The sequence below is a fragment of the Rhinolophus sinicus genome, chromosome 12, assembly GCF_057876585.1.
Source record: "Rhinolophus sinicus isolate RSI-liver-muscle chromosome 12, RSI-T2T, whole genome shotgun sequence".
In the NCBI taxonomy this organism is placed as follows: domain Eukaryota; kingdom Metazoa; phylum Chordata; class Mammalia; order Chiroptera; family Rhinolophidae; genus Rhinolophus; species Rhinolophus sinicus.
Genome location: NC_142512.1, coordinates 2,012,519 through 2,238,984, shown reverse-complemented (window position 1 = coordinate 2,238,984; position 226,466 = coordinate 2,012,519). Strand labels below are relative to the sequence as shown.

The window sequence follows — 226,466 nt, the reverse complement described above, 5'->3', positions numbered from 1 at the left end:
GAACCCAGGATGTCCTTCCTGCCCCCTGCCTGCAGTAAGTGGGGATTTGCAGAATTCCCCCCATTTGCTGCTGCTGTGCATATGCTCCTCTGCAAAGTGAGTGAGTTTTCCATTCCTGGTGTAGTAACTTAATTTGGTACAAGGTTTGTGGTAGGAGATTGGACTTTTTCTGGTTTCACGTTGGTAGACATGTTCCTCACTCTTTCTGCTTTTCTTTTTTCTTTTTTTGGAGGGTAGTCTGATTCCTTTTATTAATATTCATACAAAACAGGGTCTTAAGCAGGTCACCATTCAAAAATTATATAATTAAGAATTAAACCAAACCAAACTAGAGGCTCCTAAAACCAGACAATAACATTTCAGATACAGAGAACCAGACAGAAATGAAATCTTCAGAGTTTCATCCAACAGACAAATAAATTTTCCATAACCTCACCTGAACCCCCCGCCCCCCCAAACCGCTATCTTCTCAAGGAAGAGCAGGAGGAAATAAGCCTTGCTTGCCTTCCTCTAATCGACAGGGGCTGGACAGTTCACTTTTCTGAGGAAACCCCCAATTCTGGTGCTTGCTTTGGAATGGAGTTCCTTCTGTCTCCTCAGGCCAAGCCCCGGTTATCACTGCCCTGGGGCATTGGGGGTGAGGGGACAACAGCATAAGCTAAAACCAGTGACAGCTAAAGGTCACCCTGTGTCACCCCGTCCTAGACCCACTGGAACTACAAGTGCTCCCCCTTCCCCACTAGAGAGGGAGCACATCTCATCTCCCTTCTCACCCTGGGGGAGAAGCTTCACCACGCAGCTTTTTCTACTTTTTCAATTCACAAACTCATTTTCAAGAGATTTCAAAAGAGGTTACAAGAATCTGTACTTACATGGCCATTTTATCCTGTAGTATCTAGTTTTACAAATATTTCAGCCGCTTCTTTAAAAAACTGTCTGGCATATTGGATTAGTTAATGAATGGCACCCTGTCAGGTACTGAGGAAGAAGAATGGCACACATATTAAATGTGAGCTCTAGATTTTTGAAGTAAGACAAAAATTATATGAAAATAATACTGTCTAAGCCATCCAATTCTGGCAGTTTGGGGAAGCTCACCTAATTTTCTTTTTTCTTTCTTTTTTTTAAAATTTGTTTTATTGGGTAATATTGGGGAACAGTGTGCTTCTCCAGGGTCCATCAGCTCCAAGTGATTGTCCTTCAATCTGGTTGTGGAGGGTGCAGCTCAGCTCCAAGTCCAGTGGCTGTTTCATTGCAAGGGGCGCAGCCCACCATCCCATGCGGGAATTGAACCAGCAATCTTGTTGTTGAGAGCTCACTCTCTAACCAACTGAGCCATCCAGCTGCCCCTCCAGAAGCTCAGCGGCAGCTCATTGTCTTCAATCTAGTCGTGGAGAGTGCAACTCACTGGCCCATGTGGGAATCGACCGGCAACTGTGTTGTTCAGAGCTTGCGCTCTAACCAGCTGAGCCATCTGGCCGCCACCACATAATTTTTTTTTTTCTTTTTTCAAAAACGATCACATAAAATGATGCACAATCAGGGCACGGCATTCTACCTGGCATATGGTGAGTGGACAACAAATGTTGGCTTCTATGGTTATTATTCTTTTATTTTGCTCAGCCACATACAATCATTGCACACTATTTTACCCTCTGCTACTGTAATACGTTCTCACTCTCTCATTTTCTCTTCCTTCCCTGACTCTCCTTCATCTTTTTCTTTCTGTCCTTGCTGTGGCCAACTCCACAACCATCGTCCACGTCCTCTCCTACTTTTATTGCCATCCTTTCAATCAATAATTTCCTCAGGCAATTAGTGCCAATGTGTATGTTTATTTTTTATTCCTGTAGAGTAAGGCAGTATTTCCTAACAAATGTAGGTGTATATTATCAAGTTTAAATATAAATCATTAAATCATTATATCAATTTAGACTAAGAGGTCCAATCTGCTAGTATAAATGCCTGTCACCCAAATATCATCGCTTGTGTGGAGATTCCTCTAATCTTCAAGAACTGATCTGCCTGTGATGTAGCCGACTGAGTCTAGAACGTAGAGAAAGGACTGCTTCTGCTTTCTATGGCACCGTTTTGTAATCACAGCAAGGATGCATATGACTCAGCTCTGGCATTTTCCTTCAGTCTCTATAGAATGTGGGCCATTTGGGTGACATCTTGGCTCCTATTGATCTTATTTCTTTGATCAATCCAGAAATTTCCGGTAAGAGGCGTTTGACACCTCCTCCTACAGCACAGTTTTCTGGAAGTGAACCTGCACTTACGTGGACTCAAAAATCAAGTGACATACTGTTTCTGGGGCTCTGGACCATCTCTCAAAGACATTTGCTGTTAATGCCTAAAAAGATGTCTTACAGCTTTTTTCCCATGAAAGTATTCCCTTAGCACCGGAAATTAAGATCTGCCTCTGATTCGAAAATCAAATTATAACCACAGGAACATTTTTTTCAGGAAATTGGAATTTCCTGGCTGGAAGGAGTCTGATGTCAAGGAAGTATCTGCACATGAACAGTATCTAAGGGAGGAACAAGGAGGCTTTGTGTGGTTGTTGTAGAACATGAGGATTGCAGTTATTCAAACTGGGCCATATGTATATATGTGTGTGTATGTATATCAGCCATTGCTGATTTGGCAGTGATTCTTTCATATGCTATATATATATATGAGAGAGAGCGAGAGAGAGAAACTTTTTATTTTTACTTCTCCATAAGCACAAGATTGCCTCAATTTCCCATTTTAAAAAGTTTGTCACATTGCTGTTTTTGAGTTTTTGCATTTATTTTTTTCCTGATTCCAAGCTGTTGGACAAGGTTTGGCTATAAGCTTCCCTCAAATATGCAGTCACGCTACAAAACTAGGGCCACTGCATTAAATAAGAACCCATCAGTGGAGTAGATTTGTGATTTGCATTGCTCATACAAAGGCTCAATGTGGGGGAATGACTCATATGAATACAGTGGATACTGCACTACTGTTGCTCACAAATGTTTAATTACAGACCAAGTTTCAAACCCAGTGCAACATATTGGGAATTTGATTAGCCCTTTCTCATGCAGACTCATCGGATTCCTGTCTTTCTTTCTTTTCTTTTCTTTTTTTCTTTTTCTTTTTGGAAGTGGAAAGAGCAACATGACTCCATTATTCACAAACCAGGCAGTAAAAAACACTAAAAACTAAGAATTCATTGGCATGCTTCAGATCTGGCTGTACATGTTTGGCAACAGATGTTGAATGCGTTTCTGAGATCTGACGGCCAAGAATAAGAATGAGAGCATTTTGCATCCAATTGCTCTCCTGCTGGTTTTTCTAGTTATCCTACAAATGGAATTTAGATTTCTCCAATTGGCTACAAAATAGCATTTGGCTAAACATTCATGATCACATTTTCTGTGGTGTTGGTGTTAAAGCAATTCAAATTGTGAAATCCTTTTCTGTCAGTTTTATAGCTCTGAGACTGACCCCAGCCTAGTGAGTTTGGGACAATGCCTGAAAATGACGAGGTGGCATCAGATTAAGCATGTTGGTTATAATTTTTTCCTGCATTAGTTTGCAAGTGTTAAAACGTGTGCCTCAAAGGACTTAAGGCAAAGGTAGAATGCATGTCTCATTCAGCTGAATAATCCACAGGTGGCCTGGCTTCCAGGGCTGCTGGATTCTGGCCCCTCACCTGATGGACTCCTCCCACTACAGCAAGTCTCTACTTCAGTCCTTCCCAGCTTAGACAGGTCTTTTCCTCAACGGCCAATCCCTCCACTTGTGTTTTGGATCCCATCTTCCTGTTCTTTCTCTAGGTCTTTACAGTATTAACAACTTGGTCTCTATTTTGTAACTTCAGTCTCTACTTCTCACTGAATCCTCACTTTAGCTTTTAAGTATGTTCAAGATTCTCCCATTAAAAGTAAGTGTGCTTGGCGCTCTCATACTGCCCCGGCTACCCTACTATATCCCTCCCCTCCACCTCCAAACTCCTTCAAAACGTATTAGGACTCACAGCATCCACTGCCTCACCTCCCACTTACTGCCTAACCCATTTCCATCTAGCTTCCGCCTATTGTCAACACCTTTCACTGAAGTCACAAGTTACGTCCCTGCAGTAAAATCCAGTGCACACTGTCCAGGCCTCATTCTTCTTGAGGTCTTAGTATCATTCAGGGCAGCGGGTCACTGGCTTCCTTTTGAACCATTCTCTCTTCCCTTGCCTTCTATGACCCAGCCCTCACCTTGTTTCCTCACTTCCTCTCTGGCTGCGTCTCAGTCCCATCTGCAGATGTGTATCCCGCTTCCCAGCCCCTGTATTTACACCTTCCAGCCACTGAGTTTACCCTTTGCGCTGGTTTATCTCACCTATGCCCAAAGTTTAAATTATCACCTATGTGAAGTTGATTCCTAAATAGATGTCTCCGTTTTAGTCCTCTGAGTCCTTCCTGATCTATAGATCCAGTTGGTTTCTTGACATGTGCACTTGGCTGTCTCAGAGATTCCTTCAGCTCAGTAGTTCTTAAACTCGTTCCTCAACCGCCAAACCCAGGCCTATTTCTAGGGACACCACCATTCATCAGGCTCTGCTACCTTACCTCTCACTCAATCCATCACGGAATTCTGGCAATTTCTTACGTCCCGACTCTCTTCTGAATTCTTCGCTTCCCTCAGTTTCCACCCTAGTCTAAGATAGCAATGTCTCTCATGTGGTATATTGCATTAGCCTGAAAAGTGGCTTTGCTGCCTCCAGTGTGGTCTCTACTGGGCAGAATAACCCTTTCAAATGCAAATCTGATCGTGCCATCCCCTAGATAAGACACTTTGGAAATTGCCCTCTACACATAGGAGAAAGACTAAAATTCGAACTGTGAGTGACCCGGGCCTGCGTGATCTGGCTTCCACCTGAGATGCTGGCTTTCCCCAGCACCACCTCCCGCACCTTTCTTTCTATGCTCCCACCTCTTTGGCCTTTTTCAGGCTGAGCCACTCTCTCTTGTCACAGAACCTTCTCCCATGCTATTCTTTCTGTCTGGATCATGCTCCTACCCCTCTACTACTTACCCAGTTGGCTGCTGTCTTCCTACAATAAAAGCTTAAGCTTCACGTCCTCATGGCACCTGTTCTGACTTCTCTTGCTTCTCTCTTTCTTGGCACTGATCATGGTTATAATTTTTCATTTGCTTGTTATGATTGGTGAATGTCTGGCTTTCCTGGTAGACTCAAGTTCCACAAGGTCATGAGTTATGTGTGTTTTTATTAATCTTTATGCCTCTAGTCCCAAGCAGAAAAACACAATAGTAACTGAAGAGATATGTGTAAGAGGAAAGCTTGCTTACATGGCCCTATGATATTTTTCTATCTACAAGGAAACTGTGTGTAATTGCTATTAGATTTGGGATGTCTTGAGAGTCTGGTGAAGTGGCCAGCAGAAAGCTTCATGGCACACATGAGAGGGCATTTAACAGGCTATTGTGTGTGTTCTTTTAGAGGAGGTTGTGCATAAAGAAACTAATTTCCCAGAAGAAATAGATTGTTGCCTTCACTTTATTTCCTCTATAAACAAAGAGTAGCAATGTATGGAAAAAGTTAATTCAGGAGAATTTCAGGTAAGGTCCATAATATGCCGAGAACAGAGAGTATTATAGGATAGTCAAGATTATCTAAGATTGGCTTTGGAGAAATGCAGTGGGTCGTGTTCCCTACACATTGGGAAGCATAGAGAACCAAGTTTCAAGAAATGTTACCAGAAGAAAAAACCTTGTGTTCCTGAGAGTTGGTCCCACCCTTGCTCCTGATGCGGAGCATTTGTTGTGTTCTACTGTCTAGCCCTAACCCATGGGACTTGAGAGAGGTCACACTAGCCATGTCCCAGGAAGAAATTCCATGTGATCCATGCCAGTCCTTGTGATCCAGGTTTTCATGTCAGTTACTGAATCAGACGTGGGCATTTTCACCCAGATAAATGCCAGAGTCTTCTGAGTCCCTTGTTTGTTTTTTAAATTAAAATGTATTGGGATGCCAATGGTTAGTAAAATTACATAGGTTTCAAGTACAATTCTGTACTACAATAGACTCGTATCACATTGTGAGTTCACCACCCCGAGTTGGTTCTCCTTCCATTACCATATATTTGATCCTGTTTACCCTCATCTACCACCTCTCTCCCTCCTTACCCTCTGGTAACCATTGAACTATTTGCGTCTATGAGTTTTTTGTTTCTTTGTTTGTCTTGTTCATTTGTTGCTTTAGTTTTATATCCCACATATCAGTGAAATCAAATGCTTCTCGACTTTTTCTCTGTAATTTATTTTGCTTAGCATAATAATCTCAAGATCCCTCCATGTTGTCACAAATGGCACTATTTCATCTTTTCTCATGGCCCAATAGTATTCCATTGTGTATATATACCACCTCTTCTTTATCCAATCATCTATCGAAGGACATTTTGGTTGTTTCCATGTATTGGCCACCGTAAATAAAGCAGCAATGAACACCAGAGCACTTATACCACTCTTTGTAGAGGCACATGGGACAACAGTCCTTCTCCTCCCCCTCCATACTGTTGTATGTGACTGATCTGGAAAGTGCTACACCAGCTTGTGACAATGAGGAGAACTGGCCTGCAAAAGAGTGACACGCTGGGATGGCTGAGAGGGAAGACAGAGAGCACTGGGGTGGCAGGCTAGCCTTCCTCACTGAGGGGGCGGGTGGGCACGCACAATCTGCTGGACACACATATACAAGTTCATGTTTGTTGGTGTGCACAAGGGAACTTTGTAAAACATTATGTGCTTCAGTTTCCTTCTACTTTTTATTTATATATAAATAAATAATCTCCATCGTGGTATACAGTCTTCTTGCAGCACTGTATTTCAGGAATAAGAGTGACGGTCAATCACTTTCATCAATTTCATTTACAGGTGAAAGAAACGCAGTGGCATAGAAATCACTGAACAATCCCTCAGCCTGTCTAATGGTCTTCTGGGTCTAGAAAAAGGGAATTACTGTTTATCCCATGAGAGTCATTTCAGGATGACGACACCTGTCACACCTGGCTCATTTTGCTTGTCCAATATTCTGGTTCAGAAGGCATTGACTGTATTTTCCTTGGACATTTTCTAGTCTGCTACCCTCAAATGAGGCTTTACCTGTTTTCCTAAACAATTTTACCACCAAAGCACCTATATGATTTGTTTGGCAATCTTGAATCTTGGCCTATGATGTCCAAGCAAGGAAACCCGTCTCTTAATCATATATTAGATTTCCCCGAGTGATTAGCTGTTCTCCTCTGCCTCTGAACTTCAGAACTCCCAGAGATACCAGTAAATCCTTCCCCTGGAAGGCCAGGTTCTATCTAACTTGGTCACACCTGGAGACAAGGAATATGATGGAAGGAAATCACATTTATTGAGCACATACATGTAGCAGGTACTGAATTAGGCCCTTAATTTCTGTTACTTCATTTAATTCTCATAACTTTGTGAAGTATGAATTTTCCACAGTTTATAGAAGGGGAAAGTAATGTACGATTTAGTGATTTGCCCAAGGCCACACAGGTAGAAAATGGTGGACGCAGACTATGAGTACAAACCTCTATAACATCAAAGTTCATACACTTTTACCTAGAGCAGGGCAAGAAATTAATTCCTCTGAATGAGGACCGGATATATCGGCCGTGCTGATGAGGCAAGGGTGACTTAAGTGAGATCAGTGCAGGTGTGAAAGAAACTCCGCGGGGAGGAGCAAAACATTCCTTTCGGAAGCAAGAAACAATACTGGAAAGGTAGGACTGGAAACTTCCACAGCAGTGATGTCTGATAGAACTGTTCGTGAAGATGGAAACGTCCTATGTCGGCCCTGTCCAGTATGGCAGGCTCTCACCACATTAGCTATGGAGCACGTACAGTGTGCTGGGGGTGGGGTTTATGGTGAGATTTTTGTCTCAGCCCTTCCTAACCGCTTGGATGCGTTCTCCCTCTTGTTTACCCGATGAGCAGGGGTCGCTGTACCAGTTGTTAGTTTTTTGTTGTTGTTTTTCTCAGAGTAAATTGTTCCATATATAGCTGTAGATTCGGTGTGTATGTCGGGGAGATGAGTTCAGGATCTTCCTATGCGGCCATCTTAAACCAGAACCCAGTTCAGCAATTTCGAAACGTCATTGCCCTGCTTTCTGGCCTCCATAGTGTCTGATGAGCAATATGCTGTGCATCTCATTGCAGATACTTTGTACCGACTTAATTTTTGTTTATTTGTTTCTTGCTTTCCAGATTGTTTGTCCTTGGCTTTGAAGAGTTTGGTGATGTATCTTGGTATGAACCTCTTTGATTTATAATTTTTGGAGTTCATTAAGCTTATGGAATATGTAGATCTGCATCTTTTATCAAAATCGGAAAGTTTTCAGCTATTGTTTCTTTAAAGATTCTTTATGCTTTTTTTTTTTCCTGTTTTTTACTTTTATTAGCATTTATTTGAGGCTGAATTTATTCCCGGGCCATAAGTTTTAGTTTCTTCACTTTCTTCTCAGAGATCTTTTCCTTCTGTGCAACCTCCTCTTCTGGTTTAGGAACAATAAAAATCTGCTCTTTCTCAGTTAGGATTATCTCTCTGTTGCAGGGAGAGCTCCTGTAAGGGTTAATACACCCATGAGCTCTGTAAGTTCTGGGCTGCATCTTGGGAGCCCTGTTCACCTGGATGTGTTCAATGACCAGAGAGTCTACATCTAAACCCTTAAGTTCAGCATTACTCTCTGCATTTTTAAGCATGTGCAATAAAAATTCTGCTCTTGTTTTTGGGTTGGACTATGTGTCCAACCCTATTGTTTGGCCTGGGCACACCTACTAATTCCACCACTATAACAATGGAACAGCACGCATTGCTTTTGTAATGTGACATCCTTTAGATACTTGGTGGCTTTTCAGATATGCATACTCTTGATGACCTGGACAGTTTCACGAGTGTTCTTAAAATGAACAGGTAGATTCGAACCTCTTGATTTACATGATTTTGTGGGGTTCTCTGAGTCAAGCGAATAGCGAACCATTTTCAGAGGTCACTTCAGGCTGTTTACGGGAAGAACTCTTTATGTTTTTGTTTTTGTTTTTCTGCCTTCTCTTCTTCTGGGATTCCCACTGTATGTTGGTTTGGTTGAACTCTTGGGCTCTGTTCATTTTCTTCATCCTTTTGCCTTTTTGCTCTTCCAACTGAACAATTTCAGTAGGTCTATTTTCCAGGTTGCAGATTCTTTATTCTGTTTATACAATTCTGCTGTTGAAATCCTGTAGTGAGCTTTTCATTTTAATTATTATACTTCTCATCACTAGGATTTGTATTTGGCTCTTTTTAATAATTTGTGTCTCTTTATTGATATTTTCTATTTGTTCACACATTATTCTTATGACTTCCTTTAACTATTTCAACATATTTGAGATATATGATTGAAAGTCTTTGTCTAGTAATTCCAATCAGTGTGCTTCCTCAGAGACAATGACAGTTAGCTTTAATTTTTGTGTGAATGGGCCAAATTTTTTTCCACGCTTTGTAATTTTTCATTGAAAACTAGACATCCTGAATATTATCATGTAGTCTTTTCAATCAAGGTTTCCTCCCTCCTTAGGGTTTCTGTTGCTTGTAGGTTGTAGCTGCTTGTTCAATGAACTTTATCAACTATATTACATGTCTGTGTTCTTTATCATTTGTGATCTCTTAAGTCTCTGTACCTCTAGCTATTGTTCAGCTAGTGTTTTGACCTAAATTTTCTTGAACATTAGAAACAAAAAAGAAAAAGAAAAAGAAGAGAAAGAGAGAGAGAGAGAGAGAGAGAGAGAGAGAGAGAGAGAGATTTAAAAATATTTTAAAAATCCTAACCTTTTCCTGGCTTTGCAAATTCAACCTAGGCTGGGGCACTCCTCAGTGCTTAGCCAGGCCATTTACAAGCCCTCCTTAGCCTTTACGTCCTGCTACACTGAGCCCAGAGTCAGCCAACGGTGAAAACTTAGTTTTCTTGTGTCTTTCCTGAGCAGGCATCCTGCCTTGAGGATGTGTGTGTCTAAATTTCCAGCATCCAGGAGTGCCTTTGAATACCTCAATTTTACAAAGATACTCCCTCTCTAGCTCTTCACCCATGGCTTTCACTGGTCTATTGTGTGCCTCAATCTATAATGTTTTGTCCTTACTGGCTGTGGGTTGTCAGTTTGCCTTACATTGCTTTTGCAGACTGCCTGCCTCTTCACCATGAGTGAGTTCTGAAGTAGTCAAAAGGGGGCAGTGCTTTGTGTCAGTCTTCTAGCTTTCAGACAGGTTAGAACATACAAATAACTCTTTGTGAACAAGGTCTGTTCTGCACCCTCTGAAACACAGCCCAGGGTCCCACATCAGGAATACCGGCCCCCTTCTGGAAGACCACCACCAGCACTGTCCTTCCCAGGCAGTGGGTTGGAACAAAGGCAAATGAAAATGTCACAAAACATTCTATCATTTTTAAGTTGCTTTTTTTCTCTCCCAGATTTAGTGTTCACTTTGTTGATACAAAGCTTGGCTTGTTTTCTAGAGTTCTGTCAGGGTTGATTTTGACACTTTTATGTAATTTTTTAAAGTTGCTGTGGTGAAGCAGGCTCTACGATTAGCGTCTTCTCTATTCTGCCCTGATGGCAACCCAGATACATTTTGCAGTGTGCTGTGAGTTACATCCAGGGCCCCAAACCAACAAATTCCACAACCAAAGTAAATTGCTTTGTTACGATAAATCTGGATTATAATGAAGACTTTCTTAAACTCCAGCATCAGTTTATAAAAGTTTATGATTAAAAAGTACCTAAGATAAATTTTGAAATCTGAAAGATTAATGAAGACAACAGTTATACATGACATGTTTATTCTCATTCCATCTTTCAAATTTCTGTACTTTGTGATGTAAATTTTTCAGAGAATGGAGAGACTAAAGTATATTATTGGCTATTGTGACATAACTTGACTAGTTGAGGTGTTGACTTTCTCTAAATGACCTATATTTTAATGTTCAATAGACAATGGGAGAAAAGATTTGAAGGTGGAACACCATAGGAATTCAGTGAATAGACTTGCAGATATTCCAGTTACCAAGAAGGCAATCGTTTAAGCAGTTTATCAGAATGACTGAGGAGAGTCTAAAAACCTTAGATTTCCTGGAACCCAGCGGTCTAGATTCTGATTTAATAGGTTTGTAGTGAAGCTGCAGAATCTTGTGTCTAAAAATTTACTGATATAATTCCAGTGCTCAAGCTGATTTGGACATCACTGGCAGCAAAATGGCCAATTTCCTGAATTTTCAATTCACATAGTATGGAAGGCCTCAATTGGAATCATTACACTTAGAAAACCATCTATATGCTTGGTGTGGAATTCCCATCTCCCTTGAAAAGGGTCATTAGCAAGGAGTAGTTTACTGTATATTTGAGAGGCACAGATTTTTCCAGATTTTATCATCAATTGACCTATTTAGTATAAGCTTTGTCATTTCCAAAATGTCAGACAATTTTAAAATAGTTTAGAAGCTCAATCTACCATTACATGCCATAGAATGAAGTTCAATTTGGAGCATAACCTTTTAAAAAAGACCACTGTTGCTCAAATGCATCTCTGCAATACAAGAAATATGGAACCCTAGGATGTATTTGCATTAGGCTCTGTCTGAGGTGAATGCATGTAGGCAAAGAATAACCATCACATATGAGTGTGTGTGAGACAGACAGGATGGGGACATCTTAGGGGTGGTCGAGGAGATACTGTCCAGAAAAGAGTTTAAATTCTCGGGATAACAGAGAAGTAGCAGTGAGAAATGTCCATGACAGCACTCACATGAGGATGAGTTTTATATTCAAGCCCAGAGGAGGCATGTATTAGACCTTCATGGCCGCATGTGTGACTTAAGAATTTTCCTGTTTCCACCTGGTACTTGTGGATGCTAGATTGGACTCTGATGAACAGAATTGTCAATTTATTAATGAAACATTGCTTGTGTTGAACAAGACAAGCTGGGTCAAGCATTTGAAGATGCTTTTGAGGTACTGAGGCAACATTCAGCTGGAGATCTTCAGTACTCCCCAGATTACAAAAACTACCCGACTTTCATCAACCACTGTTCTCATGTCAGGAAATCCCAACTGCTATGGTGTGTTGCCTGCAGAGGAACCTGTGTGTAACTGGAGAACAGTAATTAACAATGCTGCAGACCTGTATTTTGAAGGGAATATTCACCAATCTCTGCAGAACATCCCTGAAAACCAACTGGTACCACCTGCTGTTCTCCAGCAAAAGGGAGGAAAAGGCAGGAAGAAGCGCCGACTGTTCGAATACCTTCAGGAATCCCTGTGTAATCCCGAGATGGCAGCTTGTATTCAGTGGGTAGATAAAACCAAAGGCATCTTTCAGTTTGTATCAAAAAACAAAGAAAAACTTGCCCAACTTTGGGGAAAAAGAAAAGGCAACCGGAAGACTATGACTTACCAGAAAATGGCCAGAGCACTGAGAAATTATGGAAGAACGGGGGAATCACCAAAACCCGGAGAAAACTAACTTACCAATTCAGTGAGGCCATTCTCCAAAGACTCTCTCCATCTTATTTATTGGAAAAAGAGATCTTCTACTCACAGTATGTTCAGCCTGATCAAGGATATCTAAGTTTAAGTAACTGGAATGCAAATTGCAATTATACATATGCCAAATACCATGAGCTAAGTCAACCTGACTGTAAATATACCCTTACATTTCATGGTTTCCTGGCATCAGAAATCCCGACACATTTTGGGATTTTTCTCTTCAAGTAAATGTTGAACAGAAAAACAATTAACTTCATTGTTGCCATCTTTTATTAAATAGCATATAATCTATGCTAACGTTGTAAGAAGTTCTGCCAATGAACAATGTTAAAATGATCAAGTCCCATTTGAAAGTACAGACTGAATGTCCTTGTTCTTACTACTGTCTATGCAATACTTCTTCTAGGTTAACAATGCCAGTAGAGATGATTTAATTTATATATTCACTTAAACATTATTTTCCCGTCATACCACACACAAAAAAAATCACTAACATATATCTGATGGTTATGCAAACAGAAACTGATTGCATACAATAGTGTTCATTTCATGCTAAAATACATTTAATGGCTTTAAAAATCTTGGCTATCCTGAACCTATATTCTCTCTGCATTTCAGACCTCGTGGTCTGTCACCTTGTGGTGCTAAAGAAACAATTATCTAAGGAAAGCGCCACTTACTTTAATGATAAAACTCCAAACAAAACTTACACCTCCCACCAATTATTTCCTTGCATTTCTCTCTTCCCTAGAGTAGATTCAAAAGCCAGCCTGTTCTTGCTCTTCTGCCACTCAGCCACAGGGAGGTGCTCTTGCCCTGTTATCTTTCTGGCCCAACCTTGGAACATGATTTCCCGCCCTTGAACTAGGTCCAGCTGAGACCAAACTGGAATAGATGAAGAAAGAAAAAGAAAAAAAGAAAAAAAAAAAAGAAAAGGTTTTTGATAAATGATAAACTAGGAAATAATAAATCCAGAGAGAAACTAGGAGTTAGGCAGTCTGGCTTGAAAGCTATGGTTTACTCTCCATGTTCCATAAGGAGCTCAGGGAAGACATTTGTTTTTCTTCCTGCTTGGCAGGTTCGTGCATGTGCCATCTGGATTACCATGAAGCAGGAGAGCTTAGCTTCCTAGACTACGTGGGCCATTCTCATCCAGGCCCACAGCTCCCTGGCGCCTGCCCTATCTAATTTTTAGCATTCCCACTCTCCTTTGTTCCACTGCCCTCCTGGTGCCCTTCCTTCCCCAGAGACTCTTAAGAAAGAACATGTGTGGGATATAAACAAAAAGCAACAGGAACAAGCAAAACAAATTCACTGATACAGAAAACAGAATGGCAGTTACAGAGGGGAATGGGGAGAGGACAAAAGGGTAAACGGGGTCAAATATGTGGTAACAGAAGGAAAATAGGCTTCAGGAGGTGAGCACACAATTGAGGAACAGATGAATTATGATGTACACTTAAAATTTACAGAATGTTATTAATCAATGTTATCCCAATAAATTTAATAAATATTTTTTAAAAAACAAAACAAACAAACAAAAACGAATTTTCCTGTTCCCTATCCTTTTCTTTTTTTTTTTTTTACTAAGTTTATTGGGGTGACAATTGTTAGTAAAATTACGTAGATTTCAGGTGTACAATTCTGTATTACATCATCTATAAATCCCACTGTGTGTTCATCACCCAGAGTCAGTTCTCCTTCCATCACCATATATTCGATCCCCCTTACCCTCATCTCCCACCCCCCACCCCCCACCCCCCTTACCCTCTGGCAACCACCAAACCATTGTCTGTGTCTATGAGTTTCTGTTTCTCATTTGTTTGTCTTGTTCTTTTGTTGCTTTTGGTTTATATACCACATATCAGTGAAATCACATGGTTCTCCTATCCTTTTCTCATTGGGCATATTCCCACCCAGGAAACAGCTTGACCGGATGGAAAGGAGAAGAATCTATGGTTGGAAAGTCCTGGCAAAAAAAAAAAAAAGTTTATCCTACTAATTACACAACAGAGTGTTTTCATTCCGCCCACCCCCATACTTTTTTGTTTTGTTTTCTAAGAGATGTTGTTTCCTCTCCAGAATAAGGAATTTATGAGGCAATTTATTAGTGGTACCCACAGTGGCCACATCCCTATACCTATTGGGGCTACGTTTCTCCTCCTTAACACTAGGCCAGAAACCAGTATTCACAAGGAACGGGGTTGGCTCCCTGCTTGGCTTGGGCTGAGCTTGTGCTCTGACAACCAGAATATCTCTGGGCCCTGCCCCAATGCTGGTCTCATCTTAATTTAGGGCTCTGGATCTCAGGCTTATAAAACCTGTGACTTAGGGCCAGTTGTGTGGCTTGGATCTGGCCCCTGCTCCCATACTAATCTTTCTTCTAGCTCTGCTCCCTTCTTTCCTTTGAGGACCCCAGTGTCTCTGACCCCTGTTCTGACTGACGACTGCTAAGAAACCCTCTGGGGTCGCCAAAGAGCTCCTTGCCCGGACTCCATTTCTGTTACAGACTTGCTTCTGGTTCTAGCCTTGCTTCTGGTTTTAGGCTCCCTTCAAGCTAGGACCAGACTGGGCTTGGGATCTGCCTCTTACACCACCTTAGAGGGACCAAGGCTCATGTCCTGGAAAGAGAGGCAATGTTCTCAAACAACAAAGTGTCAACTGATTGTCATTGGTGCTAATTCAACGCCAAGAGGATTTACAATTTGTGGTGTGGGGAAAGAGGGAAGTTTATTCAATGTAAACAGCTCCATTGTGATACAGCAGAGCTATGGTGAAGCTCAATAGTGTTACAGCTCAATTAAGAGACAGCACGGCTGTGTGTCTACATGGCTTTGAGATGGTCCTGGGGCAAGGCCCCTCTCTGGCTTGATAGTTCTGCTCTGCTATAGTCTGGTCTGGCCCACTCCACCTGCTCTCCTCCACTCAGCTCTGGTCTGCCCTGCTTTGGTGAGATGTCTTCGGCATTTCAGCTCCAACCAGGTCAACTCAGCCTTCGATAACAAGGGAGAGTGTGCTCTCTGATGGGGTTGGAGGGTGTGACTTGTACAGAGAGAAGTCCCCACCCCTGGTCCCTGATTGGTCTTCATGCCCATGAGAATGTCAAATCTCAATTTGATTGGTCCAAAAATCACAGTCTTAATTGGTCAGAATGGAGCCACTCTGTTTGGTCGGTATAAATGCTAATGGGGTTATAGCTGTGCAGTTCCAGCTCTTATTGAAAGAAGGAACAGCTCAATCCTTTTGGTTGAAATGCAATTCCAGGATCTCCTTCGTATAGGTTAGCTCAGATGGTAGGAACGCAGTGCAGGCAGAATGTTCAGTTCAGTGTGGGAGGCACGCAGCTTAGAGCAGGCTTCTCCCTGAAGGGCAGTTTGCCTGAGAGGCCCCTGTTTAGCAATGGCTGCTAGGCTCTGTTGTCATAATTGAGCTCAGGTAGCCATCAGGAGCCCTTCTTGGTGGGTATCTTCTCAAGATCACCAAAAGTAGCTGCTGGATGTATTGCCCATCTCCACCCTACCCAACAGTTTCCAGGAGAATTTCCAAGGAAGTCAGTTTGAGCTCTGACTACTTGCATGCAGATGCCGGAGCTTTGTTGGGCAGCACATTATTTGCCCTGTAGCCTGACCACCCCCATCTGCGTCTGTGTCCTGTCCTCTCAGGAGTCCAGTTAATACAAGGAACATTTTCAAGGCAAATAATATGTGTGCCTGTCTTACACGATCCACATTATTGGAAGACTTTAGCTTGTTCCAGGCAAACACATACAAATCACACAGATATACATGTGCTGTGATTGACATCTTTTTCCTTCGTGGGACTCATCCGGTGGCATGTTTCTCAGGGAAGGCTTTAATGAACCTGCTTTCACGTCATTTATTTTTTCTAACTACAATTATTTTTCCTAACTACTCATGTAATATATACATGTATGTTAGAAATAATTATATACAATGAAAATTGAAAATAAAAAATGCAAAACAGATCCCTAAACCATTTTCTATCCCATTCCTCTATTTGAAGAACAAGGTAAAAAGTGGGTGTTTGTCCTCACAACTCCTTCTATGCATTTATAGGAATATCAAAATATATGTAAATATATATTTTCATAAATATTATTGAACCATTTGTATATGCAAATTACATTTTGCCCTAAGATGTACAAAGAGCTCACCATAACATGCAAGTGCATATAAATTTATCTGCTTCTTTTAAACTGCTCTATAATTTTTCCAGTGTATGTGTGAAACATAGATTAATGAGACATAACCTTATTGATAGACCTGCGAGTGGTTTAGAGTCTTTTACTGATACAAGCAGTGTCGAATAATGAATGTCTCTTATTTAGAGAATAAGAACTGTGTGTATGAGATAATTTTTAGAAGTAGGTTTACTAGGGCAAAGGGTATCCCCCTTTTAAATTTCTACAACTATTGATTAATTAAGATCTGTAGAGGTTGTATCAATTGACACCTTCATAAGTGGTGTATGAGGTTTTGTTTTGCTATAGCCTATCTCAGAATGTCAGTCAGTCAAGTGTTTGATTTGTACCATTGGCATATTATTTTGGTTTTATTTTTAATTTATGCTTAGAATCATCATATTTCCTCTTTGGGTGAACTATCTTCTATTATCTTTTGCCAGTTTTCCTTTTGGATTGTGGGGATTTTCTTCTGGATGTACAGGAACCATTGATACATTGAAATGATTATGTTTTGCCGTCTTTTGCGTCATGAGCCTCCACCCTGCCTCACCCACATTGCTGCTTGCCAACACTGTGTTTTCAGTTGAATTAACTAATTCCTTTCTTCTATGAGCTCTGGATTTTGTGTCATACATGACAGATTTTCCTTTTTTTCTGTTATTATAATTACCTACTTGTTTGCATTTAAGTATTGATCCATCTGGGGAATTCATTTTACTGAAATACGTGAGGGTAAGAATCAATGACATTGAGTGCTTGCTGTCAACCAAAAATTGTGTTACCTTTCCATAATATAAAACTGAAATTGAAACATGACAGCCACATCAAGGACGGATTTTTCTAGTCCTTTTAACATGAATGTGTGACGAGTAAACAATTGTAAAATATGTGAAGAAGTGGTATGTGTCACCTACAGGCCAAGACTTTTAAGAAGTTCTCGGTCTGGTTCACCATCTAGACAGAGGCAACAGGGGAGCCTATTTGAAATATGGCAACGTAAGTTACCAGGAGCTTGGGTCTCTGAATCACCAGGGGCAAGATAACTGCTCAGTGACCAGTCACATCTTCAGTGACTGTTACATGAAGGAGAAATACACTTCCATTGTGATAAACCACTAAAATCTTGGGGCTTATTTATTAAAGTGGTTGGCATGGCTTCACCAATAAAAAGTCCAATGAAGAGATAGGTGTCTCTAACCACTCGTGTCTGAGCACACTTCATTTTATTTAGTGAGTGTTCTGCCCACTGCCAATGAAAGGGAATTGTTAGTAACCTAGCGTCTGTAAAGGACCTGGAATGGAGGTGGTTTATCAGCGGGTGATCTTCAGAGTTAACCACATATTCAAGTGAGAATTCTGTTCAGTGCACCTGTGTCATTCACATCCACAGACCAGAACTTGGCAGAATCTGAAAGTAAAAAGCAGATTTATATCAAACCAGCCAAAGCTTCTTATTATTCACCTATTAATCATAATAATGCACTTCAAAGAAGACATCTAGGACAAATTTAAATTAGAGTTGTATACCAGGACAACAGTAGAAAACCAGTTCTGGCTGAAGGTAACAGAGTTACCGATTGCATAGGAAATTTATTAATGACCTGTACCATCCAAAATAGGCATCATTTGTCAATACGAATGGAGAACCAAAGATGTTATCTGCAGAATACATGAAGAAGGAGTTTGATGAGCAAATAAAATACCTAAAGGAAGTGCACAACAAACATTTGGTGCTTAAGCTGAGGTTGATTTAGAAGCATGACTGTATGAACTTTTCCTCTTGGCTGTCGGGCATGAGCCAGATTTTACAAGTAGTTCTTTGAAGAACTACTTTGAAAACCAATCTAGTGCCTTACAGTAGTATTGAAGTAGCTTGTGAGTGAGTCTTCTATTCATTTTTGCTGCAATCTCTTCAAAACCATTTGTGAATCTTCAATCAAAGCGTTCGATGAAGGGAACACCTTGGAAACTGAAAGTTTTGAAGCCTTTAGCAAATTGGAATTATTAAAAACAGAGTGGATAAATAGGAAGCCATGGAATTTGTTACTACCAAAGCGAGGAAAGATGTGAATTAAACACAGAGAGCTCGGTGTATCTGGTTTAAGTTTGAAATGTTATAACTGTGTTTTGTAATTTCCTCCCTTTTGAGAAGAATTTTTTGATGAGCTTCCTGGGGATGAATTTGCATTTGTATTGAATGGAATGAAATAGAAAACACCTGTTATTTTGCAATATCTCCATTTGGTTTGGCAAAACATTCAAGATAATCAGAAATAGAAACAACTTGTTTGCTGAGTTTTATGGCATAAAATATTTGTCTAAGAATGACAATGTCAATGAAATAATGACAATGATGACAAAAATATTTGGACTGAAATATTTAAACATTTTCACACATGAAATCATAAATAATAAGCTCCACATAGTAGAATTTCCCTGAGCTTACCAGGAATCTCACATAGGTAGAAACAGCATTTTTTTTCAATAAAATATGGGCTACAGAGAAGTGTCAATTAAAGGTGTCAATAAATTCAAATTCATTAATGATAAAATACAAACTTGAAGAATATTGCCATTTTATAAACCAACTAAAAATAACAAGTTGGAGCACCGGAAAGTGAGGAGAGACACAACGTGGCAAGAACATATTTGAAGAAATAAAGGTTAAAATATTTTCAAATATGATGGAAAATCACAAACAGGTTCAACAGCTCAAAGGGAACCTTAGAGGGCTGAACAGAAAACACATCATACACAACCACCTCATAGTCAAATTCCTGAAAACCAATCATAAAGAAAAGAAATCTCAAAAAGGAGAGAGAGAAATAAAAAGGGCAGATTTTTTAGAGAAGAACTATGTAACAGGGAAGGCTGAATTCTAATCCAAGCATTACATCAAGAAGACGATGGAATGACATTTTCAAAGTGCTGAAAGAAAATAACCATGTCAACATAGAATTCTATGCCCAGTTAAAGTAGTCTTTAAAAAGAAAGAGGAAATAAAGCCATTGTTTGATCCCTAGTCAAAAAAGAAATCACAAGGCAAATAGGAACTTATTTTGAAATGAATGGTAATGAACATACATTGTATGAAAATTTCTGGGTATCATTAAAACTGCATTTAAAACAAAATGTATAACATTAAAGGCTTTCAGAGAAAAGAATAAATATTTAAATCCATGGCTTGAACTACCACATTAAAAAGCTTGAAAATGGAAAGAAAATTAAAGTCCAAGTAGAAAACAAGAAGCAATAAAGAGAAGAAATCAATGAATTAGTGAATGGAGAAAGCATAAAGAAAATTCAGAAAGCAAAAACTTGGTTCTTGGAAGAATATGATGTCATCAGTAATCCCTTGAGCAAGACATAAAAGGATGTGATACACATGATCAATATCAAGAATTGCACAGGAGACATCACTGGGAGCTTTAAAATGATGCTAAGGAAATAATTAATGGCCACTTATGAATATGGGTAAATTCCTTGTAAGATAAGACATACCTAGACTGATGCAGTAAGAAACACGACATCTGAATGGTCTTACATTTGTTAAAGAAAATGAATTTGAAATACAAAGCCTTCCCAGAAAAACTGAAGGCCCCAATGACTTCACTGGTGAATTCTGAAAATATTGAAGGGGAAAATGAAGAAATGATATTAGTTATACGTCATAAATTTCAGAAAATAGAAGAGGAGGATTATTGACCAGCTCATTTCCTGAAGGCAACAGAACCCTGATATGAAAACTTGAGAAAGATGTTACAAGTAAATGGAAGTGCAGACCCATATCTCCCATGATCACTGGAACAAATATTGACAAAATAGTCACAGAACAGAGCAATATTGAAAATAATCATAAGACATGATCAAATGTGAGTCAGCCTAGGAATGCAACGTTGGTGTCATGTTAAGAAGTCATTCAACATAAAGAGACTTATATTAAAGTAAGAAATGGCATGATAATCTTAAAAGATGGATGAACATTGTATGACACAATTCAGTATCTATTCACGATAGAGCATCTCGGCTTACTCAGAGTAGAGAGGATCTTTCACAACCTGATAGAAACCGCTATGAAATGCCTCCAGGTAATTATTATACTTGATGTTTCCCACAGAGTTGGGAACAAGGCAGGGATCCTGCACTTAGTATGTTTTCCCACGTTTTTCTGGATGTTTTCAACCAATATAATATGACAAGTAAGAAATAAAGATTATATCAGGAGAATAAAGATTATATAAAATGATTATATCATTTTATGTCAGAAGAAATAAAATGGCTTTTACGTGCCCTTCCCACAGTTGTATAGATATACTACTAAAATCTGCAAGAAGTAATAAATGAACGTAATCAAGTTACCCTATATAAGTTAAGTTTACCAAAATCAATTGCATTTTTATGAATTAGAATAACATGGGAAAGAAATTTAAAATTAGTATTATTCAAAATGCCATAAAAATAAACAATACTTGGAAGTAAATATGCCTAAATCTATAAGATATTCTTGAGACCAATTAAGGACATAAATCAATACACACATAGACTCTGTTCACAGATGGAAGAATCCATATTGCTAAAATACCTATTTTCCAAATTGATCTGTAGATTCACCATAAACTAGTCATGATCCCAGAAGTCCTTCTCTCTTTCTCTCTGTCACTCTCTCTTTTTGGATAAATTGACAGGTGATTCTAAAATGAATATTTAAATCTAAAGAAACTAGAATAGCAAAAACAATTTGAAAAACAAGAAAAATGTTGGACAACTTACACCACCTAATTTCAAGAATTACTGTACAGCTTTAATAATCAAGGCAGTGTGGTATTGGCTTTAGTACAGATAATAAGATCAATGATCAGAAAAAAGCCACACATAAATTGTCAACTGATTCTTTGACAGAGGTGCCAAGTTAATCCAAATTAATTAGGGAAAGGATAGTCTTTTTACTAATGATGCTGGAAAAACCAGACAACTATTATGGAAAGAAAATGAATCTCTTGGCATACTTCCTGACAAACACAAGTTTATGGATCAAATGGAAAAACAAAACTACCGTGTTTCACCCAAAATTAGACCTAGCCGGACAACCAGCTCTATTGCATGTATTGGAGCAAAAATTGATATAAGACTGGGTATTATAGTATATTACATTATGTTATATAAGACCCTGTCTTACATTACAGTAACATAAGACTGGGTCTTATATTAATTTTTGCTCCTAATGACGCATTACAACTGATTGTCCAGCTAGGTCTTATTTTCAGGGAAACACGGTATCTATTTAGAGAACAGCACAGGGATGAATTTTTTTGTAATCTTGGAAAAGGCAAAATTTTCTGAGAGAAGACACAGAGAGCTCTAACCAAAAATGGAGAACGAAGGGGAAGAGGAGGAGAAGATGGAGAAGGAGGAGAAAGAGGAGAAAAACGGGATTTCAAAACTTTACAAACTTTAGTTCATCAAAATACACCTCTAAAAGAATGCATAGCAAAGCCCCAGATTGAAAGAAAATGTAAGTTGGGCTTTTGCATAATAATGCACATTGGAAGTACAAGGAAAATAATACTCCATTCAAGCATAACGTATAAAATCTGAAAAATACTCTTCATCTAGAGTGAAATATTTTGTCATGTAGAATCGTAACTTGCTAAGTTTCAAAGATGGAAAAATGTCTGCACTTGGAAACAGCTATGTACACTACTTAGGAGGCACATGATGTATAGAAGCACTACCGAAAACTTGCACTCAGTGCTTGTGACAAAGGGCCAAAATATTCTCCCGAGCATCAGAAACAGTCTTTCTCTGCTGGAATCTATTTCTGAAAACTCAGAAAAATGCAACAGCTAAAATTGGACTCTTTCCTTCTGAAATGGTAGATTAGAAAAATAGTAGATACTTTTTCCACTAGATGTCAAACTTACGTAGTGATTAAGGAGAAGTGATTACTAGTTCATAGCATTTTAGGTTCAAATGTATATGCAACTTAAAAGCACAAAAACTTAATAGTAGCCTTAACGTGTTATAATGTAAGGCTTTCATCCTAAGAAAGTTGTCAAAGCTATTACTGGTTTATCCTCAATTTTCAGCTATAATCTTCCATGACTTATTTCTAATGATTTACATATTTTCTTTAATTTGTTTCACTTGACGTAAGGATGTTTCTTAGAATGTCTAATCATGTCTAAGTTTAATAATTGTATTATGTCTGTATGATCTATGCTTCTGGGTATTGGTAAATTCATTTTTATATTTCCCACTCAGTTTTATAAGGACAAAAAGATGATTAAATACTCAAATATTGGCAAAATCATTGTACACATTAACCTAATGCAAACTCGCCTTTGGAAAGACAATAGAAGGATTTAAGTGACAAATTTAAGGTGGGTTTTTAAAAAAGTGTTTGAAAATCAAAGATCGGCTATAATACTGGTCCAGTTGTCATAAATTGACAAATGACTATAGTACCCACTAAAGGATTGGAAAGGTGGATCTTTTCTGGCCATTCAAGACTGAAGAAATTGGTGAAATCCTGAAGCAAAAGGAGCAAATATCCTTTCTCTCTTAACATATATACTGAAAAGAGAGATTTCTAGTTTCACAGGCCTTATTCAAAAAGCGGATAAGTACGAAGTATACTCCAATTTTTTAAGTAGCTTATTTGATCTAAGGTGATAGATACTGAGGTTGAAAATAAAACATTTCAAAATGCAAAAGAGCTATCTCTGGGAATCAAGCTTTTAAATACTTTTCTATTTTATACATCGAAATTAATAGATTTCAGATTTAGGGTAAAGTTTTTTTTGTTTTTTGTTTTTTGCTTCCCCCAAGTTCTCTGCCTGTTACATGTCTGCTTTCTTAATTCAGGAAATGAATTTTCCTATTACGTTTTGCTCATACGACCCAGCAAAAGACTGGGCCAACGCCCACCAAGGACTGAATGGAACTCAGCGCTGCCCACGAGCAATCTCTGAAACTTGCGACGCCTGGGCCTTGCACGTGAGCTCTGGGTGCCCCTGACCTTGGCCACCAGGCTTCTGTGCGCATGCACAATGACGTCAGCCTCTGACCCGTGCACCGTTGCTTGGTTACAGCCATTCTGGGCTGAGAGATTCCAAACTGCCTACCTCGCTGCTGGGATATTGTGGCGACAGGGAGTTGGTTGCTCTAGAGTCTGCTGTTGGTTGGGCTCGGGAGAAAAAAAGCGTGAGAAGTGCCGAGGAGGTTCTGAAGCCCTTAGGCTTGGCCATGAAGAAGCTTTTTGGCTTCGGGCCTCCGAAGGTCAGGTCCCGCTCGGTTTTCAGAAAGAGACCACAGAGCGGTGATGTTGGCCGGCAGCCTGAGACTGGAGATGGCATCTCCTTGGAGTCCAGGTGCCGCATCCGAGGCAGAGACCTCCAAGAAATCCACAAAGCTGCCTACAGGGGCGACGTATCAGAAGTGCAGAGGCTTCTCTCGCTCCATCCAGAGACATTGAATGACAGAGACAGGAAGAAGAGGTGAGAAGGACTGCGAGGCCAGTGGCCACGGGCGGGCCTGGAGGAGGCTGGGGGGACCTGGGAGAGGGGCTCACCCGCCCGGCTCATCCAGGTGGAGCTCAGCCCTCCTGTCACCCAGGGCTGTGCTGGGTTCCCTCGCGGGTGGGACCTTACCTGGGGGCCAGTGCCCAGGCCGACTTTGTGAGCACCAGGAACAAAATCTCAAGGACCCGTCACTCATAATTCCCCTTATAAAGCACTTTACTGACAATTTTAAAGAAATGTAACTAAATATCAATAATAGAGATGAAAAGAAGTATATACAGCATTTTAGTTTTGATGTGCACAGTTTGAGACCATATTGTTAAATACTATAGAAAAGTGCATAATGAGAAAACGAATTCCCATAATAGAGCAACTTGTGGGCTAAAAGTTCAGCTAAAACCCAGTGTCCGTTTTACATCAGTGCACACCCAGGTATGTGTGGTGTCTATTGAGGGGCCTTAGAAGGGAAGCTTCCAGTGGCAGATGCTGTGGTCAGTCTAGGAACACTTGTTTTCTCACCGTCTGTGCTCTGCCTCTAGTTATGTTTTACATAAGCCGACTAAACTCGCAGGGTTTTAAAAGTTTTGGGCTGCACATGTAGTCTCTTTGATTGGAGTGATAAAATTAAGGATCATTTTGTATTTGGTACAGTAGACAAAGAATTGCCCTTCTAGGTGTCAACAGGCGCTCTATTGCCACAATTTCCTTACTAAGAGCTGAAAAGAGAGATAAATGATTGGAATATAGCAGAAAATGCCCAAACACCCTAATATATGTCAGATGCTAGAGCTGGATAGTGGTGACATTTCACGTTAGTAGAAAAGATGAATTCCTCGTGAATGATGGAGAAATACCTGTTAATTATTTGGGGGAAATTCGTTAGATTTTCATACCACAAAAATAAGTTCCAGATGTACTATAGATTAAAAATTATAAATATATGAAATGGGGAAAGTACCAGAAGAAAACAGAAATGCCTATTTATAGACTTTTTATGTTGGCAAAGACTTCAAAAGCAAGAGTTCAGAAGGTTGGTTGAGCAATATAAGAAATGAAAAGTCTCTGTATATCAGAAAATAATAAATTAAAAGAAAATGTACTTCCAAATTATGTACGGCATACGTATATCAGAGAAAAAGTGTATCTTTGTTTTATAGCGAAGTCTCTGAAAACAACAAAAAAAAAGCACTCGAATTTTGAATTGGACCAAGTTCTTTCTGTGTATCTTTCAGTGACCAATATTTAGTGTCCCAGGTAAAATAAAGGAATTAAAGTTGAAAGAAAAATGAAAAACCTTTTCCATCCTCAAAGGGTGAGAAAACGAAGAGCCATGGTATTTGTACTGCTGCTTCAAATTTAAGTTGCTTCTGACTTTTCAAACAGGCAGTTTGGTGATAAGTACCACATTTAAAAATGTATATTCCCTTTACCCATCAATTCCAAGTACTAAAATATCTTTATGAAATAATTAGATAAATCACATACAATTTGTTTTTCTCAGCACTGCTTACAATATCAATGTATTGTGAAGAACTCACATCAACGGATTTCGTAAATAAATTGCAGTGCATCCGTAGGATGGAATTACCTGAGACAGTTGAAGGTGGTATGGAAAATACGTACATGTGTACGTGCAAAGATGTACTTTGGTAGATCGGAAAAGGAGAAAAGCATTCCTTTGATTATACACACACACAGACTGTGATGTTATTTTAGCCAAAAATATGTGCAAACTTGATATCTGAGTATTTGTACTGTGACATTTTCCTTTTTAAAAAATCTGATGTCTACACTGAACATATACAGAAATTCTAGTAACAGTTTATTATTAATAAAGTAATCCCAGGTAATATTTCATTATTCCCAGAAATAAGAATCTTGTAAACAACTAAAATAGATTAAAACAATGTCTGTTTTCTACATTTTATTTTTGTTTTTTTAACGATTGGTATTTTCTGGCAACTTTTAGCCTCTTCAGAAGTAAAGGCAGTCTTTTTATCTGTGCCTGTAGAAGTTCATATATGTATAGTTGTAAATACACTTACTTTTTTTTTTTTTTTTATTACATAGAGCTTCATTACCTATAATATTAAATAATTTTTGATTAATCATTTTGGTTCTGTCTTTATGGAAATCAACAATAGCACATATAAGTGATCATTACTATTGCAGAAGTACCGCTTTACTATAAAAATTGTGTTTAAAAATATTGAACTCTCCAGCTCTAGTTATCCATTCTTCCAATCCATTCATTCATCAAATATACCCTGAATAACTGTTACGCAGCAGACACAGTCTACTCAGGACTCTCAGAATCTGTCTCTCAGGCCCTTTTCATCCTTAAAAACTTTATCTTGCCTAGAAGGAGCAAAATAAAAAATTGTAAATGGAAGTATTAGTACCTAATCTCAATTGAAGCTTTTCCTCCCTCATTTCAAACAAAAGGATTTCTACAGTTAGGACATTGTGAACAGTGACTAAACTTGCTGTTTAGCTAGTGTACAATAGTATTAAATATGAATATTGATCATTGGAAATCATCCGATTTTCATATAATCTATGAATCTAAACAGTCAATGAAATGAGCCATCCCTAGTCACTTGAATCCTGAGTCTCCTTTGGCTTCAAGTTTCTTGAAAATCAAAACAAGAATTACTTTGTGATTTTAGTCCTCTTTCCCCATGAGGTTCTTAAGAATGAACATTTACTTAGATGCCAACTTATGACGAGAACTGCGGAAGGTCTGGTGTGTTTCCATTATTTCACTTCACGTCGGGCACCACGGGAGGTAGGATGCCCGTTCTCGTAAGTACCAGTAAGAAATTATTTAAATGCTGCCAACTATACTTTCAAGGCGTTCTGAACTATACATTACCTTCCAGGGTGAGAGGTGTTAAAATATGAAAAAAGAAGCATCTTAGAACCAGTGCAGTGCAGTGTTCTTTCTTACTCCTTAAAATATGGCTGCAAAGTGGGTAGAATGATATCATTTTACTTAATTGAAATGTTGTCTTGTAAAGTAGTAGTGATGGTAATAGTTCTGATAATATTACCAAACAGTTATTGAGCTGTGTGTTTTGTGCTAGGAAGCTAAGTAAACACTTTGCATAGATTCCCATTTAAGCCAACAACAGTGTCCTGTGATGTTAACTACTGTTTTTATGCCCCTTTTGTTGATGAGGAAAGGGAGGCACACAAAGGCTAAGGGACAGCTAATAAGTGGTAGTTCAATTAGGAGCAAACCCGAGTTGAGCTGATTCCCCACGTCATGCTCTCTGTAGTCACACAGGCTGCTCTTTCATTAGTGTGGCGAGTAACAAGAGCTCGTGAATATTGTCCTTTGTGCAGAAGAAAACTCCATGTTGGGTTTGAAGGCATTGGAGTAGTGCGTCATGTTTACAATTGCGTGCAGAACTGCATGTTTGAGACAGTGCCCTGTAATGTCCTAAATGTCCTCTCACCCTTACAGGACTGCTCTCCATTTGGCCTGCGCCTTTGGCCATCCGGAAGTGGTGACTCTTCTAGCAGAGAAAAAATGCCAGATGAATTTCGGTGACAACAAAAACAGGACGGCTCTAATGAAGGTATGTGGTAGCCTGCTCTGTCAACAGGAGATGGATTTGATTTCAGTATTTAGAATAAGAATGAATGTATCTTAATTAACTATAACAAATGGTGGAAACTTGTGGAATGCTTACTTTGAATTCCCCAAATTTACCGTTTATTTAATGACGTAATCCTGACAGGCCGTGGAGTGCCAGGAAGAGCAGTGTGCAACAATCCTACTAAAACATGGAGCGGACCCAAATATGAAGGACTTCCGTAGCAACACGGCTCTCCACTACGCGGCCATGGGGCACAACACTGCGATAGCTGAACAGCTGCTGCAATACCAGGCAGATATGGAAGCAACCAATGAGGTATAGATCCACAGACTGTATTTACACAATACTTGTAATACATGTGTTTCAGCCACAAGCATTTTATTTCTAGTCGATATATACTGCATGCTGTACATCGGGCCCTGTCGCCATAGAATCAAGTCCAAAGCCAAGTCAGGCAGGGGAAATGGGGTGTCCACAGAAAGGGCCCAGCTCTGTCCTGTAACAGTCCTGTTACTGCATAGGAGTGGGTGCCAGGCTCAGAGCCCACCAAGGACTGAAGGCCTGGGGGAAGGGAAGTATGTGGGGGTGGCTGCTGCAGGGCAGGGCCTAGGAGATGGGTGCTCCTGGGGGTGGGTGGGTGGAGGAGTGGAACCTGGGTCCCGCTGGGGAGCTGGGGGTGTGCAGGTGGGGAGGGGAAGCAGCAGGACACAGGCCCTGAGCAGCCCAGGCCTCGGGGGTTCTGAAGATTGGGGCAAGAGGGCCAGTCACGTCTGGACATCCAGCAAGGGCATGCGTCTGTGCTCGTAGCCACTCTGCCAGCCACGGCCCCCTTGGGGTCTCCACCTCGGAGTGGGGCTCCTGCTCAGCCTCGTGGAGACGCTGGGCGGGTTGTAGGTGTACAGAGGGAGCAGGTGATGGGGACGCGTTCACCCCTTTTTGTTCCTGGACATACATCACGTCTGGCCACTGCCACCCGGCAGGAACGCCCTTGGTTGACACAGGAAGAGTCAATTTTACATCTTTGGAAGCTCAAGCGTTCCCTGAATGCAAACAGTTGGAACTTAATTTTCTGAAATTTCACTTTACATGATGATACCTCTAAAGTAGCAGTAGAGGGTGCAGCTCTCCTTTATGCACTTACGACAAATTAGTTGTGAAAACACAACTGGTTACAGGCAACACTTCCTTTTTTAAGTGTTTTTTTCACGTTCGAGTTGTTTTCCAATTAAGGCAAAACAATGCAGGAAAGCAAAATTTGTCTTTGAACTCGGCATTACCTTAAAACTCCAACAAGCAAAGGCATTTTACAATGTCATAGAAATCTTCCTGCTGTTGACAAGTTGCTATTTATAAACAAGTGATTTATATAAAGCGATTTAGCTCTCATTGGCCAAAGCCTAAGAGGGAAAAAGGAAATGGAAAGGAAATAACAATCCGAAATATGCAGGGCAATTTGGAAATTTGACTTTTGAGCGGAAATAACAAGAAGAGGTTTTTCAAAAACTCATGGACATAGACAACTGTACAATATTTACCGGAGGGTAAAGGGGGGAGGGGTCGGAAGAAGAGAGAAAAGGGGGTCAAATATATGGTGATGGAAGGAGAACTGACTCTGATAGTGAACACACAGTACAATACACAGATGATGTATTATAGAAATGACACTTGCAACCAACATAATTTTACTAACCAATGTCACCCCAATTAATTTAATTATTAAAATGAGGTTGTTGTTTTTTATTTTAGTTTTCCTTCAGTTTATATGCTCAGTCAAGGTCCTCTTAAGTGTTGGGGGATAACAATCCTTACTTTGGGGGAGAGAGTCAGTGAGTTGTAAACTTCCCTGAGACCACAACGAGGAAGGCTCCGAATCCACCAGATTGCAGTGAACAGGTGGCAATTAAGTGGGAAACGAGGGAAGGACAGATAATTAAGTGACGTATCATCCTGTTCTGGCAGGAAGAGCCTCCTCGGTAAGAGTCTAAACTCTGCTGTGAAGTCTAGACGTCCCATGAGAAGTAAGGAGTTTAGCAATAAGGAAATCAAGTTGCATTTTGAGTTTATTAATCCCGTTGCCACTCCTACCCAGGAAATTAAGTGTGGTTTTCATAAGTGACATGCCTCTTCCACTTTTATTTGGCCTAATCCTCAATGTCAGAGGAAATTGGCGACATAGGCGAGAGAAGAGACCGAAGTGATCGTCTACTGGACGAGTTCTCGGCTAGACTTGTGCTGGCGAACCACACCCACCCTAGGAACTTTCAAAACATTTACAGCCACTTACAAGCTAGGCTCTTCCCTGAAGGTTTTGACTGAGTAAAGCTAATAAGGCCTGGACATGTGTCATTTAGAAAGACTTCCCTGAGATTCTGATACAACTCTTGGTTAAGAACTACTAGTGCAGCATATCAAATCGCAGATCTCAAATACTTAAGAAATCTCTGGAAGAGGTGGCGTATGAGAGGTGATTTTCCTTCGGCTCTCTCCTTCCCAACACTCTTCGCCTGACTTTTGAACTGTCTGTACCTCTGGGCTCGAGAAGTGGAAGGAAATATCAATGGCAGTATCTACTGGCTTAAAGAAGAACACGTTTTCCCTTTCAGCCATCAGTCATTCACTGGTGCTCAGGGATTCTTGAGAAATTTGCTGATGGGTGGTCCCCTGATGCGTTGAATCGGGCCCTTTAAGAATTTTGCATGTTTGTTTGTGCTCAGGTTGTGAGATCAACAAATGCTTACTGCAAGCAGGGTTTTCCTGCAGTAATAGGAAATTGTGAACCTACTTTTTTCCCTGTTGTTCTGTAAATCTCCAGTTTTCTTTGTTTTTTAATTAAATTTGTTGGGATGACAATGGTTATTGTATTTAAATAGGTTTCAAGTGTACATTTTTATAATGCGTCATCTATATGTCATATTATGTGTTCACCACCCAGAGTCAGTTCTCCTGCCTTCACCATATATTTGACTCTACTACTATCCCCGAACCCTCCTCTACTATCCACTGTCCCACCTCACCCTCTGGTAACCACGAAACTGTTGTCTGTGTCTATGAGTTTTGGTTCTTTGTCTTGTTCATCTGTTGCTTTCAGTTTCATATCTCACATATGAGTGAAATCATATGGTCCCGACTTTTTTTTGTCTCATTTATGTCACATAGCATAATAATCTCATGATCTATCTGATCTGTGTTGCCCCAAATGGCAGCATTTCATTTTTCCATGGTAGAGTAATATTCCATTGTGTATACATACTACATCTTCTTTATCCAGTCATCTGTTGAAGGACATTTCGGTTGTTTCCATTCCTTGGCCACCGTAAATGATGCTGCAATGATCCAAAGTGTGTGATAAACTCTCTCAGTATGTCTGTGACATTCATACAACCGTGGCATAATCACGATGGTAGGTTTAAAGATCAAATCCCATGAAGTTAGTACTAATACAGATGGGAAGTGTTACTAATGTAGTGTCAGGAGTCCTATAGTGTAATTATCCATTGGATTAACAATCTATAAAAAGTAAATAAAAATAGATAGTGCTTTGAATAAGAGTTGGAAAAATTCTTGAAGTGGGTATGAGTCTCAGTGACACTTGTATTGCATGTTGGGGCCCCATTTTTTAATGAAGCATATGATACTAAAAACCGGAAAGATTTTACATGCAAATATTCGCATTAGACACAAGCATTTGGAAACAGCAAATATGAAATGCCAAATGGCTATAGACTAATTGTGGCTCCTAGATATTTACTTTCCCTACGTATGTTGAGTCAACATGGAAAGTTTTGGAGACTCATGAAGAAATAAGGATGTCAAGCTTCTCTTAAAGAATCCAGCCTGGTCCCCTTGACTCCCGACTACAGTTGGGTGTCCTGTGGCGAGGCTGTGCCTCTTTATGAGACATGTGTTCTCTAGTGTGCTGCTGTCCCCACCGGGGTTCTTCACTTATTTGGGTCACCTTCTTTGCCTCCGGAAGCACTGGAGTGTGCGATTCCTCTTTTACAGAATATTTTGATAAACATTTCAAGATTTTCAAGACATTCTATATTGGTTTATTATATGTATTTTATATTAATCTCCTTAGAATGATAGTGAGTTTTTCAAGCTGGAATTCCTAAGTTGTTTTTCTTTAAAAAAATAAAAATAAATTAAAAAGACCGTCTTTTTCATTATACGTCCTATAAATAATCATACCCATTGAAATGTCTTTAAGTCTTATGGGTATAATTGTAGATGTTACGCATATTCCAGACAGTATTCCACCTTCCTCCTCAACATAGTTCCTTAAACATGCAAGTGGTTTAGTCGCTTTCGTTATGCTAAAAATAATCCATGTAGATCAGTATTAAAACGTTAACTGAGAAGCCATGATATTTTATTTCTGATTTATATTTTGCGTGAGTTATACAATAATTTTAAATAGAAATTAAACTAGAACCAAAATAAAAACAGATTTTTTCAAAAAGTAGGTAGGCATTGGGGTCCCAAGATTATCATTGTAACTGAAATGCAATTTCATATTGAGTTTATCAACAGCTAAGATAAAAACTTATTGTCTCACAATTGGAGAAAACCCATGGACCATTTAGTGATAAGCAATCAAAGATCATTTGAAGCCTAACTCTTTTTAATTTAGAATCCATTTCCTTAGTGACCCTTTTGGAGCAGGAGAGCCTGAAGTTGACATTTGGGATACTGAGAACACTGATAGAAGAGAAGCAAGCAAGTTTGTATAAGCTGCAGAAAACCTTCACCTCTGTTGGAAAACTCTCCAAATTGTATCCCTAATATTCTATGATGTTTCAGACGTTAACGTTTGCCACAGAAAAGTATTGTCAGATCGGGATTAAGCAGCCTGAAACACTTCTTTAGTAATGGGCATATAGAGCACAGTTTTATAATACTTCTCAAACACAGGTGATCTTTCTGGAATCTTCCTACTGGGGCACAGTAAATGATTTCTGGTAAAGTACATATTCTTTGGAATACAATGTAACAAACACTACCCCAGAAATAGTTATTTAGGTTATCAATTCAATAAAACGACTTAAAGCATTTGTGTCTATGTTTTCGAGCTTGGAGATACAGGGGTGAAGAATAGCCCCTGCCCTCAGAAAGCTCCGGATTCAGATGGGGAACGATAAAATAACTGCAGTCTAGTGTGATAGAGACTGTGATAGGAGCACAGATTCTTGGAACCAGGACTGTCAGTGTTTGAAGGGAGCTCTGGAGAGTGAGGTGAAGTTCATCTGTTGGAGAGGAAGGAGGAGGGTATTTTAAAGGGAAGAGCCGCAGATGACAGCACAGAGGGCTACTTTGTATTTACTTTCTCTAGTGTATGTTCAAGTTTAGAGGATCTTTTATGAGTTTTCAAATTCAATTTAGAACTATGTAGTTTTTTAAACTATAAATTGTTTTCTCTGTTTTACAGTTTGATTTTACACCACTTTTAGTTGCTGTGCATAAGAACAGCCAGAAAATGGTGGAATTTTTACTCGAGAGACATGCAAACATCCATGCAGTTGATAAGTGGAAAAGGTACAGTTGTTTGTTCTTTTTTAAAAAAAACTTAGTATTGTTTTAGAGTGGTAACAGTCACTCAAGTCACAAAGATTAAATTAATAAGAAGACAATTATTCTATAATTACAAAGTTATCAATATCAGCACGTCATCATTTAGGAAGAAAAGCAATTATTCTGACTGGTGAACAGAAGAAGCATATCCTGCAGGATTCATATTCATTTATGATATCGACTGATGTCATTTGTCATTGTAGTTTTTGGTCACGTGGTATTATATTAGCTAAAGGGTTTTCACAGTAATGTTACTAGTTTTGTATAGTATGGACTCTAACTTAGTTTCTGATGCAATATTAGATTTAGTCTCTCTGACATTTTTTTTAACCTCTACTGTGTATTCAGTTTTCATTAAAAGATACACATTAAATGTAAATAGGAGTTGATTTGTTGTTCGGATGTCTCTGCTTTACATTGTTTTCTTCAAGGAATGGTGATGTTGTAGGGTTTTCCCTAAGCGACTGTGAATTACTACTACCAGACAGTCCTCAGTTTTTATCCTTCTTCATTTCTAGTCTATTTTGATGTTGTTTGTTTTCTATTTTTAATTGGTATTTAACCGAATAAACCTTTTCTTTAATGAAGACAAGCCATGGATGGGTGATAAGAAAAGAGATGGGCTTTCAGTTCATTCAGGACTGGGTTCAATGCTCAGCTTTCCTACGTGTCACGTGTGTGACCATAGGAACGTTACTGTCATCACCACACATGTTTCCCGATGTGGAAACGAGGGAAATAATATCTCCTTCAAGGATGGTCGTGGGTCATGACCTGGCATGTGATTCAGTGCCCGGCACATGCTATGAGCACCATTAACTGAACGATGACAAAATTACTAGAATTATTACTAATATTATTGTTTTGAGCCTGCCAAGTAGCTTTAACTTACCTGACTTCTGGCTGACTTTGGATGCACCATATATAAGACTAGGAAGAAACAGGAATTCTTGATTGAAATCTTCACCTACTTCAGATAAGTGACCTCAGCAGAGTTACTTGTCTATTAAAGAACTTTAAATTAGCAACTTCTAGGTGGTACCTAAGTGGGGCAAGAGGCTTTTTTGTTTGTGTGTTCTTTTGTTCCTTGATTGTAGCCTTGGACATAATTTAAAAGATGAACTCTTAAGCGTGTAAATGGTCGATTCTATACAGACAAGCAATATATTGAACTCAGTAAAGACTATCACTGGTGCTGTTTACATAACTTAAAGTTCCTAAGGGTGAAGTGATCTCTCTGTTATTTCAGAACGGCCCTCATACTTGCTGTAAAGTATGCATCCTCAAATACAGTCGTGCTTCTGCTTCAGGCAGGTGTTGATGTCTTTGCTCGAGATTGCATTGGATGGACTGCAGAAGACCATGGGATTATTAGAGGTTTTGAGGCGTAAGTGTTTACATTGAAATGCTAGTTATCACCAAACTGAGCTTCAAAACACTTTAACTGTTACTTCTTAGGTAACAGGTGAGACTTCATAACTGGGCTCAGGCAGTGGGGGAATGGCAGTGAGTTAGTAGACATCCTCAGCCAGAAACCAAACAACCGGTCAGACGTGTAAGACGTAGCAAAGGGACAGATTCCTTATCACACAACTTTGAAGACCTTTATCTTTAGGGATCCCAACGTTCTCCATTTCATCCCAAGCATAACCCCTGTGTGTCAGGTACCAATAATGTTTCTTCTCTGACTTTTCCAACTAGTTATTTGGGGGTGTAAAATGTACAGTTTAGCAGGAAATTCTCTACTTTATGGAGGCTATCGGCTGTGCTCCCCCCTTGAATTTTTCAAGAAGCCAAAGTGTTCCCTAAGGCCAAGGGGGACCATCCTCTTTCACAAGTCAGATGGAGAGGGAAGGAAGGTCATTCTGGTCATTCATTGGCTTCCATTGATTGTGTTGCTGCACGGTTGCTATAGAAACGGGTCCTGTGGTCATGACTACCTGTGCTCCCAGGTGCCCTTGCTGATCCCGAGTCCTCGGTGTTCATGGTTTCCCACACTTGGAATTCCAAGTGATGATATTTTTTACTCGACACACATGGGCTTGCTTACATTCTCAGCCCCTATTCCAGAGCACCAGCACCCTGTCGCGGGAGCTTGGACTTCTAGCTTTAGCCACACACACCCTTCCCCAACACTGAAAACCTATGCGGGGCCCACATCTCAGCCCAGACCTCGTGATGACTTACCCTTTTGAGTGTCTTGTTGTGTCCTCTGCTAGCACATGTTAGTTGCAACGTTCTGAGCTGTCAGAGAGGTGCCAGTAATGCTGCAGGAAAAGATCAGACTTTCCTTTCTCCTTTGTTACCAGATCTGTACCCCAAGGCCACTTGCTGTCCCATGGAGTATCTTTCCTTAGGTCCTGGAAGGTCCCATAACGCCTTTCCCAGAGTAGTAGGCACTAACTTGCCTGCGATTCCTTAGTTGAGATGAGGCTCAGTGATCTGTTTTCCAAAATAATGAAAATCTCTCAAGTGACTTGACTCTGCCTCAGGTTTCAGAATATTTAAAGTTGTGCCTGACATGGAAGCCAGTACACAGAAAGCTCTGGATCTAAAGGAGGTTACTTGGTGTTAGAATAGCTGCACCCCTTCCATGCCTCATGAGTGTGCATGTGTTATATCTTCCAAGTCAACTGCGGATGCCTAGGAAGGTTGGAAAGTTCTGATAGTTCAGAGTTTCAGGAGGTAAACATGAGACAGAAGTAGTCCAAGCCAGATCTAGGCTTCTATAAGTTTTCTGCCACTGGTGTGATTAGCTATGATAATAGGGGGCAATTATGTTATCTGACTTATTGAGGGAAAATATTTCTAAATGCATTTAATTACAAATTATATAATAGCTGAGATGTACTGAATTACAAACCACAAAGAAAGAGTAGCTAATAACCAAAATTGAAAACATTTTCTGTAAACTGCAACATTTGAATGTTAGCTAGAACGTATGAAAAGCACACATTAGGTTTATTTGGAATTGCAAAATAATGTCAAATCTAAAGCTCAAAAAAACTTATTCCATTGGCTTACCATTTTGCTGTATTATCTGTTTGATCCTCTGACAACCTGTACAATAAGGCAGTGAGATGCTTGGTTTGTAGAGAGAACTCTGAGCCAAACAGCAGTGACGTCTCCGAAAATGGATCTTGTGGACTATGGAACTAGGATTTCTGAGTTCACGACACTTGCCCCTGCTAACTCTAACTAACTGACTGAGCTATACTGCCCTCAACATGACTGGTTCACCTTGCTTTTTTGTCTTCTTTAATCACATGCTTAAGAAAAATTTTGTACAACTTACCATGTTTTTTTTTTTTTTTTTTTTTTAACTTAAATTTGTAGGGGTCACAATGATTAGCAAAATTACATAGGTTTCAAATGTACAATTCTTTAATGTATTTTCTATACATCACATTGTGTTTTGACCACCCAGAGTCAGTTCTCCTTCTGTCACCATGTATTTGACCCCCTTTACCCTTTTCTACTATCCTCTCTTCCCCTTACTCTCACAACCACTGAACTGTTGTCTATGTCTATGAGTTTTTGTTTATTTGTTTGCCTTTAGAACTTACAAAAGTGAAGCGTATGGGATAATTCAAGTTTTTATATTAACTCAGACATTACCTGAAATACTCTGAGAAATCCATGTTTTGATAAATGTTTTCGTGTCAGTGTTAAGACAGTAATATTATCACCTCTTTTATACATAGCAACGCCAAACTAATTTCTGATTTTAAAAGAGAAACATGCAAAAAGTCTTTTGACAAGAACAGTCGAGGTAAGACTCCTAATGGTGAAGTATTCTTTGTGGTCCTACCAGACATACAGTAAGACTAAGAAAGTTTTGCTATTGAAAGAGCTGTTAAAAAATGTGTATATTGCATGTATATTGTTTCTTTCTTAGTTAATGTTTTTCTTAATAGTCTAGCATTCAGAATTATTATAAAAGTTAATTGTAGGTAATTTAAAATCTGAGAGAGTATTGTGTGAAAAGAAACTCATTGATCTAGTCATGACCTCTACAATTCCATATGATATTTGTGTCAATAAGAAAAACGATTTTTAAGTTACTATGTTGTATGTTTCTTGTATCATCACCTTGCAACAAGTTGGACTTGTTGTAAACATGAAAATTTGTTTAAATTTTCCAGCAAATGGATTACATGTAGTGAATTAGTTCTTGTCACTACACAGTGGTTTGTCTCACCGTAATGTAACTCACACTGGGAGCTCCACAATACCTTCCTAGTCCCATAAACAAATGGCAAACAATAAGAACTGCAAAACTTAGCCAGTGTGAAGGAATGGCAGTGAGACTGTTTTTGAAAGGTATCTCCTATTACAAGTCAGTAAAGCTGTGCCTTGTTGAGAAGCATGGTTATTTTCCATGTGGATATGCCACCAAGGTCTCACTATTATCACCTTTTTCCTCATAAGTCAAACAGAGTGAGACGTGTTGACCTCATTAGAAGAAGATGTTTTCTTCCGTTAGTTGGATAGTTGCCATGACAGTGTAATTTCTCTAGAACAAGATGCTCCGTAGCCATTAGTCAAAAGATAATCATAATAAATGTTCCCATAGCCTAACTTAGGACTCTAACAATTATAATAAAAGTACAGAAAAGTTTCACAATGACAAAAACGCTATTTACTCACTGGATGTGGCACCTTGTGCATTGTGCAATCTGAAATGTCCGAGGACCCCTTTAACTTAGTGGACCTCTATCAAAGCGCTTGTGTCGGTGGTTTTGCAAGTTATAGGAAACACACAGATGAAACGGAATTTGTCCTTATTGTGCCCCTAATACTTTAGAGCTGTCCCTGGTTTATTTCTTAGTTTCTTCAAACAGAATTTTCAAGGGCAATGTTTTCATTCACTTATTTATTTGCCTCTGCAGCCGTTTGCTATGTAACCTTCAGGTGTCTTTTAGGTACTAAGTGTCATTTTGATGTTGCAGAAGACAAGCGTTTTAAAACCACGTCCCTACCCTCCAAGAGCTTGTTTTTATCATTGTCATTTCTATTATTTACTGTACTTTACACAGTGCTTACTAGGTGCCAGGGCCCACTGAGAGCTCATCATTATCATTACTGTTTTTCATTGGGTGTGTAGTATGAGATCTGACATTTAAATTTGAGAACTTGCCACCGTGCACTTACATTGGCAGCACTGTACAAACAGCTCAGTAAGGTTTCATAACCTTGGTATACCGGTGTCTCATAGTTGCGTTCGTGTAGATGTGTGGCAGTGTCTCGCTGAGTGGCACTCATTATTGTTGTTGCATGTTTTTGTGTGCATTGCGAGGCTGTCTGAGCTTGAATTAGAGCTATGACCAAACATTAAATTTCGTGCTACACTTGGCAAGAGTGGAAGTGAAATCAGGGATAGTATGTTAGTCCAGGTTCATGGGGATAATGTCATGAAGAAAACGGCCGTGTACAAATGGATTAAACATTTTTCTGAGGGGAAAGATTGTGTCACTGATGAAGAGACGTCATGGTGGCCAGTAACGACCAGAACTGAGGAAAGCATTGCAAAAATTCATCGAATTGTGAGTCAACATCATTGGCTGCCTGTGAGAAGCAGAGCAAACCCAGTAAATGTTAGAAGAAAACAACCTCAACATTTGGCCCTCTATTCATGGCTGTTGCATGATGGCAACGCATCAGCTCACATGGCACCATCTGTGAGAGAGGTTTTAGCCAGTAAACAAATAACTGTATTGACACAACCACCCTACTCACCTGATCTGGCCCCCAATGACTTCCTTCTTTACCCGAAGATAAAGGAAATACTAATAGGAACACATTTTGATGACATTCAGGACATCAAGGGTACTAAGACAACAGCTCTGATGGCCATTCTAGGTAAAGAGTTCCAAAATTGCTTCACAGAGTAGACTAGGTGCTGGCGTTGGTGCAGAGCTTCCCAAGGGGTGTACTTCAAAGGTGACCATAGTGATCTTCAGCAGTGAGGTATGCAGCACTTTTTCTAGGATGAGTTCGTGAACCTAATTGTTCAGACCTCGTGGGCCAGACACTTGATGTCCATGATGACGATTTCGGTTATAAAAATCTGGGTAGGATTTAAGGGAAGTATGCAGCGTGAGTGGGAGTTGTCCAGATAAAGAGGCAGAAGGACCATGTTGGGCAGGGGAACCAATAACCAAGAGTACAGGTTTGGCAGAAGGAACTGCAGACATAGGCTAAGATACACAGTGAACTCTGCAGGATTTACGAGCAGTTCAGTTTTGATGCTATAAAAAGCGTGCTGTGGGAATGGTTGAGAAGGTGGTGAATACCTAGGTAAGGGAAGCTTAGGAAAGTCTTTAGTTCTAGAGAAAGGAGTAGCTCTTATCCTGTAGGCCTTGGGAAATATATCAGTTAGAATGTTTTAGCTGCAGGTAATAGGTGACCTAATTAGCAGTGGTTGCAACAGGAGGAACCAGGATGGTTTTGTTGGGACTGTGATGCCATCAGGATCCCTGATGTTGTCCCTGTTTCAGTTGTGAGGTCGTCAGTGTTTTGTTTAAGTCTCATTTGCCTGCTGGTTAATTAGCAATGGCTCCAAGCATCATATTCTCACATTACCATATCCAAAGTCTGAAGGACTGCGTTTCTGTAGGTGTTTCTATTGTCTTTTTATGTTTTATTAATATATAGTTGGCATACAACATTATACCAGTTCAGGTGTACAACATAGTGATTTGACATTGATATGCCTTGCGAGGTGATCACCACAATATGTCTGTAAGCATCTATCACCCTTCAAAGTGACTGCAATATTATTGATATTTTCCCTGTGCTGTTAACTACATCCCTGTGGCTTAGATGTTTCATCACTGGCAGTTTGTACTTCTCTTTCACTTTCTTTTTCATTCATCGCTTCAACTCCCTCTCACCTGGGAACAATCAAGTTGCTTCATAGTAGCTATGGGTCTGTTTCTGGTTTGTTTGTTCTGCTTTTTTAGGTACCACATATAAATGAGATGAGAAGGTATTTGTCTTTCTCTGTCTTCTTTCACTTCACATAATACCTCTAAGAACTTCCATGTTGTTGCAAAGGGCAAGATTTCATCTTTTGTGGATGAGTTATTATTATATCAGTTATATTATGGATGAGTTAATTATTCTAATATCAGTTATAGTATTACTGTCCACACACCCCCCACAGACACACATATCAAATCCTTTTCATCCATTCATCTCTCGAAGGTCACCTACGTTGCTTCCGTATCCTGGCTATTATATAGACTGCTGCAGCGAACATAGAGGTGCAGATATCTTTTCAAATTAGTGCTTTGGTTTTCTTTGGACAAATACCCAGAAGTAGAATTACAGGGTCTCATGGCAGTTCTAGTTTTAATTTTTTGAGGAATCTCCATACTGTTTCCCACAGTGAATATAACAATTTACAAATCCCAAAACAGTGCCGGCTCTGTTTTCCCTTTCCTCCACTTCCTTGCCAACATTTGTCATATGGGGCCATGTTGATGATAGCCACCTGACAGTTATGAGGTGGTGCTGCACTGTGGTTTTGATTTGCGTTTCCCTGATAATCAGTGATGTTCAGCTATGTGATTCTTTTAAATAGGAAGAAAACTGAGAGGCTGCCCATGGATCCCTTAACATTTACAGGCTGGGGTACGGCACAGGCTGGTTCCCACACCAGTTAGTGGTAAAGCAGTCACTGATTAGCTCAGTATAATCATTTTTCTTTGTGGAGCTGGAGAGAGGCCATGTTCTTTGTGTATTGGCACAGGAAATATCCACACAGAGTTTTGGTTCTCCAGGGAGAATGAAGACGAAGAAATGGCAAGTGGGCAGGGACTCAGCAGTGGTTACTGCAGGGATCATGGGAGAGTTTTGAGCAGACGAGGAACAAGATGAGATGGCATTCGGACACTCTGGTTGTGATATAAAGCGGGGACCAGCAAGCTTATTCTGTAAAGGGCCTGATTTGAGGCCATGTGGTCTCCGTCATTCCTACTCAAATCTGCCATTATGGTGTGAAAGCAGTCGTGGGCCACGTGAATTGGCAAGACTGTGCTACAGTAAAGCTTTATTTACAGAAGCTGATGGCAGGTTGGAGTTTGCTGGCCCCTCGCATAGAGGATAGATTGAAGAAAAGCACCTAAAAATAACTGGAAGACAAAGGAAGCTTTTACTTCCTTGGACTAGTATCAGTCCACTGTGATGTTTTCACCCATCCATTATGAATGAAAAAAAAAAAGTCAGGAAGGTTAATTTATTCAATTTAATAAGTTGGTCTTTGCTGGCTTATGTCTTTCTCATTTGTTTTGCTGAAAAGAAATCCTGTTCATTTAGGAAGTAACAATAACAGGCGGTGGTGTTTCACTTTTTTCCCCCAGCGAAAGCCATCTGCTCAGAGCCCCTGTTTGACTAGGGCAGTGGCTGTGGCAAAAGAAAGTAGAGCCTGGAGAGTGTTATGGTTAATACGGATTAGTGATGATTGCATGTAAAAAGTTAGTGGGGAGTGAGAAACTCAGATGATTCATAGGTTTCCAGATTGTGCACTAGCATTTCAATGGGACATGAGAAGAGTGACTAGGACATTATCAGATGGAGAGAGAAGAGCAGCAGGTCAACAGGGAAGACACTTTTTTTCTCTGAACGTTGAGTTTCCTGGTATATCCATGGGTAACTCATCCTCCATGTTGGATATCACTTTTTGTTTCATTTTTCACTTATTCTGTTAACCACTGCCTTTTCATACGAGAGCTGTGTTTTTAGTTTTATAAGAAATAAAGAAGCTTAGAAACCAAAGGAACTCTATTATCAGTGCACATTATTATACTACAAGTGATAGTTATATGTTTTTCTGTAATTATCCCAGTGACTTGACCGATTCATAACTATTATAAAAACAGTTTTCTGCCTAGTTGCAGAAAATTGACAATGAGATCTCTCCATTTTCTCTCTAGGAACTGATTCAAGATGTTGCCATTAGGATGTTCTATTTTCTATTCTGATTAAAATAGGACGGTTGCTTGTTTTACAGTATTTTCTGACATCATTTCGTTTATCCCCTTTACGCCTTTATTCAAATATGTCCAGCTCTACAGGAATCTGCAAAAGAAGAATCAAGGAAAACAAATTTATCGACAGGTAATCTGCAAAATCTCCTTCTGACCTTAATCATGTAGAAAACATCCACCCAAAGAATGAAAAATTCATATAATGCAATTTATTAGAGGTTCTTAACACCACAGTTAGGTTTGGTTATTCACTAGAGCACTTTACAGGCCTCATCCTGTAGTAGTGCTCACACCTGTGATTTATTACAGTGAAAGCAAAATCAGCAGAGAGAAAAGGTGTATGTGACAGAGTCTGGAGGGAACCAGGTGCAAGTTTCCAAGACTCATGTCCTGTGCAGTTAGCAGGATGTGCTTAATTCCTCCACTGTGAAATTCTGGCACCACCCGTGAAATGCTGTCTAGTGGTACCACAATCTCATGAGACTCAGTGCCTAATGCTTTCATGGCACGCCAGTCACATAGGCAGCGTCCCCCTAGCAAGTACCAACATTCCTGATTCCCAGAAGGAAAGCGAGTGTTCAGCACGCACCACCTTGTTTGTACAAGCAGTTCAGGCACCGTGAGCCACACTTAGTTAGGGAATGGCGGGAACCCTCCCCATAGGCAGGTTTCCAGACACCAGCCAAGGGCCAGCCGTTCAAGTAGGACTTTCAAAGGATAGCAGTCAGGCCTGCTGTGTGAAATCTTTTCTGCACAACAGTTATAGGCCTGACTTAATTTTGGGTGTTGCTTAAAATATTAAAAGCAAGTAATATGGTGACACGCCTTGGTAATGGTTTCAGTTGTATCATCCATTAAAAATTGCAATGCTGGTTACTTTTTTGCCTTTTGGTGAGTATTTCACAGGTCTTTGTACATACATTACTCTGGCAATAACCATGGCAATTATAATCTTTTTGTGTGATTAATGTTTCAGTATAGATTTTCAATAAAATCAGCATAATGCTTTCTGATCTAAAATTAGAATAAAAGTTGTCCTTTAAGTGTAGGGATGATTCCATTTTGATTCACTTGGCACTACATCTATACACCATGATACAGCGAGATGTTCATTCACATTGATCAGTTACTTTCTTGTGTAAGTATTCCAAAAATGATTTGCTTTGTTTATGGAGTTTCATATGCTTCATTCAGTTGGGTGAATAATCATATTCTGATACTGGATCTTTATGTTCATTTTCAAGGTGACTATGTTTTGAAAATAGCATTAATGTGTTCATATCTGCTAATAGCAGGTTCAGTAGAAAACTTTTTCTTTTTCTTTAATTAGTAAGCCTTCGTTATTAGAGCAGGTTTAGGTTCAGGGCAAAATTGAGTGGAGAGTACAGAAAGTCCCCTCAAAGCCCGTGTCCCTGTACACACAGAGCCTCCCTCACTGTTGACACCCTGCACCCGAGTGGTACTTTTACGATGATCGATGAACTGCACTGACTCAACATTACCACTCACAGCCCACACTTTACATTAGAGTTCACTCTTGCTGTTGTACAATCTGTGGGGTTTGACAAACGTATAAGGACGTCTCCATCCTTCCAGTATCACACAGAATAGATTCACTCCTAGATACCCTCTGTGGCGTTTCCTCAGCCCTCTCCTCTCCCCAACCTCTGGAAACCTCTTGTCTTTTTACTGCCTCTCTAGTTTTGCTTTTTTCTGAATATCGTATAGTTGGAATCATACAGTGGCCAACTTTTCGAATGTTTAAAAAATTAAAACTCCAGGGTCATTGAATGTAGTTATTCAAGATAACTTCTCTGTCTTTCGGGGGGTTTCTGTTTGGTTGCTCTTATTCACTGGCTGAGAATCTGGTGACATATGACTTACAAGCTAAAAAAACACGCTATCTATACACATTTGCCACTATGGGGAGGGCTGAGAAAAATGGCATCACAAGCTGCTTGCTGCACAGCAATAACTCTTTGGACCTTCCTGCTCTATAAGGTAGGACAAGATAGACTCTCTAGCAATGGAGGGAACAATCTCAGAGGTTACACTTGATAAAACTGGAATCACAACGTCTTTCATACTTACCCTGCAATTGGAGAGATGACGAGAAAGCGTCTGTTTCCTGTGCTTGCCGCTGCAAAGTAGACTGCCTCTTGACTAAGCTGCTAATGACGGGGTGTTTCATCCTAAACTGACCACCCTTGACTGAAGAGCGGCACAAGCGGTACTGTGTACGAGCAAAACAAGTCTTCTAACTGCTCTTCATGACAGAAGTCCAGAAAAATCATGCTATTTAAATTTGCCCTTGTTAGTTTATGACAATAATTTTACTACTGATACCGTTTTCGTTCACTCTGATGGGCTTGGTTAGGATTACAATCATTGCAAGTAGCACTTGGCTTGTAGCTATCCCATTTTTGCACATCCCGTTCATTTTTCTTTCATTTGATATAAATATATACTTTCATGCACACACATATGTACCTGTATATGTGTGTATATGTGTACGTGTATATAAATACACACACACACACACACATATAGGAGAAGAAGTAGAAGTTCTTCATGTATTAATTTCCTACCAATCGTATCATTAATATTCACTTTACTATAGTCTTCAGGGGTTGTCCCAAAGAAATGTTTTCCATAACTTCAGTCCGATAGTTTTAAAGTTCTGTGTTTTTCTATTGTGAATTTACAATGTATTTGAATTTTTTCTTTAATAGTGGATGAGTGTTCTGAAGGAGACCCTTCAAGCAGGTAGGTTTTTATGGATTTTTCAAACTCACATGTTAACTGAGAGTGCAGAGAGAAGCGAGTAACCTTTACTGAATGTTCTGCCCTGGGCGAGACCCTATACTATGTGCCTAACGTTGGTTGTCTCAGGTCCTCGGCACAGTAGCTGTGCACAGTAGCTGTGCACAGTAGCTGTGCTGTTCGGCCTAGTTTTTATTCATTAGACGAGTGTGGTTCCGGGACGTGTATTAATTGACTCCTGGTTCCATAGTTACCAAGTGGCTGACCTGTGATGTGACCTTCAGTCTGCTTGGCTTCCAAGTCCGTTCTCTTGTCCCTCAGCCTGTACTGAGAAGTGCCTGGGCTGGCGTGGATTCAAGGTTCAGGTGCAAGTCAGGTGGACTCAGAGAGTCCCGTTTAGTGATGTGTTAACGCTGATTTAGAATTTTCCTACCAAGCCCAGTTAGCCCAAGCTCTTGTCTTAATGTACTTGACAATTTCAGCAGTCACGAGAGCCTTCTTTTTACCATCAGTGTTTAGGCCAGGTCTCAGTTAGCTGTGGCCACAGAACCACAGGCTGTACATAAGCAAGACCTAATCAGGCAAGTGTTTTCAGGTATAATGCGATGTACCTTCTTGGGACGAATCTTTGTTCTGTAAGTGAAGAACATCTACGTATAGACCATGTTGTGTTAATTCAGCACAAATTGAGAGGGTATTTCTAATTGATTTCTCTACTTACAGAATCCCCAGCCTTTGTTTCCCTTCTGGCTGATACCTTTCCCTTGTTCTAGGAAGTTTTTTTTTCTTTTTTTCCTAAAGTCTTTCTTCCTTCTTCCATGAGTCTTCTTCATTTTATACTTTTTCTCTGCTGTTCTCAGGGGTTTTTGTTGTTGTTGATCTGTTGTTTTATTCCACTTCTGCTAGCTAAGTATTCTCCATTTTTCTAGACGGAATCAAAAGTACATAGAATTCCAGGGTTTTAACGAATGTTAGCAATTAATTATTCAAAACACCCAGCAGTTCTTCATTCTGCCATGAATGTTTTGGTCAAGTGGTTATTCACATGGAAAGTTTGAAACTCCAAGCGATTCTGTGACTTATTTGAGTACAGTGAGTGATGAAATGAGATTCAGTGTAGGTTTCTAAGCCCAGTACACGTCCTTTAGGTGAGTGTTTTAATAATGGAAAGGTCTAGTGAATGCAGTGGAAGAGGATAAGACTGGAATTAGCAAGGGAATCCAAGTTTTAAAAGGACCAATACTGGTTGGGATAGGAATAAGGCTTTTAGAATAGAGATCAGATAAGGGAAAAGAGATGAGAATAGTAGGCTATGACAATTTAAAGAGATATTACAAGAAGGAAGGACAAAGGATGCTGGTAGTTTTCTGAAAAAGCAGATTAATATAAGGTTTTCAAGGGCATTCTGTACAGGTTGCTGCTTTTCTGTTTCTTGAATTGGAGGAACCAGCCTAATTTAAGAATTTATGAAAACATATTAAAGTATCTGAGCCCCTGGAAACATTCTCTTTATAGCAAATAAGAATGTGGTATCATCCACCTGAACCCCAACTTAGGGAGGTGGGCTTATGTCCCCTCGAGTCCTAAGGCACTGGAGATTGCCGAACTACATAGATCTATGGCCCAAGGCAGGTGTCTCGTCACCTCCACCTCTTTTCCCAACGCGCTGATGTCCTTCCCATATATATGGAGTGTTGGGCAGAGGGAGGACTGATTGTGAAAACAGTAATGGACTTGGGTAGGTGGTAACATGCCTGTGTTGGGCGTGGATGACTGAGGCTCCATTTAGCTTATTTTCCAGGAACAGGGAAATAGAGAACTCCTACTGTGGGTCATTTGAGCCCATTCTTGTTTCAGGAGTCTATGCCTTCGTAGGCTAAAATTTTCAAGGTTGGAGATTGCCAGGACGCTGTGAGGACAAGTGATCTGGGAGTGGGAAGGCTAAAAACATACATATTTGTTCTTGAACTTTTGTACGTGTAACTTGCAAACATTATAAACACTTCAGGGAACTCACCGTAGTGTTTTTGAGTGAAAAGAAGGAATGGGGTAAGTTTAGTAACTGCTTTCTATGTTAAAGAACCAAGATTGCTATTTTAGACTGACACAGATTAGTCCTTGAACCAGGGACAGACAATGGAGAAGGGACAGTGTATCTTTCTACCTTGATTTAGGTCATCGGTTTTGTCCCAGTTCAGGTTCCAGTAATATCAGCTATTAATTGGGTTTTCAATTCAGCCTCAGGACTTGTGGTGAAAGCAAAGTAATCTCAGGCATTGACAATAAATTGGCTGTCATTCTTTGTTATGGAAACTTAGAGTGTATCTTCATTAAATATTGCATGAGTTGGGAGTGGTGGAGGCAGAAATAGATAACTAATAGCTTGTCTAAAACAGAGTCCATATTTTAATTAAATCAAGCAAGAAACTTCATTTAATACGGAAATAGCTGACCTTTTACTTTTTTTGTTGGTTTTGTAAAGAAATGAACTCACTTATTTTTTTGTGTATCTTCACCCTAAAGTCTTACCTGCAAACCTGGCACTAATGATTCAACGTCTATATCAACTGATGGACTCTTCAGTGTTGATACCGAGGTAAAATGCTCCTTTGTGGAATTAACTTTTTTGCTCTGAATTTAGTTTTGTGTAGCACTTACTTGTAAAATTTAGTAGTGGTCCACCTATCATTGTTTTATGTTTGTAATGGAAAATTGGTCAGCGTGAACCATTTTATAACATGTGAGCATTTGAGGCTTTTTTTTTTTTAACTTTAGGAAGTATTGAACGTGGGAGCTGTAAAAAAGAAGGGCCTGGGAAATATATAGTGATAGGACAATTATATTGGGAGGTATCCCACAATGATGGAGATATGCAATTTGGTTAAGGATTAGGATTCTTAATATATCTTTTACATTATTCCAACATGACTTTCATAATACTTGTGCCTAAATGAAATCTTTGATGGATTCAATTACATATTGTCATAGTCATGTAATCTTCCTGGTACCTTTCAGTTTTAAAACTATATAGCATATAACATACACTTCTTTTTTTGTTACACTTTGTATTTTGGTATCATATAGTTGTTAGGAGCCAGTGTTTTCTCTATTTTGTTTTCTTGTGCTTTTTAGTTATATTCAGTTGAAATTGAATAATATTTTGTATAAGTTTCAGGTATACTGGGTTCATAATTTAGGCTAAAATAATAGTAGAAATTGTGACAATTTAGAATTCAAGTTCTCTTTCTTAAACCCCATATTGTAAAGGGATTCCACTATGTTCTAAATCATTGCATTATGACTATATTTAAATGTCTTCATCTAATTGAGGAGTACATGTTTTGCATAAAATAATAACCAATTTTAGAAGCAGACATTCTTAAGAACCATATAGTAATATACCAAATTTCAGAAATTTTTTTGTTTTTTAAATGTAAAGTTTTTCATTTATGTTAGAGTTGACATTGAATATTATGTCAGCTTCAGGTGTACAGCATAGTGGTTAGGCATTCATATAATGTATAAACTGGTACCCCGATTAGTCTGGTATCCCTGACAGCATACTTAGTTGTTACAATCTTTTTTACTATATTCCTTGTACTGTAACTGACATGTTCATAACTATTTTATAACTGTCAATTTGTACTCCTTAATCCTTTTACCTTTTCAAGCGTTCCCCCAACAATCCTCGAACTGGGCAACGATCAGTTAGTTCTCTGCACTTATGAGTTTGTTTCTCTTTTCTATGTCAACTTTTTTTTTTAGATATCACAAATAAGTGAAATAATGTGATATTTGTCTTTCTCTGTCTGACTTATTTCACTTTGAATGATACCGTCTAGGTCCACGCACGTTGTCACAGCTTGTAAGATTTTATTCTTTGTTACAGCCAAGTAGTGTGTTGTTGTATCTATGTACCACTTCTTCTTTATCCAAGACGATGGATACTTCGGTTGCTTCTTTATCTGGACTATTGAAAATAATGTGCCAAGGACCATACAGATGCACAGATGTTTTCAAATCAGTGTTTTGGATTTCTGTGGAGAAAAACCCAGAAGTGGGGCTGCTGTGCCACGTGGTAGTTCTATTTTCAAATTTTTGAGGAACTTCCATATTGTTTTCCATTGCGGCTGGCCGGGTTTGCAGTCTCACCAACAGTGCGCGGGGCTTCCCTTCACATCCTCACCAACAGTTGTTGTTTGTTGATTTATTGATGATGGCGATTCTGACAGTTGTGAGGTGATAACTCTTTGTGTTTTTAATTTGCATTGCTCTAATGATTAGTGGCACTGAGCATGTTTTCGTATGTCTCTTGGCTGTCTGTGTGACCTCTTTGGAGAAAAGTCTATTCAGGTACTTTTCTGATTTTTTAATTGCATTGTTTGTCTATTAAAGGTGTTGCATTTTATGAGTTCCTTACATGGTTTTGATGTCGACCCTTTATCAAATATATTGTTGGCAAATCTCTTCTCCATTCATCTGGTTGTGTTTTCATTTTGTGATGGTTTCCCTTGCTGTGCAAAAAAATTTAAGTTTGATGTCATATTTATGGGTCTTGTAGTTCTATCCATTCAGCCACCTTATGTCTTGACTGGAACATTTAACCTATTTACATTTAAATAATTATTTATAGGTATGTGATTATTGCCATATTATTATTCATATTTCTTCTCCTCCTCTTCGTCCTCCTCCTCCTCCTCCTCCTCCTCCTCCTCCTCCTCCTCCTCCTTTTCCTCCTCCTCCTTCTTCGTGTCACATTTCTTGTAATACTGGTTTGTTAGTGTTGAACTCCATCATCTTTTTCTCTGGAAAGTCTTTACCTCTCCATTGATTCTAAATGAGAGCCTAGCTGGATACAGTACTCTTAGTCGAAGATCATTGCTTTTCATCACTTTCAATATTTGCCAATCCCTCTGGCCTGCAAATTTTCTGTTGAGAGATCAGCTGACAGTCTTATGGGAGCTCCATTGTACATGACTAACTACTTTTCTCTTGAAGGTTTTAATATCTTCTCTGTGTCCTTACCCTTTGGCATTTTAATTATAATATGTTTTCGTGTGGGCCTGTTTGGGTTCATTTTGTTTGGAACTCTTTGTGTTTCCTGCGCTTGTGTGTCTATTTCCTTCTCCAGGGCAGGAAAGTTTTCCATCATTGTGTAATCCAAAAGGTTTTCAATTCCTCTCTCTCTCTCTCTCTCTCTGTCTCTCTCTGTCTCTCTCTCTCTCTCTCTCTCTCTCTCTCTCTCTCTCTCTCTCTCTCTCTCTCTCTTTTCTCCTTTTGATAGCCTTACGAATGTTGTTATACTTGATATTGTCCCAGAGGTCCCTTAAAGTATTCTCTGTCTTTATTTATATTTTACTTATATTCATTTTTTTTTCTGTTCTGATTGGGTGTTTTCTGCTACCGTGTCTACCAAATCACTATTTGAACCTCTGCTTCACCAAATGTGGTGCTGATTCCATCTATAAATTATTCATTTCAGATACTGTATTCCTCATTGCAGACAGTTTTTAATGATTTCTATGTCCTTTTTATGTTTCCTGTCTCTTCGTTGAAATTGTACTGAGTTTATCTATTCTTCTAATTTCATCGAGCATCCTTATAACTAGTATTTTGAACTCTGTTTCTGGTAGATTGCTTGTCTCCATTTGGTTTACTTCTTTTTCTAGTTTTATCCCATTCTTTCATTAGAGAAATGTTTCTTTCTCTCTTCTTTTTTCACTGCCTCTCTGTGTTTGTTTCTATGTATTATGTAGATCTGCTAATTCGCCTCCTCTTGGCAGCATTGGCTCATATAACAGGTGTTGTGTGGGGACCAGTGGTACAGTCTGGTCACCTTAGCCAGGTGCTCCAGAAGCTTGTGTGGGTGGTGTGTGCCCCCCTGTTGTACTTGAGCCTTGATTGCTCTTGGCACATCAGTGTGTGGAATCGACCCTCAGGACGACTGGCTGTGACTACAGTACATGAGCTGATGTATGTGGGCTGACCTCGCAGAGTGAGATCGGCTATAGCAGTGCTCTGGTGTCTGCTCAGTCCATTGCTTGGGCGTGTCATTTATGGAGCTAATTGGGTGTTGTTCTGGTGTTGCTGAAGCTGATCACCAGGTGTGTTGGATTTGGGGCCTCTTGGGAGGGGCTGTGGGGCAGGCCCAGGTCAGCTGCTGTTAGTGCCCAACCCAGAGCCACCTAATAGAAGCCACAAAGTGACCTAGTCTTGGTAGCTGCCTTTGTGGGTTTGGAGGCACCGAGAAGCGCCTACGCTGTGACGCAAGACAGGATGATGGATAGGATACCAGAAAGAAACGGAGGTCCTCAATATCATAAAGTGCAGCCTGAGTGACTGTCTTAAAACAGAATTGTGACGATGCAACACCTCTGCTTACTGAGTGACTCCCCACTACGTGAGGGTAAAATTCATAGGCTAGCATGACACGTGCCTTCTTTGATTTGGTTCTGAAACTGCAGTGGTATCTCCATCCCACTCTCAGTGTTCCAGGCTTACCCCATTCCTTTGCGGCCTCACCTGCAATATGTTCTTACATTCTCAGGCTTTTGCTCCCGCTGCCCTTCTGGAATCCCCGTCACGCCTTCCCTCAGCACCTTGCATAACTGTCAAGATGCAGCCCTATCTTTGCCGCATCCGCTGAGCTTCCCTGGTGCAACTGACTGTTGTCTCTTGTGCCCTTACGATACTTGACTCATTTGGGCTGTTGAAGTGGAGAGCGGTACTTTTCTGCTCTTATTTTTTCATGTGTTATGTTATCTCTACTCGTACTAGCGTGTAGGACAGAATGTCTCATTTATATTTCCAGCTTCCCCTGGGGCTGTGCCTATGATTTGATGGCTACAGTAGAGTTTTTTGTCTCATCGACGGATGGACTGACTGAGTGAGTGAACGAGTAAACGAATATGGTGTTTTCTGAAGTTGGGTTGTTTTTTCTTTTTCCTTCTTTTTTTTCTAATAGAAAGAAGCAACCAAACCGGCAACTGGAAAAGGAGAAAATGGTGTGGATCTTATTGAAAGTGCTCCACAAGAGCAAACAAGCAATGATAATTTGACTTGTGCTGATGGAGCACAGCAGAGTAATATGAGTGGTAATTTAGTGACTGTCTATGAATTCTTTCTAGCGTAAGTGCTGCTATAAACAAATCTAACCTGTGTAGGTCCAAATGTGATATTTATTTCTTTTAAGCATTTTTTTTCTATCTTTTTTTTCAAAAGTGTCCCCACTACTAACAACTGCTTCTTCTTGCAAATGCTTCAACCCCCTGAAATTCTTTTCTGCTATTAATTTTATGGAAATATTCATGACTGAATGTGTATTTAAAATACACAGTAATATATGTTCACATTAATGTACCTGTGACTACATTTTATAGTTAGAAAGTCATCATTAGGATTAGGACAAGAGGAAGATGAAGAATCACCTTGGCATTCTGAGGTACTGTCTTTCACTATTCTTATTATTATCGTTATTATTTGAAATATCACCATTCTGTGCTGTGAAAACGAAAAAGGTATGCTTTGACTTTACTTTCTCACCGCTACATTTCCCCATACACACCAATTTGTATGGTTTCGCCTGTAATTATTAAACTGGCTATGTGTAATATGAGACAGCGTAGTACAATTCTGCTAACTTGCAAGTTTCTCTTCAGGCAGTCAGTGTAGTATAGTATAAAACACAAAGGTTTCCAAGTCATAAGGAATCAGTTTGGGTTCTGAAGTTAAGTTTACCTAAAAGCTAAAGAATTATTCCAGCTCGAACTATGCCCAAATGCATGATCTTGTGGGTTTTGTGGATGTGTAAATGTCCTAATGAATTTCAGAAAGAAAGAATTTGGATCGCAGGGTTTGTTTATAACTTGGAACTTGAAAAGATAATGCCTGGGACATCAAAGTATTATTAATTAGTATTGTCAAAGAGATCTGCAAGGAACTTTTGCTGGGAAGGAAGAGCATGGTGAATACTAATAATACGTTGGATTATACTAACAACAATTCGGCTGAGCGCTGCTTTAATACTAACAACTGTCTTGTTCACTTAAAATATCATGCATTGAGTAACTTGATGGCAACCGTCCTTGTAGTAATAGAAGTACAATGTAATGATGAGCTAATGTGAGGTGACAGCTGTGGAAAGATATAAGAAAAGTGTGATCTTCTGATATAGGCAACTGCTGCCTACTGGTTCAGACACTGTGTTTGACGATCAGAACAGACTAGAATTCTGGATGGGTCACTTACTAGCTATGGGATCTTGGGGAAACTTCTTTTGAACCTGTCGGATGTCAGTGACCTCATTCGTCATAATGGTACTAATGACTACCTTTCAGGTATGTGGAATGCGCAAATGTGGTAACGAATGTGAAAACACTTTTAAAACTGTAAAGGGAGCTATAGAATGTAAAACACAATGATCACAGTGGGATGTACTGACTTACTAGATATCGGGGACACTTTTTGTAAACATGTAGGACAATCAAATGGCGGTAGTGTCAAGAGCAGAGTGGAAAAGTTAGAAGGGGCATGTGGATTTCTAATCTGGGGGATGTTAAGTTTCAGGAGACTGTGATTGGCGGTACCCTGTAGATGTGTAGTGTTTCGGTTCTTGAGGCTTTGTTGGTGCGAGCTCAACGTTTTCACCTTGAGTTAATTTCTAGTTGGACACCAGCTGTGTGCTGGGCAGTTAGACACTGAATGGAGAAGTTCAGGGGTTCAGCTGTAGTTGTAGGTGCAGAAAAACAAGTGAACAACAGTCCATCATAAGGCACTATAAGTGCTTCATTTAAAGAGGATGGAGAATGCTGGGTTAGAGAATATTGTCGTGGGGGGGCATGGTTGTAGTTGGAATGGGAGTGGGAGTGGAATTTCGGGGGTCAGGAAAGATCTTTCTGAGTGTGACAAAAACTGCCAAGTGAAGCATGAGAAGGAGCCAGTCGTGTGAAGATCTAGAAGCAAAACCTGCTGGACAGAGATAACAATGGATCACATCTGTTCATATTTTATTCTAATGTCTTGGAATGGCCAGGAAGCAGGAAGTGGGGTAACCATCATCAAACCATTTTTGTATTTGTTGTTTTTTGTGGGAAAGAAATAAAATGTGCATAGTAAGTGTCTGGTACATTTTAGATGGTTATAATAAATAAATGTTCTTATTTTTCCCCGATTAGAAATTATTATACTTTTTTGAAAAGTTGCATAACTATATATAACATTTTCCCTATTATTTATTGAAACATAATCTAATGAAAAGTTTTTCTTATCACTTTGCCACTTTGTTCAATCATTTTTTCTATCAAAATTTCTGTCAAATAAGAGTTCGGTTTTTCCAAGCTCTTGTTGACTTAGGTGAAGTAGGTTCTAAAATGTTCTGTTTAGACTCAACAGGCTACACACCAAGGTTTCTTACCATGTCAAGCAAGTATCTTGTTTTACCACTAAAAATCAAATCTGTTGTTAGAAATATTTAGCAGTTATGTCAAGTACACTTATCAAAGTATTAGGTCGCTACAAACGTAATTGCAGTTTAAAAGCTTAAAAAAATTGCAAAACTGCAATTACATTTGCACGAACCTAATGTTTGCTTAAATACATATTTTTCAAAAAGTCCTTTTCTTGGTGGTGATAACACTAATATTTTTATCCTGAATTATTAACTAGAAATTGTATGAAGTGTCCATTAGTTACTAATCGTCCTGTTTCCTAACCCTTTCAGACGAGAATTGAAGTGGAAAATCCTGGTCCTCACGAAGGTGTAGGAATGGACGATGTGCAACCCTTCAGACCAGGTGCACTTTGCAATACCAGTTTAATTTTGGGAAGGAGTACGCAAGGACATTTGGCATGCTCACAGTCTTCTATTCAGAATTCCTTTCTTTTGTTACAATTTAATGGAAGGATTTCACATAAGCAATATGATGTCACTGTTGGTATTGATGTTTGAAAAAAAAGACATCGACAGGAATAAGAAAACAAGATTTTAAAAATGTGACTTTAATTCAGATGTTTCTCCTCTTGGTTCGATATCCTAAATGTCCCAGTTTGGAACCCCTGTACTTAATAGGGGTTCTCAGAGGTTAATTATCACACTGGAAGATATTTCCAGGGTTTGAAAATGGTTCTTTGAATTTTGACCTTTACCCAGAGTAAGCCTCAGTTGCTACCATGTCAATTGTGTTTTAAATTTACTTCCTCTTAGTGTTGTAACACTGATGGTCTTAAGACAACCAGATGTTCTGCTGAGCAGACACCGGGTGTGTGTGTACGCGCGCTTATGGTGTCTTTGATTATTAAAAATGGGAGAAGTAATTAATCGTAATGAATATTTGGTAGACACAATCTTTGAAAACAGGAATTCTGAAGCTTTTGTGCCTTGGGATGCTTTTATGCTATTAAATATTATTGAGAATTCCAAAGAATATTTTTAAGTCGGTAGTCTCCGTAGATAGTTACAGTATTAGAAATAAAAACTGAACAATGTAAAATACGAGCTCACACAGGCATGCATTCCATGAACCATTAGAGCTAAGACCCAGTCACCATCAGACCTATGATGTTACCATCAGAGCTGTGATATCACGGCCGTGGAGAACTCTACTGCACACTTAGAAGAGAATGAGAGTGACAATGGCAAATGACATTTAGTCTTTCTGTGAAAATAGTTGTGACCTTTTCGGGCCCCACGACTTACAGATCTTGGGACTTCAGGGATTCTTACATGACATTGGAAACCACCGTTTGAAATGATGTACGGGCTTCCTGGACGTGAAATGATAAAACAGGCTTTAAAGCTTCACTTCTACAATTGTGTTTTTCTTTCACTTGTCTTAAAAAGTTTTAAGCTGAGAATATTGTTTAAAAAACAAAAGGAAAATAGTTTTGTCATATATTCGTTTTCTGTCTCATGGTGCCCTGTACTCCTTGGAGCTCATGTGGACCTAGTTTGATCCTATTTTTCCTTGGAAACAATAAGGTCACCCAAGACTGTAATTTGTCACATGAATATCTGTTTATCTAAGGCTTAAAAAAATGAATTCTGAAGATATTGGAGCATTTAGAAAATACCATTTTCTTATAATAAGTAGTTTCTTATTTGAAGTCGTACCATTCATTAAAAGTTTTTGTAAACCCACGTTTGTCATGCATATTTAAACTAAAGATAAGTGGTTACACGTAACTTTTGATCATAACAAAAAAAATCATACCCTGCACCATCTATTAAGTAGGTAATTTTTAATTGGAAACACATTATATAATAGAAATTGCTGCCTGATAATAGTTAATTAAACTTACCTGTGTCAATGGCAAGTATAGGACACCTAAAATAAAATGTACTCTGAAGGAATAGTGTATTGGGGGAAAAGGAGGACGTGTGACTGTTTCTCTGAAAAAAGAAGTTTTACAACATAGTCAACTTTGTGTTATTTTTACATCCTAATAAATGAAAAGTTAATCCCAGAATTCAGACGGGGATTCTGCTTCTTTGACCTCTAATCATGGAACTTGTCAAAGATCCGGGGATTAGAAAGTTGGTGATAAAAGGCCATTTGCCACACACTCAATGAGCAAACCTATGTCAGCATCCACAGAGTTTGGACAGATGACCGTAATAGACAAACTAGACTCAGATTGTAGGTGTGTTTCTGTTAGGTAATAATAGGCTCCAGGACTTGTGTGAATCACCGCTACCAGAAAACAGAGAAAGCAAAGAAGGAAATAAAGGAACAGAAAGTGTTCAACCCCAGCCCACCTCTATGTAGCTTCATCATAGTTCTGACTTTCCAACAGTCACTTTGTGGCAAAACCTACTTTATGTTTACTCTGTTTATGCAACTTACAACAAAGCAAAATGACTTTTAGCAAGACATTGGCGTTCTTCCTGAACCACAGTAACATATGGGAATAAGAAAAAGAATGAGGTGAAAGCGTGGTTTCCTTTAGACTAGTATTTAACGTACACTGGGGAGTGGGCAGCAGGACTATATGTACCACATTGGGACCAGATGGGAAAACTTCATAAAGATCTAAAGATTGCCTAGTGAAACAAAACATAGTTTCTTAGCTTTAGTTTTATATTCTGAATTCACAGGTATCAGTTAAAACTGTATTTATTGTAAATGAAAAAGCACCTTCCGAAACCAACAATCAAATATTTCTTGGATTTTCTATGGCTTTATATATTTTAGAATTGACTTTCCCAGCAGTGATGGGAATCATCGACATTAAATCTATAGCACTTCCTTCTCAGCTGTGTCCGCAGTCTGTCTCCTCTTCTCTCTCTTCTTCCTTAAACCCCAGTGCTGAATCCTCAAAGGTGAAAATAAATTTTCAGAATAGGAGAGGAAAACATTTCAGCTATAAGGAAGGGTGTACGCTGATAAATGCATCAGAAGTAACAGTCATTTTGGAAACAATGAATGACGTTGCAGTTGAATCTTAGGGTGTTGTTCAAAAGATACCATTACCAGGTAGAGAGCAGATTATAGAGTGCAACTCGATATGTTTGTCCTGCATTTCTAAACTGTCTTTTGTTTCTGATTGTTCTTCCATCGATGTTCAATGAATGAATTTGTGGATGAATTTTTGACATGTTTGTATGCCTTTCAGTTTGTGACATCTCATATTTCCCAAATGGTTTGTTGAAGTGTTAGCTAATTAGAAGTATTTCTTAAGTAAATATTCAGGAAAAGATTACGCTTAATTTGAACTCTCAATTGATAAGATGTTATTTTCTGTATTTATAAAGATTATAGCTTTTATCAAACTGTTCTAAGTAGTTCGTTTTAACTAATACGTAGATTCGTCAGCAGGACAACACCTAGGAATGACATCGGAGGAAGGGCAAGCGAGGCTTGATGGAAATGAAAAGACCTACATGCATGTATGTGAAATTTACTTTGAAATTTCTAGTATAATATGGTTTTCTGTGCTTTAATAATATAATACAGTCCAGTTGAAATTACCTTTCATGCTAGCCTTTTAGAGTCAAAAGGTCATAACTGAATGATATTTATAACATTTGAACTAGTTACAAAACTTAAAATATTGTTAGAATCTATAGATATTCATAGCTCAACTTTATCTTTGGATTGAGGCAAAAAAAATAATAAAGTCCTGAATATTGTCTGCGCCTTTAATTTTTATAACTCCCTTACGTAATAAAGAAAGTAACATCAAATATTGAATCACATGATGAGACAGTTGAAATTATGAACCATGTAAAAATGATGGCCACTGATTCGGGCTCACGCGAAAGGAGTCAGGATTCTCAGGGGTTCAAAATGTGCAGTTCCATATGGCTGGTCACTAAGGCCAAGGTTGGAGATGGATTCTTCCTTGTGACCTCTGTGTAACGGACTCTGAGTCTACATTCAGGGAGAGAATGGGGTCATGCACTCAACTCAACTGCTTTTTAAGAGAATCACACCTTCCAGGATGGGACCTTTGGTTGTTAGGGCACAAACAATAACTTTCTAATTTCTTTCAGTTCAGTGTAGGAAATCAGTAAATATGATTTAATGTTTTATCTGCTCTTATTAGTGGGTAGTGAGTCAGTTATAATTGGATGCAACAGATAACTATGTCAATGTGTAACACTGTCATAGTGTATAATTGGAATTAATATTTAGGAATTTGCTTCTCTTACTGATTGATGTTAATCATATGGGCTCCTAATTAAAGTTTGCCTATTCTCCAGTTATTAATCTTGAAAAAATAATCTTAAATTCACTATGGGGTCTCACTATTTAAGATATGGTGGGGTGAACTATTTTAAGTGAGGAAGCCTCTGTGACATTAAAAATCATCTACTATCTCATTTTTTGGGTGGATTTAACATATAAGCGATTGTTCAGTGCAAACGGTGACAAAATTAGTTTTGCGGGTTCATGTTTTTCTTCTAATTTAGACTAAGGCAACTTATTTTTCACTTTCTAGTTACAGTCCAATAATTTGGGAGTAAGTAAATGTAGATTAAGATTCTTAACAGTTAAATTTAGTTATATTCTAATTTTTCTCCGTTCATATTCTATTCTCCAGGTTATACAAGAGGAAAACGACACTCAGAGGCCACTTTCCCGAGAACAGGACAAGAGAATATTACATGATGCAGTTCTGACCAATTGCCTTCAACAACAAAAGGAGACAGAAATAAACCTTCAGAAAATGAATTCTGAGGTATTTTCTTTAGTCCTTTTCAAACATGTGTGTGTGTATTCGTGTATGTACATATTTTAAAAACCAATGTTGTACGTATGGGAATTGTAGAGGATTTTAAAAAGAGAGAGAGAGAGAGAGAGAGAGAGAGAGAGAGAGAGAGAGAGAGAGAGAGAGAGAGTATTTTAGGGGGAGTGACATTTTTGGTCCATTGCAATAAATGATATTCTTGACTGAAGTCCTTTTATGTCCAACAGTCAAGTAGTGACGTTCCCAATGTCTCATCTAAAGGGGAGGCTTTCAATACTTTTACAGGGATCAATGAACTTTCTACAATCTCAAAACTATTGCTACTGATAACGGAAGTTTCAGTTTGAGGCAGTGATTTCATCCCCTTGCTGTATTAGTAGAGAGGTTAGTTTTCACTTCCACTGATTGTAAGGAGTAGAGGCATAGCCAGGTCAGAGACCGTCTTTTAGATCCCGTTCTCCTACTTTTGAGAAAGTAACAACTTGCTCCCAGTAGAGTCCTACTTCAGACTAGGAACTTTTGAAGAAATTGGATGCCGTGATACATACTTAGTGATAATTTATTGGTGAGTATTTTATTCAAAGAAGTCAGTGTATTTGCCCCTTTTTCCCATTTATTTCTCCTTTAAACATTATGAAAAGGAAATAACACTTATGCAGCAGCAAATGATCTCACTACTTTCTAAGAAGAGTTCTATAATTTTGAGCTTATTTTCCCTGAGTTTTTTGAAATCTAAGGCTTCGTTGGAATTTACATATTTCCACTAGAAGAGCAGCAAGCACACTATTGCGGAGCCCAAAGTCCTGCGGAAAATCCTGACCTTGCTCATCTTTTTAATCACTCTGTTCAAGATTGTGATAACGAAACGAGTTCATTGATGTATAAAGAAGTGCTTAGCGCAATGCCTAGATGTATCAGTGATTAGTAGATTTAATCTTATAAGTGACTCTGAAAGTATTAGAAATGTAGAATATCTTTTCAGTATTCTTGGGAATAAAGTTGTAGGAAATGTAATCAGTCCAAATGTATGCAGAGTGAATACTCTTACTGTGGGAGAGGTGTATATTCAGACGATAACCTCTATTTTAAAGTGTAGTCAGACTTCTTAATCTTTTATTTCATGCCTTCTGGGTTTCCTGCCTTTCCAGTTCTGAGACGCTTAAAGTTCTCTTATGATTTTAAAATTCTCTTTTTCCATTTCATGGATTCAGCATCTTATATTAATTTTGTTTTTAACTTTTTGGAATTTATTCTTGTATAAAGTTGGAGGTTTGGATTCAACGTTGTATTTTTCCAATGGGATATCCACTTACTGCAACCTTTTCATTATATAAACATTTAGGTTCTTCTTTAATTTCAGAGGATATCATGATATGTCATTTCATTGAATGCTAGCTACAAGTCTCCTTTGTTTTACTTAGGTTTCTGAGAGTTACGAAAAAGAAAAAGACCTGTTGCCTAAAAATCAGATGTTGCGGGATGAAACTGCCATAGGAAGACTGCAAAGGGACACACTGAAAACTCAGAATCAGGAAATGGAAAAAAAGTACTTTGAGGACACTGCAAACGTAAAAGAAAAGAATGACTGTCTTCAAAAGACGAGAAAACTGAATGACGAAACACTAACAAAAACAGTATTTGAATGTAACAGACAGCTTAATGTCCCAACAGCTGAGAATACAATGCTGAACTCTCAGCTGGAGAATGAAAGACAAAGCAAAGAAAGACTGAAAACAGAAGCGGAATCCACCCATCATTATAAGCTTAGTAAGCAATTAATAAGACACCTACAAAATGCTTTCCAGGGATTAAGAGATGAATGCTTGCATTTATTGGACAAAAGCGGGTTTGCTATGTGTGACCGAAAAGAAAAGAAGGCGATTCTTTCTCAACAACTTGCTAAAGCTGGAAGTAAATTCAATAGCTTAGACACTGAGCTCCCTCACACAAGATATGCTGTCAGAGACAGGACATTGATTTTTGAACCTGTACTGAAAGACCTAAACCAAACTCAGTGTCAAGAGGAGGAAATTGAACCCGTGTATCAAAGGGAACACGGAAACGTGAACACATATATTGGAAAGCCGGAATCCTTAAAGGAGAAAGGTTCTGACCTACAAAGTGGAAATATGCTTCTTCGACGGCAACTGGATGATGCGTTCAACAAAAGTGACAATAATGAAAACTCAGGAATGAGTATTGAAGAGCAGCTTCAGGAGGGCAGAAAAGTGCTTCAAGCTGAATGTGAAAAACACAATCGTATTGCGAAAGAGAGACATAAGGAGTTAGTCGACACATTGATTCACTTGGAAGGAAGAATATGCCAGTATGAAAACGATGAATCAGAAAGAGAAGTTAAGTATCCAGAAAAATAGTTTTCAAATTTCCCGAAAGAAAATTCAATGTTCAAATATTTGATGATGGCTAAATGTTGAATCTAGCTGAATATTAAAAATATATAGATTACAAATGCATTTGCTCTAACAGCTTAAAAGCATACATTGTATCCAGCCTATAAAACTTAGACCTGTGAGGTGCTTTACTTTGAGTCAAGACATTGTGTTGACTATGAAATTTTAAGGTATAAATTGTTATTAGATACATATTAAATAAGCACTCCCTACTCAAGGGACAGGCAGCCTGGGTCCCTAGCTAAAGCCTGACCAAAGAGGTGTGCGCTGTCTCCAGTCCTTTGTGAGAGGGCAATGCAAGTGAGCTATTGATGATTCCCACCCCCGTCCCATTCAGAGGCAAAGAGAAATTGAGAGGAAGGATCCAGGGGTATACAGAAGAAGGCGTCTTTTAAATCTAGGTGTGAGAACCATTCTTTCTCTGGGGGTGTCTCTCCAAGAATCATCAATGGGTTTGGAACCACAGGTTGGAGGGACACCAAAGCCTCATTAGTGACCCTTAGATCTTGGATTATTCTATATTCCCTGAACCTTTCTTTACGGGGAGCCTGGGGTGTTGCAGGGAGATGAGCATGGTTTTCGCAGACCATACTTGAGGAAGTTGTTAATAAGGGGCCCCAGGCCCTCTTGGCTTCAGGTTTCAGTGGCTATTGTCACTGGTGGAGGTGATGGGAGGGATCTTTAAGTTGAATCTTAACTTGAGTAGCGTGTTTAGCTCATCCTGGGATTTCTGTGGCCAAACTTCTGGGTTCACTGAGCTGAACTATTCAGATTTCATCGAGACAGAGGGCTCTTTGTCAGTGAGGACTACAAGTATATGAGGAGAGGATTTTCGACAGCCAGATATGCTCCCACTTTCTGGATTACATCCCTGACAAGATCAGGTCTGGGGCATTGTGGCATAACTAAGAATGAGTGACAAAATAGAGCTTCCCCCCACGAACAACATAGAGGAGGAGTAAATCTCTCGGTTATGGACATTCCCTCGACCCCAATTACTTAGCAGGATTTGAGAGAGAGTGCACCGGACAAAGGGTTCACAGTGGAAAAGGCGGCTTTCGTATCAAATAGCAAATTGATGGTCCTACCCGCCATGTCGAAGGTCACCCTAGGGTCTGTCCCCTCAATGGTGAGTCCGGAGCTGGAGGGAGCTTTGGGCCCTTTCAGTTCAAGACCACGATGAGATGGGAGTCTGACGGGGTGGTCCTTCAGCCCTCCAGGCAGTCTTTTCCTTGGTGGCTGAACTTCTTGCAGTTGGGACATGGTGTCCGTGGCTTTTTCTCCTCAGGGCATCCGCATTGCCCGAGTCTGGTCTTTCTTCAGTTGTAACACTTTCTTGGAGAGATCTTCCCTGGGTGACGTGGAGTTGGCTTTTGGACTTGTAAAGCAGACAATAATTGAGCCTAGCTCTTATTCCTTTGCTTTTCTTTCTCCTGTTCTCTCTCCCTGACCTTTTCCTCCTTCTCTTGGTCCTGACTGCAAAGGACCAAGGAGGCTATGTTAAGCAGCTCCCTCAGAAGAGTGCTGGCACCTACTGCTAGACTCTATAACTTCCTCCTGATGTCTGGGTCAGAATGAGTAATGAACCCGTCTTTGAGTATTAACTCTCCTTCAGGAGAGTCAGGATCTACATTTGAAAATTGTGAGAGCCTCTCTCTGAGTAAGTCAGAAAAACGGGGGGCGGGGGGCATTCTCATAGGGGCTTTTGCTAACGTTAGCTAGCTTCTGGTAATTAGTTTCTTAATCATTCTTTGTCCTACGCCCTCAGTTAAACAAAGACCTAGAGGATTTCACTGCCAAGCTCCTTCTGGGAAATTATAGTCCCTGTTGGGGTCAGTGCTGGGTTTAGCCAGTTGCCCTGTTGGATAATTATTAGGCTTAGTCATACTAGATTTAGAGTTAGTCAGACACTGACTGTGTAACAAATGGCAGTCTCTATAATTGCGTCATTTTCTGCCTTGGAGAGACTTTGTCACGTGATGACATGTACATCTCTCTAGGTGACGTCCAAAGTAAGAGTGGGCCTCTGAAACCCATTGATTTATGTTTCAGGGTCATTGGATTAGCCCCCTAGGTCTGTCTTTATCTGGAGGAAGTCCTGTGTGGAGAAGGGGACCCACACTCTCCTAGAGCTGCCTGTTAGGCCTCCACTTACCTCCTGGGGAAGACAAAATGTGGGGGCACCAGGGTACCCCGGGCATGGAGGTGAAGGCCCTTTGGGTCTGAGGAGGGGCAGTTAGGAGGGGCCGTGTCTCCTAGTCCTTTAAGAGGAGGGGGCAGGGGGATGTCTGCTGGGCCGTCCCTGATATCAGGACCTCTCTGTGGACGAGTTAATGGGGCTCGACCTACTGAAGGGTCTGTCTTACAGGAGCTACAGAGGTCTGAGTGATCACTGAGGTCCATAAAGACCTGGACATATGGTACTTTTGTCCACTTTTCTAGTTTGTGTCAGAAGAGGTCCGATTGTAAGATGGCGTTATGCTGTAGACTTTCATTTTCAGGTCCGCTTTCTCCATCCGCTAATTTATACTGAGGCCAAGTCGTATTGTAGAGAAAGATGAGCCTCCTCTTCTTTAATGTCTCAGGGTCAAATTTGTTCCAATATAGCAGAATACCACTGTTGGGGATTCCTGAGGGACAGCGTCCTTGTCACCCATCTATAAGAAAAGACACACTCAGAGGCAGGAGTTAGGGCATCCCCTCTCTATACCCCATCTCCGAAACACTTCCTAAGCAAAGTATACCCCTCTCAGACCGTGGGACGGGCCTGTTGCCATCCCTGAAGCTATGAAATTATGCATATCCTGACCACGTGTTTGCCCTCGTGTGCCCCTAGGCTATGGACTTAACGCAAACCACACCTCACGCTTGCGAGAAAGCCTCCCCTCCATCTTCCCCCCGCCCTTGTATTGAGGAGAGGTGAAACGGTGGGTATCATCTTTGTCCCTTTCCCCTTTCATGTTCCTCTGAGCGGGTTGACGCAACGGCCCTCAAAGCAACTGTTGCTCTGAACTCTTAGATGGACCCTAGATCTTTTGGCTACTTTGTAGCCATCCCACCTTTGGTTATCCGTCCAGATCTCAGAGTTTATCCTATCTATAATGACCCTAAGAGCCTATCCCTGAATGGGCTATTAAAATTGGTCAACCTGATCATTCAGGAGGTAAAAGAGAGATCTGTCCTTGCCATCAATGTCAGTATTTGTCCAGTTCTGGACCACACTGGTCCACAATCTGAGGAATCTGACTGAGCCCAGGGAAAAGAAGACAGACAGTGGCACAGGAAGCTGAATCCCAGATGAGTGGGCTGGACTCTGGGCAGAGGTGTTTCTGCCAGTGCCAGTCAAAGGGCGGTGGGCTCCCAACATTAGGGATAGCACAGACACAACAGGAGAAGTGGTCCAGAAAGAGTGGGCTACTTGGAGACATAAGTCTAAAGTCCCCAGTCCCCAGAGGTGCCGGAGGAGTTCACGGAAGTAGAGAACACTGTTTTGTGAGCCCAAAAGAAGAAAGGTACATCCTGGGGTCCTTGGTACGAGCTTAAGGGAAGCTAAGTAAGCACAGAGCTCCTCAAAGCCATCACTCTCACTCATTTTGAGCCATTCCACGTGGACTGTAAGGGGAAGAGGAGAGAGAGAGAGAGAGAGAGAGAGAGAGAGAGAGAGAGAGAGAGAGAGAGAGAGAGAGCTTTCATTTCTGTGGCAGAAGGAAGGCTGGAAGTAAATAGGGTGTCTGATGTGGGGTGGAGACAAGGTGGAAGATACCCACTCCTGGGAGGCTGTACTATTCCCATCATGGGAATTGCCGTGGGGAGGGAGAACTGTGTGCTTGTGGACGGTGTGCCTCACTGCAGGGGTATTTTCTTTAGACTGGCAGGGTGCCTGTTACCTGTCTTCCCCAATCCGTGACTCATTCATCCTATCTTGGGAGTCTTTAAGCAGCAGGGGCTCTGGCAGTGTTTAGGAGCCTGACCCATGCACTCGATGTGGCAAAGGCCTTCCCGGAGTGGTTTCGTCACGGCAATGGAAGAAGGTGGAGAGAGTGGGTGAAGGGAGCAGTGTCTGAGAGAAAGCAGACAGTGAATGCAATTTGAGACTTCCCTAAAGGAGGAGGGAAGGCCAAGAGCCAAGTGAGAAAGTCAAAGACAGAGGGCTGAGCCACCTTGTGGCCACACTTCAGGTATTGCTGCCGGGAGGGGGTGGTGTGTTTGTGAACCGAGTTCGTGGTCAGCTCGCGGATTTTGTCTTGTGCCCAGTGGGACTTAAGCCTCATGTCCCAGACCTCAACTGAGTCATTTTCCCACTGGAGACTTCTTTAAGGTAGAAGATGCCTTAGAGCCTTTTAAAGGTCCATCCCGGGCCCACCAAATTGTGTGGCAGATGGTGTCTCGGCCACAGAAAGGAGTTAGAGAAACAAGAAAGAAAGAAAAGTACCTTGAATCCAGTGGATCTGAGTCACAACACCAGAAATCTGTTACGGGCAATGACGTTGCTCCTCACTTCTTTGGTCTTCTAGAAGGAAAGAATTCAGTCAAGAGAGAGAGTTTGTGCAGCATAGAACAACAAGAAGTTTATTAGTGAAAGCAAGCATGGTCCGGCATGGAGCAGGCCGACCCAAGAGAGGGAAACAGACCCTCCTTACTTTGTGTGAGAGCTTCTATTTCTGTGTGTTGAACTGTCTCCCCCCTGCCCTCTCCTGTACCTCTCATTTTCTTGGCTGGAGTGCCTCATACTCCCTTCTTGCTCCCAAGGTTGTCTGAGCTCATTACAATACACGGAGAAGCATGGTGTACATTCTGATAAGCAGGATGGTCTCTCTCTCTCTCTCTCTCTCTCTCTCTCTCTCTCTCTCTCTCTCTCTCTCTCTCGCTTCTAACAACACATCCTTTGCTTCAGTTGCATGTGAGAGCCTGGAATCCTGCTGAGCCAGTAAGACACTGGAGACCTAAGTGAGTGCAGCTGCAAGGGGCCTTGACCTAAGTAGGAAATACAGCCAGGGGCTTTCTAACCTGGTCTAGCTCGCTCCTTCCCCTGCTCATTGCTATCTCTGTACCTAACCTATCACAACTGGTCCCAAGGACACTCCCTCTCCCATTCGCTCAACCTGAGTGTTGGTACCTACGTGTAAAGTCTTCGTCATCACTGTCGGGGTCTGAGAAGCTTTCCACCAGCCAGTCTTTACAAACAGAAACATAAGCAATAAAGTTATTAGAAAGACTTCCTTCACCTCCCCCTCCTCCACTGGAGGCTGTTGAGAGTCATAGAGCATTACCACGATATTTCCTCCAGGTTCTCAGACCTTCCGTGGGCTCTGTGGGGTCAGAGCCCTTCAACAAGACGTTGGTCACAGATGCCATTTCTACAACCAGGCAGATGCTGCAGGAATTACCTTTCAACTACTCACTGCCACTGGCCCAAAGTTGCTCCCTCTCCAAACTCATCAACCGGAAACTGCAGCTCTTATGTATAAACTTGAGTGTGGGATGCATGACTGAGCAGTTGGGCGTTTTAATTTATTTGAACTCACATCATTAATTAATGATCAAGTGGAAACAAATTAAAAAGAGTCACACTGGGCCACTGGCTGTTGCGATGGATAGCCCATCTCTAGAACTGAAAGGTGTGGAAGGTGTGCCCTCCCCTCCCCAGCTTGTTCCATCAGAGAGGTTTTTGGGTCTGATCTGATCATTTCCTTTCAGGAAGTTCAAGGACTTGTGTGCATGTGTCAAGTGCTACTTCAGGCTCTGGGGATACTCAAAGTGTAAGGTCAAAACCAGATCCTAAAGGATCCCCAGGAGGGGGCCCCCCTGCAGACAAAGCTGAGAGCATGGCTGGCACACCTGTGTGAGACACAGTCAGCGTGTTGGGTGAGGGCACTTCCCTGTCTTCTGAAGCCCACACTTCTCACCCCTAACTCTGAAGTGGAGCTGAGGGAGGCAGTGGCAAAGACCTCTAAGTGGGTGAACGACTTGTTCAATGATAACTGGAAAACATTGCTGAAAGAATTTCAGAAAGACACAAATACTTGAAATGACACACTGTGTTCATGGGTTGGAAGACTTAATAATGTTACTTTTTCAGTATGACCCAAAGTGATCTACAGATTCAGTGCAAGACCTATCAAAAGCCCTATGTGATTTGTACAGAATAGAAAGAGAAAAACATACTACAATACATGTGGAGCCACAAAGCACGTGGTTAGTCAAAACGGTGTCCAGAGTGAAGAACAAAGAGACAGAGTCCAAACTTCCTGGCTTCAAAACACATGACAAAGGAACAGTGATCCACACAGAATGGTACTGATGTAAAAACAGTCACATCGACCTGTGAAAGTAAAGAGAGGGCCGAGACATACAGCCACGTCCACATGGTCATGTAATGTACGAGCAGGGAAGCAACAATGAGGCAAAGACAGTGTATTTAATAAATAGTGTTTGGAAAATTGGACAGATAAGTGCCAAACCATGAACCTGCACCACCTTATTACTCCCTATACAAGAATAAACTAAAAGTGAATTAAAGATGTAAATGTAAGACACTGAAACCATCAAGTCCTAGAACAAAATATAGGCAGTAAAGACTCTGACATTGCTCTTAGTGACATATATCTCCTGGGGTAAGGAACACACACACACACACACACACACACACACACACACACACGGGACACCATCAAACTAAAAAGCTTTTGCATGCCAAAGGAAACCACCCACAAAATGAAAAGACAAACAACTGAATTGCAAAGATAGTCACCATAATATCTGATAAGAGGTTATCATTCAAATAAATAAAGAGCTCCTAGAACTCAATACCCAAACGACCAAGAATCCAATTAAGAAATGGGCAGAAAAACTTAAGATGTTTCTCAAAAGAAGACATACACGTGGACAATGGGCATATGAAAGATGCTCAAAGTCACTAATCATGAGAAAACCTGCAAATCAAAATCACAATGAGAAATCAACTCACACCTGTCAGAATGGCTACAGCACAGAATGATTCAACAAACAGGAAATGTTGGCCAGGATGTGAAGAAACGGGAATCCTCCCGTGCTGTAGCTGAGATTGAAAACTGGTGCAGGCGCTATGGAAAACAATTCTGAGGTTCCTGAAAACATTAAAAATAGAACTGGCTTATTACCCAGCAATTCCCCTTCTGGGTATTTATCTGACGAAATCCAAAACACGAATTTCAAAAGAGATATGCACCCATGTGTCTACCTCAGCTCTATGTACAACAGCCCCAATAGGGTAGCAGCCTAGTTGCCATTCAGTAGACAACTGGATCAAAACCAGAAAAACATCGTCAACAACAACAAAAACAACCACAAACAACCACAGGTGACACATATATAAAATGGAACACAACTTGGCCAGAAAAAAATGTTACCATTTGTGACAACATGGACAGACTTAGACGGTATTATTCTAAGGAATATGGGTCAAACAGAGAAAGGCAAATACCGCATGATCTCACTTGTATGTGGAATCTCAAGAAAAAATAATAAAACGGACACAGACTGATAGGGACAGAGAACAAAGTGATGGTTGCCAGAAGGGAGGGGGCTGGGAGCTGGGTGAAACAGGTAAAGGCTTTAAGACGTACAAAATGCTGATTACAAAACAGTCACGAGGATGTGAAGTACAGCGTAGGGAATCTAGTCAATAATGCTCTAATAATTACGTATGGTGCCAGGCAGGTACTAGCGAAACCAGGGTGATCACTTCATAAATTATATAAAGGTCTCACGCTATGTAGTTCACCTGAAACTAATGTAAAATAATGCTGAATGTCAGCTGTAAATGAAACATGAAAAAACAAACAAACACACACACAAAAAAAACAGACATGCTCTGAGATTTGGCTGGTTCTGTGGGAAAAATAATTTTTAAATAGCAAAGCACAAAATGTTGATGTCAGCCGCAGCACACTCAGAGCCCATGGACACAATTCCTTTTTCTAAGACCTCATTCATATAGCAAAGGAACAAATCAGACTTCCACACATTTCCTTTTCGTCTCTGATTCCATATGTGCCTTCGTCAGTCTTCAAAGCATCAGGTGACACCCAACCGGTCGCAGGTAGCCTCTCCCATTAGATCTGACCTGAGTCTTTGTAGTAAAGCGTAGAATCTTCTTCCTCACTGCCAGCGTCAGAGAAATTCTCCACCGGCCAATCTTTGCAAACAGAAAGATGAGCAATACATTTATTAGAAAGAGTGTCTGTCTCCCCCATTCGGCCTCCTCCAATTGAGACTATGGGAAGACACAGAGCATCACCCTGATCTTTTCTGTAGGTTCTCAGGTCATCCATGGACTCTGTGAGGTCAGAGCCCTTCAACGAGGCATTGGTCACAGATGCCAACCTTCCAGTCAGTGATAGCTGAAGGAATCACCTTCTTGTTCCCACTGGCCCACAATTGGTCTCCCCTCCAAACTTTCAACCTGAAATTGGAACTGTTATATACAAACTTGAGTGTGGCTCCTGTGACTGCGCAACTGGATATGTATTTTCTTTTAATTCATCGAGTTAATAAATGATCAAGTGAAACAAACTAAAAAGAGTCACAGCTGGCCACTGGCTCCCCCAACGGATCGGCCAAAGCTAGAACTGAAAGATGTGGAAGGCGTATCCTCCCCTCCCCAGATTGTTCCTGCAGAGTCACTCGCAGGCCTGAACTGATCATTCACTCGTAGGAACTTCAAGGACTCCTGTACATGTGCCAGGTGCTTCTTCAGACTCTGGGGACAGTCAAACAGTAAGGTCAACACCAGCTATTAAAGGATTCCCAACTACAAGCGGAGGAGACCAGCAGGGCTGGCACACCTCTGCTAGACGGAATCAGAGTGGTGGTCGGGGCCACTTTGCTGTCCTCAGGAATCCCCTCTTCATCCACCTGAACACTGGATTAGAGCAGGAGGAAGGCAGTGGCAAAGACCCCTAAGAGGGTGAACGACTTGTACGATGAAAACTACACAGCACTGCTGCAACAATTAAAAAGGACACAGACTCTGAATGATGTGCGGTGATCCTGGCTTGGAAGGCTTAATATCGTTACCATTCAAATACAACTCAATGGGGTCTGCCGATTCAGCACAACTCCTATGAAAAGCTCAATGTCATTTCTACAGAGATAGAAAAAAACAAATCATAAAATGCTTATGGAACCACAAAGGACCCCTGTAGCCAAAAGCATCTTGAGAAGGAAGAACAAAGACAGAAGCTCCATACTTTTTGGCTTCAACACACATGACAATGCTACAGGAATCTACAGAAAACAGTATGCCGCTGGTGTAAAGACAGACACATTGTTCGGTGGAACAGAAGACAAAATTCCCAGACACACATATATGACCAAATGATTTTCAAGAACGGTGCCAAGAACACACCATGGAAGAAGGGGAGTCTCTTCAACAATCAACCCAATGGCAAAGCACCCACAGAACAGGAGAAAACACTTGGAAGCCTACTATCCAATATATATATATGACATACCAAAACTTCAGTATAAAAAGAAAGAAAAAGGAAAGGACCCGATTAAAGAAGGGAAAACGACTGAAAAAAAAGAAATTTATACAAAGAAGACATACAAATGACCAACAGACCTTTGAAAAGATGCTCAACAGCACAAATCACCAAGGAAATAACAATCAAAAGGACAGTGGAATACTGCCCAACACCCGTTAGACTGTATTATTCAAAAGTAGAAAAGATAATGTGTTGGCGAGGATGTGAAAACATTGGATCCTTTCTACACTGTTAGTGGGCATGCAAAATGGTGCAGTCATCGTGGAAAACAGCATTGAGGTTCCTCCCAGTATTACAAATAGAACAACCCTACGACACACCCATCGCACTTTTGGGTCTACACCCCAAGGGAATGAAATCAGGATCTGCAGGAGATCAGTGCACGGCCCTGATCATTGCTGCATTGCTCATAATAACACAGACCTGGAGAAACAGCCCCTGTGTCCAGGGACAGGTGAGTGCATAAAGAAAAGGTGGTACGTGCATTCAGTGGACTTGCATTCCCCTTGAAAAACGAAGGGAATCCTGCCATTGGCAGCAACGTGAATAAACCCAGAGGACATTATTCCACGAGATATAAGCCAGTCTTAACAACAAAGGAAAACACACACAAATAGTTTCTGATTCCATTTAAATGAGTTTCTAAAATAGTCAAATTCATAGACGAGAGAGTACAAGGGTGGTTGGCAAGAATTGAGGGGACAAAGAAATATAAAGTTACGCTGAAAGGGTGTACAGTTTCAGCCATGTGACATGAAAAACTTTTAGAGATTGGCTGTACCACAATGTACATACCATGCACGCTACTGTAGTAGATATTTAAATATGTACAGAGGTCAGATTTCATGTTATGTGTTTTGACCACAAGAAGAAATAAGTGAAATGAAATAGAAACTAAGGAGAACTGACCCTGGGTGGTCAAACACATGATGTGAGATATAAATGATGTATCACATAGTCGTACACCTGAAATCTATGCTACTTTACTAACAATTGTCACCCCAATAAATTTAAAAAAAAAAAAAAAAGAAAAGAAAGAAAGAAAGACATGGAGAGGGAACGAGGGAGTGAGAGGGCGAGATGAAGGAGGAATATCGGAAGCAATGACAACAAAAAGCAGAGAAGGTAGAAAGGGAGTAGAGAAGAAAGGGTCTGGTTGTCACACAGGCCGATAAAGGAGCCCACAGGGCAGGAGGAAAGCTTCTGTCTCCGGGTTGTCAAGAAGACGTGTACAGCGTTTGCTCCAGAAACATGGCTGTTTCCTATCCCCATTCAAGAAACAGCCACATGGCATCTGAGGTCTGGGCAAGACTGGGCTCACAGCTTGATGTCACACAGCTTCTCCCGACCTTGAAACCACCACCTGTCCTGGGAACCCTCCCTGTGTCTTCGTATGCTGCTCTAAATTGTTTTCATCATCAAGTGCGGCCCAAGGTTCTCAGAGCTGTTCTCACAAATCGAGTCTACTGGGCCACTGTCTCTGAATTCTTGGAACACAGCTGTTGGTTGCATTTCGTACCACACATCAGGGTTCCCTTCAGCACCACAGGGAAATCATCTAGAAATTAAGGACTCCTAAGACAACCTTGTCTCAAGAAGACAGTTTCTGGGGTAAACAAGTGATATTTTGCACTCTAGAAGTCTTAAAGATCTGCTTAGTGGGGCAAGTTTGAAGACTACAGGACAAAGAAGTTCTACTAAAATGCATGTAATTCACAGGAGTCCTGGTCCAATGGAAACTCCCACTATAATTGGGCCCATTTTATATTTATCTTGACTTAAAATACTCCCTTCACTTGATTTCTTACAGAGCGCTGCAGAAGACACCGTGACCCTATTTCCAGCCGAAGGTTCAGAACGACTGTGAGTGGTGATGCTCCTGCCTCACGGCTGAACTTTCCTTCCCTGTGTTGCAACGCACAACCTCCCCTATGTCCCATACGAACAAAGCCCAGTGCCTCCCTGATGCTGAGGAGCTGTCAATGACCTCTCAGCTCCTTTCAACACAGTGATTCTGGCTCGCACACAAAGCCAGAGCTACGATGAGTGATGGGAGGCCTATTTTCCACATGAGACACACACTGTGTATTCTTAGTAAGAGTGTGTGAGGGGATATGTGAGACCTCCATGGAGAAAGTCACAGTGAATAGCACCCAACTGTTCCTGGAGGCTCCTCTGGGCTCCGATTCCTCTAGAAAAAGGGGTGGCATGGGGCTACAGCAGGGGCCGCCTGCAAGACGAGCCCTGCACAGCACTCAGCTATATTGGGCGGGAGGAGCCATTCTGAGGCCTTTAATAGAAAAACGACGTGAATGAGGGGCGTGGCAGACGTGACACATCATGACCACTCAAAATGCCACGAGACGTCCTAAGAGGTGATGGCCGTCAGTAAGTGAAGTTGCCACAGATGCAGAACAGAGGTTCTAAAACACACGTTGTCCATTTAGAACCCAGCGAACATTGCGTTGGGACGTGATGGATTTGCTTCCAGGTTAACTGCCATACACTTGGCACACAAGTGGTGCACACATTTAGAGTACAATGTGATTAGTATGTACACACCACATACCTAGCCACAAAGATGCCATGAGATGGGAATGTTTATTGTGAAACATGACAGCTGCAACTTCAGGGACATAAATCTAGGGAAACACTCCTCACACAAAAATTTATACACACACACACACACACAAACTATAACACTCAGGGATGCACACAGAGACAGTCACTCCCACACATGCACATTGAATGACCAAATTGGAACTGGAGAACATGTAAACAATTCTGTACTTAGAAAGCCAGGTTCTATCATCACATCCCCAGTTCTCATTGCCAACAGGAAGCTGACATCACGGTGACTCTGCATTTTAAAGCCAGCAAGAAAGCCCCTATTTTGTCATGTTCTCCACTTTTTGTCACCAAGTGAGGAATTCTAGAATACGTACCATCGACGGTGTCCACTGGAGCGTCCTGAAATGATAGAAAATATGACAAGGATCAGATCATGCGGTTTGTGTTTGCACAGGTCTTTGGTTTCCATAATGACAATAGAAAACCAATGGGAACACTGGTGGGTCAAGAAACCCAAAACAAGAAATCAAGCAAAACTACGCATGTCAAAAGCCATACCTTTTGCTGCAGGAAGTATCTCACACAGGCATTTTGGGTTGTCAGTTACACAGTTGTATTCCAAAAGGAAAAAACAAACAAACAAAAAAAAACACTGCATAGGAAAAAGATCACTCCCATATATTCTGTTGCTAATGCTGCCATCGTTGAATGCACATTCAAAACAAGTATCAGTTGGTAACAAATTCACACTCAACAGTCTCCTCAGCCAGAAGATTGTCTGTCTCATCTGGAATGGACATGCTAACCTTTTCAATCTTAGTTTGACTGAGTGTACTAAAGGAGCATTTCTGTCTCAGAGGGTGGAAGGCGAGCTTACCGTGAAAGGTTTGATGTCCTCATTGCAATTATCAGGGACAAAGTCTTCCTCTGGGATGTCAGGGAGAGCTACAAGAACACAGAGTAAATGCGCCATTGGTGATACTCGTCAAACACACTCAGGGAGATTAGCTTGATGCGGACGTGAGAGAGACTGTGTGGCTATGGGATTTTCACATCTATGAGCTGAACATGTTCCAGGCCGCACTCCTTGGTGGAAGGCGCAAGGCCAAGGAGAGGAGAGGAAAGAAGTGAGACATGGGGTCTTTGGTGTCTAGCTAAATGGAATGTAATTAATTGGAAATACTCTGAAACCGGGTAAACAGTTAAATGCATGTTGTGTTTCAGTGAGAGATTTTCATGAATTTTTCTGCCCATTTTAAAACAACACACTTGCACTTTTTCCTGAAATGTTAAAAGACCATTGCGGTTTTCCATGAATTGATATGTGCTGTCCTCCCTTTATCATCTCTATTATTGGATTTTCTTAACTTTTTGACAGTGAGGAGGTAGAAATGCTATTTACGCTGCTTTTAATAATTAGTGACTATGCAGGTCAGGAACCTGGGTTCTATGCACAACGCTACGGATTCATCACTACTACCCAGATCCCGTCTTTTTCATCATCTCCACCTCAGTTCCCATTAACAAATCACTCTAATTTCACCCTCCTTCCAACCCTTGTTATCTCTACTTTGTCTCTCCACTGTGAATCTGCCTGTGGCAGGGACCTCATATAAGTGATTCACAAATTATTTTCTTTCTGTGGCTGCCTGGTGTTACTAAGCATGACAATTTCTCAATGTCCTTTCATGTTGCAGCATATTTCAAAATTCAATTCCCATTCGTGACTGAATGACATTCCACTTTGGGTACACATCAGACTATATTCATCCACTCATCACTTGATGGACTTTGGAAAATTTTCCAACTGTTGGCTGTTGTGAAGAATGTCGCTATGACATCCGTGCACTGATATCCTGGGATCCTCTAACTTTGACACATAATGTTATGATCTTCGCCAAACTTATAGAATGTCACAGCAGCAGGCGTAAACCTTAGCATGAACTGTGCACATTTTAATCAATAAAACATTGATATCATTGCAATGACTGTAACACATGTATCACAGGAACGTCAGGTGTTATTAACAGGGAGCATTGGAGTGGTGGGCTGCGGGAACGTTGTGTATCATCTTGTCAACTCCTTTGTTAATCCCAACCTGTTGTCAACAAGGTCTCTCAATGTGTACAAATTTGGAGACATTGTATTCCGGAGGGACCTATTCAGCAAAAGTTAAACACTCAGCTAACGTGAGCATTAGCTGAGGACATTGTCTGCTGTTCAACGTGAACCATATTTTGAGTTGTCATTGCATCTTGACTTCATAGTTACAGGAGTACTAATTTTGTGAAGATACTTAAATTTGCAGGCATAAAAGAAGAACGTGGCTTAGCATTTTTGTAGTTTTCTGTTAAAACTAGGACACACAAAATTCTTCCTGCATGAACTTAATGAGCATATATCCACAGTACCTTCTGCTGGGTCCCTGTCAGGGTAGCACTTGAGGCGTGGCCGCTCACGCACTCTTCTTTCCCATCTCTTGCTGGAAACTGATGAGTGGGATCTGTTTATGGGAAGACAACTTCCCTCATCCTGGCTGCTACTTCCTGGGAAATACACGACAATAGAGAGAATCTTTGACATCTTACTGGCAGGAGACCATAGGGACTTTAGGAATAGTTTATTCACACTTCCAACTATTGTTCCCTTAATTCACCAGCTAGCTGAGTAGATGACCCACGGGACATAAAGATGGACCTAGGAATATCTTGTAGTTTGCTGTGCAACTAAATCCCCCAACAGACAGGTTTTGTAGAAAAAAATCTTTAATTAGCTGAGGCATTATAGAAACGCAGCAAAACACAGTGACTACACCTGAGTTCCAATCCTCTACAGAAGCTGCACGTACCCGAAAGATATGGAGACCGCTCTTGGACTCAGTACTCCGTTTCAAAGTGAGACAATGTGAAGAGGACCTCCTTGTTAGTATTATGTGATGAGGCTAAACAAAATTAAATACCGTAAAGCCTCCAGGCAAATCAAAGACAGGTGTTGTGTAATTGCTCTGACTTTCCAATCATTGAGTGGCTGCAGAATGAGCTAGACACTTGTGGAGGTTAAATGCAGATAACACCTGGATGGTTCCACCTAAAGGGCACGAGGGAGGTGACTTTTCATCCTCTATATGGGTGTGATGCTTACAGCTCAGGGAGAGTATGTGTTATCATCTCTAGTGATGCCCACAGCAGTGCCACCTCAAGGAAGGCAAGCCAGGGTCGTGACCCACTTTTTACAATAGTGGGCGTAGAAACTTTGTGTGATTAAGCAACTGGCCCTGACTCACAACACTGCTATGTGATAGATCTGGGACCACTATTTGGTTGATGTCCTAGGCATAGAGATCAGAAGCCCTGAGACAACTGAGATCATGCCCGGGACCCCTGAACCCCATCAACCCTCCAATCTCCAGGCCCCAAGGTTTCTGCCAGGGAGAGATGATGACCTCGACCAGGTGGTGGAGCCATGAGGATCCAAACCCACAACACAGCCTACATCCCACGTATCCGTCCCTGACACAAATGCCACAGTTTCCTGCAAACCAAGATCCTCTGAAAGAGCAGGGGAGTCCACACTGGTGGCTAACGGCCCCCAAGGGCTTCACACTCTCAGCGTTTTCTCACCAACTGTCCCCTCAACAGAAAACCACCCTGAGTGACCAGCAGTCTGTGGGCCTCCCACGCCACCTCAGAACATTCTGGACCAACTCCCACATGACAGCTCTGCCAAAGTAGCTTCCGTTTAATTGACCTACTCTGATGAGCAATTCATGCACGTGACCCGGGAAAGCGGCCTTCTGCATGGTGCCCTGGTAATTCATAATTCAGTGAACTCAGGCTCAAACCTCCACTGTCTGCTGACGACCGATGTGAGCATCCTTCTGCACAGGCTGGTCTCGGGCCTGGCTGAAAGCGGGCAGTGACTCACGGGTTCTGAGTGTCCACATCGCTGCCTATGGCTTCCCTCACCTCAACCCAGGATCCAACTGCCCCTTCATCCCTCCCGACACTGCAGAGGCATGAAACAGATCCCCATGTCCTCTGAGAGGGACACTTCATTAGTCACAGCTTGTGAACTCACCCCGGGCCCTCCTAATCTGTCATCCATGTTCATGCCACCCGCTCATTGACTGGGCCACGGCTACCACTCTCCCGGCCAGGAAGCCCCCGGAGACCCAGGGACCCCATGGACCTCAACCCACGCAATCCCACCATGAAAACCCAGTGGGAATATAAAATGTGCACCCATTGTGGAAACAGTATTGAACTTCCTCACAATATTGCAAATAGATGCACTAATCCCACTTCAATTTATCCATTCCAAGCAGTTGAAATCAGCATCTCCAGAGGTAAACGCATGGCCCTCATCACTGCTGCTCTGCTCACAACAACCCACATCAGGGGAAAGCATAAAGAAAATACATTTAATACATATTATTCACTGTGAACAAGAAGGGAATCCTGCCATTTGAAGCATCGCGAATGAACCTGTTCTATGTGAGATAAGCCATTCTCAGAAAAAAGCAAAAACGCATACTTTATGATTCCATTGAAATGAGTGTGTAAAATAGGCCAATTCATAGAAACAGAAAGTACAAGTGTTGGTGCCAAGAGTGGGGTGGGTACATGGAGTCACTGTGAATGGGTGTACAGTTTCAGCAATGAGAGATGAAGAACACGCAGAGATGGCCTGTACAATGCTGTACATATAGTGAATTCTACTGTACTATACACTTAAAAACGTTCAGCGGTTGGATTTCATGTTGTGTATGTTCTCCACATTAAAAAAAGTAAGTGTAAAAGGATAAAAAGTAAACAAACTAAAGAAAGAAGAGTGAGAGTGAGTAGTGGGTAGAGAAAGTGAGGCAGAAGGAATGAGACAGAATGAAAGAAGCACTGAAAACAGAAAGTCTTGAAGGAAGGAGTGAGGAAAGCACAAAGGGTCTGGTTGTCCCACAGGCAGATGAAGAGCCACAGAAAGGAGGGAGCTCCACTCTCCAGGTTGGAAAGATGTCGCTACAGTGTTTGCTCCAGGAACTTGACGGTGTCCTATCGAATCCCCATCCGAGAAACAGCAAAATAGCATCTCAAGCGTGGGCTCGGCTGGACACAGGGATTGAGGTCATGCTGCTTCTGCTGACCTTGAAATCTCCACCTGATCACCACGTGACCTGGGTGCCCTTCCTGTGTCTTTCTCAGCTACTCTAAGTTGTTGTCATCGTTATGTCCTGGAAAAGCTCTCAGAGCTGTTCTGACACATCTATTCCACTAGGCGGCTCTTGGTTAATTCTCAAAGCCCAGCTGTTGGTGTTAATCATTTTAATACAGCATCTCACACTTCAGGGTTCCCTTCAGCACAAGGGGAAACTATCATGGAGATTGAAGGACTGCTGGGATAAACTTTTCTCTAGTAGGAAGTTTCAGGGTTAAACAAGTGACATTTTACATTCAAGCGGTCTCATTTTTCTTGGCTTTGTAGACAAAGGATTGAAACCTAAATGATAATCAAATTTCCTAAAATGCATATTATTCAGAGTAGTCCTGCTCCAAACAACACTCAAACTTAGCTTGTCTCAACTTATATTCATATTGCCTTAAAATAACTCCCTTCACTTGATTTCTTCCAAAGCCCTTCCGAAGAAACCGTGACCATATTTCTCTGCGAATGTTCTAGAAGGATATGTGTGGCCATGCCCCGTCACTCCAATGAATTTCTCTTTCCCTGCCTTACAATGCACAACCTCTCTCTCGTCCTCCAGAGAAGGGGATTCGCTGCCACCCAGTTGCTGAGTCCTGATGATGACCTCTCGGTTCCCTTTCAATGTACAGTGTTTCTTGCCTACACGCAATAATCATAGATGGCATGAGTCATGGAAGGTAGATTTTCGACATGAAAATGGCATTGTGTATTCTTAGCAAGAGGCTGGCAAGTCATATGTTAGATATCTATGGACAGTCACAGTGAATTGCCCCCAACTGTAACTGGAGGCATCTCCTGGCTCACATTCCTACAGAACAGGTTGTGGTATGAGCTACACTAGGGGCCACCTGCAATAGGACGGAGTCCTGCCCAGAACTCAGCTGTGTTGTGCGGAGGAGTCGATCTCAGGCCTTTGATAGAAATCTGTTGTGAATTAAGTAAGTGCTAGCAGTGACACGTCATGAGCATTCAAAATTCCATGAGAGGTACTCAAGGTGATAGTCAAAATTGAATGAAACTAGCATAGATGCACGGACAGGAGTTCTGAACCGAGTTTGTCACTTTAGAACCCAGCGGGCACTGTCTTGTGTGGTGATGGATTTTTCCAGGTTAATTGCCATCTACATGGCGTACAAAGGGTGCACACATTTATCTTATTGTGATTAGTACATATGCCACATAGCTATCCACTCACGATGCCATGAGATGGGAATGTTTTTGTGTGTGCTCTCTTTTTTAAAATTAAAGTTTATCAGGGTGACAATGGCTAGAGAGATGGGAATTTTTACTGAGAAAGTTGGCACCAGCGTTGGTGGACTTTACAGGAATATTAATCTAGGGAAATACTCGACACATAAGAAAAAAAAAACACAAGCACAAACACTCAGAATCACAGAAATGGATGCATAGAGATACAAACTCACTCCCACATAAGGCCATCGAAACTTGTGGGTGGTACTGCAGAACATGGCCTCAATTATATACCTAAAAGTCAGTTTCTATCACTAGGTCCACAGTTCTCATTGCCAGCAGGAAGCTGGCATCAGAGTAGCTCTGTACACTAAAGTGAGCATGAAAGCCTCAGCTGTATCATCTTCTAGATCTTTCTTCACTAAATGAGGAATTTTAGAATACGTACCAACTCCAGTGTCCACTGAAGCCACCTGAAATGAAAGAAATATGATGATGACAAGATCGTGCCAGAATGTGTGGGCACAGATGTTTGGGTCTCTTAATGACAGCAGAAAACCAATGGGACAACTCGTACGTCGAGGGTACCCATACAAGAATAGAGAAAAACTACTCCTGTCAAAAGCCATGACTTTTTGCTGGAGAAATTTCTCACGGAGGCATTTTGGGTTGGCCGTTACACAATTATATTCCCAGGGGGGGAAAATGCTGCCTAGGAAAAAACTCACTCCTATATATTCTGCTCTTGATGCTGCTATTTTCTAGTGTATTTTTGAAACATGCATCCATTGGTAACAGGTTGACACTCAACATTCTCCTCAACAAGAACATTGTATCATCTGTAATGGACATGCTAATATTTTCATATCTTAACTTTACTGGAATGAAATAAAGTACCACTTGTCAGTTGGAGGAAGGAGGGTGAGCTTACATTGGTGGTAGATGGGACCACATCTGCCCATCTACTGCGAAGTTCCTCAGTCAGGGCCTCAAGGAGATCTGTGAGGACACAGAGTAATGATCAGTCATTGCTGGTGCTGCTTAGGGACTATAGATGCCTTTGTGCAATAAGGACATGGGGTCAGAGTGTCCCAATGAGGGTGACAGGTATGAACTGAGGTGCGCTGGTGCACCCTCCTCACTGTATGAAGGAAGGCCAAGGAACAGAACGCTTGTTTTTCTAGATAAGGGGAACCTGGTCCATGTGAAAGAGTCAGTCCAACAGAGAGTAAACAGGGAAAAGCATGCTACGTTTCAATGACAGACTCCTATGATTCCCGCTGCCTGTTTGGAAATTCACATAAATTGCCATGTTATTCCTGACTTCTTCCAAGAGCTTTTGTTTTCCTAAAGAATCCATAGATGCTCCAAATGTATGTATCATTTCTTCTGTAAGATTATGGAATGGATGAAAAAGCAAACTTCATTAGGGAACTGCACTCAATTCTAAGGAAGTTATGCCACGATATCTATTCACTAATCATTTCCATAAAGAAAATTAAATTCAGAAGATTTGAAAAGGCTGAAACCACATTATTTAAAAGAACCACTATGAATCCTGCTTACCTTCCCTCCCAGTCTTCCTTTCTATACAATATGTGTGTCCATTGAGCCAGAGTCTATCCATACTTGCATTGACATTGACAGTGGGATAGATTGTTATGGAGGGGAGCACTGACTCCCTACGGCAGCTGCACAGGAGATTTGCTGCAAGGGTGATGGGCTCCAGGCTCCCCACCAGTTTTCCTTTGAGTTCTTATAGGCCACTCTCCCGTGGGTCTGTGCTTACAAAGTTTGAGCATTTGTAGGGCTGGTTGAGATTTTGTCTCCCTGTTTCTTAACTCCTTGGGGACCGAGGCTGAGGAGTGAACTCAGGAGTGACAGATGTGGATCCACATGGTCCAACACGGGATGCCACACCTCTAAGGATTCAGCTGGTCAGCCGCAGGTGGATCCTACGTGTGCCTTTCACACCAACGACAATGGCAAACTCAGCTGTTAAATGCAGCTGTAGATGCCCCGGGCTGTGTGACCCTGAAGACACCTCTCACGATTGGCAGTGTTTGGGAACTCAGTAGACACTAGCCTTCTGGGCATGGACGCGGAGGCTGGGACTCTCCTGCTGTGTGGCTAGTGACCCTGTGGCTGAGGGGTGAGTGCAGGTCGGTGGTCAAGGGCATCAGTTATGGGAACCATGCCTGGCTTTACATTTTGGCTCCTCCCCTAGAGGTCAAGAGCTTTGGCCATTCATGTCTACACCATCTCCATGTGAGGAAAAGGAATATTAAACCTCTAGGAGCAGCTGAGTTGAGGGAAAGTGAGGTACATGTGTAAAGTTTGCGGTAGTGTCAAGATTTCTTTCTTTCTTTCTTTTTTTCTTTCTTTCTTTCTATTCGTTCATTTGATTATTTTTGATAGTTGATGTCTATATGGTGTTGCACATGTGGGCCAATTTTCTGAGAAATTCAAGCACTCACACACTCTCACATTCTAATCACACCACACACATTTACAAAAGAACCCTCCCTTCCCCAAACCTCAAAATCAGAAATCTCACCACCTAAATGTTGTCATTGTCTGGGGACCTTGGAAGTGGTACAGTCCTTTTCTGGACAATAAGTTAATCTCCTTATCCCCTCATACACTTATTCCCAGCAGGAACCCAAAATCAACTGGGCCTCTCCAGACCACACCAACAAAATGCCCCACCTTCCTCGGGACCAAGATTTATTTCAGCAAGTGATGTCAGAATACGTACATGTATCATCATCTCCTGTGGCATCGTCCTGCCATGAGAGAAAAGAAAACTCTGTGAGAATCACATAAAGCTGGACATTCTTTGCACAGGTGTTCTGTTCCTGGTGACTTTAGGACACCAGGTGGAAAACAGTGGTTGAGTCAATGAGCCCAAGAGAAAACTTCCAGAACTCCTGTGCAAAGGGCTCCTTCTCTTCACGGACGGTCACCCAAGCCTATTTGCATGGAGAAACACAAAAGACTATATCACAAAGGAAAGCGTTCTCCTGAGGACAACCCTCGCTCACATACAGTCTGTAACTGACACTGTCATTTTTGAATCCCCGTTCGAATCAAGTATCAGGTGGCCTAGACTCTCTCTCGATGTTCTCCCTGCAGAGAAAGTGGTGTCCGTCAACTGCACTGTACATCCTCACATTTTCACACCTCAATTGTAATGAACAAGAAATGCAGCGACACTCCTCACTTAGGAGGAGGAGGACCAGCTTACCTTTATGGAAGATGGTTCCACCACATACGCCCACCTACTGGGAAGCTCCTCCAGCGGGGCCTCCGGGGGACCTGCGAGGGCACAGAGTATAAGTGTCGGTCATTGCTGGTGTTGCTTACGAATTTCTAAGGATCCTATGGCTAAGGGGTGCGTGAGGGTCAGTGGTCAAGAGCATCAACTTTGGGACCCACCCTGGGTTCACATTTTAGCTCCTCCACTAGAGGTCAAGAGCTTGTGCCATTCATGTCTGCACCATCTCCTTGTGAGGAAAGAAAATAGGAAAGAAACCTCCGCTGTAGTTGTGGCGAGGGAATAAAACCGTGTAATGTGTGCAGTGGAGTTGAGGTTTTCTTTAGAAGATGGGCACGTGTACTGGGTGTAAGTGGGTAAATCTCATGAGGAAGTCACACACTCACAGCACTGACATCTGCAGTCACACCACACACAGTGCCGCAAGAGTATCACCCAAATCGCAAACACACAGACCTCACCACCTAAACGTTAGAGATTTTGGAGACTGTAGAACTGGCCCCATCCTTTCTGGACAATCATTAAGCCTCATTGAACTGCCAAACTCATTCCTAGTAGGAATCCAAAATCAGGTGGGCTCTACAGACAACCAGCTAGGAAGTCCCACTTTCTCCAGCACCTAGATTTTTCCACAGCAAGTGGTTCCAGAATACGTACATGTTTCTGTGGCTGCATCCTCCTGGGGTTAAAGAGAAGGAAACAAGGTGAGCATCTCATTAGTATGTGCACTGTTTACACAGGCTTTCTGTTCTTTTAGTGACTGGGGGACACCGGATGAGAAAGAGTGCTTGGGCCTGTGACCCCGAGAGAAAACATCCAGAACACTGGTGCAAACGTCTGCAGCATTTCATGGGTGGTCTCTCAAGCTCCTTTGGATTGGCAAATACAAAGTACTTCTCGAGGAGGAAAGTGTTCTCTAGAGGACAATGCTCGCTAACATACAGTCTTCAATTAACACTGCCATTTTTGAATGCCATTCCGAAACAGGTATCACACTGCACTCTCTCCTGATATTTTCCCCAGCAAGTAAATTGTCTGCATCACCTGGACTTTACCCGCTAACATTTTCATGTCTTAGTTTTACAGAATGTAATAAAGCAGCATTTCTGCCTCAGAGCGAGGAAGGCAAGCTCACCTTGAAATGTTCGATGGATTCATTGGACTTTTCCCTGGGAAGGCCGTCCTCCGGGATGTCAGGGAGAGCTAGAATAAATGTGAGTCATTGGTGATACTACTGAAACACACTCAGGGACATTAGCTTGATGTGGACATCAGTGAGAGTATGTGGGTGTGGGTATTTCAAACTATGAGCTGAACATGTGCCAGGACAACCTCGTTGGTGGCAGAAGCAAGGCTGAGGGGAGGAGAGGAAAGAAATGAGACATGGGGACTTTGGTGTCTAGCTAAACAGATGTAATTGATTTGAATAATCTAAAATTGGGTAGACAGTGAAACGCATGTGTGTTTCAGGGAGAGATTTTCATGACCTTTTTGCCCACTTTAAAACACAACAAATTCGTACTTTTCCAGAAATGTTAAAAGACCATTCCAGTTTTCCATGAATTCATATATGCTCTCCTCGCTTCATCATTTGAAGTATTGGATTTTCTTAACTTTTTGACAGTGATGAAATATACATACACTACTTATTTAAATATACTCTTTATGGTGCTTTTAATAATTTGCGACTCTATAGGTGAGGAACATGGATTACCTTTACGATGCTATGGACTCCTTACTACTGTCTAGCTCCAATCTTTTTCATCATCTCCACCTCGGTCCCATTGACAAATCACTCTATCTACTCCCTCTTTGCAGCCCTCGTTATCTCTACTTTCTCTCTCTGGGAATCTGCCTGTTGCAGGAACCTCATATAAGTGGAATCACACATTATTTCTCTTTCTGTGCCTGCCTGATGTCACTAGGCACGATATATTTACAAGGTCCTTTCGTGTTGTAGCATATTTCAAACTTCAATTCCCATTCACGACTGAATGGCATTCCCCTATGTGTATACATCAGATTGTATTTATCCAGTCAGCACTTGATGGACTTTGGAAAAGTTTCCATCTGTTGGCTGTTGTGAAGAATGTCACTATGACGTTGGTGTACAGATATCCTGGGATCCTCTAACAGAGACACATAATCTTATGGTCTTGGCCAAACTCATGGAATGGCACAGCACCAGGAGTGAATCTTACTGTGACTGTGCACATTCGAATCAATAAAACATTGATATCACTTCACTAAGTGTAACAACTATATCACAGGAACGTGGGGTGTTATTAACACAGGACCCCGGAGGGGTGGGCATGAGAAAGCTGTGTATCATCTGGTCAATTCTTATGTTAATCGCAACCTATTCTGCACAATCTCTATCAACGCTCACAAAGGTCCAGGAGGGATCTATTCAGCTAATGATAGAAAATCAGCTAACGTCTGAGCATTAGCTTGTGATATGTTTTGCTATTCAACGTAAACCAAATTTTGAGTTGTCAATGCATCTATACTTTTATAGTTACAAATGTACCCATTAAATGACAACATTTCAATTTGCACACAGGAAAAAGAATACGAATTAACAGCTGTATAGTTTCCTCATAAAAATGGGACTGAGTAATTCTTCTTGAAGTAACTTAATGAGCATATTTCCACAGTACCTTCCTCTGGGTCCTCTAAGGGATGGACCCTTCGGGCTGGACGGATGTGTACTCTCCTGGACCACATCCTCCTGAGGACACCAGATATTCTCATCTTCAGGGGAACTGTGTCCTCATCCTGGCCGCAACAGCCTGGGAAATGCATGACAAGAGAGAGAACCGCTGACTTCTTTCTGGCGGCAGACCATAGGGACATTAGAAATAATTGATTCACACTTCCAACTATCGGTGTCTTTATTCACCAGCTGCCCGGATGACCCTCCTGAAGCAAAGTTGGACTTAGGAACATTGTGCAGTTTGGGGTTCACCTAATACCGCCAACAGGCAGATTTTGTTGGCAAACACCTTCATTTAGATGAGACATTCTAGAAACACAGCAAAGCCCAGTGAACAGCCTTGTAGCTCGGGCTTCAATCCCATTTAGAAGCTGCACTTACCAAGGAAAGTTACGGAGACCACTCTGGGCCTCAGTGCCTGTTCTGAGATGCGGGAATGTGAGGACGACCTCCTTATTGGTATTATGCAATGAGGCTAAACACGATACTGGCAAATCCTTCAGAAAAGCAAATAGCTGGTGCTATGTAAGTACTCAGAGTGTCTAATCATTGAACGCCTGCAAGAATGAGCTAGATAGACCCATGGTGTGGTTAAATGGGGAGAGGAGATATGGACGCCTCCACAGCAAGAGAGGGTGAGAGGTGACTTGTCTTCCTTTACAAGGGTGTGATGCTTCATAGCTCATAGACAGTATCCGTTATCATCTCCTGTGATGACCACAGCTGCCCTATGTCAGGAGAGGCAAAGCAGGGGCTTTGACCCATATTTTACGGCAAACGGCACAAACATTTAGACAGACTAAGTGGCTCACCCAGACTCGCAACACTGCTGTGTGAGGGATCTGGGAGTAGGAAAAAAGTGGTTGGTGTCCAGGGCACAGAGAACAGAACCCCTGAGTCACCTGAGATCATGCCCTGGACCCTGGAACCACACCAACCCTCAAATCCTTCTGCCTCAAAGTTTCTGTGGGAGCCGGTGATGCCCTGGGCGAGGTGACTGAGCTACGGACAGTCCAGATTCATAACACAGCCCTGCCTTCCCCATGCTAGTCCTTGACTCAGATACAGCAGTTTCCTTCAAACAAAGCCCCTCTGAAGGACCAGGGCAAGGCCACACGTTGGGCCATCCTTCCTCAGTGTCTTCACTCTATTAGTGTTCCACACCAAGCTTTCCCCAGGATCAGGTGACCACTCTGAGGGACCAGAGGTCTGCGTGCCTCCCATCCAGCTCAGAACATTCTGGGTCAACTGCCATGTGACCACTTGGCCAAAACTAGCTTCCCTTTAATTGACCTACTCTGGATGAGTGGTTCATGCACATGACCCAGGAAAGCTGCCATCTGTGCTGGTGCTTTGGTAGACAGCTCAATGAATTACGGCTCAGCCCTCCACTGTGTGCAGATTACTGACGTGAGCACTCATCTGCGCAGCCTGAACTCGGGCCTGACTTAGAGCGGGAAGTGGCAACACAAGCTCTGAGTGTCCCCTCCCTGCCCGAGACCCCCTCACTACATCACAGCCTCTACAACCTCCTCATCCCACCCGACCCAGAAGAAGCAGGTGGCAGAGTCCCGTTCCTCTGAGAGGGACCCTTACTTAGTCCTAGCCAGTGACCCTCCTGACAACTACCCAGGCCCTCGTAATCCTAGTCCTTTGCACCCACTCGAGGCAAGGCCATGTCGCACTGATCTCCCAGGAAACACCCACACAGCCAGGCCCCCTGTGCACTTCAACCCATGGATTCCCACTGTGTTGTGTCCTTCTATTCTTAAAACCTCTGGATTAAGACTGCTGATGTCAGGTGTTGGGTTTTACCAGTACAGTCAGAGGAGTTGCCCTGACCCCGACCCAGTGAACGCAGCGTGTCTGTGCCTGCGCTGAATCTATTCTCCTGAAGAACGAGTGCAAAACTGGCCTAGGAAATGCTACAATTTTCTACATTTAGGAAAATAAATGTCAGCCCTCGGGTTGGAAGAATCAGGAATGTAAATTAAGTGATATGAATAAACTACAGATGAATTGATCACTCCACAGACAAATTGGGGTGGTGGAAAGGACTTAAAAAATGAGGAAAATATTTTCAGTAACAGGTGACCAGCCTGCTGAAGGAGCAGCATGCAGGCAATCAGTGGGAACGTACCTCCACAGCAGTTGAGATTTCCCATCGCTAGGATCTGAGGGGTGAGAGCCTAAGAAGGTCTCGCCTCTTTCCTCTCAGTACACAGAGTGACAGTTGGAAGGGAAGGCAGTTGGGCATCATCACGTTACCATGGTGACATATCATCTTAGAACTTTCAGGGAGAACACTGTCTACACTACTACAGGGGCCCAACTGCTGCTTTCTAGACTGGTGTGTGTTTACATGACACATGTGGCGTTTAAGAGTGCATGTTTGGTTTCCCCGCATTATTATGCATGTCATGGAAACAGGTTACACGAGAAAAATGACCTGCCACCTACATATATTTGATAGAGGAAATTACAGGGTGAACACGAACAGGGCCAACATGTTGAGAATCACAATTGGTTCCATTCATGTTTGATAGATCACTCCCAACCATTTTCACTATTCCTGAGACTCCAGACTTTCTAGAAAGAACAGCTTGAGATCAGTTCCACATAAAAAGCAGAAGTAATAGTAACTCAGTTTTAAAGTCATATTTCTGTCTAAGCATATAATTGTCCAATTATATAAATCCTTGCCTCATTCTTTATGCATATTACTTATTTTTCTCTGCATGCAACTAAATCTATATACTTATTCATGTCTCCATCTCTGCCAGTTCTCTGAACAGTTTCCTGACATTCTGTGTTTTCAAGAGTGGCTCTTCACAGAGTAATTCAGAAAAACGAATCCCTATATTTTACCAGTGGGTTGGGTGAATATATATAATCAATGCGTTTCTAAATGAATTTTACCTAACTCAAAACTCTAGGAGTCAAGCCGTGTTTTGTCTCTTAATTCAATACCTAATCACAATCTTACAACGTGTCCATGCACACTTGCTACAGCAAGGTATGTATCAGACCCAAAAATTTGGAACAAGTGACAATTTTAGGATAAAGATGAAAGCGTTCCATATTTCAAACAAAGTGGACTTCCGGAAAAATGGTGGAGTGAAGTGAGCCTCTGTGAAGCTCCCCTGGAATTTACAAAGAATCGAACAACAAAAACTCCACAAAGGACTCCCTGCACAGAAGACACCCAAGACGAAGAGGCACACTACCGACTGAAATCACCTACAGGTGGGAGATTCGCGCGAGTGGAGGGAGGAGGAAAGTGAGAAGTGCGCGGAGACGGAGCCACGTGGGCGCAGGACTCAAACCCAGCTCAGTGCCCCGAGCTCGCTGCTTCCCGGAATTACTGCAGCTGCGGGAGAGGGAAGAACTCGGACTGCTAGGGCTCCGCCAGGGCTCCACAGGGCTGAGGGGACAGCATATACCACGGCTGAACCCAACGCTCACGGCAGAGACCTCGGAGAAAAGACTGAGGGAAGAAGGCTGAAAACGGTGGTTTAGGCCCGCATTGCCGAGCAGAGAACAGAGCCTTAGGCACTGAGAATAGCCGCCCCCTCCCTCCCCTCCCAGAGCTCGCCCCGCCCCCACCTGCCCGGTGCTAGAAGCGAAACAGTAGCAGTGTCAGATCAAAACAACAGAAAATTTGCTGTTTTGAGAACTGTGGACCGCAGAAACAAATTCACAGCCCAACTAGTTCCGGCAAAGGGGAGGGAGCTGTGGAAGCAGGACCGGCTGTGGTGGTGGTCGCCGCCATTGCTCTGGGCCACCTCTCACAGCTCACCCCGCCCCTGGCCCCACCTATCTGGGCGGATCCCTGCAGGAGTAAACAGAACTGCTGAAACATACGGGCTCTGAATCAGGAGCTGGATGAGCTTTGGAACATCAAAAGCTCTCCGCATACCCACCGGGACACTGCGCCCTGTGACCTAGATGAACTATTAACAGAGGAGAAGCCCATCTCCCAGGGAATCCCCCCATTGTGTGAGAAGTTGGAATAGTGCAGAGAAAACATAGCACTACCGTGTGGGAGAAGAAAAATAAGTTGCAGTTGGAGAAATAATAAAACATTCTACCAACAAGTACTGACAAACAAAAGAAAGACCACTTTCTATCAACCTGTTGCAGAAGTCACTCCTGTAGATGTCTAGGAAGAGAAATAGTAAACCAGTAATCGCCACCAAGGCAACAAGATAGCTCAGCAAGAAAGTGAAAAATCTCCAGAGAAGGCACTTAAAGATACAGAAATATGTGACTTAAATGACAGAGAATTCAAGATTGCAGTTCTGAAAAACTCAACGAGATACAAGAAAACACAGATAGGCAGTTAAATGAACTCAGAAACTCAATCAAAGAGCAGCATGAGCATTTTACAAAAGAGATCGAAATTTTTAAAAAGAACCAAATAGAATTTCTGGAGATTAAGAACTCAATAGAAGAAATTAAGAATGAAATAACCAGCTTAGGTAGCAGAGTTGACCAGATGGAGGAAAAAATCAGTGACATCGAAGATAGAAACCTGGAAATGACACAGATAGAAGAAAGAGACTTGAGACTTAAAAGAAATGAAAGAACTCTACAAGAACTTTCTGACTCCATCAGAAAGAGCAATATAAGAATAATGGTCATACCAGAAGGAGAAGAAAGAGAGAAGGGAACAAAGAATATATTCAAACAAATTGTCGATGAGGATTTCCCAAATTTGTGGACAGAACTGGACCCTCGAATCCAAGAAGAGTGCGTTGGTCATCTAGCGGGAAAAAAGCCAGTGACCTGTAAGGGAAATAAAATTAGAATCTCATCCACCTTCTGGTACTAATTGGTACAAGAAGACAATGGAACTTTATAGTTAGTGATGACCAGTGAGCCACAATCTTGACAGCCACGCCAGCATGAACGACCCCAGGTAATATTATTGTTCGCAGGAACTCCCTTCCAGGGGAATGAAAAACGTCAGAAAATTCCTAGACAGACACTGCCATAAGGACATGTGGTAAGTACTAAATTTGAGGTTACTTTTTTGAAGGATTACTAAGTATTCCTCCCAAAACTCATCTTTGAAGTTATATCCTCCAGGACCAGAATGTGGAATTTTTTGGAGAAAGGGTCTTTACAGAGGCCATCAAGTTAAAGTGAGGTCATTAGAGAGATCACCAATCCACATCGCTGTGGTCCTTATTTTTTCTTTACAGGGGGACTGTGGACACAGACACACATAAAGATGATGTGAAGACACAGATGGAAGACAGGCATACGAGTCAGGAGACAGGCCTGTGACACATCCTTCGCTCACAGCCTCAGAAGGAACCAATGGTACCAGTACCTTGATTTTGGGCGTGTAGCTTCTACAACTGTGAGACAATACATTTGTTTTTCAAGCCCACACTTAAAGTGTAAACACACTGTAGTTGTTACAGCCGGTTTAAGAAACTAAGACTCTGCTCTGTTTAAACTGGGAGCTACTCCATTGGCACTGCCAATCCCCTTAATGTTGTTATTTTTATTTTTTCCATAGTACTTGTCACCTTTACAAAAATCAGTATCTATGTCGTTTATTATGTGTTCCCCTGACTCAGTGAATTCATCACGAGGAATCTCAGTTACCGATTATTCTCTGTGCCTAATAATCGTGGCTGGCTCATATCTGGCATTCGATAACTATTTCTCAAGTATCGAAGAAATCGATGAAGAAATCAACATTCATCCAGTGAATACGTCACGGCGAGGTGTCATAAATTTACGGATAAGCAACAAGTAAACACAGTGATCTTTCAGCAAAAAGGAAGGTGAGACGGTAGTTACTGGACAACAAAGACACATTTCTTGGCACATGGGCGATGGTGGGTGTGATATTTTGTGCCATTGTGGTGGGTGGGACATATTTCCAGCCGGTGCGGCCAGTGGGACTTATTTCTCCCCTGGGTGCTGGGTGGGACTCATTTCGTGCCCGGGTGCTGCAGATTTTCCTCAATAAAATGACCAAGATTCTACCCAACGCTGCAAAGACTGTTTGGATCACTCTGTTTGTCCAGAACCACATGTGTGCAAGCTTACTGGCCCATGTTGGCCCATTTGGGCCTCGGTTCTGGGCTCAGAACTGTGTTAGTTAGAATCAGTCTTCATTTTAACTATCTGTGAAATGGAGTTAGTAATGGTCTCTGCCACCTCTGGAAAACGGGAGCAGTGGGTGAGATGAGGCCTGTGAAGGGCCTGGAAATATTTCTCAGTGAGCTTCGTCCCATGGGCCCGGATTCTCACAATGAGCAAGGAAACGCTCTTTTCTGCTGCCATGTTGTGTGAGTTTTAAGAATAATACCTGTTTGCCTGTCACCTGGAAAAGGTATTGTCTGCTGCCATCTTGTGTCCATCTAGGGAATAACACCGGAGTGGAGGTCAGGAAAGGCTCTTCATTTCAGTCTTCTGAGCCAAGGTGTCAGACCCGGGGCTGTGCCCCAGGTGCAGTCATCTGTGCCCTGGCAGCTGCCTGCAGGAATGTAGAGTCCTAGAGGTGAAACCTGGCACTGGGCTTTGCATACCTGAATTAACTGCCTTCCCTTACCTGGCTCTTACCTATGTTGCCTTATGCCACCCTCCTCTCTGGCTCCTGACCTTCCCCAGAGCCGTTTTTTAACTCCCAGTGTGCTTAGAGGCCTCTGTAAGTCACCACAAGTGGGGGTAGTGGGGTGCAAACCAAAGATTTATTTTCATGTAAGAGAGGCAGCCCAGGAGGACCACTCAGAAGGAACCCAGGTCTGAGACCCGAAAGCCTGGGTATGGAAAGGCCACAGGGAAGCCTGCAGGGACAAGACTGTAGCCCCCAGGGAGAGCTGGGGACGCAGGCTGTGGTGGGATCCCAGGCTCTGGCCTGGGCGCTGGGGCTGAAGGGGCTTTGGGGCCTCCACTCCAGGTGCAGCATTGGCAGCGGGAGCTGAACACCAGGCTCCTGGGGCAGCTTTGCTGGAAGAGCCTCCCCCCAGCACAGCTGTGGTAGCTGGACCTGTCCTTTTCCTCTCTTGTACGTGTGGACTGTCAGGAAAAAATGTTTGTGAAGCTAGCTTCTCGGGAGTAGCGACTCACAGGTTTTCTTTATTTAATCTTTCCTCCCAGAGGCGGTCATTTTTTTGGTGTCTATGTCTCTTGTATCATTTGTCCTGACAAGGAAATACCACAGAGACAGAAAGAAAGCCTTTGGCTTCCTTGGTTAAGCTGTAAAAAGGCTTTTTGGTTTGAGTAGCTATTAAAATCTTACCGTCAGTGGCCAGACTATGGATCCATAGAATTCGAAAAACTTCAAAACCTGAAAGTGTGTTGGAGAATGTTCATGAGAAACAGCTGTTTTATTGGACCCTAGAGAAAGACCACATGTTTAATGCAAAGGGATACAAGGAAATTCAACTATTCTTAAGCTTTTGATTTAGTTATTCAGCTTCCTGGGTCTTACAGAAGCTAATATCAATATTAGGTTTGAAAAAGGCAGAAGGGAAAATCAAGAGAAGTGCAATATTAAAAAATTTGGATATCTAAGATTATGAGAATTGGTATGTTGAAACCAGCTTTAAAGGATTTAATAACCTATCAGAAACTTGAGAAAAATGGAAGCTGATTTTTCAGTCTGATAGGAGTGAGAAAGTCTCACCATCACCCCCGGGCCCTCTGCCAGTAGATCTGAAATGTAAACACAGCCCACAACTGCCCCAGGCCCGCTGAGCTAAACAACATAAAACTTTCAAAAGGGGCATATCGTGCGGGAGACCCTGCTTGCTGCGCCATTTGTCGTGTGGGGCGGCCTGAGGGGTCTCTGGTCCCGCTCCCCACATAAGAACGCAGGATATGGTGAGGCCAAAAAGGAACACCCACGGAGCCCACCGGACGTGCAACCTGCCGTCAGCCTTTCCGCCAACCGACCGACGACTCTCCTCCACTCCTTCCTGGACTCTCCTCGGCTCTCCTCGGCAGTCCTCGGCTCTCCTCCGTAGCCGCAGCTGTTATACTAGCGGCCAATTGGCCAACAGGCCACAGCCGACGGCCAACCAGCCCCAGCCGAGGGCCATCCACTACCCGAGCCAGCACCCCTCCACGTGAGGCCGAGAGCCTGTAAACTACTTTCTGGGGCTCTGTCCCCACAGGGCACTTTTAACCATACAAGCCTCCCTCGTCCTGCCCGGCTCCCCTTTTCCTGCCTCCTTAAAGGCTGTGAAGCACAAATAAAACCCCGAGTACAATCCCCTTAGCTGTAGACAGGAAGACTCCATGCAGGAGCCTCACAAAACTTTACCTGCCATGTGTGTTTAGCTTTTCCTGAATTACCTGTATATCTCCCATTCTTCATCTAAAATCTAAGAGCCCCCTCCCACCCTTGTCTAAAATGGCATATTTACCTGATTGCTTCTCACTGTCTTTGGAAACGTCATGCTTATGTGAATTCTACGTGCACGTGTATTACAATTCCTGGTCTCTGTCTGCAGTTGGGTAGAAGTTAGAACAGGTGTGAGGCCTTGTCACCTTTCTGCATTTACATACAGAAAAATATTAGTGACGCTAACTTCTTGCACCTAGAGAATCTAGAGTCTTCTTTATTCTTTCCTCCCAGAGATGATCCTTTTTTCCTGTGTGTGTATTTTGTGTGTCCTTTGCCCTCAGAAGGAACTCCCACGGGGACAGAACACAGGCACAGGCTCCCGTAAGCCTGTCTTTGGAGCCAGCCCCACAGGCTGGGATTTAAGCGGTTCTCTCCAGACTGCCGTCTGAGGAGACAAACTTTGCTGTGGGTCCCTCTGTAAAAATCTCTTTAGGTTTTTCTTTCCTTCTCATCTGTGTCCCAGGAGTTTGTCTTTGTGACCGAGGAAGCTAATCCTCTCTGGTCCCCACCATTGGCCAGGTACACTTACTCCATTGGGCCTGGTGGCCATTGGGAGAAGCTGGGGTTCCCAGTGCGCCTCTGCCTGGCTGTGCCAGCTCCCAGGGGAGTGTGTCCTGAGGGGCCTCTGCCCATAAGGGGCGTCTGTCCCCCCAGCCTTCCTTACCCTTCAGTGCTGGACAGGTCCCGGTCCAGTAACATTTGCTGGGGCCACAGATCAGTGGGTTTGGGGCTGGAGGTGCCTCCCATTTTGTGGGAGACCTGAGACACCCTGTCCACCCCACCATCCCTACTGCCTGTGTGACGAAGGTCTGTGCTTTCTCTGACTGTCCTTGGGGGTGACCCTTCGGCTGTGGGAGGGCTGCTTCCTCTGCACTCGGTGTGGAGGGGCCTCTGGCTTCCTGGCCTGAGCTGTAAAGAGGCTGGTTGGTGTCTCACTATTTAGACCTCAGTGTCCATGGGCAGACGATGGGTCCTTGGAATGGGGAAAACTTATAAATTTACATTGTGTTATACAGCTCTTGTGACAACAAGCTGTTTTTTGGTAAAACGTCTTGTGTGTTCTCTATAGTTACTACTAATTCTGTCAATTTGTGATCTCTGGGTGAAACCAGTTTGTGTTGGTGTGTGGTAAGATGTTTTGTATCTGTGGAGGGTGTTACCAGTTTTTTTTTCTTTTCTTTTTTTTAATTTATTTTTTAAATTTATTGGGGTGACAATTGTTAGTAAAATTACAGAGATTTCAGGTGTACAATTCTGTATTACATCATCTATAAATCCCACTGTGTGTTCACCACCCAGAGTCAGTTCTCCTTCCATCACCATATATTCGATCCCCCTTACCCTCAGCTCCCACCCCCTACCCCCCTTACCCTCTGGTAACCACTAAACTATTGTCTGTGTCTACGAGTTTTTGTTTCTCATTTATTTGTCTTGTTCTTTTGTTGTTTTTGGTTTATATACCACATATCAGTGAGATCACATGGTTCTCTGCTTTTTCTGTCTGACTTATTTCGCTCAGCATGAAACTCTCAAGATCCATCCATGGCCCACCCAAAATCTCAAGATCCCACCCAGGCCCAGAATCAGAGGCCGCCTCAGGAACGAGTGGCTATCCGAGTTTATAGCTAAGAGTGGCTCTTGATTTGTCCCCCTCATAGGGCCTTTAACTATTAGCTTTCCTGGTCCTAGCCTTTGGTTTTTGCCTCTTCCATCTTTTCACCCTATTCCTGCAGAGCCGACTCCAGGTGTGCACAAACGGAGCTGTCCATAAAATGCTTCACCTACAACAACATTACCAGCCCCTTCCACAATGTCTCCCTCCTCTCGCCACCTTCATTCAGCCTGAAGAAACTACAGAATAGAGACACGACGGCCCCTCTACTTTTTAATAACAAACAAGGCTGGAAGGGTAGGTCTCTGAATGTCAGAGACCTTGATTTAATGTTAGGTCCCTGAATGTTAGGTCTCAGAGACCTCGACTTACAGACAGAGCCATGTCGACTGGCCTACACCTGCAGCAGAGCCAAGCTTGTGACAACAAAAAACACCACAAAAGAGCTACTGGCTTGCTGTCGTTCAACATTTCATGTTCAAACAATGCTATCCTGTCTGCACAGCCCCTATAAAAACCTCCTCACCCCCTCCTCAGGACTGGAAGTCTCCTTTAGACATGCAGTCCGGGTTGTAGCCATCTTTTGCAGAGCCCATATACTGTTGCTCTCTTGCAATAAAGCTTTCTTAACTTGCCTGACCATGTGCATTCCATTTCCGGCCAACCTATCAAACAATACAAGTGATTCTCAAGTGACTTCTATATAAATAATGTTGTAATAACATTGGTTTGGAAAGTTTGGTTGAAATAAGCACTAGACTTAAGAGCTGAGTTTTTTTTCAATGTAAAGGAATATGCCACCCAATTTTTGCCTTCAGTTTAGAAAATATGTCTTTGCCTATATAATAGCTTATGCAATTGGCTATTTCACTGTCTGACTCTATTGCCAAAAATCATTCTTGGATTTAGCATTACATTTGATAACCTATAATATGGAATGTATATGATTCTCTTTCATGTCTATATGTATGTATGTATGTATGTGTGTATGTATGTATGTATGTATCTATGTGTGTGTATCGGACATATAAATAGATATCCACACATACACGTGTATATACTCAGAAACACGCAAAAGAATGTAAATAAAACCATAACCACACTTATTTGTCTTGGCCATAGTTTTATGGTTCTAACAGATTACTTGCTATATATAAATATATATAAAATGCCTCCAAATATGTGGTAAAAGATCATAGGTTTACAATGAAGCACTAACTATATGTGTCTGTCTCAATCTTGCCCTTCCTGTACAAGTCCAACCCATGCCCTCCATCAGTTTTTCTTTTTTAGTTCCTTGGGTGGGTAATGTTTACTCTCCAAATATTGCTTCTGTATCTAAATGTTATTGTGCAATTGATGTTATATTTTAACTATTGCCTTCCTAATATGATAGATAGGATGATCTCCCTTACATCTGTGATCTACTCCTTTTGCTAATTTATTTAGTCACTACTCTGATTTGTCAACTATGCAAATTCAAACAAGATATGTACACTTGCACTTCTTATCCCACATACCAGAGCCATTGTCTCTTGACTTCACATTTCGTTAACATGAGGACACCTGTACGGCTCAGGAGGAGGCTGATGGTCAGTAAGTACATAAGTTCTCTCCCTACCCAAGAAGGGTGCTAAAATTCCATTCCCTACTCTGTAGGTCCATTGCTGTGACCCCTGTGCCCCAGAAAAAGGAAGTTTTCTCATGAAATTTAAATCAATTGTCTGTTTTTTATGACTTTAGCACATCTGGAATATTTTTCTAAGCTCTATAATTATATATTCTAAAGAATGTGATTTTTATCTCTGGACCACATTTTCCAAAAATCTGATATTCTACTGGTTTTCTTGGTACTTATACTAACTCATTTCAGGATTTCCTGGATTCCATAGTGTCCTTCTCAAATTCTTACATTTGACATACATTTATACGTGTAATTAGCTTCTAATATTTTAATATTTTAGATTTAGAGAAGAACTAGAAAAATAGTACCCAGTGCCCTTATTTCCATTAGCTAGAATCTCCTAATGTTGGCATGATCAAAATTAAGAAATAAACATTTTACCAGAGGTTAAGGGGCGAGGGGAGTGGTAGATTAGGGTAAAAGGGATCAAATATGTGGTGATGGAAGGTGAACACACAATGGGATTTATAGATGATGTAATACAGAATTGTACACCTGAAATCTATGTAACTTGACTAACAATTGTCACCCAAACAAACTTCAATTAAAAAGAACTAAACATTGGTACAATACTATGGTCTAAACTCAAGACTTTATTTGGATTTCACCAGTTTTCCCTACAGTGTTGTCTTTCTGTTCCAAGAGCCAGTCCAATCCAATCTTTGATTGCCATAGTTCTCCTCTAATCTGTAATAGTTCCTCAGATTTTCCTTGACTTTCATGACTTTGACACGTTAAGTGTAATTCTCAGCTATTTTATAGGAAGCTCCTCAATGTTGATTTTGTCTGATATATCCTCATAAGTACAATAAAGTCATGGGTTTCTGAGATGAATATCAGAGGTGACATGCCCTTCTCACTGCACAATTTCAGGGAGTACACGATGTAAATATGTATTATTACTGGTTATGTTAAACTTGGTCATTTTGTTAACGTAATGTCCACCATGTGTTTTCATTGAGAAGTTCCTTTATCTCCCTTGATAAATAATATTTAATGGAGATAATTTAAGACTGAAAGATATTATTTTTCCTTCAATTTTTGGCCTGCTGATTTTTTTGTTAAATCTTATCCAGGTATCATATCCGTCAAGGCAGGATGCTGATCCTCTTAGTAATTCAAGCACTTCCCTGCCCCTCAACTAAGGATAGATTGCCGTGTTCTCTTCTCCAGCTGCGATCTCTTCTCACTAGTGTTCTAAGAGCAAGTGTTTGGTTCCCCTGCCCCACAGATCAAGGCTCCTGTTCCAAAGAGGAGATAGAGGGAAAGTGTTCCAGTGGAGTTCAATGCTCCTTCCAAAGCGGCACTCTTTCTCATCAGTGTTTTGTTTTGTTTTGTCTTTTTCCAGGAGAGGCATTTCTTAGGATTCTCTAGCTCTTCTGTGAGTGCCTCCCAGGGTTCATGGAGAAAATACCATGTGAAAGGATGCAGATTTCATTTCCCTGTGGTTTGTTCCCTCGTTCTGATGTCTCTTCTCATTATTTTCAGACTCACTCATATTCTTTCACTTATATTTAAATATCTGATTGTACACATTTAAGAATAAAGAAATGAAAATATTTCTTGCAAGCTCGATCTGTGGAGAAGGGGCTTGTGGATGGCAGGCCCCGCTTCAGCATGAGCATTTAAGACATAAGAAAAAATTCCTTCAGACCCTTTTTTCCTTTAGCTTACCTTCCACAGTATCAGAAATTATGTTTTTACAGTAGAAGTTTTGCCCTATTCCACTCCTACTAAATAATCTTTTCATAGCTCTCTGTTGTCTGCAGGTTAAAACTCAGACTCCGTGCCAGGTCCAGTTTTCCCTGACTCTAGACCTTTCCCCATGCGTCATTCACCCGAAGGAGAACAGTCCCAGGTTACTTTTTAGCTTGATTATAAATTCCCTGAGTAAAGGTACATAGTGTCATTCCTTACTGTAATTTTCATGCCCAATACAGTGCCTGATGTATGGCTGGTCCTCAATAAATTCTGTTTGCTTCCCCAAAAATACTCCATCTTGATCCGTCCAAATATTGTCCCCATCTACCAAAAACAACAATTATGATCATCACCTTCCAATCCCAGTGTCACCTCTTTCCTGATCTCATCTCATTGTGACAGTATTAGGTGCTCCCTACATGATATTTGTGACACTTTTATCATGCTATAATAATGTGCTTACCTTTAAGTCTTCCCTACTGCACCTAGGATGGAGCTAGGGCACATTTTTCTTGATCGTAATAATTACTATATCAAACTGAAATCCTTAGACCGAAACGCTAAGACTTTGGATCCTAAAACCAAAGTCACATTGTGTCCCAAGTGTCCTTTTTCCAGCCCTTTCCACCTCACTGAGGAGCAACGCTCCACTTCATCTTTCTTCCCTCTTTGGTTCTGAGCTGAGCCAGGCTACACTATAGTGCTTCTCCCTATGGCATAGCTTCTTACTTTGGACTGGTGACCTTCTGTGCACCCCTATAAGACCATATCCCTGCCCTAAACATGAACATAGGAAACAAGTCCACTTACATTGTCACTCATACCATCCCTCCTTCCAGGTTACAGAACTCTATAGAGAACCAAAGTGGCCTCAGTCCACGGCCCTGACTCCCGAGAACTGACCTCTGCTTGGGTGTCATCTCACTCCCGGTGCTTCACCGACCTGGTTTAATGTTAGATGCTGTAGCTGCATTAAAGCTGAGCTGCTTAGTCCCTTACGATAGGCTGTCCTGTCTTGCTCCTTTCAGGAGTCAGCAACTGTAGTTAGATTAGCTTATGTTTAGCCTAGAGACGAGGAACAGAAGAGCTTCCTCATGTCCTTTATCCTCTTGACCCATCTGCTCTGAGCGGAGACAAGCACAGAACATCGTGACTCACGTGAATTTATTTCAAAACTTGACTAACAAGTCTTCAGCAAGGCATTTAGCAAACTCTTTTCTGATATCCACTCCCCACCCCGAAACACACACACACACACACACACACACACACACACACACACACACACACAAACAACAAGAACATAAGTTGCATGAAGGTTCAATCAAGAGGCCAAATATGTAGTTAATTGTTCACTCCAAAAGGGTAGAGAACAATGTGCTGTTCTGCATCTGTCTTGAGTTCTGTAGTCAATGCCACACGGCTCTGTCTTCAGCCTTTTCCCGTTCAACATTTTAATCCCTAATGTGAAAAAAGATATCACCTCATCCCAGTCAGAATGGCTATCATCAACAAGACAAATAGTAACAAGTGTTGGAGAGGCTGTGGAGAAAAAGGAGCCCTCATACATTGTTGGTGGGAATGCAGACTGGTGCAGCCATTATGGAAGGTGGTGTGGAGGTTCCTCAAAAACTTATGAATAGAGTTACCATATGACCCAGCAATCCCTCTCCTGGGTAGCTACCCAAAAAATCTAAAAACATTTATACATAAAGACACATGTGCTCCAATGTTCACTGCAGCTTTGTTTACGGTGGCGAAGACATGGAAACAACCGAAATGTCCTTCGATAGATGAATGGATAAAGAAGTTGTGGTATATGTACACAATGGAATACTATTTGGCGGTAAGAAAAGATGATATAGGAATATTTGTTACAAATGGATGGATCTTGACAGTGTAATGCTAAGCGAAATAAGTCAGACAGAAAAAACAGAGAACCATGTGATTTCACTGATATGTGGTATATAAAATAAAAACAACAAAAGAACGAGACAGACAAATGAGAAACAGAAACTCATAGACACAGACAATAGTTTAGTGGTTGCCAGAGGGTACGGGGGGTGAGGGGTGGGGGGTGGGAGATGAGGGTAAGGGGGATCGAATATATGGTGATGGAAGGAGAACTGACTCTGGGTGGTGAGCACACAATGGGATACATAGATGATGTATCCCTTCTCTCATCATGGATATTCAACTGGTGATATTTTCAACTATAACTAAAATACCTTTCACTGGTCACTATAAATCATTTCCTGATCCAAATGAGGTATTGATGTAAGTAATGCCAGGGGGTTCCTGCATACTACTTTTAGAAACATGCAGGGTATAAATCAGTCAGTAGGGTGTGGGAGACAAATATTAGTATCCACACTCACAGAGAAAAAATGTAAAACTCAGAGACTGAATGACTCAGTGAAGGTCACACAGCCAAAAAGGAACCGAAATGAGTCTAGAATTATCTGAATGTTGTGTGTTGTACTAGTCACTGCACCCTCTACCTTCCTGTACGTTTTCTATGATGTGTATCTGTAGTGTAATTTATAACAAACATGTTATTCACACACTAACATAGAATTAGAGTAGGAAATAGTTTAAACATATAATTCTATAGTTTGTTTTTACCCTCCTGTGTACATATTTTAAATACCTGAACAACAGGTCTAGGGCTTCTCCAGTGCTTCCAAGCAACAAGATTTTTCTTGAAATATTGAAAAACAGAAACAACCTTTAATTCAAACTGGCAGGTATTTTTCTTTTGAGTCTATAATGAAGACAGTAGCATTTTATTCTAAGACTCTTGAGATTGTAAACAAAATAAGAATTATGTGCTTGAATCAAAAATTATGAACTTTGGATGCAAGATGTATTAGCATAAACCTAAATACCATGTAAAAGATTGAAAATGATAAGTTTTCACTAGCTTTTCATTTCCTTCCCAGCAGAGAATTGATGAGTCCACTAGAGCCATGATCTATGTCTGCACAGCGAGTTAGGGCAGATTCCAGCCCAACAAACTGTGGCCGATGCCTGGGAGGCAAGACGTGGGTCCTTGAACTAGAGAAACAGAAGAACTTGATACGCGTAATTTATACACCACCCAGTGATCCTAGAAAATCGATGTTTCATAAGCTCAGAGTCATCTGAGGTGCAGTGTAAGTGCATCTACAATGATTTATTTTTTTTAATTGCTGTGGTATGTTTTGGGATATCACAAAGTTAATGTGACAGAGACCGACCATCCCCTCAAATTCACTGACATTTCTGTACCAGGTTCCCATGCAGCTTTAGGGAAAAAGAGGTCAAAATCTCTCTTTTCCTCCTACTAATTATCTCTCAAATTTGGGGGCACTATAGTCACTTATGTCAGGGTGACCATCATTGTCACAGGGGGCAGCCTGCGGGATCTCTGCTCCCGCTCCCCACATAATAATGCAGGATGTGGCCAGGCCTAAAAGGAACACCCACAGAGCCATAGGCAGGGGAGTCATACCACTATGGTCTCACTGGAGGCTGGATTCACACGACGTGCGACCTGCTGTCCGCTTTTTCTGCCAACCGACCGACGACTCTCCTCGACTCCACTCCCCAGCGCAGCCGGGGTAGTTATATTAGTGGCCAATGGTTCAAGGGTTACAGCTGACGGCCATCTACTACCCGAGCCAGCACCTTTCCACGTGAGGCCGAGAGCCTGGAAACTGCTCTTTTGGGCTCTGTCCCCACACTCTACCCCTACAGGGTCTCGCCTCAACATCTACGTGGCAAGCGTCTTCCGCAAGGGTCCCTGTGCCATCTTAGCCTATTGGCACTTTATTTAACTCCCTATAGTCCACAGTCATTCGCCAGGTCCCATCTGGCTTCTTATTTTTTTTTCTTAATTTTATTAAATTTATTGGGGTGACAATTGTTAGTAAAATTACATAGATTTCAGGTGTACAATTCTGTATTACATCATCTATAAATCCCATTGTGTGTTCATCACCCAGAGTCAGTTCTCCTTCCATCACCATATATTCGATCCCCCTTACCCTCATCTCCCACCCCCCACCCCCCGCCCCCCTTACCCTCTGGCTTCTTGACAGGCCATACTGGGGAGTTAAAGGGACTGTGCGTTGGCCTCACAATATGTGCCTTCCCCAATTCCAATATTGTACGACCAATCTCCTCCTGCCCTCCTGGCAGGCGGTACTGTCGTACTGTAACCACGCGCCAGGGCTGTGGCAACGCTTGAGGAGGGTGGTGAGCATGCCCGCGTGTCACTGCTTTCACCACCCGGATCCGGAGACGGAACTCTCCTACCGACGTCTGTAAGCTGAGGCCATGTAGCACGTCCACCCCTAGAATATACTCCGGGACGGGGGAGACATAAACCTTGTAGGTACGAGGGGGAAGCCTTCCTATAACTTGTGGTAAGGAAACGGCTTTCACAGTCACAGTGTTTCCCCCGTAGCCATCAATGCAGATTGCTGGTCCGGGGAACAGTTCTGGGTTCCTATAAATGAGACTGCAGTCGGCGCCAGTGTCAACTAGGGCCAAAACCTTCTGCACATTAGAAAGGGACCAATGTATGGACAGTTCCACGTGTGGCCTCCGGTCCCTGCTCATCTCCTCTGACCGGGTACCTTGGCCCCACCCCTAATCAAGCTGCAAGGAGTCGGCCTCAAGCGGCTGCATGAAGTCCTGGAGGGACACGGGTCGCACGTTCCCAGACTCCTCCTTTATGCTTCTCCAGAAATACTGTTCCGGATGCAACTGTTTCCAAAGTTCCAGCAGGAGTGCATTGGGTTGTCGGTCTATTTTCTTCCGATCAACCCCTGCTGCCACGAGATCACGCCACATCTGTGCGCGTGTTACTCTCTGAGGCCCGCGACCTCGCCCCTTTACTTTTGATTTGGGCTTCCAGGTCTCAACTGTGCAGACCTCCTAAACTTCCTTCTCCTCCGGCGTTCAACATCCCCTAGGATGGCCATGGCAGTTGTAACTTCATGGATGTGTCATCCCACATAGGGTGTAAGAATGGCATCCAAGGATCCAAAAGCACTCACAGGTGCAGTATACAAAACCACATCTCTCATGCTGGCTGTAAAAAGCTCGTCATCCGGCTCCCGCATATTAGGGTTGAAAATAGCATGTCTCATACCCATTTCACGGATGACTTGAGTAAATTCCGTATGTGACTGCCATTGACTCACAGTGTCTGGCAGCTTGGCCTGTCCCCATACTGTGCGTACCGCAGCAGTGAGCCACTCCATTAGAGAGTGGTTGCCCTTGTCTTGGGCCAACCTATGGCAGTTCTGTAACCTTTCTCGCAGGAACGGTTACACTGTCACGAAGGCTAGCTTTTCCAACTCGCCTGGGGAGCAGAGAATGTTGTCTGCTCCCTCATCCCATAAACGTAACAGCCAAGCCGACACTGATTCTCCAGGGCGCTGTCTGTACTGCCTCCCCAGCTCCTGCAACTCAGTGGGAGTGTAAGGAGTGTAGGTCATGAACTCAGTCACAGCTGGGTTGCCGGCAGCAACGCCCCTGGGGCCCACAGGTTGCTCACATTTTTCCGTTTGCTTCAAGATTGGCTGGACTTGGGGATTGGGAGCTACATTGTCTGCACTCGCTTCCTCCGCCTCTGCCTCAGAGTCTCCAGTGTGGGGCCCCTCTTCTAACAGGCGGCCCCAGGCTTCCAGCGCCTCCATCGGGACACGTGGTCCGGCACCTGGGCCATTTCATTCAGCGCATTTTCTGTGTTGAGACTCAAGGCCATGAGGAACATCCAGCCCACACAGCCGGCCGTAGCCTTCTCCTCCTCTGGCAACCGCTCAGCCTGAGCCTGCAGGGCCCTCTCCACGCTGGCCAGAGAGCCGTCCTTGTCCTCCCACCCCTCCTTGGGGGTCCAACTCTTGAGAACAGTGGCCACCCGACACCATACACTGTGTGGGGGCCACACGTCCTCCTGCCCAGAGTCAGACTCCATTCCTAGCTGGTCGGAATCCTGCTCGCCGTGCCAGGTGTCTGAGTGGGTGGTGGCCTCGGTGTATAATGTCCACAATCCTCAGAGCCCATAGCAGAAGCAGATCAACAAAAGGAGGACAACGCCTTCCATGGCCAAGAGGGAGGTGTGCCATCTGGAGGCTCGAGTTTCCCAGGCAGACCGTGCCTCCCACTCTCGGCGTTGCTCCTCATGGGCCTCCCGAAGCTGAACTTTTGTACGCATAAACTGCTCCACCATCTTTCGGTGAGTTTTGGCTGTCACCATAACCTGCTCACTGCGCCATTTGTCATGCGGGGTGTCATGCGGGGTTTCAGCTCCCACACCCCACACAAGAACACAGGATATGGTGAGGCCAAAAAGGACCACCCACAGAGCCATATGTAGAGGAGTCATACCACTATAGTCTCACTGGAGGTTGGATTCACACGACATGTGACCTGCTGCCTGCTTTTCTGCCAACCGACCGACGACTCTCTCCACCACAGCCGCGGCAGTTATATCAGTGGCCAATTGGTTAACCGGCTACAGCTTACGGCCAACTAGCCATAGCCGACAGCCATCTACTACCCGAGCCAGCAACTTTCCATGTGAGGCCAAGTGCCTGGAAACTGCTCTCTGGGGCTCTGTCTCCACAGGGTGGTTTTAAGGTGCTATGATGGTGGTGATCTGTTATACAGCAGTGTGAAACTAATGCATTAATAAAGCACCCAGCTGAACCATGCCCATACTCCTGACCCATCAAACTTTGAAACAATAAGTGCAGCTGGTTTTAAGGTGCTACATTGGTGGTGATCTGTTATACAGCAGTGGAAAAATAATGCATTAATAAAGGATAACTCTTTTGTAAAATGCCACTATTGACATAATTACTGAAAGATAGCCTGTTTCTCCTTTACTGTTTCAACAAGACCTATATACCCAGTATCCCCACTTCTAGTCAACAACATGCTTGCAATAAGAAAGAGAAATAAATGAAATCTCTAGGAATTGGAAATAAATTTCTCAGGATTTATAGATTATATGTCTGTACATGTAGAAATCCAAAAGGATCTGCAAATAAAACAATCAAGAAAACTATGACATCATGCCGGGTGTCATGCGGGGTCTCCGGTCCCGCCCCCCGCATAAGAATGTGAGGCCAAAAAGGAACACCCACGGAGCCACAGATAGGGGAGTCGTACCACTATATTCTCGCTGATGGCTGGGTTGGAGACACAGGAAGCAGGAGCCACACTATCCGCAACCTGCCGTCCACTTTTCTCTGCCAACCAACCTCACTTGCTAGCTACAATCCGCCATGCTAACTGCAAGCTGCTCTTGCTAGCTCAGCCACCATCTCTTGCTAGCCCCCATTTTCTGCTATCGTAGTCACGGCAGCTATATTAGTGGCCAATGACTCACTGGTTACAGCTGATGGCCAACTAGCCACAGCCGATGGCCATCCAATCACAGTTGATGGCCATTTACTACCTGAGCCAGCACCTTTCCATGTGAGGCCGAGAGCCTGGAAACTGCACTCCTGGCTCTGTCCCCATATATGAGAATTCAGCATCATAGCTGGACCGAAGGCCAATATGCAAAATGTCCATTTTATTTGTATAAGTTAGCAATAAACAGGGTATAAACTTGAGTTTTAAAATATTTATAATTAAATGTATCAATACACTGGGAATAAATGTAAAATACATATGCTAGATCACTACTGGAAATATTTTAAAACTTGAGAGTCAATCAGATTATTAAAACATTAATAGTTTGGAAAACTCCATAATATGAATGTCTTTCCTCCATAGTTTGTTCATAGAGTCAATCAATGCATTTTGAATCAAATCCTTGCTTTCTATTTGCAGAGCTTGAGAAGTGGATTATAAAAGGTACATGGAGCCCTTCCCCCTTTCTTCTTTCTGTTCCCCAACAGTTCACAAGTATGGGGACAAAAACAGGGAGTTGTGGGGCCCAGACTGAGGTGTGGGAACCTGGATGGAAGAGGAAGGCATAGGTGGGGGAGGGCCCCCTGCACAGGGCTGGAGCTCAAGGCCCAGTGTCCCTGAGGCGAGGGGCAGGATGGGAGCAGAGATGGGGCTGGGTCAGGAGGCCTCACACAGGAGTACAGGGACAGCCCAGACGGGATCTCAGGGTCTGACGGGGGCCACCTACAGAAGGGGGGCCCGGCCCAGGGGATCTGAGAGGATGTGGTGAAGAGGGCACATACAGGGAGGGACAGCAGCGGGGTCAACAGCAGAGACGACCCAATGTGGGGCGTTGGAATCCAAGGGACAGTGAGGAGGACGTGTATGTGGGGACAGGTACATCAGAGCCTGGATCCATAGAAGGAGACTGGACAGGTAACGAAGATACTGATGATGGGAGCCAGTGTCCTGACAGACAGGGAGGTCACAAATAGAAGGGAAACCTAGAATGATCCATGTGCAGTTTGATTGGAATCGGAAGAATTGCTGAGAATTCATGGTTTTCAATACACTTGGTAGAGAACCATTGACCAATAGTTCTATAGATCCACAGGCTGTAGTCCTAGAGTCTCTAGAACCACAGACTCATGACATGACCACACACATAATCCCGGCTCCTCCCCGAGAAGCCCGTGAGCAGTGACAACCCCATGGCAATATGCACACCGAGCATAACTAATGCCCAGACCTTGGTTTCCCAAAATCACTCTACCCTAAGAGGATTCAGGGCTACTATGAAAAATGGCTACTTCCAGGGCTGGGGCAGAAAACCACAAGGTGAGCTTGTCCAGAGAGTAAGGAAGTGCTCAAAGACTAATGGGGACAGGTCAAAAGACATGAAGGGAGCTTGGAATGGCTACCACGGGCCAAATCTGGGGCGATTTAAGCACCAAAATAATAAGCTTTCTCTTCTCCCTCACGGTTTGCTTGTTTCCTTAGGTTTGATGTATTGATCAATGCAGGAGGGATGATAGAATAAGAATATCACCATTTGGCAACCACTGTAATAATTGACCCAAGCAAGAGTCATCAATGGATGCTCCATCTAGTCGGTGAGGTTTTGAGCCTATTTACAGAGGCTCAGAGTATCTCCACACAAGATATTTGGGAATTTCAAAGGGTAAATAGAAATTTTCCTGTGGACAAACCCGGCAGACTCTTCTTAACCTCATAATCAAAGTCAACGTTGCCAGTAACGGAACCAAGCACGTGCCTCCAGATGTGCTGCACTGGGAAGAAGTCAGCATCATTTGGGTGACATTTCTGCCCAGATGGCATAACCTGAAGCTACTAATGAGGAAGCAGCATACAATTCTAAACTGAGAGAGTGTCTGCAACATGACTGACCTATACTCTCCAAAATGTAAATGTCATGAAGAGCAGAGGGAGACTCAAAAACTGTCCCAGAGGAAAGCAGACTGAAGAAACATGACAGTTGGACACCATGTTGCATCTGGGATTTTCTTTGCCTCTAAGGGGTATTGTTGAGACAATTGGAAAAATAGGAACAAAGTCCATGGGTTAAATATTAATCCTGAACCAATTTTCACTTCCTGATTTTGATAATTATGCTACAGTTATGTAAGATAATCCCTTTTCTTTAGGAAATACACACTGAAGTATTTAGGAGTAAAGAGACAACTTACAAATGGTTGTTATATTATATACTTACATTGATATTTATCTAAAAAGAGAGGAGAAGGGAGAGAGCATAAAGCAAATATAGTAAAATGTTAACATTTGGGGTAAAGTACCCTGGAATTCTTTGTACGATTCTTGCAACCTTTCTGTAAGGCTGAAATTACCAATACAAAATATTTTTAAAAGAAAAATGACTTTAAAAAATAAAGTTAGGACTTCAAGAAAAATGGCAGCGTGAGGTGAGCCTCTGTAAAGCTCCCCTGGAATTTACAAAGAATCGAACAACAAAAACTCCACAAAGGACTCCCTGCACAGCAGACAGGCAAGACGAAGAGGCCCACTACTGACTGAAATCACCTACAGGTGGGAGATTCGCGCGAGTGGAGGGAGGAGGAAAGTGAGAAGTGCGCGGAGACGGAGCCGCGCGGGCGCAGGACGCAGACCCAGCTCAGTGCTCCGAGCTCGCTGCTTCCCGAAACTACTGCAGCTGCGGGAGAGGGAAGAACTCGGACTGCTAGGGCTCCGCCAGGGCTACACAGGGCTGAGGGGACAGCATATACCACGGCTGAACCCAACGCTCACGGCAGAGACCTCGGAGAAAAGACTGAGGGAAGAAGGCTGAAAACGGTGGTTTAAGCCCTCACTGCCGAGCAGAGAACGGAGCCTTAGGCACTGAGACTAGCCACCCCCTCCCCCCCTCACAGAGCTCACACCGCCCCCACCTGCCCGGTGCTGGAAGCGAAACAGTAGCAGTGTCAGATCAAAACAACAGAATATTTGCTATTTTGAGAACTGTGGACCGCAGACACAAATTCACAGCCCAACTAGTTCCCGCAAAGGGGAGGGAGCTGTGGAAGCAGGACCGGCTGTGGTGGTGGTCGCCGCCATTGCTCTGGGCCACCTCTCACAGCTCACCCCGCCCCTGGCCCCACCTATCTGGGCGGATCCCTGCAGGAGTAAACAGAACTGCTGAAACATACGGGCTCTGAATCAGGAGCTGGAAGAGCTTTGGAACATCAAAAGCTCTCCGCATACCCACCGGGACACTGCGCCCTGTGACCTAGACGAACTATTAACAGAGGAGAAGCCCGTATCTCGGGGAATCCCCCCATTGTGTGAGAAGTTGGAATAGTGCAGAGAAAACATAGCACTACCGTGTGGGAGAAGAAAAGTAAGCTGCAGTTGGAGAAAAAAGAAAACATTCTACCAACAAGTACTGGAAAACAAAAGAAAGACCGCTTCCTATCAACCTGTTGCAGAAGTCACTCCTGTAGATGTCTAGGAAGAGAAATAGTAAACCAGTAATAGCCATGAATAACCAAGGCAACAAGATAGCTCAGCAAGAAAGTGAAAAATCTCCAGAAAAGGCACTTAAAGATACAGAAATATGTGACTTAAATGAGAGAGAATTCAAGATTGCAGTTCTGAAAAAACTCAACGAGATACAAGAAAACACAGATAGGCAGTTAAATGAACTCAGAAACTCAATCAATTAACAGCATGAGCATTTTATGAAAGAGATTGAAATTTTAAAAAAGAATCAAATAGAATTTCTGGAGATTAAGAACTCAATAGAAGAAATTAAGAATGAAATAACCAGCTTAGGTAGTAGAGTTGACCAGATGGAAGAAAGAATCAGTGACATTGAAGATAGAAACCTGGAAATGACACAGATGGAAGAAGAGAGACTTGAGAATTATAAGAAATGAAAGAACTCTGCAAGAACTTTCTGACTCCATCAGAAAGAGCAATATAAGAATAATGGGCATACCAGAAGGAGAAGAAAGAGAGAAGGGAACAGAGAATATATTCAAACAAATTGTCGATGAGAACTTCCCAAACTTGTGGACAGAACTGGACCCTCAAATCCAAGAAGCAAATAGAACACCTAATTACCTCACCCCCAACAGGCCTTCTCCAAGGCACATTGTACTGAAGCTGTCTAAAATCAACAACAAAGAAAGAATCCTTAAGCAGCCAGGGAAAAGAGGACGGTAACTTACAAAGGAAAGCCCATTAGATTATCATCAGATTTTTTTTTTTCAATTTTATTTTATTAAATTTATTGGGGTGACAATTGTTAGTAAAATTACATAGATTTCAGGTGTACAATTCTGTATTACATCATCTATAAATCCCATTGTGTGTTCATCACCCAGAGTCAGTTCTCCTTCCATCACCATATATTCGATCCCCCTTACCCTCATCTCCCACCCCCCACCCCCCGCCCCCCCTTACCCTCTGGCAACCACTAAACTATTGTCTGTGTCTATGAGTTTCTGTTTCTCATTTGTTTGTCTTGTTCTTTTGTTGTTTTTGGTTTATATACCACATATCAGTGAAATCACATGGTTCTCTGCTTTTTCTGTCTGACTTGTTTCGCTCAGCATTACTCTCTCAAGATCCATCCATGTTGTCACAAATGTTCCTATATCATCTTTTCTTACCAATGAACAGTATTCCATTGTGTATATATACCACAACTTCTTTATCCATTCATCTATCGAAGGACATTTTGGTTGTTTCCATGTCTTGGCCACCGTAAACAAAGCTGCAATGAACATTGGAGCACACGTGTCTTTATCTCTAAATGTTTTCAGATTTTTTTGGTAGATACCAAGGAAAGGGATTGCTGGGTCATATGGCAATTCTATTCGTAATTCTTTGAGGAACCTCCACACTGCCTTCCATAACGGCTGCACCAGTCTGCATTCCCACCAACAGTGTATGAGGGTTCCTTTTTCTCCACAGCCTCTCCAACACTTGTTATTATTTGTCTTGTTGATGATAGCCATTCTGACTGGGGTGAGGTGATATCTCATTGTGGTTTTGATTTGCATTTCTCTGATGATTAGTGATGTTGAGCATTTTTTCATATGTCTATTTGCCATTTGTATGTCCTCTTTGGAGAAATGTCTCTTCAAGTCCTCTGCCCATTTTTCAATTGGGTTGTTTTTTTGTTGTTGAGTTGCATGAGTTCCTTGTATATTCTGGATACTAGCCCCTTATCAGAGGCACTGTTTGCAAAAATCTTCTCCCATTCAGTTGGTGGCCTCTTTATTTTGTCAATGGTTTCTTTTGCTGTGCAGAGCTTTTAAGTTTCATATAGTCCCATTTGTTTCTTTTAGCTTTTACTTCCATTGCCTTTGGAGTCAAGTTCATAAAATGCTCTTTGAACCCAAGGTCCATAAGTTTAGTACCTATGTTTTCTTCTATGCAGTTTATTGTGTCAGGTCTTATGCTTAAGTCTTTGATCCATTTTGAATTAACTTTGGTACATAGTGACAAATAGCAGTCCAGTTTCATTCTTTTGCACGTGGCTATCCAATTCTCCCAGCACCATTTATTGAAGAGGCTGTCTTTGCTCCATTGTATGTTTTTAGCTTGTTTGTCAAAAATTACCTGTCCATATTTATGTGGTTTTATTTCTGGGTTCTCAATTCTATTCCATTGGTCTATGTGTCTGTTTTTCTGCCAATACCATGCTGTTTTGATTATTGTAGCCCTATAGTACAAGCCAAAGTCAGGAAGTGTGATACCTCCATTATTGTTCTTTTTTCTTAAGATTGCTTTGGCTATTCGGGGTCTTTTGTGGTTCCAAACAAATCTGATGATTTTTTGTTCTATTTCTTTAAAATATGCCATTGGGATTTTGATGGGGATTGCATGGAATCTGTATATTGCTTTGGGTAATATGGCCATTTTAACTATGTTGATTCTTCCAATCCATGAGCACGGAATGTCTTTCCATTTCTTTGTGCCTTCTTCAATTTCCTTCAAAAATGTCTTATAGTTTTCAGCATATAGGTCTTTCACATCCTTGGTTAAGTTTATTCCTAGGTATTTTATTCTTTTTGCTGCAATTGCAAAAGGAATTGTTTTTTGTATTTCTTTTTCTGAGATTTCATTGTTAGTATATAGGAAGGCAATGGACTTTTGTGCATTGATTTTGTAGCCGGCAATTTTACTGTATTTGTTGATTGTTTCTAATAGCTTTTTGGTGGAGTCTTTAGGGTTTTCTATATATAGCATCATGTCATCTGCAAAGAGTGATAATTTAACTTCTTCATTCCCAATTTGGATGCCTTTTATTTCTTTTTTTTTTTTTTAATTAAATTTATTGGGGTGACAATTGTTAGTAAAATTACATAGATTTCAGGTGTACAATTCTGTATTACATCATCTGTAAATCCCATTGTGTGTTCATCACCCAGAATCAGTTCTCCTTCCATCACCATATATTCGATCCCCCTTACCCTCATCTCCCACCCCCCACCCCCCACCCCCCTTACCCTCTGGCAACCACTAAACTATTGTCTGTGTCTATGAGTTTCTGTTTCTCATTTGTTTGTCTTGTTCTTTTGTTGTTTTTGGTTTATATACCACATATCAGTGAAATCACATGGTTCTCTGCTTTTTCTGTCTGACTTGTTTCGCTCAGCATTACTCTCTCAAGATCCATCCATGTTGTCACAAATGTTCCTATATCATCTTTTCTTACTGCCGAATAGTATTCCATTGTGTATATATACCACAACTTCTTTATCCGTTCATCTATCGAAGGACATTTTGGTTGTTTCCATGTCTTGGCCACCATAAACAAAGATGCAATGAAATAATAACAAATGTTGGAGAGGCTGTGGAGAAAAAGGAACCCTCATACACTGTTGGTGGGAATGCAGACTGGTGCAGCCGTTATGGAAGGCAGTGTGGAGGTTCCTCAAGGAATTACGAATAGAATTGCCATATGACCCAGCAATCCCTCTCCTGGGTATCTATCCAAAAAATCTGAAAACATTTAGAGATAAAGACACGTGTGCCTTTTATTTCTTTCTCTTGCCTGATTGCTCTGGCAAGGACTTCCAACACTCTGTTGAAAAGCAGAGGTGATAGGGGACATCCCTGTCGTGTTCCTGAACGTAGAGCAAAGGGCTTCAGTTTTTCTCCATTAATTATGAGATTAGCAGACGGCTTGTCATATATGGCCTTTATTATGTTAAGGTATTTTCCTTCTATACCCATTTTATTAAGTGTTTTAATCATAAATGGATGTTGTATCTTGTCAAATGCTTTTTCTGCATCAATTGATATAATCATATGATTTTTGTCCTTTATTTTGTTTATGTGATGTATCACATTGATGGATTTTCGTATGTTGAACCATCCTTGTGCCCCGGGGATGAACCCCACTTGGTCGTGATGAATAATCTTTTTAATGCATTGTTGTATTCGATTTGCTAGAATTTTATTTAGGATTTTTGCATCGGTATTCATTAGAGATATTGGTCTGTAGTTTTCTTTTTTTGTGCTGTCCTTACCAGGTTTTGGTATCAGGGTAAAGTTGGACACATAAAATGAGTTGGGGAGTACTGTCTCTTCTTCAATTTTTTGTTAGAGTTTGAGCAGGATTGGTCTTAGATCCTCTTTGAAGGTTTGGTAGAATTCACTAGTGAAGCCATCTGGTCCCAGACTTTTGCTTTTGGGAAGGTTTTGGATGACTGATTCAATTTCGTTACTGGTGATCGATCTGTTTAGATTTTCCAGTTCTTCATGGTTCAGCCTTGGAAGGCTATATGTTTCTAAGAACTTGTCCATTTCTTCTAGGTTGTTGAATTTGGTGGCATATAGTCCTTCATAGTATTCTTGGATGATCCTTTGTATTTCTGTGGTGTCTGTGATAACTTCCCCTTTTACGTTTCTGACTTTGGTAATCAGTGTCTTCTCTCTTTTTATCCTAGTAAGTCTAGCCAAAGGTTTGTCAATTTTGATAATCTTCTCAAAGAACCAGCTCTTTGTCACATTAATTTTTTCTATTGTCTTTTTGTTCTCTATTTCATTTAGTTCTGCTCTAATTTTTTTTTATTTCCTTTCTTCTGCTGACCTTGGGTTTTACTTGTTCTTCTTTTTCTAGTTCTTTAAGGTGTAACATGAGGTTATTTATTTGGGAGTTTTCTTGTTTCTTGAGATAGGCCTGTAATGAGATAAATTTCCCTCTTAAAACTGCTTTCGCTGCATCCCAAAAATTTTGGTAGGATGTATTTTCATTGTTATTTGTTTCTATGTATCTTTTGATCTCTCCTCTAATTTCTTCTTTGACCCAGTCCTTCTTTAAAGTATGTTGTTTAATCTCCATGTATTTGTGTTTTTTCCAGCTTTCTTTTTACAGTTGATATCCAATTTCTAAGCCTTGTGATCAGAGAATATGCATGGTATGATTTCAATCTTCTTAAATTTGTTGAGACTGATTTTATGTCCCAATATATGGTCTATCCTTGAGAATGTTCCGTGTACACTAGAAAAGAATGTATAGTCTGATGTTTTAGGATGAAGTGCTCTGTAAATGTCAATTATGTCCGTTTCATCTAATGTGTCATTTAGGGCTACTATTTCGTTATTTATTTTCTGTTTGGATGATCTATCCATAGATGTCAATGATGTATTTAAGTCCCCTAGTATAATTGTGTTTTGGTCAATTTCTCCCTTTAGTTCTGTTAGTAGTTGCTTGGTGTATTTCAGTGCTCCCTGATTGGGGGCATAAATATTGATGACTGTTATGTCTTCTTGTTGTACAGTCCCCTTCACCATTATGAAATGTCCATCTTTATCTCTTGTTATCTTTTTCACCTTGAAGTCTGTTTCATCTGATATCATTATGGCTACACCTGATTTTCTCTGGGTACCATTTGCTTGGAGTGTCAATTTCCACCCTTTCACTTTGAGTCTATGCTTGTCCTTGTAGCTGAGATGTGTCTCTTGGAGACAGCATATGGTTGGGTTTAGTTTTTTGATCCAATCTGCTACTCTGTGCCTTTTTATTGGTGAGTTCAGTCCATTTACATTTAGGGTGATTATTGATATGTGAGGATTTCCTGTCATTCTATCTTTAGTTTTCTGGTAAGGCTGTGTCTCCATTGTTTCTTTGCCTTTTTGTTGTTGTCTGTTATTTCTGTGTGGTGGTATTCTATGATGTTTCCCTCTGTTTCTTCTTTTATTTCAGTATATATTTCAATTCTGGATTTATTTTGAGTGGTTACCCTTAAGTTTATGCAAAAGAAAGTTTGATACTTAGAATATTCCATTTTCTTCAGCACGCTTACTTTCTCCATTCCCATATTCCGGTTCAGGCCTTTACTCTCCCCCTTTTTGAGTTTTGGTTGCCACAAATTGTCCCTGTTGATGGTGGTCAAATAACCTCCTTTAGTATTTCTTGTAGTGCAGGTCGTGTATTAGAAAATTCCCTCAGCTTCTGTATGTCTGGAAAGGTCTTTATTCCTCCTTCATATTTAAAGGATATCTTTGCTGGATATATTATTCTTGGCTCATGATTTCTCTCTTTCAATAGTTTGAATATTTGGTTCCACTCCCTCCTGGCTTGTAGAGTTTCTGCTGAAAAATCTGATGATAATCTAATGGGCTTTCCTTTGTAAGTTACCGTCTTCTTTTCCCTGGCTGCCTTGAGGATTCTTTCTTTGTCGTTGATTTTAGACAGTTTCAATACAATGTGCCTTGGAGAAGGCCTGTTGGGATTGAGGTAACTAGGTGTTCTATTTGCTTCTTGGATTCGAGGGTCCAGTTCTGTCCACAAATTTGGGAAGTTCTCATCGACAATTTGTTTGAATATATTCTCTGTTCCCTTCTCTCTTTCTTCTCCTTCTGATATGCCCATTATTCTTATATTGCTCTTTCTGATGGAGTCAGAAAGTTCTTGTAGAGTTCTTTCGTTTCTTTTAAGTCTCAAGTCTCTTTCTTCTTCTATCTGTGTCATTTCCAGGTTTTCTCTCTGAGGGCAGATCTATGAATCAGTGTTTAAAATTATATCCAAGTGTTATGGCACTATAACCATTGTAATAAATCCAAATATTGCTCATAACAATAGCAGCAGATATCAAAATGATGCCTGTCTAAAGCTTGAGGTTCATATATGGTGATAAAAAATGAAAAATAGAAAAATAAAGCTATCAGTTAACACCATCGAAGTATTAATGACAACTTTGTTGTTTGGGTGTTGTTAAACACTGGTATTTGGATAGTTTGAGTACATAAAATGCAATACATCTTGTTTTCATTTCATTGCAAAGTTAGTTAGATGCCAAGAAAATAGTTTAAAATACTATTAGGTTTGTGCAAACATAATTGTGATTTAAAGGGATAAAAACAACTGAAAACACCTCAATTAATTTTGCACCTATACACATATGATGCAAAATAAATTTTCCTATACACATGTGATACAAAAGTATTTTCCTTTAATAAGGACTTCGCATGTCATATGCTTTGGGATGCAATTAAAATGTTATTTAAACAGCCCAGTAAATACACTTGTATGACTTATATTTTAGATCATATACTTTTCGTTCAAAATTTGGACATATTATTGTTTTGCATTCTTAAGTTCATCATCAATAGATAATGGAGGAAATGTTCGATTGGATTCAGATTCAAATTCAGCAGCATCTGGAAAGAAAAAGAAAGAATTATGTTCTTTAAAATACAACTAAGTATAAGCGTTAAGAAGAATGAAAAACCTATATATGAGGCAACAGTGCACAATAGGAGATCATATTCAATATAATTTGCCCACGGCTGCACACTGACTTAACTGCTATTGTTAAGTACCAGAGCTTCTGGTTGTGTCGTTCTTCATCCCTTTATTGACAAGGTCGTACGACAAGCACTGAAGTTACAAGGTGAAGAAGACACGGTCCACCCCTGACCCATCATCTACTATAAACTGAAGGAACAGATGAACAGGCGATTTCCATGCAGAGTCCCCTATACCACACAAATGCACAACAGGACGCGAGTGGGGCACACGGAAGGGACACCCCAGTATTGATTGTCTGTTCTCTGGTGGAGGTCATACGGAAGTTGATGCCTGAAGGACAAGGACAGAGGAGGCCAGCTAGAGGGAAGAAGCAGATGCCAACTAGAGTGGGGGAGAACACTTACGGAATGAGAAGTGGTCTAGTTTAGGTAGATGCTAGAGCAAAGGCGCAAACAAACGAGGCTTGGTAGCAAGACACAAGGCTGAAATATTTGGTGAGAACTAAATTGATGTGGGTGTTTTCATTCCATGCAAAGGAATTCGGAGTTTCTCCTGAGGGTACATGGCAAACTAATGACACAGTCAACGACTGCAGATTTAAATGTCACCCATGAGGTGACAGCTACAGTGTTTCCCCCAAAATAAGACTAACCGGAAATTGAGCCCTAATGCGTCTTTTGGAGCTATAATTAATGTAAGACCTGGTCTTATTTTCGGGGAAATATGGTAGCTTGGCCCTCCCAGGAGGTACCGTATTTCCCCGAAAATAAGACCGGGACTCATTAATTTTTGCTCCAAAAGACACATTAGGGCTTATTTTCCGGTTAGGTCTTATTTTCGGGGAAATGCCATATGTGAACAGTAATTGCCTAAATATCACTAGATAAGTCTGGGTATTGGGCCTTATATCACTGGCAGAAACATGAGAAGTTGATGACGCCCAGTTTTCAATGTGCAGGCAGACAGTTCCATAGGGATGGCAGAAGAAAGGAAGGGGACAGACCAGAAATAAAAAGCGATACATAGACTCTTGAGATATTTAGAAAGATATACAATGTCGTAAATACTCATACGACCTTGTCTCACTATAAATGTTTATGCTTTCACCTTTTTTATTTGCTATGAAGAAAATATGTAATGTAGTATCTATTATCAGAACATGGAAAGGGATGCCATTTACTATTTACATTTTATTCCAGAAATCAATGATATCTAACTTGAATTAATACATTTTGGCAACATACCTTTCTGTCAACTTATACTTAGTTCTTTCTCCAACTCCTGCAACAACTGAAATAAATCAAATTTTATTATAGCATTTAAGGTAAACAATAGACTTTATTGTAGAAATGACATATATCTTATGAAATGTGCTCTTTAAATGATACCTTTAGAGACTAGACTTAACGTACAGATTGTATAAATACAAAAAAGTTAAAAAATGAGTAAAATAAATTACTGCCTATTTTGATTTTACACAATAGAGACCATCTATATGAGATGCTATTTAGATTAATCTGACCAACAGTGCAATTGATACTGGTCTACCGAAGATACATAATTTCCAAAGGGTGCCGTTTGATTTGATTGGTACAAAGAAGTTTAAACAGGTCAAGTCATATTTTACACTGAATGCAGTACTTTGCAATTCTTAGAAAAACTGTCCTTTATAAATGTTTCTTGTTTTCTGTTTTTACTTTAATGGACTTTTCCTCAAAATGAGCTTTCCATTCTTGCACTTCTAGAAAAGTAATCTTAAGGTGTATTCTAGGCTATTCATTTTTCAGCATAGAACCTTAAAGACATAAAATCATGAAAGTGGTACTGTGATGTCATGTGAAAATTCTACTGACAGAAACAATACCCAAAACGATTTTGCCATCTATGACTGAAACATTACTGTATTCGTATGGACAGAAAGATTTCCGAAAAGCTGCTTGAATAAAGTATGACCGAGAGCCAGTTTTCAAATTTACTTTCTTATTCATGACTTTGTAGAGTTAGAAACAAAAAACAATATATAATTCTTTAAATGTAACTTTATTCTTTAGAAATCAGGTCCAATTTTCAAAACACTCAAGTAGCTGTAGCTATAGTCTATTTAATAATAAAATGTGTGGGAATATTTCACATTACAAGTGTCCCACTCTAGAGTGTTCTTACTTAAACCTTTCTTCTGAAAGCTATCCTCTCACTAAGTGTCCAAAGGAGTGCTTAAAATAATATCCAGAATCTAATAGATATTGTGGTGACAGCAATGTGACACCCAATCCCTGTACAAATTAGGGGTGAAGACAAATTTGTTGGCCATCATGTTTTCCAATATTTGCATAACACTTTTTTCTGAATGGCTTGATAGACAGGACTTATAACATGAATAATGTGACAACAACATCACTAGACAGGCCGTGTAAAATCAATAACTAAATACCCTATGAAGGGAGAGGACTTTCATGAAACAGTTTTAAGTTACTGTTAATCAACAATATAAAATGTAAATCACATTTTTACACGACTTGAATTGAGGAACTACCAATGTAGCATTATTATTATTTTCCCCCAAAACAGCTCTTTTCCTAAATATTTACTTCAGCACCTTCTACCATGTTTCCCCAAAAGTAAGATGTAGCTGGACCATCAGTTGTAATGCGACTTTTGGAGCAAAAATTAATATAAGACCCAGTCTTATTTTAATATAATATGAGACGGGGTCTTATATAATATAAAATAATATCAGACCGGGTCTTATACTAATGTTTGCTCCAAAAGACACTTTAGAGCTGATGGTCCAGCTATGTCTTATTTTCGGGGAAACACGGCATGTTTATTTCTAGGTGAGGAGTGTGTTCAGATGGTGGAAGTAGCTTGAAGTCCAACATTAATAAGGAGAACACGTCTGCAGTCTCATTTATACTTTTCCATTCATCAAATATATAGAAAGGTGAGAAAACTATACACAAAAGAATGTACCAGCAAACTTTAATCCAAAGGATTGTAGCTAGAAGGATTTTCTCACAACTGGCAGTTCTCACTACACTACGTCTCGGAGAAAGCTCAGGTCCCATGGGGACACCCACGGATTAGCACAGCTTAGGAGCCTGCATCCCTCCTTAGCCAGGTAGTGCTACGGTCTCTGCTTTGTTTTGTTTTGTTTTAATTGGGGACTATCGAGGAACAGTTTGCTTTTCCAGGATGTCAAGCCGTTTTTTTTCAATCTAGTTGTGGATGGTGCATCTCACTGGCCAATGTGGGACTCGAACCGGTTACCTTGGTGTTATGAGCACCTCGCTCCAACCACTGAGCCAACCAGCTGCCCACCAGCAGCCCAATTCCAAGCTCAAGCCGTTGCTTCTCACGGGTCTATGTGGGAATCAAACTGGCAACCTTGGCGTTATGAGCACCGTGCTCCAACCATTGAGACAACCGGCTGCCCACCATGGTTCACCTACAAGCTCAAGCCGTTGTTTTCAATCTAGCGGTGGAGGGCGCAGTTCACTGGCTCATGTGGGAATCGAACCGGCAACCTTGTCGTTAAGAGCTTGCAGTCTACCCAACTGAGGCATCAGGCCGCCCGTGGTCTCTGTTTTTACATACCGTGTTTCCCTGAAAATAAGACGTAACTGGACAATCAGCCCTAATGCATTTTGGAGCAAAAACAAATTAAGACCTGGTCTTATTTTACTGTAATATAAGACAGCGCATGATACGAGATATGATATGTTATGACATGGCATGACGTGACCTGACATGACATGATACAATATAATATCGGATCTTATATTAATTTTTGTTCCAAAAGACATATTAGAGCTGATTGTCCGGCTAGGTCTTATTTTTGGGGAAACACAGTAATAGAATTTTAAACAAAACAATTTTCTCAAAGAACAGTACTATTCTTTGAGAAAAAGCATATTTTTCAAGTCTGAAAGTCACTGATTTAGTGAAAGTCCCTAATTTTACATGAGAGGCAACCAAGGCTCACAGAGATTATAGGTCACCTGAGGTCACCAAACCAATGAGCTGCGGGCCAGGAATGGGATAAGTCTTCCTTTTGAGGCTAGAGTGCTATGCCAGCTGCTACCTCGTATTAAGGAAAATTCCATCGATTTCTAAGTACAACTCAAAGAAAATGAATACGTAAACCTTTGTCATGGAGCTCAATAATGTTGATGCATGAGAAACAAAACAGTAGCTTTCTAACTCAAGTATAAGCTTTAAAGTCAGGAATAAAAACAAAGACACAGATTAATATCACAACTCCTATTAACAGAAGTCAACATACTCAGTTTATAAAGCATAAACACTTCTAAACACAGAACACGGAACTTGAAGGAGAAAATCATGAGTTAAAGAAAGCAAACTCAAGTTGAGGAAATTCTTCCTTAAAATGACTTTTCTTTTCCTCAGAATCAAACTTGACTGACCTATATAAACCAGCACAGGTATTATTCATGTTGGGGGTTAACTATAGCAAAATTGGAAACACAAAACAGATTTCTCTTCACCATCTAGTGCACTTCTGTCCAATCTCACATCGTCACAACCATATCATAAGTCTTTCCAGGGTTCTGTAGTGAGTTGGGACACTTATCTCTGGATCCTGACAGAGTTGGTGCTTTTTCATCTCTTATTCAGCCTTGCATCATTGGGCAACCCAGCGCCTCACAAGGGAACAGCGTTGGCCTTGGAATGAGGACATTGACTTTAACAAAAACGGTTTTTCAATTTATGAGGAAATACTGAAAACTAAACACCTCTTTCCTACCAAAAAATAATTAAAGGAAAAATGTCCACAAGCATATTCTCTTGCATTGCTTATGCCTTTACACTCTTTCATCTTCTGATTTCTGTGGTGAAACTACTGAGAACATTTTAATTGTGCATCACGCTTAACAATTTACAGAAGCATGGGACATTCACTTTCTTTTGGTACCCAGTCCTTCCTCCAGGTTCACCACTCTGAAGGACGTGGACTCCATTTAGCCGAAGGGCTGTCCGAAAGCCCTTGGCTTTGCTCTCCTATGATGTTTTAAGGGGAAGCTGAATGAAAACACAGGTTGGAGCCCCGTTTAGCACAGGCCTGTGCTATTTTTCTCTGCGTTAAGAAGGCCACAAAACACCATCAAACACACAAACCACCTTGCATTGATTGAAATGAATATTCTTTGGAATGATGTAAACATCATGTCAAGAGAGACAACCCCTTTCTATCTCCACCGATATCTACAACTCATCGGGCATCTACAGCCCAAGAAAGGTTCTTCTGCTCAACACACTACAATTCCTTAAAAGACCACACATCTGTATAAGGGAAGGAGGGTGCACTGGATGTGAAAGGGAGGCAGGATGGAGGAAAGGACAGGGACAGGCCCACAGCCGCAGTTCCAGGTGGACAAGGCTGAGCCTGAAGCCCCAGCAAAGGCAGTAGCGGTGGAGGGGACGGGTCAGCTCCCACATCACAGCCCAGGGGAGGCTAAGCAGGGCAGCAGCAGCATCCCCCCACCTCCCCAAGAATCCCCACCCCTCTCCAGATGCAGCAGTGCTGGCACCACCAGGGACCAGTAGCAGCAGCAGAAATACTTCTCCAGCCTCCACCCACAGCACAGTGCTACCAGGGCCACAGGGAGCCAGGTGGGCTCAGTGGGCTCAAGACAGACTCGCCTCAACCAGCCCCTTCCCCTGTTCCCTCCCACGGGGCTGGTGCCCAGAGACTCTGGTGGTCTGGATAAAGCGGCAACACCCATCACCCTGGTCACCCAGGCCAGCATAACCACACTCACAGCTAAGCCCCCACACGTGGACACCCCAGGCTCAAGTAGCACCAGTGAGAGAAAACAGAAACTGTGCTATTGCATCAGCTACTGAAAAACAAAACAAAGACGTCTAGTTATCTGCCTGTTGAATTGCTTGAATCAAATTTTACATAAATAAGAAAGTGTTCACTACTTCAAATGAGCCTGCAGAGGAACAAGCCATCCAGCAGCATGAACACCCAAGGTGACACGGTAACACTGAGACAATGACACTTCCCCAGAAACCAAGTCAAAGTCACGGAAAATTGTGATTTATGTGATAGAGATTTCAAAATAGCAGCCATGAAGAATCTCAATGAGATACAAGAAAACTCACAAGGCAGTTCAATGAGTTCAGGAGTAAAATTATTGAACAGAAGGAGTACTTTATCAATGATATGAAAACTATAAAAAAGGTCCAAACAGAAATCCTGGAGCTGAATGAAGAACTCAAGAAATGAGATAAAAAATGGACATTTTAATAACAGTATGACACAAAGAAAACAAGCTGGTATTAAAGACGCCATATCATTGCCACCTCAGTCATCAATAATTCAAGTGATGCCAAGATGTACAGATATAAGTAACTTCATTTTAAAAATTCGAATATATTTGCTCAATTTACCTCTTTAGAAAACGTACTATTGCTTAGCAAGATATTTTATTTTATTATTGCCTTTAAGCAAGACATTTTAAATCATCGAAATAAAAAATGCTATAAGTAAAATAGAAATTAAGGATGTACTGTCATGTAAAAAGATGACAACTTTTAACTTAAAGAGACAAATTAATCTGTTCAGTGTTACAAGTTTGCTGAATTCATAAAAAGGATCTACCTTGGTTTCACTGAAATAAGAAATATCCACGTATAGTTAGTGAATGTCAATCATTCACTTACACTTAGGGGTGGCAAAACTGGGCTGTAGGAAAACTAAATTTGTTATAAACCATCACCAAATTAAAGACAATGCAGAAGTAAGCCAAAGCATCTCAAAGCATACCGTTCGTTGTTAGGCAATAATATTTCATTTGTAAAATCTAATTGAAAAGCAGCTTTTCCAGAAATTTAAACTGTGTCAGTTAATTACATTTATTGAACACAGTTAATGAGAGGTCGCTCTTAAAACATGGGAGATGCAGGGACTTACAAAAGATTGTAAAATTTCTGTCTCCTTTCGACATTAGCACACATAATTATGCCTTTTCCGTTGTGTGCATTAGTCAATGAAACAACTAAGAATCTCACCAAGTTAAGAACAAGAATTATCTCGGAAATCTGAAACCCAAAGGAAAGAAGATAATATAACTCACCTTCCTCAAGTTGCTCAACGTGCCATCATTAGAAGTCTGTGGGGTTGACGTAAGAATCACCAACTGTCCTCTTGGAGCAGGGTTTCCTGGAGGTAAGAACCGATCATGTAGCCTTCCAATACAAGGTGGCAGCAGGTCTGGCCTCCTAGGAGTGGTGCTGAGTGAAGGGTTCTGTGGTGCCTTCGTGAGAAGGAGGGTTCTCATCTCTGCCAGTGTGTCATCAGTCCTGTGAAGATTGTAAGAGCAAAGACTTAGTACTTTATTTTTCCTTAATGATTTGCATTTTTTAATGTTGCCATAATAGTAAGTGGAATTGCCCATGAAACGAACACTGAACATATGTCAGGGCAGACCTACCATGTGCAGGGATAGGTTTCAAATCGTTCTAAGTAAGCACATATCTTTCTATGGGGAAGCCAGACTAAGAAGTAATTCAAAGTAGGGAGGGGGAGGAAAAGGGCTATCACTGATGTCCACGGCTTCACAGATAATACTTGCTGCCTTCTGGAATGGCTGAACCAATAAGATTCTTGAGGATTGCCATGAGACATACATAGTAAACGAGTTTAGAAATTTTTTTTTAAATCCCACCAAGATATTTTCAAGCATTTGCTTTCACTTCCCTAGGCTAATCCCCTCATCACCCTGAAGAAATTAACCGTTTGGCACTGAGGCGTCATTTAGAACAATGGCCTCTGGGGGAGAACAAGAGAGCCTGGTTGGTGATCATACTGAACTGAAACAGCTCCGGAGGCGTGTAGCTTATAACACTGTTACCAAGGCACTGGAGGTGCGATCTGCCCTTTCTGTCTTCCACACACCCCCTTAGGCTGACCACCTCATTTTTTTAGCCACTTCGTAGGTTACACTACCCTTCACCCCTATGTTAACCTTCTCCTATATGTCACATGTATGCCTTTGTGTACATCAGAAGAACTAGAAAAAGCAGCTTGTCTGAAAGCGACCTCTAGAGATAATAACACAGAGCACAATAAGAGAGGGTACATTTACCAAGTGCCAGAATATGCAGAGTACTTAAGCCTTTGGGTTTAAGTGGTTATCTTATAATAAATAGTTACCTCATTAAAAACTATTTAGGGAATTCTGACAAGAAATTATATAATAAACAGCGCTGTCTAAATCATAAAGCTTCAAAAACACTTTGCTTAAAGACTGGTAGATCAGATTAACTCTATGAAAACCGCGAGAAGGAAAAATACAGTCACGTAAAACCAAAAATGGGGAGAGATGCATCCTGAACTAACATTTTAAAAGTAATTTATTCACTAACATCATTTTCCAAAATTATACTATTTAGTAAGCTTTCACTTCCTGTTAATCTCGGGAATCTGCCTGGATAAAAATTATACTTTAGAGGCAAATTAATGAGCTCGATTGGTTTTCTCTGACTTTGTTTGGACTTACTTGTTTAGTTCTTTTTCCAATGATGTTCTAAGTTTTAATTCCTCAAGGTAGAGGTGCTTACATTCTTCCAATTCTATTTTAGAAGAAGTTTGCACTTTGCAGAGTTCAGATTCCAGACGTTTCACTCTGAGTTCCAGGTCACTTATGGAAGCACCATCATAGTCATTTAGCGGGTCTACGTTTTCTTGAGATGTTGCTTGTTCCTAAAGCCAACGGAAAGGATACATTTTAAAAATAATTATAAACTGAATAATTACAGTCTATTTGTATTCCTAATAGTCTCGTTTTCTATCAAGTGGTCTTAAAAATAAAATGATTTTCCCGAAAGAATGATTCTCAAAGATCAACTGAGTGATAACAATGATGGGAACTGAAATATTAAAAAGGAGAAGCAAATCCCACCTTAGTTCTAGAAATCTAAAAAATAATAATAATAACTGCTTTTAAGGGGAGTAGAGGAATCACATACAATATGTATATCTAAAACGTAATTTGCAGTGAAATGCATAAGGCATGTTAAAAATCAATGAATTAATCTGTAAAAATAGATTTAAAAATTTTTTTCTACTACATCCCATCTTGCTCAGTCTTCAATATCCCAGAATTTATAGTGTTCTGCTTCACTCTTTTCTACCACATTCGTCACTATATGAATTTTGAGGTTTAATAATTCTTGTCTCCACTTTTTATTCTCTAGTTTTTCACATGACTTTTGTACTCCTTTCATAGATAATACCTCCTGTTTAAGATTGATTTTCTTCCACAAGATGTACACATCTTTTTTAAAAAAACTTTTTAAAACAAAATTTATTTTTTAAATTGGGGACCAGTGTTTTTTCCAGGACCCATCAGCTCCATGTCAAGTAATTGTTTGCAATCTAATTGTGGGATGCACAGCTCGGCTCCAAGTCAAATCGTTCTCTTCAATCTACTAGTTATGGAGGGTACAGCTCACAGACCCATGCGGGAATCGAACCGCCAACCTTGGTGTTATGAGCACTGCACTCTAACCACTGAGCCAATGGGCTGGCCGCCCACTGGGGGCTCAGCTCCAAGAACTAGCCATTGTTTTCAATCCAGCTGTGGGGGGTGTAGCTAACTGGTCCATGTGGGAATCGAACCAGCCACCTTGGTGTTATGAGCACAATGCTCTAACCATTGAACAAAGTGGCCACCCCACAGATGTAGACATTCTGAAAATGCAGTTTCCAGTTTTGCTGTGAGATCCTCGTTTTGAATGAGTAAGATAGTATAATTTGGTTACAAAGGAAGTTGACTGAGAATAGTCTAACCACAAACCAGGATCAACTTTTGAAATAAATTCAATTGCAATAAAATGTCATCGATACTGCAGCAGAGTCTTAGAATGTGGAACCTTGAATTACTCGGAATGAGGAACAAAGATATAAGCACCAGGAGTCTCAAAAATGCATCCTTTATTGTCATCGACTTTGCCACACAACATCTGCACTTAATTTTCTACCATTTCTTGAATGATTGTTTCATGTCTTTCTTCTATAAAATGACTATAAGTCACCTCTGAGTTTATAGTCTCTCACCTGTTCCCCATTATTTCTTAAGAAGTGGTAGGGAGTTACAAGTAACCCATCTTGAGTTACTTCGGCCTCTGTCAGCTACAAATGTTTCATGGTAATTTGAATTGCTTTCCAAGAAGAAATGATTCCCAAGGTCAAGGAGAAATCACATCTCACACTATGAATGTTTAGCGAGATGATTGCTACATTTTTTTTCAACAACAAAAAAAGTCTGAATTTGATAATGCTGTCTTGTAATCCTCTCTTTTTGTTTTTTTATTTTTTTGTTGTTGATTTGCATGACTTCCTTGTATATTTTGGATATTAGCCCCTTATCGGAGGCACTGTTGGCAAAAATCTTCTCCCATTCAGTTGGTTGCCTCTTTATTTTGTCGATGGTTTCTTTTGCTGTGCAGAAGCTTTGAAGTTTCATATATTCCCATTCATTTATTTTAGCTTTTACTTCCATTGCCTTTGGAGTCAAATCCATAAAATGCTCTTTGAACCCAAAGTCCATAAGTTTAGTACCTATGTTTTCTTCTATGCAGTTTATTGTGTTAGGTCTTATGCTTAAGTCTTTGATCCATTTTGAATTAAGTTTGGTACATGGTGACAGATAGCAGTCCAGTTTCATTCTTTTGCCTGTGGCTTTCCAATTCTGCCAGCACCATTTATTGAAGAGGCCACATTTTATCCATTGTATGTTTTTTGCTTCTTTGTCAAAAATTATCTGTCCATATTTATGTGGTTTTATTTCTGGGTTATCAATTCTATTCCATTGGTCTATGTGTCTGTTTTTCTGCCAATACCATGCTGTTTTGATGATTATAGGCCTGTAGTACAAGCTAAAGTCAGGGAGTGTGATACCTCCAGTATTGTTCTTTGTTCTTAAGATTGCTTTGGCTATTCAGGGTCTTTTGTGGTTCCAAACAAATCTGATGGTTTTTTGTTCTATTTCGTTAAAATATGCCATTTGGATTTGATGGGGATTGCATTGAATCTGTGTATTGCTTTGGGTAATATGGCCATTTGAACTATGTTGATTCTTCCAATCCATGAGCACGGAATGTCTTTCTATTTCTTTGTGTCTTCTTCAATTTCTTTCAAAAATGTCTTATAGTTTCCAGCATATAGGTCTTTCACATCCTTGGTTAAGTTTATTCCTAGGTATTTTAATCTTTTTGCTGCAATTGCAAAAGGAATTGTTTTTTGTATTTCTTTTTCTGATATTTCATTGTTAGTATATAGGAAGGCAATGGACTTTTGTGCGTTGATTTTGTAGCCAGCAACTTTACTGTATTCGTTGATTATTTCTAATAGCTTTTTGGTGGAGTCTTTAGGGTTTTCTATATATAGCATCATGTCATCTGCAAAGAGTGATAATTTAACTTCTTCATTCGCAATTTGGATGCCCTTTATTTCTTTCTCTTGCCTGATTGCTCTGGCAAGGACTTCCAACACTATGTTGAAAAGCAGAGGTGATAGGGGAGAGCCCTGTCGTGTTTCTGAATGTACAGCAAATTTTTTACCATTAATTTATGAGATTAGCTGAGGGCTTGTCATATATGGCCTTTATTATGTTAAGGTATTTCCCTTCTATACCTATTTTTATTAAGTGTTTTAATCATAAATGGATGTTGTATCTTGTCAAATGCTTTTCTGCATCAATTGATATAATCATATGATTTTTGTCCTTTATTTTGTTTATGTGATGTATCACATTGATGGATTTGCAGATGTTGAACCATCGTTGTGCTCCTGGGATGAACTCCGCTTGGTTGTGATGAATAATCTTTTTAATGCATTGTTGTATTCGATTTGCTAGAATTTTGATTAGTATTTTTGCATCTGTATTCATCAGAGATATTGGTCTACAGTTTTTTTTTGTGTTGTCCTTACCAGGTTTTGGTATCAGGGTAAAGTTGGACACATAAAATGAGTTGGGGAGTACTGTCTCTTCTTCAATTTTTTGGAATAGTTTGAGCAGGATTGGTATTAGATCCTCTTTGAAGGTTTGGTAGAATTCACTAGTGAAGCCATCTGGTCCCAGACTTTTGCTTTTGGGAAGGTTTTGGATGACTGATTCAATTTCCTTACTGGTGATCGGTCTGTTTAGATTTTCCAGTTCTTCATGGTTCAGCCTAGGAAGGCTGTATGTTTCTAAGAACTTGTCCATTTCTTCTAGGTTATTGAATTTGGTGGCATATAGTCCTTCATAGTATTCTTGGATGATCCTTTGTATTTGCATCGTGATAAATTCCCCATTTTCATTCTGATTTTGTTAATCAGTGTCTTCTCTCTTTTTATCTTAGTGAGTCTAGCATGTGTGTGTGATGACGACGATGGGGATGAAAGACAGTTAAACAGTCATCCTTCATAGTGGGAGATCAATAAACTACGTTTACAATAGGGGGGGAAATTTTAAGTAGCTATGTAAGCCTGTTATGTGGAGGTAAATATGGAAAGGACCAGCTAAGTATGTTGAAAGTGGTTATCTGGGGAAGCAGGAAAAGCAGGTGGGGGTGTGGCCAAGGACCTGCTGTTTTTCTATACAAAGCTTGTGGAACAACCGATTCTTAAACCGTGTGAATGCAAAACTGATTTTTAAAAAAGAACTTAGTGGTGATAAAAAGTAAAACAAGCAATATTGCTATCTTGCAAATTGCCAAACCTAACTGTTGCACAGGCTCAGTTCCTGGCTCAGCAAGTAAGTGGGTTAGGAGCCATTTGGTGCAGGGTTGAAGGAGAGCCTTTATCATACCACTCACACATCCACAGTGTTTTGACCTACATTTGAATTACAGCTTGTTTTCATTTTCTAGGGCGAATTTTCCAATCTGGGTTGAATTTCCTTGCTACTTCTCAATTTTCCTGGGTCACACTTCTTACACACTTCCCCTCTCCTTACTGGCTGTCAGTTTAAGTTTGTTAAGAAAACACAAATTACGTGACATATTAAACTTGACAAACAACGAAAGAAAGACAAACCACCTAAAATGTTTCAGAATAAATTTCACACTCTCTAAACCCCTATTTCTTGTGATTAATGAAAATGAAGATTAACTTATTTATTTGAGAAAAGCACATGCTGAACTTGGGATGTGTTTTCATCATATTTTATACAGCGTGTACATCAAGCCAGGATGTTCAGGTGTCAGGGATTTTATTTCTAGGTTCCAGCCCTGCCTTAGTTAGGAGGAGCTCATCAACCTGATACCCACATAGAAAACATTAGTCTTGGCAACTAATCACCGACTTGCGGGTTGTTAAAGACTGAGAAGGTGGTTAGTCAGGACAGGCTGGAAAAAAGAAGGACGATCTCTTTTGTCATAAAAGGTAATCAATATTTTTCCATTTCAGCAATGATAACCCTTACAAGCATTATGTTATACTTAAGAAATAAGAGCCAATTTATCTTTGCTACACTGAAATTTTCCCACTACTTGGCTCCTCTGTGTTGAAAAGAAATAGTGGTATTTGTATCAACTGTCCGGGTGAGGTTTTGTAATTTGCTTAACACAAAACCAAAGCCAGAACACTTACGGCCATCCTAACTTCAACAAAGGAGTCTTCTGAGTGGCCGCTTGAGTTCAGCTTGAGCTGTAATTCAGACACCATGCCCATCAGATCTGCCATTTTAGCTTGAAGGCGCGCCGCCTGGGTCTTTAGCTGTTCCATTTCCTGTTCTGCTACTGCTTTGGGGTCCCCAGGTGGGTCCTGGAAATGACAAGGAACAAAGCAAATTAACTAATCAATCCAAGAATCTGGCCGTCAAACTCCAGTGCTCCACACCCACTGGGAAGGCAGTTTCTCAACATCTTTGTCCCCTGTGCTTTACAATAGAATATTCTAGCTTGTCCTTGGCAATTTTTTTTTGACATAACATTGAAAACGAACATTTTCATATCATTTTATTGTATTGAAATAATAGCAAATTAAAATAACCTCATGAAAGAAAGGCTTCCTCAGCATGCTGGAATAATCTGATATTATGAAAATAACCAACCAGACCTTGGCAATGGTAGACTTGCAAGTTTTAGTCCAGAATATCAGAAAATAAGGACAAATGCTGCCACAATTCAACCTCTTGCATTTTATTTTCCTCTACAAATGCATACCCACCCCCTCGCTCCCCATACCTGTCATGTCCACTTAGAAGCCCAAGCATCAAGGACATCACTTGGCACAGTGACAGCAAAACACAATGAAAGGTCCAAAATTCTCCCAGGTATATAGTCTGGATACTATAATACTCTGGGTTGGTGCTTTAAGATGCTAAGCTTAAGTCTGGTGAGAAATAAGCTGACTGAAAGTTCAGAGGCTGGTATGAAAGCTCAAAAAATTAAATTTCAGCCTCTGTAAACATGGATAGTTCAGCAATACATCAAGTACATGTTGTGTTCAGCCAGATGCAATTACTGCATATGACAAAGTCACAAGACAGACCCTGTTTAGATGCAGCCTTTTACTTGGGAGCAGGGAGAAGAGACTCGACTCCACACTCAGCTAATCAGTGTATGTGCTGCCTTGAGCAGATTCACTTAATGTCTTGGCCTCAGTTTACTTGAGTTAGAAAGAAAGACATGGCACACAGGGTCTCTGGTCCCTTCCAGCTCTGACCTTCTTGGCCTCTCTGATTTCCTCCTCAGGAAACCTTCACTACTCTTGAGGGCATGGCCACCACCACCAGAAATACGCTTGAGAAGCCCTGATGCTGAGGGCGGATTCCCCCCTGTGGAAACAGCGGCAAAGATGGGCCAGCATGAGTGAGACAAGTCCCAGGCCTTGAGAGCTTTACTAAGTGAGGAAGATGACCGCCTAAACCTAAAAACCACCTCAAGGGAGGGAAGGGTCAGCCTGGGAGGCACAGTCTGGGGGGGAGAAGGCTGATGACCAAGGGTATTAAAGAGCCCCAAGTATCTCATTGTTCCAACACCAAGTCCTTTGTCCCAAGGACTCGTTTCTGAGTCCTGCTTGTAGCTCACTTCGATAGATCACCTGCCCTGAAACAAGCGGTCCAGAGTTTCAACTTCTGATCTCAGCTTCTTCCAATGCTGGGATCGGTAAGAAAACCTACAGGCAGACAATCTCAAACTGCTTCTGGAAGCTTCCTTTTTGGCTTCAATGTGTTTGGCTGAAGCCAACTGTCAGCTCACATCCCAAAAGCCAAGGGAGGAAAACCATACAAGACGTCTTCTTCCAGAGAATACAAAATGACTCATATATCCCAGGTGTAATCATTTCTTCAGAGTATTATACCTCAAAAACATTCAGACAATGAGCGATTTCCCCCCAAAAGTGACGTAACCTCTTCCAACTGGAAGACACGTTGAAGCATCAGATGTGGTAAGCCTTATCCACAGTGAAACATTTCCAACACTAATATAAATGCACTAAAGCTCAATGTTTTCATTGTCTCATGAGCACCAGTTGATGAATAGATCACTGATACAAACTGACACTTTTCTAAACAACTTTTCATCCTTTGGATTATTCTACATCATCCCCTTTGCATTACTTTCTTTCCATGTTAGTCCTCTGTTCGCATTCTTTACCCATTCAAGAAATTAGCGATCATCAAAGTTCAAGGTAAAGTCTCAAGAAAGATCACTGATATCTGGAGTTACGTCCTCCCTGAATCAACCCAGTGCTCTGTCCTCCAAAGAGTTAAGATCCAGGTTTGGAAGAAAATGAACAGCAGATGCGTCCATGTAAACAAATAATACCCAGTGAGCGTTAGCAACCAGGCAGAGGCTGCACATGTGCTCTGCTTTGTTTTTCACTAACATCTTTGATACCCACTCTGCGTTGTGAGCATATTTCCCAGGTTCTTTGGGTCAATGAAAGCACGGCAACCCTATATAATCTTCTATCACAATATACATTTGTTAAACCATCTTTCAGAAGTAAATGTACAATGGAAAGTGATGAATCTATCTTAGACAGAGAGGAAGGACAAGGTCAGTAAGTAAAGCTTCTGAGTAACAGATTTCTTAAAATGTAATCTTATATCACAGACACACTGAAAACTAACACTTGGATGGTTCTAGGCAGAGGTCCTTCTGCACTGTCTATAATGAATACAAAACATTAGTTTATAACTGCAACATTCTTTTGACTATAATCAATATGGTCAAAGCTTTACAAATGTCTTTCCCCCAACAGTAATTTTTCATGACCCTTAAACCTGCAACCAACCTTCTCAGCAAGAACACTTTTTTCAAGGTAATGCAAAACATCTGTCTAACTTGAACCATGAAAGGTTTTGGTCTAGAAGTCAACACAAATAAGGTTCTACAAATAAGATACTACAAATATTAGTAAAAAAAAAAAAAAATCACAGCTTATCAGTCTGCTCACCTGGAATGACCTTTCTGATTTCCCTTTTAGTTTTCCAAGTTCCTCCTTCAAATTTTCAAATTCATGATTCAAAGCCATTAGGCGTTCTTTGGCTTCTTTGCTCTGGATCCCAAAAAAAGGGCGTTCTTCTTTCTGTTTCTCTGTCCAGGCTGAAAACTCCTCAAATCGTCCTTTCAGACCTCGTTCATTTAGCTTCATGGCTTCTGTATGGGGTTCACAGTGAGGGCGTCACACACCAGGGGACTGAAACTGATTTCATGAATCATACTGCCCCTCAGACCCCTTCACCGGGAGGCTCTGGATCTAAAGATGCCACGTTGGGCCTGGGCCCAAGGATCAGCCAGAAGAAGACTGTAGCAAGATGAGGGGCTTTTGTTTTCAGACAGGACCAGCGGGTCTAATGGCATTTCTAGTCCTCATAAGTCTCAAGAAAATAAAATTGGTTCAGGTACCTCCAGATAGCACAAGTACCTGTGTATAACTACAGAGACTAACCCGATTCAAACACAGGTCCTGCCAAAAGCCATGGCTTGAGATAGTAGAATGCTTCCTCTTAACGAGGTAATAATATGTAGGACTAACTGCAATAGTAGCAGCCTTCTTTCTTTTTCCTTTTAAATGGACTAAATGTCAATATGCTATTTCCCAGAGACACATAAAATACTTTTTATACTTACCTTCACCAAAAGTAAACAATGAAAGCAGCTTTAGCCTTACTGAAAGCTTAATTCTGTACTCTTTCTGTCCCCAGGGAACCAGACAGAGAGCAGGGAGTTCACAACAAGCCTTATTACAAAGGGTATTATGTTCAGGAAGGTCCAGGGTGAATGGAGAAACACGGGGGCCAGGTGCTGCTTGCCTTTCAGCAGGTGGTTCTCCATCAGGAGCCCCTTCATTTGCCGCAGCAGCTCCTCTGGGGTGAACGTGTCCAGGTTTGGGGGAGCCAGATTGGGGGGTCCATTTCCTGTGGTTTCGTCGGGGCTGTCCCCCTTTTCAGTTAGGCAGTTAAGCGGTTGCTGGGACATGGCAACAGATCCTATGGAAAAGTTACAAACAGAAAATATAGCTGTCCGTCCTCTGCAAGGGTTCCCCCTGAATCCCACCAAATCCATTAGCAATTGCTAATATGTATTCCAAAAGTTGCCTACTTTCCCTCCCATTATATTTTGAATATTTTTGACTCTTTTAAACAAAGGCATATCCTAGCTCAGTGTGTATGTGTGTGCATGTGTATGCCTGTGCATATGGGTGTGCAGAGGGGTACAGTGAGGAGCTGGGAAATGGAGGAGGAAATAAAGGGCACGGCATCATGATGATCGGGAATCTCAGCAAGACTCATTCAGGAGGATTTCCATATGTACATATTTGTAGATTTGGGCAAAGTATCATTGAGCTGATTTTCCCATGCAAATCATTCCATTCAAGTCTCCATACTGTGGGAGAATTGTGTGGTATGTTAAGTATATTTCAGTAAGCTGTTAATAATCTCCATATTTTATTTCTTGTATTCTTGGCTAAGAAGAAAGGGAGAACTAACATATTTTGGATGCTCACTATGTCCTGAATCACTGCATCAGACACATCAGCTCCTAATCCTCATTGAAACTCCATTATATTTAGTTTACAGCTGACAGAGCTGAGTTCACTGAGGTTTTACAGCTCATCCAAAGTCACTTAAGAAGAGGCACAAACAAGTATCAAGGATGACTCCAAACCCAGGTATATAGGACCATAAAGTGATGACTGAATATTTAGGCTTCAATATTGGATCATTTTGCAAAGCACACTAAAAAGACTAAGAAATCTCGCCTAGTTATTGCATGTTCTGAGACTGTTTTAAGCATACCACGTAACCTGTAGAGGGGGCAAAGCCGACGTCAATAAGACACAAGTGCATCCCAACTCCACTTCTGTAGGGCCTATCACCTGGGCAAACAGAACTCTCCTCTCATGACTGGCTGCATGCTACAGGCAAACATTTTCTTTTACACACTTCATGAAGAAGATGATAAGCCTTTTCATGAAACCCTGCAGTCAGTGAAGACGAGGAGAGAGAAGTACACTCTGATATCTCACTGTATCATCACAACTGAGTGGTCTCCCAGTGCCCATATAAGAAAGGCAACCAACACACTAGTGCAGGACAGTACTTCCTCCTGATCCAACAGGAGGCGGCACCCGGGCTCTCTGGGGGTCCCCTGGCATCAAGAGGCCGGCGACCTGCCTTTGATCTAAAGGTCCTTGTAGGAAATCAGAGATGGAGCTACTACTGATGGGACAGCAGGCCCCCAACAGTGTCACCTGTGTGACTTCTCCCCAGGCAGCTAGCACAAGGAAAGGCATTGTCATGAGATTCTTTAATGAAGATGGCAATGTCAGGAAGTAAAAACACTGATAAAGCACGATATTCAAGTGTGAGCCGTTGAAGGCACCGATGTGTCCCATATCCCAATTCATTTAGCAAAGAGGATACTGCTGACGTGTGCTCTCTGATAGTATCAGGGGACGAGAACGAGCTGCTTTTGTTTTCCAAATAAAATAATCTGGATAAAAATAATTCGGTAAAGCCATTTTCTGGCTTTCCATAAATTCAGTTTTGTACAGAATGATATTGGTGCTAACATTTCATAAAAATGGGTTTTTACTTTATATCAGTGTTCCCATCTATTTTGCAGGGGAATACTAAAGTTCTAGGTGATAGACCTAAAGATAAAATCCTTGTAACGTGTATCATTTACTCGTGCACATTAAATTTCCTCATTGTATTCGATGAGTACATGACACTTCGAAAAAGTAAATGGACATATTTAACAGATTTTTAAAAAGTACCTAAGCAGGTATCTACAAATGTGTTTGGTTCCATTTCATTATACGCACACATTTCTCCTTAATAGTTTTTCCAAGAGAGGGGAAAGAGGAGGAAAGGAGAGGAGAGGGGAGAGGAGAGGGAGGAAAGAAAACCACCCGGATATTTTTCCTCTTTGACTATCCTTTATACCTCTACCAAGTCTTCAGACACACCATAAAGGAGTTAAACAGCTTCTAGTTATTACATTGGTGCTTCTCACTTTTCCAGGTTGCCCAGATTTTATAAGGACACCAGGAAAAAACAACAACAGGGTTATACTAAGGGAGATGGTAGAATAAACACTGGGTGCCACAAACAGATGTGTGACCTCCAGATGTCACCTGACCTCTTGTGATGGTCAGCAAATGTGTCTTATCCAGCAAATGATCATTACAGTAGTTTTCAGCTCAAAAAGTGTTCTTAAGCTTCTAATAAGGTCACAGTCCAACCCATACCATTCAACACATGCACCCTAACAGCCCAGGGCCATGCCACCGTCTCACACTAATAATACACATGCCTATCCTAGCTATAGGAAAGCCTTCGGTATTCAGCATTGTTAGGGAAAATTATTTGGTAATGCAGATGTCACAGTAAATAAAGTTAGCCTGCATGCTGAATATAAGTATGTAAATACCAAAATTATAAGCATGTAAATTAGTACCAAAATTTTACTAAAAGCAATTTAACTGACTTGTGGTGACTCAAAGAGAACTTTATGATTTTAGAATATTTCAAGGGGCCTCATTATGAATTATCACAGTACAGTGCATATGTGAAAGGTCTGTTGGTAGAATGCCAGTTAGAGGGAGTTGAGTCCTCTGTTTTTAACAACACCTTGAGCTGCTTTCAATGAAACAAACACAGAGATGTATTATATATCCTTGCACGCATCTTCAAAGGTTATGGAAATTGGAACTAAGCCATTTATTCCAAGTTCTACCCCATAACAGATTTTTTTCATAAAAGGCCAACTAATGTGGATCTGAAACGTGTCATTTACAAAGGTGATATTTAACTACAGAAGGCTGAATTAATTTAACACAGGATTTGTCAAGATTTCCCTGAAGAGGAAAAAGGAGAGCTGCCTAGAAAGGAAAACGATCAAAAGCAAAATCTCCAGGATCTTATTCCCAGACCCACTATTTGAATTCCTGATTATATTTTTTTATCATTCTTAATTCCAGAGGTCACGTAGTTCTAGCAATGACTTGACTTTGTAGGCATGAACTTAAATCTCATCCCTGAGTTGGGCTTTAAAATGATCCAGTCCAACTCCCTATTCTGGCTCTGGCGGCCCAAGATGGCAGATTAGAAATTTAACCCTGGTCTTGAACAACAACAACCAAAATGTCTCGTCTGGCTTTGTGGCAGATGGTCATATAGACCAGGCGTAAATGTCTTCAATGGCAGGAAATATGAGCAATGATCTTAGCAGGCAACTGCCCATTGTATTACAGGATGGTTCTCATTGCCAGAAAGTCATTTTGTATTCAACATAATCTGCCTTATACTGACTTCCCCCCACTGGACATTGGACCAGTGTAAATACCGTGTTTGCCTGTAAATAAGACCTGGCCGGACAATCAGCTCTAACGCATCTTTTGGGACAAAAATTAATATAAGTCCTGGTCTTATTTTACTATAATATAAGACCTGGTCTTATCTAACATAAAATGATACCGGGTCTTATATTAATTTTTGCTCCACAAGACCCTTTAGAGCTAATTGTCCAGCTAGGTCTTATTTTCGGGGAAACACAATAATACAGAATAAGTCTAACCCTACGCTGGTGTGGTTGATTCTCCAAATCTGCTGATTAAGTTTTCATAGGTTCAATCCCCATGTGGATGAAGAAATTTTAAACAGTGAAAACCTATTTGGTGATTGGAGACAATAGCTGGCTATTGGCAAAGTCTGGTTTGGGTTCACAAGGAAGCTGAGTAAGATTCCAAGACTGCATCAACTAAACCCATCCCCATCCTGGGAAAAGAACTCAAAGTATGCATCCTTCTAGCGGGATAAAAACAACTCTCATCTTTTATGCCAGAAATGCTATCCTGATTTTGTAACTTGCTAATATACGGAAAATGGAAATAGACTTCACCTCATCGCCCCGGGCAGAAACCTGGGAGCTGTGTTTGAGTCTTCCCATTTCCTCTTCCTCCAAGTCTAATGGGTCACTAATGGGTCACCAAAGGGTGTCACTTCCGCCCCCTCTCCATCCTCACCAGCTTAGGTCAGGCCCTTCTTGTCTCGTCTGGACTACAGATATCAACGTCGCACTCCACAGAGTACAGGCCTATTTTGTCCACAGCACCTAGGACATTACCTGACATAGTTGGGGGTCCAACAAATACTTGCTGAATGAAATTTCATAGCCTCCTACACAGTCTGACTCTCAGATCTCCCTCTCAGCCCCACTACCTCCATGGTTTCTTCCCCAACATGAGCTCATGTGCCCGCTTAAAGCCCTTCCCATACAAGACAGAGGTCCAGCTCCTTCCTGAGTGAGACAAATAGGGCCTTTCAGGATCTGGCTGTCACTTAACCACCAATATCATCTCCTGTCGCCATGCCACTCATACCCAGAGGACACTACAGAGCTCACAGTTCCCTGCACTCTTGCTTCTATGCCCTTGCATCTGTGTTCTGCCCTGTGCTTGAAATGAATGGCCGCCTTTTGCCCTGACAAACAGCCACTGGACAGTTCAATGTCCAGGTCAAGTAGATGTCCCGTTCTTTCCTCTGCGTACCCGATAGCGCGTTCCTCCTGTGTTTCACCTCCCTGGCCCTTTTCTGCAAAGTAATCACCCCATGCCCGTCCATCTTCCTGTCAAACTTAGACCCAGGTCTGTATTTCATTCTTCCTAGATGTTGTCACACAGCAGGCCCTCAGGAAATGTTTGTTGAAATGAAAAGAAAATGTAGTTTACCAAGGTATTTTAAAGTCTAACACTAGTAAAACACTTCCTGCTGCGTAGGTGACAAATCCACATGAGTTTCTCTACAGTTCTATGGCATTCACTTCCAGATTCTTAAATTCAACATTTAAAACTTACCTTGAAAATCAGTACTGTTTTTCATGTTACTATTAGGTTGCTGCAAGAGTAATTGAGGTTTTAGTTTCGGAAATAACCTTTCCACCTTAGTCACTCAAGGGCCCCAGTGGTGGCAGCCCCTCACCACTGACACATTTTCACCCCTAAAGCCCAGTGGATAGTCTCACATCAAATTCTACTTAGAAGGCAATCTGGGAGCACACATAATAGCAGATAAGTGACTTTCAGCAAAGATAAATCAGGATGGTCTGGGACAACCTGTTGTTTTCAGTAAGTGAGGATGCTTTCAAATACAGCAGGGTGAGTGTTAAAAGATTACGCCCACCGACATAGCGGTGGTAACGTGAGCAACCAGAGGAAATTACAATGACAGGTGTTTGCAACAACTTCATCCTGGGTCATCCCACAGATGACCCCGCTAATTAAAATTACTGATAATAAGACATGCGTCGATTGCCAAAATGCTAACAAACCAGGTCAATGTGTAGCAAGGAAGGGACAGTACATTGTGAATGGCTGAACAAGGGAACAAAGCACATAAAGCTACTTCGTGTTAGAGAAAGAAGTAGGAGGAATTAAGGCCCATGTAAAGAGTAAGGACTTAAAATGTTCCCTGAGGTAGCAGATGTTAACTTTAAAGCGAACCGAGCAGAGTGAATATACATTTGGTTTTAAACATGTTGAGTGATACAAGTATGTTCTATACCTGATAGAAATTTAGTTAGTTATAAAACCCAAAATCCGTAACCTCAATTTGTCTGAAAAACTACTCTGTTTGCTTTTTTGTTTCTGATAATTGCCTAAAATTCTGGAAAGCTTTTTCTTAAAATGTAGAAATAAAGGAGCAATATATTTTCGTTCATGGTGAAAAAAAAAAAAAAAAGAGTAATTGAGGTGTTTGCATTCATTTTTAACCTTTAAAAACCACAATTACTTTTGCACAAACTTAATGGAAAGATATCTGAACATCATTTCATAACATATATTCTGTTATTCAATCCTCATGCACATCAAAGTGAAAACAATGAGAACTTGTGATACGTATATTTTTTCTGCATGAAATAGATGTTATTTTAAAAACCAACAACAAAGTTTACTTGTTTCGTTTTGCTTTGTATTAACTGTTCCACAGATTCCAAAGAACATACCACACAGTTCAAGTATCTATAAAATTCACAAGAAGCAGGGCTCGGAGATCTACGTAAAGGGGGGCTTCCACGGTAAGGTAATAGACACAGTGACCAATTCCTTTCAAGAATAAGTTTGTTTTGGTTTTTGGAGGGTTTATTTGGATTCTATAGCATGAGATGCAACCTGAGGTCAATTACAAAAAGACGCTACTTTTATAATGCTGTTCACAATATCTAAAGAACTACTGAAACTGTCCCAGTAGAAAAATGGATCGTTCATCCCAAAGACTCTAATCATTGTCTTCTGTCTCCAGGGTAGTCCATTCCAGGGCGGTCCCTGGCCCTGGCCTCCTGTCAGGGCCTCCCAGCTGACTACAGACTGGGCAGGGCCTGAGGGTTGGCCTGGCCCTTCGACAAAGAGCAAGGGGGGGTTCCTGTTCACAGCGCCACTTGCTGAACCAGATCTCAGGCTTTGCATGTCCTACCACCACCTTAGGGTCCTACAGCTTTGGTCTTCCTTAAATAACTCTGTGGCACACATTTCTGTGCAACAGTTTTCCTGGTGAAGGAGGCAGAGGAACCTGGTTTCATTTTCTCTCCTCGATGTTTACTGCCTCCAGCTTACACATCTCCAACAGTAAAAGCAAGTCCTCACCCTCATCAAATATTCATATTCTCTCTCTCTGTCTAAATACATGTATATAAGTATGTATGTACACATATCCACACACAGACACCCACACATGTTCTAGACACAAGAGTTTATGAAGATTCCTTTGGGCCAGCTCTTCAGTATCCCACCACCTGAGAGAAGTCATTTGTTCTTTAGTGTTCCTGGGCCGTTTCCTAAAGCTAGAGTAGTTTTCAGTTTTTTACGTCTCCCAAAGGTGTACCCTTAACCACTTCCCTTATAATGAGGCACTAGCTGTAGAGTGATTCCCAACCCGCAGGACGGTATCACCTTACGCCACCTTCGTGACCTTCACAGGAAGTCACCTGCGGCTGGCCAGGCCGGTGAAGGGGGAAGGGCGCTTAGGGATGGCTGCCCTCGTGGCCCTTTCCCACCAGGTCAGGATCCGCTGGGAACTGGAAACCCTCCCACAAAAGGGGACTCCCCAACCCCTGGCCACCCACTCCCCGATTGGCTCAGGATGGCAGGGAAGGGGTCTGCGGGAACAGCTTCCAGGGTAGATAGAGAAGAAGTCACCACCTCGCCCAACCCCGAAAGGCCCCCCGGCCCTGGCTCACCCGTTGCCTGAGCTCCCGCCTCTCTCTGGGTTACTGTGTCCTCGGCATCGTGCCCGCTGGGGAGAGTCTCCTAGTAAAAACCAAAACAGTGGAAAATAAGAGGAGGCCTGTGGGTCTTAGACATTTGGGTGGAGGAATGATGCTGAGGAAAGAGCTGGAAGCACAGGTCATTTCTTATGAAAAGGACAGAACAAAGACTCACAGGGGACAGCAAAGGGCCATGGAGAAGCACTGGCATGGGTAGGACTAAGTCCTAATCCAAGAACAGACAGCACACGTCAGGCTGTATTTCAGAATCGCTATGGACTAACGTGCCTTCCACTTTCCTTTTCTGCAGGGGAAACTTCAGCAGTCCGGCAGAATGTTGGGTGTGTGGGTGGTAGATAACTCGTTGGACAAACGAAAGGTAAATGAAATGTGGTATATATCAAATATTGCCTTTCGACTATCACAATCTTTTTGTATAAAAATCTGACTGCAAAAATCATTAATTTTATGAACTGAGATTTCTTTCTCTGTAGAGAGGAATTACATTACTCCCAGCAAGTAGTATCAACATGAATACAGTACTTTTATTAATGAGACTGTTCTTATTGTCTAAAATAGTATTATAAGCTACTATGACAGACATACACATTCCTTTGCAGTATGACACAAATGAAGAGATTGACTCACCAAGCTTGTACCTGACAGGTTCCTGTGAAGCTGTTCGATTAGGCCCACTAGCTTTTTAGTTGTCGTTGTTAGGTCAGTGCTTTCAGTGTCAAGCCTAAAGTGAATATTTTGACATAATTATTCTCACACATTGACTTTAAAGCATACCACATAATCTCTGAACAAATATCTGAAGGAGCAACTACATAAAATCTTACAATTTGAAAAGCGCATGATTTGGCAATTGTGCCGTTTTTCTAGTTGTGAATTGTGGATAATGTGCAAAATCAGAGACAATGTACACAAATTATTCTTTTCAAGGTAGCGCAAAGCTGACACTTTGACCCAGCTTCACACTCATGTGTTTATTGTTATAACTGATCTAACTGTCATACTACACTACACATCTGCTTTATAGATACTCAGGTTATTTTCTGTGCTGCTTTAACTTATACTTTTGTACGTGATCTTGAATCTTCTCAGTACATCTCGCATCCTCTGTATGTCGAGCTCTTGCTTCTTGCTGCTAAAATAAAGAAAAAGTGATGTTGAACTACTGATGATCTATGACATCTGACAACTAAGTTCGCAAACTTGTTGCAATGATGTTGCTCCCCTTTTTTTATATATGAGGGATTGTTCATTATGAATTTCTACCAACTGGACAAACAGTTAACCAAGTTTACTCTTTGGAAGTGCTGAAAAGGTTGTGTGAAAAAGTTAATTAAGAGGACCTGAATTTTTAGCCAACGACTCATTGCTCTTGTATCACGACAATGCACCAGCTCACAGGGCACTGTCTGTGAGGGAGTTTTTAGCCTGTAAACAAATAACTTTATTGCAACACCCTCCCTACTCACCTGATCTGGCCCCCAATGACTAAATATGTCATTATCCAAAGATAAAGAAAATATGGAAAGGAAGACTCTTTGATGACATTCAGGACATCAAAGGTAATATGATGACAGCAATGATGGCCATTCCAGAAAAAGAGTTCCAAAATTGCTTTGAACTGTGAACTAGGCGGTGGCATTGGTGCATAGCTTCCCAAAGGGAGCTTTGTGACCGAAGTGATATTCAGAAACGAGGTATGTAGCACTTTTTCTAGAATGAGTTCTCACACTTAATTATCATATCTTGTAGTACAAATGACCCGAGAAGTCAAACATACTGTATTCCAAGCATCCCATCAGCTCTAATTTTAAATATTGACATATGTGAATTACCAGGCTAGTCCAGTTGACATGTTACTCTTGGGGGCAGTCAGATAGTTCATGGAATAGTTTGAGGGGCAGTAACTAAATAAGAGCCAAAATGCCTGGGTTTTTATCCCAAGTCCACCAGTTATTAGCTGGGCGACCTTGAGCAAAATACTTAAACTTTTTGGGTCTCAGTTTCTTCATGTATAAAATGAGACAATAGTGGCATCTACCTCACTGGGATATTGGGAAGATTAAATTAAGGAACATATGTAATAGAAAAGGACACGGCGCACAGTAAAATCAAAGGGTTTGCAGTTGGACTACAATGCAAATGCCACCTCCCGGATTGAGCATACAATTTCTATGACCATGAGAGGCAGGGTAAAGCCACTGATGTGGGAATACCGGACTCTAGTGCTAAACCCAACTTCCCAAACCAATTCATTCCCGGGAACTGATTATGTTGGGATGTGTTAGCAAGCACTCAGAAGAGCAGAGGAAAGCAACACGCTCTGGCAGATCAGAAAAGCCGTCCTCAGACCTGTGCAGTTAGAACGTGCTATCAATCTGTACACCCTGTCTGGCTGCAGAGAGGAAGGGCTGCTTCCCTTTAATTTTATTTTTTTGTTTTCATGGAGAGGGGGAAAATGAGCATTTCATTGAACAATTTTCTGTTAGATTCGTGCTTTCGATTTTATATATAATTGTGAGAAATACTTCAGAATAAAAATTTAGTTATATCAATGTCTCCAAGGGGAAGTATTGGTTTGGTATAAAGTATTTAATTTTATCCTAACAACTGTTAAAGAAAACATTTTTAATTTATGCCAGGATAGGTGCCATCATATCAAATACTATTTCCCCTTAGACAAACTTATACTTAGAAAGACAGAATTCTCGCTCATGAAAAATTAAAACTATGTCAAATTTAGGGCTTGATTGCTCTGCACAGACTATCTGACAAGTGCTGAGGAACATGAGTTCAATGACAGTCAGAGAAAGCGTCACGGAGAGGCGAGGTTGGGAGCTGAAATCCGAGGGCAGGGAAATCAAAACATTGGCTCCCACCATAATTTGTAAACTCGTGTTCACAGCAGAATTATTAGCAGCCAAAAAGTGGAAACAACACAAAGTTCCATCAACTGATGAATGGGTAAGTATTCTGTCCACAAAGTGAAGTAATGTTGGGCCATAGGAAGAAATAGCTAACAACTGATATGTGCTACAACACGGTTGAACCCTGGAAACGTGACGTTACGGGAAAGAAGCGAGTCACAAAGGACCTCACTTCCTGTGATTCCATTCACATGAAACATCCAAAATAGGCAAATCTATGGAGACAGAAAGTAGATTGGTGGCTGCCTGAGGCTGGGAGAGACAGGAAGACGGGTGACAGCTAAGTGATGTGGGGTTTCTTTTGGGGGTGACGGAAATGTTCTATGATTGTGGTGATAGTTCCACAACTCTCTGAATGTAACGAGAGATATTGAATTGTATGTTTTAAATGGGTGAAATATGATATGGGAATTGCATCCCAATGAAGATTAAAAAGAACAATAGTGAATCTCGATTATTTTCTTAATTCTCTATTGTGGGTGTGCATACTATAATGATCTACATATTTCTATACTTTTACAATATTTCTAAAATGAAAACAAAATGAGGGAAATGTCTACTTCAATTGGTTTGTATAATGAACTTTCTGTACGAGTCAGTCTGAAGTCCATGAAATATATGCCAGTGCTGTAACCATTGACAAAAGTGATGACAAGAAATAAGACAAATGCCTGAATTGTTCTAGTAAACATCATCTTCTGATCTTAAATGGCTGCTCATCGTGGTCATGGAGCGATCACTACAAAATACTGTTTAGTAGGAAAAAGTCTCTCCATTTCTATGAGGAACGCTGCCTATTTCTCAACGTTACCAAGGGTATAGACTCTAAGAAAAAACATGCAATGCGAATAGCAGGATGCAAGCCAGAGTTTAAGGAAGAAGTGCATTATAAAGATAATAATATTATAATAAATTAATTACAACAAAAACACAAAAGAAAGCTGCCCTTGAAAATCAGGATCCTAAAACACTTTATATTAATCAACTATAGATGAACTGTTGACAGGTTACATTTCACACATACCTGACGTCTGAGTTGCTCTAACGTCTTGAAATCCTGTGTCTCAGCTTCTGAATTCATACGGTAACGTGATCTAACCTCCCGTGAAGCCTCTGACAGAGGCAGTTTTCTTGTGGTGTCAGGTAGCTCTTGTTGAAGTTGTCTCCCAACCACCTAGGAAGATGATGCTGTTAGTGATTTTATAATCACATCTATTAAATTATGTTAATAATCGCTAACTCTAACACATTAATATAATCTATAACTTGAAAAAGATCACCCCAGGCATCATTTCACCTTCTTTTCCTCTTTTGGGCACAAGTCTGTCTACTGAATCTGGGTAAGACACAGAAGGTGTTATCCCGCTGCCCACTCACTATTACGTAGGTTACTTGAACAACAGATTCAGCCCCACTCCCCATTTCCCCTGATGAAGCTGCAAAGCTTAACAATCTACTGACATCTCAAGGGGAAATTGGTATGTCGGTGGGACTAGTGGTAGTCAATTCTACATTGTGGAATGTTTTCCCCCTTTTTTTTATCACAGGCTTAAATTGACTTCACAGGTCCTCACGTACACAGTCCACTGCTCACAACCTTCCAACAGATGCCTGTATCTTAGAAGAAAAGCGAACTCATTCCAGTGGTCTTCAGGGCCCCAGGTAACGTGGCCTGGACCTCCTTCCTGCTACACATGAATCCTGCCTCCCCTCACTCGTCTGAAAATGGGGACCCAATGCCAAATTAATAAATCACAGACCGCTACAATGCTCTTTGAAATGGACAAACTTATGTCCAAATGATAGTAAATGGGCCTTGCGATGAGAAATACGAATTTGTAAAAATATTCAAGGACAATTATACATAGCAGTGGGAAGATCAAATCAAGTAGAGTTTTGATAAAACTCCTCACATTTGTCCAAAATCATGATTTAATGAAAAATTAGCTGTCTTTAAAGAGGTCACAGGTCATAAGAATACATTATTTGGGACTGAAATAGTTCCAATTTATATCAAATTGACATGAATAAAAACAAAATTATACCAACTAAAATGTGGAAGAAACTACTGAGGGAAAGGGACAGCATCTACACTTCAGTTCATGTGGGAAATCTAGAATTAACTCTACGTAATCCACTTAATTGAACCTTTATCTCTAAAAATTCTGTTTGCATAGGAGCATTTCCATTTATCTGCTTCACAATGGTATTACAATGTGGTAACAAAGATGAAAATTATTATTGCAGCAGTATAGGACTAAATCATTCATATCAATATGTATCTAATAACAATTTATACCTTAAAATTTCATAGTCAACACAATGTCTTGACTCAAAGTAAAGCACCTCACAGGTCTAAGTTTTATTGGCTGGATACAATGTATGCTTTTAAGCTGTTAGCACAAATGCATTTGTAATCTATATATTTTTAATATTCAGATAGATTCAACACTTAGCCATCATCAAATATTTGAACATTGAATTTTCTTTCGGGAAATTTGAAAACTATTTTTCTGGATACTTACTTCTCTTTCTGATTCATCGTTTTCATACTGGCATATTCTTCCTTCCAAGTGAATCAATGTGTCGACTAACTCCTTATGTCTCTCTTTCGCAATAGGATCTTGTTTTTCACATTCAGCTTGAAGCACTTTTCTGCCCTCCTGAAGCTGCTCTTCAACACTCATTCCTGAGTTTTCATTATTGTCACTTTTGTTGAACGCACCATCCAGTTGCCGTCGAAGAAGCATATTTCCACTTTGTAAGTCAGAACCTTTCTCCTTTAAGGATTCCGACTTTCCAATATATGTGTTCACGTTTCCGTGTTCCCTCTGATACACGGGTTCAATTTCCTCCTCTTGACACTGAGTTTGGTTTAGGTCTTTCAGTACAGGTTCAAAAACCAATGTCCTGTCTCTGACAGCATATCTTGTGTGAGGGAGCTCAGTGTCTAAGCTATTGAATTTACTTCCAGCTTTAGCAAGTTGTTGAGAAAGAATCGCCTTCTTTTCTTTTCGGTTACACATAGCAAACCCGCTTTTGTCCAATAAGGGCAAGCATTCATCTCTTAATCCCTGGAAAGCATTTTGTAGGTGTCTTATTAATTGCTTACTAAGCTTATAATGATGGGTGGATTCCGCTTCTGTTTTCAGTCTTTCTTTGCTTTGTCTTTCATTCTCCAGCTGAGAGTTCAGCATTGTATTCTCAGCTGTTGGGACATTAAGCTGTCTGTTACATTCAAATACTGTTTTTGTTAGTGTTTCGTCATTCAGTTTTCTCGTCTTTTGAAGACAGTCATTCTTTTCTTTTACGTTTGCAGTGTCCTCAAAGTACTTTTTTTCCATTTCCTGATTCTGAGTTTTCAGTGTGTCCCTTTGCAGTCTTCCTATGGTGGTTTCATCCCCCAACATCGGATTTTTAGGCAACAGGTCTTTTTCTTTTTCGTAACTCTCAGAAACCTAAGTAAAACAAAGGAGACTTGTAGCTAGCATTCAATGAAATGACATATCATGATATCCTCTGAAATTAAAGAAGAACCTAAATGTTTATATAATGAAAAGGTTGCAGTAAGTGGATATCCCATTGGCAAAATACAACGTTGAATCCAAACCTCCAACTTTATACAAGAATAAATTCCAAAAAGTTAAAAACAAAATTAATATAAGATGCTGAATCCATGAAATGGAAAAAGAGAATTTTAAAATCATAAGAGAACTTTAAGCGTCTCAGAACTGGAAAGGCAGCAAACCCAGAAGGCATGAAATAAAAGATTAAGAAGTCTGACTACACTTTAAAATAGAGGTTATCGTCTGAATATACACCTCTCCCACAGTAAGAGTATTCACTCTGCATACATTTGGACTGATTACATTTCCTACAACTTTATTCCCAAGAATACTGAAAAGATATTCTACATTTCTAATACTTTCAGAGTCACTTATAAGATTAAATCTACTAATCACTGATACATCTAGGCATTGCGCTAAGCACTTCTTTATACATCAATGAACTCGTTTCGTTATCACAATCTTGAACAGAGTGATTAAAAAGATGAGCAAGGTCAGGATTTTCCGCAGGACTTTGGGCTCCGCAATAGTGTGCTTGCTGCTCTTCTAGTGGAAATATGTAAATTCCAACGAAGCCTTAGATTTCAAAACACTCAGGGAAAATAAGCTCAAAATTATAGAGCTCTTCTTAGAAAGTAGTGAGATCATTTGCTGCTGCATAAGTGTTATTTCCTTTTCATAATGTTTAAAGGAGAAATAAATGTGAAACAGGGGCAAATACACTGACTTCTCTGAATAAAATCCTCACCAATAAATTATCACTAAGTATGTATCACGGCATCCAATTTCTTCAAAAGTTCCTAGTCTGAAGTAGGACTCTACTGGGAGCAAGTTGTTACTTTCTCAAAAGTAGGAGAACGGGATCTAAAAGACGGTCCCTGACCTGGCTATGCCTCTACTCCTTACAATCAGTGGAAGTGAAAACTAACCTCTCTGCTAATACAGCAAGGGGATGAAATCACTGCCTCACACTGAAACTTCCGTTATCAGTAGCAATAGTTTTGAGATTGTAGAAAGCTCATCGATCCCTGTAAAAAGCATTGAAAGCCTCCCCTTTAGATGAGACATTGGGAACGTCACTACTTGACTGTTGGACATAAAAGGACTTCAGTCAAGAATATCATTTATTGCAATGGACCAAAAATGTCACTCCCCCTAAAATACTCTCTCTCTCTCTCTCTCTCTCTCTCTCTCTCTCTCTCTCTCTCTCTCTCTCTCTCTCTTTTAAAATCCTCTACAATTCCCATACGTACAACATTGGTTTTTAAAATATGTACATACACGAATACACACACACATGTTTGAAAAGGACTAAAGAAAATACCTCAGAATTCATTTTCTGAAGGTTTATTTCTGTCTCCTTTTGTTGTTGAAGGCAATTGGTCAGAACTGCATCATGTAATATTCTCTTGTCCTGTTCTCGGGAAAGTGGCCTCTGAGTGTCGTTTTCCTCTTGTATAACCTGGAGAATAGAATATGAACCGAGAAAAATTAGAATATAACTAAATTTAACTGTTAAGAATCTTAATCTACATTTACTTACTCCCAAATTATTGGACTGTAACTAGAAAGTGAAAAATAAGTTGCCTTAGTCTAAATTAGAAGAAAAACATGAACCCGCAAAACTAATTTTGTCACCGTTTGCACTGAACAATCGCTTATATGTTAAATCCACCCAAAAAATGAGATAGTAGATGATTTTTAATGTCACAGAGGCTTCCTCACTTAAAATAGTTCACCCCACCATATCTTAAATCGTGAGACCCCATAGTGAATTTAAGATTATTTTTTCAAGATTAATAACTGGAGAATAGGCAAACTTTAATTAGGAGCCCATATGATCAACATCAATCAGTAAGAGAAGCAAATTCCTAAATATTAATTCCAATTATACACTATGACAGTGTTACACATTGACATAGTTATCTGTTGCATCCAATTATAACTTACTCACTACCCACTAATAAGAGCAGATAAAACATTAAATCATATTTACTGATTTCCTACACTGAACTGAAAGAAATTAGAAAGTTATTGTTTGTGCCCTAACAACCAAAGGTCCCATCCTGGAAGGTGTGATTCTCTTAAAAAGCAGTTGAGTTGAGTGCATGACCCCATTCTCTCCCTGAATGTAGACTCAGAGTCCGTTACACAGAGGTCACAAGGAAGAATCCATCTCTAACCTTGACCTTAGTGACCAGCCATATGGAACTGCACATTTTGAACCCCTGAGAATCCTGACTCCTTTCGCGTGAGCCCGAATCAGTGGCCATCATTTTTACATGGTTCATAATTTCAACTGTCTCATCATGTGACTCAATATTTGATGTTACTTTCTTTATTACGTAAGGGAGTTATAAAAATTAAAGGCGCAGACAATATTCAGGACTTTATTATTTTTTTTGCCTCAATCCAAAGATAAAGTTGAGCTATGAATATCTATAGATTCTAACAATATTTTAAGTTTTGTAACTAGTTCAAATGTTATAAATATCATTCAGTTATGACCTTTTGACTCTAAAAGGCTAGCATGTAAGGTAATTTCAACTGGACTGTATTATATTATTAAAGCACAGAAAACCATATTATACTAGAAATTTCAAAGTAAATTTCACATACATGCGTGTAGGTCTTTTCATTTCCATCAAGCCTCGCTTGCCCTTCCTCCGATGTCATTCCTAGGTGTTGTCCAGCTGACAAATCTACGTATTAGTTAAAACGAACTACTTAGAACAGTTTGATAAAAGCTATAATCTTTATAAATACAGAAAATAACATCTTATCAATTGAGAGTTCAAATTAAGCGTAATCTTTTCCTGAATATTTACTTAAGAAATACTTCTAATTAGCTAACACTTCAACAAACCATTTGGGAAATATGAGATGTCACAAACTGAAAGGCATACAAACATGTCAAAAATTCATCCACAAATTCATTCATTGAACATCGATGGAAGAACAATCAGAAACAAAAGACAGTTTAGAAATGCAGGACAAACATATCGAGTTGCACTCTATACTCTGCTCTCTACCTGGTAATGGTATCTTTTGAACAACACCCTAAGATTCAACTGCAACGTCATTCATTGTTTCCAAAATGACTGTTACTTCTGATGCATTTATCAGTGTACACCCTTCCTTATAGCTGAAATGTTTTCCTCTCCTATTCTGAAAATTTCTTTTCACCTTTGAGGATTCAGCACTGGGGTTTAAGGAAGAAGAGAGAGAAGAGGAGACAGACTGCGGACACAGCTGAGAAGGAAGTGCTATAGATTTAATTCTCGACGATTCCCATCACTGCTGGGAAAGTCAATTCTAAAATATATAAAGCCATAGAAAATCCAAGAAATATTTGATTGTTGGTTTCGGAAGGTGCTTTTTCATTTACAATAAATAGTTTTAACTGATACCTGTGAATTCAGAATATAAAACTAAAGCTAAGAAACTATGTTTTGTTTCACTAGGCAATCTTTAGATCTTTATGAAGTTTTCCCATCTGGTCCCAATGTGGTACATAGAGTCCTGCTGCCCACTCCCCAGTGTACGCTAAATACTAGTCTAAAGGAAACCACGCTTTCACCTCATTCTTTTTCTTATTCCCATATGTTGCTGTGGTTCAGGAAGAACGCCAATGTCTTGCTAAAAGTCATTTTGCTTTGTTGTAAGTTGCATAAACAGAGTAAACATAAAGTAGGTTTTGCCACAAAGTGACTGTTGGAAAGTCAGAACTATGATGAAGCTACATAGAGGTGGGCTGGGGTTGAACACTTTCTGTTCCTGTATTTCCTTCTTTGCTTTCTCTGTTTTCTGGTAGCGGTGATTCACACAAGTCATGGAGCCTATTATTACCTAACAGAAACACACCTACAATCTGAGTCTAGTTTGTCTATTACGGTCATCTGTCCAAACTCTGTGGATGCTGACATAGGTTTGCTCATTGAGTGTGTGGCAAATGGCCTTTTATCACCAACTTTCTAATCCCCGGATCTTTGACAAGTTCCATGATTAGAGGTCAAAGAAGTAGAATCCCCGTCTGAATTCTGGGATTAACTTTTCATTTATTAGGATGTAAAAATAACACAAAGTTGACTATGTTGTAAAACTTCTTTTTTCAGAGAAACAGTCACACGTCCTCCTTTCCCCCAATACACTATTCCTTCAGAGTACATTTTATTTTAGGTGTCCTATACTTGCCATTGACACAGGTAAGTTTAATTAACTATTATCAGGCAGCAATTTCTATTATATAATGTGTTTCCAATTAAAAATTACCTACTTAATAGATGGTGCAGGGTATGATTTTTTTTGTTATGATCCAAAGTTACGTGTAACCACTTATCTTTAGTTTAAATATGCATGACAAACGTGGGTTTACAAAAACTTTTAATGAATGGTACGACTTCAAATAAGAAACTACTTATTATAAGAAAATGGTATTTTCTAAATGCTCCAATATCTTCAGAATTCATTTTTTTAAGCCTTAGATAAACAGATATTCATGTGACAAATTACAGTCTTGGGTGACCTTATTGTTTCCAAGGAAAAATAGGATCAAACTAGGTCCACATGAGCTCCAAGGAGTACAGGGCACCATGAGACAGAAAACGAATATATGACAAAACTATTTTCCTTTTGTTTTTTAAACAATATTCTCAGCTTAAAACTTTTTAAGACAAGTGAAAGAAAAACACAATTGTAGAAGTGAAGCTTTAAAGCCTGTTTTATCATTTCACGTCCAGGAAGCCCGTACATCATTTCAAACGGTGGTTTCCAATGTCATGTAAGAATCCCTGAAGTCCCAAGATCTGTAAGTCGTGGGGCCCGAAAAGGTCACAACTATTTTCACAGAAAGACTAAATGTCATTTGCCATTGTCACTCTCATTCTCTTCTAAGTGTGCAGTAGAGTTCTCCACGGCTGTGATATCACAGCTCTGATGGTAACATCATAGGTCTGATGGTGACTGGGTCTTAGCTCTAATGGTTCATGGAATGCATGCGTGTGTGAGCTCGTATTTTACATTGCTCAGTTTTTATTTCTAATACTGTAACTATCTACGGAGACTACCGACTTAAAAATATTCTTTGGAATTCTCAATAATTTTTAATAGCATAAAAGCATCCCAAGGCACAAAAGCTTCAGAATTCCTGTTTTCAAAGATTGTGTCTACCAAATATTCATTACGATTAATTACTTCTCCCATTTTTAATAATCAAAGACACCATAAGTGTGCGTACACACACACCCGGTGTCTGCTCAGCAAAACATCTGGTTGTCTTAAGACCATCAGTGTTACAACACTAAGAGGAATAAATTTAAAACACAATTGACATGGTAGCAACTGAGGCTTACTCTGGGTAAAGGTCAAAATTCAAAGAACCATTTTCAAACCCTGGAAATATCTTCCAGTGTGATAATTAACCTCTGAGAACCCCTATTAAGTACAGGGGTTCCAAACTGGGACATTTAGGATATCAAACCAAGAGGAGAAACATCTGAATTAAAGTCACATTTTTAAAATCTTGTTTTCTTATTCCTGTCGATGTCTTTTTTTTCAAACATCAATACCAACAGTGACATCATGTTGCTTATGTGAAATCCTTCCATTAAATTGTAACAAAAGAAAGGAATTCTGAATAGAAGACTGCGAGCATGCCAAATGTCCTTGCGTACTCCTTCCCAAAATTAAACTGGTATTGCAAAGTGCACCTGGTCTGAAGGGTTGCACATCGTCCATTCCTACACCTTCGTGAGGACCAGGATTTTCCACTTCAATTCTCGTCTGAAAGGGTTAGGAAACAGGACGATTAGTAACTAATGGACACTTCATACAATTTCTAGTTAATAATTCAGGATAAAAATATTAGTGTTATCACCACCAAGAAAAGGACTTTTTGAAAAATATGTATTTAAGCAAACATTAGGTTCGTGCAAATGTAATTGCAGTTTTGCAATTTTTGTAAGCTTTTAAACTGCAATTACGTTTGTAGTGACCTAATACTTTGATAAGTGTACTTGATATAACTGCTAAATATTTCTAATGACAGATTTGATTTTTAGTGTTAAAACAAGATACTTGCTTGAAATGGTAAGAAACCTTGGTGTATGTCCAGTTGAGTCTAAACAGAACATTTTAGAACCTACTTCATCTAAATCAAGAAGAGCTTGGAAAAACCGAACTCTTGTTTGACAAAAATTTTGATAGAAAAAATGATTGAACAAAGTGGCAAAGTGATAAGAAAAACTTTTCATTAGATTATGTTTCAATAAATAATAGGGAAAATGTTATATATAGTTATGCAACTTTTCAAAAAAGTATAATAATTTCTAATCGGGGAAAAATAAGAACATTTATTTATTATAACCATCTAAAATGTACCAGACACTTACTATGCACATTTTATTTCTTTCCCACACAAAACAACAAATACAAAAATGGTTTGATGATGGTTACCCCACTTCCTGCTTCCTGGCCATTCCAAGACATTAGAATAAAATATGAACTGATGTGATCCATTGTTATCTCTGTCCAGCAGGTTTTGCTTCTAGATCTTCACACGACTGGCTCCTTCTCATGCTTCACTTGGCAGTTTTTGTCACACTCAGAAAGATCTTTCCTGACCCCCGAAAATCCACTCCCACTCCCATTCCAACTACAACCATGCCCCCCCACGACAATATTCTCTAACCCAGCATTCTCCATCCTCTTTAAATGAAGCACTTATAGTGCCTTATGATGGACTGTTGTTCACTTGTTTTTCTGCACCTACAACTACAGCTGAACCCCTGAACTTCTCCATTCAGTGTCTAACTGCCCAGCACACAGCTGGTGTCCAACTAGAAATTAACTCAAGGTGAAAACGTTGAGCTCGCACCAACAAAGCCTCAAGAACCGAAACACTACACATCTACAGGGTACCGCCAATCACAGTCTCCTGAAACTTAACATCCCCCAGATTAGAAATCCACATGCCCCTTCTAACTTTTCCACTCTGCTCTTGACACTACCGCCATTTGATTGTCCTACATGTTTACAAAAAGTGTCCCCGATATCTAGTAAGTCAGTACATCCCACTGTGATCGTTGTGTTTTACATTCTATAGCTCCCTTTACAGTTTTAAAAGTGTTTTCACATTCGTTACCACATTTGTGCATTCCACATACCTGAAAGGTAGTCATTAGTACCATTATGACGAATGAGGTCACTGACATCCGACAGGTTCAAAAGAAGTTTCCCCAAGATCCCATAGCTAGTAAGTGACCCATCCAGAATTCTAGTCTGTTCTGATCGTCAAACACAGTGTCTGTACCAGTAGGCAGCAGTTGCCTATATCAGAAGATCACACTTTTCTTATATCTTTCCACAGCTGTCACCTCACATTAGCTCATCATTACATTGTACTTCTATTACTACAAGGACGGTTGCCATCAAGTTACTCAATGCATGATACTTTAAGTGAACAAGACAGTTGTTAGTATTAAAGCAGCGCTCAGCCGAATTGTTGTTAGTATAATCCAACGTATTATTAGTATTCACCATGCTCTTCCTTCCCAGCAAAAGTTCCTTGCAGATCTCTTTGACAATACTAATTAATAATACTTTGATGTCCCAGGCATTATCTTTTCAAGTTCCAAGTTATAAACAAACCCTGCGATCCAAATTCTTTCTTTCTGAAATTCATTAGGACATTTACACATCCACAAAACCCACAAGATCATGCATTTGGGCATAGTTCGAGCTGGAATAATTCTTTAGCTTTTAGGGAAACTTAACTTCAGAACCCAAACTGATTCCTTATGACTTGGAAACCTTTGTGTTTTATACTATACTACACTGACTGCCTGAAGAGAAACTTGCAAGTTAGCAGAATTGTACTACGCTGTCTCATTATATTACACATAGCCAGTTTAATAATTACAGGCGAAACCATACAAATTGGTGTGTATGGGGAAATGTAGGGGTGAGAAAGTAAAGTCAAAGCATACCTTTTTCGTTTTCACATCACAGAATGGTGATATTTCAAATAATAACGATAATAATAAGAATAGTGAAAGACAGTACCTCAGAATGCCAAGGTGATTCTTCATCTTCCTCTTGTCCTAATCCTAATGATGACTTTCTAACTATAAAATGTAGTCACAGGTACATTAATGTGAACATATATTACTATGCATTTTGAATACACATTCAGTCATGAATATTTCCATAAAAGTAATAGCAGAAAAGAATTTCAGGGGGTTGAAGCATTTGCAAGAAGAAGCAGTTGTTAGTAGTGGGGACACTTTTGAAAAAAAGATAGAAAAAAAATGCTTAAAAGAAATAAATATCACATTTGGACCTACACATGTTAGATTTGTTTATAGCAGCACTTACGCTAGAAAGAATTCATAGACAGTCACTAAATTACCACTCATATTATTCTGCTGTGCTCCATCAGCACAAGTCAAATTACCATTGCTTGTTTGCTCTTGTGGAGCACTTTCAATAAGATCCACACCATTTTCTCTTTTTCCAGTTGCCGGTTTGGTTGCTTCTTTCTATTAAAAAAAAAGAAGGAAAAAGAAAAAACAACCCAACTTCAGAAAACACCATATTCGTTTACTCGTTCACTCACTCACTCAGTCCATCCATCGACAAGACAAAAGACTCTACTGTAGCCATCAAATCATAGGCACAGCCCCAGGGGAAGCTGGAAATATAAATGAGACTTTCTGTCCTACACGCTAGTACGAGTAGAGATGACATAACACATGAAAAAATAAGAGCAGAAAAGTACCGCTCTCCACTTCAACAGCCCACATGAGTCAAGTATCGTAAGGGCACAAGAGACAACAGTCAGTTGCACCAGGGAAGCTCAGCAGATGCGGCAAAGATAGGGCTGCATCTTGACAGTTATGCAAGGTGCTGAGGGAAGGCGTGACGGGGATTCCAGAAGGGCAGCGCGAGCAAAAGCCTGAGGATGAAAGAACATATTGCAAGTGAGGCCGCAAAGGAATGGGGTAAGCCTGGAACACTGAGAGTGGGATGGAGATACCACTGCAGTTTCAGAACCAAATCAAAGAAGGCACGTGTCATGCTAGCCTATGAATTTCACCCTCACGTAGTGGGGAGTCACTCAGTAAGCAGAGGTGTTGCATCGTCACAATTCTGTTTTAAGACAGTCACTCAGGCTGCACTTTATGATATTGAGGACCTCCGTTTCTTTCTGGTATCCTATCCATCATCCTGTCTTGCGTCACAGCGTAGGCGCTTCTCGGTGCCTCCAAACCCACAAAGGCAGCTACCAAGACTAGGTCACTTTGTGGCTTCTATTAGGTGGCTCTGAGTTGGGCACTAGCAGCAGCTGACCTGGGCCTGCCCCACAGCCCCTCCCAAGAGGCCCCAAATCCAACACACCTGGTGATCAGCTTCAGCAACACCAGAACAACACCCAATTAGCTCCATAAATGACACGCCCAAGCAATGGACTGAGCAGACACCAGAGCACTGCTATAGCCGATCTCACTCTGCGAGGTCAGCCCACATACATCAGCTCATGTACTGTAGTCACAGCCAGTCGTCCTGAGGGTCGATTCCACACACTGATGTGCCAAGAGCAATCAAGGCTCAAGTACAACAGGGGGGCACACACCACCCACACAAGCTTCTGGAGCACCTGGCTAAGGTGACCAGACTGTACCACTGGTCCCCACACAACACCTGTTATATGAGCCAATGCTGCCAAGAGGAGGCGAATTAGCAGATCTACATAATACATAGAAACAAACACAGAGAGGCAGTGAAAAAAGAAGAGAGAAAGAAACATTTCTCTAATGAAAGAATGGGATAAAACTAGAAAAAGAAGTAAACCAAATGGAGACAAGCAATCTACCAGAAACAGAGTTCAAAATACTAGTTATAAGGATGCTCGATGAAATTAGAAGAATAGATAAACTCAGTACAATTTCAACGAAGAGACAGGAAACATAAAAAGGACATAGAAATCATTAAAAACTGTCTGCAATGAGGAATACAGTATCTGAAATGAATAATTTATAGATGGAATCAGCACCACATTTGGTGAAGCAGAGGTTCAAATAGTGATTTGGTAGACACGGTAGCAGAAAACACCCAATCAGAACAGAAAAAAAAATGAATATAAGTAAAATATAAATAAAGACAGAGAATACTTTAAGGGACCTCTGGGACAATATCAAGTATAACAACATTCGTAAGGCTATCAAAAGGAGAAAAGAGAGAGAGAGAGAGAGAGAGAGAGAGAGAGAGAGAGAGAGAGAGAGAGAGACAGAGAGAGACAGAGAGAGAGAGAGAGAGAGAGGAATTGAAAACCTTTTGGATTACACAATGATGGAAAACTTTCCTGCCCTGGAGAAGGAAATAGACACACAAGCGCAGGAAACACAAAGAGTTCCAAACAAAATGAACCCAAACAGGCCCACACGAAAACATATTATAATTAAAATGCCAAAGGGTAAGGACACAGAGAAGATATTAAAACCTTCAAGAGAAAAGTAGTTAGTCATGTACAATGGAGCTCCCATAAGACTGTCAGCTGATCTCTCAACAGAAAATTTGCAGGCCAGAGGGATTGGCAAATATTGAAAGTGATGAAAAGCAATGATCTTCGACTAAGAGTACTGTATCCAGCTAGGCTCTCATTTACAATCAATGGAGAGGTAAAGACTTTCCAGAGAAAAAGATGATGGAGTTCAACACTAACAAACCAGTATTACAAGAAATGTGACATGAAGAAGGAGGAGGAGGAAAAGGAGGAGGAAGAGGAGGAGGAGGAGGAGGAGGAGGAGGAGGAGGGATGAAGAAGTAGAAAGAGAAGGAGAAGGAGACGAAAAAGGGAAGGGGAAGGGGAAGAAGGAGGAGAAGAAGAAGAAGAAGAAGAAGAAGAAGAAGAAGAAGAAGAAGAAGAAGAACAGAAAGAGGAGGAGAAGGAAGAGGATGAGGACGAAGAGGAGGAGAGGAAATATGAATAATAAAATGGCAATAATCACATGCCTATAAATAATTATTTAAATGTAAATAGGTTAAATGTTCCAGTGAAGACATAAGGTGGCTGAATGGATAGAACTACAAGACCCATAAATATGACATCAAACTTAAATTTTTTTGCACAGCAAGGGAAACCATCACAAAATGAAAACACGACCAGATGAATGGAGAAGAGATTTGCCAACGATATATTTGATAAAGGGTCGACATCCAAAACATGTAAGGAACTCATAAAATGCAACACCTTTAATAGACAAACAATGCAATTAAAAAATCAGAAAAGTACCTGAATAGACTTTTCTCCAAAGAGGTCACACAGACAGCCAAGAGACATACGAAAACATGCTCAGTGCCACTAATCATTAGAGCAATGCAAATTAAAAACACAATGAGTTATCACCTCACAACTGTCAGAATCGCCATCATCAATAAATCAACAAACAACAACTGTTGCTGAGGATGTGAAGGGAAGCCCCGCGCACTGTTGGTGAGACTGCAAACCCGGCCAGCCGCAATGGAAAACAATATGGAAGTTCCTCAAAAATTTGAAAATAGAACTACCACGTGGCACAGCAGCCCCACTTCTGGGTTTTTCTCCACAGAAATCCAAAACACTGATTTGAAAACATCTGTGCATCTGTATGGTCCTTGGCACATTATTTTCAATAGTCCAGATAAAGAAGCAACCGAAGTGTCCATCGTCTTGGATAAAGAAGAAGTGGTACATAGATACAACAACATACTACTTGGCTGTAACAAAGAATAAAATCTTACAAGCTGTGACAACGTGCGTGGACCTAGACGGTATCATTCAAAGTGAAATAAGTCAGACAGAGAAAGACAAATATCACCTTATTTCACTTATTTGTGATATCTAAAAAAAAAAGTTGACATAGAAAAGAGAAACAAACTCATAAGTGCAGAGAACTAACTGATCGTTGCCCAGTTCGAGGATTGTTGGGGGAATCCTTGAAAAGGTAAAAGGATTAAGGAGTATAAATTGACAGATATAAAATAGTTATGAACATGTCAGTTACAGTACAAGGAATATAGTAAATAAGATTGTAATAACTAAGTATGCTGTCAGGGATACCAGACTAATCGGGGTACCAGTTTATACATTATATGAATGCCTAACCACTATGCTGTACACCTGAAGCTGACATAATATTCAATGTCAACTCTAACATAAATGAAAAACTTTACATTTAAAAAACAAAAAAATTTCTGAAATTTGGTATATTACTATATGTTTCTTAAGAATGTCTGCTTCTAAAATTGGTTATTATTTTATGCAAAACATGTACTCCTCAATTAGAGGAAGACATTTAAATATAGTCATAATGCAATGATTTAGAACATAGTGGAATCCCTTTACAATATGGGGTTTAAGAAAGAGGACTTGAATTCTAAATTGTCACAATTTCTACTATTATTTTAGCCTAAATTATGAACCCAGTATACCTGAAACTTATACAAAATATTATTCAATTTCAACTGAATATAACTAAAAAGCACAAGAAAACAAAATAGAGAAAACACTGGCTCCCAACAACTATATGATACCAAAATACAAAGTGTAACAAAAAAAGAAGTGTATGTTATATGCTATATAGTTTTAAAACTGAAAGGTACCAGGAAGATTACATGACTATGACAATATGTAATTGAATCCATCAAAGATTTCATTTAGGCACGAGTATTATGAAAGTCATGTTGGAATAATGTAAAAGATATATTAAGAATCCTAATCCGTAACCAAATTTCATATCTCCATCACTGTGGGATACCTCCCAATATAATTGTCCTATCACTATATATTTCCCAGCCCCTTCTTTTTTACAGCTCCCATGTTCAATACTTCCTAAAGTTAAAAAAAAAAAGCCTCAAATGCTCACATGTTATAAAATGGTTCACGCTGACCAAGTTTCCATTACAAACATAAAACAATGATAGGTGGACCACTACTAAATTTTACAAGTAAGTGCTACACAAAACTAAATTCAGAGCAAAAAAGTTAATTCCACAAAGGAGCATTTTACCTCGGTATCAACACTGAAGAGTCCATCAGTTGATATAGACGTTGAATCATTAGTGCCAGGTTTGCGGGTAAGACTTTAGGGTGAAGATACACAAAAAAATAAGTGAGTTCATTTCTTTACAAAACCAACAAAAAAAGTAAAATGTCAGCTATTTGCATATTAAATGAAGTTTCTTGCTTGATTTAATTAAAATATGGACTCTGTTTTAGACAAGCTATTAGTTATCTATTTCTGCCTCTACCACTCCCAACTCATGCAATATTTAATGAAGATACACTCTAAGTTTCCATAACAAAGAATGACAGCCAATTTATTGTCAATGCCTGAGATTACTTTGCTTTCACCACAAGTCCTGAGGCTGAATTGAAAACCCAATTAATAGCTGATATTACTGGAACCTGAACTGGGACAAAACCGATGACCTAAATCAAGGTAGAAAGATACACTGTCCCTTCTCCATTGTCTGTCCCTGGTTCAAGGACTAATCTGTGTCAGTCTAAAATAGCAATCTTGGTTCTTTAACATAGAAAGCAGTTACTAAACTTACCCCATTCCTTCTTATCACTCAAAAACACTACGGTGAGTTCCCTGAAGTGTTTATAATGTTTGCAAGTTACACGTACAAAAGTTCAAGAACAAATATGTATGTTTTTAGCCTTCCCACTCCCAGATCACTTGTCCTCACAGCGTCCTGGCAATCTCCAACCTTGAAAATTTTAGCCTACGAAGGCATAGACTCCTGAAACAAGAATGGGCTCAAATGACCCACAGTAGGAGTTCTCTATTTCCCTGTTCCTGGAAAATAAGCTAAATGGAGCCTCAGTCATCCACGCCCAACACAGGCATGTTACCACCTACCCAAGTCCATTACTGTTTTCACAATCAGTCCTCCCTCTGCCCAACACTCCATATATATGGGAAGGACATCAGCGCGTTGGGAAAAGAGGTGGAGGTGACGAGACACCTGCCTTGGGCCATAGATCTATGTAGTTCGGCAATCTCCAGTGCCTCAGGACTCGAGGGGACATAAGCCCACCTCCCTAAGTTGGGGTTCAGGTGGATGATACCACATTCTTATTTGCTATAAAGAGAATGTTTCCAGGGGCTCAGATACTTTAATATGTTTTCATAAATTCTTAAATTAGGCTGGTTCCTCCAATTCAAGAAACAGAAAAGCAGCAACCTGTACAGAATGCCCTTGAAAACCTTCTATTAATCTGCTTTTTCAGAAAACTACCAACATCCTTTGTCCTTCCTTCTTGTAATATCTCTTTAAATTGTCATAGCCTACTATTCTCATCTCTTTTCCCTTATCTGATCTCTATTCTAAAAGCCTTATTCCTATCCCAACCAGTATTGTTCCTTTTAAAACTTGGATTCCCTTGCTAATTCCAGTCTTATCCTCTTCCACTGCATTCACTAGACCTTTCCATTATTAAAACACTCACCTAAAGGACGTGTACTGGGCTTAGAAACCTACACTGAATCTCATTTCATCACTCACTGTACTCAAATAAGTCACAGAATCGCTTGGAGTTTCAAACTTTCCATGTGAATAACCACTTGACCAAAACATTCATGGCAGAATGAAGAACTGCTGGGTGTTTTGAATAATTAATTGCTAACATTCGTTAAAACCCTGGAATTCTATGTACTTTTGATTCCGTCTAGAAAAATGGAGAATACTTAGCTAGCAGAAGTGGAATAAAACAACAGATCAACAACAACAAAAACCCCTGAGAACAGCAGAGAAAAAGTATAAAATGAAGAAGACTCATGGAAGAAGGAAGAAAGACTTTAGGAAAAAAAGAAAAAAAAACTTCCTAGAACAAGGGAAAGGTATCAGCCAGAAGGGAAACAAAGGCTGGGGATTCTGTAAGTAGAGAAATCAATTAGAAATACCCTCTCAATTTGTGCTGAATTAACACAACATGGTCTATACGTAGTTGTTCTTCACTTACAGAACAAAGATTCGTCCCAAGAAGGTACATCGCATTATACCTGAAAACACTTGCCTGATTAGGTCTTGCTTATGTACAGCCTGTGGTTCTGTGGCCACAGCTAACTGAGACCTGGCCTAAACACTGATGGTAAAAAGAAGGCTCTCGTGACTGCTGAAATTGTCAAGTACATTAAGACAAGAGCTTGGGCTAACTGGGCTTGGTAGGAAACTTCTAAATCAGCGTTAACACATCACTAAACGGGACTCTCTGAGTCCACCTGACTTGCACCTGAACCTTGAATCCACGCCAGCCCAGGCACTTCTCAGTACAGGCTGAGGGACAAGAGAACGGACTTGGAAGCCAAGCAGACTGAAGGTCACATCACAGGTCAGCCACTTGGTAACTATGGAACCAGGAGTCAATTAATACACGTCCCGGAACCACACTCGTCTAATGAATAAAAACTAGGCCGAACAGCACAGCTACTGTGCACAGCTACTGTGCACAGCTACTGTGTCGAGGACCTGAGACAACCAACGTTAGGCACATAGTATAGGGTCTCGCCCAGAGCAGAACACTCAGTAAAGGTTACTCGCTTCTCTCTGCACTCTCAGTTAACATGTGAGTTTGAAAAATCCATAAAAACCTACCTGCTTGAAGGGTCTCCTTCAGAACACTCATCCACTATTAAAGAAAAAATTCAAATACATTGTAAATTCACAATAGAAAAACACAGAACTTTAAAACTATCGGACTGAAGTTATGGAAAATATTTCTTTGGGACAACCCCTGAAGACTATAGTAAAGTGAATATTAATGATACGATTGGTAGGAAATTAATACATGAAGAACTTCTACTTCTTCTCCTATATGTGTGTGTGTGTGTGTGTGTGTGTGTGTGTATTTATATATACGTACACATAAACACACATATACAGGTACATATATGTGTGCATGAAAGTATATATTTATATCAAATGAAAGAAAAAAGAACGGGATGTGCAAAAATGGGATAGCTACAAGTCAAGTGCTACTTGCAATGATTGTAATCCTAACCAAACCCATCAGAGTGAACGAAAACGGTATCAGTAGTAAAATTATTGTCATAAACTAACAAGGGCAAATTTAAATAGCATGATTTTTCTGGACTTCTGTCATGAAGAGCAGTTAGAAGACTTGTTTTGCTCGTACACAGTACCGCTTGTGCCGCTCTTCAGTCAAGGGTGTTCAGTTTAGGATGAAACACCCCGTCATTAGCAGCTTAGTCAAGAGGCAGTCTACTTTGCAGCGGCAAGCACAGGAAACAGACGCTTTCTCGCCATCTCTCCAATTGCAGGGTAAGTATGAAAGACGTTGTGATTCCAGTTTTATCAAGTGTAACCTCTGAGATTGTTCCCTCCATTGCTAGAGAGTCTATCTTGTCCTACCTTATAGAGCAGGAAGGTCCAAAGAGTTATTGCTGTGCAGCAAGCAGCGTGTGATGCCATTTTTCTCAGCCCTCCCCATAGTGGCAAATGTGTATAGATAGCGTGTTTTTTTAGATTGTAAGTCATATGTCACCAGATTCTCAGCCAGTGAATAAGAGCAACCAAACAAAAACCCCCCGAAAGACAGAGAAGTTATCTTGAATAACTACATTCAATGACCCTGGAGTTTTAATTTTTTAAACATTCGAAAAGTTGGCCACTGTATGATTCCAACTATACGATATTCAGAAAAAAGCAAAACTAGAGAGGCAGTAAAAAAACAAGTGGTTTCCAGAGGTTGGGGAGAGGAGAGGGCTGAGGAAACGCCACAGAGGGTATCTAGGAGTGAATCTATTCTGTGTGATACTGGAAGGATGGAGACGTCCTTATACGTTTGTCAAACCCCACAGATTGTACAACAGCAAGAGTGAACTCTAATGTAAAGTGTGGGCTGTGAGTGGTAATGTTGAGTCAGTGCAGTTCATCGATCATCGTAAAAGTACCACTCGGGTGCAGGGTGTCAACAGTGAGGGAGGCTCTGTGTGTACAGGGACACGGGCTTTGAGGGGACTTTCTGTACTCTCCACTCAATTTTGCCCTGAACCTAAACCTGCTCTAATAACGAAGGCTTACTAATTAAAGAAAAAGAAAAAGTTTTCTACTGAACCTGCTATTAGCAGATATGAACACATTAATGCTATTTTCAAAACACAGTCACCTTGAAAATGAACATAAAGATCCAGTATCAGAATATGATTATTCACCCAACTGAATGAAGCATATGAAACTCCATAAACAAAGCAAATCATGTTTGGAATACTTACACAAGAAAGTAACTGATAAATGTGAATGAACATCTCGCTGTATCATGGTGTAGAGATGTAGTGCCAAGTGAATCAAAATGGAATCATCCCTACACTTAAAGGACAACTTTTATTCTAATTTTAAATCAGAAAGCATTATGCTGATTTTATTGAAAATCTATACTGAAACATTAATCACACAAAAAGATTATAATTGCCATGGTTATTGCCATAGTAATGTATGTACAAACACCTGTGAAATACTCACCAAAAGGCAAAAAAGTAACCAGCATTGCAATTTTTAATGGATGATACAACTGAAACCATTACCAAGGCGCGTCACCATATTACTTGCTTTTAATATTTTAAGCAACACCCAAAATTAAGTCAGGCCTATAACTGTTGTGCAGAAAAGATTTCACACAGCAGGCCTGACTGCTATCCTTTGAAAGTCCTACTTGGACGGCTGGCCCTTGGCTGGTGTCTGGAAACCTGCCTATGGGGAGGGTTCCCGCCATTCCCTAACTAAGTGTGGCTCACGGTGCCTGAACTGCTTGTACAAACAAGGTGGTTCGTGCTGAACACTCGCTTTCCTTCTGGGAATCAGGAATGTTGGTACTTGCTAGGGGGACGCTGCCTATGTGACTGGCGTGCCATGAAAGCATTAGGCACTGAGTCTCATGAGATTGTGGTACCACTAGACAGCATTTCACGGGTGGTGCCAGAATTTCACAGTGGAGGAATTAAGCACATCCTGCTAACTGCACAGGACATGAGTCTTGGAAACTTGCACCTGGTTCCCTCCAGACTCTGTCACATACACCTTTTCTCTCTGCTGATTTTGCTTTCACTGTAATAAATCACAGGTGTGAGCACTACTACAGGATGAGGCCTGTAAAGTGCTCTAGTGAATAACCAAACCTAACTGTGGTGTTAAGAACCTCTAATAAATTGCATTATATGAATTTTTCATTCTTTGGGTGGATGTTTTCTGCATGATTAAGGTCAGAAGGAGATTTTGCAGATTACCTGTCGATAAATTTGTTTTCCTTGATTCTTCTTTTGCAGATTCCTGTAGAGCTGGACATATTTGAATAAAGGCGTAAAGGGGATAAACGAAATGATGTCAGAAAATACTGTAAAACAAGCAACCGTCCTATTTTAATCAGAATAGAAAATAGAACATCCTAATGGCAACATCTTGAATCAGTTCCTAGAGAGAAAATGGAGAGATCTCATTGTCAATTTTCTGCAACTAGGCAGAAAACTGTTTTTATAATAGTTATGAATCGGTCAAGTCACTGGGATAATTACAGAAAAACATATAACTATCACTTGCAGTATAATAATGTGCACTGATTATAGAGTTCCTTTGGTTTCTAAGCTTCTTTATTTCTTATAAAACTAAAAACACAGCTCTCGTATGAAAAGGCAGTGGTTAACTGAATAAGTGAAAAATGAAACAAAAAGTGATATCCAACATGGAGGATGAGTTACCCATGGATATACCAGAAAACTCAACGTTCAGAGAAAAAAAGTGTCTTCCTTGTTGACCTGCTGCTCTTCTCTCTCCATCTGATAATGTCCTAGTCACTCTTCTCATGTCCCATTGAAATGCTAGTGCACAATCTGGAAACCTAGGAATGATCTGAGTTTCTCACTCCCCACTAACTTTTTACATGCAATCATCACTAATCCGTATTAACCATAACACTCTCCAGGCTCTACTTTCTTTTGCCACAGCCACTGCCCTAGTCAAACAGGGGCTCTGAGCAGATGGCTTTCGCTGGGGGAAAAAAATGAAACACCACCGCCTGTTATTGTTACTTCCTAAATGAACAGGATTTCTTTTCAGCAAAACAAATGAGAAAGACATAAGCCAGCAAAGACCAACACATTAAATTGAATAAATTAACCTTCCTAACTTTTTTTTTCATTCATAATGGATGGGTGAAAACATCACAGTGGACTGATACTAGTCCAAGGAAGTAAAAGCTTCCTTTGTCTGCCAGTTATTTTTAGGCGCTTTTCTTCAATCTATCCTCTATGCGAGGGGCCAGCAAACTCCAACCTGCCATCAGCTTCTGTAAATAAAGCTTTACTGTAGCACAGTCTTGCCAATTCACGTGGCCCACGACTGCTTTCACACCATAATGGCAGATTTGAGTAGGAATGACGGAGACCACATGGCCTCAAATCAGGCCCTTTACAGAATAAGCTTGCTGGTCCCCGCTTTATACCACAACCAGAGTGTCCGAATGCCATCTCATGTTGTTCCTCGTCTGCTCAAAACTCTCCCATGATCCCTGCAGTAACCACTGCTGAGTCCATGCCCACTTGCCATTTCTTCGTCTTCATTCTCCCTGGAGAACCACAACTCTGTGTGGATATTTCCTGTGCCAATACACAAAGAACATGGCCTCTCTCCAGCTCCACAAAGAAAAATGATTATACTGAGCTAATCAGTGACTGCTTTACCACTAACTGGTGTGGGAACCAGCCTGTGCCGTACCCCAGCCTGTAAATGTTAAGGGATCCACGGGCAGCCTCTCAGTTTTCTTCCTATTTAAAAGAATCACATAGCTGAACATCACTGATTATCAGGGAAACGCAAATCAAAACCACAGTGCAGCACCACCTCATAACTGTCAGGTGGCTATCATCAACATGGCCCCATATGACAAATGTCGGCAAGGAAGTGGAGGAAAGGGAAAACAGAGCCGACACTGTTTTGGGATTTGTAAATTGTTATATTCACTGTGGGAAACAGTATGGAGATTCCTCAAAAAATTAAAACTAGAACTGCCATGAGACCCTGTAATTCTACTTCTGGGTATTTGTCCAAAGAAAACCAAAGCACTAATTTGAAAAGATATCTGCACCTCTGTGTTCGCTGCAGCAGTCTATATAATAGCCAGGATACGGAAGCAACATAGGTGACCTTAGAGATGAATGGATGAAAAGGATTTGATATGTGTGTCTGTGGGGTGTGTGTGGACAGTAATACTATAACTGATATTAGAATAATTAGCTCATCCATAATATAACTGATATAATAATAACTCATCCACAAAAGATGAAATCTTGCCCTTTTAACAATATGGAAGTTCTTAGAGGTATTATGTGAAGTGAAAGAAGACAGAGAAAGACAAATACCTTCTCATCTCATTTATATGTGGAACCTAAAAAAGCAGAACAAACAAACCAGAAACAGACCCATAGCTACTATGAAGCAACTTGATTGTTCCCAGGTGAGAGGGAGTTGAAGCGATGAATGAAAAAGAAAGTGAAAGAGAAGTACAAACTGCCAGTGATGAAACATCTAAGCCACAGGGAGGTAGTTAACAGCACAGGGAAAATATCAATAATATTGCAGTCACTTTGAAGGGTGATAGATGCTTACAGACATATTGTGGTGATCACCTCGCAAGGTATATCAATGTCAAATCACTATGTTGTACACCTGAACTGGTATAATGTTGTATGCCAACTATATACTAATAAAACATAAAAAGACAATAGAAACACCTACAGAAACGCAGTCCTTCAGACTTTGGATATGGTAATGTGAGAATATGACGCTTGGAGCCGTTGCTAATTAACCAGCAGGCAAATGAGACTTAAACAAAACAATGACGACCTCACAACTGAAACAGGGACAACATCAGGGATCCTGATGGCATCACAGACCCACCAAAACCATCCTGGTTCCTCCTGTTGCAACCACTGCTAATTAGGTCACCTATTACCTGCAGCTAAAACATTCTAACTGATATATTTCCCAAGGCCTGCAGGATAAGAGCTACTCCTTTCTCTAGAACTAAAGACTTTCCTAAGCTTGCCTTACCTAGGTATTCAGCACCTTCTCAACCATTCCCACAGCACGCTTTTTATAGCATCAAAACTGAACTGCTCGTAAATCCTGCAGAGTTCACTATGTATCGTAGCCTATGTCTGCAGTTCCTTCTGCCAAACCTGTACTCTTGGTTATTGGTTCCCCTGCCCAACATGGTCCTTCTGCCTCTTTATCTGGACAACTCTCACTCACGCTGCCTACTTCCCTTAAATCCTACCCAGATTTTTATAACCGAAATCGTCATCATGGACATCAAGTGTCTGGCCCACGAGGTCTGAACAATTAGGTTGACGAACTCATCCTAGAAAAAGTGCTGCATACCTCACTGCTGAAGATCACTATGGTCACCTTTGAAGTACACCCCTTGGGAAGCTCTGCACCAACGCTAGCACCTAGTCTACTCTGTGAAGCAATTTTGGAACTCTTTACCTAGAATGGCCATCAGAGCTGTTGTCGTATTACCCTTGATGTCCTGAATGTCATCAAAATGTGTTCCTCTTAGTATTTCCTTTATCTTCGGGTAAAGAAGGAAGTCATTGGGGGCCAGATCAGGTGAGTAGGGTGGTTGTGTCAATACAGTTATTTGTTTACTGGCTAAAACCTCTCTCACAGATGGTGCCATGTGAGCTGATGCGTTGCCATCATGCAACAGCCATGAATAGAGGGCCAAATGTTGAGGTTGTTTTCTTCTAACATTTACTGGGTTTGCTCTGCTTCTCACAGGCAGCCAATGATGTTGACTCACAATTCGATGAATTTTTGCAATGCTTTCCTCAGTTCTGGTCGTTACTGGCCACCGTGACGTCTCTTCATCAGTGACACAATCTTTCCCCTCAGAGAAATGTTTAATCCATTTGTACATGGCCGTTTTCTTCATGACATTATCTCCATGAACCTGGACTAACATACTATCCCTGATTTCACTTCCACTCTTGCCAAGTGTAGCACGAAATTTAATGTTTGGTCATAGCTCTAATTCAAGCTCAGACAGCCTCGCAATGCACACAAAAACATGCAACAACAATAATGAGTGCCACTCAGCGAGACACTGCCACACATCTACACGAACGCAACTATGAGACACCGGTATACCAAGGTTATGAAACCTTACTGAGCTGTTTGTACAGTGCTGCCAATGTAAGTGCACGGTGGCAAGTTCTCGAACTTAAATGTCAGATCTCATACTACACACCCAATGAAAAACAGTAATGATAATGATGAGCTCTCAGTGGGCCCTGGCACCTAGTAAGCACTGTGTAAAGTACAGTAAATAATAGAAATGACAATGATAAGAACAAGCTCTTGGAGGGTAGGGACGTGGTTTTAAAACGCTTGTCTTCTGCAACATCAAAATGACACTTAGTACCTAAAAGACACCTGAAGGTTACATAGCAAACTGCTGCAGAGGCAAATAAATAAGTGAATGAAAACATTGCCCTTGAAAATTCTGTTTGAAGAAACTAAGAAATAAACCAGGGACAGCTCTAAAGTATTAGGGGCACAATAAGGACAAATTCCGTTTCATCTGTGTGTTTCCTATAACTTGCAAAACCACCGACACAAGCGCTTTGATAGAGGTCCACTAAGTTAAAGGGGTCCTCGGACATTTCAGATTGCACAATGCACAAGGTGCCACATCCAGTGAGTAAATAGCGTTTTTGTCATTGTGAAACTTTTCTGTACTTTTATTATAATTGTTAGAGTCCTAAGTTAGGCTATGGGAACATTTATTATGATTATCTTTTGACTAATGGCTACGGAGCATCTTGTTCTAGAGAAATTACACTGTCATGGCAACTATCCAACTAACAGAAGAAAACATCTTCTTCTAATGAGGTCAACACGTCTCACTCTGTTTTGACTTATGAGGAAAAAAGGTGATAATAGTGAGACCTTGGTGGCATATCCACATGGAAAATAACCATGCTTCTCAACAAGGCACAGCTTTACTGACTTGTAATAGGAGATACCTTTCAAAAACAGTCTCACTGCCCTTCCTTCACACTGGCTAAGTTTTGCAGTTCTTATTGTTTGCCATTTGTTTATGGGACTAGGAAGGTATTGTGGAGCTCCCAGTGTGAGTTACATTACGGTGAGACAAACCACTATGTAGTAACAAGAATTCATTCACTACATGTAATCCATTTGCTGGAAAATTTAAACAAATTTTCATGTTTACAACAAGTCCAACTTGTTGCAAGGTGATGATACAAGAAACATACAACATAGTAACTTAAAAATCGTTTTTCTTATTGACAAAAATATCATATGGAATTGTAGAGGTCATGACTAGATCAATGAGTTTCTTTTCACACAATACTCTCTCAGATTTTAAATTACCTACAATTAACTTTTATAATAATTCTGAATGCTAGACTATTAAGAAAAACATTAACTAAGAAAGAAAAAATATACATGCAATATACACATTTTTTAACAGCTCTTTCAATAGCAAAACTTTCTTAGTCTTACTGTATGTCTGGTAGGACCACAAAGAATACTTCACCATTAGGAGTCTTACCTCGACTGTTCTTGTCAGAAGATTTTTTGCATGTTTCTCTTTTAAAATCAGAAATTAGTTTGGCGTTGCTATGTATAAAAGAGGTGATAATATTACTGTCTTAATACTGACACGAAAACATTTATCAAAACATGGATTTCTCAGAGTATTTCAGGTAATGTCTGAGTTAATATAAAACTTGAATTATCCCATACGCTTCACTTTTGTAAGTTCTAAAGGCAAACAAATAAATAAAAACTCATAGACATAGACAACAGTTCAGTGGTTATGAGAGTAAGGGGAAGAGAGGATAGTAGAAAAGGGTAAAGGGGGTCAAATACATGGTGACAGAAGGAGAACTGACTCTGGGTGGTCAAAACACAATGTGATGTATAGAAAATATATTAAAGAATTGTACATTTGAAACCTATGTAATTTTGCTAATCATTGTGACCCCTACAAATTTAAGTTAAAAAAAAACAAAAAAAAACATGGTAAGTTGTACAAAATTTTTCTTAAGCATGTGATTAAAGAAGACAAAAAAGCAAGGTGAACCAGTCATGTTGAGGGCAGTATAGCTCAGTCAGTTAGTTAGAGTTAGCAGGGGCAAGTGTCGTGAACTCAGAAATCCTAGTTCCATAGTCCACAAGATCCATTTTCGGAGACGTCACTGCTGTTTGGCTCAGAGTTCTCTCTACAAACCAAGCATCTCACTGCCTTATTGTACAGGTTGTCAGAGGATCAAACAGATAATACAGCAAAATGGTAAGCCAATGGAATAAGTTTTTTTGAGCTTTAGATTTGACATTATTTTGCAATTCCAAATAAACCTAATGTGTGCTTTTCATACGTTCTAGCTAATATTCAAATGTTGCAGTTTACAGAAAATGTTTTCAATTTTGGTTATTAGCTACTCTTTCTTTGTGGTTTGTAATTCAGTACATCTCAGCTATTATATAATTTGTAATTAAATGCATTTAGAAATATTTTCCCTCAATAAGTCAGATAACATAATTGCCCCCTATTATCGTAGCTAATCACACCAGTGGCAGAAAACTTATAGAAGCCTAGATCTGGCTTGGACTACTTCTGTCTCATGTTTACCTCCTGAAACTCTGAACTATCAGAACTTTCCAACCTTCCTAGGCATCCGCAGTTGACTTGGAAGATATAACACATGCACACTCATGAGGCATGGAAGGGGTGCAGCTATTCTAACACCAAGTAACCTCCTTTAGATCCAGAGCTTTCTGTGTACTGGCTTCCATGTCAGGCACAACTTTAAATATTCTGAAACCTGAGGCAGAGTCAAGTCACTTGAGAGATTTTCATTATTTTGGAAAACAGATCACTGAGCCTCATCTCAACTAAGGAATCGCAGGCAAGTTAGTGCCTACTACTCTGGGAAAGGCGTTATGGGACCTTCCAGGACCTAAGGAAAGATACTCCATGGGACAGCAAGTGGCCTTGGGGTACAGATCTGGTAACAAAGGAGAAAGGAAAGTCTGATCTTTTCCTGCAGCATTACTGGCACCTCTCTGACAGCTCAGAACGTTGCAACTAACATGTGCTAGCAGAGGACACAACAAGACACTCAAAAGGGTAAGTCATCACGAGGTCTGGGCTGAGATGTGGGCCCCGCATAGGTTTTCAGTGTTGGGGAAGGGTGTGTGTGGCTAAAGCTAGAAGTCCAAGCTCCCGCGACAGGGTGCTGGTGCTCTGGAATAGGGGCTGAGAATGTAAGCAAGCCCATGTGTGTCGAGTAAAAAATATCATCACTTGGAATTCCAAGTGTGGGAAACCATGAACACCGAGGACTCGGGATCAGCAAGGGCACCTGGGAGCACAGGTAGTCATGACCACAGGACCCGTTTCTATAGCAACCGTGCAGCAACACAATCAATGGAAGCCAATGAATGACCAGAATGACCTTCCTTCCCTCTCCATCTGACTTGTGAAAGAGGATGGTCCCCCTTGGCCTTAGGGAACACTTTGGCTTCTTGAAAAATTCAAGGGGGGAGCACAGCCGATAGCCTCCATAAAGTAGAGAATTTCCTGCTAAACTGTACATTTTACACCCCCAAATAACTAGTTGGAAAAGTCAGAGAAGAAACATTATTGGTACCTGACACACAGGGGTTATGCTTGGGATGAAATGGAGAACGTTGGGATCCCTAAAGATAAAGGTCTTCAAAGTTGTGTGATAAGGAATCTGTCCCTTTGCTACGTCTTACACGTCTGACCGGTTGTTTGGTTTCTGGCTGAGGATGTCTACTAACTCACTGCCATTCCCCCACTGCCTGAGCCCAGTTATGAAGTCTCACCTGTTACCTAAGAAGTAACAGTTAAAGTGTTTTGAAGCTCAGTTTGGTGATAACTAGCATTTCAATGTAAACACTTACGCCTCAAAACCTCTAATAATCCCATGGTCTTCTGCAGTCCATCCAATGCAATCTCGAGCAAAGACATCAACACCTGCCTGAAGCAGAAGCACGACTGTATTTGAGGATGCATACTTTACAGCAAGTATGAGGGCCGTTCTGAAATAACAGAGAGATCACTTCACCCTTAGGAACTTTAAGTTATGTAAACAGCACCAGTGATAGTCTTTACTGAGTTCAATATATTGCTTGTCTGTATAGAATCGACCATTTACACGCTTAAGAGTTCATCTTTTAAATTATGTCCAAGGCTACAATCAAGGAACAAAAGAACATACAAACAAAAAAGCCTCTTGCCCCACTTAGGTACTACCTAGAAGTTGCTAATTTAAAGTTCTTTAATAGACAAGTAACTCTGCTGAGGTCACTTATCTGAAGGAGGTGAAGATTTCAATCAAGAATTCCTGTTTCTTCCTAGTCTTATATATGGTGCATCCAAAGTCAGCCAGAAGTCACGTAAGTTAAAGCTACTTGGCAGGCTCAAAACAATAATATTAGTAATAATTCTAGTAATTTTGTCATCGTTCAGTTAATGGTGCTCATAGCATGTGCCGGGCACTGAATCACATGCCAGGTCATGACCCACGACCATCCTTGAAGGAGATATTATTTCCCTCGTTTCCACATCGGGAAACATGTGTGGTGATGACAGTAACGTTCCTATGGTCACACACGTGACACGTAGGAAAGCTGAGCATTGAACCCAGTCCTGAATGAACTGAAAGCCCATCTCTTTTCTTATCACCCATCCATGGCTTGTCTTCATTAAAGAAAAAGTTTATTCGGTTAAATACCAATTAAAAATAGAAAACAAACAACATCAAAATAGACTAGAAATGAAGAAGGATAAAAACTGAGGACTGTCTGGTAGTAGTAATTCACAGTCGCTTAGGGAAAACCCTACAACATCACCATTCCTTGAAGAAAACAATGTAAAGCAGAGTCATCCGAACAACAAATCAACTCCTATTTACATTTAATGTGTATCTTTTAATGAAAACTGAATACACAGTAGAGGTTAAAAAAAATGTCAGAGAGACTAAATCTAATATTGCATCAGAAACTAAGTTAGAGTCCATACTATACAAAACTAGTAACATTACTGTGAAAACCCTTTAGCTAACATAATATCACGTGACCAAAAACTACAATGACAAATGACATCAGTCGATATCATAAATGAATATGAATCCTGCAGGATATGCTTCTTCTGTTCACCAGTCAGAATAATTGCTTTTCTTCCTAAATGATGACGTGCTGATATTGATAACTTTGTAATTATAGAATAATTGTCTTCTTATTAATTTAATCTTTGTGACTTGAGTGACTGTTACCACTCTAAAACAATACTGTTTTTTTTAAAAAAGAACAAACAACTGTACCTTTTCCACTTATCAACTGCATGGATGTTTGCATGTCTCTCGAGTAAAAATTCCACCATTTTCTGGCTGTTCTTATGCACAGCAACTAAAAGTGGTGTAAAATCAAACTGTAAAACAGAGAAAACAATTTATAGTTTAAAAAACTACATAGTTCTAAATTGAATTTGAAAACTCATAAAAGATCCTCTAAACTTGAACATACACTAGAGAAAGTAAATACAAAGTAGCCCTCTGTGCTGTCATCTGCGGCTCTTCCCTTTAAAATACCCTCCTCCTTCCTCTCCAACAGATGAACTTCACCTCACTCTCCAGAGCTCCCTTCAAACACTGACAGTCCTGGTTCCAAGAATCTGTGCTCCTATCACAGTCTCTATCACACTAGACTGCAGTTATTTTATCGTTCCCCGTCTGAACCCGGAGCTTTCTGAGGGCAGGGGCTATTCTTCACCCCTGTATCTCCAAGCTCGAAAACATAGACACAAATGCTTTAAGTCGTTTTATTGAATTGATAACCTAAATAACTATTTCTGGGGTAGTGTTTGTTACATTGTATTCCAAAGAATATGTACTTTACCAGAAATCATTTACTGTGCCCCAGTAGGAAGATTCCAGAAAGATCACCTGTGTTTGAGAAGTATTATAAAACTGTGCTCTATATGCCCATTACTAAAGAAGTGTTTCAGGCTGCTTAATCCCGATCTGACAATACTTTTCTGTGGCAAACGTTAACGTCTGAAACATCATAGAATATTAGGGATACAATTTGGAGAGTTTTCCAACAGAGGTGAAGGTTTTCTGCAGCTTATACAAACTTGCTTGCTTCTCTTCTATCAGTGTTCTCAGTATCCCAAATGTCAACTTCAGGCTCTCCCGCTCCAAAAGGGTCACTAAGGAAATGGATTCTAAATTAAAAAGAGTTAGGCTTCAAATGATCTTTGATTGCTTATCACTAAATGGTCCATGGGTTTTCTCCAATTGTGAGACAATAAGTTTTTATCTTAGCTGTTGATAAACTCAATATGAAATTGCATTTCAGTTACAATGATAATCTTGGGACCCCAATGCCTACCTACTTTTTGAAAAAATCTGTTTTTATTTTGGTTCTAGTTTAATTTCTATTTAAAATTATTGTATAACTCACGCAAAATATAAATCAGAAATAAAATATCATGGCTTCTCAGTTAACGTTTTAATACTGATCTACATGGATTATTTTTAGCATAACGAAAGCGACTAAACCACTTGCATGTTTAAGGAACTATGTTGAGGAGGAAGGTGGAATACTGTCTGGAATATGCGTAACATCTACAATTATACCCATAAGACTTAAAGACATTTCAATGGGTATGATTATTTATAGGACGTATAATGAAAAAGACGGTCTTTTTAATTTATTTTTATTTTTTTAAAGAAAAACAACTTAGGAATTCCAGCTTGAAAAACTCACTATCATTCTAAGGAGATTAATATAAAATACATATAATAAACCAATATAGAATGTCTTGAAAATCTTGAAATGTTTATCAAAATATTCTGTAAAAGAGGAATCGCACACTCCAGTGCTTCCGGAGGCAAAGAAGGTGACCCAAATAAGTGAAGAACCCCGGTGGGGACAGCAGCACACTAGAGAACACATGTCTCATAAAGAGGCACAGCCTCGCCACAGGACACCCAACTGTAGTCGGGAGTCAAGGGGACCAGGCTGGATTCTTTAAGAGAAGCTTGACATCCTTATTTCTTCATGAGTCTCCAAAACTTTCCATGTTGACTCAACATACGTAGGGAAAGTAAATATCTAGGAGCCACAATTAGTCTATAGCCATTTGGCATTTCATATTTGCTGTTTCCAAATGCTTGTGTCTAATGCGAATATTTGCACGTAAAATCTTTCCGGTTTTTAGTATCATATGCTTCATTAAAAAATGGGGCCCCAACATGCAATACAAGTGTCACTGAGAAGTGTCATACCCACTTCAAGAATTTTTCCAACTCTTATTCAAAGCACTATCTATTTTTATTTACTTTTTATAGATTGTTAATCCAATGGATAATTACACTATAGGACTCCTGACACTACATTAGTAACACTTCCCATCTGTATTAGTACTAACTTCATGGGATTTGATCTTTAAACCTACCATCGTGATTATGCCACGGTTGTATGAATGTCACAGACATACTGAGAGAGTTTATCACACACTTTGGATCATTGCAGCATCATTTACGGTGGCCAAGGAATGGAAACAACCGAACTGTCCTTCAACAGATGATTGGATAAAGAAGATGTAGTATGTATACACAATGGAATATTACTCTACCATGGAAAAATGAAATGCTGCCATTTGGGGCAACACAGATCAGATAGATCATGAGATTATTATGCTATGTGACATAAATGAGACAAAAAAAAGTCGGGACCATATGATTTCACTCATATGTGAGATATGAAACTGAAAGCAACAGATGAACAAGACAAAGAACCAAAACTCATAGACACAGACAACAGTTTCGTGGTTACCAGAGGGTGAGGTGGGACAGTGGATAGTAGAGGAGGGTTCGGGGGGGGGGGTGTCAAATATATGGTGAAGGCAGGAGAACTGACTCTGGGTGGTGAACACATAATATGACATATAGATGACGCATTATAAAAATGTACACTTGAAACCTATTTAAATACAATAACCATTGTCATCCCAACAAATTTAATTAAAAAACAAAGAAAACTGGAGATTTACAGAACAACAGGCAAAAAAGTAGGTTCACAATTTCCTATTACTGCAGGAAAACCCTGCTTGCAGTAAGCATTTGTTGATCTCACAACCTGAGCACAAACAAACATGCAAAATTCTTAAAGGGCCCGATTCAACGCATCAGGGGACCACCCATCAGCAAATTTCTCAAGAATCCCTGAGCACCAGTGAATGACTGATGGCTGAAAGGGAAAACGTGTTCTTCTTTAAGCCAGTAGATACTGCCATTGATATTTCCTTCCACTTCTCGAGCCCAGAGGTACAGACAGTTCAAAAGTCAGGCGAAGAGTGTTGGGAAGGAGAGAGCCGAAGGAAAATCACCTCTCATACGCCACCTCTTCCAGAGATTTCTTAAGTATTTGAGATCTGCGATTTGATATGCTGCACTAGTAGTTCTTAACCAAGAGTTGTATCAGAATCTCAGGGAAGTCTTTCTAAATGACACATGTCCAGGCCTTATTAGCTTTACTCAGTCAAAACCTTCAGGGAAGAGCCTAGCTTGTAAGTGGCTGTAAATGTTTTGAAAGTTCCTAGGGTGGGTGTGGTTCGCCAGCACAAGTCTAGCCGAGAACTCGTCCAGTAGACGATCACTTCGGTCTCTTCTCTCGCCTATGTCGCCAATTTCCTCTGACATTGAGGATTAGGCCAAATAAAAGTGGAAGAGGCATGTCACTTATGAAAACCACACTTAATTTCCTGGGTAGGAGTGGCAACGGGATTAATAAACTCAAAATGCAACTTGATTTCCTTATTGCTAAACTCCTTACTTCTCATGGGACGTCTAGACTTCACAGCAGAGTTTAGACTCTTACCGAGGAGGCTCTTCCTGCCAGAACAGGATGATACGTCACTTAATTATCTGTCCTTCCCTCGTTTCCCACTTAATTGCCACCTGTTCACTGCAATCTGGTGGATTCGGAGCCTTCCTCGTTGTGGTCTCAGGGAAGTTTACAACTCACTGACTCTCTCCCCCAAAGTAAGGATTGTTATCCCCCAACACTTAAGAGGACCTTGACTGAGCATATAAACTGAAGGAAAACTAAAATAAAAAACAACAACCTCATTTTAATAATTAAATTAATTGGGGTGACATTGGTTAGTAAAATTATGTTGGTTGCAAGTGTCATTTCTATAATACATCATCTGTGTATTGTATTGTGTGTTCACTATCAGAGTCAGTTCTCCTTCCATCACCATATATTTGACCCCCTTTTCTCTCTTCTTCCGACCCCTCCCCCCTTTACCCTCCGGTAAATATTGTACAGTTGTCTATGTCCATGAGTTTTTGAAAAACCTCTTCTTGTTATTTCCGCTCAAAAGTCAAATTTCCAAATTGCCCTGCATATTTCGGATTGTTATTTCCTTTCCATTTCCTTTTTCCCTCTTAGGCTTTGGCCAATGAGAGCTAAATCGCTTTATATAAATCACTTGTTTATAAATAGCAACTTGTCAACAGCAGGAAGATTTCTATGACATTGTAAAATGCCTTTGCTTGTTGGAGTTTTAAGGTAATGCCGATTTCAAAGACAAATTTTGCTTTCCTGCATTGTTTTGCCTTAATTGGAAAACAACTCGAACGTGAAAAAAACACTTAAAAAAGGAAGTGTTGCCTGTAACCAGTTGTGTTTTCACAACTAATTTGTCGTAAGTGCATAAAGGAGAGCTGCACCCTCTACTGCTACTTTAGAGGTATCATCATGTAAAGTGAAATTTCAGAAAATTAAGTTCCAACTGTTTGCATTCAGGGAACGCTTGAGCTTCCAAAGATGTAAAATTGACTCTTCCTGTGTCAACCAAGGGCGTTCCTGCCGGGTGGCAGTGGCCAGACGTGATGTATGTCCAGGAACAAAAAGGGGTGAACGCGTCCCCATCACCTGCTCCCTCTGTACACCTACAACTCGCCCAGCGTCTCCACGAGGCTGAGCAGGAGCCCCACTCCGAGGTGGAGACCCCAAGGGGGCCGTGGCTGGCAGAGTGGCTACGAGCACAGGCGCATGCCCTTGCTGGATGTCCAGACGTGACTGGCCCTCTTGCCCCAATCTTCAGAACCCCCGAGGCCTGGGCTGCTCAGGGCCTGTGTCCTGCTGCTTCCCCTCCCCACCTGCACACCCCCAGCTCCCCAGCGGGACCCAGGTTCCACTCCTCCACCCACCCACCCCCAGGAGCACCCATCTCCTAGGCCCTGCCCTGCAGCAGCCACCCCCACATACTTCCCTTCCCCCAGGCCTTCAGTCCTTGGTGGGCTCTGAGCCTGGCACCCACTCCTATGCAGTAACAGGACTGTTACAGGACAGAGCTGGGCCCTTTCTGTGGGCACCCCATTTCCCCTGCCTGACTTGGCTTTGGACTTGATTCTATGGCGACAGGGCCCGATGTACAGCATGCAGTATATATCGACTAGAAATAAAATGCTTGTGGCTGAAACACATGTATTACAAGTATTGTGTAAATACAGTCTGTGGATCTATACCTCATTGGTTGCTTCCATATCTGCCTGGTATTGCAGCAGCTGTTCAGCTATCGCAATGTTGTGCCCCATGGCCGCGTAGTGGAGAGCCGTGTTGCTACGGAAGTCCTTCATATTTGGGTCCGCTCCATGTTTTAGTAGGATTGTTGCACACTGCTCTTCCTGGCACTCCACGGCCTGTCAGGATTACGTCATTAAATAAACGGTAAATTTGGGGAATTCAAAGTAAGCATTCCACAAGTTTCCACCATTTGTTATAGTTAATTAAGATACATTCATTCTTATTCTAAATACTGAAATCAAATCCATCTCCTGTTGACAGAGCAGGCTACCACATACCTTCATTAGAGCCGTCCTGTTTTTGTTGTCACCGAAATTCATCTGGCATTTTTTCTCTGCTAGAAGAGTCACCACTTCCGGATGGCCAAAGGCGCAGGCCAAATGGAGAGCAGTCCTGTAAGGGTGAGAGGACATTTAGGACATTACAGGGCACTGTCTCAAACATGCAGTTCTGCACGCAATTGTAAACATGACGCACTACTCCAATGCCTTCAAACCCAACATGGAGTTTTCTTCTGCACAAAGGACAATATTCACGAGCTCTTGTTACTCGCCACACTAATGAAAGAGCAGCCTGTGTGACTACAGAGAGCATGACGTGGGGAATCAGCTCAACTCGGGTTTGCTCCTAATTGAACTACCACTTATTAGCTGTCCCTTAGCCTTTGTGTGCCTCCATTTCCTCATCAACAAAAGGGGCATAAAAACAGTAGTTAACATCACAGGACACTGTTGTTGGCTTAAATGGGAATCTATGCAAAGTGTTTACTTAGCTTCCTAGCACAAAACACACAGCTCAATAACTGTTTGGTAATATTATCAGAACTATTACCATCACTACTACTTTACAAGACAACATTTCAATTAAGTAAAATGATATCATTCTACCCACTTTGCAGCCATATTTTAAGGAGTAAGAAAGAACACTGCACTGCACTGGTTCTAAGATGCTTCTTTTTTCATATTTTAACACCTCTCACCCTGGAAGGTAATGTATAGTTCAGAACGCCTTGAAAGTATAGTTGGCAGCATTTAAATAATTTCTTACTGGTACTTACGAGAACGGGCATCCTACCTCCCGTGGTGCCCGACGTGAAGTGAAATAATGGAAACACACCAGACCTTCCGCAGTTCTCGTCATAAGTTGGCATCTAAGTAAATGTTCATTCTTAAGAACCTCATGGGGAAAGAGGACTAAAATCACAAAGTAATTCTTGTTTTGATTTTCAAGAAACTTGAAGCCAAAGGAGACTCAGGATTCAAGTGACTAGGGATGGCTCATTTCATTGACTGTTTAGATTCATAGATTATATGAAAACCGGATGATTTCCAATGATCAATATTCATATTTAATACTATTGTACACTAGCTAAACAGCAAGTTTAGTCACTGTTCACAATGTCCTAACTGTAGAAATCCTTTTGTTTGAAATGAGGGAGGAAAAGCTTCAATTGAGATTAGGTACTAATACTTCCATTTACAATTTTTTATTTTGCTCCTTCTAGGCAAGATAAAGTTTTTAAGGATGAAAAGGGCCTGAGAGACAGATTCTGAGAGTCCTGAGTAGACTGTGTCTGCTGCGTCACAGTTATTCAGGGTATATTTGATGAATGAATGGATTGGAAGAATGGATAACTAGAGCTGGAGAGTTCAATATTTTTCAACACAATTTTTATAGTAAAGCGGTACTTCTGCAATAGTAATGATCACTTATATGTGCTATTGTTGATTTCCATAAAGACAGAACCAAAATGATTAATCAAAAATTATTTAATATTATAGGTAATGAAGCTCTATGTAATAAAAAAAAACACACGTAAGTGTATTTACAAATATACATATATGAACTTCTACAGGCACAGATAAAAAGACTGCCTTTACTTCTGAAGAGGCTAAAAGTTGCCAGAGAATACCAATCGTTAAAAAAATAAAAATAAAATGTAGAAAACAGAAATTGTTTTAATCTATTTTAGTTGTTTACAAGATTCTTATTTCTGGGAATAATGAAATATTACCTGGGATTACTTTATTAATAATAAACTGTTACTAGAATTTCTGTATATGTTCAGTGTAGACATCAGATTTTTTAAAAAGGAAAATGTCACAGTACAAATACTCAGATATCAAGTTTGCACATATTTTTGGCTAAAATAACATCACAGTCTGTGTGTGTGTATAATCAAAGGAATGCTTTTCTCCTTTTCCGATCTACCAAAGTACATCTTTGCACGTACACATGTACGTATTTTCCATACCACCTTCAACTGTCTCAGGTAATTCCATCCTACGGATGCACTGCAATTTATTTACGAAATCCGTTGATGTGAGTTCTTCACAATACATTGATATTGTAAGCAGTGCTGAGAAAAACAAATTGTATGTGATTTATCTAATTATTTCATAAAGATATTTTAGTACTTGGAATTGATGGGTAAAGGGAATATACATTTTTAAATGTGGTACTTATCACCAAACTGCCTGTTTGAAAAGTCAGAAGCAACTTAAATTTGAAGCAGCAGTACAAATACCACAGCTCCTCATCTTCTCAACCTTTGAGGATGGAAAAGAAGTTTTCATTTTTCTTTCAACTTTAATTCCTTTATTTTACCTGGGACACTAAATATTGGTCACTGAAAGATACACAGAAAGAACTTGGTCCAATTCAAAATTCGAGTGCTTTTTTTGGTTGTTTTCAGAGACTTCGCTATAAAACAAAGATACACTTTTTCTCTGATATACGTATGCCGTACATGATTTGGAAGTACATTTTCTTTTACTTTATTATTTTCTGATATACAGAGACTTTTGATTTCTTATATTGCTCAACCAACCTTCTGAACTCTTGCTTTTGAAGTCTTTGCCAACATAAAAAGTCTATAAATAGGCATTTCTGTTTTCTTCTGGTACTTTCCCCATTTCATATATTTATAATTTTTAATCTATAGTACATCTGGAACTTATTTTTGTGATATGAAAATCTAACGAATTTCCCCCAAATAATTAACAGGTATTTCTCCATCATTCACGAGGAATTCATCTTTTCTACTAACGTGAAATGTCACCACTACCCAGCTCTAGCATCCGACATATATTAGGGTGTTTGGGCATTTTCTGCTATATTCCAATCATTTATCTCTCTTTTCAGCTCTTAGTAAGGAAATTGTGGCAATAGAGCACCTGTTGACACCTAGAAGGGCAAATCTTTGTCTACTATACAAAATGATCCTTAATTTTATCACTCCAATCAAAGAGACTACATGTGCAGCCCAAAACTTTTAAAACCCTGCTAGTTTAGTCGGCTTATGTAAAACATAACTAGAGGCAGAGCACACACGGTGAGAAAACAAGTGTTCCTAGACTGACCACAGCATCTGCCACTGGAAGCTTCCCTTCTAAGGCCCCTCAATAGACACCACACATACCTGGGTGTGCACTGATGTAAAACGGACACTGGGTTTTAGCTGAACTTTTAGCCCACAAGTTGCTCTATTATGGGAATTCGTTTTCTCATTATGCACTTTTCTATAGTATTTAACAATATCGTCTAAAACTGTGCACATCAAAACTAAAATGCTGTATATACTTCTTTTCATCTCTATTATTGATATTTAGTTAAATTTCTTTAAAATTGTCAGTAAAGTGCTTTATAAGGGGAATTATGAGTGACGGGTCCTTGAGATTTTGTTCCTGGTGCTCACAAAGTCGGCCTGGGCACTGGCCCCCAGGTAAGGTCCCACCCGCGAGGGAACCCAGCACAGCCCTGGGTGACAGGAGGGCTGAGCTCCACCTGGATGAGCCGGGCGGGTGAGCCCCTCTCCCAGGTCCCCCCAGCCTCCTCCAGGCCCGCCCGTGGCCACTGGCCTCGCAGTCCTTCTCACCTCTTCTTCCTGTCTCTGTCATTCAATGTCTCTGGATGGAGCGAGAGAAGCCTCTGCACTTCTGATACGTCGCCCCTGTAGGCAGCTTTGTGGATTTCTTGGAGGTCTCTGCCTCGGATGCGGCACCTGGACTCCAAGGAGATGCCATCTCCAGTCTCAGGCTGCCGGCCAACATCACCGCTCTGTGGTCTCTTTCTGAAAACCGAGCGGGACCTGACCTTCGGAGGCCCGAAGCCAAAAAGCTTCTTCATGGCCAAGCCTAAGGGCTTCAGAACCTCCTCGGCACTTCTCACGCTTTTTTTCTCCCGAGCCCAACCAACAGCAGACTCTAGAGCAACCAACTCCCTGTCGCCACAATATCCCAGCAGCGAGGTAGGCAGTTTGGAATCTCTCAGCCCAGAATGGCTGTAACCAAGCAACGGTGCACGGGTCAGAGGCTGACGTCATTGTGCATGCGCACAGAAGCCCGGTGGCCAAGGTCAGGGGCACCCAGAGCTCACGTGCAAGGCCCAGGCGTCGCAAGTTTCAGAGATTGCTCGTGGGCAGCGCTGAGTTCCATTCAGTCCTTGGTGGGCGTTGGCCCAGTCTTTTGCTGGGTCGTATGAGCAAAACGTAATAGAAAAATTCATTTCCTGAATTAAGAAAGCAGACATGTAACAGGCAGAGAACTTGGGGGAAGCAAAAAAACAAACAAACAAAAAAAATTTACCCTAAATCTGAAATCTATTAATTTCGATGTATAAAATAGAAAAGTATTTAAAAGCTTGATTCCCAGAGATAGCTCTTTTGCATTTTGAAATGTTTTATTTTCAACCTCAGTATCTATCACCTTAGATCAAATAAGCTACTTAAAAAATTGGAGTATACTTCGTACTTATCCGCTTTTTGAATAAGGCCTGTGAAACTAGAAATCTCTCTTTTCAGTATATATGTTAAGAGAGAAAGGATATTTGCTCCTTTTGCTTCAGGATTTCACCAATTTCTTCAGTCTTGAATGGCCAGAAAAGATCCACCTTTCCAATCCTTTAGTGGGTACTATAGTCATTTGTCAATTTATGACAACTGGACCAGTATTATAGCCGATCTTTGATTTTCAAACACTTTTTAAAAAACCCACCTTAAATTTGTCACTTAAATCCTTCTATTGTCTTTCCAAAGGCGAGTTTGCATTAGGTTAATGTGTACAATGATTTTGCCAATATTTGAGTATTTAATCATCTTTTTGTCCTTATAAAACTGAGTGGGAAATATAAAAATGAATTTACCAATACCCAGAAGCATAGATGATACAGACATAATACAATTATTAAACTTAGACATGATTAGACATTCTAAGAAACATCCTTACGTCAAGTGAAACAAATTAAAGCAAATATGTAAATCATTAGAAATAAGTCATGGAAGATTATAGCTAAAAATTGAGGATAAACCAGTAATAGCTTTGACAACTTTCTTAGGATGAAACCCTTACATTATAACACGTTAAGGCTACTATTAAGTTTTTGTGCTTTTAAGTTGCATATACATTTGAACCTAAAATGCTATGAACTAGTAATCACTTCTCCTTAATCACTACGTAAGTTTGACAGCTAGTGGAAAAATATCTACTATTTTTCTAATCTACCATTTCAGAAGGAAAGAGTCCAATTTTAGCTGTTGCATTTTGCTGAGTTTTCAGAAATAGATTCCAGCAGAGAAAGACTGTTTCTGATGCTCGGGAGAATATTTTGGCCCTTTGTCACAAGCACTGAGTGCAAGTTTTCGGTAGTGCTTCTATACATCATGTGCCTCCTAAGTAGTGTACATAGCTGTTTCCAAGTGCAGACATTTTTCCATCTTTGAAATTTAGCAAGTTACGATTCTACATGACAAAATATTTCACTCTAGATGAAGAGTATTTTTCAGATTTTATACGTTATGCTTGAATGGAGTATTATTTTCCTTGTACTTCCAATGTGCATTATTATGCAAAAGCTCAACTTACATTTTCTTTCAATCTGGGGCTTTGCTATGCATTCTTTTAGAGGTGTATTTTGATGAACTAAAGTTTGTAAAGTTTTGAAATCCCGTTTTTCTCCTCTTTCTCCTCCTTCTCCATCTTCTCCTCCTCTTCCCCTTCGTTCTCCATTTTTGGTTAGAGCTCTCTGTGTCTTCTCTAAGAAAATTTTGCCTTTTCCAAGATTACAAAAAAATTCATCCCTGTGCTGTTCTCTAAATAGATACCGTGTTTCCCTGAAAATAAGACCTAGCTGGACAATCAGTTGTAATGCGTCATTAGGAGCAAAAATTAATATAAGACCCAGTCTTATGTTACTGTAATGTAAGACAGGGTCTTATATAACATAATGTAATATACTATAATACCCAGTCTTATATCAATTTTTGCTCCAATACATGCAATAGAGCTGGTTGTCCGGCTAGGTCTAATTTTGGGTGAAACACGGTAGTTTTGTTTTTCCATTTGATCCATAAACTTGTGTTTGTCAGGAAGTATGCCAAGAGATTCATTTTCTTTCCATAATAGTTGTCTGGTTTTTCCAGCATCATTAGTAAAAAGACTATCCTTTCCCTAATTAATTTGGATTAACTTGGCACCTCTGTCAAAGAATCAGTTGACAATTTATGTGTGGCTTTTTTCTGATCATTGATCTTATTATCTGTACTAAAGCCAATACCACACTGCCTTGATTATTAAAGCTGTACAGTAATTCTTGAAATTAGGTGGTGTAAGTTGTCCAACATTTTTTTTCTTTTCCAAATTGTTTTTGCTACTCTAGGTCTTTAGATTTAAATATTCATTTTAGAATCACCTGTCAATTTATCCAAAAACAAAAACAACAACAACAACAACAACAACAGAGAGACAGAGAGAGAGAGAGAAAGCCTTCTGGGATCATGACTAGCTTATGGTGAATCTACAGATCAATTTGGAAAATAGATATTTTAGCAATATGGATTCTTCCATCTGTGAACAGAGTCTATGTGTGTATTGATTTATGTCCTTAATTGGTCTCAAGAACATCTTATAGTTTTAGGCATATTTACGTCCAAGTATTGTTTATTTTATGGTGTTTTGAATAATACTAATTTTAGATTCGTTTTCCATGTTATTCTAGTACATAAAACACAATTGATTTTGGTAAACTTACCTTATATAGTGTAACTTGATTACATTCATTTATTAGTTCTTGCAGATTTTAGTAATATATCTATACACCTAGGGAAGTGCACGTAAAAGCCATTTTATTTCTTCTGATATAATCTTTATTTCTTACTTGTCGTATTATATTGGTTTAAAACATCCAGAAAAAACGTGATAAAACATACTAAGTGCAGGATCACTGCCTTGTTCCCAACTCTGTGGGAAACATCAAGTATAATAATTACCTGGAGGCATTTCATAGCGGTTTCTATCAGGTTGTGAAAGATCCTCTCTACTCTGAGTAAGCCGAGATGCTCTATCGTGAATAGATACTGAATTGTGTCATACAATGTTCATCCATCTTTTAAGATTATCATGCCATTTCTTACTTTAATATAAGTCTCTTTATGTTGAATGACTTCTTAACATGACACCAATGTTGCATTCCTAGGCTGACTCACATTTGATCATGTCTTATGATTATTTTCAATATTGCTCTGTTCTGTGACTCTTTTGTCAATATTTGTTCCAGTGATCATGGGAGATATGGGTCTGCACTTCCATTTACTTGTAACATCTTTCTCAAGTTTTCATATCAGGGTTCTGTTGCCTTCAGGAAATGAGCTGGTCAATAATCCTCCTATTTTCTGAAATTTATGACGTATAACTAATATAATTTCTTCATTTTTCCCTTCAATATTTGCAGAATTCACCAGTGAAGTCATGGGGCCTTCGGTTTTTCTGGGAAGGCTTTGTATTTCGAATTCATTTTCTTTAACAAATGTAAGACCATTCAGATGCCGTGTTTCTTACTGGGTCACTTTAGCTATGTCTTATCTTACAAGGAATTTACCCATATTCGTAAGTGGCCATTAATTATTTCCTTAGCATCATTTTAAAGCTCCCAGTGATGTCTCCTGTGCAATTCTTGATATTGATCATGTGTATCACATCCTTTTATGTCTTGCTCAAGGGATTACTGATGACATCATATTTTTCCAAGAACCAAATTTTGGCTTTCTGAATTTTCTTTATGCTTTCTCCATTCACTAATTCATTGATTTCTTCTCTTTATTGCTTCTTGTTTTCTACTTGGACTTTAATTTTCTTTCCATTTTCAAGCTTTTTAATGTGGTAGTTCAAGCCATGGATTTAAACATTTATTCTTTTCTCTGAAAGCCTTTAATGTTATACATTTTGTTTTTGTTTTTTTCTTGTTTTTTTTTTTTTTAATTTTATTTTATTAAATTTATTGGGGTGACAATTGTTAGTAAAATTACATAGATTACAGGTGTACAATTCTGTATTACATCATCTATAAATCCCATTGTGTGTTCATCACCCAGAGTCAGTTCTCCTTCCATCACCATATATTCGATCCCCCTTACCCTCATCTCCCACCCCCCACCCCCTGCCTCTCTTACCCTCTGGCAACCACTAAACTATTGTCTGTGTCTATGAGTTTCTGTTTCTCATTTGTTTGTCTTGTTCATTTGTTGTTTTTGGTTTATATACCACATATCAGTGAAATCACATGGTTCTCTGCTTTTTCTGTCTGACTTGTTTCGCTCAGCATTACTCTCTCAAGATCCATCCATGTTGTCACAAATGTTCCTATATCATCTTTTCTTACTGCAGAATAGTATTCCATTGTGTATATATACCACAACTTCTTTACCCATTCATCTATCGAAGGACATTTCGGTTGTTTCCATGTCTTGGCAACCGTAAACAAAGCTGCAATGAACATTGGAGCATACGTGTCTTTATCTCTAAATGTTTTCAGATTTTTGAAGTAGATACCCAGGAGAGGGATTGCTGGGTCATATGGCAATTCTATTCGTAATTTTTTGAGGAACCTCCACACCACCTCCCATAACGGCTGCACCAGTCTGCATTCCCACCAACAGTGTATGAGGGTTCCTTTTTCTCCACAGCCTCTCCAACACTTGTTACTATTTGTCTTATTGATGATAGCCATTCTGACTGGGGTGAGGTGATATCTCATTGTGGTTTTGATTTGCATTTCTCTGATGATTAGTGATGTTGAGCATTTTTTCATATGTCTATTTGCCATTTGTATGTCCTCTTTGGAGAAATGTCTCTTCAAGTCCTCTGCCCATTTTCCAATTGGGTCTTTTTTTTTTTGTTGTTGTTGAGCTGCATGAGTTCCTTGTATATTCTGGATACTAGCCCCTTATTGGAGGCACTGTTTGCAAAAATCTTCTCCCATTCCGTTGGTGGCCTCTTTATTTTGTCGATGGTTTCTTTTGCTGTGCAGAAGCTTTTAAGTTTCACATAGTCCCATTCGTTTATTTTAGCTTTTACTTCCATTGCCTTTGGAGTCAAGTTCATAAAATGCTCTTTGAACCCAAGGTCCATAAGTTTAGTACCTAAGTTTTCTTCTATGCAGTTTATTGTGTCAGGTCTTATGCTTAAGTCTTTGATCCATTTTGAATTAACTTTGGTACACGGTGACAGACAGCAGTCCAGTTTCATTCTTTTGCACGTGGCTATCCAATTCTCCCAGCACCATTTATTGAAGAGGCTTTCATTGCTCCATTGTATGTTTTTAGCTTCTTTGTCAAAAATTATCTGTCCATATTTATGTGGTTTTATTTCTGGGTTCTCAATTCTATTCTATTGCTCTATGTGTCTGTTTTTCTGCCAATACAATGCTGTTTTGATTATTGTAGCCCTGATTAACAAAACCAGAAACGTAAAAGGGGAAGTTATCACGGACACCACAGAAATACAAAGGATCATCCAAGAATACTATGAAGGACTATATGCCACCAATTCAACAACCTAGAATAAATGGACAAGTTCTTAGAAACATACAGCCTTCCAAGGGTGAACCATGAAGAACTGGAAAATCTAAACAGACCGATCACCAGTAACGAAATGGAATCAGTCATCCAAAACCTTCCCAAAGGCAAAAGTCTGGGACCAGATGGCTTCACTAGTGAATTCTACCAAACCTTCAAAGAGGATCTAATACCAATCTTGCACAAACTCTTCCAAAAAATTGAAGAAGAGACAGTACACCCTAACTCATTCTATGAGGCCAACATTACCCTGATACCAAAACCTGGTAAGGACAGCACAAAAAAAGAAAACTACAGACCAATATCTCTGATGAATACCGATGCAAAAATCCTAAATAAAATACTAGCAAATCGAATACAACAATGCATTAAAAAGATTATTCATCACGACCAATTGGGGTTCATCCCCGGGGCACAAGGATGGTTCAACACATGCAAATCCATCAATGTGATACATCACATTAACAAAATAAAGGACAAAAATCATATGATCATATCAATTGATGCAGAAAAAGCATTTGACAAGATACAACATCCATTTATGATGATTAAAACACTTAATAAAATGAGTATAGAAGGAAAATAACTTAACATAATAAAGGCATTATATGACAAGCCCTCGGCTAATCTCATAATTAATGGAGAAAAACTGAAGCCCTTTGCTCTACGTTCAGGAACACGACAGGGATGTCCCCTATCACTCTGCTTTTCAACGTAGTGTTGGAAGTCCTTGCCAGAGCAATCAGGCAAGAGAAAGAAATAAAAGGCTTCCAAATTGGGAATGAAGAAGTTAAATTATCACTCTTTGCAGATGACATGATGCTATATATAGAAAACCCTAAAGACTCCACCAAAAAGCTATTAGAATCAATCAACGAATACAGTCAAGTTGCCGGCTATAAAATCAACACACAAAAGTCCATTGCCTTCCTATATACTAACAATGAAATCTCAGAAAAAGAAATACAAAAAACAATTCCTTTTGCAATTGCAGCAAAAAGAATAAAATACCTAGGAATAAACTTAACCAAGGATGTGAAAGACCTATATGCTGAAAACTATAAGACATTTTTGAAAGAAACTGAAGAAGACACAAAGAAATGGAAAGACATTCCGTGCTCATGGATTGGAAGAATCAACATAGTTAAAATGGCCATATTACCCAAAGCAATATACAGATTCCATGCAATCCCCATCAAAATCCCAATGGCATATTTTAAAGAAATAGAACAAAAAATCATCAGATTTGTTTGGAACCACAAAAGACCCCGAATAGCCAAAGCAATCTTAAGGAAAAAGAACAAAAATGGAGGTATCACACTTCCTGACTTTGGCCTGTACTACAGGGCTACAATAATCAAAACAGCATGGTATTGGCAGAAAAACAGACACATACACCAATGGAATAGAATTGAGAACCCAGAAATAAAACCACATAAATATGGACAGATAATTTTTGACAAAGAAGCAAAAAACATACAATGGATAAAATGTGGTCTCTTCAATAAATGGTGCTGGCAGAGTTGGAAAGCCACATGCAAAAGAATGAAACTGGACTGCTATCTGTCACCATGTACCAAAATTAATTCAAAATGGATCAAAGACTTAAGCATAAGACCTAACACAATAAACTCCATAGAAGAAAACATAGGTACTAAACTTATGGACCTTGGGTTCAAAGAGCATTGTATGTATTTGACTCCAAAGGCATTGGAAGTGAAAGCTAAAATAAATGAATGGGACTATATGAAACTTAAAAGCTTCTGCACAGCAGAAGAAACCATCAACAAAATAAAGAGTCAACCAACTGAATGGGAGAAGATTTTTGCAAACAGTGCCTCCGATAAGGGGCTAATATCCAAAATATACAAGGAACTCATGAAACTCAACAACAAAAAAACAAACAACCCAGTTGAAAAATGGGCAGAGGAACTGAAGAGACATTTCTCCAAAGAGGACATACAATGGCAAACAGACATATGAAAAAATGCTCAACATCACTAATCATCAGAGAAATGCAAATCAAAACCACAATGAGATATCACATCACCCCAGTCAGAATGGCTATCATCAACAAGACAAATAGTAACAAGTGTTGGAGAGGCTGTGGAGAAAAAGGAACCCTCATATACTGTTGGTGGGAATGCAGACTGGTGCAGCCGTTATGGAAGGCAGTGTGGAGGTTTCACAGAAAATTACGAATAGAATTACCATATGACCCAGCAATCCCTCTCCTGGGTCTCTACCCCCAAAATCTGAAAACATTTATACATAAAGACACGTGTGTTCCAATGTTCATTGCAGCTTTGTTTACGGTGGCCAAGACATGGAAACAACCAAAATGCCCTCCGATAGATGAATGGATAAAGAAGTTGTGGTATATGTACGCAATGGAATTCTATTTGGTGGTAAGAAAAGATGATATAGGAACATTTGTGACAACATGGATGGACCTTGAGAGTATAATGCTAAGCGAAATAAGTCAGACAGAAAAAGCAGAGAACCATGTGATCTCACTGCTATGTGGTATATAAACCAAAAACAACAAAAGAACAAGACAAACAAATGAGAAACAAAAATCCATAGACACAGACAATAGTTTAGTGGTTACCAGAGGGTAAGGGGGGTGAGGGTTGGGAGATGAGGGTAAGGGGGATCAAATACATGGTGATGGAAGGAGAACTGACTCTGGCTGGTGAACACACAATGGGATTTATAGATGATGTATTACAGAATTATACACCTGAAATCTATGTAATTTCACCAATGATTTTCACCCCAATAAATTTAAAAAATGTATATACTTTTTATAAATATATTGGAGACACTATGTTAAGGGGCTCTGTTGCTGTTTAAAAGAAAGCAACCACATAATAACGGTTACCTGTAGTGTATGCTATATTTAGTATATGGCCAATCAAGGGTAGTGTCATGTATATGAATGACACTGACACATTTGTTTTATAAAGCTTGTCTCCGGAGCTCTCACTGAAAAGAGAAGCTAGGACAGGAAGGCTATATTTCCAAGAAACAGAACAGCTAATATAATAGGCTATGATTCATGCAATTAATGAATCTGGTACTATCATTCTATGGATATGAGATCTTTCTATTAGTACATATCATAGAAAATATATGCAAGTTTTTACACTCATAATTATGGATAATGTAAATTAAGGGCTCTTTTTTTCTCTCTCTTTCTTTGCCTTTTTTACCTATATACACTTCAGACTGTATTTGTATGAAAATGTCTTAGTAAGTTTTGTTAAATAGTTATATTTTCATTATATAAGACCTCTTACATTTTGCATCTTTCTGATATTTACCTAATATTTAAAAATGTAGTGTCCTGGAATGAAATAAATAAAAAATGATAAAATGTGTCATGTAGACAACTACTCTCTCTCTAGACATGGCCATAAATTCTTTCCAGTAGAAGAAATTTTTTTTTAAGACAACTGTGTAAAGGTGGTCCATACTTATACCATATTATAAAAGTTATTCTGGCTAGAAAAACAAAGAAGACAGAGAAGCTTCAGGTTAAGCAATTTTCTTTCAAAGTTCTTAGGGATAAAAGGAAGGAACAATAGAAAGGAGGGAGAGAGAGAGGAGGGATTAAAGCAAGAGGAGAGAGAGAAAGGAGAAGAAAGAGTATAAGTGGAGTGAGTGGATAATGAAAGAGAAGGAAGAAGGAAGGAAAGAGGGAAAACAGAGGGAAAGAGGAGACAGAAAATAGAGAGGGAGGCAGAAGAGAGAGAGAATGATCTCAATCCATTCCTAACCCTCCCCTTCACAGTACATTCCGTGGCTAACTTTGAGAAACATTTCTTACGCTACAGTGGCCTCACCTTACATATTATAATTAGAAAGTGTTGGACTCTTAAGTGCCATTACAATATTATTTGGTTAGTATCAATTACTTTCCCTGAAAATTACAGTTTAGCTCCTATGACAGACACCTAAGATATGTTAGAGTTGGGGGAAAACAAATCACATGTCAAGGACTAACTGAAATCGATTACAGTGGAGGACCGAGGCAAGATAGGTGTGAAACCTGTATCTAGATGTGAAGAATAGGAACCCTTTCCTATAAAAATGTCTGACAGCTTGAGATCCGATCCAGCTTTCTTACAATTACTTAATGTGCCACAAATACACCAAACGGAGAGGAAAAAATGTGAAATGAACTTAATGGTTAAAAGTAGCTTCAGGGACAATCTCTATCTCAGAATTCCACAAGAAGCAACTCTACTCTTCTGAATACAGTAAACCAAGGAAAAACAGTTGGTATTACCATAAAATTATTAGAAATCTGTCACGCAAGGCGGACTGCGGGGTCTCTGCTCCTGCTCCCCACATAAAAACGCAGGACATGGTGAGGCCAAAAAGAAACACCCACGGAGCCATAGGTAGCGGAGTCATACTGCTATATACTCCCTGGCAGCTGGCTGGGAGAAACAGGATGCAGGAGCCACACTGTTTGCAACCCTCACTGCGCCCCTTGCAGGCTCAGCCACCATCTTCTTGCTAGCCCCCATTTTCTGCTAGCAAAGCTACGGCAGTTATATCAGTGGCCAATAGATCAGCGGTTACAGCTGACGGCCAACTAGCCACAGCTGATGGCCATCCAATCACAGTTGATGGCCATTTACTACCTGAGCCAGCACCTTTCCACGTGAGGCCGAGAGCCTGGAAACGGCACTCCTGGATTTGTCCCCACACTCCACCTGTACAGGGTCTCGCCTCACAATCTACGTGACAAGCGTCTTCTACAAGGGGCCCTGTGCGAGGAGCCTGGAGATGAATGTAATATCTTGGACACAGCCAGGGTTTATCAGGGCACCACCAGTCCCCCATGCACAGCCAGGGCTCGCAGGGCACTGCCACTCTCTCTGGGTACAGCCAGATTTCCTGGGCTCAGCCAGGGCTCTCTGGGCACAGCCAGACTTCCTGGGCTCAGCCAGGGCTCTCAGGGCACTGCCACTCTCTCTGGGTACAGCCAGACTTCCTGGGCTCAGCCAGGGCTCTCAGGGCACTGCCACTCTCTCTGGGCACAGCCAGATTTCCTGGGCTCAGCCAGGGCTCTCAGGGCACTGCCACTCTCTCTGGGTACAGCCAGACTTCCTGGGCTCAGCCAGGGCTCTCAGGGCACTGCCACTCTCTCTGGGCACAGCCAGACTTCCTGGGCTCAGCCAGGGCTCTCAGGGCACTGCCACTCTCTCTGGGCACAGCCAGACTTTCTGGGCTCAGCCAGGACTCTCAGGGCACTGCCACTCTCTCTGGGCCTCTCGGTACCGTGGTGGAACAACAGCGGCTCAAAGTCAAGGTGCTTACATATTCTCGATGGTGGCCGGTCAAGACACAAAAGCAAATATCCTCCAGTTCCACTACATGGTGGTATGTTCCCAAGCAAACAGTCAAGTGGTCCATTAAATTAGGGATGGAAGGCAATTCCCCATAGTCCGTAGTTATTTGCCAGGGCTGTCCTGGGGGTGAGGAACAACCTTGACCTCACCCTCATCTCCCACAGAGGACTCAGCAAGCCTTTCCTCCTGGGACAAGTCCTGCATCCGGGCTGCCTCAGTAAGCACTTCCCGGCCCACAGGGCCGCAACAAACTTTGCTTTCTCCAGCCTATTCTGGTTGGGGAACCGTCCACGTCTTCCCACCCCTCCACCGGGGTCCAGCTCTCCGGCAGCTACTCCTCCTGGTCTTTCTGAGACTGAGTGTTCATATGCACAATCTGCTCCATCGCCCTTCAGAGAGCTTTGACTGGCACCATACCCTGCTTGCTGCGCCATTTGTCATGCGGGAGACCCTGCTCCCTGCGCCATTTATCGTGCAGGGTGTCATGCAGAGTGGCCTGCGGGAGATGCTGTCAACTACGCCTTGTGCCCTGAGAGCCCTGGGTGAGTCCAGGAAGTCTGGCTATGCCCAGAAGTACTGGTGGTGCCCTGAGAAACCCTGGCTGTGCCCAGGGAAACTAGTTGTACCCTTAGAAGCCCAGGCAGTCTGGCTGTGTCCAGAAGCACTGGTGGTGCCCTGAGAAACCCTGGCTGTGCCCAGAGAGCCTGGCTGTGTCCAGGATATTGCATTCACCTCCAGGTTCCTCGCACAGGGCCCCTCGCAGAAGACGCTTGTCACGTAGATTGTGAGGGCAAGAGCCTGTAGGTGTGGAGTGTGGGGGCAGAGCCCCAGAAAGTAGTTTCCAGGCTCTCGGCATCACATAGACAGGTGCTGGCTCAGGTCGTAAATGGCCATCAACTGTGACTGGATGGCCATCAGCTGTGGCTAGTTGGCCGTCAGCTGTAACCAGTGAGCCATTGGCCACTAATATAACTGCTGTGGCTACGCTAGCAGGAAATGGAGGCTAGCAAGAAGATGGCGGCTGAGCTAGCAAGAGCGGATTGCAGAGAGGCAGTTGCCGTCGGAGAGAATATAGTGATATGACTCCCCTACCTATCGCTCCGTAGGTGTTCCTTTTGGGCCTGGCCACATCCTGCGTTCTTATGTGGGGAGCGGGAGCAGAGATCCTGCCAGATGCCCCGCACAACACATGGCGTAGGCAGCAGAATCTCCTGCAGGCCACTCTGCATGACACCCCGCATGACAAATGGCGCAGCAAGCGGGGTATGGTGCCGGCCAAAGCTCTCTGAAGGGCGATGGAGCAGTTTGTGCATATGTACACCCAGTCTCAGAAAGACCAGGAGGAGTAGCTGCCGGAGAGCTGGACCCCGGTGGAGGGGTGGGAAGACGTGGACGGTTCCCCAACCAGCATAGGCCGGAGAAAGCAAAGTTCATTGCAGCCCTGGTGGCCGGGAAGTTCCTGCTCAGGCAGCCCGGATGCGGGACTTGTCCCAGGAGGAAAGGCTTGCTGAGTCCTCCGTGGGAGATGTGGGTGAGGTCAAGTTCGTCCCTCAACCCCAGGACAGCCCTGGCGAATGACAATGGACTATGGAGAATTGCCTTCCATCCCTAATTTAATGGACCGCTTGACTGTTTGCTTGGGAACATACCACCATATAGCGGAACTTGGGGATGTTTGCTTTTGTGTCTTGACAGGCCGCCATCAAGAATATGTAAGTGCCTTGACTGTGAGCCGCTGTTGTTCCACCAAGGTACCGAGAGACCCAGAGAGAGTGGCAGTGCCCTGAGAAACTCTAGCTGTGTCTGGGAAAACTAGTGGTACCCAAAGAAGCCCAGGAAGTCTGGCTCTGCCCAGAAGCACTGGTGGTGCCCTTTGAAACCCTGGCCAGCACGGTACCCTGAGAGGCCCAGTGAGAGTGGCAGTGCCCTGAGAGCCCTGGCTGAGTCCAGGAAGTCTGGCTATGCCCAGAAGTACTCATGGTGCCCTGACAAACCCTGTCTGTGCCTGGGTAAGCTAATTATACCCTATGAAGCCAAGAAGTCTGGCTGTGCCCAGAAGCACTGGTGGTGCCCTGAGAAATCCTGGCTGTGCCCAGATAGCCTGGCTATGTCCAGGATATTGCATTCACCTCCAGGTTCCTCGCACAGAGCCCCTCACAGAAGACGCTTGTCACGTAGATTGTGAGGGCAAGAGCCTGTAGGTGTGGAGTGTGGGGGCAGAGCCCCAGAAAGTAGTTTCAAGGCTCTCGGCATCACATAGACAGGTGCTAGCTCAGGTCGTAAATGGCCATCAACTGTGATTGGATGGCCATCCGCTGTGGCTAGTTGGCCGTCAGCTGTAACCAGTGAGCCATTGGCCACTAATATAACTGCTGTGGCTACGCTAGCAGGAAATGGAGGCTAGCAAGAAGATGGCGGCTGAGCTAACAAGAGCGGATTGCAGAGAGGCGGTTGCCATCGGAGAGAATATAGTGATATGACTCCCCTACCTATCGCTCCGTAGGTGTTCCTTTTGGGCCTGGCCACATCCTGCGTTCTTATGTGGGGAGCAAGAGCAGAGATCCCGCCGGATGCCCCGCACGACAGTTTTACTCTTTGTTTTTCGTTCATGAATCAGGAGCAAAGTAATATTCAGAGACGGGGCTTTTTTAGGGCCAGGCCATTGGGGTTCATGCCCTGCCAAGTTTGCAATGGCCTATTTGTGCCGGGTGATCATGGAGACTTTTACTTTCTTTCTGAATCCCATGACCCCTGCAAACACTTTCCCTCTTAGGCAGCGTATTTTGACCTTGGTGACCACTGTAATTCCTGGCCACACTGACCCCGGGGAAGTGGTGGTTGTTACGTAGCCAGAGGCTGTGACACGTGCTGGTCTGTCCTGCTGGTGTTTGCTCAGGGTGCTTGGATGGCTACAGTTTTATTTTGAACTGCACTCCTGTTTCACAAGCTTCACAGTGTCTGCAGTCAGTGTGCCATCGGGCCCTAAGTAACAAGTGCAGCTGGGCGTGGACTCACTTATAAGGACAAGAGCATCTTGGTGGGATAATTATTTGCCGCTTTTAGAATCTGAATTTTCAAACAGGTGTGCTGGTCAGACATTTAGTGCAGTAAATTCCATTTGTGGAGTTAACAATTAGAGTGTGTAAGTTAGCTTTAAACTGGGTGTACAGGTTGTTCACTTTTGGTGGTGTTTTGAAGCCAAATAACAAGCAAAGGGGGAAATCTATGGACAGGCCAACCCATGGATCCACATTGTTTATACACAGACTTTTAAGAGTCATTCCCCACTTTGTAGTTTCAAGTTGGCTCTGGATTTATTTAGATACACGCTGGTCTCGTTTGTAGACATCTGAAACCTACAGTTTGGCTTTGACCATAGAAGGGTAGTAGAATATTATTAACAACAAACAGAAAGATGGGCACTTTATTACAAAAATAAACCAAAAACAAAACATAGCACATTCTTGCTTTGAGGGAAGAAATCATTTCAGTGAAGCTGCAAGGGCCCGATGCCCCCAAAAGCAATTCACAAATCCTGCACCGGGAGCCTCATTCTCAAGGAATCAGCTCTTCTCTGGAGGACACATTAAAAGTGTGCTTCAACCTTGCTATAAGAATAGGTGCAATAGAATAATAACAGAATAAAGAAATTCAGGTTGATTTAGCTGGAGGAAGTGAAAGGTTTCCTCATGATAATGGTTGAAATTTGGAGGGTCAGACTCAATAGATGTGAGGGGGAATTGAACTCCATAGGTCAGGGGAGTGAGATGTGGGTGGTCTACCTGCTCTCACAGAGGGTTTCAGGAAAGGGGCGGTGCTCTCATTGTTACTAGATCAGAAAGGTGACTGGACCCCACCAGTTTAGACGGAGGAAAGGCAGGATGCCAGCTGACTAGAGTGGTCCCTGAGAGGGTGTGTCTAAAAGCTGCAGAAAGACTCCCTAGGAAGACCAAGGAGGACCCTCCAATCAAATATTGGGACAGCAGTATGAATTGGTTACAGAATATCAGGGCAGGTTTGAGAGGGGAAGTTGAATCACATCAGTGTAAAAACTCAAAAACAAATTAGTGAGGGGCTGTTAAGGTGACCACGTATTGTATGCTGTACCCTGGGAAAACATGCCCAAGAAATCATGGTTAGGAGTCGTGGTAAGGCACAGAAAGGATGAGCTATATTGGAGGGAGGGTAGAAGGAAAGACCATATACTATCGACTGATTTTGTAATAGTCGTTGGTCTGATGGAAGGATCTCTTCTGGGAAGGATTATGTATCCCAGGAAAGTTGAATGTGGACAAGATTTGTTTAAACATCAGATGCCTTTGGCAGAAACCAAAGTTCCTGTTTTCACATATCTCACTATGGAAAATGGCATAAAACAAAATCTAGAGGAATATAAGTGTTAGGAAAACATCTAGGGCCAAAAAAGGGGAAAGAAAAAGTACTCAGAACCGGCAAAAAGCATAGCTCACTTGGTAAAGAAGGAAAGAACTCTGTGAGGTAGGGTAGTGAGCTAAGTCTTCCTGAAACTACTGGTAAACTAAAACAATAAAGGCATATAGCTTAAAGGACATAGCTGATAGAAGTGATACACAGAGCCAGTAACGTCCTACCTAAACCAGAGGAAAATACCTCTCTTGAGTAGTCATGACACAGACGGCCACTAGGGGCGCAGTTCATTTGAAGCAACTTGTTTCCGAACTTGCGGTGGTTCTCTCATTGAAACAATAATGGGGACAAAGTGGGCAGCAGAACGTTCCCTGGGAAGCAGCTTTCCCAGATCCAAGCAATTCCATAGTGAGTGGCAGCAACCACAGTTGCTCAGGACCAAAATCACTGCTCCATGGGAGAGAGTGGAATCACGAGGTGGAGCCCACAGGCCACGCAGCATCAGAAGGCCAGAAAGAGGACACTCAATGCGCTAGTCAGAACTGACAGACTGAAAATGCTGAATGGAAAGAACTTCTCAGGACCTGATACCTGGAACTACTTCCACTGAAAATTCTAAGGAAAAAAAGGCAGGACTACCTTAAGTGACAACCTTGGGAAAGAGATGAGTGAATCTTAGCCTCTACCACATCCTGGTTCCATATATATAGAAAATCCCATAGTGTCTAATTTAACCTCTTATGGAAGGTTTCTTCTAATTACTTTTTAGAAATTGGGATATAACATAACATACGCTGTTCAAAGGAGTGCAAATCTGTACTTTTAGTATATTGATTACGCTGTAACACCATCACCAGTATCTAATTCCAGAATATTTCCATCACATCAAAAGGCAACCCTGTACCTGTTAGTAGTCAGTCCCAATCCTCCCCTACCTGCCCTCCTGGGAACCACTAATCAAATTTTTGTGCCTATGTATTTGCCTCTTCCAGACATGTCACATACATGGAACCGTGCAGTGTGTGGCTTTTTAGACGGGCTGATTTCACTTAACATCGTGTTTTCAATTTTCATCCATATTGTAATGTGTAGCATTATAGATTCCTTAGTAAAGCTGAATGATATTCCATTGTGTGCATATACAGTATTTGTCTATCCATTTGTCAGTTGATGGGCGTGGATTGTTTCCATTTGGGGCTATTACGCAGAATGATGCTATGAGCATTGCTGTGTGATCCTAAATGGTTTTCAGGGTCGTGATCACAGACCCCAGACAAGCATCATGGGTTGACCAGTATACTAGCAAAGTTGAAACTAACTCTTTTTAGATACCTCTCCGTCTAGTACGGCCTTTGACTACACAAAGTACTGGGGTTGGGAAAATAATTGTGTTTGGGATAACTGTATTAGGAGTCGGGGATTGCTTTATTTTCTAAAATGTGTAAGTGTGGAAAACAATTGTCGTGTAATTGTTTTGAATCAAAACTTGCTCGACTCCTTAAAAGTGAGGCTCCTGAGCTGCTTAGCAGTGAACACACACACTTGCGATGCCCTGAACTGCACCCACTCCTGGCTGCAGCTGCCAAAGGGATGCAGACATGGACAGTTCATCTGATTGGAACTGGCACGATGAGAAGTCCGGGAGAATGGAGTTAGGCTCTAAATGGAGATTTGGGACTTGAATTTCTTTGGATTCCTAATGCACAAGGACAGCAGGGCCTTTTACATTATCGCTCCAGTGGACTTTCACTGAAAGAGTCAGGATTTTAATGTTTTAAGATTTTAATCTTTTAATTATATCACTAGGAAGTAATGGGAGGGGTCATACTTAATTTTGGAGTATCACTATATGCTGACACGTGAGTAGGGGAATATTTTAATTTAATTTGGAATATTTAATTTTGATGTTGTTATTTAATATCATTGCAGAAACTCTGAGAGGGTATATTGGTCAATATGGCTGGTCAGAAGTTGGGGTAGGAAATAGCTTTAAATTCAGAATGGTTATTGAGATCATTCAATTAATATAATACTATTCTGTTCCATTTCAGAATCTAGAGCAAAATCTAATTCTTTCAATAGAAAGAAAGGTCCTAGAATGTCCTAGAAAGATCGATACCTTAGTACAGAAGTGCAGTTATTTTCTTGTGACAAACATTTTGTTCTTCATTATGGTATATATATATATATATATATATATATATATATATATATATATATATATATATATATATACCATAGTTCTCTGCTAATGATGCCTCATCGGGTAATCTTTTGAGGACATCTAAAGAGACAGAGACACACATTTAGAGTGCATTTTTTAAAAGTGGCACAAGCTAAGGTATCTCTTATTCAAAGGGAAGGGCAAAAGCACAGGAACTGGTGGTCATATTATCACTTATCGTCCATCAAGGAGATGAAAAGATGCTTTTGCTGTAGATTTTTTAAGCAGCTAGATTACACAAATATTAAACTGCGGGGGAAAAAAATTCCTCCATTTTTCTCCCTTAGCTGAATCATTGCTACTGCCATTGCCAGGTGTGTAAAAATGATGATTAGATTTTGGCCGTTTAGAGTTTCGTCCTTGGGCCAAAGTAGAGGCTAAACCTGGGACGTCTCCCACTGTAGGCCTTGAAGTCTTTATCTCCAACATGGGACACAGACGGGAACCCAGGATGTCCTTCCTGCCCCCTGCCTGCAGTAAGTGGGGATTTGCAGAATTCCCCCCATTTGCTGCTGCTGTGCATATGCTCCTCTGCAAAGTGAGTGAGTTTTCCATTCCTGGTGTAGTAACTTAATTTGGTACAAGGTTTGTGGTAGGAGATTGGACTTTTTCTGGTTTCACGTTGGTAGACATGTTCCTCACTCTTTCTGCTTTTCTTTTTTCTTTTTTTGGAGGGTAGTCTGATTCCTTTTATTAATATTCATACAAAACAGGGTCTTAAGCAGGTCACCATTCAAAAATTATATAATTAAGAATTAAACCAAACCAAACTAGAGGCTCCTAAAACCAGACAATAACATTTCAGATACAGAGAACCGGACAGAAATGAAATCTTCAGAGTTTCATCCAACAGACAAATAAATTTTCCATAACCTCACCTGAACCCCCCGCCCCCCCAAACCGCTATCTTCTCAAGGAAGAGCAGGAGGAAATAAGCCTTGCTTGCCTTCCTCTAATCGACAGGGGCTGGACAGTTCACTTTTCTGAGGAAACCCCCAATTCTGGTGCTTGCTTTGGAATGGAGTTCCTTCTGTCTCCTCAGGCCAAGCCCCGGTTATCACTGCCCTGGGGCATTGGGGGTGAGGGGACAACAGCATAAGCTAAAACCAGTGACAGCTAAAGGTCACCCTGTGTCACCCCGTCCTAGACCCACTGGAACTACAAGTGCTCCCCCTTCCCCACTAGAGAGGGAGCACATCTCATCTCCCTTCTCACCCTGGGGGAGAAGCTTCACCACGCAGCTTTTTCTACTTTTTCAATTCACAAACTCATTTTCAAGAGATTTCAAAAGAGGTTACAAGAATCTGTACTTACATGGCCATTTTATCCTGTAGTATCTAGTTTTACAAATATTTCAGCCGCTTCTTTAAAAAACTGTCTGGCATATTGGATTAGTTAATGAATGGCACCCTGTCAGGTACTGAGGAAGAAGAATGGCACACATATTAAATGTGAGCTCTAGATTTTTGAAGTAAGACAAAAATTATATGAAAATAATACTGTCTAAGCCATCCAATTCTGGCAGTTTGGGGAAGCTCACCTAATTTTCTTTTTTCTTTCTTTTTTTTAAAATTTGTTTTATTGGGTAATATTGGGGAACAGTGTGCTTCTCCAGGGTCCATCAGCTCCAAGTGATTGTCCTTCAATCTGGTTGTGGAGGGTGCAGCTCAGCTCCAAGTCCAGTGGCTGTTTCATTGCAAGGGGTGCAGCCCACCATCCCATGCGGGAATTGAACCAGCAATCTTGTTGTTGAGAGCTCACTCTCTAACCAACTGAGCCATCCAGCTGCCCCTCCAGAAGCTCAGCGGCAGCTCATTGTCTTCAATCTAGTCGTGGAGAGTGCAACTCACTGGCCCATGTGGGAATCGACCGGCAACTGTGTTGTTCAGAGCTTGCGCTCTAACCAGCTGAGCCATCTGGCCGCCACCACATAATTTTTTTTTTTCTTTTTTCAAAAACGATCACATAAAATGATGCACAATCAGGGCACGGCATTCTACCTGGCATATGGTGAGTGGACAACAAATGTTGGCTTCTATGGTTATTATTCTTTTATTTTGCTCAGCCACATACAATCATTGCACACTATTTTACCCTCTGCTACTGTAATACGTTCTCACTCTCTCATTTTCTCTTCCTTCCCTGACTCTCCTTCATCTTTTTCTTTCTGTCCTTGCTGTGGCCAACTCCACAACCATCGTCCACGTCCTCTCCTACTTTTATTGCCATCCTTTCAATCAATAATTTCCTCAGGCAATTAGTGCCAATGTGTATGTTTATTTTTTATTCCTGTAGAGTAAGGCAGTATTTCCTAACAAATGTAGGTGTATATTATCAAGTTTAAATATAAATCATTAAATCATTATATCAATTTAGACTAAGAGGTCCAATCTGCTAGTATAAATGCCTGTCACCCAAATATCATCGCTTGTGTGGAGATTCCTCTAATCTTCAAGAACTGATCTGCCTGTGATGTAGCCGACTGAGTCTAGAACGTAGAGAAAGGACTGCTTCTGCTTTCTATGGCACCGTTTTGTAATCACAGCAAGGATGCATATGACTCAGCTCTGGCATTTTCCTTCAGTCTCTATAGAATGTGGGCCATTTGGGTGACATCTTGGCTCCTATTGATCTTATTTCTTTGATCAATCCAGAAATTTCCGGTAAGAGGTGTTTGACACCTCCTCCTACAGCACAGTTTTCTGGAAGTGAACCTGCACTTACGTGGACTCAAAAATCAAGTGACATACTGTTTCTGGGGCTCTGGACCATCTCTCAAAGACATTTGCTGTTAATGCCTAAAAAGATGTCTTACAGCTTTTTTCCCATGAAAGTATTCCCTTAGCACCGGAAATTAAGATCTGCCTCTGATTCGAAAATCAAATTATAACCACAGGAACATTTTTTTCAGGAAATTGGAATTTCCTGGCTGGAAGGAGTCTGATGTCAAGGAAGTATCTGCACATGAACAGTATCTAAGGGAGGAACAAGGAGGCTTTGTGTGGTTGTTGTAGAACATGAGGATTGCAGTTATTCAAACTGGGCCATATGTATATATGTGTGTGTATGTATATCAGCCATTGCTGATTTGGCAGTGATTCTTTCATATGCTATATATATATATGAGAGAGAGCGAGAGAGAGAAACTTTTTATTTTTACTTCTCCATAAGCACAAGATTGCCTCAATTTCCCATTTTAAAAAGTTTGTCACATTGCTGTTTTTGAGTTTTTGCATTTATTTTTTTCCTGATTCCAAGCTGTTGGACAAGGTTTGGCTATAAGCTTCCCTCAAATATGCAGTCACGCTACAAAACTAGGGCCACTGCATTAAATAAGAACCCATCAGTGGAGTAGATTTGTGATTTGCATTGCTCATACAAAGGCTCAATGTGGGGGAATGACTCATATGAATACAGTGGATACTGCACTACTGTTGCTCACAAATGTTTAATTACAGACCAAGTTTCAAACGCAGTGCAACATATTGGGAATTTGATTAGCCCTTTCTCATGCAGACTCATCGGATTCCTGTCTTTCTTTCTTTTCTTTTCTTTTTTTTTTTTCTTTTTGGAAGTGGAAAGAGCAACATGACTCCATTATTCACAAACCAGGCAGTAAAAAACACTAAAAACTAAGAATTCATTGGCATGCTTCAGATCTGGCTGTACATGTTTGGCAACAGATGTTGAATGCGTTTCTGAGATCTGACGGCCAAGAATAAGAATGAGAGCATTTTGCATCCAATTGCTCTCCTGCTGGTTTTTCTAGTTATCCTACAAATGGAATTTAGATTTCTCCAATTGGCTACAAAATAGCATTTGGCTAAACATTCATGATCACATTTTCTGTGGTGTTGGTGTTAAAGCAATTCAAATTGTGAAATCCTTTTCTGTCAGTTTTATAGCTCTGAGACTGACCCCAGCCTAGTGAGTTTGGGACAATGCCTGAAAATGACGAGGTGGCATCAGATTAAGCATGTTGGTTATAATTTTTTCCTGCATTAGTTTGCAAGTGTTAAAACGTGTGCCTCAAAGGACTTAAGGCAAAGGTAGAATGCATGTCTCATTCAGCTGAATAATCCACAGGTGGCCTGGCTTCCAGGGCTGCTGGATTCTGGCCCCTCACCTGATGGACTCCTCCCACTACAGCAAGTCTCTACTTCAGTCCTTCCCAGCTTAGACAGGTCTTTTCCTCAAAGGCCAATCCCTCCACTTGTGTTTTGGATCCCATCTTCCTGTTCTTTCTCTAGGTCTTTACAGTATTAACAACTTGGTCTCTATTTTGTAACTTCAGTCTCTACTTCTCACTGAATCCTCACTTTAGCTTTTAAGTATGTTCAAGATTCTCCCATTAAAAGTAAGTGTGCTTGGCGCTCTCATACTGCCCCGGCTACCCTACTATATCCCTCCCCTCCACCTCCAAACTCCTTCAAAACGTATTAGGACTCACAGCATCCACTGCCTCACCTCCCACTTACTGCCTAACCCATTTCCATCTAGCTTCCGCCTATTGTCAACACCTTTCACTGAAGTCACAAGTTACGTCCCTGCAGTAAAATCCAGTGCACACTGTCCAGGCCTCATTCTTCTTGAGGTCTTAGTATCATTCAGGGCAGCGGGTCACTGGCTTCCTTTTGAACCATTCTCTCTTCCCTTGCCTTCTATGACCCAGCCCTCACCTTGTTTCCTCACTTCCTCTCTGGCTGCGTCTCAGTCCCATCTGCAGATGTGTATCCCGCTTCCCAGCCCCTGTATTTACACCTTCCAGCCACTGAGTTTACCCTTTGCGCTGGTTTATCTCACCTATGCCCAAAGTTTAAATTATCACCTATGTGAAGTTGATTCCTAAATAGATGTCTCCGTTTTAGTCCTCTGAGTCCTTCCTGATCTATAGATCCAGTTGGTTTCTTGACATGTGCACTTGGCTGTCTCAGAGATTCCTTCAGCTCAGTAGTTCTTAAACTCGTTCCTCAACCGCCAAACCCAGGCCTATTTCTAGGGACACCACCATTCATCAGGCTCTGCTACCTTACCTCTCACTCAATCCATCACGGAATTCTGGCAATTTCTTACGTCCCGACTCTCTTCTGAATTCTTCGCTTCCCTCAGTTTCCACCCTAGTCTAAGATAGCAATGTCTCTCATGTGGTATATTGCATTAGCCTGAAAAGTGGCTTTGCTGCCTCCAGTGTGGTCTCTACTGGGCAGAATAACCCTTTCAAATGCAAATCTGATCGTGCCATCCCCTAGATAAGACACTTTGGAAATTGCCCTCTACACATAGGAGAAAGACTAAAATTCGAACTGTGAGTGACCCGGGCCTGCGTGATCTGGCTTCCACCTGAGATGCTGGCTTTCCCCAGCACCACCTCCCGCACCTTTCTTTCTATGCTCCCACCTCTTTGGCCTTTTTCAGGCTGAGCCACTCTCTCTTGTCACAGAACCTTCTCCCATGCTATTCTTTCTGTCTGGATCATGCTCCTACCCCTCTACTACTTACCCAGTTGGCTGCTGTCTTCCTACAATAAAAGCTTAAGCTTCACGTCCTCATGGCACCTGTTCTGACTTCTCTTGCTTCTCTCTTTCTTGGCACTGATCATGGTTATAATTTTTCATTTGCTTGTTATGATTGGTGAATGTCTGGCTTTCCTGGTAGACTCAAGTTCCACAAGGTCATGAGTTATGTGTGTTTTTATTAATCTTTATGCCTCTAGTCCCAAGCAGAAAAACACAATAGTAACTGAAGAGATATGTGTAAGAGGAAAGCTTGCTTACATGGCCCTATGATATTTTTCTATCTACAAGGAAACTGTGTGTAATTGCTATTAGATTTGGGATGTCTTGAGAGTCTGGTGAAGTGGCCAGCAGAAAGCTTCATGGCACACATGAGAGGGCATGTAACAGGCTATTGTGTGTGTTCTTTTAGAGGAGGTTGTGCATAAAGAAACTAATTTCCCAGAAGAAATAGATTGTTGCCTTCACTTTATTTCCTCTATAAACAAAGAGTAGCAATGTATGGAAAAAGTTAATTCAGGAGAATTTCAGGTAAGGTCCATAATATGCCGAGAACAGAGAGTATTATAGGATAGTCAAGATTATCTAAGATTGGCTTTGGAGAAATGCAGTGGGTCGTGTTCCCTACACATTGGGAAGCATAGAGAACCAAGTTTCAAGAAATGTTACCAGAAGAAAAAACCTTGTGTTCCTGAGAGTTGGTCCCACCCTTGCTCCTGATGCGGAGCATTTGTTGTGTTCTACTGTCTAGCCCTAACCCATGGGACTTGAGAGAGGTCACACTAGCCATGTCCCAGGAAGAAATTCCATGTGATCCATGCCAGTCCTTGTGATCCAGGTTTTCATGTCAGTTACTGAATCAGACGTGGGCATTTTCACCCAGATAAATGCCAGAGTCTTCTGAGTCCCTTGTTTGTTTTTTAAATTAAAATGTATTGGGATGCCAATGGTTAGTAAAATTACATAGGTTTCAAGTACAATTCTGTACTACAATAGACTCGTATCACATTGTGAGTTCACCACCCCGAGTTGGTTCTCCTTCCATTACCATATATTTGATCCTGTTTACCCTCATCTACCACCTCTCTCCCTCCTTACCCTCTGGTAACCATTGAACTATTTGCGTCTATGAGTTTTTTGTTTCTTTGTTTGTCTTGTTCATTTGTTGCTTTAGTTTTATATCCCACATATCAGTGAAATCAAATGCTTCTCGACTTTTTCTCTGTAATTTATTTTGCTTAGCATAATAATCTCAAGATCCCTCCATGTTGTCACAAATGGCACTATTTCATCTTTTCTCATGGCCCAATAGTATTCCATTGTGTATATATACCACCTCTTCTTTATCCAATCATCTATCGAAGGACACTTTGGTTGTTTCCATGTATTGGCCACCGTAAATAAAGCAGCAATGAACACCAGAGCACTTATACCACTCTTTGTAGAGGCACATGGGATAACAGTCCTTCTCCTCCCCCTCCATACTGTTGTATGTGACTGATCTGGAAAGTGCTACACCAGCTTGTGACAATGAGGAGAACTGGCCTGCAAAAGAGTGACACGCTGGGATGGCTGAGAGGGAAGACAGAGAGCACTGGGGTGGCAGGCTAGCCTTCCTCACTGAGGGGGCGGGTGGGCACGCACAATCTGCTGGACACACATATACAAGTTCATGTTTGTTGGTGTGCACAAGGGAACTTTGTAAAACATTATGTGCTTCAGTTTCCTTCTACTTTTTATTTATATATAAATAAATAATCTCCATCGTGGTATACAGTCTTCTTGCAGCACTGTATTTCAGGAATAAGAGTGACGGTCAATCACTTTCATCAATTTCATTTACAGGTGAAAGAAACGCAGTGGCATAGAAATCACTGAACAATCCCTCAGCCTGTCTAATGGTCTTCTGGGTCTAGAAAAAGGGAATTACTGTTTATCCCATGAGAGTCATTTCAGGATGACGACACCTGTCACACCTGGCTCATTTTGCTTGTCCAATATTCTGGTTCAGAAGGCATTGACTGTATTTTCCTTGGACATTTTCTAGTCTGCTACCCTCAAATGAGGCTTTACCTGTTTTCCTAAACAATTTTACCACCAAAGCACCTATATGATTTGTTTGGCAATCTTGAATCTTGGCCTATGATGTCCAAGCAAGGAAACCCGTCTCTTAATCATATATTAGATTTCCCCGAGTGATTAGCTGTTCTCCTCTGCCTCTGAACTTCAGAACTCCCAGAGATACCAGTAAATCCTTCCCCTGGAAGGCCAGGTTCTATCTAACTTGGTCACACCTGGAGACAAGGAATATGATGGAAGGAAATCACATTTATTGAGCACATACATGTAGCAGGTACTGAATTAGGCCCTTAATTTCTGTTACTTCATTTAATTCTCATAACTTTGTGAAGTATGAATTTTCCACAGTTTATAGAAGGGGCAAGTAATGTACGATTTAGTGATTTGCCCAAGGCCACACAGGTAGAAAATGGTGGACGCAGACTATGAGTACAAACCTCTATAACATCAAAGTTCATACACTTTTACCTAGAGCAGGGCAAGAAATTAATTCCTCTGAATGAGGACCGGATATATCGGCCGTGCTGATGAGGCAAGGGTGACTTCAGTGAGATCAGTGCAGGTGTGAAAGAAACTCCGCGGGGAGGAGCAAAACATTCCTTTCGGAAGCAAGAAACAATACTGGAAAGGTAGGACTGGAAACTTCCACAGCAGTGATGTCTGATAGAACTGTTCGTGAAGATGGAAACGTCCTATGTCGGCCCTGTCCAGTATGGCAGGCTCTCACCACATTAGCTATGGAGCACGTACAGTGTGCTGGGGGTGGGGTTTATGGTGAGATTTTGTCTCAGCCCTTCCTAACCGCTTGGATGCGTTCTCCCTCTTGTTTACCCGATGAGCAGGGGTCGCTGTACCAGTTGTTAGTTTTTTGTTGTTGTTTTTCTCAGAGTAAATTGTTCCATATATAGCTGTAGATTCGGTGTGTATGTCGGGGAGATGAGTTCAGGATCTTCCTATGCGGCCATCTTAAACCAGAACCCAGTTCAGCAATTTCGAAACGTCATTGCCCTGCTTTCTGGCCTCCATAGTGTCTGATGAGCAATATGCTGTGCATCTCATTGCAGATACTTTGTACCGACTTAATTTTTGTTTATTTGTTTCTTGCTTTCCAGATTGTTTGTCCTTGGCTTTGAAGAGTTTGGTGATGTATCTTGGTATGAACCTCTTTGATTTATAATTTTTGGAGTTCATTAAGCTTATGGAATATGTAGATCTGCATCTTTTATCAAAATCGGAAAGTTTTCAGCTATTGTTTCTTTAAAGATTCTTTATGCTTTTTTTTTTCCTGTTTTTTACTTTTATTAGCATTTATTTGAGGCTGAATTTATTCCCGGGCCATAAGGTTTAGTTTCTTCACTTTCTTCTCAGAGATCTTTTCCTTCTGTGCAACCTCCTCTTCTGGTTGAGGAACAATAAAAATCTGCTCTTCCTCAGTTAGGATCATCTCTCTGTTGCAGGGAGAGCTCCTGCAAGGGTTAATACACCCATGAGCTCTGTAAGTTCTGGGCTGCATCTTGGGAGCCCTGTTCACCTGGATGTGTTCAATGACCAGAGAGTCTACATCTAAACCCTTAAGTTCAGCATTACTCTCTGCATTTTTAAGCATGTGCAATAAAAATTCTGCTCTTGTTTTTGGGTTGGACTATGTGTCCAACCCTATTGTTTGGCCTGGGCACACCTCCTAATTCCACCACTATAACAACGGAACAGCACGCATTGCTTTTGTAATGTGACATCCTTTAGATACTTGGTGGCTTTTCAGATATGCATACTCTTGATGACCTGGGCAGTTTCACGAGTGTTCTTAAAATGAACAGGTAGATTCGAACCTCTTGATTTACATGATTTTGTGGGGTTCTCTGAGTCAAGCGAATAGCGAACCATTTTCAGAGGTCTCTTCAGGCTGCTTACGGGAAGAACTCTTTATGTTTTTGTTTTTGTTTTTCTGCCTTCTCTTCTTCTGGGATTCCCACTGTATGTTGGTTTGGTTGAACTCTTGGGCTCTGTTCATTTTCTTCATCCTTTTGCCTTTTTGCTCTTCCAACTGAACAATTTCAGTAGGTCTATTTTCCAGGTTGCAGATTCTTTATTCTGTTTATACAATTCTGCTGTTGAAATCCTGTAGTGAGCTTTTCATTTTAATTATTATACTTCTCATCACTAGGATTTGTATTTGGCTCTTTTTAATAATTTGTGTCTCTTTATTGATATTTTCTATTTGTTCACACATTATTCTTATGACTTCCTTTAACTATGTCAACATATTTGAGATATATGATTGAAAGTCTTTGTCTAGTAATTCCAATCAGTGTGCTTCCTCAGAGACAATGACAGTTAGCTTTAATTTTTGTGTGAATGGGCCAAATTTTTTTCCACGCTTTGTAATTTTTCATTGAAAACTAGACATCCTGAATATTATCATGTAGTCTTTTCAATCAAGGTTTCCTCCCTCCTTAGGGTTTCTGTTGCTTGTAGGTTGTAGCTGCTTGTTCAATGAACTTTATCAACTATATTACATGTCTGTGTTCTTTATCATTTGTGATCTCTTAAGTCTCTGTACCTCTAGCTATTGTTCAGCTAGTGTTTTGACCTAAATTTTCTTGAACATTAGAAACAAAAAAGAAAAAGAAAAAGAAGAGAAAGAGAGAGAGAGAGAGAGAGAGAGAGAGAGAGAGAGAGAGAGAGAGAGAGAGAGATTTAAAAATATTTTAAAAATCCTAACCTTTTCCTGGCTTTGCAAATTCAACCTAGGCTGGGGCACTCCTCAGTGCTTAGCCAGGCCATTTACAAGCCCTCCTTAGCCTTTACGTCCTGCTACACTGAGCCCAGAGTCAGCCAACGGTGAAAACTTAGTTTTCTTGTGTCTTTCCTGAGCAGGCATCCTGCCTTGAGGATGTGTGTGTCTAAATTTCCAGCATCCAGGAGTGCCTTTGAATACCTCAATTTTACAAAGATACTCCCTCTCTAGCTCTTCACCCATGGCTTTCACTGGTCTATTGTGTGCCTCAATCTATAATGTTTTGTCCTTACTGGCTGTGGGTTGTCAGTTTGCCTTACATTGCTTTTGCAGACTGCCTGCCTCTTCACCATGAGTGAGTTCTGAAGTAGTCAAAAGGGGGCAGTGCTTTGTGTCAGTCTTCTAGCTTTCAGACAGGTTAGAACATACAAATAACTCTTTGTGAACAAGGTCTGTTCTGCACCCTCTGAAACACAGCCCAGGGTCCCACATCAGGAATACCGGCCCCCTTCTGGAAGACCACCACCAGCACTGTCCTTCCCAGGCAGTGGGTTGGAACAAAGGCAAATGAAAATGTCACAAAACATTCTATCATTTTTAAGTTGCTTTTTTTCTCTCCCAGATTTAGTGTTCACTTTGTTGATACAAAGCTTGGCTTGTTTTCTAGAGTTCTGTCAGGGTTGATTTTGACACTTTTATGTAATTTTTTAAAGTTGCTGTGGTGAAGCAGGCTCTACGATTAGCGTCTTCTCTATTCTGCCCTGATGGCAACCCAGATACATTTTGCAGTGTGCTGTGAGTTACATCCAGGGCCCCAAACCAACAAATTCCACAACCAAAGTAAATTGCTTTGTTACGATAAATCTGGATTATAATGAAGACTTTCTTAAACTCCAGCATCAGTTTATAAAAGTTTATGATTAAAAAGTACCTAAGATAAATTTTGAAATCTGAAAGATTAATGAAGACAACAGTTATACATGACATGTTTATTCTCATTCCATCTTTCAAATTTCTGTACTTTGTGATGTAAATTTTTCAGAGAATGGAGAGACTAAAGTATATTATTGGCTATTGTGACATAACTTGACTAGTTGAGGTGTTGACTTTCTCTAAATGACCTATATTTTAATGTTCAATAGACAATGGGAGAAAAGATTTGAAGGTGGAACACCATAGGAATTCAGTGAATAGACTTGCAGATATTCCAGTTACCAAGAAGGCAATCGTTTAAGCAGTTTATCAGAATGACTGAGGAGAGTCTAAAAACCTTAGATTTCCTGGAACCCAGCGGTCTAGATTCTGATTTAATAGGTTTGTAGTGAAGCTGCAGAATCTTGTGTCTAAAAATTTACTGATATAATTCCAGTGCTCAAGCTGATTTGGACATCACTGGCAGCAAAATGGCCAATTTCCTGAATTTTCAATTCACATAGTATGGAAGGCCTCAATTAGAATCATTACACTTAGAAAACCATCTATATGCTTGGTGTGGAATTCCCATCTCCCTTGAAAAGGGTCATTAGCAAGGAGTAGTTTACTGTATATTTGAGAGGCACAGATTTTTCCAGATTTTATCATCAATTGACCTATTTAGTATAAGCTTTGTCATTTCCAAAATGTCAGACAATTTTAAAATAGTTTAGAAGCTCAATCTACCATTACATGCCATAGAATGAAGTTCAATTTGGAGCATAACCTTTTAAAAAAGACCACTGTTGCTCAAATGCATCTCTGCAATACAAGAAATATGGAACCCTAGGATGTATTTGCATTAGGCTCTGTCTGAGGTGAATGCATGTAGGCAAAGAATAACCATCACATATGAGTGTGTGTGAGACAGACAGGATGGGGACATCTTAGGGGTGGTCGAGGAGATACTGTCCAGAAAAGAGTTTAAATTCTCGGGATAACAGAGAAGTAGCAGTGAGAAATGTCCATGACAGCACTCACATGAGGATGAGTTTTATATTCAAGCCCAGAGGAGGCATGTATTAGACCTTCATGGCCGCATGTGTGACTTAAGAATTTTCCTGTTTCCACCTGGTACTTGTGGATGCTAGATCGGACTCTGATGAACAGAATTGTCAATTTATTAATGAAACATTGCTTGTGTTGAACAAGACAAGCTGGGTCAAGCATTTGAAGATGCTTTTGAGGTACTGAGGCAACATTCAGCTGGAGATCTTCAGTACTCCCCAGATTACAAAAACTACCCGACTTTCATCAACCACTGTTCTCATGTCAGAGGAAATCCCAACTGCTATGGTGTGTTGCCTGCAGAGGAACCTGTGTGTAACTGGAGAACAGTAATTAACAATGCTGCAGACCTGTATTTTGAAGGGAATATTCACCAATCTCTGCAGAACATCCCTGAAAACCAACTGGTACCACCTGCTGTTCTCCAGCAAAAGGGAGGAAAAGGCAGGAAGAAGCGCCGACTGTTCGAATACCTTCAGGAATCCCTGTGTAATCCCGAGATGGCAGCTTGTATTCAGTGGGTAGATAAAACCAAAGGCATCTTTCAGTTTGTATCAAAAAACAAAGAAAAACTTGCCCAACTTTGGGGAAAAAGAAAAGGCAACCGGAAGACTATGACTTACCAGAAAATGGCCAGAGCACTGAGAAATTATGGAAGAACGGGGGAATCACCAAAACCCGGAGAAAACTAACTTACCAATTCAGTGAGGCCATTCTCCAAAGACTCTCTCCATCTTATTTATTGGAAAAAGAGATCTTCTACTCACAGTATGTTCAGCCTGATCAAGGATATCTAAGTTTAAGTAACTGGAATGCAAATTGCAATTATACATATGCCAAATACCATGAGCTAAGTCAACCTGACTGTAAATATACCCTTACATTTCATGGTTTCCTGGCATCAGAAATCCCGACACATTTTGGGATTTTTCTCTTCAAGTAAATGTTGAACAGAAAAACAATTAACTTCATTGTTGCCATCTTTTATTAAATAGCATATAATCTATGCTAACGTCGTAAGAAGTTCTGCCAATGAACAATGTTAAAATGATCAAGTCCCATTTGAAAGTACAGACTGAATGTCCTTGTTCTTACTACTGTCTATGCAATACTTCTTCTAGGTTAACAATGCCAGTAGAGATGATTTAATTTATATATTCACTTAAACATTATTTTCCCGTCATACCACACACAAAAAAAATCACTAACATATATCTGATGGTTATGCAAACAGAAACTGATTGCATACAATAGTGTTCATTTCATGCTAAAATACATTTAATGGCTTTAAAAATCTTGGCTATCCTGAACCTATATTCTCTCTGCATTTCAGACCTCGTGGTCTGTCACCTTGTGGTGCTAAAGAAACAATTATCTAAGGAAAGCGCCACTTACTTTAATGATAAAACTCCAAACAAAACTTACACCTCCCACCAATTATTTCCTTGCATTTCTCTCTTCCCTAGAGTAGATTCAAAAGCCAGCCTGTTCTTGCTCTTCTGCCACTCAGCCACAGGGAGGTGCTCTTGCCCTGTTATCTTTCTGGCCCAACCTTGGAACATGATTTCCCGCCCTTGAACTAGGTCCAGCTGAGACCAAACTGGAATAGATGAAGAAAGAAAAAGAAAAAAAGAAAAAAAAAAAAGAAAAGGTTTTTGATAAATGATAAACTAGGAAATAATAAATCCAGAGAGAAACTAGGAGTTAGGCAGTCTGGCTTGAAAGCTATGGTTTACTCTCCATGTTCCATAAGGAGCTCAGGGAAGACATTTGTTTTTCTTCCTGCTTGGCAGGTTCGTGCATGTGCCATCTGGATTACCATGAAGCAGGAGAGCTTAGCTTCCTAGACTACGTGGGCCATTCTCATCCAGGCCCACAGCTCCCTGGCGCCTGCCCTATCTAATTTTTAGCATTCCCACTCTCCTTTGTTCCACTGCCCTCCTGGTGCCCTTCCTTCCCCAGAGACTCTTAAGAAAGAACATGTGTGGGATATAAACAAAAAGCAACAGGAACAAGCAAAACAAATTCACTGATACAGAAAACAGAATGGCAGTTACAGAGGGGAATGGGGAGAGGACAAAAGGGTAAACGGGGTCAAATATGTGGTAACAGAAGGAAAATAGGCTTCAGGAGGTGAGCACACAATTGAGGAACAGATGAATTATGATGTACACTTAAAATTTACAGAATGTTATTAATCAATGTTATCCCAATAAATTTAATAAATATTTTTTAAAAAACAAAACAAACAAACAAAAACGAATTTTCCTGTTCCCTATCCTTTTCTTTTTTTTTTTTTTTACTAAGTTTATTGGGGTGACAATTGTTAGTAAAATTACGTAGATTTCAGGTGTACAATTCTGTATTACATCATCTATAAATCCCACTGTGTGTTCATCACCCAGAGTCAGTTCTCCTTCCATCACCATATATTCGATCCCCCTTACCCTCATCTCCCACCCCCCTTACCCTCTGGCAACCACCAAACCATTGTCTGTGTCTATGAGTTTCTGTTTCTCATTTGTTTGTCTTGTTCTTTTGTTGCTTTCGGTTTATATACCACATATCAGTGAAATCACATGGTTCTCCTATCCTTTTCTCATTGGGCATATTCCCACCCAGGAAACAGCTTGACCGGATGGAAAGGAGAAGAATCTATGGTTGGAAAGTCCTGGCAAAAAAAAAAAAGTTTATCCTACTAATTACACAACAGAGTGTTTTCATTCCGCCCACCCCCATACTTTTTTGTTTTGTTTTCTAAGAGATGTTGTTTCCTCTCCAGAATAAGGAATTTATGAGGCAATTTATTAGTGGTACCCACAGTGGCCACATCCCTATACCTATTGGGGCTACGTTTCTCCTCCTTAAAACTAGGCCAGAAACCAGTATTCACAAGGAATGGGGTTGGCTCCCAGCTTGCCTTGGGCTGAGCTTGTGCTCTGACAACCAGAATATCTCTGGGCCCTGCCCCAATGCTGGTCTCATCTTAATTTAGGGCTCTGGATCTCAGGCTTATAAAACCTGTGACTTAGGGCCAGTTGTGTGGCTTGGATCTGGCCCCTGCTCCCATACTAATCTTTCTTCTAGCTCTGCTCCCATCTTTCCTTTGAGGACCCCAGTGTCTCTGACCCCTGTTCTGACTGACGACTGCTAAGAAACCCTCTGGGGTTGCCAAAGAGCTCCTTGCCCGGACTCCATTTCTGTTACAGACTTGCTTCTGGTTCTAGCCTTGCTTCTGGTTTTAGGCTCCCTTCAAGCTAGGACCAGACTGGGCTTGGGATCTGCCTCTTACACCACCTTAGAGGGACCAAGGCTCATGTCCTGGAAAGAGAGGCAATGAACAAAGTGTCAACTGATTGTCATTGGTGCTAATTCAACGCCACGAGGATTTACAATTTGTGGTGTGGGGAAAGAGGGAAGTTTATTCAATGTAAACAGCTCAATTGTGATACAGCAGAGCTATGGTGAAGCTCAATAGTGTTACAGCTCAATTAAGCGACAGCACGGCTGTGCGTCTACATGGCTTTGAGATGGTCCTGGGGCAAGGCCCCTCTCTGGCTTGATAGTTCTGCTCTGCTATAGTCTGGTCTGGCCCACTCCACCTGCTCTCCTCCACTCAGCTCTGGTCTGCCCTGCTTTGGTGAGATGGCTTTGGTGAGATGTCTTCGCTATTTCAGCTCCAACCAGGTCAACTCAGCCTTCAATAACAAGGGAGAGTGTGCTCTCTGATGGGGTTGGAGGGTGTGACTTATACAGAGAGAAGTCCCCACCCCTGGTCCCTGATTGGTCTTCATGCCCATGAGAATGTCAAATCTCAATTTGATTGGTCCAAAAATCACAGTCTTAATTGGTCAGAATGGAGCCACTCTGTTTGGTCGGTATAAATGCTAATGGGGTTATAGCTGTGCAGTTCCAGCTCTTATTGAAAGAAGGAACAGCTCAATCCTTTTGGTTGAAATGCAATTCCAGGATCTCCTTCGTATAGGTTAGCTCAGATGGTAGGAACGCAGTGCAGGCAGAATGTTCAGTTCAGTGTGGGAGGCACGCAGCTTAGAGCAGGCTTCTCCCTGAAGGGCAGTTTGCCTGAGAGGCCCCTGTTTAGCAATGGCTGCTAGGCTCTGTTGTCATAATTGAGCTCAGGTAGCCATCAGGAGCCCTTCTTGGTGGGTATCTTCTCAAGATCACCAAAAGTAGCTGCTGGATGTATTGCCCATCTCCACCCTACCCAACAGTTTCCAGGAGAATTTCCAAGGAAGTCAGTTTGAGCTCTGACTACTTGCATGCAGATGCCGGAGCTTTGTTGGGCAGCACATTATTTGCCCTGTAGCCTGACCACCCCCATCTGCGTCTGTGTCCTGTCCTCTCAGGAGTCCAGTTAATACAAGGAACATTTTCAAGGCAAATAATATGTGTGCCTGTCTTACACGATCCACATTATTGGAAGACTTTAGCTTGTTCCAGGCAAACACATACAAATCACACAGATATACATGTGCTGTGATTGACATCTTTTTCCTTCGTGGGACTCATCCGGTGGCATGTTTCTCAGGGAAGGCTTTAATGAACCTGCTTTCACGTCATTTATTTTTTCTAACTACAATTATTTTTCCTAACTACTCATGTAATATATACATGTATGTTAGAAATAATTGTATACAATGAAAATTGAAAATAAAAAATGCAAAACAGATCCCTAAACCATTTTCTATCCCATTCCTCTATTTGAAGAACAAGGTAAAAAGTGGGTGTTTGTCCTCACAACTCTTTCTATGCATTTATAGGAATATCAAAATATATGTAAATATATATTTTCATAAATATTATTGAACCATTTGTATATGCAAATTACATTTTGCCCTAAGATGTACAAAGAGCTCACCATAACATGCAAGTGCATATAAATTTATCTGCTTCTTTTAAACTGCTCTATAATTTTTCCAGTGTATGTGTGAAACATAGATTAATGAGACATAACCTTATTGATAGACCTGCGAGTGGTTTAGAGTCTTTTACTGATACAAGCAGTGTCGAATGAATGATTGTCTCTTATTTAGAGAATAAGAACTGTGTGTATGAGATAATTTTTAGAAGTAGGTTTACTAGGGCAAAGGGTATCCCCCTTTTAAATTTCTACAACTATTGATTAATTAAGATCTGTAGAGGTTGTATCAATTGACACCTTCATAAGTGGTGTATGAGGTTTTGTTTTGCTATAGCCTATCTCAGAATGTCAGTCAGTCAAGTGTTTGATTTGTACCATTGGCATATTATTTTGGTTTTATTTTTAATTTATGCTTAGAATCATCATATTTCCTCTTTGGGTGAACTATCTTCTATTATCTTTTGCCAGTTTTCCTTTTGGATTGTGGGGATTTTCTTCTGGATGTACAGGAACCATTGATACATTGAAATGATTATGTTTTGCCGTCTTTTGCGTCATGAGCCTCCACCCTGCCTCACCCACATTGCTGCTTGCCAACACTGTGTTTTCAGTTGAATTAACTAATTCTTTTCTTCTATGAGCTCTGGATTTTGTGTCATACATGACAGATTTTCCTTTTTTCCTGTTATTATAATTACCTACTTGTTTGCATTTAAGTATTGATCCATCTGGGGAATTCATCTTGCTGAAATACGTGAGGGTAAGAATCAATGACATTGGTTGTGACGTCATAGCAATGGCGGCAGCGGGGCGCACTTTTTGAGTTCTCCGTCGGATCTTATCAGAAACGGGAAGCTTATAACCCATCAAAGGACTCTCTGCTCATCACGCAGAACAGCGAAGAGACTCGCGCAGGGATTTCTTGCAGGTGGGGAAAAATTGGGCGAGCAGGGGAAGAAGGAAGGGAGCGAAGCGGAGACACGCCGCACCTGCGGCGGCGGTGGGGACGCGGGTTGGGATCGCGGTCCACACCTGTGGCGGTAGAAATTCGGCCCCCACCCTCGGGTTGTGGAAATCTGCTCCGCACCTGTGCCTGTGAAATTCCAGCCCACACCCACGGCTACAGATACGCAGGATATCCCAGGACGGAGGAGAGCCCGGAAGCCACGAGGTGGGCGTTTTGCCCTGCGTCCCACAGCGGACCTCTCCCGCTGCAGGCGCAGCATATCCAGCATTAACTTCAGCTAATAACCTCAGTTGGTCCTTGGGCCGGACAAGGAACACAGACTCCGTGCCTGGGCACCTTCCCCCGCTCTTCTGACCCTGCCCCCGCCTTTCTAGAGACTTGATCTAGCCCCTGCACTAAGGAGCAGCGGCAGATTACAGAGGCGCCTTGGAGCCCCGGCTCCGGGAAGACAGGCGGGCCCAGGGAGGAGGCTAGGAGCTGGGAATCTTCCGCCCCCAGCCACCACCTTTTCTGGCCTGCGGGAAGAGTGTTAAGACAGCGGGGCTGGGAAAGAGAAGACCCCTCCTTCCATCCCCAGCCCCCACCCTTTCTAGCCAGCCTAGAGCGGGGTAAACACATCCCCAGCTGCAGAGACGCAGGGGTTCCCAGGACAAAAGAGAGAACACAAAAGCCAAGTGCCGGACTCTACTTTGCGTCCCAGAGCAGACCTCTCCCTCCCGCAGAGGGAGGATATCTAGCATTTGAGACTATTAAACTCCATACCTGGGCCCCTCCCCCCGCTCTTCCAATCCTACCCCAACCCTTCCAGAGACTTAAACTGGCTCCTGGTCTGAAGAGCAGTGTCAGATTACAGAGGAGCCTTGGGGTTTGGGCTAAGGGAAGACTGGCCGCTGGCTTTGGTCCAGGGAAGAGGCTGAGAAGAGTGTGGTTTGCCCTGGACTAGGAGACAGAAGACTCATCCACCCCCAGATACCACCGTTTCTGGCCTGTGGGTGGGGTGTGACACAGCTGGGCTGGGAAAGAGAAGACCCCTCTTTCCATCCCCAGCCCCCACACTTTCTGGCCTGCCTAGGGCGTGGCAATTACATCGGCGGAGGCACTCCCAGGGATCAGCAGTAAGTGGTATATACAGCACTCAGCTTTCAGCAGCTGAGGAATTCCCTGCCGGCCACACACACACACAGGGAAGAGGTGCCCTAAGACTCAGGAGAGCTGGACACAGGGCTGGTGGTGCTATTCTCGGTGTGCATATGTGCCGGCAAGGGCAGAAACTGCACTGACTTTGTAAAACCTACTGTCCAGACCCCTCAGCCCCACGCATCTAAAGCTGCAGCCTCAGAGTCACTCTGGGCATCAGGTGACCGGCTCTACCTGCACAATACGCAGGGGATTACTTGGTGGGCTTAAGCCACAACTGGCGCTGTCTTTTTTTTTTTTTTTTTTTTTTTTTCTTTTTTTTTCTTTTTTTTCTTTTTCTTTCTTTTCTTTCTGTTTTGATTTGTCTTTATATTTTTGACATCTTTGCCTGTGTCGAGTGAGGATTCTGTGCTACAGCAGAGAACAACTTGGAGATTACTTGGTGGGCTTAAGCCACAACTGGCGCTGTGTTTTTTGTTTGTTTGTTTGTTTTTTGTTTGTTTGTTTTTTGTTTGTTTGTTTGTTTTTGTTCTGTGTTGATTTGTCTTTATATTTTTGACATCTTTGCCTGTGTCGAGTGGGGATTCTGTGCTACAGCAGAGAACAACTTGGAGATCACTTGGTGGGCTTAAGCCACAACTGGCGCTGTGTTTTTTGTTTGTTTGTTTGTTTTTTGTTTGTTTGTTTTTTGTTTGTTTGTTTGTTTTTGTTCTGTGTTGATTTGTCTTTATATTTTTGACATCTTTGCCTGTGTCGAGTGGGGATTCTGTGCTACAGCAGAGAACAACTTGGAGATTACTTGGTGGGCTTAAGCCACAACTGGCGCTGTGTTTTTTGTTTGTTTGTTTGTTTTTTGTTTGTTTGTTTTTTGTTTGTTTGTTTGTTTTTGTTCGGTGTTGATTTGTCTTTATATTTTTGACATCTTTGCCTATGTCGAGTGGGGGTTGTCGATTGTTTTTTTACATGTGAATGTATTTGACTTTTTCCTTGTTGTTATTGTTGTGCTTGGTGATTTGCTTTGTTCTGTAATTGCCCTACCAGTGCCCAGCTTAAGAGGCACAAGATTCAACATACCCAGCGGCCAACTCTAGACCAAGCCAGAGTACTACCGGGTTTGACCTACAAGTGATACACTCAGAGGGGATTCTTTACAGGCACATAGAGGCCAAAGGGCAAACCACATCTAAGCGGTCAATCCTCACGCAGCAGAATACCCTGCGTGGGCAAAGCCAAGTCTTACAACTAGTCAGCCTAGGAGTTAACTCCACCTACTCACAAGCGAAAAGCAATTAAGGATCTTCTTTAACAGGACAATATACACAACACAAGAGTCACTTTTAGAGCACACGTAGGGGAGAAGAACGAAGTAGTGCAAGTCAAATATAAAGGACATTTATTATATACTAATCCAGCAAGAACTAAGAACTCCAGGGCACCTATCTAATACATCGAAGCAAACACAGAGAGTCAGCCAGAATGAGGAAACAAAGAAACATATCCCAAATAAAAGAACAGAAGAAACCTTCAGAAATGGAACTAAATGAAGCAGAGGTAACCAAACTGTCAGAGACAGAGTTCAGAATACTGATGATAAGAATGTTTAAGGAACTTAGAGAGGACATCAAGAAGGATGTAGAAATCATAACGAACAACCAGTTAGAACTAAAGAACACAGTTACCGAAATAAAGAACTCACTTGAAGGAATTAACAGCAGGTTAGATGAAGCAGAGGATCGAATCAGCGACTTAGAAGACAAGTTAGCAGAGATCACCCAAACAGAACAACAGAAAGAAAAAAGAATAAAAAACAATGAAGATGGTTTAAGAGACCTATGGGATAACATCAAGCGCAACAACATGCGCATCATAGGAATACCAGAAGGTGAAGAGAAGAAACAAGGGATTGAGAACATATTTGAAGTAATAATGTCTGAAAATTTCCCTAACCTGATGAAGGAAACCAACATACAAGTCCAGGAAGTGCAGAGAGTTCCAACCAGGATAAACCCAAACAGGTCCACTCCAAGACACATTATAGCTAAAATGGCAAAGATTAAAGACAAAGAGAGAATCCTAAAAGCAGCAAGAGAAAGACAGAGGGTTACATACAAGGGAACTCCCATAAGACTATCAAATGACTTTTCTGCAGAAACATTGAAGGCCAGGAGGGAGTGGCAGGAGATACTCAAAGTGATGGAAAACAAAGGCCTACAACCTAGGTTGCTTTATCCAGCAAGGCTATCACTTAAAATTGATGGGGAGATAAAGAGCTTCCCAGAAAAGAATAAGCTAAAGGAATTCATTACCACCAAGCCAGCATTGCAAGAAATACTAAAAGGACTTCTGTAAATAGAAGAAAGACAAAAACAATTTATCCACAAATTTAAAAATGGCAATAACTATGTACTTATCAATAATCACTTTAAATGTAAATGGTTTAAATGCTCCAATCAAGAGACATAGGGTGGCTGAATGGATAAGAAAGCAAGACCCTTGTATATGCTGTATACAAGAGACTCACCTCAGATCAAAAGACACACACAGGCTAAAAGTGAAGGGTTGGAGTAAGATATTCCATGCAAATGGAAATGAGAAAAAAGCTGGAGTTGCAATACTTATCTCTGACAAAATAGACTTTAAAATGAAGAAAATATTAAAAGACAAAGATGGACACTATATAATAATAAAGGGATCAATTCGACAAGAGGATATAACTCTAGTAAACATCTATGCACCCAACATAGGAGCACCTAAATATATAAAACAGATATTGACTGACATAAAGATGGAGATCAACAGTAACACTATCATAGTAGGGGACTTCAACACACCTCTGACAACAAGGGACAGGTCTTCCAAACAGAAAATCAATACGGAAACAACAGCCTTAAATGACACATTGGACCACTTGGATTTAACCGATATTTTCAGAGCATTCCACCCCAATGCTGCAGAATACACGTTCTTCTCAAGCGCACATGGAACATTCTCCAAGATAAACCATATGTTAGGCCACAAAGCAAGTCTGGATAAATTTAAGAAAATTGAAATCATACCAATTGTCTTCTCTGACCACAGTGCTATGAAATTAGAAATGAACTACAGGAAAAAGACTGGAAGACACACAAATTCATGGAGGCTGAATAATATGTTACTAAACAATGAATGGGTCAAACAGGAGATCAAGGAAGAAATCAAAAGATATCTCGAGACAAACGAAAATGAAAATACAACGACCCAAAATCTATGGGATGCAGCGAAAGCAGTCCTAAGAGGGAAGTTCATAGCACTGCAGGCCTACCTAAAGAAACAAGAAACATCACTAATCAACAGTTTATCTTCACACTTAAGGGATCTGGAAAAAGAACAACAAAATAAGCCCAAAGGGAGTACAAGGAAGGAGATAATAAAGATCAGAGCGGAAATAAATGAAATAGAAACCAGAAAAACAATACAAAAGATCAATGAATCCAAGAGTTGGTTCTTAGAGAAGATAAACAAAATTGACAAACCTTTAGCCAGACTCATTAAAAAAAAGAGAGAGAGGACCCAAATTAATAAAATCAGTAA

At 40.9% G+C, this 226,466-nt stretch overlaps 3 protein-coding genes and 1 pseudogene across 3 annotated transcripts; 3 read left to right on the top strand and 1 right to left on the bottom strand.

The window, feature by feature from the left end:
• Window positions 1-11,981: 11,981 nt before the first annotated feature.
• LOC148756426 (uncharacterized) lies at window positions 11,982-35,737 on the top strand (the record flags this gene model as incomplete). Its single annotated transcript, XM_088788971.1, is given in 9 exon segments — window positions 11,982-12,121; window positions 12,123-12,520; window positions 12,523-12,720; window positions 23,678-23,780; window positions 23,865-24,269; window positions 27,763-27,877; window positions 28,040-28,213; window positions 33,327-33,433; window positions 34,719-35,737. Coding segments are annotated over 9 exon segments (1,782 nt in total), but the record flags the coding sequence as incomplete, so codon positions are not given.
• A 22,771-nt stretch (window positions 35,738-58,508) lies between these two features.
• On the top strand, window positions 58,509-61,787 carry LOC148756425 (ankyrin repeat domain-containing protein 26-like). Its single transcript, XM_088788970.1, has 3 exons — window positions 58,509-58,544; window positions 59,266-59,403; window positions 60,834-61,787. Exons 1-3 carry the CDS (start codon window positions 58,509-58,511, stop codon window positions 61,785-61,787), a joined length of 1,128 nt encoding a protein of 375 aa, XP_088645096.1.
• A 1,320-nt stretch (window positions 61,788-63,107) lies between these two features.
• On the bottom strand, window positions 63,108-186,001 carry LOC148756424 (ankyrin repeat domain-containing protein 26-like). The gene is made up of 27 exons (XM_088788969.1): window positions 185,656-186,001; window positions 182,057-182,171; window positions 181,721-181,894; window positions 154,772-154,844; window positions 151,683-151,765; window positions 150,388-150,525; window positions 148,023-148,955; window positions 146,522-146,671; window positions 143,635-143,705; window positions 143,201-143,294; window positions 142,526-142,595; window positions 135,097-135,273; window positions 134,238-134,440; window positions 131,421-131,594; window positions 126,343-126,545; window positions 124,918-125,143; window positions 84,243-84,264; window positions 83,556-83,626; window positions 83,067-83,094; window positions 81,240-81,307; window positions 80,757-80,781; window positions 76,333-76,467; window positions 74,799-74,866; window positions 74,296-74,320; window positions 66,944-66,997; window positions 63,979-64,084; window positions 63,108-63,201 (listed from the first exon to the last, which is right to left on the bottom strand). Exons 1-27 carry the CDS (start codon window positions 185,904-185,906, stop codon window positions 63,108-63,110), a joined length of 3,831 nt encoding a protein of 1,276 aa, XP_088645095.1. The 5' UTR covers window positions 185,907-186,001.
• A 30,034-nt stretch (window positions 186,002-216,035) lies between these two features.
• LOC148756423 (transcription factor Spi-C pseudogene) lies at window positions 216,036-216,853 on the top strand (annotated as a pseudogene).
• The last annotated feature ends 9,613 nt before the right edge of the window (window positions 216,854-226,466 follow it).

Bases quoted from the DNA above. Each gene is read 5' to 3' on its own strand.
- LOC148756425 (XM_088788970.1), top strand. From the start codon at position 58,509: ATGTGCAGTTCCATATGGCTGGTCACTAAGGCCAAG. The intron at 58,545-59,265 runs GTTGGAGATGGA...TCTATTCTCCAG, and splicing joins GGCTGGTCACTAAGGCCAAG to GTTATACAAGAGGAAAACGA. The intron at 59,404-60,833 runs GTATTTTCTTTA...TGTTTTACTTAG, and splicing joins TTCAGAAAATGAATTCTGAG to GTTTCTGAGAGTTACGAAAA.
- LOC148756424 (XM_088788969.1), bottom strand. From the start codon at position 185,906: ATGAAGAAGCTTTTTGGCTTCGGGCCTCCGAAGGTCAGGTCCCGCTCG. The intron at 143,706-146,521 runs GTATGTGTGAAA...TCTTTATTTTAG, and splicing joins TAGAGCAACTCAGACGTCAG to CAGCAAGAAGCAAGAGCTCG. The intron at 80,782-81,239 runs GTAAGCTCACCC...CTTTCATTTCAG, and splicing joins TGGTCCCATCTACCACCAAT to GTGGCTTCAGTGGACACTGG.